Consider the following 286,764-nt stretch of genomic DNA (forward strand, 5'->3'; position numbering starts at 1 on the left):
CAAAATATGTGAAGTGTTTTGGGTGAAAAGTCATAGTATGGAGCAGCAATGGTAGGAGGGTGTAACTGTCCCAAAAGGAATGTGGTACTGTGAAAAGAGTGCATTTTTCAGCGACCAACACAAGAGAAACCAGTATTTCTGAGCATACACTAGCAGCTTTGCTTTCTTTTGCTACTTCATTTCAGCCAAGTACTTAAATATTTGCTTTAAGTTAAATGCCATGCCCCTGGGTGGATTGCCAGCAGCAGGGATCGCACTGGTACTGCTAGTTCTTAAAGCATGAGCCTCTATTGCAGGCCTGCACAGCATGCAGCCCCTGGGCCCGCGGGGGGTGAGTAGGCAAGAGGCGGGGTGGGGCAAGCCAACGGCTGGCAGGATGGTGAAGAGGCCAGTGGAGGGGGGCCAGGTGAGCGGGCGGCGGGGGAGGGGGGCTGAGGAGGCGAGCCGGGCAAGGGGGTTGGGGGGAAATGACGAGCCGGGCGGGCGGGCAGTGGTGGCACTATCGGACTTACCACGGTGCCCCTGGCGCCGGGGTCCCAGCCCGGCCCGCTCTTCTCTGTCCCCCTGCTCTCTCTCTCCTGTGGGGGCAGAAGCTTGATGCTGCCGGCTGCTGGGGCTCCTGCTGCAGCCGGGTTCTGCTGGCAGCCAAACTCCTCCCCCACCTCTTCCCCCAGCGTGCTTCCTTCCCTCCCCTCCCTGCCACCGATCAGCTGTTTGCCAGCAGGAGGGAGGGGGAAGAGCGGAGCCTCAGCACGCTCGCTGCTCTGGGGAGGAGGAGGGGAAGAGGAGGGAGCATGGCCTTGGGGAAGGGGCTGGAATCGGGGCATACCCCCTCCAGCCCCTGCCGGGAGCACCCCCATGACCCCAGCCCACACCCCCCGCCCACCCTGACCCCTGCACCCCCTCACACTGGGTGGCCGTTTGGCATTTGTACTGCGGGGGCTCCAGCTATGTGCCGCAATAATGTTGGAGCAGTTACTCGAAGAATTTATCGGGAGACAAGTAACCAAACATCACTGCATTATACATCAGCCGGTTTTCTGTAACAAAGTCTTAAAATCTGAGCGTGTAATGTCAGTGGTACTTTCCATTGTAAACTACATCCGTTCTAGAGGACTGAAACATAGGACATTTCGAGCCTTTCTTGAAGGGGTAGATGCCGAGTGCAGCGACTTAATCTACCATACGGAAGTGAGGTGGCTGAGTCGAGGGAGAGGGCTCCAGCGTTTCGTTGCTTTGAAAGAGGAGGTAGCAAAATTCCTGGAAAAAGGGCCAATAAAATTCCCAGAGCTTGAAAATGAGTCCTGGAGTCAAGATCTCTTTTTCTTTTGTGATATTACAGCACACCGGAATGATCTCAACATTCAACTTCAGGGGAAAAAAATCAACCTATATTTCAAATGTGTGCAGCAGTGAAAGCTTTCAAAATGAAATAGAAACTTTTCAGAAGTCAGCTGTCAAAAGGCGAAATGTGCCACTTTCCCACCTGTGCACAGCGTATCCCTCAGCACAAACACGCCGCGTTAGGAGCAAGATACGCAAAGCACACTAATCTTTTGATAGAAGAATTTGACAGAAGACTTACTTTGTCTAAAGAAGAAGACGTCCAGTTGAAGCTGATTCAAGCTCCCTTTTCAGAGGAAGTGCCACTAGATTTGCAGCTGGAGGTTATTGAACTTCAGTGTTTGGCAGTTTACCGAAATAAGCACAGAGAAAGCAGCCTGCGGGACGTCTACAGAAGTCTGGACAATGAAAAATACAAGAATCTTATCGAAGTTGCACTGAAAACGTTCAGCATTTTTGGAAGCACTTACATATGTGAACAAACATTTTCCATCATGAACACGAATAAAAACAAGCAACGTTCTTCTCTGACTGACAACCATTTGGAAGACATTATGAAAATATCCACTTCAAATATGTCCCCTGAATACAACAAGCTTGTTGCCAAAAAGAGATGTAATATCTCTCATTAAATTTGCAAGGTAATTATGAAAGGTACAAATGTTTTCTTTCAACGGAACAGGTGCTTTTCATTTTTCCATGATTCATTAAAAAAAATTTTAAAAATTGTTTGCTTTAATTGAAAAATTCTTAATAAAGTATCACCCCCACCCAATCTTCCTTTTCAGCCCACAGCTGTTTCGGTGGGGCGGCGCTGGGGAAGGAGGGTTTGTTTCCGCGGGGTGGGCGGCGCGGGGGAGGGGGGTGTTTCCGGGGGGCCGGGGGGTTTCGGCCCTCAGCTGTTTTCTTTGGAGTAATATGGCCCTCTCCGCTTTACGAGTTGTGTTGGCCTGCTCTATTGCATGAGCTAAAAGACTCAGCTCTCTCTTATCCAAGGTTGTAGCTGGCTCATCAACCTCTATATGTGGCCTACCCACCACTAGAGGGGGACAGAGCACCACCCTGAGTGGGTATGGGTAACATAAGCGCATACATAAGCATAGCAAGAAAGCCTATTACAAAATTCATCACATGTATGCAGAGTGCAGATTCTACCAGCTCATCACTCATTGACATCTAAACAATTTTCATCACAGCACTGAAAGACACTTCTCAATGGGAGCTGTTTCCCTACTATAGCCCCAATCTTGCAACGAGATTATGTCCCAGCACCTCTACGTGAGTGGAAAGGTATGACTGAAATCATCTCATGGCAGGGTCAGGGCCTAAATTTTGGATTTTTACTCCTATCTCACTTCCGCTGCAAAGCTGTTCAAAAAGAATATGCAAGAATTACTTAATAATTGTGTGTGTGTGTGTGTGTCTGTATAACATATATCTTTTTGCAGATACAGACTAGCACGGCTGCTACTCTGAAACCTATATATAATATATATACTTTCCCCACTCTCTTGTTTCAAAATGGCTGAAGAATTTTTGTTCTAGCTTTCCAAAAAACAACCCGCAAAAATTTGTGTGCCCATGACACAGAAAAATTTCAGTCTGACGGGGAAACATTTCAATAAGTCCTCAGAGACTAAAGACAGGAGTTTAGAATGGCAACTGCCATGCAATCTTAACTATAGTGGTCACTACATTACAGCAGTGCTCTGGAAATGAGATGTGTATGTGTATATGTAAATAGTTAACAGATAAAATGCCAGTAGGTGCCACTTAAGAATATGTAGCATAGTTCCTGAGTTATGTAGGACGAATAAATCTTGTTATGCACTACGAATGGGTCTTTCTAGCAACTTATTTTAGTTTCTAACAGCTACTGCATCCACTCTAATAGACATTGAGAGGCATTTTTAAAAATATAAAATGAGGAAAGTTGTGGTTTGCCTGTGAGTGTGACTGGTTGCTGCATTAAGGCCCCAACTCAGCAAAGTATTTAAGCACATGCTTAATTTTAAAGACATGGGACCTAAGCATGCCACAAGTCCCACTGTCATCAGTGGGACTTTAGCATATGCTTAACTGCTTTGCCGAATAAGGATGGACTTGAGCACATGTTTAAGTGCTTTGCTGAATTGGGGAGTAAAAAAGGAAACAACAAAGATCAAACCTCTTCATGACAGCAAAAAATGGCTGTTAATTTTAAACAGCAGGATGGCAGAACATCAAGGACACTTAATCTAATAATCTGTGTGTGGCTGGGATTTAAGAGTCCAGGTTCATTTCCCAGCTGTGCCACAGAATTCCTGTGGAACCTTGGGCAAATCATTTAATCTACCTTATGCCCCAGTTCCCAATCTGTAAAATGGGGATAAAACATCCCCAGCTCACAGGGATGCTGCGAGGATAAAATCCATTAATGACTGTGAGGTGCTTGGATACTCTAGAGATGAGGGTATATAAACAGAAGCAGAGAAAGAAGATCCTTTCTGTTGGTCAGCAATTGTGAATTTGGGGACATGAACTAGTGCGAAGCTACATAAAATACAAGCTGCTTTGTTGTTCCTCTCCCCCTCCCACGCCCCCGCCGCATGGCGCAGTCTCTGATTTGCTCTGTGCTGGAAGGAGCGGTATTGTACACAGATGTCTCCTTTGTAGTTAAACTAGTGGGAAGGAGAAGACAGTAAAAGCTCAGCAAATAAAAGCTTTGTCAAAACAGCTATAAATGTGAACAAAAATATTTTTTAAATGTCTTAATGTTCAAACAGGCACTCCTCCAAGCCTGGAGCTTAATCCTAGCTCATTTTGTTTCTGCTCTGGAGATGCCTTTTCTAATAGATTCCTAGATTTTAGAGCCAGAAGGGATCATTCTGATTGGGTAGTCTGACTTAATGCAGAACACAGGCCATAAGCCTTCCATGAAATTAATTCCTGCTTCATGTCCAGTAGCAATGGTTGAACTAGAGCAGATCTTTCAAAAAATCCAATCCTGACTTTCAAATATCCAGTGATGAAGAATCCAGCACCACCCTTGATAAATTGTTCCAATGGAAATTACCCTCACTTTAAAATTTGCACCTCATTTCCAGTCTGAATTTGTCTAGCTTCAACTTCCAGACATTGGTTCTTTGTTTGGATCCTCAGAGTCTGGACTGACTGATGGCTGGAAAATTTCCAATGCAGAAGTTTTTCAATGGAGAAAAAAAGAAGAGCCAAACTTTTGGCAAGAAATTTTCCAATTTTTCCACTAATTCAGCTCGTCCCCTCGCTATGACCTATAGATTTGAATGCCTAAAGGCAGACCTGTGCTTCCTGAACTTGGCTTCTCAGGGTAAAAAACAATCATTAAAAACTCTTCAAATAGAAAAGAGAACCTGCAATCCTAAAAAGCTTTCAATAAATCCAACCTGTTATTGGATACATCCGCCCCAGTCTCTGGCCGCCAGCTGGTAGGCACAATGACGTACACACAACAGCCACTTAAAACTAAATCGGAGCTGCTGAGCACCTCCCGCTCCAATGGGTGTTGAGTGTAGCCAGGGGTGCTAAGTGCATCTGAGAATCAGGCCGCTACAACAGTAACTCTCCCCTTCCAAAAATAAAACCTCTCCCCTAGCAGTTTTCACCCCATAAAGGGAGAAGTGTCTGACACTACATGGAGTCCACTGGGGCCATCACTCAATTTTATGTGGAAGGGGCTCAGATGGAAGCAGGATAAACCCCTACGATAAGATATGACTCCAGAAGAGTTGGGAGGTCACTGCTGCCCATTCAGACAGCAAGAGTCTGGGCCAGCCTGAGCTGTGATTAGCAGCAGGGGGAGGACAGACTTGACATTCATGGCAGCCTTTCAGATTGCAATGACATCTTCCCAGGCTTGGGCCATAATCTTTCCGTTTGTATAAACATTGGTGATAACTCCCCCTCGCCTGCATGGTCAGGCTGGGGCTGAGCTGTACGCCCGCACATGGGAGGGGGAGGACAACACCAGCCGCTTGCAGGCCTGTCTGCCCAGGCAACGAGGCTGTGTCTTGAAACAGCTTTCGAGAGCCTGATTCTGAAAATGGATTCAGGTAACCCAGCTATGTCAAATGGTGTCACCGGAAATCACCAGGTCCTTAGAACCCTTTCCAGGACATGGGCGTGTTTTCTGTGCAGATGGGGCATCAGACCCATGCGAACCAGCCTTGGCCATGGCCTCTGAGGCAGCTGCTTTCCGTACCCCTGGGTGCGAAGCCGGGGAAGGGAGGAAGAGGCCATTATAAACTGTAGGCCTTAGACTATAGAGGTGGACTTCTCCTGAGTCTATCTCAGCAACATCCTACAGGACTTTGAATAACCCAGCAAGGCTGCATCATTTATCCCAGTGCTTTGCCCTTCACCCCTGAGGATCCCCATGGGCTGTAGGGACAGGAACGAATTAAGCCACCATTTCAGAGAGAGGGACACTCGCCAGTGACTTGGCCAGAGTATCAGCCTGACAGGAACAGAACGAAGCTCTCCTGATTCTCTGTGCTGGACTGTGTCTCCCCTTTCTCAGAGCCTCACCAGGCTGAGCACAAGGCTCGCTTATGAACTCAGCACGTGCTACATCCATGCATGGAAAACCACCAGGGATTCAACCAGTGTAGCCAGCATGTAAGGCAAAATAAGACTGTGGCCCAGCCAGTGCATCAGACCCCTGCAGAATGCATGATCTGATGGTCCCATTGCTCAGAAAAGGACGGTGGCACGTAGGGCTGTAACCCTGGGAAGGCAATGCCTCGCTCTGGTGGTGGTCTTCTAATATGCCTAACGCCAGTGGATCAAGGCAGATGGGTTGCATCATTGTAAAGCCTGATAATTTTATGCTTTTTTTTTTTTTGCCTCTTCCACAAAAGAGAGATTAGAATGAAAATTCTTCAGGGCAGGAACTGCCTCTTCTTTTGTATTTGCTGTAGCTACCTGCTTTCCAATCTAAAGAGTGATAATAAAGAGGCCAAGAGAATTATTTTGTTGGCTACCCCGGCTGGCTCTGTAGCCTGCCAAGGTCATAGAGCCATGGCAGAATGAGCTGGATTCCCTGGTGGCTCAGGCACCATTAACACTTTCCCTCACTGTCACTTGCACAACTTGGCTGCCACCATACAGCCCAGAGGAGGCTGCGTTTCAGTGATGTGCCTCTATGTAGCTTACAAAGCACTTTGGATTTTTTTTTTTCCACAGTGGAAGCTGCTGCATGTGTTCAAACTATTTCTCATGGGAAGACTCAATAAAGTTTTCTGAATGGTGAAAGCCATCAGTAACGCTAACGGGTTTTTTTCTTCCACTGGAGCAGAGTTAAAAAAACAAAGGGACTTAACAAATTAAATCAGGAAACAATAAGTACAGGACGTGGCTAGAATGACATTATGTAAAGAGTAATACATCTGGAATAAGTTACTGCACAGGACAAGCAAAGCAGAATCTAAACATGTGCAAGACGTAACCATGTTTGTGTCAGGAGAAGGGTGTGGTTAAAACAAGTCAGGAAGGTGGGACTATGATAAAGCAAATAGCGAGCAAGCATGTTAGCCTAGATAGTCTTTTACAGCTCCTGCTGTTTGTGTTATTAACAATTTCCTATTGAGTTGCAGCAATTTCTTTAACTCTCTGTCCTAGATCTACTGGATGTTTCAGTTATGGGAAGACCAGGCTGTAACTGTGAGCCATTCGGGGGGCCGGGGGTGTTAAGTGAACTCCTTTGCCCTTGCTCAGATGATCAAGCAGATTTGCCTGCAGTTTATTTTGTACACACGCACGTGACCCTAAACACAGCCTGCAATCCCCTTTGGTGAATGTGGCGTCAATTTGGATTCTTCCCTGAGCTTGCTCCCAAGGGGCCCCGAACTGCAGACCATATGCCAGCCAAGAGCCCACTGAAGAAATGGGAATTTTGCCAGCATGAGAATGGCAGGGCAGAGCAGAGCTTCTAGGAGAGCAGGTAACTAAGACACAGGTGGAAAGACATAGTGTAATCAAGAATCAGGCCCTAACGACCCTTTATGCTGCTCCCAGCACCTGTACCTGCTCGCAGACCTGTTGGAGGTATGGCTGGCATGCATTGCATTACAGCTGGCCCCTGGGAAGTATAGCATAATTTAGAGCAGCCCTGAGGTTGCTCTAAAGTGCACCAGTGGCCAGGCAGGCTTCTTCATGGCAGAATGCAGGGGGTGCATGAGTGGTTCACTAAGGGCCAAATTCAGCCTTAGGTTATGCGCTGAGATCAATGAGTGCATGTAACCAAGGGACAGAGTTGGTCCCCATTTCATTTCAGCACTGTTCACTTCCTCAGGCTTTGGAGGCAGGATCTCTGTATATGAATATTTACGACCCGCTTTCCAGCTAAAGCAGGATAAAATCTGCTTTCATAATGCGTTCCCTTTGAAAGATGACAATAAAAAGAAAAAAAATTCCCACCACCCACTCAGTCTCATGCAAATTAGAGCAGAACAAGAGATACAAAATAAAAAAAAAAATCCACCTCCGACTTTGGGAACGAGATGAGGGGGAAGTGAGTGAGCATATCCCTCCGAGACATGCTCTAAATCTTGTTACACAAAGTCACTGCTGGCCTTTTGTAATTAGCAGGTACAGTCAAAGCTGCATTTGCAGGGATACCGACAGCCAATATAACAAGCAAGAAGTGATTGAAAGCCCACAGGCCTCTGCCCCATGACTGCCAGTAAATAAGGCACTCCCTCTGCAAGCCTTGTTAGCAATGCAGAGTGACCAGATCTTTTCCTGTTACAATATTTGGTATATCTACAGCATTCCCCATCTGAGGATCTCAAAGCCCTGTATCAACTTTTACTAATTAAGCACAGCAATAGCCTTGTGAGGGAAGTCAGGGATTGGTCTAGCAGCTCGGGTATTGAAGCAGGACCCAGTACTGGAGCACGTGTAGGATCTTGGCAAATCACTTCATCTGTATGTGGTCTCCATTTCCCCTCTTACCCTCTGTCTGTTTAGATTGTAAACTCTTCAGGGTAGGGACTGTCTCCCACTCTATGTTTGTACAGCACCTTGCACACTGGGCCCCTGATCTTGGCTGGCACCAGCAGGGGCTATGGTAATACGAAGGATAATAATAGAAAGATTGTTTTAACCACTGTGGAAATGCAGCTGCAGCGTAATCAAGAAACGAAGAAGTCAAGGAAACAGTGTCCAGTGGAAGCGCAGGGAAAATATTAGGTGGGCAGGATGTAATTTGGCCAGGACATTAGTGTCTGTTCCCCCTGCACCTTGTGCAGTCATTTTGGCCAGTGTACGGTGAACACACACCGCTATCAGATCAGAATGGTTGCACTTTACACTCCTTCTACACCGGTGTGAATAGCGACACACGGCAGTGAAGAATCAGGTCCCGGGACTCTCATCCTCTCGCAGAAGATGCTGTCGGATCTTTTACCGACACAAAGAGGTCAAACCCTGTGCCTTACTTCCTCATCCAGGAAACAGGTTCCACAGTATTGCCCAGATTAAAACCTGCTTGTGCTAACCCTCGGAAGGTCTGAGCTGAATCCCCCACTCCATCCTCCCCAGTCTTCTGTGGTTTGATGAAATAACCAGCCTTGGTACCTGGCATAGAGAGTCAAAGCCTCTCAGGAGACGTGTCCCTGCATTTGATGATTTAATTGGGGATTGGACCTGCTTTGAGCAGGGGGTTGGACTAGATGACCTCCTGAGGTCCCTTCCAACCCTGATATTCTATGATTCTATGATTTCACTGTGAACAAAGACTCACGGGATCCAGAGTGGAGTTTGGAACCAACCAGGATCCCCTGTTTCCAATCAATAGAAAAGCAGCAGTGGAGAAAAGACAATGAGGTTGTGATGTAAGTGTCTAGTCACTGGAATAGGAGGAACCAATATTGTGCGCCAGGTCCTGCCCCTTTAGATTGGTGGAGCCCCACTGAAGTCAGAAGACCTGTAGGGGTGTAAGAATCTGAGATGAAATCCTGGTCCCACTGAAGTCAGTGGCAAAACTCCCATTGACATCAGTGGGGCCAGGCTTTCACCCCCATGTCTAGTTTAAGTAACCCATAGACCACTTTTCCCAGGCTCCAGCAATCTTCACTGAAGGGAGGGAAGGGATATTTAGAAAGGGAAGAAACTTGTGCCAACTGGAAACTTACTGCAGCTCTTACAAGGTAACCTGGAAAAAAAAAGAAAGGAAAAAAAGGCTATTTCAAAGTGAAAGCCCCGAGAGACACGGACATTGAACACATCCTTAATTATACAGACCTGGACCTTGTTCTAAATGCATTAGGGAGCTTTGTGTTGGCTATACAAGCATTACAAGGAAAAGCTCTATGTTCCACAGAGAAACCATTTGCAGGATTTCCAACCCCCAAACTGCAGCAATTGTGAATTTTTACCAGGGAGGGTAATTAACCATTGGCACAATTTATCAACGGTCATGGTAGATTCTCCATCACTGGAAATTTTTAAATCAAGATTTGATATTTTTCTGAAAAATCTGCTCTAGGAATTATTTTGGGGAAGTTCTCTGGCCTGTGTTATGCAGAAGGTCAAACCATTTGTTCACAATGGTCTCTTCTGGCCTTGGGATCTATGAGTGAAACCCCCTGTCTCCCCCCGCCCCCCAACCCATGAGATTGGCTTAAAAACAAAGAGATTTAAAAAATAATAAATTTGGGATGGGGGTGGTGGTATTTGCCTTCTGGGTTTTGAGCCTTTAGGGTTCATGTTTCCAAGCTTTACTCTGCAGCCAGGAGAACTGGAATCTCACCCAAAAAAAGAAAAAAAAAGCAAAAAAAGCTGGAGTCTGATGTAATCACATGACTCCAGGAACTGGGGCTTTAAAGAAAAACAGCAAATATTAAACTAATGATGAAATGGCAGAGTTGGAAGCACTGTGGGAGATTCACCCCTCCAAAAAAATACTGCTAAAGTTATTCAACAGTACAATGCAATCCATTCTCTAGGGAGGCAGTGTGGCCTAGTGGGTAGTGCCCTGAGTTGGTATTCAGGTAGACCTAGGTAGGTTCTATTCCTGGCTTGCCTGCTGGGTGACTTTGGCAAAGTCTTTTTCTCTGTGACTCCGTCTCCCCATCACTGAAATGGGGATACTGCTATTGATCTCCTTTGTAACTCGCTTTGAGATGTACTGATGATAAGAACTGGGGGTTATTATACTGCAGCAAAGTCTGGTGCCCAGGTTTAATAGCAAATTACACTGATTGGAAGGAAGTCCCACGTTTACAGTTCTGCCAACACATCCGTCACGTATGGAAGGATGGTCCAGTGACTAGGGTGCTAACCCCTGACTTAAGTGATCTGGGTTTGAGTCCCAGCTTTTCCACATACTTCTGGGGTGAGTTTGGGCAAGTCACTTAATTCTCCTCTGTGCCTCAGGTCCCCATCTGTGAAATGGGGATAACTGCCCAGGCCTGCCTCACAGCAATGGTGTGAGGCTACATACAGTAAAATCTGAGGTGCTCATCTACCATGGTGTAAGTACCAGAGACAGCGAGCCATGCACAGGAACTCAACACTAGAAGGCCCCAAGTCAAAGCATCACCCATTCCAATACCTCCTCACTGATCTCCCAGCCCATGGAGCAAACAACCTCAGCAAAAAAAACCCTGGAAACTGCTCGAGATACGAGAGCAGCTGGGATAGAACAAGTGGAAGCCAAGAAGCTGGGCTGTGGCAGAGCCCTGCAGCGAAGTCTCTTGCGGCAGCAGCCCAACATCCCTGCAGGAATATTCAAAGCCAGGTCAGACTCATGCCAAATGGAGTCTCTGTGACCATAACCTGGTGGTGAGACATAAAGTCCACTCTAAGCCACGAGGGGAATGGACGTGCAATCAGTGGGCCCAAGGAGAGAATCATAGAATCATAGAATATCAGGGTTGGAAGGGACCTCAGGAGGTCATCTAGTCCAACCCCCTGCTCAAAGCAGGACCAATCCCCAATTAAATCATCCCAGCCAGGGCTTTGTCAAGCCTGACCTTAAAAACTTCTAAGGAAGGAGATTCCACCACCTCCCTAGGTAACACATTCCAGTATTTCACCACCCTCCTAGTGAAAAAGTTTTTCCTAATATCCAACCTAAACCTTCCCCACTGCAACTTGAGACCATTACTCCTTGTCCTGTCATCTGCCAGCACTGAGACCAGTCTAGATCCATCCTCTTTGGCACCACCTCTCAGGTAGTTGAAAGCAGCTATCAAATCCCCCCTCATTCTTCTCTTCTGCAGACTAAACAATCCCAGTTCCCTCAGCCACTCCTCATAAATCATGTGTTCCAGACCCCTAATCATTTTTGTTGCCCTTCGCTGGACTCTCTCCAATTTTTCCACATCCTTCTTGTAGTGTGGGGCCCAAAACTGGACACAGTACTCCAGATGAGGCCTCACCAATGTCAAATAGAGGGGAACGATCACATCCCTTGATCTGCTCGCTATGCCCCTACTTATACATCCCAAAATGCCATTGGCCTTCTTGGCAACAAGGGCACACTGCTGACTCATATCCAGCTTCTCGTCCACTGTCACCCCTAGGTCCTTTTCCACAGAACTGCTGCCTAGCCATTTGGTCCCTAGTCTGTAGCGGTGCATTGGGTTCTTCCGTCCTAAGTGCAGGACTCTGCACTTGTCCTTGTTGAACCTCATCAGATTTCTTTTGGCCCACTCCTCCAATTTGTCTAGGTCCCTCTGTATCCTATCCCTCCCCTCCAGCGTATCTACCACTCCTCCCAGTTTAGTATCATCCGCAAATTTGCTGAGAGTGCAATCCACACCATCCTCCAGATCATTTATGAAGATATTGAACAAAACCAGCCCCAGGACCGACCCTTGGGGCACTCCACTTGACACCAGCTGCCAACTAGACATGGAGCCATTGATCACTACCCGTTGAGCCTGACAATCTAGCCAACTTTCTCAGAGATGGAGACCAAGAGACATACACGGGTGAGAAAGAGGTTTTCTCAATCTTAAGCCTTCTTGTCACCAGGCAATGAGGGGACTCTGGGCCTGGCCAAGGGAGAGAGATGGCATGGGGATCTGGAGCAGTACTGCCAAATGGGCTCAGGGGATCAAGCCCCAAAGACTGCGTGTCCCGTCTTCTGAGGGGCCTGCCATTTTCTTATATTTTGGCAACAGAAGTATAGCTTGTCTTGCCATTAGAGTCTCACAGGATTGAACTGTCTGTCTCCTGCCTGTGTGTGTGTATCAGATACATGTATGTGAGGTGTGTCAAATGCATGTGTGTGTCTGAGCTGTGTTCAGAGGGGCACCTGTGTCAGATGCGTGTGTGTGTCTGAGCTGTGTTCAGAGGGGTATTTGTGTTGGATGCGTGTGTGTCTGAGCTGTGTTCACAGGGGCACCTGTGTCAGATGCGTGTGTGTGTTGGGCTGTGTTCACAGGGGCACCTGTGTCAGATGCGTGTGTGTCTGAGCTGTGTTCAGAGGGGTACCTGTGTCGGATGCGTGTGTGTTGGGCTGTGTTCAGAGGCGCACCTGTGTCAGATGCGTGTGTGTCTGAGCTGTGTTCACAGGGGCACCTGTGTCGGATGCGTGTGTGTGTCTGAGCTGTGTTCACAGGGGCACCTGTGTCGGATGCGTGTGTGTCTGAGCTGTGTTCACAGGGGCACCTGTGTCGGATGCGTGTGTGTGTTGGGCTGTGTTCAGAGGGGTACCTGTGTCGGATGCGTGTGTGTGTTGGGCTGTGTTCAGAGGGGTACCTGTGTCGGATGCGTGTGTGTGTTGGGCTGTGTTCAGAGGGGTACCTGTGTCGGATGCGTGTGTGTGTTGGGCTGTGTTCAGAGGGGTACCTGTGTCGGATGCGTGTGTGTGTTGGGCTGTGTTCAGAGGGGCACCTGTGTCGGATGCGTGTGTGTGTTGGGCTGTGTTCAGAGGGGCACCTGTGTCGGATGCGTGTGTGTGTTGGGCTGTGTTCAGAGGGGTACCTGTGTCGGATGTGTGTGTGTGTTGGGCTGTGTTCAGAGGGGTACCTGTGTCGGATGTGTGTGTGTGTTGGGCTGTGTTCAGAGGGGCACCTGTGTCGGATGCGTGTGTGTCTGAGCTGTGTTCAGAGGGGCACCTGTGTCGGATGCGTGTGTGTCTGAGCTGTGTTCAGAGGGGCACCTGTGTCGGATGCATGTGTGTCTGAGCTGTGTTCAGAGGGGCACCTGTGTCGGATGCGTGTGTGTCTGAGCTGTGTTCAGAGGGGCACCTGTGTCGGATGCGTGTGTGTCTGAGCTGTGTTCACAGGGGCACCTGTGTCGGATGCGTGTGTGTGTTGGGCTGTGTTCAGAGGGGTACCTGTGTCGGATGCGTGTGTGTGTTGGGCTGTGTTCAGAGGGGTACCTGTGTCGGATGCGTGTGTGTGTTGGGCTGTGTTCAGAGGGGCACCTGTGTCGGATGCGTGTGTGTCTGAGCTGTGTTCAGAGGGGCACCTGTGTCGGATGCGTGTGTGTCTGAGCTGTGTTCAGAGGGGCACCTGTGTCGGATGCGTGTGTGTCTGAGCTGTGTTCAGAGGGGCACCTGTGTCGGATGCGTGTGTGTCTGAGCTGTGTTCAGAGGGGCACCTGTGTCGGATGCGTGTGTGTCTGAGCTGTGTTCACAGGGGTCTGTGACCTGACACATCTGTCAGAGGGGTGCGTACTTGGTGCGACCGGGCATTTGTGTCATACACCCGATGTGTGCAGGGAGGGTAGGTCAGAGGGGGGTTGTGTGTCAGAGGCATCAGTGCCAGGCAGAGGAGAAAGAGAAGTGTGTGTGTGGGGGGGGGGGGGGTACTGAGTGTGACAGAGCCAGCAGAATAAGTGCCCTGTCTCTTTAAAGGCCCAGACACAGCCCCATCTGATGCGGCGGCTCCAATCAGCAGCCCCTGGGCTCTGGCAGCAGCAGGAGCCTGGGCTCTGCATTCCTCCCTCTTCCTAAAGGGCTAACATGGCGATGGCAGGATGAGGGGGAGGTGAAGACGCAGGGGGATGTGAGAGCAGCAGCTGCCCGGACACACACGCGGGGCGGACAGCGCAGCAGGGGGGGACTGCAGCTGAGGAAAGGAGAAGGGAGAGGGGGGGAAAAAATATAAAAAAAAAAAACCAAAAAAACACCCAACCCAACATTTTCATGGAGAGCAAAAATCCCATGCAAGCTGGGGAGGATCAGGACTCCTTTGAGCTGAGACCCTTGCATCAAAATGGTAGAGCTGCAAACCTTTCCTTTCTCTGATTCTTCCTCTTGTTGATTTCTCCCGGGCTTTGCAGACTTTGCAGAGGCCTCTGAAACTTGCCTAAATAATTGCAACCACGTTGGGGGAGGGGGTGGGGGAGGGCTGAAAAAGAGGTGCATGGTTTATTTTATGTGCATGCTGCAGCCGCAGATTGTGTGAGGGGAAATACAGATCTATGCCCACTGTCAAGAGGCAGGGTTGGAGGGGAGTGCGCTCTTATTTCGTTGTGTGTGTGTTGGGGGGGGGGTTGGAAAAACGATGCCAAGAGAGGGGCATCTCTGGATTTTGAAAGTGGATTTGCAAAGTGGGAATGTAGCTGGAGCGACGATAGCTGTCTTGTTGCATGCAAAGAGTTAAATTCCTTCATAGCAGGCTGATGCCTTTGCAAAGGGTTAGGTCACAATCCAAGCATTTTAATTATAAGTTGATTTTTTTTTAATGCCCCGCTGCCCTCCCCCCTCCCCCCCCCAAACGCAGCACTGAGAATTTTGCTTGTAGGTGGGTGCAATAAAGATAATGACACCACCACCCCATCCCCCCGAGGATCTTGAATTAGAAAGGGCAGCTGTTTGGGAATGAGACTTGGGCTGGGTTATTGTTTTTTCGTTGGATTTATTTGCCCTCCCCTGTTTGTAACAAGGAGCAAGTTTGTACTGGGTCCCCCCCCCCTCCCCTTGCAGGAGAGGGGAGGTGGTGGAACTTTGCATTGCAGATGTGAGCAAATGGAGGGTGTTGGGGCCTGGGGGGAAGGGGTCAGGTTTCTGCTCAAGGGCAGGAATCGAAACAGTTACTGTCTCTGGCTATGGGGGGGGGGGGTTACTTTGCAAACGGGGGATCTTACCTGCAGGTGTCAGAGCTTGTTCTCTGGAATGTGGAAAATACTCAAGTTGGATTTATTTTGTCCCTTTGTGCTTAACACTCCAATAGAGAATTCATTCATCAGCAGCTTCCCCTGTGCCCCCCACCCCTTCCAGATGACGCCCTCATTTAGACAACTTTCTTCCCTGCTTCATCCCCTTCATATGCGGCTAGCATTTTTCCATCTGAGTCCTAAGTGCTGGGGAAAGTTCTCTTCTCTTTTCTCCCAGTGCATCTGTGGAGGTGTTTGAGATTTAAAGCCCTGACCGCCACAGGCTTGCTGCCCTGATCTGGATAGCAAGAGGGGCATGAATACTCTGCCATGGGTGGAATGTATGGAGTTGAATGTGGGTTTACATATATCCCGGTGTCATGCAGTGCATTTCACTGTCCATTAGTGTCTGATTTTTAAGTTGATGTGAGATTCGAATCTAATGTGTTGTTCCATAATGGCTGACTTAAGGGTTTCATTCTGACTTCACGCTGGTGCAAATCAGGAGTAAGCACAAGGAAGTTGGTGGGAGCGCAATTGGAAATTGGAATCAAGTTGCAGATGTATATGAGTATGTATAGGCCAGGGGTAGGCAACCTATGGCACACGAGCTGATTTCCAGTGGCACTCACGCTGCCCGGGTCCAGGCCACCGGTCCGGGGGGGCTCTGCATTTTAATTTCATTTTAAATGAAGCTTCTTAAACTTTTTAAAACCCTTATTTACTTTACATATAACAATAGTTTAGTTATATATTATAGACTTCTAGAAAGAGACCTTCTGAAAACGTTAAACTGTATGACTGGCACAGGAAACCTTAAATTAGAGTGAATAAATGAAGACTTGGCACACCGCTTCTGAAAGGTTGCCGACCCCTGGTCTAGGCATTTATCACACAAGTGGTGCTGTATGGATCTGTGTCAATAGCTGTATCGACTTGGCTGGGCCGTTTTGATTGGAGCTGCCAGGAATGCAGATTTGGGCCCAGTCCAAGCAGCAACAAACTTCCTTTGGGGTTGGTGGGAGTTCAGGGTTTGCGAGGGGTGTAGGTCCTGGCCCCGTAGTGGTGACATGCTTGAGGTGCAGACTTTTACAGCTGGGTAGTTTATCCTTGCAGAAAGCAGGCCTTCAACTAAGTACTGAAACATGTAAACAGAAATCCAGTTCCCCTCATCTAACGACAGCTCAGCAGCGTATTCTCCGGGAAATCTGCTACGAATGAAGCCAATAATCCATGGATCTCACCAAACAAATACTCTCTAGCTCCTTTTTTCCTCTCTTTCAGTAAAAGTCTACTATTATGTTATTGCCAGAGCGATGGCACCGTGCCCATAATAACACAGATGGCAATTTGAGTAGCTTTTAGGAAATAGCAATAAAGTGCTAGGTTTGAAAATAATAACAACTTGGGCATATGAGTGTGCCCTGCTCTGGTGTGTGTGAGATCATTATTGGGATGTGCCGAGTTCTTCCCTTAACAAGCCTGCTGTTGAACCGGCTCAGCAGTGCACTGACCCACACTACGGCCCTGATCCTGCAGTGGGGCCCACACAGAGAGGCTGTGTGGTCACTGGTGGGCTCCGTTGAAGTGGGTGGGTAGAAGGGTTGGTCCGTTATTAGTATTATAGTAGCACCTAGCAGTCAACCGAGAATGGGGCCCTATTGTGCTCAGCGCTGTACGGAGTAAGAGACAGTCCCTGAAGACACTGTCCTCTGTGTAGACAAGGCAAGAGTGTCAGAGCCTAATCGTAGTGCCTGATTCCTTGCTTACTAAAAATGACCACTGATGGTGCAGTGCAGGAGTGGCCTGGTGAGATTCAGTAGCTTCTTTAGGAGCAGCATTTAGAGGAATGCTGCCGGGTCCTTTCGTGCCCAAGGATAGAGTCCATGAGGTTTTACACAACAAATATGAATAATGTTTTATGACTTTTTTTAATAAACTGAAATGAGAGAAGCTGTTTTGGACCCTGATGCTGCAGTCTTGGCTTGAATGGGAGTCTTTGTGGGTCTTGGGCCCCGCCACACGGATCAGATTGCAGGCTTGGTTTGGATTGAAGCATTCCCCCTGCAGAGTCTGCCATCCAAACCCCACGGATCCAGCTAAATCCCTGAGAACTGGGAAGTGAAACTGACCAGTTGCGTTTCACTGTCCGGCGGGAGTCAGAGTCAAAAAATAAGCAAATGGTGAAAAGTAAACCAGATTTAAAACACAAAATCTGCTTTATTCGCAAGATCATTAAGTAACGTAGGAAAGCCGTTTTATGGGAAGGATTTTTTTTCTAAAATCTTAATGTCCTTTTAATGTAATGTTTCTGGACCTGAAATAAAACTTTCTGCAATGCAAATACAATGCTAGCACTCCTACTGTTGCAATTTATCCAGTCAGTTGGATCTGGTTTTGAGCTGTAAGTAAATGCAATGGCACAAGCTTGTGTTGGTGTGTTCCCAAAAGGTAACCTAGCAGACTTGTACAATCTTTTGCTTCCTTCTTAGAAACGCAGGTTATCTTTGTTCTCTTTGCAAGGACTTTATCACATATTTGAATGTTGTAAGGCAAATGCTAGAATAATAAAAGTCAAAGAGCCCAGTATTTCCATTCCCCTGTGTATAGGAAAGCCAGGTGATGTAGTTTACGAAAATAACATGGTGCTCTCTGTGAAATTTCTAGTGCATGAGAGATGGGGGAGATTGTTGCTTGTGAGTAGATTAAATATTGGTTATTTTTAAGATATGGAATTAATGTACAGGAGATCTGCTTAAGAAAAATAAGAATAAACCTTTTTGCATATGAACTGAATGTGTCAAAACATCAGCCGTTCTTTGAACATCTTGCATGAAACGCTTTCTGACTGCGTGTACGTGATCCACCGTATCTCACTAGACAATAAAACTGATCAGTCTTTGGGGCTGTTGCATTTCAGTTTGTCAGCTCAGAAGGGCATATGGGAAGGGTGCATCGCCTGGTCTCTCGCCTCTTTATGTATAAACTTTTTTCTTGTTTTTTTTTTTTTTAAATGCAGCCCAGAGGAAATGGGGAAACTCCCACGTCTCTCCGTTACTTGTATCGCAAATTACCTGAGCCTGTGCGGTAGCCTCCTACCCTCTAGTAGTCCCTCTGAGGGCATGAGTGAAACTGAAGGATGAGCACGACAGCATAATGTTGTGGCTTTTAGGGTTTTTTCCTTCATCTGTCTTTGCCTGTGATAAAGCTCCTATTGACTTCCTTTGACGCTTGGAGATGAAATACTGTATGTGTGGGGAGAAGGGGTGCTGGGGAAACCAGGTATTGTCTGTAGGGTTCCCCCCCAACCTTGTGACCTATAGATTCTTCTCACCCCTTCTCCTGCCTGAACAACTTCAGTCTTGATCAGGCGTCTTCTGATGCCCACTTATATCCAGCAGTTAAGGGTCCATGAAGATGGGAACCCTGGGAAGGGTGATGTGTGTGAGTTGTGGGTGGAGCAAGGAAGATGTGAAAAGCCAAAAGCTCTGGGGGCTTGCATTTGCACTATTGAAATCGGAGAGAGTATTGCCCCTGGGCTCCATGGGAACAGGATTGGTCCTGGGAGAATCTGGCCCTAGCTCAGCAAGCTCTGAGCGCATGGAAACCCCCTTTGGAAAGAAAAGGTTTCCTTGGCATAGCTGGGCACCACTCGCTGTACGTACGTGTAAAATTCTCTTGTAGCAAAAATGACCAGCATCTGGTCTGAGCAGGGGGCAGGGTGAGTCGGGGACTCCCGAGATCAAATCCTGCCTTTAACTCCTTCAAGTCAGTAAGGTCTCGATCCAGCAAAACTCTTGAGCACGTGCTGAGTTCTAAGCATGTGAGTGATGCCACTGAAGTCAGTGCACTGCTCACAGACTTATAGCTAAGCCAGAGGTCCCCAAACTGTGGGGTGTGCTCCCCTTGGGGGGCGCTGAGGAACGTTCAGGGGGGACATGGCTGGGGCATGGGCCAGCCCCCACAGGGATAGGAAGGGAGCTCCACTCAGTTCTACTCCTGGCCCTGGCTGCCAGCCCGGGGCCCCAACTGCTGGCCTCCGCTCTGCTCCCGCCTCCGGCTGTGGCCCCAGCCTCGGCCCCCTTGCCCCTGTCCGTGACCCCCCCCCCTCCCCCTGGAGTTGCGGCCGTGCTCCCTGCTCGGGGGGAGGGGGCGTGCGAACCAGGGTAAGGTAAGGGGTGTGAGGTAAAAAGTTCGGGGACCACTGAGCTAAGCACATGCTTAAGTTCTTTGCTGGAGCGGAGCCCTAGCTGCTCCGTGCCTCCATTCCCCCAGTTGTACAATGGGAGAGATGGTTTGTATTTGACTCGCAAAGGGGCTTGGAAGGTTAGTTCACGTCTCACAATGGAAGTACCTAGCGCTGGAAAGCATCACCGTTTATTATGCATTTGCTCTGTACAATGTGCAGCAGAAAACCCAGATGCTGAGGGATATGTAAAATGGTGAACAGCAGCTGGCTCACAGACACAGTGGCTGGAATAGAGAAATGACACCGAACCTTGAGGCAGGGGTGGGGCAAACTGGAGAGGGACGGGTCGGGGGAATGATGCTCCGGGGCAAATGTTCTTAACCAGCTGTGCAGAGTGGTTAATTGCAATCAGTAAGAGGCTTTTTTAAATTGTCTTTTCCAGTACCATGCGGCAGTCTGTCCTTTTCTGTGGAGCGAGGATTGTTAACCGATCTGATTAATGTCTCTCTTTCAGAGTTGCTGAATTTGCTGGACAGTGGCAATAAAAAATGTTACTCAATTTTTATGTGCCGTCATAAAATTGTTAAACAGTTGACTGGCAGGGGCTGGAGGGAGGACTGGATCATCTTCCAAATACTTCTGCATAGTGAAGGGAAATCTGATTTACATACCTTGGTAGAAAAGGGAGGCTGGATTTTGGATCCGAGCAGCTAGAGGTGGAAAATACCTATTAGGTTAACTCCATTCCACTCCAAGGGCACCTGCAGTCCCCATGTAAAGACGTATCCAATGTTAAATTAATACTCTGGTTGATCTTAGCAAACTGGTGAGTCAGTCCTCTGAGAAGCATCAGCCAAGGTGAAATTAAAATGATGATAAATGGTGTTAGTAGCTGAGACAGATTCCTGTTCTGGGATAGAAAGTTCTGAAGGAGACAAAAGGCTATATGGAAACTGCAGGCAAGATACCTTTACCTGACACATTCTGTGCTGTAGCTGCGTGTCTGGGAAATTCTGCGCTCCATCTTTTACCGCTGTAGCGATTTTGTGGCTCTTGAATAGTATATTTTAGACACCAGATAACAGATCTCGGCATTAACTGGCATCTAGCCCTAATCAGAGCCCTAATTAGGTTTGTCCAAACCTTTGATGAATGGAGACAAAATAAGAACATAAGAACGGCCATACTGGGTCAGACCAAAGGTCCATCTAGCCCAGGATCCTGTCTTCCGACAGTGGCCAGTGTCAGGTGCCCCAGAGGGAATGAACAGAACAGGTCATCATCAAGCTCATTCCCAGCTTCTGGCAAACAGAGGCTCGGGACACCATCCCTGCCCATCCTGGCTAATAGCCATCGATGGACCTATCCTCCATGAACTTATCTACTTCGATTTTTTTTTTAAATCTGTGGTTTAAACATATTTGTTTTAAAAGGACTGAATAATACAGACCATTCTTAGTTGTGATGATGATAAACAGCAATTTAAAACCAACCAACAATTGCGTCTCTGTACCCTGGGAGTGAAGGGAAGGGAGAGCTGTGTGTGTTAAAGAAACGTCTTTGTCTTGTTAAGGTTCTTGGATACAGAGTGACAAGCCCAGTATAACTCCTTAGCTAGAGGAGTAGTTAAGCCTCATTGCTAGTGGGGGTTAGGAATGAATTCCCTCTCCCTTGCCCCCGCAGCCCTGTGAATAGCAGCATGGTCTAGTGGATAGGGCATCTGGCTATGAGTCAGAAGATCCATAGTTTAGTCCCAGCAATGCCATTGTTCTGCTGTGACATTGGGCAAGTTAAGACCTTCTCTTTGCCTATCCTGTCTGTTTAACTTGTAAGTCCTTTGTGGGTAAGGACTGTCTTGTTACATCTCTGTACCCTTCCTGGCACTGTGGAGTCCTGGTCTTGCTCAGGGCTTATATAGACAATATCATAATACAAATTGACCTGGATCATTACACAGCAGGATGGGATTTCCTTCTTACCGTGCCTCACTGACACCTCTTTCATAAACCAGTCGGAGAACACTTCAATCTCTCTGGTCACGCAATCACAGACATGAAGGTTGCTATCTTAAAACAAAAAAACTTCAAATCCAGACTCCAGCGAGAAACTGCTGAATTGGAATTCATTTGCAAATTGGATACTATTAATTTAGGCTTAAATAGAGACTTGGAGTGGCTAAGTCATTATGCAAGGTAGCCTGTTTCCTCTTGTTTTTTCCTACCCCCCCCCCCCAGATGTTCTGGTTTAACTTGGATTTAAACTTGAAGAGTGGTCAGTTTGGATGAGCTATTACCAGCAGGAGAGTGAGTTTGTGTGTGTGTATGGGGGTGGGGGGATGTGAGAAAACCTGGATTTGTGCAGGAAATAGCCCAACTTGATTGTCATGCACATTGTGTAAAGAGTTGTCACTTTGGATGGGCTATCACCAGCAGGAGAGTGAATTTGTGTGGGGGGGTGGAGGGTGAGAAAACCTGGATTTGTGCTGGAAATGGCCCACCTGATGATCACTTTAGATAAGCTATTACCAGCAGGACAGTGGGGTGGGAGGAGGTATTGGTTCATATTCTCTGTGTATATATAAAGTCTGCTGCAGTTTCCACGATATGCATCTGATGAAGTGAGCTGTAGCTCACGAAAGCTTATGCTCTAATAAATTGGTTAGTCTCTAAGGTGCCACAAGTCCTCCTTTTCTTTTTGCGAATACAGACTAACACGGTTGTTACTCTGAAATCTTCCTGCTTCGTGTCTCATTCCTGTACCGAACAGGCTCAACCCTGCTTCGATTGAGATCCCGTTCCTAGACGGCCGGGCTACTGTGCTGTCAGAATTGGCGCCTTTGTCCGGTCCACTGGTGGTCAGCAGATCTGTAAGAAGACAGTGAGCACTGAGTCTTACCATGGCCTCTAGTTTTCTCCTTTACCTCCCATCCCTGGCATAAATTCCAACTTAAGCCACTGTAACGCCTTAGGCTGGTAACTAGAGGGGTTGGCATTTCTTTTTTCCGATTTCAGACCCTGACTAGCCAGTGGCTGATATGAAGAATGGAGCCCTTAATTGAGTACCCCGGGACAGCACTGTCCTCCTTCCCAGCAGGGAGAATTGTAAAATGAAGGCAGAGAGGGGATAGGATTTTGCTCTCTAAATATCACCGAGCAGGGCAGGGGAGCACCAGGGAGGGAGAAGAGATATGTAAGCTAAAGGACAGTGCTGGCACAAGAACAAATGGGGATAAACTGATTATGGGTACGCTGAGTCTGGCAGTCATAAGAAGGTTTCTAACCATCAGAGGAGTGAGGTTCCGTGAACGGCTTCCCTGTAGGAGCAGTGGGGATAAGAAACCTCGCTGGTTTTAAGATGGAGCTGGATCAGTTGTATGAACAGGATGATATGACAGAACTGCCTGTCAACTTGTGGAACTCATTGCCAGGGGATGTTGTGAGGCCAAAACTATAATGGGGTTGAAGAAAGAATTAGATAAGTACATGGGGGGATAGGTTCATCAGTGGTTATTAGTCGAGACGGTTGCAACCCCGTGGTTTGGGTGTCCCTAGCCTCTGACTGCCAGAAGCTTGGAGTGGACAGCAGGGGATGGATCCCTCTATGATTGCCTGTTCTGTTCATTCCATCTGAAGCACCTGGCATTGGCCACTGTCAGATGACCGGATTCTGGGATAGGTGGACCATTGGTCTGACCCAGTATGGATGTTCTTGTAGCAGGGGACCCGATTCAGTGAGCCAGGAGGTCCCTTCCCGCCCTAGGGAGCTTTCAGCAAACCTAGTCTAGGCATGTCCTCAGAATTCATTGGCTAACGTATGCAGCAAACACCGCTGTGCAGCATTCGTCCAGCTTGATACCCTTAGTGGGCCCGCCAAGCTATGTTTACACTGCCAGTGACCATCTCACTGGAGCACAGGTAGGTTTTGATTTAGCTAGCACATGGAACAATTGTAGTGTAGACGTGGCAGCATGGGCTAGCAACCAGAGTATGTTCCCAGATTGCTCGCCCATGCTGGATTCTAAATCCGCCTCTAGGCTACATTTGTTACCTGGCTCGTTAGATTAAAGCCAGCACAGGTGTGTCTACCTGTACTCCAATCACCCCTTCCCTTGCAGTGTGGCCAGAGCCTACATGTTTGAATATATGTTTAGAAATACCAGTGATGTTCACACATTTTCAACAAATCTCCTTTCCTGCTTGTTGACGGTGGCTGGCCAGAAAAAAGGAATCATTAAAATTTTTTCCTCCAAAAACGTATATCTTTTCCCATTTTCTTTTAGCTGATTTTTTTGTTTTCATGGGTCTTTTCTAGCCAGCCCTGGAAAGAAGTTCCTCTTGATAAAAATGAAATAGAAAGTTTGATGCTAGTGTCTAATAATGAAGGCAAAGAACTTGGTTGAGTTTACAGAAGTGCCTAAGTGAGTTAGATGCACAAGTCACATTGACTTTCAATAGGGCTTGTGTGCCCAAATCACTTAGGTGCTCTTGGTAAACCTCACTCTTATGCGTTCGCTTAAGTGCATTGCTGAATCAGGGCTTCATGGCGAGACTCCCCCCTGGGCTGCTGGAGAGGACATTTTGTTTTAATCCCCTTTCTCTCTCACATCCCAGCCTTGGGGGAAAAGAGCCATTTCCCTGCTGACAGGTAGTGAGCTTATGAACTCTTCTCTCCTGTTTAGGGGGTGTGTGTGTGTGTGCACAGGGCTCTGGTTTCCCTCAGGAGAGGCCAGTGCTTCACACACACTCACAGGGTACGTCTACACTGCAATGCGGTGCCAGGTCTTTGAGCCTGGGGCAGCTGACTCGGACTGGGGCTGCAGGGGACATCTAAGCTGGAGCCTGGGCACCCAATCTCCCTGCTCCTTGGTTTTCAGAGCCCAGGCTCCAGCCCAAGCCCGAATGTCTACACTGCTGTTATTAACCCCGCCCATTGACCTGGGCTCTGAGACTCAGCACTGTGTAGACATGTGTGCGCACACACACAGCCCTCATCCTCCCCAGCAGGGGGCAGTGCTGCTCACCTTGTTCCTGGCCCACTGACAGCAGGGAGGGTTTGATTTACCAAGGACAAGTCTACATTTAAGAAGTGTTTAGTTAGGGGTGCATGAGGCTTTTTACTGACACAGCTGTGCTGTCAAAACCCTCCAGTATAGACACAGTTATATCAGGATAGCTTAGGCCAGTCCATAAGCTATATTGGTGTAACCGTGCCCACACTAGAGGGTTTTGCTGGCACAGCAATACTGGTGAAAGCCGCATAGATCAAGCCCTCCTTGTGTAGTCAGGATCTGCAGGGTTGCTCCCTCAAGCTACAGCCCCCGCGGGTGGCCCCATGACAGCCATGCTGCAGTACATCTCATGGTCCAGCCTGCTTTGCCCGGCTGGCTGGGCTGAGACCTGCACCGGGGTCTCTTCATCAAGTTGTCAGTGGTGAGGGAAGGCTGGTGTCCTGGTTCAATTTCTGGCTCGATTGACTGCGTGGTCAGAGTCTGCTCCTGTTCCCACTGAGACCAGTGGCCCAACTCCCCCTGACTGTGAGGGGACTGGGATTAAATCCGATGTGCTCCCTGCACGCATTGCCTTTGCTGTACACACGTAGCCCCGCACTTGTACACGCAAGTCTGAGCAGAGCAGCTTGTCTGCAGGGTAATGATGCTCACTTGGCCTGTCTGGGCTGGGGGCTTCTGGGGCCGCTGGTCACGGGGATTTTCCCTGTCACCCTGAACTGCAGCCCCAGCTCCACTGACGTGAGGGAGCCATTCGTTTCAATGGGCCGCTGGTACAGCACAGGAGAGATTTGCTCTGCGGAGCCTGCCGAGGAGAGGGTAAAGGGACTGGGACGGACGACCAAGGGGGGGATATGATAGAGGTCTATACAATGACGGCTGGTGTGGAGAAAGTGAAAAAGGAAGTGTTATTTACTCCTTCACAGAACACAAGAACCAGGGTCATCCCTTGACATTCATAGGCAGCAGGCTGAAAACAAACAAAAGGCTTCTGTATTTCTTCACACCACGTGCTGTCAACCTATGGCACCCGGTGCCAGGGGATCTTGTGAAGACCAAAAGTGTAACTGGGTTCAAAAAAGAACTAGGTAAATTCATGGCGGAGAAGGGTCCATCAGTGGCTATTAGCCAACATGGTCAGGGATGCAACCCCCGTGCTCTGGGTGTCCCTAAACATTTGACTGCCAGAAGCAGGGACTGGATGACAGGGCATGGATCCAGGGGCACCGGAACAGGGGGCTAAGGGAACACAGCTGGGGGGGGGAGAGGGTGGAGAGGAGCGGGTGAGGCCTCGGGAAGGGGTGGCACGGGGGTGGGGCCTTGAGGGGAATGGGCCATTCAATGGCGGAGACTCTGCGGGGTAGGGACGGTAGTTCGGGCACTGGTGGGACCTCCCACTTTTAGGGAGCTTCTGTCACTCCTGGATGGATCACTTGATAACTGCCCTGTTCTGTTCATTCCCTCTGGGGCACCTGGCACTGGCCGCTGTCGGAAGACAGGATCCTGGGCTAGACGGACCGTCGGCCTGACCCAGGATGGCCGTTCTTACGTTTTGATCCTTTTGATGCTTCCCTGTCCACTGTCTTGTTCTGCTGTCGCAGAGGCTACTTTGGTGCCTAATGGACCCTGCAGGGAGACTGTCACGGTTTGGGAAGCTCTAGGATGGCCAGGAGAAGGTTTGTCCCCTGTGGCGTAAGGAGGGAAAATGCTTGAATAGAAATAGCGAAGCCAAGAAATGCAGCTCGGAGAAAGGGGGAGGGAGGATCGCCAGCCGCTGAGCAGCCCAGCATGGTTTTGATTACAGCCCAGCCAGCGAGTGCTGCTCCCCTGTTCTCCACAAGCGCTAAGTGTAAGTTGGATGCAGCTTTTAAGTCACTGCAATAAATGGACCCCTCTCCAACTCTGGGCAGAGGGCCCAGGATCTTCCTTTGTCTGCCAGCAGCTCTGTAGATTAGACCATGCTTATCTCGGTGTGCGCTGTTAGTGCCCTTTTTAATGTGACTTCTTTGGTTTGGCCTTGGTGAGGGAGGATGTCGCACGCTGCCCCTCGCCTCGCTCTCAGATGCGTCTGGGCTCGGTAACGCTGCGCTGACCTGCTGGAAGAGCTGGGTGCTCAATACAGCTGTTGCAATCTTCCTGTAGCGAAATGAACGTGTTGGAATTCGTCCGGGCGCCAGGTTAAAGGCAGAGTCACGTGGACCTCATTGACTGAGGACTTTGTTGATTGCACGACGTGACAGATGCGACTTAGGCGGCTTCCAGGAATCCATTCAATTCCTCAGTGATGGGCGCGGTAGGAGAGCCATAAATCTGTAAAAGCCACGGCGTCCTCCTCCTTTTAAATCCTTCCTTAAAATCTTCCTCGGCTCTGGTGCCTACGATTGCATCTGTTTGGCTACTGGTCAGGCAAGTGGTGAGCTGGGACTTACTTTGCTTGTTTCATTAGCTCACCCGCTTGCCTGTCTCTGCCCCCTTTGCCCTCTTGTCCCCCCTGTCATGTGCTGTCTGACCGAGGGTGACCAGATGTCCTGATTTTTATAGGGACAGTCCCGATATTCGGGGCTTTTTCTCATGTAGGCGCCTATTTAAGCCCCTGCCCCCGTCCCAATTTTTCACATATGCTATCTGGTCACCCTAGTCTGACCCCTCCATGGTGAAAGTTCTGGGGTGGGGACTGGCATCTTTATTACATGTCTGTACAGCGCCAAGCACAAGCTAAGTTATCCTTGATGGGGATTCCTAGGTGCTACCCTACTACAAATAATAAGACCCTGAACAGAAAGGAGGTTTGCAAGAATGGGCCTTGGGTTTCGCTGCACAAGGGTTTGCAGCCTCTAGCCCCACATCCTCTTCCCCTGACTGTGAATTCACAGATCTCGCAGTAAAATTCTGTCTGGCTCTCAGAGTTCCCATCTGATTCTTGAGCTGAAACCATGTGGATCTGCGGACACAAGTGTTGTTTTGCTGCTCCAGAGTCAGGAGCCTTTTGCTTGAAGCCGGCCTGCGGTTCGTGTGGCTAATGAAAGCAGGCAGGCTCTGTGTGATCTTCGCTTTCTTGGAGAGAGGAGAGCGCAGCTTTAGGTAATGTCCCTAACGGGACAACACGTCTCCAGGGTTCTCAGTTGGGCACCGTCCAGCGTTTGCTCACTAACAGCTGATCAGCACGGGGGTCATTGATAGGGTGATGGGCTGGGGATGGCGGTGAGCATTGGGCATGGACATCACCTCAGCGTGCTGCTGTCTGGGCCCTCGTTACAAGGTACCCAGCTGGAGCCTGGGAAGGATTCTCCTCTGCTGGGGTGCACAGGCTCTGTAAAAACCCCACAGGGGATTCCCCAGAGCAGGCCCTTTGGCCAGCTCCTCCAGGGCTGCATGTGCTGTGACTGCTGCCAGCAGACCCAGAAACTCTGCCTCTGTAATGTGATGGGGGTGAGGAGTGGGGTGGTGGTTAAACTGGTTGTGACTTTCAGAGACTTTCCTGACTTTGCCCAGGCTGCGAGAGAGCTGTGGGAGGCCTGGCCCCGCGTCCCTTCCTGGCCCATCGCTTTCCAGCATGGCCCCGAGCCAGGAGGGAGGGGCTGGCCTCCTGCCGCCTCTCCCCCGCTGGCCTTGGCCCGCCTTCTGTCAGGGATGGCTGGTGAGCCGGCCTCTCGCTCAGACACCTGGCCCACGGCCCAGGTGGGGGAAGTGCGTGTTGGGTTTTGTCCATGTTTCCCCCCTTGAACTCCCTCTGCTGCTAAACCTGGTTTTTCTTGGTCCGTTAGGGACTGGCCTTTTTGCCATGGAAGGCAAAACGTCCGCTGCCCTTTGTGGGGGCAGGATCTGGGCCTCTAATGCAACAGAGCGGAGTGGGTTACTTGGGGAAAGGGAGCACTGATTACCAGAAAGCCTGTGGTTCTCAACCCCCTCCCAGCCAGCAGTAGGGGAGAGCAGGATGATCATGATTCCGCTCCCCAGACTGAGCACCCCTGAATAAGTGGGTTAAACAGGAGGGATCGCTGCACCTTTAGGGCTCTGTCTGTACTGGCCTCCTCCCTTAAAATGTCCCGCGTATGGTAGCAGTGGGGCAGCTCCTGTGTAGACGGAGAGTCGCTCGTGTGTTCACCCTGTGTCACTTAGCTTCCTTCAGCACCCAGCTGCGCTCCAGCGGCCAGATCCAAAGCCCACGGAAGCCAGCCGGATTCCTCCAATAGCTGGAAGCAAATGCAGCTTCTTAATAGCAGCCATATTCAGCACTCCCATAACCGACTGAGTTCAGGGCCCTTCCTTGCCCCCTCCATTTGGCTCCTTACGTTCTGGGGACAAAAGCGTTGGCTGTTGAGGTCTGACCTCTGTGTGCCACCCCCCTGAAATCTGGGTGGCGGCTTCAGGGGCCCTTTGCTGTCCAAGGGTTGTATACAGGAGCCGACGCTAATGGGAGTGCTGCTGCAGATTCAAGTGGCATCTGGGTTGGACCCGTGGTGGCGACTGCTCCCAAAACGGGGAATCTCTGCCCACAGCCGAGCTTACTGCACTGGACACAGGAGCATTCGCTGGCTTCCCCCCAAGGATACGGAGACCAGCGGCAGTTGGCATCCACGCCTGCTGATGGGTTCTGAACCCCACCGCAAGGGGATGGAAAGCTGCTCTGGTGCACACGGGACGTGAGGCAGCAATTTGGTACTGACTTTTGAGCCTGTTTCAGTGCCCTCAAGTAGAACTGTGAACCCCTCTTGTCTGCAGAGGAAGGGTAGCTCACTGGCTAGGGTGCTCACCTAGCACTGGTGAGATTGGGTACAAGTCCCTGCTCTGCCACAGGCTTCCTGTGTGAACTTGGGCAAGTCACTTAGCCTCTCTGTGCCTTAGTTCCCCATCTACACAATGGGGACAGTAACACTGCCCTGCCTTATAGGGGTGCGGTGAGGATAAATGCATTAAAGAGTGTGAGGGGCTCAATCCCATGCAATACGTACCAGCAATTTGTGTGTGTGTGTGGAATGGCTAAGCTGCCTGTTCTCAGGCATGGAGAATTCCCTTGGGATGCCAAAGGGGATTTGGGTTGCCTGTTCCAGAACTGAACAAATTCTTATTTCTTGTACACTCTCTGTGACAAGCGAGGAGTCCCAGCTAGAGCCAGCTACAGGCCCGATCCAGAGCCCAGTCAGGTCCGTGGGAGCCTTTCCACAGGGCTCGGTGGGTCTGGCTCAGGCCCTCAGTCAGAGTTCCTGGAGGATGGGCAGAAATGTGTAGCCCTGGACATGAGGAGCAGTTTCTTGTGTGGGGAGCATCTCCCTTGCTGACGAGACGGGGTGTTTCTCGGCTGCTGTGGCTTAAGGTTAATGTCACTTTGGCGACCTTTACAAAATACATTGCAGGCACCTGTAGCTTAGGGCTGATGTTGGACTCCCTGGCGCCTGGATTTCCCTTTCTTGGGGCTTTGGAAACTCTTCCTGCTGGCTCAGTCCTGGGCAGATCCTGCCAGTCAGGTACTTGTCACTGCTCCTTGTAGGGCTTATTTTGGGATCTGCGCTGCAGGAGCTGCAGTTTTGGCCGGAGGTAGAACTCCGCCCCGACCGCTTCTCAGGGCCCTGCTCTTTGCATTGATCGTACTCCTAGCCCTCCCTAGAGCGGCGTAATCACAGCCCCCTGGAGGAAAGTCCCCGGGGGGGGCCTCTGGACACTGACCCATCCTCCCTCTCCTGTATGTGGCTCCCTGCCACGACAGGGCTTTAGCTGGGCACCACACTGGCTCTGCCCTGCTAGGGTGGGGTGGGTGCGTAGCCAGCATGTGCATGGTTCCGTGAATTCATTGCTTACAAACTCCCGTGTCTGGGGGGGTAAACGGGGGTCACAGCCCCGATTCCAGCAGGGGGCCCAGAGGGGCGGCAGGAGAGGGGTGCAGAGCACTGCAGTACCTGGGGTGCAGCCCCCTCTTCCAGCTTGCGCAGGCCTGGAGCAGAGGGAGGGTCCTATGTCCCTCCACGTTCCTATAGCGAAATTACAAAACTTGCCAGAGCTCGTGCTCTGTGTGCCGACCCCCAGCCGGTGCAGCTCTTTCCTCCACTGCTCGCCAGGGGCCGGCCCCCCCAAAGTGACTCTGGCCTCTCACCTTTCTGCTCTGGCTGAGTGGAGGCCACCTCTGAGCTCAGTCTCTCCCCCCCACCGGTCTCAGTCTCTCCTTACTGCTGGCCTCTCCAAGAGGGGGACCTGCAGGATCAGTTTATGGGCAGGGTTGGGGAGCCATGCAGCTTCCGCGGGCAGAGGGAGGGAAACACCATCTCCGTGTAAAGCCTAAAAAGCCTGGGGGGAAAACGTGGCTCTTAGTCCTGTCTTGCTCCCTTCCCAGGGCTTTCAGCTCCCAGTAACATTGTCAAGTGCTGCCCACCCACAGCCACCTCATTAGCAAGGGGAGTGTTACTGGATCAAACTGGAAAAGTCTCCCACCCCAGATGTCTCCCCCTGGGGTATGAACTGCGATTGGCCCCACCCTGCATTTGCAGCCTGAGAAATAACTTAGGGGCTTGTGAGATGAGAGGGTTTATCCCCATGAGTCCCAAGCCTTCAGAAATCCCGTGGTGTTGGCCGCTGGAGGGACGTTTTGTCCAGCTTTACGTGGATCCTGGCCTTGCAACAGGATCTCCCAAACGATTCTGTGGAGGGAGCTAATGTTATTCCAGCAGCACCTAAAGGCCTCCGTTGTGCCGGATGCTGCACACATGCAGAGCAAGTGACAGGCCCTTGTTTTTTATTACTGTAGCACCTAGGAGTCTAGACATGGGCTGGGACCCCATTGTGCTCGGCGCTGTACAAATGCAGGACTAAAAGATGGTCCTTGCCCCAAGGAGCTGACAACTCAAGATAGATGAAGGTTAGGAGACAGGAAGTATTAGCCCCATTTACAGATGGGTAAACTGAGGCTCAGGTTGCTGGACTGGTGACCTGTCCCCGTCTCCAGAGAGTTTGAGGGAGTCTCATTCAGTCTGCAGAACCCAGACTGGTCTATCCTCTTGTTACTGCAGCCCCTCAGTATTGTACTGCCCTGCCTGGGTGTGTTCTGAATAACATACACAGACGGATAACTGTGGCTTGGTTGATAGCGGCCTCTGTTCTAGAACTTTCCTATGGGAGGAGGAAGGGAGAGGGAAACAAGTTTGTGGCGTCGTTTAGATGCTCTCCTGCATCCGGGAACTTTGAGGCCAGGGATCCCATGAGCAGAGATGGGCTTGTATGTGCCAGTCCATTCCTACTTGTGACCCACTGGTCCACAGTCCCTTTGAAAACAGAATTTAAACAAACCCACTCCGTGGGTTGAGGTGTTTCCCCCCCGCATCCCTGCACCCACATCAGCCATCGCCGCCTCCACCCCACACTTCCCCCAGCTACTTGTGTGCCTGACACACCATTATAATAACACCCGTCCTGTTCACCTGGCAGTATCCAGAACCTGGGTTCAGCAGCACATTGGCCATCCGCACTTGGGAGCCTGCACGGCCCTCATAATTCTCCACAGGGCAGAAATGTGTGTGGTAATTAGTGTAGTGGGTGTGGTAGGACAGACTTCTCATGAGGCTGCATGCATGAATGAGTTATGCAGGTCACCCCAAACGAGTGTGAATAACACCTTTCGTACCACACCACGCTGCCATGGGGAGAGGTGGCAAACTGACAGAGCTGGAGACGGAAATCTCTCCACAAAACGAGTCCGGATGGACAACTGCGGTGTCTCCCGGATGCCATTGTGTTTCAGCACTGATCTGGAGGGACCACGTCTGTGGCTAAGCTGGATCAGACTCGGTGGCTCATTGAGTCTTTGGTCTCTGCTCCTTAGATGCAGCCTCCTGTACAGTAACCCAAACTGGGCATATTCGTTCAGCCCAGAACGGAGGGTTGGAAGGCTGGGAATTTCTGGATATAGGAAGGAAGGTTCATGTTTGGGTGGAGAGTGGCTGTTACGATGGTGGTGGATAAATATTGGGACAGGAGTCTTTATTGTCAGATTTCAGTGCTGAAAGCACCTGCTTTCCCAACTATACATATAAAATGATGGGGTCTAAAGTAGCTGTTATCACTCAGGAAAGAGATCTTGGAGTCATTGTGGATAGTTCTCCAAAAACAGCCACTCAATGTGCAGCAGCCGTCAAGGAAGCGAACAGAATGTTGGGACTCATTAGGAAAGGGCTAGATAATAAGACAGAAAATATCATATCACCTCTATGTAAATCCATGGTATGCCCACATCTTGAATACTGCGTGCAGATGTGGTCGCCCCATCTTAAAAAAGATATACTGGAAAAGGTTCAGAAAAAGGCAACAAAAATTATTAGGGGTATGGAACAGCAGCCATATGAGGAGAGATTAATAAGACTGGGACTTTTCAGCTTGGAAAAGAGATCACGGGGGATATGATAGAGGTCTATAAAATCATGACTGGTGTGGAGAAAGTAAATAAGGAAGTGTTATTTACTCCTTCTCATAACACAAGAAGTAGGGATCACCTGATGAAATTAATAGGCAGCAGGTTTAAGACAAACAAAAGGAAGTATTTTTTCACACAACGCACAGTCAACCTGTGGAATGTCTTTCCAGAGGATGTTGTGAAGGCCAAGACTATAACAGGGTTCAAAAGAGAACTAGATAAGTTCATGGAGGACAGGTCCATCAATGGCTATTGGCCAGGATGGGTAGGGTTGATGTCCCGAGCCTCTGTTTGCCAGAATCTGGGAATGGGTGACAGGGGATGGGTCACTTGATGATGACCTGTTCTGTTCATTCCCTCTGCGGCACCCGGCATTGGCCACTGTTGGAAGACAGGATACTGGGCTAGATGGACTTTGGTCTGACCCAGTATGGCCGTTCTTATGTTTTCCATATGTACCTGGGGTGCTAAAAAGGAGTTTAATATAAAGAAGCAAATCTGCCAGCACCTATTTACAATATGAAACCACCCAGAATGACAAGCATTGAATCGACTGCTGTAAGCTCTTTGGGACAGGGAACATCCTTTTGTTCTGTGACTGTTCGGCACCTAGTGTAATGGTCCCCTGGCCAGGACTGGGGATCCCAGGCACTATGGAAATACAAATAACTATGTAGAGCTGCCGTCCTGCATTCTGCAGACTTGGGTGCAGGACTGGGCCCCACTGCTGACCGGTCTTTGCTCTGGCTCCCAAGAGGAATGGCTGGGGCAGTTAGATTTGGGGAGGGGAACTTAATCGGGTCTCTGAGCTCTGGCTTGGCTTGAGCAGAGAAGTCGGAGCTCAAAGCTGTCCCTGCCAGCCTGGATTGTTTCTCTGGCTCCTACCACAACAAAGCGTTACTGTGGCTCGGGTGCCCTGGGCTGTCCATGCAGAACAAAAGGAGAAAGATACGCAGAAGAGCTGGCAAGGAAACGGGGCTTAAAAAAAAAAAAATGTAACCGACCCTAGTTAACCCTGTGCAGATCACGCTGCTGCGAGATCTCAGTGTTCCTGCCGGCGCTCCCAGCTGGAGTGAAGGGGTAAAGTTCCTGCCAGCCCCCCGAACAGGCCTCCTTGCTTTGTTGAGATGCCAAGCTAGATTGCAGCAGGGCTGTCAGCCTCTGCTGGGCTGGCAGATCTTGTGTGTCCTGGGGCTGCATGGCTCGGAGTGCTTGGCAGGAGCTCTGTGACTCACTGCGCAGGAGGGGAGGAGGGGGAGCGTGTGTCCTAGAAAGGCCTCACTTCTCAGGGCCTGCCCCGTGACCCTGTCAAAAGAGGGGAGGGGGCTTCTCCTGGAGGGTCCGACCTGAAGAGCCGGTGGAGCCGAGCCTGCCGGAGCACAGCGTTCTCTTCCCGTTCCCCTCGTGTCGCCGGTGCCCTTGTGCACATGCTGGCGGGGTGGCACTTTACACCCCCACCTTGCACGGGGGTAAGCGACTGTGCCGGGCGAACAGCAGTGGAGGACTGGCCCCGCCGCGCCACTGTCCTGTCCTCCTTCGCACAGCTGTGGGAGCTGGTTGATGCTGCCCGAAAACGGCTTCCTTGGGGGGTTCGAATTCCAACCCTGTTCCCCTCCGTCTCTTTCCTGCTCCAGAGCTGCTCCAAGCCCTGCCAGGTTGCTTCAGAGAGAGCTCGGCCACCCAACTCCCCCTTCTGCACCCTTCCCACTCTCCCTGCCACACACCTGCTCACCCTCGATGGCAGGGGAGGTCGGCGGCTGTGCTTTGACTAGCGCCCCCCCAAGCTGTGTGGGGAGGAGAACAGGGACCTGTCCAGGTTTTGCAGGAGACAGAACTCGACGGGCTGAGGCCAAGGGCAGAAAGATGGGATCTGGCACAGGGAAGGAAGCAGGGGGACCTGCTGTAAGTGACCAGTGACGAGCGACCCTCTTCTAGGAGCTAGATGGACTTGTTGAGGTTTTGGGGGTGGTAGCGTTAATCAGCTAAAATCCTTTTGAAGTTGGAGAACAGACTTGTCATGGCCAGACCCCAGCAGCCTATCTCCTCCTCTTCCCCTCTCCATGACTGGCGGGTGAGAGCCACAGAGTCCCCAGGCAAGGTGATCTCTGCAGTCCGGTTGTCCGGTTGTGGCTGCCCTGCGGCTGATCTCTCGGTGAAGAGAGCTCAGTGGAGGCAAGGTCCCTCCCAGCCAGCGGGGTGGGGAAGATCAGGGCTTCCAGCCTTCCGCAGTCCCACCTCTGGAAGCTGGGCAAGCCCCAAAGGCGCTTCAGTCTTTCTTGACCCCTGTGTGGGGTTCCCAGTGACACCTTCAGCCTTGGAACTTCCTAGCCACAGGGATCTGAACCCCTTCCTCAAGCATACCTTGAGCAGTGGCTCGCCACCTTGCCAGATTACGGTACCTCTTTCAGAAGTCTGGATTTGTCTTGCATACTCCCAAGTTGCACCTCACTTAAAAACTGCTTGCTTATGAAATCAGACACAGCAATACAAGAGTGTCACAGCCATGCTATTACTGAACAGTTGCTGACTTTCTCATTTTTCTCATGTAGTTATAAAATAAATCAATTGGAATATCAATATTGCACTTACATTTCAGCGTACAGCAGAGGTGAAAGTGAGGGTACGCCCTGGTACGGTGTACCGGTAAGAGCCGGTGCGCCGTACCGGGACCGGCTTTCCGAGAAGGCAATTTAAAGCCCTGGGGTAGCGGCGATGGGGCTCCGGTGGGGATTTAAAGGGCCCCGGAGCTCCAGCCACTGCTACCACCCTTTAAATCTCCCCCAGAGCCCTGCCCCCGCAACTGCCCCGGCCCTTTAAATCCCCGCCGCCGCTACCCCAGGGCCCTTTAAATCTACCCCCCCAGGGCCCTTTAAATCTCCACTTGAGCCCTGCTGCCCGAGCCCTGGGGTAGTGGTGGCGGGGCTCCGGAGTGGATTTAAAGGGCTAGGGCCCCGGGGCCCTTTATATCCCTGATGGAGCCCGGCCGCCGCTACCCCAGGGCTCAGGTGGGGATTTAAAGGGCTCGGGGCTCCAGCAGCTGCTACCACAGCAGAGCCCCAGGCCCTTTAAAGCTCTGCCAGAGCCCAGAGTCCCGGGGTAGCGGTGCCAGCCGGGAGCCCCCAGGGCTCCTCAGTGATTTAAAGGGCCCGGGGCTCCGCTGCAGTAGCGGCAGCTGGAGCCCTGGGCCCTTTAAATCACCCCTGAGCCCTGGGGTTCCCAGCCGCCTCTGCAGCTGGTAGCTCGGGGGTGATTTAAAGGGCTCCATGCTCCTGGCCGCCACTAACGTAGTTGGAGCCCTGGCCCTTTAAATCAAGATTTAAAGGGCCTGGGGATTTAAGGCCCTGCCTCTTCTGGTTGAGGCCACGCCTCCTGCTCAGGACTCCGGGTACTGGTAAGTCCTCTAACTTACTTTCAGCCCTGGTGTATAGTATATAGAGCAGCATAAACAAGCCATTGTCTGTCTGAAATTTTAGTTTGCACTGACTTTGCTAGTGCTTTTTTATGTAGCCTGTTGTAATACTAGGTGAATATCTAGATGAGTTGATGTATCCCCTGGAAGACCTCTGCATACCCCCTGGGTGAGAACCACTGATCTAGAGTACTCAAATGGCACTGATCAAATCACTTTACCTGTTCCCATAGAACTGATATGGGGAGAGAGAGGTGTTCTCCGAGTAGTTTGCGCAAATAGGGGTGCTGATACCTGGCACTGATTAATGCAGGCTCAGATTTTCAAGCGTGCACGCCTATGCACCCAGTCAGCGTGCAAATGAGATCTGTGCATCGGGCATTGCAAAAGTACAGGCGGGCCGCGAATTGTGCCTCGTCCCAAAGTGCTCTGCCATGCCAAGCAGCCTGGCTTGTGTCAAGTGTGCTTACTTGCTCGCATTGACTGCTGTGGCTCTGTGCTGGAAGGCTGAGACCACCTGGGTGAGCAGAGGTTGCAGGATTGTTCCCGTAACTTTCACAGCAATGACACAATGCAGCCAGTTTTGATGCAGGGCATGGCAGCAGCTTAGAAACCCATAGCAATGCTGCACAGTTTGAGAGGACTGAGAAGCACCTGAAACTGCAGTGAGGGATTTTGGGAAGCAAAGTGTAATTCCCCGAGTTGGGCGCAGGATCCCAAAGCAGCTAACCTCCTTTGTCCAACCAGTCCCACCCACAAAGGGATCTTCCAAGCGTCACCTCCAGTTGCAGCACCATGTTCCCGACCTGGAATGTCCTTGAAGAAACACTCCACGCTCAGTTCTCACACACCGCCTGGCGCCGTGATCCCCGAGCGTGCGGGCGCATCACTAGACCTGGAGAGCGATCCTGTGCTTTGCTGACTCCTCCTTTGTGCTCTCCTGTGGGTAAGGTCTGGGATAGCCACTGCTGGCCCCTTCCAGGGGACGGATGGACAGACAGACAGCTGCTGTCATGCAGGGTCTGTGCTACACTGAGGAGGGAGTTCTCCCCTTTCTTCCTCCAAGCTGTAAGTGGAGGGAAGTGGCCAGACCACTCAAGCCTAGCCCAGCTTGGGTGGGGGAGGAGGAAGGGACCAGCTTGCCGGAGGATCGTGCTGCTGTCACAGGAGACGGTCAGGCAGTCGTACCGCTCTGCTCTACAGAGGGCGAGGGCTGGTGCGGTTCAACTTCTCCGGCCATAGCGGGGCTCCAGCTCCTAGCCCATTCCCTGCCCTAGGGCCGGCTCTGGGCTGGAGGAGATCCTGGAAGGCACAGCCCCCGCTCACTCCAGTCTCACTTTACGACCTAAAGTAGCTTGACAGTTCTGCCCCAGCAGAGCTGTGTTTGCCAAACCAGGGGGTAGCCAAGAGCCACACCCGCCCCTTTCCATGCCATGTCCCCTGCTAAGAGGCCAGCAGGCTCCTCGCCTGGCTGGGGAATGTTAGACCCTGCTCCCTCTGGAGCCCCGGGGGTTCCTTGAGTGGACTGGCCCCAGGGAATGGGGCTGCTGAGAGGCCAAGATGAGGTGTTTCCCCCGCCCTGAGAGCCTAGGGTGAAGTCTGACCCCACTGGCCCCAGCTCTCTCCCTCCCTTCGCAGCTTCCTCTGTCACTGGAGTGAGCAGAACTGGAAGTGCTAGCGTAGGGCCAGCCATAGTGTCATCCAGGCACGTCACCTGCCCTCCTTGTACCTCAGTTTCCCCATCCGCAATACCTTGCTCCTCCACCGCAGGGGAGTGGTGATTCATTGACGCTTGCTGAGTGCTTGGAGATCTCCAGCTGGCAGGCTCTCTTATGAGGGCCCAGAGTGTCACAGGAGAGGCACCCGCGCCCCGTCAGACCGTCCTGCCCTGGCCAAGTCATCCTGTCCGCTCGGCCAGATGAACTTTGTGCTGCACAAGAGGGAGAATGCCTCGGATTGGCTGCCAGGCTTGGCTGAGGCGGGCTGGCTGAACAGGCCACTTGGACCTCTCTCCCACTCCAGAGCCAGCCCTGCTCTCCAAAGGCTGTTTATTTTCACACCTGGGACCTGGCTGGAAAAGTTCCTGCTGCACGATAGCTGGCCCAGGTCGAGTAAACAGCAAACCTGCTGGACTCGGCTTTTGCCTGGGGGTCGGGGGGAGGAGGAGGTTTCTCTTGGCGTGAGAGCAGGTGTCTGTTTCCAATCCGCTTACTGGAAAGACGTGTCTTCAGCTGAGCCCAGGGCTCTATAAATATTGAATTCTGGGAAGTAGTGTCCAGCCTCGCCCTGGCCAGCCGGGGTAAACCCAGCTTTCTGTAAAGCAAGGACGAGAGGTTGAGAATTGTTTCTTGTCGTTGTGCTATTCACGGTCAGCAGGCCCTCAATAGCCTTCCCTTCTCCTGCCTCTTATCCCCTTTAGCCTTTCATGGCCAAAGGCAGGCTGGCTGAAACCTCCCTTCTGAGCCACTTGGCTTGGCCGCCGGGGGGTCACTGCAGAGCCTCCCAAAGGGTTCCTTCTCCCTGCTCGCCTGGGAGTGGAGCGAGAGGCCCCCGGGGAGTGAAATAGCTCCAGGGTCTTCCACGCTCTCCAGAGGGCCAGCAGCTCTGCTTGGATCTTCCATGGAATCCAGCCCCAAAAGCTCGTACTGCCCGTAACTCACGCTGGCTTCGTTGCACCCCGTGTGAAGCAGCTGATGGCCTCCTCCCCAGACGCAGAACCTTGTAGGCACAGAAGTGGGGTGGGGAAGCACATGAAGGGGTGCTCATTCCCAGCACAATCTCTCACTCTGAGCCATTGCTCCTCCCCCGCTATCCCAGATCCACCTATGCTGTTCCCCATAACTTCCCACAGCTGACCTGCCCTTGGACCCCCAGGTCTAAGCCTGGACTGTGCCTGTCTGTGGGCAGCAGTGTCTGCGGGCAAGACCTGTGAGTGTGGAATGTCCTGCACTAGGTGCTGAGTGCCCCCCACTCCCCTTGATTTCCTTGGGACTCTGCAGGTGCTCGGGACTCTGCAGGTGCTCAGCACTCCGCAGGATTGGGTCCAAGGTGGGTGCAAGTTAGGGGCGAAGGAGCAGTGTGTTACGTGGCTCAACGGGCTAATTGGTTTCCTGCTCTGAGATGCGAGCAGACCCCATTAATGGGGCTGAGGGGAATGGGGCATAAGGCAGCTCGGAAGGTTATGGCTGAGCTGCCTTCTGTATATCCCCTTTTTAAATCCAGTTTTTCTGGAAGGCCTCCATTGGTTTGTCTCCCCCTTCCCGTGTCCTCCCGTTCCCATCGATTCTGTCCCTTCCCTTCTATCACAGCCTCTGCAGGGGAACCCCGGCTCCCTGTATGCACGTGCCAGCCCACACGAGATATAGGGTCCCAAACGGGCTGAGTGCCCTTAGCTCCCACTGGCTGCGTGGGCTGAGTGCCGCTGAACATCAAGCCCGTAGCTTGAAGCCCTGATACTTGTTAAAAGACGCCCCCAGCAAAACCCATAGCCAGCCATAGCTAGTCCGTAACGTGCTCCACTGCATGTCCGCTGCCTCTTTTCCGACCGCCAAAAGTGGCTGACCTTGGCGTGACTGCAGAAGCGCTGAGCTGTCCCGTTTTAACGAGCAGCCCGTTGGTATTCAATCAAACTCCAATGCTAGCTGCGTTAATGCCTTTCCCAATCGCCATCTATATGATTTACTTGTGGACCCATCAATCCACTCCTAAAACTTCCTGATTTTGATTTTCATGTGCAGCCCAGCTAGGATCCGATTCCAGCACACAGGCATGCGCGTACTCCATAGCAGCTCTCTATGGCATAAGAAATTCCCTTCAGCTTCCTATGAGGTGGTTGAAGAACATTTCACATTGAATGTTTTGCTGGTTCTGCATACTCTGTGGGGATGTGAGGGGTGGAAGCTGGGTTCCTTGCCTTGAATCCATGGCATAGTCAACCGGGGGGGTTGGTAGTCGCTGCTCCGAGGAGTTTTGATCACCTCTCATGTCTAGAGAACAGCTTCGTCTAGTCATTTAAGACTTAGGCCTCCAGCGCTTTGACTTATTTGATCGGTGAATCTGAATAGAAATTAGGAGTGGAAAAGGCCTATCATGGGGAGGATTGTTACCTGCAGTCTGTACTGAGGGCTAGCAGAATTGTGGCGTATTCCCCAGGCTCTGCACCCCAGCAGGTGATGGGGACAGGGCAGGAGTTTCCCCTGTGGTGGATTGTCCAGTGTTTTGTCCAGTTTGGTTTTCAAGTGCTCTATGCTCTGGAAAATGACTGTGTCAGAGGCCCCTGGGCTCCATGCCTAGTGTCTCTCCGGGACTCCAGAGTCCGGGGTGTTCAGCTCCCATGTTTAATCAAACCAACCAGTCGTCCCCCTCCCCCTGCCAGCTCTGCTGGGCTGAGCTGAGTGTAGCCCCGTCCATCAACCATGGGTACCGGAGGGCAGGCTCTTCCGCAGGCTTCACTAACATGGGGCTGGAGCTGCCAGAGCCTTGTCTACACTAGAGCTTTCACCACTACTGCTGCTGGTTGATTGGATGCAGGCCCGACAGGGAAATAACTCTCCACTCCCTTGCTGCCTAAACCCTTCCGTGATGAATGTGTGCAGCCCTCTGCATTGCACCAGCCTTCTTTGAGGTGGTGTCTCACTGAAAGCCCTGGCTGCGTGTCTCTAATGTACCCTTCACCCGGCTGTCAGGATTGAAAAAGGATAGTCTTGTGGTTAAGACACTGGACTGAGTTCACGGTGTTGCTCTGTGCCTCAGTTTCCCCAGCTGTGAAATGGGGTGTTGTGTCTCACATGTCTCATATCCTTGTCTCCGGGGGTGTTGTGAGGATAAGTCCATACACACTTGGCAGGTATTTGGATCTTACGGTGATGAAGGGGCCTGGGCAGGACGTAGGTAGAACAATATAAAATTAGGGCTTGCTTCTGTCCACAAAGAATCCAGATTTGCACGTAGTGTGTTGAGCTATCAGAAATTACACTGGGCTGGTCTCTAGCCCTTGTCTCTGAGGGAGGGGGCTTGTGGGAATCTGTCGCATGTCACAAGCTATAGTGGCCTCTTCTGATCCTTCGCAGTCAGAGGCCCCTCTCCCTGCATCCCAGCGGTCTCACCGGTGGCTCAATCACCCTCGGCATCCCCGCTGATGGTCTCGCAGATGATGCATATGACCCGTGAGGCATGTTGTCGCTGTGTCCTTAGACACTAGACATCCAGAGACTCCAGCTGAAATCAGGGTCCCATTGTGCAAGGCTAAATAGACTAGATGGAGGGTAAGGAGAAAGGGGAGCTGAGGTACGGAGGATAAGTGATGTGCCCATGGTTTGCCGCGGAGTGTGTAGCAGAGCTAGAAATCAAACCCAGCACTCCCGAGTCCCGTTGCTGTGACATAACCCCAAGACAACCCTTCGCCTCGGAACGCGGCTTGTGCCCCATGCACTGTTCCTACCCCCTGGGACAGCACGAGCTGGTTCAAGTCTGAAGACACTGTTGCTGCATTTGTGAGACTGAGACTAGAGCAACTTGGGCAGCCTTTAAAACGGCTGCAAATTTTGGCCTCTTGGCTGTGTGGACTTCCCTAATGTGAGCTCCAGCTCTTCCCTGAAAAGCAAAGGGCAGAATAAGCCAGCAGCAGCCGCGGCAGCTAGACTGGGGAGGGATGGAGAGTTACTAACTGTGAGCCACCTGCACGCGGGGGTGGGTGGGAACAGTTCACATCCTAGCAATAGAGACCACAGTAATTAACAGACTTTCCACTGCTCTTCACGCTGGGTGCCTGTTCAGTCATGACAATAGCGTTCCCCTCGGAGCAGAGCTGGAGGGAGGCCGGGGTGGAAGTGACCTTGAATGCCACCAGGGGCTCGGCTGGAGCCGACTTTCAGCAGCCATCACCCCATCGCTGCTGTTACTCAGGGCTCTGAGGGGTGGAAGAAAGGCCTCAGAATCACTGAGAGGCTTTGCAGAATTTTACCCCCAGCGCTCTGTGGCCAGCACCTCCCACCTCAGCATCCGGAAGCGCTTTCCCACTGTTCATCAATGCTCCTCGCCCTGCTTATGGAGGAGAAGGGCCGGAATCGTTATCCCTGTTTGACGGATGGGGGAAACTGAGGCCCAGCGAGGGGGAGTGACTTGCTGGCGATCACACAGCAGTTCTGTGGTAGTGTGGAACCCAGCAGTCAGAGGCGATCCTGGGTGGGTGGTACATGGGGTCACATGCCCCCCCCAGATTTTTGCCAGGGTTTGCTGGCCCCGCTTAGTCACATGGTGCAGTGAGCCGGTCTCAGCAGGCACCATCATCTTTGCCAGGAGTCCTGCTGTGGTCTCCCTTTAGAATTGTTGTTTCCCTGTGTACTCAGTACCTGGTGCAGCTCTTGCTGCTCAGCCATTGGTTTTAACCCCTCTGTCCATCACTGTCCATCAACCTATGAGGCTGTGATGTTCCCCTCTGGTGTTATCTGGACCGGTGATCTGCTTGGTCACTCCAATCCTTGACTCTGGAAGTCAGCCTTACCCTGCTCTGCTGTGAGAACCCCCTCTCCTGGGCTGGTCACGCACAGCCTCTGGCATGTAAACTGCTCCTTGGATCATTTTGTGCAACTGAATGACACTAGCCAATATCTCCCATCCCAGACCCAACCCTGGGAACCTCCGTCTTGCAGTGTCCAGTTAGGCCCCCTGGACGCTGCAAGCTTATATGAGTTTATCAATTTAACAAAGAATTTGATATGCACCAGGCTTCTTATCCCAGGGGAGTCTCTGACACACTTCAAACCAAACGCCCTGCTTCAGGTACAATAAACAAACAGATTTATTAACTATAAAGACAGATTTTAAGTGATTATAAGTCAAAACATAGCAAGTCAGATTTGGTCAAATGAAATAAAAGCAAAACGCATTCTAAGCTGATCTTAACACTTTCAGTGCCCTTACAAACTTATATGCTTCTCACCACAGGCTGGCTGGTTGCTCTTCAGCCAGGCTCTCCCCTTTGATCAGCACTTCAGTCGCTTGGTGTGGTGTCTGTAGATGTAGGTGGAAGAGAGAGAAAGAGCATGGCAAATGTCTCCCTTTTATCATGTCCTTTCTTCCCTCTTGGCTTTGTCCCCGCCCTCCCACCCCCGGCTGCAAAGTCATAGAATCATAGAATATCAGGGTTGGAAGGGACCTCAGGAGGTCATCTAGTCCAACCCCCTGCTCAAAGCAGGACCGATCCCCAACTAAATCATCCCAGCCAGGGCTTTGTCAAGCCTGACCTTAAAAACCTCAAAGGAAGGCAATTCCACCACCTCCCTCGGTAACCCATTCCAGTGCTTCACCACCCTCCTAGTGAAAAAGTTTTTCCTAATATCCAACCTAAACCTCCCCTACTGCAACTTGAGACCATTACTCCTTGTTCTGTCATCTGCTACCACTGAGAACAGTCTAGATCCATCCTCTTTGGAACCCCCTTTCAGGTAGTTGAAAGCAGCTATCAAATCCCCCCTCATTCTTCTCTTCCGCAGACTAAACAATCCCAGTTCCCTCAGCCTCTCCTCATAAGTCATGTGTTCCAGTCCCCTAATCATTTTCGTTACCCTCCGCTGGATGCTTTCCAATTTTTCCACATCCTTCTTGTAGTGTGGGTCCCAAAACTGGACACAGTATTCCAGATGAGGCCTCACCAATGTGGAATAGAGGGGAAAGATCACATCCCTTGATCTGCTGGAAATGCCCATACTTATACAGCCCCAAATGCCGTTGGCCTTCTTGGCAACAAGGGCACACTGTTGACTCATATCCAGCTTCTCGTCCACTGTCACCCCAGGTCCTTTTCTGCAGAACTGCTGCCTAACCATTCGGTCCCTAGTCTGTAGCGGTGCATAGGATTCTTCTGTCCTAAGTTCAGGACTCTGCACTTGTCCTTGTTGAACCTCATCAGATTTTTTTTGGCCTAGTCCTCTAATTTGTCTAGGTCCCTCTGTATCCTATCCCTACCCTCCAGTGTATCTACCTCTCCTCCCAGTTTAGTGTCATCTGCAAACTTGCTGAGGGTGCAATCCACACCATCCTCCAGATCATTAATGAAGATATTGAACAAAACTGGCCCCAGGACCGACCCTTGGGGCACTCCACTTGATACCGGCTGCCAACTAGACATGGAGCCATTGATCATTACCTGTTGAGCCCAACGATCTAGACAGCTTTCTATCCATCTTATAGTCCATTCATCCAGCCCATATTTCTTTAACTTGCTGGCAAGAATACTGTGGGAGACTGTGTCAAAAGCTTTGCTAAAGTCAAGGAACAATACGTCCACCACTTTCCCCTCATTCACAGAGCCAGTTATCTTGTCATAGAAAGCAATTAGATTAGTCAGGCATGACTTGCCCTTGATGAATCCATGCTGACTGTTCCTGATCACTTTCCTCTCCTCTAAGTGCTTCAGAATTGATTCCTTGAGGACCCGCTCCATGATTTTTCCAGGGCCTGAGGTGAGGCTGACTGGTCTGTAGTTCCCCGGATCCTCCTCCTTCCCTTTTTTAAAGATGGGCACTACATTAGCCTTTTTCCAGTCGTCTGGGACCTCCCCCGCCAAAGAGTCAGGTGAGCATTACCTCATCGCAGTCTCAAACTGATCAAAGGAAGGGGGGTGACTCACTCGAGAGTCCAACAGATCCTTTTGTTGCTGCCTAGGCCAGCATCCTTTGTTCCTGTGAGACCGGGCTGGGTTTGTCCCATACATGCGCAGATGAGGTGTGAACTGCCTCTCTGTTCTTGGAGAGTTTTTGCCTGGACTTATTTTAAGCCATGAAGACACATTTTCAGCCTCATAACTATATACATGAAATTATAACCTATAACATTACTGTAACAACAATGCTCAGTGCATCATGAGCCTTCCAAAGACTCCCGACATGACAAACTTTGCATTGGATACCACACAGTCATTTTACAAAGATGAACATGGGGGTGCTGGGTGTTCCCCTGAGGTTCAGAGCGTAACAGAGGCCCAGTGCCTCTCTCAATGCCTGGCTTGGATTGAGTTCATTCAGTTTCTTCCAGCCATTTGGATGACTGGGTTTAATGTTCACTAACTTTGCCCCTTAGTCGTTAGGGGGATTTGGGCTGGGGTGGCAGAACAGCCAGTGGCTGCTGGGAGTTGAGAAAGTGGCAGCATGGGTAGGCATTGGCTTGGAAGGTGGGAGAGCTGGGTTCTAACTGCAGCTCTGCCACTGGGCTGCTGGGTGGTCTTGAACAAGTTGCTTCATGGCTCTGTGCCTCAGTTTTCCCATCTGACGATGATGCTGACCTCCTTTTGTAAAGTTCTTTGAGATCTACTGATGAAAAGTGCTACCTAAGAGCTAATATGATCATCTGTGCTCAGGGTGGGGGGCTGCCTCTTGCTGTATATTTGTACAGCATCTAGCACAATGGGGCCTTGATCTCGGTTGGAGCCTCTGGGCACAGAGTCCAGAGGCAGGTGGTGTGCCTGGCTGAGCAGTGTTGACTCGGCTGGGGTGGTGGGCTGGCCCTGTGCTCGTCCTGAAGGAATCGAGGCTCTCGGCAATGACCCCCTCAGGGTGAGGAGCCTGGTTCTAAGCCACCAGTTGAAATTCCCAACCCCACGGAGCTTGTTGTGTGAGCAGAGCTGATTTTGTTCTGGCCTCCTCAGGCGACCCTGGCCTTGGCCTTCCCTGGGCGGCCCTGAGACTTGAACTGGGGGCGTGGAGAAGCACTCGATGCAGGGAGCAAAGAGGCAGCCCCTCAGCTGGGGCTTCCTTCCCTTGGATGCCATCCTGCTGCGGCCCCCTTTTCTAATCCCCATGCTCCCCGTTAGCCTGGGGATGCTTTTGTATTAAACATGGGGCAGGCACAGGCAGAGTCTCCGGGAGGTGGGATCTAGCTCACACCATGTCCTGGTGATTTACCCTGCACAGCTAATTGAGCGCAGGGAAAACCACCCGCTGCTCTGTTGTGCTACACGGCTTCCTTCAGGTTTCAGGCCTCCCACTGTGGCTGCCCAGGCCCTGGATTTCGCTGTAGACACAGAGCCCTGCCCTGCCCTCAGGATCCCATCAGACAATATTGGAAGGGCTCAGGCGTAAATCCCCCTTGTATTTTTTGTTCCCCATCCAACTTTTCTTCCTTTCCCTTTAAGCACTCGGCCGCGCTGAGTGTTGTTGGTAAACATTTACCTGAGCGAGATCTGAAGCGAAGCAGCAACAGGTATGACAATAGGGCGCACAGTTGAGCGGGGATGCCCTTGAACAAGATTGCTCTGGAGTGCTGCAGAGGAATCCTAGCTGAAGAGAGACCGATTGCTGACGGAAGCCGATCTCTCACTCCTTAATGAGACAGCTGGCTGTTTTGTAGGGGCATAGGCACCCAGTGTGGGATTTCCACCCCAGGATCTGCTCCCATGTGAAGCAAACTCACCCCCATTGTGCCCCTCCACATTCTGCTTTCCAGTTTCCCTTGCGCCGGTTCGCTTGTGAATTCATTGTGACTGTCCGGTGCAAACGTATGCCTTGCTCCGAGCAAGGCAAAGAAAGCCTTCATCTGTAGGAAAGCTTGGGATGCTGGGAAATCCCAGCAAAGGTATTCAGTCAACTGGGCTCCTGACTTGCAATCCCAGCCCTGTTGCTGGTCTCCCTCTGCCTCAAAACATACAGTTCCTTACGAAGAAGGAAAATCCATAAGGGGGCGTTTTCCTTTGATTTCATTATCACAGGGAGAGAACAGGGTGAGCCAAGGCTGGGAGCCGGGAACTCCGCAACCCTGAGTGTCAAGTGCTGACCTTGGCCAAGTGACTTTTCTTGGCCCTGTCTCTGTTTCTCCCCCACCCTCCGTGCAGACAATGCTGATGAGGCCCGACTTCGGTTCTGAATCACTGTAGTGCTGGGAAGGTGCTTGGAGGAGGGAAAGATGCTGAAGAGGTACAAAGAGATGCTGCTTGAAACAAACCCTGTGACTGTGGAGTGAGCCTTGGGGGCCTTTGACCCTCAGGCCAGGAGTTTTTTTACTACCATGGCAGCTAGTTACATGTGTCCTGTTTAGAAAGGCACTGATTTTGTTTTTGCGGTAGGTTCTAGCCGTAAGGTGTGGGTGGGAGGTGATCCAGGAGTGGGCAGGGGATTTTAACTTCTAAGTAGGATACTTTAGACTGTCTCCTCTTAATACATGCACAAAGCTTTCTGCAACCTTGGTTGCATGAGTCACGCTTCCTAAGCTTGAAATCCTATGGAGTAAGCAGTAAAGAGCAGCAGGCCTGCAGGGGCCTGAGGTGAATCTGGGCCTTGCGGGACCCTGTGCGAAGGAATTCCAGCGTGGATTTTTGCTGGCTTTCCATTCCCTCTCCGTACCGGCCGTGCCGCACCATCCCCTCTCTTTGTCGTAAGCAGTCAGATTGTTCCTTCCTGTGCTGAGCAGCTAAGCACAATTCAGGGTCCCCTGTAGCCTCCTCACTTCTCATCTGCTCCTTCTCCCACCGCGGCTTGTTCAAGTGCTGAACGCTGAGAAACCCGCCACCTGTGACCGGAACTCCCTGTCCTTTGTACAGCTGCGCTCTTTGTGCAAGGAGGAGGGTAGTTTTGTGGCGACAGCTCTGGCCTGGGACTCAGGAACTCTGGGTTCAAGTCCCAGGTCTGCTACAGATTTTCTGTGTGTTCTGGGGCAAGTCACTTAATTTCTCTGTGCCTCAGTTTTCCATGTGTCAAATGGGGATAGTACTACTTCCTTTGTCTTGTTGAGACTACAGCATGGACCAAATTAATCCCTGACAGCCGATTGCAAGCAGTGGGGTTATTATACCAGGAATGAATTTGGCCTCAAATCTTTAAAGTCTCTCTCTAACCAAACATCAGCTCCTCCCATAGCCAGAGCTATTAGGTGAGTGAATGACCAGGTTAACTAGCTGCCTCCTTCCGCTCATGGACTGTCCTATGGTCAGATCCTAATGATCTCAAAACTAGTTGCTGCCTCAGTCTGAACAAATGCTTGACACAACTCTTCCTCCCAGGATGGATCTTAGACAGTGTCCTGGTTCACTGGACTCAAAATTTCAGCTCTGCTGGTTAGCACTCCTTGGTGACATAAGTCATGTGCTGTTGTTTCGATCTTGAGAGCTGCCAAACTGCAGAATGCTACTAGGTCAGTGTCCACGACCCATTAAATCCTTGCTCTCCTCCCTAAGGATGGGGTGGGAATTTGGTCCTATTTGTGATCATGACTCTTAATATATGAGGCTGACATCTGCCCCACTGAGGGTTGGGACCGAGACCACCAAGCTAGTTTCGTTTAGGTGCGGGTGTATCATGGTGGTGGGTGCCTTGGAGACCGTCAGCATGGGCACCAGGTGCTGCTGTGTTGTCCTACATTAAACCTGGTAGTTCACTTGGAAATATTGACTGCAACGGTGCTTGTGTTCCTGTCTCTTAGGTAATTGAATGGCCCCCGTTGCTTGAGTGCCTCGGTGTTTAATGTAACACCCCTGTGATGCAGGGCAGTGCTGTTACCCCCATTTTACAGATGGGGAACTGAGACACACAGAGATTAAGTGACTCACCCAAGGGCATACAGGAAGTTGGTAGCAGAGGAAGGAACAGAGCCCAGATCTCCAGCTAGAACCCTACCCCTTGGAACGTTCTTGCTGTGTCAGCTGCCTCTTAGCCTTTCATGTTGTGGAGCTGTAGATCCAAAGGTCAGTAAGAGATGGGAAGGGACCTTTCAGCTCTGGGGTATCTGGTTTTCTCCATCACATTGAAACAGCCAAAAAGCTTCAGTGTCGCTCTCACTGCTGGCAGCAGGACAACAAAATCTGCCCTTGTCATGGGCAGCCTCTGTCTAAACGAGCCAGTGGCCTCACCTCTGACTTTCCCCTCCGCTTCCTTTGGTTTGTAGCTTCTGTATTTTGAGATCCCCTTGTCCTGGGAAGGCTTAAAAAAAAATCATCCCACGCACTGTGCTGCAGCAGCACTTACTAAGCTCTTAAAAGTTACTGAAGACCTAATGCTTTGCTTGTCGAATCCTGGCCTTGTTTGCCGGGTGTTCCAGAGCCAGTGCTGAAAGCAGCCTGCTGTGGGCGCTCTTCACCGGGAGCTCTGAGAGAACAAGGGTGAGCATGCCTCTGAGAGAAGGCAGGGCGATGCAGCTCTTGTGGTTGCTAGGAGATGGCGGGCCTAAGTGAAATGTGCCTCTGTGTTCCCACCTGTTTGCACCTGTCTATAATGTGTAAGGGGAAAACAATCTAAACTGCATGATCATCGGGGATTTCAATTTGAGAGACACATGCTGGAGGTCTCCTCATGTCAGTGCTAAAACATCCTTGGAATGTCTAAATATTATAGATGACAATTTTCTACTGCAAAAAATTTTTACAGCCAATATGAGGACAGAGGTGATGCGCGGGAGGGGCATGCGGGCTGGATGGCCTAGTGGCTAGAGCCAGAGTCAGAAATGAGAGTCATGGGGCAATCCGGGGTCAGGGTCTTTTCATGTACTTGTGTATATATACCTGCTACTGTATTTTCCACTCCATGCATCTGATGAAGTGGGTTTTAGCCCACGAAAGCTTATGCCCAAATAAATTTAAGGACTCCTCGTTGTTTTTGCTGATACAGGCTAACATGGCTACCACTCTGAAACCTGTTGGGAGACAGGATACTGGGCTAGATGGACCATTGGTCTGACCTGGTATGGCCGTTCTAATGTTGTAATAAGCATTAGGAAAACATTTTCCTTGTGGCAGGTTATTCCATGACCACCTTATTCAGGATTTCTTGCACCATCCTCTGAGGCATTAGGTACTGGCCACAGTTGGAAATGGGCTGCTGGTCTGATCTGGTGGAGCACTTCTTAAGTCCCAGTGATATATATTTCAGATTAGGAGTCACTTAACTTTTACGTGCCTCAGTTTCTCCAGGGTCACATGTAAGTCAGTGGCAGGTGAAGTGTTTTCAGCTTTCTTGATATTTTGTAGGGTTCTTTTTTTTTTTTTAATTTGTTTTGTTTTGGAGCCTGGGGCCATGTGAACATGTAAGAATCTCAGCTTTCATTTAAAAAAAGAAAAGTTAGTCTTTTGCCTTCATAGTTGTGACAAAATGCCTCATAACATGACCTAAAGGCTCAGAAAGGAGAGGACAAATAAAAAGAACCCCACGCTTATTGTTTTTTTAAAAGGTTCGTGGTTTGTTTTTGTTTTTTTTAAATCCAATCTAATTTTTCAGGGCCTGACTCACGATTTTTGAATGCTGGGGGGTTGACAGTACTGTAGATGGTGCATGGATTTCCTTGCCTGAGGCCAGCTATGTAGTGGAGTGGCTTTTTATGCACATGCATCATACCAGGGAGAAATAAACTGCAACAGGAAATTGTATTTCTATTAATAAAAGTCCTGCTTATAGCACTAACAACTTGAGCCAGTTGAAAAATGTTGCTGGAACAGTTTTCTACTGAAAAATGCAGCTTTTGTTGAAATCAAAGTGTTCTGGCAGGAACATGGTTATTTCTATGACATTTTAGAAGAGGGGGGGAATCAAAATGTTTTGTTTAAATGTTTATGCTGTACATATTCATAATATATATAATTATAACATATTCAAGTAATAGTTTCATGTAATATAAAAGTCTAAATGAAGTATTTTGATGTTCCTGAATCGAAGTTTTTAGGATTTCTGTTCTGCGGGAAATTCTGAATTTCGGCTTTTCATTCCAATTCTGAATGGATTATTCTTCCCCTCCCCAGTAGGCAGAACTTCCTGGGGAACAGGAATTCTGGTTCCCGACCACCTCTGCTAGCAATTGTATTAAGAACAGAAAGTGAAAGTTCCGCAGCAGCCTACCCCTGTCTGTGGCATGGTGTTAAAGCCATAGCTGCACTAATTTTGCCAGGAGAGGCAAATTAATGTTACTCTTGGGTCCTAACTATTGTATCCCTTTATTTTACCGTTTAATCCAATCATTTCATTTACCAAGTGGGGTATAATCTGGGCACCCTCTTTACAGGCAGTGTTGAAGCTTGTACCCCATTTAGTAACTTCTGATGTGACTCATGAACTCCATGTCAAGGGGTATTCATGATCTCAGCTGCCATGGTGATGAGTGCAATAGTCTCGGCTATAAATAAATAAATATGCAAGCAATGGAGATGTTTCATGGAGTTGCTCCATCTTTCATGGAGGTAGTATACCTGCTCTTATGTCTTGCTTTGTTCCTGCTGTTGAGATTCAATGATACTTGGGTTTGAGGAGGTTTTCTCGGGGTCACAGTATTTACCACTGGTCACAGACTCCTGGAAGGAGCAACCACAGGTGCGCAGGCCTGCTGGGTAAGCACGGTGGACCCACAGGGCGTGATAACCCTTCATGTATTAGAGTGCAGTTTTTCAAAAGGGCCCACAATTGGCCTATCTCACACACCTCCCATTGGATTCCCTGGGATTTTTACCACCATGGGAGAGGTTTGAAGCCGGGGCTGAGTGGTTTTGAAAATCCTGAAGTGTGAGCAGCACTTAATGTTTGCAAACTACTTTGTTGATACTTGCAGTGCCCCTGTGAAATGGGTAGGTGTCAGTATGTCCATTTGACAGATGGAAAAACTGAGGCACAGAGAGTGACATTTCCAGGTGACATTTTCCAAGGGTGGAGAGGAAGCTGGTGTTAGAGCTGGGACTATAACTCAAGAGATCCTGGTTCCCAGTCCTGTGTTCAGACTGCTAAACTAGGCCTGTTTCCTGTGAAAGAATAAAATCCTTTAGGAGAACGTATCAGTTTGTGTTTAAATTTCAACTCTTCTCAATGCTCTAAAATCTGCATGGTTGCTTGGATTGCCTTGAAATTTGGTGCGAATCATACAGCTGCAGGGTTCTGTTAGCAATCCAACTTTGGGGCCATTTAACTAAGGGGTTCCTGAGATACAACCCCCTGAAAAAAAACAGCTTTTCTTTAAATGTATATAATGTGCCAGTCGGGTCACACCTGGGCTTTGCTTTCTCTGCACCGCTAGCAGGGGTAGCTTAGGTCTGTCAGTGCTGGAGGGGCAGCCCCTGCCCGGGGCAGGCTCCGATCACAAGTACTCAGTTGTGGTTTCAGAGCTCGCCTGTCCCCTTGGCAAAGCATTGTCTAGTGCATCCCCTGCGGCCACTGCAAGAGCGTTCCCTGCAGTGCATTGCCTCCTGCTCCCAATGTCCTAGCATGGTGGAAGCACTGGGGTGTCTTCTGCTTCCCCAGGAGAGACTCTTCCAGGATCAAATACGTGTCTCTGCTAGCAAACATTTCCCGATATTCAGCTTTTGCTTTTTCCCTTGTCATCCTGTCGCTCCTGGGTTTTTCTCCCTGTAAGATTAATAGGAGCCAGCTTCCTCGGGCCTCCAAGAGAAGGAAGGAAATCTGGGACTGTCTGTACATAAAAAAATGAAGGGCAAGAGAAATGTGAGTCAGAGCCTGCTCAGCAGTCTGTCCATAAGTTCACAAGGAGGGTATGACCTTAGCTAACCCCTGGTTGGCGCCCCTCTGCCACCCGAATGCTCTGAGGTTACCCCGAACGTGCAGCAATATTTGGCTTGGCGTACTCTTTCCCTCCACCCTTCTGTGTGTTTCCCGTCTCTCTCACCCTGCCACGCTTACATAACGCACATGCATGCATGGAGCTATGGATTGTTTCTCTGCCGTTGGGTAGCATGAGTGTGGAAGGATGGTTATTGCTGGCTCTGATCTGGGTCCCCTCAGTTTCCCCATCTGCAATTAACCCCCCCCTCCGCCTCCCACCGCAGGGTGCAGGGGGTATGTGATCCAGGCTCTGCAACGCTGCAGCTTGGGACTCAGAAAGCAAAATGCAAGCAGCTGGACTCACTCAGCTGCCTGCTGATCCAAGGGCTTCAAGCTCCCTTCTCATCAGTTGGCTTTGTCCACGCTTCCTCTGGGTCCTAGAGACTGTCGTTTTTCCAGGTTTGACCTGCTGGGTGTTCTCTGGGTGTTAGCGTCCATGTGGTAAGGAGAGGAAGAGTCGGAGATGGTCTGGGACAGACAGTCAAAGAAGGTTGCACAGATTTGAGTGGGAGGATGGCTTGGAAATGCTCTCACAGGTAAAACTAGAGCTGCAAAGCAGAGGTAAATGGATCTTGAGAAAGAACGCTTGAGGGTCACTGGGTCGGTGCCCTTCCCCTCCGCCCTTCCCTTTGGATCCAGGCTTCTATAGTTTGTTTATTATTGGCTGCCCCTGGGCACGGCGCTGACAGTCCCTTTCAGGGGACTTCCATGGTGCTGTCACTTTGGAGACGGAAGCTGGAAGTACTCGTCACCTTTGACAATCCAGCCTCCAGTTTTGCTGAATTGGGGTTAAATTCCCACTGATTCCAGTAGTGCAGGGTTGCTAGTGAGTTGGAGGGGAGAGCAGGATTTAAACGAACAGTGCTGGCTGCCCATTTCAGCCTGGTTGGCGTGGAAGTGCTGGGTCTGTCGGTGCAGATCAGGGAATCTGGAATCTATGCCAAGCTGCCGGGGTTTTCAGAGAGTTTGTTTGGTTCATGCTAGTGTGATGGACTGGGAACAGCTCTGTAATAAAGCGTGGGTTTGACATGTTCTGTCTGTCATTGCGGTGTTTACTACATGCATAGAGCGAGTGAATTCAATAGCAGGTTCAGCAGAAAATGCAGGCAGGTAGCCCAGATAACATCATCTTTGCAAACACCCGTGTCATTCGTCTTGATGCCCTGGTGCAACCATGTGGGGAGCTCGCCAAACTGGTTTTGGGTCCCCAGGCCAAGCGTGGGAGCTCTGGCTGGATTTGAAGAGGCCACAAGGATTTGTGGGGCGGAAGCAGGTTGTTGGGGAACAGACTGATGCCCTGTGGTCAGGGCCTGGGGTAGGATATCCTTGCTCTTATGTCTTGCTTTGTTCCTGTTGTTGAGATTCAATGATACTTGGGTTTGAGGCTCGGGGTTACAGTATTTACCACTGGTCACAGACTCCTGTAAGGAGCAACCACAGGTGCGCAGGCCTGCTGGGTAAGCACGGTGGACCCACAGGGCGTGATAACGTGCAACATGGCCTCAGAGTGGGAGATGCACTCTGCAACTTTTTCACTAAGAGGGTGCAACTTTTTCACTAAGAGGGTGGTGAAACACTGGAATGCGTTACCTAGGGAGGTGGTAGAATCTCCTTCCTTAGAGGTTTTTAAGGTCAGGCTTGACAAAGCCCTGGCTGGGATGATTTAACTGGGAATTGGTCCTGCTTTGAGCAGGGGGTTGGACTAGATGACCTTCTGGGGTCCCTTCCAACCCTGATATTCTATGATTCTATGATTCTATGCAGGACTCCACTGAGGGGCACAGAAGCATGAAGCCTCTGACTGTGTGTGGGGTGGACTCAGAGAGACCAGGGAAGGGGTCAGAGGTGCAGCTAGCCCGGTAACCATGATGTCAACAGTAGGCCTGGCACCACACAAGCACAGTATGGAGAGAGAGTCCCTGGCCTCAAGAGCTTGCCACTTGAGGCAGGTGTGATGTTATCTGATTAAAATATGACCATGCAAATCAGCCTGTAACGATCCACTCCCACTCTCAGCCGGGGGCCCCTTGTGACTTGCCATTTCTAGAGCTCACAAGAAAATAAGACCCAAGATTCTCTCAAGTACCTAGTGATTTTTGGGTGCCTCATTTGAGATGCCTTTAAAGGGGACTGGCTATCCAAGGGGGGTACTAAGCACTTTCTGGAAATCAGGCCCTTTTAAGGTGTCTCATGTTGGGCACCCGAAATGATTAGTCCCTTGAGAAAACCTTATATACACTGGCATGGTGAATCTGCTTGTCTTGCTGTGTATTTCCTAGTCGCTACCATGCACGGACACCGAACAGCTCCCCTCTTTGTTCTGTATTCAAGAAAAACTCCCACTTGTTCAGTGTGTGCTCTTGAATGTGGCTTTGCCTTTGATTCTTTAGCAAATGTATTTTTCCACTCTGTAGGTTTCCATTAGTAAATGTACTTTGGCCCCATGTCAGGCTGATATTCAGTAACTGGGCCTTTGCACACTTTTTGTGCACCTGTTTTCATGCACGCTGCTGTACGTGCATTTGCAAATTGGGAATTTGGGGAGGCCAGGCAGGCATCAGTCCAGGCTTCTGCAAACCCATTTCCTTTGCAGGCTCGGGAGTGTTGGTGTGCAATCCACAGAAACAAAGCATTTTTCTCTCTCTCTAATGACTGGTCTGTGTTAGTCCTTTTGCTCAAACAGGGAAGGCTGATGCTGTTAGCTCTGAAGGATCTGGGTTCAAATCCTGTTGTCAACTAAGCATGGTCAATTACACATGCAACTTCAAGGGAAAGCAAAATCAAATAGAAATGTTTTCATTTATTTAATTTCTTAGTCCAATAATATTTTAAACCGTCTCCCTCCAGCACTGGCTACAAACAAAACGACTACCACAGGACATGGCTACAAACAAAATGAAACTGCTGAGTCTTGTTTCACTCTCCAGTGCACAAAGAAAACTGCCTCTGATAAGTAAATTGTCCAGTGCAGTTCCACTCTGAAAAGCGACCTGGGGAAAAGGTATCAGGGGAATCCACATTGACTGGACCAGATCGTCACCTCGTGTCTGTTGGCACAGTGCAGTGGGAATCACTGGCGCTACGCTGGTTTTTTGCACCAGCTGAAAATCTGGTTCATTACGTCTCTGTGACTCCACATCAGACGTGTTTAGTTTACAAGTGAAGCCATGCTTTGTGATAGGGTTTAAATCGCCAGGCCTGGAAGATGTGAACGCCGAGCTGTGCTCTCTCTAGCATGTAGGTAGCAAAGATTCTGCAAGCCAGATGCTCTGTTACTCCCGTGCAGACCACACAACCACACAAAATATGGGCTGGGCGCCTCACCATGACAAGTGCTGTCACGGCCCTACCCGAAAGAGCGTGCTAACGAAATTAAACATTGCCGGTGAGGATCAAAGACAGGCACGTGAGTGCCCAAGTGAGACGGAAGTGGCACTCCCTAGCGGTTAGGACGTTAGATCAGGGCTTGGAAGACCTATACCTATATCATACCAATATTAGATAATACCAAGGATACAGTGGCAGTCAGACCACATGGTTACTGGGTCAGGCATGTGCCCATGGTGACAATTCAGTTCTTTGTTCCCTGTCCTCCCCTTCTCATAGGGTTAGCCACAGATGTGAGTTTTCAGCAGGGATCTGAATGACACAAAGGAGGTGGCTTGACCTAAAGGCTTCGTTGAAAGCCTTCCAGTCATAAGGGGGTGGTGTGGAAGTGGGTATGGTGATCCCTACATGAGGCCAAGATGTAGGGTAATGAGGCTGGCTTGCTTGGGGAAGGGAGGAAAGACTCCATGGAAGACCAGGTGGGAGCTGGAGGGAGGGGCCACGTGACATAGGGCAAGGACAGGAAGAGTGAAGCTGAGTGCCATACAACAGGGAGCCAATGCAGTGACTCCTCATTGACGGGACGTATGCCACGGTCTATGTGACGCACAAGGAAGCAGCAGCATTATGGATTGTCTGGAGAGGCAGTCAGCCAGGTATCAATGACCCGAAAGAGGGAGCTGTGGCTGTGGATGAGCGATTTGGCCGTCAGGACAGGGAGGAAGAGGCAGAGTTTAGCAGTGTGGAAATCAGTGACCTGATTTGTGAGTGGGCCAGGAGAGGAAGGAGTTGACGATAACACTGAGGTGCTGAGCCTGGGTGGCAGGTAGGACACCGGCATGTTCAACTGGGAGGGAGGCTGGAGGAAGTGGAGAAGGCATGGGAGGAAAGCTGATGAGCTTGGCTTGAGCCACGTTGAACTTGAGATGATGATGAGCTAGGTGAGGAGAGGTAGGGACAGAGGGATCTGGAGGCGAGAGGTATATTTGAGGGTCAGCACAAAAGTGCAAGCAGGTGAGGTCACCCACGGGTAGGGAACAGATGGGGGCTGAGAACCAAGACCTCTGGGATTACTGCAGCACGGGGGAAGAGGAGGAGGAGGAGCCGCTGAAAGGATGAAAGGCTTAACACACGGGAGCCTCCCATCCACCCCCATCGTGCCCTCTAAAGTCCCCTGGAGCAGATCTTCAGCTGCGCTTCATGACCATAGCCCTACTGACTTCAGTGGCGCTGTGGCCAATTTGCACTAGCTGAGGCTCTGGCCCTCTGGCTTTAGAAATGTTCCCTTGCAACAGTCTGCTCTTGAATCTCTCCTGACTTGCAAAGTAGCCTCCTCTTCCCATGGATCCAGCTTGATGCAAACTGCCGCCTCTCCCCTCCCAAGCCAGCGCAGTCTGGCTCCCTGTGCTCCAGGAGAGAGAGTTCTAGCCTTGTCCTCTTTCACCCCTCTTGATGTTAGTGCTCCATGCCTGTTACTTCAGCTGCGCGAATTAGTGAAATCTGGTGTTTCCAGTGAGGGAGTCCAGATGCCTAGATTGGGTGGTTGGTTACAGTTTTCATATCATTGCCTGCCACAGTAAAGCTACCTGGGCAGTGGTCAGTAGTAAGACTGCTTAGGGCTTGTATTGTTCATCTCCGAGTGCTGCATGGAGATGAATGCCCCCCAGCGATAGGTAAGGAAGCAGCATGACAGATATTTTACAGATGAGAGACCTGAGGAAGGCAGGTTGAGGGCCTTACAGAGGCTCCAACGGTGATGTGTATCGGAGCTGGGGCTGGGAGTTCCTGGATCCCCGTTTCCTGTGCTTGGATCACATTGGATCCTCTGAGGGGAGGGAAGAAGAGTTGGGGAACCCCTCAAAACCAAGGTGTAGTAATGCAGGGCTGCCACGAGCATGTCTGTTGGCCAAAGTTGTCACAGCCCATCAGCCCGCTTGTGGCCCAGCCACCACGGGAGGCTGACGGCGCTACACCGAGCGGGTTATGCTCACTGATCAGAGGGTGGCGTGGGTGATAGCTAGGGCTGCTGATTTGGCAGAAATCACAGCGCCCGCATGGAAAATTCAGTCAGAGTCACGGGGTCTGTGACTGCTCTGCAGGTTTGATAAAAAATACCCTGACAGAGGAGGAGGGACTGACTGCTTCAGCAGTGCCCTCTTCCCCAGCAACCTTAATCCCAGCCCCATGCTGAGGGGAGAGGTGGCCCCAGAGTGGAGAGGGCTGGATTGTGAGCCTGTCCCGCACTCACTCAAGGCATGGGCAGCAGCAGCTCCTGTGTTCCCCCCGGCTTGGGTCCAGCTCCCCACTCTGGGTGTTGCGACCCTAGGCCCTTCATGGTAGGGGGCAGCTGGGCCAAACTTGAGATGGGCTGCGACCCTGAGTGCCAAGTCACAGTGCCTGGAGTGGGGAGCCGGCAGGACCCCTTCAGGACAGGAGCTGCAGAAGCCACTGCTGTGGGGTGAGTCATGCAAAAAGGTCACAACCAAATGGGAAAATCTCACTATATGTGACTCTCTTCCCCACCGTGACATACTTGCAGACCTAATGATATCTCTGGTGTCCCTCAGCACCAGACACGCAGGTCTCTATTCCACTGGGTTTACAGAGCTGCTTGTCCTACCCATCATGGTGATATCATCACAGATGTTGGGCTGAAGTTTTATTCATATACCAGGCTGCACCTAACTCCTGTTGATTTCAGTGGGAGCTAGGCACCTAAATACCTTTGAAGATTTGGGCCTTCTCTATCTGAGACATCTTAATAACTTTCCCAACCCTGCAGAAGGAGTTAAAGGCAGGGTTAGAACTTGGGATGCTCCCAGTACCTAAGAGCTGTTTCCAGCTACATTAGTGAAATCTGGTGTTTCCAGTGAGGGAGTCCAGATGCCTAGATTGGGTGATTGGTTACAGATTCTGTCCACGCCCGTGCAAATGTATCATGTTTCCAGGATTTTCATGATCCTTTCAAGGTTAGATCGAACTGGCATCAGGAAAGGCCTGCTCAGCAAGTTTGACATAATCCAGGGGCAGGGGATGAATATACAGATCAAGAGTTAAGAACAAAAATTATATGGTATTTTTTTCTTTTATAAGGCACAGTGTGAAAAAAATATATCTTTCTCTAACCACAAATGTTCATTGGACATCCCATCAGTGCAGACAGAGTCACCTAGGCTGCTTCGGGAACAAATTTCTCCTGGAAGGAGAAAGTAATTTACTGTCAGAGGTGATTCCTTGGTTGAATCCCTCAGTCCTGACTGTTCCTTGGTACATATTCATAGGGCACCAGTTGCCATGCTGTCTGTTTGCTAATGAGGAGCCCATTGTTTTCTACTGAGTGCAGCGAGTGATGGTTTGATCTGATTGTGCGTATAATAATTTTTTCCCCTTTTATTTTTATATTGTTCTGTCAAAACCTGATTGCAGATTCTTTTCTGTTGTATCCAGCGCTCCCTGAGGCAAACTGGCCATAGACCCTGCTGTGTGGTTCTTGTTTGGAAAAACAGAATACAAATTCTTCTTAATCTAAAGAGAAAAAGAGGAATAGATTTGTGGTCTGGGGTTGCCGTTGGCCGCTATTGGCCATTTGATCTGTTAGAATCCATGTGATCGCTTACCGGATAAATAATTATAGTTCCTTTATCTACACAGAAATATGTTATAAAGAAATGTTCTGTAGTGACATGGAAGTGGTCAAACTCAGTGTGAGCTTATGTTTTAACTAGAGCTAGTCAGAAAATCATTTGGGGTGTTTTTCAGTGAAAATATGAAAGCTGAAAAATTTTCAATTTGGAATTGCTTCTGCAGTACCTAGTGATTTCCTTCCCCTCTCTAGGCTGAGCTGCCTGGTCTGACTGCATTTCCCAGGATGTAACTCAGTGCACCCTTTTAGAGAGAAGAGGTGGTGCATCATGGGAGTCCCCAGTTGTGGTGTATCATGGGAGATCTAGTCCAGCTAGGGAGCCTGGCAAATCGAGGAAAATGGGGCCATGAAACAAACAAACTACAATACCCATGAGTGACTAGCAACATATCCAAATAAAAATATTTTGGATGTTGGCTGCATTATTTAGGTTTTCAGGCTTCGATTTATTTCAAATGTATTTTTCTGGTGGAAAGCAGACACTTTGCACAAAAAATACTTAGTTTGGTCGAAAACCTAATTTTCCATCAAAAAATGGTTTGGTCAAAAATTTTCAACCAGCTCTAGTTTTCACTTAAAAATGGCAGAGAGCATCCTTGGAGGTGAGTGAAACAGTAAAGCAAGGTATTGCTGAGCCCAGATCTCAAACGCGCTCGAGCGTCTTTCTGGGCAGCACAGAATGCTGGGAAAGCTGCTCCAGTTTTCATCCTGTGCCAGAACACCTCTTGCGGATGGTCCCTTGTCACTGGACTTACCGGGGATTTGTGAGGCGTCCATGCAAACAAAGTCAGGGTCTGAGCCTGACTTTCTGAGCACCCCGCAGCTACCCCGGGACGCTGATGAGAGCTCTGAGGGCTCTAACCTTCCCGGGATCAGGACCACTTCTGCATTTCAGGTCCCGGAACTGTGCCCCGTGACTATAATAAACACAAATGTCCCTTGGCTGAAGGATGTCCAGAGGGGCACACATTCTGTGATGCAATGAGACTGGCCAGGAGGAGTGAGGGCCTGTGGCTGTGAGCTTATCTCCTCCATTTTCAGGTGCTGGCAAGCTACAGTTATGCCGCTGCTCTTTCTTGTGGCTCGTTTCATAACACATGCTGGCGGCGGCTCTTTCTTTCTGCAGATGGCTTTAATAATTCCCTCCCGCCTCTCCGGGTTGAATGTATTCAACCCTTCCCTCCTACCCAATATTTAACGTATAACATCGGTCCCCAGCAGAACAGAGTTATTAGGGCTCCTGGGAATAGCGCTGCAGATCTGGGCAAGTCATAAAGTTTTGATGGTGAAGTCAAGTCAGGCCAAGGGGGGAAAACTGGCCCAGCTCCCTCCAAATAAATTGCCAGCAAAGCTCTTAGCTCCAATGCAGGAGGCATAATGAGCTCAGAGGTCGCTAACTGCCAGTGAGAGATGCCAAAAAACTGCTTGCCCCGGCTCTTCCTTGCTTTGCCTTTTATTCATAGAATATCAGGGTTGGAAGGGACCTCAGGAGGTATCTAGTCCAACCCCTGCTCAAAGCAGGACCCATCCCCAACTAAATCATCCACATTTTTTTCTTTTTGCCCCAGATCCCTAAATGGCCCCCTCAAGGATTGAACTCCTTGAGCAGGCTAGTGCTCAAACCACTGAGCTATCCCTCCTCCCCCGCCCCCCATAGACTCAAGCCAACACCAAGCACTGGGCTCAGACCCTGATTTAGTTTGGTCTGTCCTGCACCTACTGGCAAAACCTGCCTGTTTCAATTCGTTTGAAGCTAGTTGGGCTTGAGTTGGTGGCACTGGATTGGGAGTGCCCCAGGACGAGGGAGGGTGAGTCGACAATAAAAATAGCAGCACTGGTATTTTGGGATGAATTAAGCGGAGCTGCACCGGTTGTATCTCCTAACAATAAATAAGTTAAAAGTAGCTTCTCCCCTCCCATTGTTTCCATGACCTGTATGGGTCCTGGAGATTGGAATCCAGTGTCTCTCCAGGTCATGGTGTGGGGAGGATTTGTGGATTGATCTTAACACTGCCCCAGTCCATGATGTACTTGCTCTGTGGGTAGAGAGCTCTTTGGTCTCTGGGGCTATCAATCCAGGCACTGATTTTTTGTTGGTATTGCCAGAGGCTGGCGAAGTCCATTGCATAGAACACAGGTATATTCTCTCACCTGTGAAAGTGACGGGAGGGTGCTCCAGCCAGCTTCCACCGCTTCACCAGGGTTGTTGCTTCTCTCGAGTCAGTTGTTTGGTTTATGGACCGGATGGAGGTTCCCTTCTGCCAGGGTCACCGTGTTCCTGCCAAACTGAAAGACGAATCAAAAGCAGGAGACGGAGGCATAACAAGATCAATGGCCAGAAAATGAAGTCAGTAAATGCCAAACTAGAAACAGGACCCATGATTTTTTAACGGTGAGTGTCATTACCCGTTGGAACAGGTTATCGGATTGTCCCTCATGTGGGTGTATTCCAAATGGAGTGCAATGTCACAGAGACCATGAAAGCATCTGATATTAATAACGAGCAAATCTGTTGCTGAAAAGCAAAGCTTAGGTCAGTGGCAGGACGCAGCTAAGACGTGCGTTGTCATCGCTGATTCTGGGATTGATTAGAGCTGCCTGGTGGGATAAAATACGAGCGGGGGTTGCGGATTTCACGTGTGCAGAATGAATTTGTTACGAGGAACAAGGCAGCACCGAGATGGCTGCAACTGTGGAGGTCGACTTATATCGGCATCACTTGCTTGTTAGTTTCATCCTCACTCAACAGGAGGTTGGCTTATATGTGGGGTGAGTTTTACACAGGTCCATTCAGTAAGGTAGGGTCCCCCTCCACAACTCACATAGCATTCCAAGTGTTTCCCTGGCAAGCAGTCTGCATTCTAGATTCTAGTGAATTCCTGTTTTAGTAATGACACAGCGCCTTGCACACGCACAGTGCTATCCAAATAACGATCCTTTTTTAAAAAAAAATACAGTTTATCATCATAGATAGATCCACAGATCTCACCGTGGGTCTGCAGCCTGGTTGCAGCTTTGCGGGCAAAAACCAGAGCTGTCAGGCACTGTCAGTGAGACCTGTCGCTCTCCTAAAGAGCCTGCCCGTCTGCTTCTGCCTTCATAAGCTGCAGTGGGGTGGATGATGGATGCCACCCTGGCCCTTTCCCTGCTCCCCCACAGGGCCCTCGGGTCTTTCTTTAAATCCACCGCAATATTTTCAAAACAATTTCTTAGTGCGGTTGGGCTCGGATTGTTTTTAGTTTCTGGGAGATTTAATCAGACTCAGGTATTTTGCTTCCGTCGGTAAGAGCCTGCTGCTTCACGCTTCTGGCACTTCTTCCACGCCCGAAGCCGCTAAAGGAAAACGGGCAAGAAAAGCTTTGTTCTTCTCCACTAACTGAGAGTACTGGTCTGCCGCATGGACATCCCCTAGGTCTTCTTTGTACGGGTCAGAGTGGAGCCAAGCAGACGTGGAATGGGTCGGCCTGTCCTGTCCCCGCTTGCTGGCCTTCACGCTCGAGCTGCTCAAGAGATGATTTTTATTCCCACCAAAAATGTTGATGAAAAAGTTCGAGTCGTGGAGTTTAAGGCCAGAAGGGACCCCCAGTTCTTCTAGCCTGACCTCCTGTAGATCACAGGCCACCACTGCCACCCAGCACCCGCACACTGAACCCAACAACCAGAATGAGACCCAAGTGTTATAGCCCACAGAAGGCTATTATGTGCCACAGGAAGGACTGAAGTGCCTGAGGCCCCCGCAGTGGCAGGGGAATCCTTAAATGAGATGTACCCAGATAATCCTGGCAGGCGACACGCACCCACACGCTGCAAAAGTGTTTCATTGAAAACCCGACAATTTTTCTGCCCCAAAATCGGAATTTTTCAGGTTTGTGTTTTTTTTTTCAGTCAACACTCCCTCCCCCCGCCCAAATTCGCACTGAAATGTCTGTTTTGACCAAAAAGCCATTTCTTTTGTAACCCCCTTCCTGCTCCAAACATTTCAAATGAAACCTCTGCTTCAAATGTTCTTCTGTCAAATACGGGAGACAGTGCTGTCTAGTGGATAGACACTGGCCTAGAGGGAGAGGGGTGTTTCTATTCCCAACTCTTAAACTGCACTGCAGTGTGATCTTGGGCTGTTTCCCCCCGACCCGTTACCTGTCCTAACTATTTATGTCGTGCTCTGTTTGGGGCAGAGACTGTGTCTTATTACGTGCTTCGCAGAGCACCAAGCAGGAGTACTTCTAGGCATTACTGTAATGCAAATGAGTAGTAAAGGGCCTCAGAGCAGGCCCACCCAGAACAACTGTCCTTTTATTGGCATATGAGAGGGTCTCGCACTCTGCAGTAGGCAGCGCTGGTTGTCAGTAGCAGATTTGAAGGTGATAAGGAAAAGGCATAATGAGATTCTTTGGCTGGAAGCTGAAGCTTCAGACTAGAAATAAGGTGCAGATTTTTAACAGAAAAAAATCTCTTCACAAAATGGGGAAGAGATGGCCAGCCCTCTGTGGAGATAGAGGTGGTTAGGGACTATTTAGAAAAGCTGGACGTGCACAAGTCCATGGGGCCGGACGAGTTGCACCGAGAGTGCTGAAGGAATTGGCGGCTGTGATTGCAGAGCCATTGGCCATTATCTTTGAAAACTCGTGGCGAACCGGGGAAGTCCCGGATGACTGGAAAAAGGCTAATGTAGTGCCAATCTTTAACAAAGGGAAGAAGGAGGATCCTGGGAACTACAGGCCAGTCAGCCTCACCTCAGTCCCTGGAAAAATCATGGAGCAGGTCCTCAAAGAATCAATCCTGAAGCACTTGCATGAGAGGAAAGTGATCAGGAACAGCCAGCATGTATTCACCAAGGGAAGGTCATGCCTGACTAATCTAATCGCCTTTTATGATGAGATTACTGGTTCTGTGGATGAAGGGAAAGCAGTGGACATGTTATTCCTTGACTTTAGCAAAGCTTTTGACACGGTCTCCCACAGTATTCTTATCAGCAAGCTAAGGAAGTATGGGCTGGATGAATACACTGTAAGGTGGGTAGAAAGCTGGCTCCATGTCTAGTTGGCAGCCGGTATCAAGTGGAGTACCCCAAGGGTCGGTTCTGGGGCCGGTTTTGTTCAATATCTTCATAAATGATCTGGAGGATGGTGTGGATTGCACTCTCAGCAAATTTGCGGATGATACTAAACTGGGAGGAGTGGTAGATACGCTGGAGGGGAGGGATAGGATACAGAAGGACCTAGACAAATTGGAGGATTGGGCCAAAAGAAATCTGATGAGGTTCAATAAGGATAAGTGCAGGGTCCTGCACTTAGGACGGAAGAACCCAATGCACAGCTACAGACTAGGGACCGAATGGCTAGGCAGCAGTTCTGTGGAAAAGGACCTAGGGGTGACAGTGGACGAGAAGCTGGATATGAGTCAGCAGTGTGCCCTTGTTGCCAAGAAGGCCAATGGCATTTTGGGATGTATAAGTAGGGGCATAGCGTGCAGATCGAGGGACGTGATCGTTCCCCTCTATTCGACATTGGTGAGGCCTCATCTGGAGTACTGTGTCCAGTTTTGGGCCCCACACTTCAAGAAGGATGTGGATAAATTGGAGAGAGTCCAGCGAAGGGCAACAAAAATGATTAGGGGTCTGGAACACATGAGTTATGAGGAGAGGCTGAGGGAGCTGGGATTGTTTAGCCTGCAGAAGAGAAGAATGAGGGGGGATTTGATAGCTGCTTTCAACTACCTGAAAGGGGGTTCCAAAGAGGATGGCTCTAGACTGTTCTCAATGGTAGCAGATGACAGAACGAGGAGTAATGGTCTCAAGTTGCAGTGGGGGAGGTTTAGATTGGATATTAGGAAAAACTTTTTCACTAAGAGGGTGGTGAAACACTGGAATGCGTTACCTAGGGAGGTGGTAGAATCTCCTTCCTTAGAGGTTTTTAAGGTCAGGCTTGACAAAGCCCTGGCTGGGATGATTTAACTGGGAATTGGTCCTGCTTCGAGCAGGGGGTTGGACGAGATGACCTTCTGGGGTCCCTTCCAACCCTGATATTCTATGATTCTATGAACAGCGAGGGAAATGAACCATTACATAAGAATAGGAGCATAAGAATGGCCAATATGGGTCAGACCCATCGTTCATCTAGCCCAGGATCCTGTCTTGCGACAGTGGCCAATGCCAGGTGCCCCAGAGGGAATGAACAGAACAGGTAATCATCAAGTGATCCATCCCCTGTCATCTGGCAGTCAGAGGTTTAGGGACATCCAGAGCATGGGGTTGCGAACCTGAACATCTTGACTAATGGCCATTGATAGATCTATCCTCCGTGAACTTATCTAGTTCTTTTTTGAACCCAGTTACACTTTTGGCCTTTACAACATCCCCCGGCAACGAGTTCCACAGGTTGACAGTGTGTGGTGTGAAGAAATACTTCTTTCTGTTTGTTTTAAACCTGTTGCCTGTTAATTTCATTCAGTGACCCCTGGTTTGTGTGTTATGTGAAGGGGTAAATAACACTTCCTTAATCACTTTCTCTCCACCAGTCATGATTTTTCCTCTGTTTTTTTTCTGCGCCTCCCCTTTCTTTCTTTTCCTTCCCCGTATATCCTCCCAAGTCCATCGTTAGCCCAGTGATCACCATTGAGTTGCTCACAATCCCCCAGCAGAAAGTGTTCAATTGCTCATAGCTGAGCCTGCAGCCTTCTTCATGCTGCAGCAAGGTCAGGGACCAGGGCGCTACAGTTAGTGCCCTGTCTCGGCCTCTGACAGCCTCTTTTATTTGGCTGCTTAGCCAGGGTGGCATGTTTGGCTCCCTTACTGGTTTTGTTGATTTGGTTTGAGCCTCTATTTTGGTGTATTTAAAGTTTCCATGCAGCTCGCAGGCATTTCACTCTTGTAACTGTTCCTTTTAATTTCCGTTTATCTGGCTTCCTCATTTTAATGGAGTTCCCCTTTTTGAAGTTAAATTCGACTGTGCTGGGTTTCTTTGGTATTTTCCCTCCTACAAGGATGCTAAATGTAATTACATCGTGTTCACCTTTACCGAGCAGTTCAGTATCTTGGACCAGATCCCGTGCGCCACTTAGGACTAAATCAAGAATTGCCTCTCCCCTTGTGAGTTCAAGGACTCGGAGCTGCAAGAAGCAGTCACTCATGGTGTCTAGAAACTTTATCTCTGCATGCCATCCTGAGGTGACACGTACCCAGTCAGTATAGGGATAGCTGAAATCCCCCATTATTATGGAGTTTTCTGTTTTTGTAGCATCTTTAATCACCCTGAGCATTTCACAGTCACCATCGCCATCCTGGTCAGGTGGTCAGAAGTATATTCCTGCTGCTACACTCTTATTATTCAAGCATGGAATTTCTATCCATAAAGATTCTATGGTACAGTTTGGTTCATTTGGGATTTTTGCTATATTTTACTCTATGCTTTCTTTCATATATAGTGCCATTCCCCCACCAGATCGATCTACCCTGCCATTCCTGTATATTTATTTTGTATCCTGATATTTCTGTGTCCCATTGATTCTCATTATTCCACCAAGTTTCTGTGATGCCTGTTATATCTATATGCTCATGTAAGATCAGAAACTCAAGTTCACTCATCTGAGTATTTAGATGTCTAGCATTTGTATACAAGCACTTATAAAATGTGTCAGTATTTAGTTCTCTGCCTTCATGTGATGTAATTGAATGGGACTGTTTTTCATTTGACTGTTTCTCTTCAGTTCCCACCTTTACATTACCAATGTCTATCCTCTCCTCTTTACTAGAATACAGAGTATCCTTTTAATAAATCCTCCCCAAAGGGATGTCTCTGTCCAAACCATGTGATCCTCTGCACCTGTCAGCATTCCCTAGGGTTGCCAATTTTGATTGGGTGTATTCCCAAAGGTTTCATCATATGACACCTTCTTTAATTAAAGATTAATCTTTAATTCCTGAAGACTCCAGGGCAATCCTGGAGGATTGGCAACTGGGCTTTTTAATTTTACATGTCAGGAATCTGTTGTTTTAGTTTAGGTGGTGCCCATTGTTCCAGAGAGACTCCTCCTTTCCTAAAATGTTCTCCAGTTCCTAACAAACCTAAATCCCTCCTCCCAACACCATCATCTCTTCCACACGCTGAGACTCTGCAGTTCTGCCTAATAGGCCCTGCGTGTTTCACTGGAAGCATTTCAGAGAATGCTACTATAGAAGTCCTGGACTTTGCTCTCTTACCTAGCAGCCTAAATTTGGCCTCCAGGACCTCTCTGTCCTACTTCAGGGTTGCCAACTTTCTACTCACACCAAACTGAATACCCTTGTCCTGCCCCTCCTCCTAGGCCCCGCCCCTTCTCCAGGGCCCCGCCCTCTGCTCACTCCATGCCCCCTCCCCCCCGTCGCTCACTTTCCTGATCCTCATTCACTCGCTCATTTTCACCGGGCTGGTTCGGGGGCTGGGGTGCAGGAGGGGGTGAGGGCTCCGGCTGTGGGTGCGGACCCTGGGGTGGGACTGGAAATGACGAGTTCAAGGTGTGGGAGGGGGCTCCGGGCTGAGGCAGTAGGTTGGGATGCAGGGAGGGGTGAGAGCTCTGTTCGGGGATGCAGGCTCTGGGGTGGGGCAAGGGATGAGAGGTTTGGGGTGCAGGAGGGGGCTCCAGGCTGGGGGGGTGGAGCCAAGGGTTTTGTAGTATGGGAGGGGGCTCTGGCCTGAGGCAGTGAGTTGGGATGCGGGAGGGGGTATGGGCTCTGGGCTGGGGGTGCGGGTTCCAGGGTGGGCCCAGAAATGAGGGTTTTAGGGTGCAGAAGGATGCTCCAGGCTGGGACTGAGGGTCTTGGGGGGCAGGAGGAGGATCAGGACTGGGGCAGGGGGTTGGGGTGCGGCGGGATGAGGGCTCTGGCTGGGGGTGCGGGCTCTGGTGTGAGGCCAGGGATGAGGGGTTTGGGGTGCAGGAGGGTGTTCCGGGCTGGGACCGAGGAGTTCGGAGGGCTGGAGGGGGATCAGGGCTGTGCCACTGACAGGACTTTTAACTCCAGGGTCAGCTATGCTGACCGGAGCCGCCAGGGTCCCTTTTCAACCAGGTGTTCTGGTCGAAAACCGGACGTCTGGCAACCCTACATGTAGCATGACCACTGGATCCTCTGCAGCACTGCACATAAGTCTGTCTAGATGTCTCAAGAGGGCTGCAACCTTGGCACCCAGCAGGCAATTCACCATGCGGTTCTCCCCACCATCACAAACCCAACGACCCCATAACTATTACCTGTCTCTTCCTAATAATGGGGGTCCCTTCCCCAGGAGGGGTATCCTCAGTGCGAGGGGATACCATGACATCATCTGGAAGGAGAGTCCCAGCTGTGGGATCCTTTCCTCCACTCCAGCTTGATGTTCTTCCTCAAGACTTTTATCCTCCCAAACAAGCACAGAGGCTGTCAGTCTGGGGGTCGGACCACTCAACAGCATCCCAGAAAGTCTCCTCAGTGTACCTCTCTGTCTCCCGTAGCTCCTCCAGTTTAGCCACTCTGGTCTCCAGAGCCTGTGCTTGGTCTCTGGGGGCCATGAGTTACCTGCACCAAATGCACACACCTGCTGCCTGCCCACAAGACAGGTAATCACACATGCTGCATTTGGTGCAATAAACTGGACTGCCCCCACTCTGCTGCGGGACTTCTGCCTGCATTATTTTTACGCTGGCAGGGGTCTTTTTTGTTTGTTTGTTCTTTGTTTTTGGGGGCGATTATTGGCCTAAATTGAGAATTTGTTTGTTAGGTGTATCTGCCTCCCTCGCAGAACTCCCCTGTTTGCTGCTCCTGTTCGCTAGCCATTGGAATAACTTATCTAGGAACACCAGGGAGTCTCCATGGCTTGCAGTCTTTAAGTCAAGACTGCTCTCTCTCTAAAAGAGTTGATGTAGCTCAAACAGGGCTGGATGCAGAAATTGGGTGAGGTTCTATGGCCTGGGTGACGCAGGAGGTCAGACTAGATGATTGTCGTGGTCCTGTCTGGCCTTAGGCTGCATGAACGTATTCCTAGAGTTGCTGCTTAAATACCCTGTGCTGTGCTAGCTGTGGACAGTCGCAGGTGGCGGACGCCTAAGATGGAGGGGTTTCTCTCTCGCTGGGGGTGATTAGATCCCTGTCTTGCAGTGCCCCAGAGCTGCAAGACACATTGTAGGATCTAGGGACCTTGACCTTCAAAAGAAAAGCAAAGTACAGCTCGAGAGGGAGCAACCAATTACACTGTTCTCCAGCCTCGGGCTGCTACTAAACAGCTCCAGCCTGGCTTTAAATTTTTCCAGGTGATGCCTTGCCTTAGGCAACAAGAAATACAACAGCTTAAATCCTCCTAACCAGGGCTGATAATTAGTTAAATAATGGGAGTTGGAGTGTTGTGTCCTGTAATTGCGTAATTGCCTTTAACAGGTGTGTGGGTTTGGCAGGCAGAATGCAGCACCTTTTGAGAGACCGCTGCGGGAACTTTTGCTGCGCCCTGTTCTCTGTCCAAGAACATAGAGGAAGCTAGGCCAGCTGCTCTTCAAGTGAGCAGTAAAACCCCCACTGACTTCAATAAATCCATCCTGGGGCTGACCTAGGAGCCCTGAGTGAAAATGTTCCCAGGCAGGTGGCTAAAGAAACCAGACTTGACTCATGAGGCTGAGCAACATCGGCCGTATTTTCCATTATTTTCCATTAGCTTGAGAAGTCGCTATTGATTTGTTCCGATGGTTTGCTGACCCTGCTGGGCAGAGGAGCGGGGGACGAGGGGATGAGTTATCCCAGTTGCTTAACAGCACAGCTTTCATTCCCTGCTTACAGCTTTTTTTCTTTTGAGTCTTCATTTAATGGATGTGAAAAAGACCAACCTTTTGGTTTTGAACTCTTCACCGTGCCGGGGCCCTCTCATTCTGCAAGGTATGTACTTATGGCTAGGGGGTCAAGAAGAGAATGCCATCTTCCATAACAGTGAGAGAAACCGTGTTGGATAGAGTAGCTATGTAACTTAGCACTGAAGTGAAGGGGCGGGGGAGGGAAATGGGAAACATAGCCTAGTAAAAATTAGAAGCTAGTATACATTGTGATGTACTAGCGTTGGGTGTATGAGCAAGTGACGTTATCCTGTGGGCTCGTTGTAGACAAGGGATGTGTAACTTCTGTCTGAGGTAGCACAGTGCAGTGGTTAGGGGGCTAGACTGGGACTTGGGAGATCTGCGTTCAACTTCCTGCTTTATCACAGATTTGCTGAGTGACCTTGGGCAAGTCGCTTTGTCTTTCTATGTCTCAATTCCCCACCTCTAAATAGAGAAGGCGATTAACCATTGGCACAATTTACTAAGGGTCACGGTGGATTCTCCATCACGGGCAATTTTTAAGTCAAGATAGGATGTTTTTCTGAAAGATCTGCTCTAGGAATTTTTTTGTGGGGGGGTGGGGGCGTTCTCTGGCCTCTGGAATGCAGGAGGTAAGACCGGGTGATCACAGTGGACCCTTCTGGCCTTGGAATTGACGAAAGTGAGGATGTCATGGTTACAGGGCAAGCTGCACTTCTGGCCCCCCTGAGGGCAGCCCCTCAGGTTCTGGGCCTCTTGCCCTTTTCCTGTCCCCGGGTGGAGTTCCCCGTTCTTCCCCTCACAGACCATGATCTGGTGACACCACCTCTTCCTTTGCAGGTCCAGCTGGGTGCAGGCACCTGATTTTCTTCCTATGGAGAGCCAGTGACCTTCTTAAAACCTTGTGATTTTTATTTAACAGTAGGAACAAGCACTAGACAAAAAAAGATTTTACATTAACAAACAGCATATACACGTCTATCTTACCTAAAGGTCTACCATCCCAGAAGGACTGCCTGGCCTAGAATCTCCAGACACGCCCAGTGGGTTCCTGGGTCTGATTCTAGTTGCCGTCTGGTTTCCCCTGCACTCCCCAAGACTCTGTCTGTCCTGTTAAATCTTGCCAGCCTTCTTCGTCCTACAGGATGGGGGAGGGATAGCTCAGTGGTTTAAGCATTGGCCTGCTAAAAAACCCAGGGTTGAGAGTTCAATCCTTGAGGGGGCCATTTAGGGATCTGGGGCAAAAATTGGGGATTGGTCCTGCTTTGAGCAGGGGGTTGGACTAGATGACCTTCTGAGGTCCCTTCCAACCCTGATATTCTATGATTTAGAGAGAGAGGCTTATTCAAGTCTTGGTGAGCTTTGGCCCGTGCTGGTCCATCCAGTCAGGTAGGCTCAGTGTGGGATTGAGCTAGCATCACTGGACTAATAGTCCTTGCATTGTCCCTTTAACAGTCTTCAGTGTCAGCTGGTAGTTGTCTAGGTCATCTTCTCCATCTTCCCTCTACTCTTGGCTGAGTAAGAATTACTTAAACCCAAACACGGAAAACACCATCCTGATAGCCAGACCCAACAGGCAGCAGTAATAAATTCTCACAGGTCAGTTCCATATTCACTAGAGGGGATAATATGTTCCCTACCTTACAGGGGTGTTGTGAGCAGAAATACAGTAAATAGTGTGAGGTTCTCAGATACCCCAATGATGAGAGCTGCATAAATGCCTTAAGGGCTTTTCTATGTGGGAAAGTTTTAGCAGTTATCCAGGTATCGTTATACTGGTAATAAAACATCATCTTCAGTGTATAAAAAAAAAAAAAGTACTCTTACACCAGAATAAGTGAATGCCCACACAGGGGGTTACACCAGGATGGCTATTTCTGGTTAAATTCACACCTTAGGTTATATAGAAAAAACTTTCCCATGCAGACTGGCCATGGATGGATGGATAGATGAAGTGGGCTGTAGCTCATGAAAGCTCATGCTCAAATAAATTGGTTAGTCTCTAAGGTGCCACAAGTCCCCCTTTTCCTATTGTCACCTGTGGGCGCTCTGAAGTAATAAAGGCCCTGTAATTTTTATCCCCCAGAACTGTAGGACCAGCATTCTAGCCCCAGCTCCCCACGTGTGTGTGTTTTAGACCATCATTGTTTCTTGTCTGCAGCCTTTGGGTTTATCTCACTGTAACGTGTGTCTGTGCGTGGGTGTGTGTACGGTGCAGTACTTCGCCGCAGGATGCGGGCTGACTTGCCGTATGGAACGCTGAGCGCCGCTGAGGTTCTGATCGTGCTAAGCTCAGAGATGCTAAGTAGTAGCAGGGGAGGGAAGCAGCTGAAATCACTACAAGCCTACATGCTTGTCTGGTTCCTTTTGTGGTTTGAGGAAAGAAGCCAAAGTGACCCTCAGGACTTTTTACTATAAATTCCAGCTCTTGGGTTGAGCAGGAACACTGTGCCTGCTGCAGCCCGCGGTGATGGATGCCGAGGGCACGCTGGCTCTCTTGTGACTTTCCCCAGACTTAGTGTGAGAGGTGTGTGGTGTGTGTGCCCGGTGATGCCTTTCCCCCAGATCCCGCTTTGTCACAGCCCATGTGAAGCAGGAAGGAACATAGCACTTGCATGCTGCCACTCTTGTCGAGTAAATTCTCATCTACGCCAATGCCCCTTGGCATCGCTCTGGCAGTGTATAGGAGCCTTCAGGTGGATGTAAGCTTACTCTCCTTGTAAGGCCCCGTTTACACTGCCAGTGTGGGGCCAAGGGGACGTTCGTGTAGAGGAGAATCGCGCCCTTGGTCTTCAGAGCTGCTTCTGAAACAGATAAGGCTTGTGTGAAATGTGGTCTCCCCTCTCCATACGCCCACATAACACCCGTTAATTCCCAGCTGGAGGGGCTGTGCTCTCGCAGCTGGAAAATCACGCTGCCCCCCTGCTCAAGCGATTTAATTGGGGATTGGTCCTGCTTTGAGCAGGGGGTTGGACTAGATGACCACCGCCTGAGGTCCCTTCCAATCCTGATATTCTATGATTCTATGATTACCGAGTCGGGGGGAAAAAATTCCCGTCTGTCCATCATCAGAACCATTTATAACCTTGCTTATAAATGTACCCTTCAAGAGCTGTGTGGAAGGCCCTGCAGTGGGAGTTCTTTCAGCTGGCCACAGACCAGGAATGGCGGAATGCAGAACAAACTGCACCCACGCTGCCCTGCCAGCCAACATGCTCTCGAAAAGCCAGGGGCTTTTCACGAGCCGGGAGGGGAGTTCAGTCCTCTGGGCCCATTCAGCTCTTGGAGGCTTTGCTAAGACTGCTGACAAGGGTCGGTGCTCTGGATGACTCTTTCTGTGCAGGAAGGGTCTTGCTTACCTGGGCACTCCATATACCTGGGAACGTGGCCACATCCTGTGCTGCTCTCCAATTTTAATTCCTTTTAGCCTCCCAATGCAATTGATGCGTCACTGAGCTAGTGGCTGAAAAACTCCTAGCTCTTAGAAGAGCTCAGCAGGTGCCGTGGCGGATGATCTACTACTTGAAGTCTTGGTCGGTGCTGCCTTGTGGATAGACCATTGACCTGAGAATCAAGAGACCTGGGTTTCAATTCTTGGCTCTGCGGCTGGCTTGCTAGTGACTTTGGGCAAGTCACTTTACCTCCATCCGTCTCAGTTTCCCCATCTGTAAAAGGGGGATATTGATACTGACCTCCTTTGTGAAGGGCTTTGAGATCCACTGATGACAAGCACTGTGTCAGCGCTGAGGATTGTTACTATTTGATTTAAATCCGGATAGGAGGTCTCTCTAAAAGTAAAGCTTTAGCAGCTACTGGGCTTGATTCAGGAATTACTGGGCGAACTATGGTGGCCTGTGTTACGCAGGAGGTGAACCTAGATGATCACAAAGATCCCTTCTGGCCTTTCCACCATGAACGTGAGCCATTGGCTTGCTCTGGATCTCCTTGTGGTTTGGTTTTGTTCTCCCCTGGCATTACGGCCAACTTGCCTCAATTTTGATCTGATGGCACTTTCCCTGTGTCCGTTCATTCAGTCTCTGCTGTTCTACATAGGTTCTTATACTGCGCTCATCACTGCAGTATCTGAATGTCTTCCAGTCATGCATTAAGCGACTAACATCTGCCGCGTGTTGTTTGTTCTCTCAGCCTCTCCCCGGGGGAGAAGCGTATGCAGTTTGTGTAATTTTTTTTTTTTTTACTATCGATACCTGTTGCTCTGTGTTTTATATTACAGAAGGCCAGGTCTAAGAAATGCGCCTCGCACTGGGAGCAGAAGGTGGTGAGGTTTGTAACGGCCCTTAGTTCCTGGGGGAGTTCATTTCACAGTCTCGAACTAGCCCCTCAGAAAGCTGTCTCCTGCAGACGAGCTTTACCCTGATCATAGAGAGTTCCATTATGCCAGAGGAGCAGCGTTGTCGACCACGGTCTTCATTGTGGAGCTTTAGACAGACTTCTAGCTATCCTGGGCCCAGGCCATTGAGCGCCTTGAAGATAAGGACAGAGACTTTGAGCTTGAGTTGCTCTTCTCCCGGTGTAGAGAGCAGAGGACAGGCTGGATGGTTCATGGTAGTCTGTGTTGCAGCGTTCTGTACTAGTTGGAGTTTCCAAAGCACTGAAGTTTTCATGCCCAGGTATATCCCATTGCTCTCGACCAGCTGAGAGGTGATGGAAGGGTGAATAACTGAGGCTAGGTCACCGTCTGCTAGGATAGGACCGAGTCTCAGCACCAACCAGAAGTGATTGAAAGCATTACTCATGGATGCTGCTCTGTGAGAGCTCAGCATCAGCAAGGATTTCAGGAGTACTCCTAAACCACAGTCTGAATTGACCAATTGTGGGGATGTACTTTTAACCAAAGGAGACTGCACCGTGCTGGCAGCAGACTCTTCAGAATGCTTTCCTCTGCCCACCAGCATGACCATTGTCTTGCTCGGGTTCAGCTTCAGACAGTTGTTCTTCATCCATGAACTGACCTTGTCCGAGCACTGGGCCGTCTTGGTGGCAGTGGTGTGGTCATAGGTGGTGAAGGATGAGGTAGAGCTGTGTGCTTCTCCAAAAGCAAGAACACTGCATGAGGCACCTAGCCAGCTGTGCAATGCTGTGCTCTGCGGTGGTGAAATATTTTCTTCCTGACCCTGGTGGTCAGCCCTGAAGCATGAAATCTGATCACCTTGATCTTCTCCTGCATGCTTGTAAAAGTTGTGGGTCATAAGAATGACTTAGCCCTTCTTAAAACAAGCTAGCTGTAGTATTTGACGTGCTCTCCTGCAACAGTGAGTTCCACAGGGTGAGTAGGTGGCGCACATGTGTGTATGTTTGCTTTCCTTTATTTGTCCTAAGGCTAACGAGTAAAATTTGAAAATGTCTATGGGACTTAGGTTTCTGCATCACTTTGGAAAGTGGGACTTAGAGGCTCCTTTGGAAATTTTACCCAAAATGTTCAGATTTGGGTATTTAAAGTTCGGTTCCTAAATTCTTATTTAGACACCTGATTTTCAGAGACTCGGCTCCTCATGTGTGTGACTTAGTCCTCATCATCTCAGAAAATCAAGTGTCTGCAATAAGAATTTAGGTGCCTAACTTCAGACCACCCAGGTTAGAAATTTTTGTTAGGCTTAAAGTCACCAGTTCTTAATTGAATTGAGTATTTAGGCTGTTTCACACACACGCACCTGGGTACCAGGAAGATCAATGCCTTAGTGATACCTTGTACCTGGGGCAGGGAAAGGGTTAATCTTTCGAGCATCTGAAATCTTCATCCAGAGTTCTAGGTTACTTACACATTCTGACTAAATCTCTCCCCCACTGCCCCTCTGCCAGGACCACAAGAGCCTGGAAGGTAATTGCCGCTCACAGATACGGCTGGAATTACTTTCGCTGGGAGCCCATTGCTGCTTGCGTTTCTCAGAGCAGTTGTTAGGAGGCATCTTTAATCCACGGGTTGCAAATAAAAAGCACAACAGTTCTAATAACGGAGATTAGTTAGTGCTGCATGTTGGGGTGGGGGAGGCCAGCAATCCAGCATGCATGCCTCTCTAGTAGCTAGGCCTAGATTCTCCTGGGCACGCTCTTATCTCATGACTTTATTATGGTGGATTTTTGATCAGCTGAAACAGAGAACCAAGGGGCTAAAGCTATAAAGTGCTCTGAAGACAGCAGGCCTGACTTATGCTAAGGATGCTTTAAGCCACTCTAGTAGCATAGAGGGAGCCTTAAAGTGGTTGGAACAAGCTCTCCTGTGCAGCGAGGCTGCCTGGCTGGTATGTAGTAGCTCTCCGACAGCCTAGCTCACAGCCCCAGCATCGGAGGACTGGGCTGGTGGAAAATTTTCCATCAGAACTGTTTAGATGGAAAATTGGGTTTTCAGCTGAATTCAGTTTTTCACAGAAACTGTCTGCTTTCTACACACACACTTTTGGGGGGGTCAAAAACTCACAGACCCAAAAATTGAAATATTTTGACTGAAAGCCACAAATGGCATCATGGGGATCATAGAATCATAGAATATCAGGGTTGGAAGGGACCTCAGGAGGTCATCTAGTCCAACCCCCTGCTCAAAGCAGGACCGATCCCCAACTAAATCATCCCAGCCAGGGCTTTGTCAAGTGGGGCCTTAAAAACCTCTAAGGAAGGAGATTCCACCACCTCCCTAGGTAACGCATTCCAGTGCTTCACCGTTAGACCAGGCAGGCCGGCCTAGAGAGGAGAAATAAGAGCATGCGGTACTTGAACTACAACTCCCATGAGGCACCAGGGCAGTGTATCCAAAGTGGAATATTTCTGTTTTTCGTTAAAATATTTTGAGTTGTTGCTTTTTTGCCAAGGAGTCAAATTTTTCTGTTGAAAATGTGGGGTTTTGGAGAAAATTATTCTTTTTTTCATCAAAATTTTCTGTAGAAAAAAGCCCATTTTCTGACCAGCTCTTAACTAGGAAGCAGTTTGGAGGCGTGATCAAAGAGCACTGCCCGAGGACTATTCTGTTTTTTGTACAGCCCCGAGGCTGCTCTGCCATACGGTGGGAGCTCGGCAGGTCCCTGAGCAGCCCCACAACACAGGCAGCAGAGCAGGTTGGGAAATGGTCTTTTGTTTCTGCAAAAATTATGATGAAAATAACTCTTGTTTCGTTTTTTCGTTGAAATTTTTCTGCAAAAGAACTTTTTCCCCAAATTTTCATCAAAAAACTGGAAAATCCTAATTTTTTGGCCAAAATCTGGATTTTTTTTGTTTTGTTTTCAGATGTTTTACAGAAATATTTTGATTTTGGGGCTGAAAACTTTCAGGTTTTGTTTTGACATTTGAGAACCTGAAGAATGTTGTTGGCAATCGATACATCCCATGGAGGTTTCTGTGTTGACAACAAAGCCATTTTTCATAGGAGGGGAAAAAAAAGTTTTGAATGAAAAACGTTGACCAGCCATAATGGGGAGTGCAAAGGTAACTTAAAGTCCTCTTTACCCCCTATCTGCATTCTCTGTCCCTCCCTCAAGTGCCGCAAGAGAGCAATTGGGAATTGGGCCCATTCCTTCTGGGCATTTGGGGCATATCAGGGATGAAGATACTAGTATCTAATGTGCTATAGTGGAGATGGACCTCAATCCGAACCCAAATCCCCCGCCACCAGTCGGGGGCATTCTGATCTGTGTCTGAACCAGGCAGCTCTGGCCACGTCTCTGCAGTCATAGTCCAAGTGACTTTGCCCCTTTGCTTAGTGGCTCAGGTGCGCCTTCGTCTCCATTTCAAATGATCATTTAAGCCTGTTCAGGGCTGCGTTGGAATGGTAATGACTGAAAGTTGATGGAGTGAGGGTGGGGAGGGCGTTTCGCCATTCATGGTGGCCTAGGTTTGGTGTTCTCAATCCAGTTCCCAGGGAACAGGCATCCGTTGAGCCGCAAATTGCGTTTGTCACAAATCGTTGACAGTTTCTGCCGACGGACGAAGGGTTGAACTGGCCTGAACTCCCCTTTCACACTGTGGATGAGACTGTGTAGCCAAATTCTTGAAGAACTCATATTAACATCAACCTGGGGCTTTGTCTCCCTCTAGTGGCTGGATCTTGTAAGGAGGTTTGAGTCAGCTATTGCATTTATGGACCTGGGCTTTCAGCTCAGGTAGCAGAGCTTCGGGCTTTTGAATCCGGAGATCCCAAGTTCAGACTGCACAGATAACCAGAGCAGGGTGGGTGGGTAAGGAGATGGGGACAACCTATTCTCTCAGGTCAAAGTCCCACGGCAGCGGATCATAATAAAGCCTGACACTTGCAATGTGCTTGTCATCCAGGGATCTCAAAGCACTTTATGGAAGTGGGCAGTTATTATTGTTCCCTCTTCACAATTGTGAGGGGACAGACGGGGGAGGTGGTGGAGCCCAGGGCAATGTTACCGAGAAGTTATCAGTCACGGAGTAGAGCCAGGTGTATTTGTTATCAGTGTGGTGGTCTGATTACTAGGTTAAGCTGCCTCCCTTGGCATCTAGCTTCTGTTGTGGGAAGGGAAAGGAGGGACCATTTAAAGGAAAAGGTTTTTTCAGTCTTGAATTCTTGCATCTCCTTTCTTCTCTCTCTCTGCAGCTGATAGTTGAAAAGACAACTGACTACCCTTCCGCTGAATACTCTCTGGTGGAGGATGTAGCCCTCCACTTCACGTGTTTGATGGACAGGCTGAACGAGCAGCGCCTGTTTCAGCCGGACCTGTGCGACGTGGACGTCGTCCTAGTTCAGCAGAAGAGCATCTTCCCCGCCCACAAGGGGGTCCTTGCCGCCTACAGCCAGTTCTTCCACTCTCTCTTCACCCAGAACAAGCAGCTGCAGCGGGTAGAGCTGTCCCTGGAGGCCTTGACTTCCCAAGGCCTCCAGCAGATCCTCAACTTCATCTACACCTCCAAGCTGCTGGTGAACGCCTGCAACGTGCAGGACGTCCTGAACGCCGCCACCGTGCTGCAGATGAGCAACATCGCCGCCTCCTGCCAGGAGCTCATCAACACCAGGTCCCTCAGCCTGGCCATGGCCAGCGACATGGCCCTGCCCCCCGACGCCTGCGGCAACGCCGTCCCCCCGCAGTACTACTGCGAGATTAAGCAAGAGGTGGACTCTCCGCACCCCAAGATCTATGCCCGGGAAGGTACCGATCCCTACTCGGTGCGAGTAGAGGACAGGGTGGGTGGAGGCGCCAACCAGCACCTCCCGACTGTGGCTGCCAAGCAGTATTACAAGGAGGAGAAGGATGGTGGCCTGGCCACCATGTGTAAAATAGAGGGTGGGGAGTCGGAGGAGGATCTGGACAGCCAGGGCTCTTACAACCGGGAGCAGATCATTGTGGAGGTGAACCTCAACAACCAAACCCTCAATGTCTCCAAGGGGACGGAAGGGAAGCCCACCGCCAATGAAGCTGCCGCCGTGATCACCCGACCAGACAGGGATGGACATGACACCGAGGAGGAAGGGGAGGAGGAGAATGAGGAAGTGGGGGAGGAGGAGGAGGATGCTGAGGTGGGGGAGGAGGAAGAGGAGGAGCACAGCGAAGAGGAAGACCTGGAGGAGACCACCGAGGAGGAGGAGGAAGAGGACGACGATGAAGAGGCGTCTGAAGTGAAAAGGGAAAAATCTGGGCAGCCTCGCAGGGGGAGCAGGTTGTCCAAGGCCACCAAGTCCACCATGTCCACCAGGTCCCAGGATCTAGCCAAGGTGGTGGAGGAAGAGGAGGGCCAGCGTGGGAGGAAGAGGAAAAAGGAGCAGGATGGGCTGGGCCCGAAAGTCAAGCTGGAGGAGAAACAGCAATACCCCTGCAAGAAGTGCCCCCGCGTCTTCAACAACCGCTGGTACTTGGAGAAGCACATGAACGTCACCCACAGCCGCATGCAGATCTGCGACAAGTGCGGCAAACGCTTCCTGCTGGAGAGCGAGCTCCTGCTGCACCACCAGACGGACTGCGAGAAGAACATCCAGGTGAGCCGCCGTCATGCCCCGCCTGGCCCCAGAGTGCTGCAGAGGGGCCCGGGCACTCTGTGCCACCGCCTGGTGACATGCCAGAAGTATGCGGGGACTGGGCATGGTACCCTCCCAACAGAGCCTCAAGTGATGCTCCAAGTACTCTGAGGTTGCGGCTGGTGCTCCTTATGGCAGTGGGGTTTGTGTGTGTTGTCCTGGGGCTCTAGTGGTACCAGATCTCACTTTAGCTCCCAGTTACCCAGCACAGCCCGATTCCTAGTGGGTGCGGAGGAGAGGCAATAAGTGATCTACACTGCATGGCTCTGACCACCTTATAACAGGAACAAAAACACTGAGGTAAAGTAGAGGCATGGCCCAGGATACTGCTGTGTCCTGTGGGGTTACTATAGCCTTCTGAGCTATTGCTGGAGAGCTTTGTATTTTAAACAAGGGCCGGCAGAGGTGGGGCTCTGTCCAGTTTTCCTGACTGAAAGACTTGGAGGGCTGGGGGGTGGGGATGTCCCTAAATAACAGGGTCTTTGAGTGGCAGGAATAAAAATATAAACATGGGGGTGAGGGTAGCGGGTAGGGAATTGAAAGGATCCTGGAAGCTACATGCCCTGAAATGCTGTTAGAGGGGCTCATAATGAGGATTAAAGGATTGGCCTAGTGTCAGAGAGCACTGGTGTGGCATCTTATAGAGGGCAGGCTGTGGGCACAGAGAGAATATGGCATAGAAATCTAGGAGACTTAAGGCTGTGATGAATGGCTGGCGCCAGTGTGTTTGAAGCCCGTGTTAACAGTGGCATTGCAGATCCATAGCTCTGACACCAGAAAAGTTCCCACCAGAAAACATCCCACCACTCCGACATCAGACCCACGGGAGTTCTCTTACTTTAGGGCAGTGGTTCTCAACCAGGAGCGCACACACCCTGGGGGTACCCAGTGATCTTCCAGGGGGTACATCAACTCATCTAGACATTTGCCTAGTTTTACAACAGGCTACATAAAAAGCACTACCGAAGTCAATGCAAACTAAAATTTCCTACAGACAATGACCTATTTATACTGCTCTATATAGTATACACTGACATGTAAGTAATTTTTATATTCCAATTGACTTATTTTATAATGATATGGTAAAAATTAGAGAGTAAGCAATTTTCAGTAATAGTGTGCTGTCACGCTTTTGTATTTTTACGTCTGATTTTGTAAGCAAATAGTTTTTAAGTGAGGTGAAATTTGGGGTACACATGACAAAGCAGGCTCCTGAAAAGGGGACAGTACTTTGGAAAGGTTGAGCATCCGATGAAGTGAGCTGTAGCTCACGAGAGCTTATGCTCAAATAAATTGGTTAGTCTCTAAGATGCCACAAGTACTCCTTTTCTTTTTGCGAATACAGACTAACACGGCTGCTACTCTGAAAACTGCTTTAGGGTGTTGACAAATGTCAGTTGTAGAACTGCAGTGCCAACTGCTGGAAAGAAACTAAATTGCAGCACTGCAGCGAGTGGACAGTGGTGTGCATCCTCATGTTATTGTGTAAACGTGAAATATGAGCAACAGGGAATCAAGGAAAACGCTGGGTTTCTGTTACCCCAAACCACTCAAGCATTTCTCTCCTGTTCTGCAGTCACTGCCCCCTGACCCCCAGAGTGTTACACTGAGACACAAGAAAATTCCTTATCTACCGGTGTGAGTGTCTGGGCAGCAATGGGCTTGTCTGGTACAATTGGAACCTCGAGCAGTAATGACCAAGGATTTTATCAGGGTTGTTTAGTATGTAGACGTGAGGAAAAAGTAAAGCTGATTTCTTTGTGTATACATACGTGTGTACACACACACACAGCATAACCCCACAAACAGAGCACAGCCCCCTCCCAGCACACACACAGCACAACCCTTGTATCCAAATGCCCTGATCCAAGGAACTGCTAGCAGGTCTATTTCCGATATTCCCTCCCAATTTACCCAAATACATGCAGTGTCACTCAATCAGTTCGGATAATCCATGATGCTACTGTATATAGGTACTTATCTAACGTTTCTTGTCATTTTTATACGTGTACTTTTATGTACTTAGGCCTTGTCTATAGTAGAAACGTTGCACCAGTTTATTCAAATTGATTTTAAACATCGGTCAATCAATCCAGTTACATTGACACAAACTCCTAACATAGACACACGTCAGCCAATTTAACCCTGTCTTAAATTGATTTAGCTTAATTTGGAAATTTGCTGTGTGACATAAAACAGCTTTAATTCTTGCTGTACATCGGTTTAGCTTTTGTGTCGACGCATTTCTGAATTCAGCTAACCTAGTTTAATCCTTTTAGAAATCACTTTAAGTATGTCTGCTTTAGAGGTTTGTACCAATTTAACTAGATTTAATGGATTCTTAAAATAGATTCAGTTAAACCAATGCAACTTTTCTAATGTAGACCAACTCTTCTTTAAGACAGGTTTCAGAATAGAAGCCGTGTTAGTCTGTATTTGCAAAAAGAAAAGGAGGATTTGTGGCACCTCAGAGACTAACACATTTATTTGAGCATAAGCTTTCGTGAGCTACAGCTCAAGTTTATGCTCAAATAAATTTGTTAGTCTCTAAGGTGCCACAAGTACTCCTTTTTTTTTCTTCTTTAAGAGTAATTTATTGGCTGGCTGCTACATTGGAACGTTACAGGTGACATGAACCAATCAGAATCCAGGAAAAGTTTAATAATACTGAATGCTGCAGCTTCATTGGTTAAGCATTTTTAAAAAATTCTCCAGTGAATCTTCTAATCCATGTTGAACTGACATCATCTTACAAATGTCATTTTTTTTAATATAGATAAGAAAACCCTAGACGGTCCCATGTTATCCTTCCAGTGCTTGAGTGATTTCTTTTTAAATTAATCCAGGTCTGATTTTGTGTGGGTTATCCCTAAAACTATAGCTATGGGCCATGAGGTTGGTGAAGCCGCCTAAAATTCAAACTCTTGCCCTTCCACTACCCACGTGTGAGGGATACTGAGGGATAAGGACTTGGCGTAAAAGATGCAGGAAGTATAGGAGTGCAGAAGGCTTCAAATAAGATAGGTTCACTCCAAGCATAAATAACATTGCTTATAACCAACTTCTTGTGTCAATATTTCTGGGGGAAATAGGGAGGCTCAGTATAGGCCCACCATGGTTGCGAACCTCCCACAATGGAGAAGCCACATCAGAAGGAGAAAAAATAAATGGTCCATAGTTATGGGTAAGGCTGCGATTTAGTCACAGGTATTTTTAGTAAAATCATGGACAGGTCATAGGCAATAAACAAAAATTCACGCCCCTGACCTGTCCATGACTTAGACTATAAATATCCTTGACTAAATTGTGGCGGGGGGGCAGGCGCGCTGGGGAGTCGCTGCTGGGGGGAGAGGCGGGGCCAGCCATGACACCGGTGGCCAGGGGCTGCCGGGGTAGCGCTGCTCTGGCCACCCTGGAGATCTCTGCTCAGGTGGTCCCCAGAGCCTGCTGCTTGGGTTCAGCCGCACTGGCCGCAACAGAAGTCACAGAGGTCGCAGAAAGTCACAGAATCCGTGACTTCCCGCAACCTCCATGACAGACACGGAGCCCTAGTTATGGGCCACGTTCTGGTATCCTTACTCAGGTTGAAGAGTAGTTTATCCCAAGCGTTCCTATTGAAGTCAGCAGGCCAGATTGTCACCTGTTGTAAGTCAACATCGCTCCACTGAAGTCAATAGCTACATCAGCTCCACCAGCTAAGGTTCACACCCATTTGCATCCACTCGTGGAGTAAGGCACTGCTCAATGTGAGTTTGAATATCCGAACCTGGTCCTAAGGTCCTGAAACTGAACTTAAAGCAGAATTTAAACTTCAGTGTACTGTATGAATTACACACACAATAACCTAAAAGATTAATATTAAATTATTAATTAAAATATTAATATTAAAATATTACAGTTGCAATCTCCATCATTTGAAAATGTCAGAATTAAGGTTGCCTGTGCAACCTTAATTCAGCCCCTTGCATGTATGCATTATGGTACAATCTTTTTAGATGATCAGATACCATTTTTTTTCCACAGGACCTTTGCCTCATTCCGTGCACAGGATAGTTATTCAATATTTGGTTTTCTCCTCATTGTTCAGAGTGCACCCCTGTGTTATTTTACTGCACACTATTCAAACCCTGCTATGAAGATGAAATCATTAATGCCCTTATGGGCTTTTCTGTGGCCCGCATCACTGTCTATCCAAGTGCTTCACAGACAGTCACCAGTCTATCTTTCCATCACCCCTGGGAGGTGAAGGGATGGTATTATTCCCATTTTACAGATGGGGCATTGAGGCAGAGCGAGATTAAGGTTAAAAGTTTTCAGTGATTTTGGGCAACCAGTCTGAGGCAGCTAGGACCTGATTTTTCAGAGTACTTTGCATTAAATAGCAATTTATGTGTTTAGGGCACAGCTCCCACTGACTTCACTGGCAACTGTGGGCGCTCAACACTTCTGCCAATCTGAAGATGAACCCAGAAAATGAGGACACGCAATTAGTGGCTGCCTGTGAAAAGTTTGATTGAAGTGATTTGTTCAGCATCACATAGGAACTGTGCAGGGATAGAATCCAATTTCCAGGGCAGCATTCAGCTGCCTTAATATTGTAACCCTGGGTATGTCTACACTGCAGTTAAACTCCCGTAGCTGGCCTGTGTCAGCTGACTCAGGCTCCTAGGGCTTGGGTGGCGGGGCTGTAAAATTGCAGTGTTGATATTTGGGCTCAGGCTGGAGCCTGAGCCCTGGGACCCTACGAGAGGGAAGAGTCCCAGAGCCCAGACTCCAGCCTGAACCGGAATGTCTACACAGCAATTTTTAGCCCCACAGCCTGAGCCCTGAGCATGAGTCACCTGACACGGGCCAGCAGCGGCCATGCTGCTCGTCTTTTGTTCCCGTGTAGACATACTCAATAAGGCAGAAGTCCCATGGAAAAATGGTAGATGATCATGTAATTAAAGATTGTATCATAATGCATACGCAGAAGGGAACAGAATTAAAATTGTACAGACAACCTTAATTCTGGCATTTCCTAACTTTTGAGTGCTGGACTTCAACCAAAATTGCCACTTTTCTGAGAATTTTCAGGCAAATATTTTGATTAGTTTGAATTTAAACTAATCTATTTTATAAATCTACGTACAAACTATTGTGCATGTGAAGGATTTTGCCTGGTACTGTTTTCTTGTACAGTTGAGCCATTATTTTAAAATCTTAGTGAAAATCTATAGAAGTTTTTGTGCATTTTTGTGGTAAAATAAGTATTTTGAGCGAATTTATGTTCTTTCTGTGTCTGACAGTGATGCAAAGCTTGTACAGCAGTGAGACGTTCAGTTCTTTGATCTGTGGATTGAGGGGAATAGCATTGTGGAATATGAAGAGTGTAGTGACGTTGTGCCAGGTTGGGGAAAGTACAAGTATCTAACAGGAAGGAGGTTAGAGAGTAGGGCTGATTGAAAACATGCGGATGACATTTTTTTTCAACAAGAAAATGGCTTTCTGAATAATACGAATCTGCTGGACAGTGCTCGGAGCATAACTGGGATTGTGTAGTTAATGAGGTTGTTCTCTGTGGGACATCCGGAAGCTGCAGAAGTTGTGTAGTGAATGAGGTAGGGGACTGCAGGAAGAGAAAGGAGGGTCTTGTGGCTAAGGCAAATGCTGCCCTGAAGAATTGGAATCAGTCCCTGCCTCTGCTACTGAGTTACTACTTGATGCTGGGCAAGTCACTTAAACCAAACTTCCCAGGTGGCCATTGTGTTGTCTTTAGTTCTTTCTTTCTGGGTTGTCCACCTTCAGACACTTGGGGCGTGACTAGCCGAAGTGCTGAGCACGCCCAGTCTGAAGTCAGTGGGAACTTTGCTTTGGACGTATACAGTGCTGCTAGCTAATGTAGGGGAAGGAAAGTTCGTTCTCGGGAAGGGCTGAGCTACGCCTTGTGGCTAGAGCGCGGAACGCTGAAGACGAGCTGTGAAAGCACTCGGGTAGCGTGCAGGCCTGTTGAAGATCCTGGGAGAAATATGGGGAACTGAAGCAGCAGACACATCTGATACCAGCCCTGAATGGATCCCACAACACTTTACACACATGGCTAACGGATGTCGAGCGAGTTGGGCAGGAAAGGGAGAACAGTTTTCCCTCCACACTGAGAATGCAGATACACTGGGATTGACAGAATAAAATGGCCAAAATTGGAGTGAAGCCCGGATGCTAGATTTACCACATCGGTGATTACACAAAGTGCCCTGGGGGTCTTCAGTGACCACATATGTTTGATTTTACAAGCCCCATCCAAATTACAGCATGTGCCCCCTCTGCTGGGGCTTTGATTACCTTGGTGAGTCAGTACTTTGTCACGTCTTTCAGCAGTCTCCAGACCTTGGGGTTTGGGGATTTCCCATCCAAAACCTTGGGGGTTTCCCATCCAAATGCTGGCCACGTCCAACCCTGTTTAGCTTCTGTTCTCACCAGCCCTGGCGGCCAGAGCTGGCGTGGCAGTGGAAGCGGACTGAGCTGGTACCGTGAGAAGCAGAGAGTGGGTTAATCCCTGCAGTTTTGGCCCTGCGTTGAGCTGTGCTTGTTAAACGGGTCTTGAAACCAAATTTGCAATCAGTCTCCTTGTGGAATGTGACGGATACAAGCTTAGGGGACGAGATAGGGGTGGGGATTAGCAAAAGGAGAGGGACTTGGGAGGCCAATAAAAGAGAACTGCTGCCTGTGAAATGTGAAGGGGCGCTGTGTCCTTGTGTCTCAGTAAATCATTGCTGCTGGGTAAACACAGCGAAGGGATTATACCAAGCGCACTATCCTGTTTCTAACTCCTTCATGGTAAAGGTGTGTACAGGACACTGGGATGCTTGATCATCCGAAGTCAGCGATTCCTTAGCAGTCCTGTGACTTGCCTATTCCAAGGGGTAGCTCTGAAAGTTTATCGCCTGGAAGTGGAGCAGAGAGAACTAGAGCCAGGTTATGGCTCTGTGAGCCACTGACTGTTGAGTAGGGCTAGTGGGGAAATGCACGTCGTTCCTGAGCAGGGTGGAGCAGGGTGATGTGTGTGTGCTCAGCACCCTGAGCAGCTGATGCGGTGGGGCAGCTCGTATCTTCGCTCTTCCCTGTTGAGCAGCAGTAGATCTCCAAGAGACAGAGGAGCCGCAGGGAGTGGTGTGGTAATCCAAGAGGGGCAATCTTCTCTGGGCAGTTGGTGCTGAGCCAGCGCCCAAGCATGGCAGTAGGGGCATTGTGCTGAGAGAGGCCCTCGTCTGAATGTGACATAAAACTGAAGCTGTAGCCGACAGGCCATTAATGATCCCAAGGCAGCTTTTTGGTCAGATGCCCCTGAGCTAACTATATTCAGCCTCCGTAAATCCCTCCTCCAGTGACAAGTGGGATCGGTATTCTGGTGTTATACTGTGTTAAACGTCTCATCCCCCGACCCAGAGAAGGCTGCAATTCAGCGTGGGGGCGAAGTGCTCCCTGCGTGTCCTGTAGCAACGAGTGGGGCTTGTCATGAAAAAGTTTGGTGAAGCTGTGTCAATTCCTGCCCTGCTCGCTCTTGCCCTCAGCGACGGTGCTGCTCATTCACACTGTCATTCCCCTTCGCGGCGATGGCTCCTCGTGAAAGCATCAGGGGTGCGGTGAAGGTGAAGCCTTGCTCACAGGTCAGTTCTAGCCGAGTCCCGTAGTGAATGAACTCTGGAGCTGCAATGCCTGCTCCTGCAGGAGGGCTGTAATAAGAGGCAGATTTAGGACTTTGTGGGGTTCTTCGTGATCCAATGCTAGCTGGAAAGGCAGCGAAGGAAACCTGGGCGTGTGCTGGGCTCTGATTGCGAGGCTATAGGTGGTTATGCCATGTGAGCGTTATTAGTTACATTACGGTCGTGCCTTGGAACCCCAGTCAAGGATCAGGGCCCGCATTGTGTTAGGTGCTGTATGGGCAGGTAACACAGACAGTCCCTGCCCCAGAGAATCCATGGTCTTGGCGATTCTGCGCCCAGCTGATGCTGATGTCTGGCTGGACTCCTTTGGGATGGCTGCTGCTTTCATGCTAGGTCTGAGCCAGCATGGGAGCTGGTAGGGCCTCCGGGGAATACAAGGAGCTTGCATGCAGCAGGAGACTAGCACTCATTGCATGCTGGGATACCACCATCCCCAGCTGGGAGGCAGCCCCAGAGAATCTAGTTCCCAAGGACAAGCTGGTCCTGGTGCAAGTCCCACACTGTAGTGCAGCTAGCAGCTGGAAGGGTGTCTCCAGGCTCTCTCCGTCCTCTGCCTTCCCCCTCCCTAGAGTATGTACAGCCAGGGAAGAAACTGGCACTAGCCTGAAGCTGAAGAGAAAGAAAGGCTGAGTCAGGCCAGTCTAAGAGGTTCTGGCTGAGGTTTGCTCCGTCTTTCGGTTCATTTGAATCCAAAGCGAAGCTCAGGAGGATCCTAATCAATCCTGCAAACACCACTGGGTTTTGCGTCGATTCCCCCCAGCATTGCTGATGGTTTGAAGACACATAGCCTATGGCTTACGTTCAGAACAACACCTCAGGCTTGCTGTGGTCTAGGATATCCATCCCCCTACCCACATGCTGCTGCTTAGTCTGTTCACCGTAACTCTGTTTCCCTCTCTGCTTGCTAAAGTAAAGATGGTAGCGTCCTCTGCCCAAGGGAGGAAAGGGAGGATCCACACAACAGCAGATGCCCAGCCCCACCACCACGCATGTCCCACTCCCTGGGATCCCTGGGATCCAGCCTGCATGCATCAGGATCTGGATCTACAGCACAGGCCCTCAGCTGCACCCTGTAAACGAGGGCCAGTCAAGAATTTTCCATCAAAACTTTTCTGACCGTAGATTGGATGTTCCGCTCAAGCCGAACGAATACTTCTGGGTTTTTCAACCAAAGGTCACCATTTTCTGAGAGAAAATTTCAAGAAACTCATTTGTTTTCATTTTTGTCAAAAATGTTCCGGGGTTATCCCATTTCCCGAACTGCTCTGCTACAACCACATCGCCCCCAGTGCAGTAGCCATCTCCATTGGCTGGTGCAGAACAGCTTGGCTGAGGTGTTGCTCTTCCATGCATTCGCTTTCTCCGGTTGACCTCGTATCACACAAGTGGGCAAGAGGAGTGCGATTGTTAGGAGTGCACAGGGGAGGTGCATAGAGTGAAAAAATTCTGTCCGCACCCCCTATTGTACCACCCACTGTAAGGTGACAGTTTGTCCCATGATGCTACGTTTAATTTTGTCAGCTGGGGCTGTATATTTTCCCTGTATATTTCCCCCTTCTGGCATATTTCAGCCCCTGTCTTATTCCTCTCTTCCCTTGCAGTGTGTGACATGCGGGAAAGCGTTTAAGAAACTCTGGTCTCTCCACGAACACAATAAAATTGTCCATGGCTATGCAGAGAAGAAGTTCTCCTGTGAAATCTGTGAGAAGAAATTCTACACCATGGCACATGTGCGGAAACACATGGTTGGTGAGTGGATGGGTGTTTGTGCTTAGGCCGCAGGGGCATCATGCTTAATGGAGATGCAGTTTAACCCTACCCCCATACTGCGCTGAAGAGGTTTCCCACGTATCTCTTAAAAAAATGAAATTAGAGCTGGGCAAATGACAGATTTTTCAGTTCAGTGGCAGTTCTGAAAAGTCGGGAAAAAATAGATTCCGGTTGAATTAAATGTTTCATTGGACAAAATCAAGCCATTTCAATTCTGACCATTCTTAATGTACTTGAAATTTTTAAATAAAATTTGTTTCAAGACAAAACATTGAAACCGTTTGGTTAAAAAATGTCTAAACAAAACGTTTTCATTTTTCTGAATTGCTTTCAAATGAACAGTTCAGCAAAACTGACACCTGAATTCGTGAAACGTTTGGGTCTTGTCAAACCTGCATTTTTGCTTGAAAAAAAAGAATGGCCAAAAAATTTCACCCTGCCCTGCACTAAATGAAATGTAAGTGTTCTCCAGAACTAGTTTATGGAGGAGATGAGAGACGGGCATTTTAGAGACAGTGCTGTTTTCCTTATGCTAATAAAGTTCCTCATTTAGTGTTAAAAGAAAGCAACTCTTACGGTGAATCTTTAGTACTGGCAGGTTGTCATACTTTCAGGGTAACTGCACCTGTACTTTCCCTGTGAGATCCACTTCAGAAGTGCCCAGTCTGGTCTCTGGCCTCCAGTCATCACCTGTCTCTGGGCAGGGACCCTTGTCTCACTCCCTTCTGACTGGCGGTTTATGGCTGCACAGCCCCCTGGCACACCCTATGATATCTCCAGCGGATCTGACAAACTCCTTGTCCCCCGGTGTTTAGTTTCTCTCCAAAGATAATGACAGGGTTGTTGTTTTTTTACCGGTGACCACACAGCTCTTCCAAAGCAAAGTACATTTATTCTTAGGGCAAAAGCATCACCAAGAAAACATATACCAACCAATAAAAAGATTTAAACACTCACCAGACATACCAGGAATCACCCGCGTTCCACATGGAGGGAGCGCTAGTTTTTCCAGTCCTTCCACCAGGTTTGGGGCTGCCCTAAGACCAAAGGTCCTGTCTGTCTGCTGAATCAAAAGGAAGCCTCTTTAAACTCAACCTTTTATACCCGAAGTCTTGCTTTGTCTCCAGCCTCCTGAAAATGGGTAAAATCAGTCGCTCCCCCAGTGCCCCAGGAGCTCAAGCTTCAAAGGCTGGGAATCTACATAGCCAGTTTTGAAATTTTGCATAAATCACTCTCTGGTGAGTCCGTATTCTGCAGGAAACCAACTCAACAGGCCAAGAACACTCAAATACACGTTGCCTGTATCAGTGCAGAGGGCTAGGAATAGTCTATAGTTCATACTGTTTGGTCCGTCTCAAAAGAATGCCTTTTTGAGGTTTGCCTGATTTAATCATAAAATACAATATGTCCGCCCCAAAGATGATGCATGTAGTTGTAATATCTGTCACAGGTCTCAAGTGGCTTGTGACAGAATTCAAGTGGGGGTCTGCTCAGAAAGGTGACTATATAAATGTGACCCTTTCTTTCCAATGGCTCTCAATCAGAGTCAGAGGAAACTGAGGCAGGATGAGCTTTTGGTGCTTGTTAGCCCTGCAGAGCCAACACAGCTATGGGAGGGTGAGCTAGGGTCTCTTCCTCCTCGTGCATGATCAACAGGATTGTTAATTAAGTTACATGGTCAAAGGCTGCTCTTCAGTCATTGAGGGCAGTGGTGCTTGAAAGGAAGTAGGGCAGGCAAAATTTGGCCCGTTTGTTATATGCATGAGAAAGAAAGAATCCAGCTGGACTCTGAGATCCCAGGAAGAGTTTTCAGGGCTGTTGGTTAGGAAAAAACCTCTTTACTGAGCAAGTTTGATCTGGATTTATTGAAAGACAGTAGTTATTACTCTTTATTAAAAAGAAACAAAATAGGAGACAGCATAATTTTTTGTTTCATAAATATTGAAAGAGAGGGTGATGAATACAAATGTTCAGAGAATACAGTGGCGGCTAGGCAGCGTGGCCAGTGAGTTATGGGAGGTGTGCGTATTGTTTCATAAAAGTTATCACTGTTTTTTTTAAAAATTACTTCATGCCATTTGCCCCATCTTTCTGAGCTGGCTCAGCTGTTAATCTTACACAGACGTTAAGTAGCTCCATTTCACGTTCATTCACATGGCAGCCCTCGGAGGCTCGAAGTCCAGATCGCCTTGCTTTGGCGTGCCAGCAATAGGCTCCACCTGGCGGGAGCACCAGCGCGTTCTCACTCTTACGGTCATGACGTAACACCTCCCCCATCAGGCCTTATTGCCTTTTTGTCTTCATTTGTAGCTCACACCAAGGATATGCCGTTCACATGTGAGACGTGTGGGAAGTCATTCAAACGCAGCATGTCCCTGAAAGTCCATTCTCTTCAGCACTCTGGAGAGAAGCCTTTTAAATGTGAGGTAAGAGAAGAAATTCTGCAGACACCCCCCTCCGCAAAAAAAAATCCCTCCCCTCACACCCTCAACATGGTGAGTCACCTGCTTTCTGCTGGAGACTTCCAGTCTGAAATTAGCACACACTCATGCCTGGCCCCCACCAGAAGCCCTTCGGCATCTGAACCCTTTCGTACTAATCTCTTCCATTTCTTGTAACCCAGAGGATCTTTCTGTCATCCAAGCCTCGCCATATGCTTAACAAAGGCTAATTTAGCCTTCCATAAGGCCCCTGGGAAGGATATAATACCTAACGAACCGGCTAGTCATCACCAGGGATCCTAGTTTTCCGTGATAAAAAAAACAAAATTCTCTAATTAAAAAAAACTAGGGCTGTCAAGCAATGAAAAAAAATTAATCGCACTGTTAAACAATAATAGAATTCCATTTATTTAAATATTTTGGGATGTTTTCTACGTTTTCAAATATATTGATTTCAATTACAACACAGAATACCAAGTGTACAGTGCTCACTTTATATTTATTTTTGATTACAAATATTTGCACTGTAAAAAGCAAAAGAAATAGTATATTTCAATTCACCTAGTAGAAGTACTGTAGTGCAGTCTCTTTATAATGAAAGTTGAACTTACAAATGGAGAATTATGTACAAGAAATAACATCATTCAAAAATAAAACAATGTAAAACTTTAGAACCTACAAGTCCACTCAGTCCTACTTCAGTCAATCGCTCAGACAAACAAGAATGGTTACAATTTGCAGGAGATAATGCTGCCCACGTCTTGTTTACAATGTCACCTGAAAGTGAGAAGGAGGCGTTCGCATTGCACTGTTGTAGCTGGTGTTGCAAGATATTTACATGCCAGATGCAATAAAGATTCATGTGTCCCTTCATGCTTCAACCACCATTCGAGAGGACAGGCGTCCAAGCTGATGATGGGTTCTACTTGATAACGATCCAAAGCAGTGCGGACCGACACATGTTCATTTTCATCATCTGAGTCAGATGCCACCAGCAGAAGGTTGATTTTCTTTTTTGGTAGTTCGGTTTCTGAGGTTTCTGCATCGGAATGTTGCTCTTTTAAGACTTCTGAAAGCATTCGCCACACTTTCTCCCTCTCAGATTTTGGAAGGCACTTCAGATTCTTAAACCTTGGGTCGAGTGCTATATCTATCCTTTGAAATCTCACATTGGTACCTTCTTTGTGTTTTGTCAAATCTGCTGTGAAAGTGTTCTTAAAACGAATATGTGCTGGGTCATTATCCGAGACTGCTGTAACATGAATATATGGCAGAATGCGGGTAAAACAGAACAGGAGACATACAATTCTCCCACAAGGAGTCCAGTCACAAATTTAATTAATGCATTATTTTTTTAACAAGCATCATCAGCATGGAAGCATGTCCTCTGGAATGGTGGCTGAAGCATGAAGGGGCATACGAATGTTTACCATATCTGGCACATAAATACCTTGCAATGCCAGCTACAAAAGTGCCATGCGAATGCCTGTTTTCACTTTCAGATGACATTGTAAATAAGCAATCAGCAGTATCTCCCGTAAATGTAAACAAACTTGTTAGTCTTAGCGATTGGCTAAACAAGATGTAGGACTGAATGGACTTTTAGGCTCTAAAGTTTTACATTGTTTTGTTTTTGAGTGCAGTTATGTAACCAAAAAAAATCTACATTTGTAAGTTACACTTTCACGATAAAGAGATTGCACTTCAGTACTTGAATGAGGTGAATTGAAAAATACTATTTATTTTGTTTATCATTTTTACAGTGGAAATATTTATAATAAAAAATAATAATATAAAGTGAGCACTGTACACTTTGTATTCTGTGTTGTAATAGAAATCAGTATATTTTAAAATGTAGAAAAACATCCAAAAATATTTTAAAAATTTCAGTTGGTATTCTATTGTTTAACAGTGCAATTAATCGCAGTTAATTTTTTTGAGTTAATTGCATGAGTTAACTGCGATTAATCGACAGCCCTAAAAAAACCCCATACGTATCCGGATTTTTCTGTGATTAAAATGAAATCTGATGGCCTGAGCCCCTCCAGATTCTCTGTAAAAATTCAAATTCCGTGTTTTTCCGGAGCAAACGGATTTTGAGGATCCCTGCTCATCACTAGTGTGAGTGTTCATCACTGCCCCCTTTTGGGTGTAAATTGAATAGCCAACAGTCTCCTTCTAGCCCAGGTAAGCTATGGTCTATGTGGATGGCCACTCTTGCCATCAGTAGCCATAGTGGGCAGCAGACTAGTTACATTAGTACTGTGCTTATTTTACAGGCAGGGAAACTGAGGTCTTAGAGGTTCTGACTTGCCCAGACTCTCATGAGTAAATAGCCAGGCTGAGGAAGGAACCCAGGAGTCCTAGCTCTCAGTACTGCATCTTACTCACAATCCCATTACTTCTGTCTGCTACCAGCTTTCACTCATTGTCCTGTGGAGTAAGTTAAGGGCTTAAGCCAACCTGTAACTATTGGGGGTCAGGAAGAAACTTTCCCAGGAGGGCAGGTTATCCCATAAAGTACCTACCTGATGTACCCTCTGAAGCAGCTAGTGCTGATCACTGTTGGAGACAGGATACTGGACTAGATGGACCGTGAGACTGATCCAGCTTGGCAATTCCTGTGTTTCGTGGAGGAAAGCAGCGGGATGTTTTGGGGATTGGTATTGAGATACAGAGGTTTACACCTCCCAGGTCACCAGTCCACAACCACTGGCTGTTTTATGAGGGATCTTTGCCCAGTTCTTATTGGACAGGCATCCATGCCACAAAATCAGCACCACAACTGGCACTAGTCGCTACCCTCAGTGGCTATAGTGTATTTAGGTTTTCAGAAAGCCTTTGTCAAGGTCCCTCACCAAAGACTCGTCAGCAAAGTAAGCTGTCATGGGATAAGAGGGAAGGTCTTCTCATGGATCGGTAACTGGTTAAAAGAAAGGAAACAAAGGGTAGGAATAAATGGTCAGTTTTCAGAATGGAGAGAGTGGTGTCCCCCGGGATCTGTACTGGGCCCAGTCCTATTCAGTATATTCATAAATGATCTGGAAAAAGGGGTAAACGGTGAGGTGGCAAAATTTGCAGATGATACAAAACTACTCAAGACAGTTAAGTCCCAGGCAGACTGCAAAGAGCTACAAAAGGATCTCTCAAAACTGGGTGACTGGGCAACAAAATGGCAGATGAAATTCAGTGTTGATAAATGCAAAGTAATGCACATTGGAAAATTATACATATAAAACTATGGGGTCTAAATTAGCTCTTACCACTCAAGAAAGAGATGTTGGCGTCATTGTGGACAGTTCTCTGAAAACATCCCCTCAGTGTGTAGCATCAGTCAAAAAAGCGAACAGAATGTTGGGAATCATTAAGAAAGGGATGGATAATAAGACAGAAAATATCATGTTGCCTCTATATAAATCCATGGTATGCCCACATCTTGAATACTGTGTGCAGATGTGGTCACCCCAACTCAAAAAAGATATATTGGAAAAGATTCAGAAAAGGGCAACAAAAACGATTAGGAGTATGGAACGGCTGCCATATGAGGAGAGATTAATAAGGCTGGGACTTTTCAGCTTGGAAAAGAGAGAGACTAAGGGAGGATATGAAAGAGGTCTATAAAATCATGACTGGTGGAGAAAGTAAATAAGTTATTTACTCCTTCTCATAACACAAGAACTAGGGGTCACCAAATGAAATTAATAGGCAGCAGGTTTAAAACAAACAAAAGGAAGTATTTTTTCACACGACACACAGTCAACCTGTGGAACTCCTGGCCAGAGGATGTTGTGAAGGCCAAGACTATAACAGGGTAAAAGAAGGAGGACTTGTGGCACCTTAGAGACTAACAAATTTATTTGAGCTTAAGCTTTCGTGAGCTACAGAACTCGATAAATTCATGGAGAATAGGTTCATCAATAGCTATTAGCCAGGATGGGCGGGGATGGTGTCCCTAGCCTCTGTTTGCCGGAAGCTGGGAATGGGTGACAGGGGATGGATCGCTTGATGATTAACTGTTCTGTTCATTCCCCCTGGGGCACCCAGCATTGGCCACTGTCGGAAGACAGGATACTGGGCTAGATGGACCTTTGGTCTGACGCAGTGTGGCCGTTCTTATGAGCAGAGGGAGCCAAGGATTGAATGGGCACCAGACTGAATGACTGTCTCGCCCACTGAGTGGGTCCTCCTGGCTCTGTGTTGAAGCACCTTGAGAAGGCAGCACTGGGGATAGTTTGCACCACCTCTGCCTCTGCAGTTGCTACTGGGTGGATGCAAAGAGAGCCCTGCGCTGGAGGCCTCTTCGCTCTGGCGCTCTACCGTGCTTCTCCATAATGGTTTTTTTTTTAAATGGTAATAAACATAACACTGTTTGAATTAAGAACTTGTGGTGCTTAGTGCAGGGCTTCCTCTTTGCTCTAGATCGCAGTGCCTGTGCTAATAGTTGCTTATGTTTCCCTGTTACTGCTCTGATCTCAACTTTGGTACTCAAGTGCAGTCCCATCGAGTGGGACAATCTACAGAGGTTAGCGCAACTGCCCTCTTTTTGTTTTAGGAGTTTTGGTGTAACCCACATTGATACCAGGATCTTTGTCCCCTCTCTAGCAGCTGGATGACATATAGGCAGTTATGGACTCCTTCCTTCAAGTTAATGGACCAGGTCCGATAGCTCAGGCAGTCATAGAATCATAGAAGGTTAGGGTTGGAAGGGACCTCAGGAGGTCATCTAGTCCAACCCCTGCTTGAAGCAGGACCAATCCCCAATTTTTGCCCCTAAATGGCCCCCTCAAGGATTGAACTCACAACCCTGGGTTTAGCAGGCCAATGCTCAAACCACTGAGCTATCCCTCCCAGAGCTCTTAGGTTCAATCCCTGCCAATGACCCACCCAGTTGTTACTTAAATGGTCCTGACATCAGTAAAACACTGCTTCTCCATGTGGTTATGGCTGCTCAAACTAATAAGCAGACAAAATCTCTGCCCTGAGGAGCTTACAAACCACTCTACAGCCAGCGCAGACTAAGCCATTTGGGTACCAGTGTGAGTTGAAAGCAGAAGAATAATCTTGCAGCGGTAGCTTTGGAAATGGGATTTATATACCTTTCCATCCACCGCCACCTCTTAAAACTACCTCCCCCTCTTCCCCACCCCCCAGGATATTTTCCCCTAGGATCAGTTGATCTGCTGATTTAGGATGGTGCACGTCAGCAGGCTCTCTGGGTATGTCCACCCTGGAGTCGGAAGGTGGAATGTCCACCTTGAGCAGCCATCGCCATGCTAGCCCTGACGGAGCTAGCGTGTGAAGTGTATCCGTGGAAGCACAAACGGCAGAAGGGGCAAACCACCTGAGTACGTACCTAGGCTCTCAGACGGGATCGTACGTGGGTCAGCGAGCCCCTTCCGCTTTTAGCTCAGCCCAAGAGGGATTCTTTCTGGGAAGCTGGAGCCCTTTCAGGATTTAGTGCACTATGCATGGCTGAATTATTATTTGACCTATTAATCTTCAAGTCTTTAGGAGAGGCCTTAATAAAAACCGAGCAAGGGCTTAATAGAAGTTGAGTAAAGGCATCAGGGTTTGGCCCCTGCTCATAAGCCTAGTTATTTGGAATGGGTCATGATAAAATTTAGTTCATATCTAGGAGTCCCTCTTCTGCCACTGACTCCTCGTGAACCTTGGGCAAGTCACTTAATCCCTCAGCGCCTCAGTTTCCCCTCTGTAAAACAGAGATCACCGCCCATGACTGGGCTTGAATGCGTGAGAGACCGCTGCAGCTGAAAACCTCTCCGCCCCTGTTCTGGGCTGTTGCTGTTCAGCCGCCTGCCTTCGCCTCTCACTTCCTCCTCCCCCTTCCAGAACTGCAGCGAGCGGTTCCAGTACAAGTACCAGCTGCGCTCGCACATGAGCATCCACATCGGGCACAAGCAGTTCATGTGCCAGTGGTGCGGGAAGGACTTCAACATGAAACAGTACTTCGACGAGCACATGAAAACGCACACAGGTGAGAACTCCCTCCCCCGCCCCCCAGGTATCGGGGGCGCCCTGCTTCAGCTTCTGCCTCCCCCAAGAACCTCTTGGGGTGTGGAGCAAGGAATATCTTTGCTGCTCCCTGTTGGGGGGCTTATTCCTTCACCCCACTCACTTCCCTGGTCCTGCTCGCATGAGCAGAGAACAACAACACCCGAAGTCCGAAGGTGCAAACAATCCGATGTTTATTGGGGTGAACTTCCAGCAAGCATGATTCCAGTTTCCTTCCTTAGTGTCCCCCTTCCCAGCTCTGACACCACAGAGCCTTACGCCTGTGTCCCTGTTCCCATTCCTGCCCTTAGCCAAACATGATTCCAACTTCCTTACTCCCATTCCCTGTTCCCATTTCCCCCTTTAGCCAAACATGATTCCAATTTCCTTACCCCCATTCCCTGTTCCCATTTCCCCCTTTAGCAAAACATGATTCCAATTTCCTTACCCCCATTCCCTGTTCCCATTTCCCCCTTCAGCCAAACATGATTCCAATTTCCTTACTCCCATTCCCTGTTCCCATTTCCCCCTTTAGCCAAACATGATTCCAATTTCCTTACCCCCATTCCCTGTTCCCATTTGCCCCTTTAGCCAAACATGATTCCAATTTCCTTACCCCCATTCCCTGTTCCCATTTCCCCCTTTAGCCAAACATGATTCCAATTTCCTTACCCACATTCCCTGTTCCCATTTCCCCCCCCCACACACACCCCACCCCCACTTCCTGATTGACTGCAGACTATATAGTAAAACTTGAGTTCTGCTTAGCTATACCTTAACCAATCACTTTCCTGAAATTTAACTAACCAATCCTAACATATTGTAACATGATTATGTAACCAATTGTATCCCACCACCTTAATTAGTTTACACCCAGCAAAATTAATTATACAGCAGACAGGAACAATCACAGAACCAGACAGAGATTATACAAACAAACAATAGCAAAGTGGGAACTATAATGACAAAACAATACAGAAGTGAGGATTTCACATCCCAGCTATTGATAAGTGAGTTCTTGCCAGACAGGATGCTATCAAACTAAGTTTCCTTTTACATTTTCTAGGCACTGCCCTTTCTCTGGCGGTGATAGGCACTATCAGGACAGGATTGTATCCTATCAGCCCATCGCTTCCCAGCTTATGGCTGCCTCTGCTGCTTAGCCAAAGGCCTTAGCCTAAGAACAGGGCCTCAGACTGTCACAGTAAGAGAAGGCCCTTACACTGGCAGACAGTGATTTTGATTCTTTCTTTTATACCTCTATAACTAGCCAAGTGATAAGAATACACCTAAATTCTTAAAGTACAGGCCTTTGCAGACAGGCCTGAATATCTATATCCTAACACTCCCCTTCCCCCCCGCCCCAATTCCAGTGTGTCGGGTCAGGTTCTGTTCTGCAATGGGCTGTTCACTGGCACCTGGATAATAATGAGATGGGAACATTAGCGATGCCTAGGAGCTATAGCCGATGAGATCCCGGGATAGCCCTGCTGCTCCCGTCGAAGGGCTGGGTGATCATAAACAGGCCCAGCGCAAATCTGGCTCTAGGTGGGAAATGGAGCTCGGGATTACTCATCCACCCTACGGAGAGGAGGAACTAACCTCCTAGCCGGGGAGGGAGCTCCTCAGTCTGGGCTCTGCTGGTGAGCTGGGAATGGCATTGATAGGCTTGGGAGGAACTCCAGCTCTCCCGAGCTAAGTGGGGGAGGCTATGGGTGGCAAGGGCCAAGCCCTCCATTGAGGGGGAGATGGGCACCCCCACGCAGAGGTGGGAGTGGTCCCTGAACCAGCCATCCCCTCATCCCCCAGGTGAGAAGCCCTACATCTGCGAGATCTGCGGCAAGAGCTTCACCAGCCGCCCCAACATGAAGCGCCACCGCCGGACCCACACGGGAGAAAAGCCCTACCCCTGCGACGTGTGCGGCCAGCGTTTCCGCTTCTCCAACATGCTCAAGGCCCACAAGGAGAAGTGCTTCCGGGTCAGCAACCCCCTGGCTTCGGACACAGCCAACCCCGCCAACAACGGCGGCAGCCTCTCCGCTCCCCAGGGTGCCCCCTTGCCTCACTTGGCGCAGCACCCCCACGCCCTCCCTTTGCCGCTGCTCCACCCCCTGCCCCCTCCTCCGCACCTGCCGCCTCCACCTCCCCTGTTCCCAGCTGGGCGGGTCAATTCGAACAACTAGGACAGCGTGTGCACGGACTGCTCTGCCACGCAGGGGTGCCCAGCGGGCTGCTTGTTCGCATGATGCCGGGAGAAGGAGGGAGGCGGTTAATTCTCTCTCTTTCGTTTTTTTACCCCCCCATGGTTTTATGATGAGCCCGTCAGCCTTCCGTCAAAAGGACAGGTGCTCTGGGCCACAGCAAGCTCCCAGGCAGCTTGGCGTGCCAGCGTTCAATCAGGGTGTAGACAAACGGCTCTTCCTTCCCTCCTCATTCCATGGCTTTAGCGTTTCCCAAGCCCTGCTCAGACTCCTCCTCCCACCTCACGAGGCATTGTTTACCTCTGCCGCCTAGTGCACTATTGTATCAGGGTAGCCCTTGCCACAATGCCTTCCCGCTTTTGTGTGTACCTGCATGTTTCGTGCAATTACGTTAGACTAACGAAGTGCACAACTCACGCTCAGCTCCATCAAGCCATTTCCACTAGTTCCCCACAGCAGCAGTAAGGTTTTTTTGGGTGTTTTTGTCTCGTGAGGCAGCACTTTTAGCTTTGCCTCTGGCTATTAGTCAGGAACTTGTCCGCGATGCATCCTATGCGAAATGTTTAATCAGGGTTCCGCCCCTCTTTAGTATGCTGCTGAAAAAACCTGAAAAGACTACAGGTCCCAGCATGCAGTGCTGTTCAGAATGGCTTTCTGCTGGGAGAAGGAAGGAACAGAGCATGCTGGGAGCTGTAGTCTTTGCTTGCTACGCATCTGTGGTAAAGATAAGGGTTGCCACATTGCACGCTTTGGGACGTCTGTAGTGCTGTCAGAGGTGTCACTGCGTCACCCGTCGACGTACCTGAGATAGCTTTGAGCTAGCTAGCTTGATGAACGCTCGCAGTGAAACTGCAGGGGCACGGGCTCTGCAAGCCCATCCAGGGTCCTGATGAGGTGCTCAAACAGCTAGTCTGTACTGCCGTAGCCTCACCTCTGTTGTTATTGGATCTAGCTAGATCAAAGCTTGCCTGGGGCATGCCTACATGTGCTGCCGTCACGCCCCTCTGATTGCAGTGTAGACCAACCCTTTGGTAACCCTGCTCTAACCACCGAAATGGAACTTTCAGCCCAAATCATCATCCTCTGGGAAAATGGCACAAGGCATGGGCACACAGAGATGCACGAAGGCATGGAAACTAGACTCCCTTTGAGATTGGCCAGCGGGATATTTCACACAGTGAGTCAGCCACAGGAATAGTCACAAGGAAAGGCAGAGATGCTACGTTATTCTGTGCATTGTGGGCGGAGGGGGGTTTCTAAGTGACACAGGCTATGAAAACAAAGGATGGTAATGTTTCATGGCAGCTATGCAGATTAGAGGCAGTGGCTGTTATAGGTAATCTAGCGTATTTGTGCTTGAGCCCGTCCCTTGTCCTGAGAGGCTGGTGCTGCAGGAGAGATCTTTCGATGAGTTCACCACTTCATTACAGGAATCCAAGCCAGGTTAGGGAGGACGAGACGTTACCACTAGCTGGCATCTCCAGTGGTCCACATGACGTGAGTTAGGGGGCTGTGTATTCGTGGGCAGTGGCCCACGTCTCAAAACCCACCATCACAGCCTGCTCTCGTTAGCAGCCCTTGTTATGTCTTCCCTCCCAACCGGGATTCCACACCCCGCCCCCCCGCTTCCTCTGCAATTTCTTAGACTAAAGCCCCAACCCAGACAGCTGGGTTTAATAAAAGGATTCACTAGCTGGATATGATTTTTTCCCCAAAGGGGTTAAGACCCATGATAATCCCAGCTCCAGTGCTAGAAATGAGCTCCATATTTCTAGAGATGGGCTGAAGCTGTCTGTGGCCATGGCCATGGAGCTGCAGCGTTCCCGTGGTGAGCGCTCCATTGGTCTTTAGACTAAAAGAGAGGTTGGAAAGTCGCTGCACTCCAGCCTGAACGGAGCAGCAGGATCTAGTCCTAGGCTGAACTTCCCTGGAGGTTACTCTTCATAATAGTGCCTTACAGTTACTGAAAGTAAGCTCCCGGTGTGTGCTCGGGAGTCTGGTTAGCCTGAAGTCTGCACATCAGATCTGATAACCTGCCTGTAGTACCAAGGAAGGGCAGTGGCTCAGCTCCTTCAATCTCCTTTTCCTCCTTTCATGTCTTATCTGATAGGCCCTCGGCCCCAATACTTAACTCTCCTTTAGGAATCTAGTTTTGCCTTCAGTCACAGCACAGTGAGCCTTTGTACACAGGGAGTGTATTTGAGGGCTTTAGCATGGAGTTGGCAACTAGAGTTCAGTGGCCCTCTAGTCAGAGGCTGCCTTATAGGTGAAGGGGCCTGGCAAGAAGGACAAGCACCTTATAAAATGTTGCAAGCCCATGTGAGCTTCAGGCCCGGCAAATTTAACTCCCTCGCCTGGCTCCAGGATACCGCTCGACTGATGTGGGATTGTGCCACGTTACTTTGAGTGCCATTTCAGGCTAGGGAAGCCTTTTTGCATTGGCCTCTAGGGGGAGATAGCTCAGGCCACTGAAGTTCGGCCGAACAGTACCAATCCCAGCCTCTGCTGGCTCTGTCTGAAGCTGCATCATTCATGTGGGCTTTTCTGTCTCTTACACTGACAATTCTCATCTTGCATTTCACTTATTAAGGAGCGTTTTGCGCTTGTGGAGTACAGCTTATAACCCTGATGGCAGGTGCCATCATCCTGGAGTGGCAGATCATTTAGGCCCTGTCTAGAATGGCTTTCTTGTTACCTGCCATGGCCTAAAAGTGGGGCTCGCAGTTGTCTGACTTACCCCAGGATAAGCCCTGTTTTGCAGCAGTGTGGTGTCCTGTACTTTAGAAGGTTGCAACGGTGTAACCACGTTGATGTAATTACCCTCGTCTAGTGGCTTTCCCTAGTCCAGACAAGCCCTCAGGGCTAGATCCTGCAAGATTCTAAGCATCTGCTAGGAGGCAACTCCTTCAACTCCCATTGGTGTGTGTTGGAGGGTGTTTTGCACCACTCTAAGAGCTGCTCAGCACCTTGCCGAGTGGCAGAGGGCAGTGCTGACTGTGGTCATTTTATTGCCCCTTAGGTGTCTACTTAATGGTGCCAGTGTGTGGTGGAGCAGGATCTAGGAGAAAAGTACATTGGCCAGATTCATCGTTGGCAATGTGAGCCCTGCCACTGGGATATGAAGAAGGGAGGCAGGAGGGAGAAGACATGTAGTCAGCTGAAGAAGCCCTTTCTTGTTAGCAGTTTGTTGTGTTGGCTTTATAGCTTCAGTTGAGACACCTACATGCGTGGAGATTCTGAGCCGTGTCTGGCTAAGGCAGAAGCTGCAGTGATGTGTCCTTGTAGCCCCAACTCATCACAGCATTTAACACATGCTGAAGGCCATCTTTATTTAACAGCCATGTGTTTAAGCCTCATTGAAGTCAATGGGATTTAACCATGTGCTTAAAGTTAAGCATGAGATTAAGTGCATTGCTGACTAGGGCAAGACTGCTGACTTGTGACTTTAAATGACGGACCCACTTTTAAATGACTGATCCACTTCCCTCCTGCTTGGCATCCCAAGCGCACCTCCTGTGCTGTCCCCCATGCCTGGCACTTCCTCGTTCGAGCACCAGCTGGCACTGAAAGGCACATCGCTTTTCACATCCATTGACCATTTCTCTTGCCTGTGTCAGCCGCAGCCTCTATATCGCAATCAGTTAACGTCGTGTATTGTAGATTCTGTGCTCACAGACAGTGTGGTTCTGCTTCATGTAGAGTGAGGCGGCCGCTGAATGGGCTGCCGGTATGGCTGTGAGCACCTTGCAGCTTCTCGGATCAGTGGCAGATATCCCATTGGACAGGGTGTCCAACTCAGCTACTTCCACAGGTCCAGCGTCCTGGGTTTTGTTAGGACTGTCCAGCATCTTTCAGATATCACATGTGTCTGCAAGGAGACCTGATGGCTCAAGAGCTTGGCAATGAGCTAAGACACTCAGGCATTTAGGTCACTGGTGTGAACCCAACTCACTTTGGTCATGACTGGAAAGTCTTATCCTCTGAAGATGGCTGGCTGAAGGCCTATGCCATAGGGGGTTTGATGGTCTCATCCCAGTGGCTCGGCGTTCGTGTCATTAAAAGCCACCTCCATCATTGTCCCTCTTGCCTAGCCCTTGTGGGCAGTCTCAACAGAGGTCATGGAAAGAAAGGGTTGTGCGCACTGATTTCCCCTGCCACTCCTGTTCTTCCACGTCAGGGTTGCGGCAGGTGAGCAGGGCGCCGTGAGGAAAGGTAGCACTGCCCGTAATGGGGCTGTTCCGTGGCCAGAAAATGTAAGTCTCCATGGCCGAGAAACCGGTCCCTTTCCCCAGCACTGAATCGACTCGCACAAGTGCACGCTATCCAAAAGGGAAAGTCACTAATTGCCTAGAATCTGATCAGAATCGCTCACTTCTCCCCCAGCCTGCTGCAGTTTCTCAGTGTGCCTGTCTCAGGGGCCTGTTCTTCCCCACAAGCGGGGGTAAATCCAGTGGGATGCCGTCTGTGTACGCAACACATGCATTGCGTGCACAATCGGCTGTGTATTGTCCAACTGGCAACCCGTGGGATGCACCCCCGCGGGACCCCATTCTGTAAAACAAAATGGCATCCTCCGTCCAGTGTGCTCTCGCCCATGCGAGGTCACGGCGCGTGGAGGGCGCTATTTTGGATTGCCTAAGATGTGCAAGTGAGTTGTTGCATGTCTTACTAAAGCTGCCACAGCATGCCGCTAGGGGACCTGGACGTGGCCCCACCGAAGGCAGCGTCAAACGGGTGTAAGCGGGAGGAGAATTCTGCCACTTGGTGATACAGCTGCTGCAGCTGCCCGGCTTAGACCCTGGTGCATAAAGAACCCATCCGCGCCTGTTTGCCCATTTGGATTCATTTTAAAACGTTGCCCAGAGAGCAGCCTGGAGACAGCAGAGCAGGACATGCACATGGACCCCTGGGGAGTCAGATCCCTGGTGCCCCAAGGCCAGGACTGAGAGACGCCTCCAGGAATCCTGCGCCGTTGCCAACCCTTTTGTCTACACCCTTATTGAGTCTGAATGTGTCGATTTGGGTATTTTTGTGACCCTACCGAGAGCTGAAGCGAATGGTTCCAGAAGCGTATTGGCCCCTGTTCGTCCCTGGTAGAACTCCTGCAAAGCCTCTTGAGTTTGACCAGGGGAGAAATTTGGCCTGTTCTTGTCAAGCATTTTATTCTTTGAATTCTTGCACCTTAACCCCTCGCATCCCTCCTACAATGCACCACGAGTATGAGAGGGGCTTTATTTCCACTAGCAGTTAATGAACGTTCAGCAAACAACTCTATACACACACACACACACACACACACACACACACACACACACACAACCCTGCCCACTCGCCCTGCCTCATTTTCTTGTGTTGAACTTGCAGGGAGGGGGCAATTTCCCAGGAGCCTGGTAGGCCAGACCAGTTTGCCTCATAGTGTTCATAAAGCAGGGCTGGCCCCCTGGCCGACAGCCATAACGAGAACGCAGCCAGAGGGGTAAGGGACTGAGATGGCTGTGACACAGTGCAATAGCAAATTGGCATCAGCTGCTGGACAACCTTGATTTTTAACTCTTTGCAGACAGACAGACACCTTTGGTCCGCATGGATGGAAGCCGCTTTCCAGCACAGCCCTGCCTAGAGACACGTCATCCATGAAGGGAAGGGGTGGGTAGAACCTAATAAAAGAACAACCTCGGTAGCATGGAACTTAAAGGAAACAAATGGACAGGAAAAAAAACCCACACGCACTTCACTTGCCTCAAACTAGTTTCTAATGCCTGACGTTTGGCTGTGTATTATTTTATGGCATTCAGTATCTGTTGCCCAAACATGCCAAGTAAAGAGTGTATCGGTGGCTCTACTAGTTGTGAACAAAATAAATGAAGCACTTTATTCTGTGTAGATACGGGGAAGGGGGTCGGGGGAGTTTGGATGCTTTCCAAAAGCATCTTAAGTAATGTTCTAGGAAATGTATTATTACGACGTTTTTTTTTTTTTAATGACCAGGTGTAATCAATATATGTTTATCTTTAACTCCAAGTTCGGCAGCACTCTCTTTGGGATGGTCTGATGTACGGGGAGGGTGGGAAAGCAAAGGTTATCCTCTCTCATGTGGGAGGAGATCACGAGGGCCATTGTGCCAGCAGCTACAGCAGGTGCATACCAATATGGCTCAGCTGAGAGCCACGTGGGCAAGTGGTTGGGAACCTGCAAGGGTTGCACCAAATTGCCTGAGATCGCAACTGTCTGTCACGCTGGAGGGAAACCTGTGACGAAGACCCCAGGGTGCATTTCCATCCAGGTGGTCTTTTGTTCAGCTCGAGGTGCACCATCGTGCTCTGGTAGCTGCCAGCTGCAGCTGCTCAGGAGGAATGTGCACCGCATTGCGTATCTCCATGGGCTGAATTTGTGGTCACCCTTTGAGACCTGACTCTGACCTCCCACCAGGGCAAATGGGGAGTAAACCCATGGACGTCAAGGGCGTTGCACTGGTGTGCGAGATCAGAATCAGGCCCTTGGGTCTGCACCCTACCAGCACAGTAATATTCTGACTGTTACCAAAGAGGTCGCAAGAGGAAGGCCTGAACCAATAAACAATCTGCCTTTTATAAAAGAAAGCATTAGCTGTCATTCAAGCCCATCACTTTCTGTCTCTTGCCCCCTTTTCAGGAAATCCTGTGGCGAAGAGGGGCTCTGGAGGATTGGCCCGTTTGGTACTTTGTGGCCCAATCCTGCTGCACCCACATCACAACTTCTGGGTCGGGCCCTGAAAGAATAGTGTGTACTGCTAGCTGGTGGCTTGAGAGAGAAGGAGACAGATGCGGACATATTTCTCTGGGGCATTATTGAAAGTGGCTGTTGAAGTGGACAGTGGGTGGGACCGGCGCATTGTTGTGCTGCTGAGTGGCTTAATGTTTTGTCTCCATGTGCAGCTGTGACTGGAATCGTGTCGGAGCTGAAAAGTGAGACCAGGCAGGTTATTTCGTCTGCCCGTCTGGCCAGCAGCGGGTCAGAATGTCCCTGTTTGAATAACAGCATTGGCCTTACCCAGCCTGTTGGTGCCAGGAACCTAGCACCTCTGGGGAGAATGATCATCTTGTGAATATTTGTTGAGTCATGTCCTCAGCTGGCGATGTGAAGCAGCACAATTCCACTGACGTCAGTGGAGATACATTGGCTTCCACCAGCTGAGGATCTGGCCCTCTTATCTGTAAGACCATTTCTTTTCTTTTTTGGGGGCGGGACTGATTCCTTAGCTGAAAAGCCCTAGTCTCCTTTCTGGCCCCTGGCCCTGACTCCTGGAGCTGTACATTGAATTTGAAGAGCAAGGGAATCTGCTCGGCACTCATCAGCAGTTTCCATTGCAGGACAGAATTACAGGGTGAGACGCTGAGGACACTGAAGCTGCCTTACTCAGTGATTCTCCAGCCATGATCCAGGGACCACTGGTGAGCTAAAGAACCATGGGATAAAATATTTTAGGAACCAAGCGGTGTGGAATCGACTGGCTCGGGGCATCACTCAAAAACCTGGTTCTTATTAACAGGTCTTGGGTATCCCAGTGCCAGAAAGGTGTTGGTGGGAATTAACCCTCTTCTAAGGCAAAATGTATTGCACAGAGATCTACTTGATATCATGTACCAGGCTTGGTCTAAGATAATAGCATAGGGAAGGGGAAGGAGATTGGCTTGACTGGCCCACAAATAGCTCTTATTAATGGAGTCTGATCCTCAGTTATCTTTTGCTTTTTTTCTCCACCAATTATAGCTGTGTGAAGTACTCCCCGGTTTATGTTGGAGTGCCCAACAGCTTGTGCCAGTGTGTACTTCAACATGTGTTTGGATCCACAAAGGTATGGGGGCCCCAGGTGGGATGAAAAGCTTTTTTTCTGAATGCAAACATACGCACCTGGGCTGGGAACGGCAGGAGGAAGCCAAGAACTGACGCTGCACCGGAATGCTGCTGAGACAGAGTCCAAGAACATCAGTCATTGAAAAGAGTATATCTGTGTACGGAAGGTGGAGATATTCACTAGACGCAACCTTGCTTTCTGGGATTAGCAGTGTGTGTGAGAGAAGGAGTGCCTGCACTATGTCTTGTCAAGCTGTCTTTGAGTGTCGTTTTGTGTGTTTTTGGTGGTTTCTATGTAGATCCCCTGTACCACCAGAGGAAGCCTCATGAATCACCGCAGCCGAAAGCATGAGATACGTATTGCAGACAGTGCCTGGGAGCTGGTTGGAATCCAGCTTCGTCAGCTGCATCGGCAGAGCAGGAAACGTGGGATCCTGTGTACCACATACGCCTCTAACCCCTCTCTGGAATGGATCTGCACATGGGCCCATGTGGCAGGGTTTCTCAGAGGAGGTATATGAAGATCTCGCCTTGGGGTCAAGACAATCTGAGATGAAGTGGCTTGGGAGAATATGAGGAATTTTTGATAACGCTTAGAAATTGCACCTTTTGCACAGCTGGTAGAGTAATCACCTCAGAATGCCAGTGATTCTAGAAGTTGCTGGTGCTTCAATGGTTTGTCCCTGTGAATTTATGTTCTTAAGCTATCTCCATGAAAAAGCCCTATAGAATTGAATGGAGAATTCTATCTGTGCTGTAGGACTGATTAAACATAGCCTTCAGGAAGGACCTCACTGTCCATTAAAATCTATAGGATTTCAAAAGTGGTTTCTATAGCCCCTACCAATTTCTGCCCTAATACATTCCATAGGACTTTTCCACAAGTGGCCCCTTAGCAGGACATTCTTGAAAGTTCCATAACGCAGAACGCTCCTGACCCCCTCCGGTGTTGAACAGAGGCTGCCTCTTCTAGCTGGTGGGACATATTTAGGATGAGAAAGTCCACTTCGCAGCCATTGCCATGTTCCATTTTGTGACGTTTGAGGAACGGGAAAGTTGTTCAGTTACATCTGAGCTTTCTTGATCAGAGCCATTGAGAATCTCTCCTGGGCTGCATTCCAGATTTCTAAGTATCGCCTCGGTGGGGTGGAGCAGGTGCCTTGTTCTTGCTCTGGGCTGTAGGAAAGTCACTGGGAGTCATGGCCCCAAGAGATTAGCATGTGAGCTGCTCGCTGGGCCTCAGTTCTACCCCAGGGATGTGGATTGTGGAGGCTCTTATGAACTAAGGACCTCGTCCAGTGCCTGTTGAAGTCAATGGGAGTCATTCCGTTAATGTCCGTGAGTGATGGACAATTCTTGAAAGGCCCCATCCTTCAGACACTGCTAAAGTACAGTAGTATCATCCCAATGGGCCTTGTTCTGCCACTTTTGCCATGCTCCACACCTCGTCTTGTTGATTTCATCAGGAAGACTTGGAGAGTAAGGTATCAGCATGAGCACAGGTAGGAAAACTGGGCCACTGACTTTGATGTAGCGTTCACACTAGTAAGCACTATGCTCAGTAGTTTTCAGGAGGCCTGTGTCCAATTCCCAGCTGGGCATAGTAGGTTCCAGTGTGTGACCTTCACATTGGACACCTCCTGGCTGTGCAGTCTGTTCTGGAAGCAGTCACTTGTCATCGGCACAGTGGCAGTTCTGAACTGGTAACGAGGAGAAGGAGCTGCCTTTTCCTCCTTGGGGAGTGATCCAGTACGTGCGAGAAGGGTTATGACAACACACAAGTGGGATAAGTGCAGAAAATCCTGGGTCTGCTTCTGATCTCTTGCCGGCATGTAGATCTGGAGTCACTACACAGAAATCAATGGAGTTACTCACTGGAGCTGAGAATCAGACCCACTAACTCTGGGACAGTGATAGGGGAACAACATTAGGATGGTCTCTAATCCATTTGTCATATTGGTTGGCTTGTGGGTGCTTCATGTGACTCTCCTGTAGCTCACAAAAGCAGATGCTCAAATAAATTTGTTAGTCTCTAAGGTGCCACTTTCTTTCTCCTCCACATGTTACTTATGTCAACCCTTTCCTATCAGTAGAGTTGCTATTGAGAGGTACCTGTTAATTGCGATGCCAACGGGTGGCCTCTGATCATCTGTTCGCATATACACAACATCACAGGGATGGTTTGCATGTCTGTGTAGCCTCCAGCATAAGGAACTATATATATATTTATACCTTATCGCCAACTGACTGCTTTTGAGAGCCCAGCAATAAAAATGAGTGGTTGTGTCCAAATACCCCACAGCTACAGGTGCTCTTCTGCTTTGCCAGGAAATGACTGATTGATGGATTGATTGATTTTATGCTATGGAAGCTATTGTATATGTGACGTTTCTTCTCCAGTTAGTTTTGGAAGTCTTCTGTGTCCTCTCGGGAAAAGTCCTGTAGAATTTAATAGAAATTAACCTTTCTGTGGATTTTATTGTTAACCATCCTGTAACATTTAAAAAGACCCAGTCAGCTTGGGTTGGTTTGTTTGTTCATTTGTTTTTAAAATGTTTGTTTTTCTGATTTGATTTTCCTTTATGTAGACTGTCATGGAATGTTTTAAAGATATAGAATCATAGAATCATAGAATCATAGAATATCAGGGTTGGAAGGGACCCCAGAAGGTCATCTAGTCCAACCCCCTGCTCAAAGCAGGACCAATTCCCAGTTAAATCATCCCAGCCAGGGCTTTGTCAAGCCTGACCTTAAAAACCTCTAAGGAAGGAGATTCTACCACCTCCCTAGGTAACGCATTCCAGTGTTTCACCACCCTCTTAGTGAAAAAGTTTTTCCTAATATCCAATCTAAACCTCCCCCACTGCAACTTGAGACCATTACTCCTCGTTCTGTCATCTGCTACCATTGAGAACAGTCTAGAGCCATCCTCTTTGGAACCCCCTTTCAGGTAGTTGAAAGCAGCTATCAAATCCCCCCTCATTCTTCTCTTCTGCAGGCTAAACAATCCCAGCTCCCTCAGCCTCTCCTCATAACTCATGTGTTCCAGTCCCCTAATCATTTTTGTTGCCCTTCGCTGGACTCTCTCCAATTTATCCACATCCTTCTTGAAGTGTGGGGCCCAAAACTGGACACAGTACTCCAGATGAGGCCTCACCAATGTCGAATAGAGGGGAACGATCACGTCCCTCGATCTGCTCGCTATGCCCCTACTTATACATCCCAAAATGCCATTGGCCTTCTTGGCAACAAGGGCACACTGCTGACTCATATCCAGCTTCTCGTCCACTGTCACCCCTAGGTCCTTTTCTGCAGAACTGCTGCCTAGCCATTCGGTCCCTAGTCTGTAGCTGTGCATATCCATGGAAGAAAATCAGGGAGCAGATGCTGATACACTTACATATGCTGAGTAGTATCTTATTCCATAGGTGGAGCCACTGATTTCAAGGAGATTATATCTGGAGTAAAAAGAAAAGGAGGACTTGTGGCACCTTAGAGGTGAACAAATTTATTTGAGCATAAGCTTTCATGAGCTACAGCTCACTTCATCACATGCATTCAGTGCTGTAGCTCATGAAAGCTTATGCTCAAATAAATTTGTTAGTCTCTAAGGTGCCACAAGTCCTCCTTTTTGTGGATACAGAGTAACACGGCTGCTAGTCTGAAACCTATCTGGAGTAAGATACTCAGTGTTGCCAACTCTTGTGGTTTTTATTATGAACCTCGTGATATTTGGTGGGGGTTTTTTTTGTTTGTTTTTTTTTAAAGTCCTTGGTCCCGCTGTCATGATTGTGAGAATCTTCCTCTTCTAATGTATTTGTAGAACGTTTTCTTGTTACTCTTTCAGTCATCACAGGAAAGGAGGGCTTTAGGAAGATAATGAGTTAGTTTTGCAGATGTTTACAGGGAGCTCCTCCCAAGCATGAAGGCAGCATAAAAGAAAGTGGGAAGGTGCTTGTTTGAATATAACACATAGCAATGGAGGATGACATGGGCCGATCAGAGGTGGGAATTGACCTTTTGATACTGAATGAGAGAAGGTAGGTTAGGTGTTACCTATAAAAGTAGTTGGTGACCACATTTTCAAAAAGAACTTGATTTTCTGAGTTGAAGTTTTCTCCTGTAACATAAATGATACCCTTGCTGTAGGCTGGATTTAAAAGAAGCCTATAGAAAGGATCTCATTCTTTATTGAATTCTGTTGGCTTTTGTTCTGTAGAACCCCATTATTCCTCTGATTCATTTAAGCGCTTAAGCAGGTGCCAAAGTCTCCTTGAAGTCAATAGAATGGGAAAGGCTTAAGAGAGGTAAGTGCAGTTCTGAGTACAGATGAACTTTAAGATGGAGTTTAAAGGCTCTACTGATTTGGGGCCAGTGATGGGGTGGGACTCACCACCATGGCGCCCCATGCTGGATGTCCCGGGGATCAGCTCTGTTAGCCAGTGCGCCCTCTTCTGGTAACGACTCGCCACCGTCACTTCTGCTCCAGGCACCCACGTCACTCCCAGGATCGTGGTGTCGTCTTCATGACACTATTAAATTCTGTAGGATGTTCCGTAAATGGATCAAGCTCCAGGTCTTCTGTCCCATTTTTTAGGTGCATTGGTTGTGTGCTTATGTTTGCATGTCTGCCTGAATAATTTGTTGCTTGAAAATCTGGATTAGACAGCTGCAACTATCAGTATCTTGCAAAATCTAAGGAGTACATTTGTCCCCTTTCCGTATGCACCAGTAACCAGCATTGTGTTATCAGTGGGGATGATTATTATTATTATTTTATTTAATTTGTTGTAACACTTAAAGATCACACCAGCTTGGACTCCATTGTGTTAAGTGCTGTACAAACACATCTTAAATGACAGTCATGGGTGCACATGAGAAGGGGGGGAATCACAGTTGGGTTTGAATTTTGCATAAGCTCATCAGTCCAGTTTTAACTTTTCAAAACAGGGATGGTTTGCAGCAGAGTTTGCACTACAAAATTGCAGTTTGTACAATTTAACTCACTGTACAGAATTTCAGGGGAAGGGTGAACTGGGTTAGGGTCAACTGTTCAGTTTTTAGACTGCTTCTATAGTGGAGGGTGTGAACTGCCATTCCCACCTCCAAAGGGTTTAACAAAGGTTTCAGAATCCTTTACATTCGATAAAATGAACATGTAGGATGTGTGTTATGTGCATGTTGATACACACACATACACCAGAGCTCTGGAAAATACACACTTACTAATTGCAAAATCTCACATGACAGTTTTCTCCAGTTCAACCAGTTTCATAGCCCTTCAAGTTCTATTTTAGTTGCAGGATTTGTTTTCACTTAGGCAAAAGGACGGAAAATGTTGCATGAAAAACTCAAAAGAAGTGTGTGCTTTTTTAAAAAAAAATTGTTTTATACAAAGGCTGCTCTTGCTCACCAATGGTTGTATATTTGCTTGGGCACCATCCCTAGTCTCACTGGAAAACGGGTTTACAAATTCTTTTTCTTGAAGCTTTGCATTCTGTAGTAAGATTTTCCAGAAAAATGGGATGATTTTTGAGTTTGTAACAAAAAGGGAACCCTCCCTCCCAAACGCTGAAGATTTTCATTTGCTAATAGATATTTTGCACACCTCGAATGGGACACCCTGCGGTTGTTCTCTGCTCCTGCAAATCATGTGCTCAGCTGGATGTAAAACACATGAGTGAAGATCTGAAAGTCTAGTGCATCTTTCCTTCTCCTCCCCTCTGCCCCCATCGTTTTATCTTGTACATCCACCATTCCAACACCAGTTGGATGAATTTAGGCTTTAAAGACTCATTGGAGACAGTTTTCATTTTGTTATGTTTTAAAGAGCGTTGTATCAAATGATCATCTAGGAGACTGGAGTGAACATGCTGCAATTGGAGATGGCAGAGGACTGAATTCACCACCAGTGCTGTCAATTTTTGGCAGTTGATTTTGTCCCATTCCCCCAAATTTGTAGCTACAACACCTGGAATTTTTCACCTGATTTCAGGGTGTTGAGGTGGGATTCCTGTGTAAAATATGCTCTAATTCAAACAGGAATTATTTCAGAGAAGTTCTCTGGCCTGTATTATACAGGAAATCAGACTAGATTATCACAATGTTCCCTTCCTGGCTTGGAATCTGTGAATCTATACCTTATTAACTGTGTCCTACTGAACAATCTCCAAACAGGAGCACACGCTTCTGTGTGCATGTGTCACTGATGCTCTCCCAGACTTTTCTTGTTTCCCCAGTTTCTTTAACAGAGTCCTAGCCACCAAGGATAGGTGTGGAAGGTGGGAGAGATAGTCCAAAGATCTGAGTTTTTCAGGAATCAACCACACTGCTGTCGGGGAGGAGAAAGAGGAAGGAGATGGCTTCCCTGGTCCCTCACCTAGAGCTGCCTCCAGGACCCTGGGTTCACTCCACCCTTTTGTGCCAAACTGTCCATCCTCAGTGTCAAGTACTTGAAAACCATTTGTGTGTAGATTGCTTTGGGGATGGGGCGGGTGCACTTTAAGAAAGGGCAGGTTGTTTCACATGAGCAGATTTTACCTTCTCTTTGTAAATCAACTCTGCACCTTGGCCCAAATCTTCATCTACTGGGACGCCACATAGCCTGAGCGGTTTCGTCTCCCGATTTACACCAGCGTAAGTGCTGCTTTATAAAAGAATGGCTACAAAACCAGATCGGCGTAGTCACATGGGACCTGATCTCCCACCACGGAGAGCTTTGCCATTGGCTTCAAAGGCTGCAGAAGAAGCACTTAAGCACATGCTTAATTTTGAGCAAGTGGCCAAGGGCCTGATCCATGCCATGAAGTCGATGGAAAGTCTCCCAGTGATTCCAATGGGCTTTGAATCAGGCCCTTAGGCCCAGATCCTCAAGTTAGGCGCCTAAATTTGCTTCCATGGATTTCAGTGTAGTTTTGCTGAATAGGGATAGAACTATGCATGTGCTTAAAGTTAAGCAAGCAGTCACACCCTGTACTGCTCCAGGATCTCACAGTGCCCCTCCCTAGTTTAACAAAGAAGCCAGTTGGAGGTATGTATCCGTGATTAATAATTTTCCCTCATAACCACAGCGTTGTGTACATAGCATTATAATGTTAGACTCCTGTAGCTGTGCTTAGACAAAGAGCAGTGGGGGAAGGCATCTCTGGGGGGGGGGGAAGCAGTGGGGGAAGGCATCTCTGGGGGGGGAAGCAGTGGGGGAAGGCATCTCTGTCCACTGGTGCTAATAATTACTAGTGGTCTGTGTTCGGTCTGTTTCCTCTGATAGTACTGCTGAGTGCATAGCATCTATCATTCACAAGACGGAAACAATACATTCTTTCAGCATTAAATAATGAAACTAATGACCGTATATTCATTAAATGGGGTGCTCGCTTTCCTTTCTTTTCTCCTCGATTCAGCTTCATTTTGACTCCGGGTAAGGACTAAAAGTCACAAAGTTACAAAAATAATTATTTTGTTTTTGTTTTTAAACTATCCTCTGGGTAGGTAGCGTAAATATGGCCACAAATAAGACTCATTTTCTTTCTTTGGTTTTGAATACCGGGACAACAAGAAACTGCTGAGAACGTTGGCAAAATTTGTTCAGTTTTTCCCGCAAAATCTGTGTGATTTTGTTGTGGTTGTGGAAGTTTTAGGTACAATCCATACAATTTAGTCCTGGATTTTCTCACTTGGAGCCCAGTCCTGGAATATGGTGATCTTTCTCCACCTTCATCGACCTTGATGTGAGTTTCCAGTGCTCAGCAGTTTGTGGGATCGGGCCCTTACATTTTAGCCCTGCTTCACCTAATTCTCATATTTTAACACTGGATCCTATTAGAAGATGATACATGGGAGCGGGAGTCCTGATTCCAGCCTCTCACTCGTTCTCCACTAAAGTAAATCTCTTGTTGCCACTTCTGGTTTATGCTGGTAGAAGAAGTAAGATAAGAATGGGCCCAAGGAGAGTGGCTCAAGATATTGGATTGGAGCCACCGAGCAATCATGGTTCCTCTGTTGGGGGATCAAGCATCTGGTGCCATCCTGCCTCTGTCAGCATGAGAGAGGAAATTAGCTGAAGTAGCCAAGAATCTTCATCTCCTTCTCTCTGCCCACCGTTGATGCATCTGCATGCGAACCACCATGCAGCTCAGCAGAGGGCACCCCGTAGCATTGGCCAGCTGGGGGAAATGGGGAGGGAAAGCTACACGTGGTCAATTGATGGGGCTGGGCAGGGAGACTGATTGAAGGGGCAGGGGCAGAGCTGAACAGAAATAATTGGTGGCTTCCAAAGGCTTTGTTTTTCAGGGAGAAAAGAGAGGGAGATGAGAGGAGCAGAGCAGGAGCTATGGTGAGTGGCTGTTAGGCCCACAACTGACCCAGTGGCATGCGCTGGGTTGTTGGGAGCGAGGCACTGTTCTACTGCTCTGTTCTGGGCGACGTTCTTTTCCCCATGGCCGGCTAGGCCAGGGGGCGACGCGGCTGAGGTGGTAAATCCCTACCGCTGCTTCTCGGCCACGTTTTATAGACCCACCCCCACCCCCACCCCTCCAAAGCGCCAGGAGTCCAACGCTCTGGCACAGGCTGTGCTGTATGTGTCGTTCAGTGGACAGGACACGGGACGAGGACTTGGGAGACCTGGCCTCTGTTTGTGAGACAAACCAGAGCTACTCGCTCAGGTGCTGCGACGAGTCAGCCCTCAGGCAGGCAGCAGCTACCTATCCCCGAGCAGAGCCTGGGTCAGATGACCCCTGGCCCAGGTATTTCCACAGCCCTGGCAGAGCTGCAGATCAGTCTGAGCAACAGCATTACTTGCCCAGGAACCGTCCTGCTGCTGCCTCGCTCCAGAGACTCGCAGCCTGCTCCTGCCCCAGCCTTGCCTGAGCCCTGCTCTGGCCCCGCACTAACCTCATTCCAGCCTCGCCACTGACCTGCTCCTGCCTGGCCTCCACCTCCTGATCCTCCTGACACCCTCGGACTCTCCCTGGCTTTTGACATTTGACGCGTATCTGGACCCTGGCTTCGGTCCCAATTTGGCCTGTCCCTGGATCTCGATTCCAGGTCCACCCTTGGTTCAGGCCCAACCCTACACCTCACTGTGACCCATGCTCCAACCACTAGGCCTGATTGTCAGAGGCAGTGCCTGACACTGTCCCCAGCTCAGCCACTGACTGCCTGTGGGTCTGGGAGCAAGATACTTCACCTACCTGTTCCCCCTCCCTCCCTGTGTCTTGTCTATTTAGATTGCAAACTTTTTGGGGGTAGGGACTGCCTCCGGCTATGTACAGCAGCCAACACAGTGGGGTCCCAAGCTCCACGGGGGCTTCCAGTTGCTACTATGATGCCACCGATAAATATAATAATAGGAATTAGGTTGGTATAAAAGCTTAGATAGATGATGTGTTCTCCTTAACGTGTGCATGAAAGAAGGGTGACCTCAGATAATCAAGGTCAAGGTTGCTGGCACAATAACCAATGCACTGAACTGACTTAACCAATGCACTGAACTGACCTAGTGGATGGAGCAGGGCCCTGCCCGGTGGGTGTGGCAGCAGTGTGGAGGAATGGTGAAGGTAGATCCAGGAGTCAGGTCCCGGCCTGAGGATGAAGCCAGAGTCTGGGCCGAGGAGCCAAGCCGAAAGATCAGAACCAGAGTCAGGATTGGGAACCCCAAGCTGAAGTCAGGTGAGGAGCCATGCCAAAGGTCAGAGCCTGAGTCAGAATGAGAGCAGGAAAGGAAGGACTAGACTGAAGTGGGCCAGGGGCAAGGCAGGAACAGGGCTGGAGCAGGAAGTGGAAGCAAAAGCAGGGCACGGCATGGTACACGTTGAGCACCCACCGTGCTGCTGAAGCTGCCAGACTCAAGTAGCGGGCTACTGGCTCCTGTGCCGAGTTAGGAAGCAGGACCATTTGAAGAAGGCTCAGTGGGACCAGATGAGCTTGCTGGGTTGCCTAGCACCGAGGCTCAGAGCCAGCTGAGCTCATGACAATTAGTTTCCAACCTGTTCAATGCAGCTGCAATTTGATTCTAATGTTTAGTTGCTATGAAATGGTCACAGAATCATAGAATATCAGGGTTGGAAGGGACCTCAGGAGTGCAACCCCCTGTGCAATCCTCAAAGCAGGATCAATTCCCAACGAAATCATCCCAGCCAGGGCTTTGTCAAGCCTGACCTTAAAAATACCTAAGGAGGGAGATTCCACCACCTCCCTGGGTAACCCATTCCAGTGCTTCACCACCCTCCTACTGAAAAGTTTTTCCTAATATCTAACCTAAACCTCCCACACTGCAACCTGAGACCATTGCTTCTTGTTCTGTTATCTGGTACCACTGAGAGCAGTCTAGATGCATCCTCTTTGGAACCCCCCTTTAGGTAGTTGAATGCAGCTATCAAATCCCCCCTCTTCTCTTCTGCAGACTAAATAATCCCAGTTCCCTCAGCCTCTCCTCGTAAGTCATGTGCTCCAGCCCCCTAATAATTTTTGTTGCCCTCTGCTGGACTCTTTCCCATTTTTCCACATCCTTCTTGTAGTGTGGGGCCCAAAACTGGACACAGTACTCCAGATGAGGCCTCACCAATGCCGAATAGAGGGGAATGATCACGTCCCTGGATCTGGCAATGCTCCTACTTATATCTCTCATCTCTGTCTGTCACACGCACACACACACACTCATAAACACACTGTGTGTCTTTCACATTTTTTATTGTAAAATACAACACTGGTCAAGTAACATAAGAGTCCTTAGACTTTCACTTCAACAAAGATTTGTGTCTACTAGAAGTATAATTGTGTTTCTACCAAAAATTGTTATCGGCGCCTAAAAAATGCACATTTCATTGGTAGGATGCTTCCACTGATTCAAAAGCTGCTGAGATCTTGATTTTTACTGATCTATTTTGCAAACTGTGATTTAAGAGAAAATAAGGAAAGGACATTACAAATTTCCGTGACATCGTAAATATAAAACAACCCCATGAAAAATGAAATTTGATGCAACAAAGCCTTTCAAAGTTCTGTGTGTGATCATTGCAGTCTGTGACTTGTTGGTTCTATTATTGTGAAGAACAGGGTGATGCAGACTCCAGGTAGTTAATCAAACTGAACAGAAATAAAACTACCGGGACTATAGGGACAAGTCAACTGCTTCTGCAGCTGCTACCACAAATATAGAGGATTTCTCCCACGTTGTAGCCCTCACCTCCTTGGAGCAGGCATCAAAGTACTGCTCTTAAGCAAATAGATATATCAACTTGTTATAGATCTTTACCTTTACTTTTTACGCATTGATGCAAAGGAAAGATAGAAAGAATAGTAAAAAGCCAATATGGCTCCATCAGGAGGTCTTTAATGACCGGAACATCAAAAAGGAATCCTACAACAAGTGGAAACATGGATGAATTGCTAAGGAGGAGTACAAAAGAATAGCACAAGCAGGTAAGGACAAAATCAGAAAAGCTATGATACAAAATGAGTTACACCTAGCAAGGGACATAAAAGACAATAAGAAGAGGTTCTTTAATTACATTAGAAGGAAGAGAAAGATGAAGGTCCTCTACTTAGTGGGAAGGAGAGCTAATAACTGACGACATCAAGAAGGCATTTTTCCCCTTCTGCCTCTGTAACAGTTGTTCAAAGGAAGCAGAAACTGAGCATCTGAATGCAAAGATTAAATGAGGCCCAGGAAATAAAACTCAAAAGGCAGGTGTGGAGGTCAGTCTGAGGGTGTGTGTCTGTCCTGAGACATCTATCACCATGGTCTGGTCTGGTCTGATTGCATCTGTTCTTCAGTGCTCACTCCTTTTAGCCCTACCTTTCTCGTGCGCTGTTTGCTGTTCCAGCATGCAAAATCCCCCTACCCATTCCAACACTTACTCTTTTCTTTCTATGGTGAGTTCCGCTCAAAAGATCGGCCAAGACTTCTCACTTGGCTTAATGCTACATGCTTCAGACCAGCTCCAAATGCCTACAGCACAGACCTCCTGCTTCCCTTGCTGCTGACAACTGACCCCTGTGTGGTAAGGCTGGCTACCGGGTGTGGGGAGGAGCTGAGTTTGAGATTCCCTTGCATGGGTGACCCTTGTGCCATTCTGGCTTGCTCCATTCTTTTGGGATCGGCCTCCAGCCTTCCCCATTCAGAAGCGTGGTTGAGATGATGAAGGGCCTTGTTGGATGGAGGGAGAAAATGGGGAAGGGGAGGATGTGAATTCCTGAAAAACAGAGGATTCTACCCTGAAGGGAAAATGTGGTTACTGTTCCTTTCCTGACCAGGAAGAGGGAAACAAATCTGTTCCGAGAGATAGAATGAGTCCAGTGCTCAGGCCACCACAGCTCCTTGCGTTCTCCAGATCTGGGTTCTAAGTAGTGCTTTAGCCTTTAAGCTCCTGTAAGGGTCCATTCTAATTCTTTCCCTTCCCCTTTCCCTGCTGGGTGAAGTAAAATGGCAACAAATCACAGATATAATGTTTCTCTGGCTTAACCAATAAAATCCCTCCCCACCCCATTCACATCAATAAATGTGAACTTAGAAAAACCCAGGAACAACATAAATCATCACGTCATTTACATCTTTGTTAACCGTAAAACATTCATGCGCACGGGAAGGAAGGTGGCACCTGAGGCATACTGGATCTCTCTGAGGACACCTTCCCACTTCTTCCCTTCTTCGTCATACCTGAAGGGAGGGAGACAAAATATTATGGTCAGCAAAGAACTCTATTCTCAACTGTGTTCCCCATCCCAGCTTTGGCTACAACAAATAGTCAGATTCAGTGTTGCTCTAGTGATGTGTTTACTTGTAGTATGTTATTCAGCCACTAGATGTCTCTGTGTGTAGAGTTCCAGACAGAGTGCGGTGTTTGGTAAACAAGATTGGCAGGAAGGACTTGTTTGGTCAGTATCTGTCATTTGAATATCGACTTAGGCCTTATCTAAAGTCCATCGAAGTCTTGAGACTTTGAATTTGGCTCTTAGAGCTGATGAAAAATGCCAGACTGACAGTTCTGGAGGCTTGAGTCCCCTCCACAGAACTGCTACAGTACAGGCATCAACTAGCAAATTTCCTTATGGTACCCTGCCAGTATACCTGCCCCCCTGCCCCTGATGGGGCACATTTAGTGGGGAGGGATAGGTCACTTCCTACGGACTGAATGGCAGTGGTCTCTCTGCTGAGACTGCTGACAAGGGTGCCAGTTAGAGCGGTCTTGGGGAAGTAGGTATTTTTCCACTGGGGACTGGACTGAGGCCCCCAAGACTCAAACAACCCCCATCGCTTGGTAAATACGCACCTAGCTTTGCTATGATCCCATGCCAGAGAAGTGACAGAGCCAGATCCTCAGCTGGTATAAAATGCCATAGCTCACATGAAGTCAGTGGAGCTCAGGGAATTGACACAGCTGAGGCTCTCATCCCATAGATCCCTCTCCTCCCAAGTTTGTTAGGTCTTGACAATCAACCTGCTTTGGAAGCGGTCTCGCATTTCATCTTGGTTCAAAGCAGATTTGGTCACTATTGCACTTAGAACACTGAGTTGCCTTTTGGCACCAAGATTAAGCACATACCAGTGGGACTCAACCCCAGAGTTAGCAATAGCGGGAAACTTTGTGCAAAATTTCTCTAGTGCAGACAAGGCCTTGGTTAAAGGGTGATTTAATTTCCAGTTTCATAGACTTTGAGGTCAGAAGAGACCTTTATGATCAACTAGTCTGACCCCCTGTATAACACAGGCCATATACTTTCACCCAGTTACCTCAGTTTTGAGCCCAATAACCTGTGTGTGGCTAAAGCGTATCTTCCAGAAACGCACCCAGGCTTTATATGAAGACATCAAGAGATTGAGAACCACCACTTCCCTTGCTAGTTTGTTCCAGTGGTTAATCACCCTCACTGTTCAAAAACAAAAATGGTGTCTTATTTCCAGTTTGAATTTGTCTGGCTTTAACTTCCAGCCATTGGCCCTTATTCTGTCTTTCTCTGCTCAATTAAAGAGCCCTTCAGGACCTGGTATTTTCTCCCCATGAAGGTGATACCCTGTGCTTGTCATTTCCCAGTTTTCTTTTCTATAAGCTAAACCAGCTGAGCTCCTTAAATCTCTCACCGTGAGGCATCCTCGGCAGCCTCTGAATCATTTTTGTGGCCCTCATTTCTGTACCCTCTTTCATTTTTTAAATCTTTTTAAAATCGCTGGGGAGAAGTGAGTATTGCTTAAAGGCAAGAGAATAATGGATTTTAAACCGTCACTAGTTAAAACCCCAGAAGAACTCAGCCCCCAGCCATGCCCTTTGCTCGCAATGGCTACGTCCCTTACCTCCAGATGTCATTGAGCTCGGTTGGCACCAGTTCTCCTGACTCCGTCTCCACTGTGGCAAATCCACCAAGTAAATACAGACTGCCAGCCAGACTCACCAGGCTGACAGAGCTGCGCTCCTGGGGGAATTCAGTGAAGGGCTCCCACCTGCCGGGCAGAAAGGTTAGACTCGTTAGCAAGGTGTTCTGGCCACCCTCTATCAGTGCAGCTACGTCAGCATGGATGTGAGCCTGGAATCTGGTGAGTTCGGAGCGCTAATCCCAGTAGTGTGACTCGCCGGCTTGTGTGGCCCTCAGACAAGCTCCTAGGTCCAGTTTTTTCAAAAGCAGCCTCCAGTTTTGGGTGCCCTATTTCAGACATCCACAGCCTGATTTTCAGGAGTGCTGAGCCCCCACAACTCCCCTTGGTAGATGGAGAAGACCCTGGACACACCAGAAACAATCTGTCCTATTCTGATCTGTATAGGTTCTTATATGCCCCAGTAAGGAGTGCAGTATGAGTGCCTGCTTGTCATGCTTTACACAGTGTGACTGGTGGGCTTCTGCTGAGTGTGTGTAGGCGGGGAGAGGGGAGAGTTTGCACCTCCTTGCATACTACAGAGCACCAAACTCACCAGGGGCTTTTGGGGTAGGGCAATGGAGTAGATCTAAGACTACACAAAACCATGGAGGGGCAGCGTGGTCAGTGTGAGGGCTACTACAGCCCTGGGGAGGATTCCTCCCCTTCCGAGTTCCTCGAGCTATATGGCCTGTGCACGGAGCGCTCTCAGGGGTTGATCTCACGCCCATTGAAGTCAGTGGGGATCAAGCTGTTAGTGAGCAGGAAGGAGTCAGAAATCTCCCCTCCCAGCTGAGTTTCGTTCAGACCCTCGCCAGGCTGAGAAGTGAGAGTTGCCCCTGGAAATTGCAATATATCCTGATATCCAGACAGGAAGGAGACCCCATCCCAATGCTTGGGGATGCAACGGCTCAGGCCTTCCGCCTCCATCCTGGTTGAGTGACCCCACTCTCCAGGCTCTCTGGGCATTCAAGCTATTGATATCGCCCCAAGCCTCTGGAGCTAGACAAATGCCCCTGGCCCAGCACTGGCAATTGGCAGTAACTAACACCAGATGAAGAGGTGCATCAGTTGCACAAGGAACTGAATGGATGGAGCCAAGACAGCTTCAAATCATTGGCTGATCGGGGGCAGGTTGTTTCCTACATTCCTGCAACTGCTCCCTAGAGCATTTTCATCCCAAGGATGAGCCGTGGTACGTACTTGTTAGCTGCAATGTCATATGCTTCCACCGAGTCAGTCAAGCCAGAGTCGGTCACGCCAGTTGCCACATAGATCTTGCCATTGTGTACGGTTGCTCCAAACAGAGAACGGGCAGTTTTCATGGGAGCCAGCTCCTTCCACTCAAACTTCTTCGGGTTATAGACGCACATCTTGTTCAGGCACTTCCTGCGAAAGGGCAAGAGGGAAAAGCAACCTCACTGAATTATTACATGGAATGGTTCCATTGGGCCGAGGGATGGGAATTCTGGAGTATCGATCTAAGTCGGCAACTTTCAGACTCTGCTGCTACACTTGAAATTGGGGTCGGTGCGTTTTACTGTTGAGCCCAGTTCAATAGATGCCTTTCCTTTGTACAACATGCACCTTTCTTGTGTACACGCTATTGACCCCGAGCACCCTGGTGTTGTGTATGTAACATTTCACTCCATATTCTTCATGAAAATATGCTCATGGTCTGGATATGACATAACTGAGATGTACTTTATGCAAGATGGGTCTTGTAAGATATCATTGGCAAGGTTATGATTTACTGAATGCAATTATCCAGTTTACATGCCTGTATCATTTCTGTATCTGAAGTTAGGAATATTGACTATGTATCTGTATTTCAGCTATGCTGCTGTGGGTAATGCCCACCACTAACACTTCAGGTACAACAATGGAAAAGCCAGACAGGGCTGATGGCCCATCAGAGAGGACAATGAATTGTGAAAAGGCTTGGCCTTCCAGCGGACCTTCCACACAGCCACTGACTCATGGACGCTGTGATTCTACAGAGTCAGGTGGTCTTGTCACCTGATACTAAACATTACCTTGGACTTCTTGTAACTTTCCACTGGAAGGGAAGGGGGGTCATCTTTGGGAAACAAAAGATTCCCGCCTTATGTAAATCCTATTTAAACGGGGGGAGGAAGGCAAATGGGACTCCTCCTCTCCAGACCTGTCTGCCCAGGAAGAAAGACTGAAAAAGACACCTGAAGGGAAGACAAGGAGGAGTCCAGACTGAGCCAGGGGTGACTGAGCCAGTCTGAAAAGGAATGTAACTGGAACTCTGAAACACAGAAACTTTGCAATCTGCCTAAAATAACATTTAGGGTAAGAAATTACATTTTGTAACCTGTTTCTTAAGTATATTGAGCTTAGCTTGAGTACTTTGGTTTATTTGCTCAGTAATCTGCTTTGTTCTGTCTGTTATCTCTTCTATTCACTTAAAATTCACCTTTTGTAGTTAATAAACTTATTTCTTGTTCATAACTCAGTTTATGTAATTTCTAACTGGGGGTGGGGGGGAGAAGTTGTGCATATCTCCCTCCACATTGAGGGAAGGGGCAAATTTCATAAAACCTTTGGGTTTGTACCCCTTAAAGGGAGTGGGCACCAGAGTGCTGGGGCGAGCACCCTGAATCATCCCACAATGGATCTCTGTCTCTCTGTACAGCTGGGCATGGCCCTGCCTGTGTGCTTGGCTGGAAGAGGCCAGGTAAAGGGGACCCAGGCTGGCAGAATAGGGTGGCTTAGTGGCATCCCAGCACATCAGGTGACACCCCAAAGGGTCCAAACCCATCAGAGTGTACACTCATTACTAGCTATGTGTCTGTCTAGCTATATGCAAATCAGGGATCTGTATGCATGCACCCAGCAGCAGGCCTTATTTGTTAAGTACTGATGATGAAATTTGATACTGTACCAGAAATTAATAAAAAGAGTTCCTGCCCCAAAGAGCTTACAATCTAGGAGGTATATGGCTGTGTATATACCCTCTTTCCAGACTGTAATCTCTTTGGTGCAGGGCCTATCTTTGCTGTGGTAGGCCAGGCTTATTTTGTCAATATTTATTTTTGCTGTTTTACAATGGCTGGAATTTTCATTTAAGGCAGGTTATGCTGAGGCCTTGCTCCCTGCAGATAATAAATGGCAACTGGGAGTGAGGGACTGTTTTGTGAAGTTGTTTTCTACCGCTGCAGCTGCGACAGCTGGATCTTGCTATGCCACACCAGCCTTCTCCCAGGCTGGGCTCATTGGTTTGATGACAGGCAGCTTCCCTGCTAAGGGATTCTCATGTCTCTTCTGTCCTCTCCTGCTATTTGTTATGCTTGTTAACATGGGGAAGGAGGAGGATATCCTTTCTCCATTGTGGCCTTATATTGTCCTTTTTCGTTGTGCAGATCACCCATTGATCTCAATGGAGTTAGACAGGTGGTCCAAGGGCCCTGAGAGAAACTTTAGCAACACAGTCAAGGCTGGACTCAGACCAGAAGCCTGGAAGTGAAGGGTTCCATGTCTTAGGCCCCCCCACAGTCCCATTTGATTCGTCTGTTCCCCTCCACTCCTTAATCTGCTGGTTACCCTAGAATGCTACTTATGTACCCAACAGAGCTCCTTCCACAACTTCCTTCTTGTAGTCATGACCTAGGGTATGAAAGCAGCCAAACCCACGTGCCATCAGAGGTGTTTTGTCCCTCCCACTCCTTTTATATCCCTTGCTCTTTCACTTACTTGTCACTTCTTTTGCCTCCGATGACATAGATTAGATCCTTGTCTGATACCACAGCATGGCCATAGACTGCGTAGGGGAGCGGATCTGACTCGCCCCATTTAAATGACCTGTATAAGGATTATGAAAAGCAAGGGTATTATATTGTTTAGATGGGGGTAGCATCCAGAAGACACGAGGGGCTTTCCAACCCCGTAGGTGGATGGATGCAGTTCCTGCCCAAAGTGCATGGAGTCTAAAAACTCATTAACAAAAGTCATAGTCAACCACTAAGAAAAAGAAACGCCATACGGGATACTTGCTATAATACGCATTCTTTTCTGTAGCATCCTCTCGGCAGCTTAGCTTGTTATATTTGGCTTCATATTTATACAGCACCTTCTATCCCAGGATCTCAAACACTTTGCAAACATTCATTGATTGATACCTCTGTAAGGTAGCTAGTCCTGCATTATCCTTGTTTTACAGAGGGGGAGGCGCTGATGTACAGAGAGGTTAAGGGTCACATTTTCAGAAGTTACCGCTAATTTGGGGGTAGCTCAGTTTTCAGGTGCCCTACATGTGACACTCAGTTGGGGTTTTGGGTGTTCGGCACCTCTTAAAATCAGGCTCTCGTTTTCTAACGTTGGGCACCCACATATGGAGGCACCTAAAATTCAAGGCCGCATCTGAAAATCTGGACCTAAGTATCTCGTCTGCGTTCCCAAAGCAGGTCACAGTCAGAGCCCTCACTAGAATGGAGATCTCTTGACTCCATCTTGTTCTGTAGCCACTCGACCATTCTGTACGAACACTGCACACACGACTCCACCATGCTGTACAAACAATCCCTCACACACAAGGACAAATTTCTCTTTCTACAGACTGAAGACCAGAGAAAGGCACTTCCATAGAAACCAAAAAGTTCTGGATTGAATTGGCCTTAGATCTACCAAGTCTAACCCCCTAATTCAAGCAGGAATAATCCATTCATCAAAAGATAAGACTGTTTGCTGAAATTTCAGCTGTCAATAAAGTGGGGCCGTGTATGATTATTGTGCTGGTCACTTTGAAACCCAGTTGCATAGAAGACAGTCTGAAAGCTCTCCCTGGTTATAATCTTTTTCAGCTGCATGCACTTCAGGCCACTTAGCAAAGAGAGCCCCCGCCCCCAAGAGAGTTTTAGGGCACAGATAAACACCATGGTTGATAGGAATGGGAACTGGTTTGAAATCTCTGCCTATGAAACAGACATGCCTAAATAAAACAGCTCAGACATGTCTAAATATAAATTGAGTAAAAGACTCCAGCTCACTAGCTATTCTAGCTTATTGCAGGCCGACAGGGAGATTGTTTGGCATTTCTGTTTGCCTTTCAGTGAGATTTAATACTTCAGGCAGTTCATAGTGCAGTATACAAAGCATATGCTAAGATTAGTCTTAACCACTGTGGGGAAGCCGGGCAGCTCCTGTAATTCCAGATTAGTGGGAAAAGACAGTTTGATGCTTTTTTCCAATGAGAAGAACTTACAGTGCATGGGACATGTGGCTTTCTGCAGAGTAGATTAAAGCTAGGTGTTGGGAATAGATATGTTATGATTCACAGATTCATAGATGATAAAGCCCAAAGGGACCATTGTAATCATCTGGTCTGATCTCTTGTATAATACAGGCCATAGAACTTCCCCCAAATAATTCTGGTTTGACCTAGACCATATCTTTTATGTGCTATCCTTGTCTTGGATGGAAGTGGGTGAACCTCCATCTTTCCAGATGACTCATTGCTTCTTGCTTTTTAACAGCTGAGTCCATAATGGGTTGCACTGGATGACTGGATAATGGAAAATATAAGAGCCGGAGGGGTGGGTGTACGCTTAATTTTTCAAACTGTGCATCATGGCTCTCAACCTAACTGGAATGCAAATACCTCGAAACAGAGAAAGGGAAATACTTTCCACAATGTATTATTAACCCTGGGAATTCCCTGCTGCATGATATTAATGAGGCAACTAGCTTTACAGGGAAATGACTGGTATGACACCACCTTCTCTGCTCCCATAGATGAAGGAGAATTTGGTAGGGTGCGCTCTCCCTTTCTGGTCTCATTGCCAGAGGGGAGGGAAATCAGGCTGGTCCTTTTGGTGCCAGATCAGTCCTAAGCAGTCACTTGGATCGCTTATTCTTGTCCACAGCTACGCTCGCTGGGACTGAGATGGCAAGGGCAATTGATGTTCATGCTTCTGAGCATATGATGTTCAACAGCTGGGTGGCAAAGGATAGCACCCTATGGGGTGTATTGGGGTCAGGGGCTGCAATCCTCCAGGAAAAGGGTCATTTCAAGTTTGGTTGTAAATAGAGGCCAACAGATTCTCCATGAGCCTGATCCTCTGAGTATCCTCCACAAAACCTTGAAGGATCTGGACCCTTGAGAGGTCTGGGTTTGAGAGATTTTGAATCCCTTTATCGGCATCATTCTAAAAAGCGGTTGTGACCAGAGTCCAGTTTTGTTGCCCGTGACCATCTACCAGGGGCATGTTTGCTGATGGCTGCACTTAGGGCTGTTACACACCCATGAGACTGCCCCGGTGCCCAAAACATTAAGGGCCATATCCTGCCTTCTGAGATCTCCGGGCAGTTCCTGTGTGAATATAGCCAAAGGCACAGTCTAGCCCTTGATAAAATTAGTGTTGATTGGCTGCCCCTTAACGGCCTCAATCCCCTTTCCCTTGGAGGTTTCAATTGCAATAAACCCAACAGATGGTACCGGAGATGGATCAGAGCTGCAAGGGAGGGATTTGGATTTGGGACAATTCCACTTGCTGGGGTGACTGGATCTAGCATTCAGAGACTGTCTCTAGATGTGACATCAATTTTTAGGTCCCTGTACAGATGGATTCATTCTCACACCCCAGCCTAGCTGCTTCGCTTCTCAGGCACTTACAATCGGTCGTAGCACATGACGGAGTCCAAGGTCTGTTCTCCTTCTTTCAGTTCTTTCCCTCCTACCACGAAAATGGAGTTTTCTGCGTCTCCCAGGCCAAAGAGGCAGCGGGGGGAAGGCAGAGGGGGCATGCCCAGCCAGTCAGAGTCCAGGTGATCATACTGCAAGGAAACGAATAGCCATGAGGGTACAGTATGCACTGATTTAGTTGGTGTTGGTCTTGCTTTGAGCGGGGGGTTGGACTAGATGACCTCCTGAGGTCTCTTCCAACCCTGATATTCTATGATTCTATGCACCAGTCCCTCTCTGACGTATAAATGGATTTGCTTACTCTGTCAATTTGTTAAATTAAAATAAAATATCAGGGGCCAAGCATGCAGTGACAAAGCACTGAGCCCATTCCAACAGGTACCAAAGGGCACGCCCAGTTCTGCAGCCTCCTGCTAAGCAGCCCCAGGGTGGAGATTCTCTGCGGGTCCTTTCCTTGCTTGTTTCCATGTGCTCCAGTTGTATCCACCTGCTGGCTCTTGTCTTATACTTAGCTTGCAAGGTCTTTGGGCAGGGACTGTCTTTTTGTTCCGGGCTCATACAGTGCCTTGCACAGTGGGGTCCTGCTCCATGATGGGGGCTCCTACACGTATGGTGATAAACAGGACCCAAGTGCCCTGTAGAAATGGCCTCTTCTCTTTTCATGGAAGGCTACTCGACGATGACTTTGCACGTTTCTATACAGCTCAGTCTCCTTGGGCTGAGCTGGTCTCAAATTTTTCGGTTACTGAGCAATCATTGTGCCAGGAGGAGCTCTGATACCATAACCACCTCAGCTTTAGCTCTGTCTCCCAGCCTTCAAAAGAGATTTAATCAGAATAGTTTTTGGCAATGGGAGTTAACTGTGCATTTTCCATAATGCAGCCCACTCCCCCAAGTAACGTAAGAATAAAATGATGGTTCTGTGCTTTTCCCACCCCAGCACTGCTCACCAGGGCTGCAAAATCAAACAGGGCTTAGCCTGCTGCCAGCTCACAAGACAAGTTGCTGTTAGAGAGGGACAAACCAGCTTTGAAATAAAAACCTCCCTGATAGATGTCAAGGCCAGCAGAGACCATTATGATCATCTAGTCCAACCTCCTCATAACACAGGCCAAAGATCCTCACCCAGTCGTCACCACATTAGCCCTATTTGGAAATTCCAAACTTTTTGCAACACATCTATCTATCTATCTATCTATCTATCTATCTATCTATCTATCTATCTATCTATCTATCTATCTATCTCCATACACTCTCTCTCACTCTCTCTATCTCTCTAATTTGTCTGTCTCAGAGTTTTCTATAGTACCATCACATGAGTATCTAAATATTTTCATGGCCTACATATTACTATGTAACAAGCCATTGACTTAATGCGTAACAGCGAGCCATATTCAATCAGTCTCTACAATGTCTGACAGAGCAATAAAATGCTTGTGGCATGCATTTGTATAAGGGACACACAAGCCAAATACAACTAACACACATGACGGTGAGTTGCATTGGCTTTGTGCTATGCAGAACCTAAAAATCAATGATCCTTCTAGTGGACCATAGAAGCAAAAGAGTAACAAAGCCGGTACCTGTAAGAAGTAGGAGCTCATGGGGTCCTCTTTGTTGTCCTCATTGTAGTACAGTCCACCTGCTATGAAGATCTGGTTCTCTTTGGTTACCAGACTGACATGATTCTTTGGGATCTGAGCCGAGATGGAGGCAAAATAGCACTCGTTGGCGCTGGGATCATAGGCCACCGCCCCAGCACTGCTCACCATGAAAATGAGGTCCTGGAGGAACATCCCAAAGCGCATTGTGTCATTTAAGATCCCTGGGAGGACATCCTCCTCATTATCATCCCCCTCGGCCACTTCTCCATTGACAGCATTGTCCCCAGCTGTTGTCTCACTGCTTTTCTTCACCTTCTTCTTTTTCACCACCATGAATTTGCCTTCGCTGGCGTCCTTCACCACCTGGAGTTTCTTGAGCAGCTCCGGGATGGACTTCACAATGGGGTGCTTCTCCACATGGTCCCTGATGTAGTCCTGGGGCAGGAGGCGGAAACGGATGCTCTCAAAGACCACCGGCAAGGCCTGGATCCGGCTCTCGCGGTCCTTGGCTTCCACCCACTTCATCACCGTCTCAAAGACCTCCTCCTCCTTCTCAATGTTAAGGGAGTCAGTGGATATGACAGCAATGAGCTCATCAGGGGAGAGTTTGTAGAACTCCTCATCCCGGGAGACCAGGGCAAAGCGGTCGCAGATGAAATCCCGGGCGGACACTGCCAGGCGGGCACAATCCAGCATCAAGCCTAGCCTGAAGATCGCCAAGCAGTTGCTGAGGCAGAGACGCTTCTGCAGGAAGGAGACACAGACTGTGAAGATGGAGGGGATCTGGAACATGTTGGCCACGGAGAAAATGTCCTGCACGTTCTGCTCGGTGAGCTCCAGCTCGGAGGTGTAGATGTAATGGAGGATCTTGCGCATGACTTCGGGGTCCACGTCCTCCAGGTCGATCTCCCTCTTCTTACTCTCTTCCATGTCTGAAAGGAACATTGCCCGGAAATAGGGGCTGCAGGCTGCCAGCACCAGCCGGTGGCAGGGGAATTCTTTCCCCTTGACTTTCAAGACACAATCCAGGAACTTGTTGTGGTCCAGCATGTCTTTGAGCCCATCCTGGAGGAGCGTCTGCTGGTAGAGACGCAGCTCTTCTGCTTGATCTATTGGCAGTGTCATGCTTGAAAGTAATAGCTTGTTTGCTCTTCTCCTTTTTTTCCCCCCCTATCTCCCAGCCGAGAGACTTCCCCGAAGCAGTGCAGCTCTCCCTTGCTTCCTGACAGCTGGAGCCCTAAGAATGTGAAGCACTTGCTGCTAATACAACTGGCTGTCTGCTGCGGCCTCAGCGAGGGGCTTTATATATAACCGCAGCCTCACAAAGCTTAAGGCCCCCATATTGGAGCATGTGTAAGCCGATCACCCTCTCATAGGACACATTGGACAACCGGGAAGGGAGGGGGCTGGAGGAACAGCTGTACGTGCAGCCTGGACCCATTGGGAATGGTCTGTCCGCTCATGAATCAGTGCTGGGCTTTTCCGGAAGGCCAGCGTGTGACTGGCAGCCTTCCTCATAGCGCAGGTGAAAAAGCTTTTCCTTCAGATGAATCAGAAAGGAAAAAAAACCAGCCCCCAAGCCGGTGAACTGTAGGGTTTGTTACCCCTCTTCCCCCTCCCTCTCTTCAACCTCGAGTGCAGGACTCACCTGGCTAAAAATACACTATGACGCTAAATCTGGAGATATGCAATGAGGTGTCGTATCGTACTGTCAGTGTGATGCAGCTAAGGCTGTCCCGGTCATTTGGATAGTTGATTTTCTGGGGGGCAGAGGGGAAGGGAAGGGAGACATTCCAGTGACCTGCTCCAGGGTAACTGTTGGTGGGGGGAGGAGTGTTTTATATGCTTAGCTGTGTGTCATAGCCCTCTACTGGAAGCAGCTAAAGGAGGTTCTCCCACAGAACATGTGGTAGGGTCCTGTGGTTTTGGAGGATGCGGCTCTGGGGTCTGTTCTGTCTGTGGTATTTTTATGGAACCCCGTCACTGTTGTGTCAGAACAGGCCCCACGGTTTTAATGTATTTTTCCTCCCATCCTCTCTGGGAGGCAGGGCAGTGCTACTATCCCCATTGTACGGAGGGGGAACTGAGGCACAGAGAGCTTAAGTGACTTGTCCAAGGTCACACAGAGTCTGGTGGAGCCGGGACGCAAGACTGGCGCCCTACTCACCGGGCTGTCCTCCCTCTCTGTTGCCCACTATTCCCTGCTATCTAGAGCCAGCTGGAAAAAATTCACAAATTTTCAATGGGAAAAAAGGGCCGCACGTTTCATAATAACTTCTGAGGAAGATGATCCAGCCTGGGGGCCAGCTCTGCTGCTGTCTCTGTGGCGTTCCCAACGGCCAGGGTATGTAGCATCACGACCCCTGCGGCGCTCCGAGGTGGCTGCCAAGATATAGTGACCATAATAAAGCAAATTTGTGACAGCTCAAAAAGCTCATGGGAGCGTTTTACAATGGATGAACCAGGCAGGGGAACCGTTATAAATACCAAAAAGAAAAGGAGGACTTGTGGCACCTTAGAGACTAACCAATTTATTTGAGCATGAGCTTTCGTGAGCTACAGCTCACTTCATCGGATGCAACTCTGAAACCTGTTATAAATACCGTTATGTTATCACTATATAGTGATAGTTTTTACTTTCAGACATCAATTTGCACTGCAATGTTTCCGTTACAAAGGTCAATCCCTGCCCCCTAACCTGCACCTCTTTCCCTCCCCCCTCCCAACTATTATGATCGGTGCGCCTACCTTGTACAGTTAACCCAGTCTTTTATCCAGATTTTAGCCCTAACCCATCTCCCATCCGCACAGAAAATCCTTTGACCCGGGTCTGGAGGTGCTTGGCACCTGAGCTAGCTTACCCAGCAGGGGGTGGGGCTGGAACCTGAGCTCCGCTTCACCTCAGCCTGCCTCCGCACTGCAAAATGGGCAGTCCCAGCCTAAGTCCCTCGGATACTGATGGTGCTTTAGTCCCTTCCCACAATTCCCCCAAAGGACAGACAAGTTTGCTGGCAATGAACACAAGAATCCTGGCTCCAGAGGGGTAGCCGGGTTAGTCTGGATCTGTGAAAGCGGCAAAGAGTCCCGTGGCACCTTCTAGACTCACAGACGTATTGGAGCATGAGCTTTCGTGGGTTTTCGTGGCATCCGGCAAAGTGGGGGTTCACCCACGAAAGCTCATGCTCCAGTATGTCTGTGAGTCTAGAAGGTGCCACGGGACCCTTTGCCGCTTTTACAAGAATCCTAGAGCATCTCTGCACAACCACCCTTGGGACAGGCCCCCAGACACCAGTGAGAGCAGAAGCAGTGAGGACTCAGTAATTTGGGCAGGGCTTGGCCATGGGGCTGCTCACGCCTGGGCTAAGCTAACCTCTGTGCTCAGACCTGGGTGCTAATAACCTGGGTTAACTGTGCAGTGTAGACCTAGCCTGAAAGACACAAAGGCCCTGTCTGAACTGGGGACATTTGTATCAATATACGTAGATGTGAACCCCAAGTGCAGATGTGCTGCGTTAGTGTAATCTAGAGTTTGCAACGGTGTGGTCTACCCCTATTGGAAGTGGGGCTCAACCACAAGAGCCCTGCGCGGATACAAATTTATATCTGCGGATGCGGATATCGGCGGATATCAATTGGTATCCGCAAAACCGCAGGGCTCTCCTGGGAACCATAGCGGTGAAAGGAGCAGAACATGGGGCTGCCGCTCCCAGGAGCCAGTGCCCCATGCTGGCAGCTCTTCCGGCATGGCAGCCCTGGCCCCAGCCCTGCCCCCCATCTGTGTCTCCCGTCTGGGGGAGTGTGTGCTGCTTGAACACGAGAGCGCAACCAGGGACAGCTGCTGGTGAGCCTGGTGCCTGCCCCAGTGGGTGGGGTACTGGGGGCGGTACAGCCCTGCCGGAGGAGCTGCTGGCGTGGGGGATGAAGACGGGCCCTGGCTCCTGGGAGCGGTGCCCCCACGTTCTTCTCCTTTCCCCGCTGCGGTTCCCGGGAGAGCCCAGCGGGTCCACAGACACCGATTTATATCCGCGGACGTATCCGTGGATATAAATTTACATCCACGCAGGGACGGTGCGTGGGTCAGGCCTTGGGGGCAGCCCAGTGCACGGGGGCGGGGGGGGCGGGGTCATGATTTCGGACCTGTGGTCCCCCAAATTTTAGGGTCCTTCTGCCACTCCTACTTTCTAGCCTTACTTTATATTTATGAATCAGTACAAATACCCCCAGTATAGACAGGCCCAGAGAGGAGAGAAGATCTCCTTTTCTCTCGGGGTAAGGGGAGGGATAGCTCAGTGGTTTGAGCATTGGCCTGCTAAACCCAGGGTTGTGAGTTCAATCCCTGAGGGGGCCATTTAGGGATCAGGGCAAAAATTGGAGTTTGGTCCTGCTTTGAGCAGGGGGTTGGACTAGATGACCTCCTGGTCCCTTCCAACCCTGATATTCTATGATCTTGGTTTTCACTTGTGTTAGGTCTTCTCCATTGGGACAGAACATCCTTCTGGCATTGTCACATCAGGGGAACAGAAAAAAGCCTGATTGAAACTCATGGGGATACATGCTGGCTTCTCAAAGCAGTTCTTGTAATGTAATAACAATGTGTGAACAAGACAAAGACAGGTAGAAGGAAAATTGCTGTGTACCTGAAGATTGTGACAAGGTAAATTAGTTTTGACAGACTGACGTGAGGAGAGTAACTACAGTATAACAATTCATAGCTCTTGTAAAATTGGTACATAAGTTTCTTTTATTTTCTTCCCTTAATCTATAGCCTCAGAGGTGGTCTGCACACAGAAATTGCACCAATTTAATTAAATCAATGTAATTAAATCAGCAGAAAGATATCAGCCACTCTTACTGGTGTAGTTAAAGCAGTACAACCCACTCCCTGGTGTGGGCATCGTTATATTCGTATAAAATTGCCTTATGGTTATTCTCCGACCTGAAGGGGGGCAGCTGTCTATACTGGAATAACTACAGCCCTGCTACTGATATAACTATTTCAGTGAAAAATCACAGCCCTCACCGAAATAGCAATACCAATAAAAAAACTGGGGTAGACCAGGCCTAAAATGATTTAAGAGTGTCCACACAAGAAGAGTGCACCGATTTAACTAATTTTACGTAGAGACAGGTTTTCTTAACTCGGTGCAATTTCCGCATAGACTGGGCTTTAGATTTGAACTTACCACTGTTGTATTGGAATCTGGATGGCTCCAGACCGAGGAGGGCCTCTTCTCCTAGATTTAATCTGGGTGCAGTTTAGAGGTGGCAGAGCTCTCCTGAGTTTTCTATCATTGATGGTGGAAGCCGCCTAAGATCAATTGATCTCACCAAAGTGTTGTCATTTGGGGATGGAGGTCTGCGAGAACAGCTCTTGAGACTTCAGTGCCATCAAAGCCAAAACCCTGGTTTGGCCTGGAGTCCAAACACCCGACCCATTATTCAGAAAGGAAGCAGCTGGGTGGTTGAGTGTGTGTGAAAATCTGGAACTAGGTGACCCACCCAAGGTTACACAGGAAGTCTGAGGCACAGCCAGGAATTAAGCCTAGATCTCCAGCTTATTATCTGTGGAGCAATTTGTCCATCCAGAAGATGGAGGGAAACATCCAGTTGATAATGAGCTGAAATGAATGGAAGACAACAGAGACTCCTCAAGATACGGGAACCTTGCAAAGTGTCACCGAGTTTGTGATAACAACAGTCTCAGATATGACCCTATCTGTCTCGTCAACTGACAATCAGTTTTTATTACAGACCAAATACAGCTGCATCCCATTCTGCTCATGCACCAAAGCTAATGGAAACGGCACACTGTCCCAAGGGCTGCCCCTGAACTGGCAGAAGCTCAAGGAGTCTGTAAGCCAGGGACCTGGATGTTTCTCATCTGCTGCTGGGGGACTGGCTCCATTTGGCTCAGGTGGGTTTAAGCTATGCAAGCAAGTTCCTACAACTGTACGGTGGGAAAGAGGGCATCACTGTAGAGCTCTTCATCTTCTTTGTTTCTATTGTATGTTTTTGCATCTTGGAGTTCGAGAGAGACACAACCCATCATGATGCAATGCTTGCTTTTTAGCTGGCTGTGCGTGGGCTGCATGGCCATTTTACACACAACATCGCTGATGCCATGGTGATTCCTGCATGCCCAGCAGCCCACTGCCTCTGCTCAGCTACTTTGATTGTCTTTTTCAGGCAGCGTCTTCTCTGGCTTTTAAACTGCAGCATTTTAGGAGCTGGTTTTGTAAGCTGCGTGTCCGTTGGAGTGTTGCTTTTTGGGGCTGGGGGCTGTGGCTGCTCAAAGCCAGGTTCCAAATTCTCCCTGCCACTGAATATCTGGGTTTTGGATTATTTTCCCCCTTATGCATTAGTTTCAACTTTGCCAAGATGAATCTCATTTTTTACCCATGTCTTTAATCTCTCTAGATCCTGTTCTTTTCTTTGTCCCTCTTGAATGGTATCATCTCAGTTTTATTAGTGTGTTGTTTATTTATGCTTCCAGGTCATAACGTGAAGCAAATCATTGAGACTGGACCTAACCCAGTTCCAGAGAGCAGCACATAAGAATGACCACACTGCGTCAGACCAAAGATCCATCTAGTCCAGTATCCCGTCTCCTGACAATGGCCAATGCCAGGTGCTAGAGGGAATGAACAGAACAGGTCATCATCAAGTGATCCATCCCCTGTCGCCTATTTCCAGCTTCTGGTAAACAGAGGTTAGGGACACCATCCCTGCCCATCCTGGCTAACAGCCACTGATTGACCTATCCTCCATGAATTTATCTAGTTCTTTTTTGAACCCTGCTACAGTCTAGGCCTTCAAAACATTCTCTGGCAAGGAGTTCCACTGGTTGACTGTGCATTATGTGAAGAAATACTTCCTTTTGTTTGTTTTAAACCTGCTGCCTATTAATTTCGTTTGGTGCCCCCTAGTTCTTGTGTTATGAGAAGGAGTAACTAGGTAAATATGGAGTAAAATGATTCTGAAATATACATAGGTCATGGTTTCTTTCACTCTAGTGTCCCACATGGGGTCACAGTGACATACCGGATCAAAAGCCGAATTGAATTCTCCATTGATTTCAGTGGGTTTGCATAGGGTGTAAGAACCTAATCCAAAACCCACTGAAGTCAAGGGGGGTCTTTCCATTGAGGTTTTGGATTGGCCCCTACATCAGTGCAGAATGTTGGTGCTAATGGTATAATCTGGCTGCTGTGAAAAGTTTTTGTCCTCTGATGATTGTGCAATGGTGGAATTTGTTGGGATTGTGCAATGGTGGAATCATTTTGGATTTTAGCCACATGTAATTAAAGCAGCGACTGTTTGTAACGACGTCTCCTGGTGGAGACTGCCTTTCTCGGTCCTTTGAGAGAACCTGATCACGGGAGGAGTGAAACACGATAATGCTTAGCATTGACACCTGGAAGCGAGCCTCAAAACACCTCTGTGAGGGAAATGGGCAAGTGCTAGAATTCCCTATCCCCACAGAATTGCATAGGTGAGGAAACTGGGACCACATGTGACTTTGATTCATAGACTCTAAGGCCAGAAGGGACCATTGTGATCATCTAGTCTGACCCCCTGTAGAACACAGGCCAGACGATTTTCCTCAAACGATTCCTGTTTGAACTAGAGCAGATCCTTTAGCAAAGCATCCAATCTTGATTTAAAAATGGCCAGGGAATGAAACATTGTTCAGCCCCAGGCTGGGCACTGAGCCGGGATTAGAACTCAGGCCTTCCTCATTCTTTCCCCTACACCAAGCTGGCTTCTAACATCAGCTGTAGCTTAGCAAGACAGTAGTGGGGTTAACCTCATGTGGGTTGGGGGGTGGGGGGAGAACCAGATCTTTCATTAAGTGTCTCTCCAGCAGATTGCTCCCTCAGCCGGCTTCTAAGATTAGCTCCGGCTGAAAGTTCCAGCAGGTGCAGCTGCACGTTAAATTTAGACTCTTAGGGAATGGATTCTTTTTTCTCCAAGTGCACCAAAGGCAGAACTGCCCTGCACGGTCACACACAGCTTTGCCACTTGAGTCATTCATTCTGACTCCCGTGGCTGGCTGAGCTCTGACTGCTCTTGCCCGAATAAACTGTGCCCTGACTCGAACCTCCTGGGGACAGTCCAAGGGATCAGCACAAAGCAACTCGATACATCTTCAGCCTCCTTCTGGAGGAGACCTGCATTTCATTAAGAGGAGAAGTGACTCTTCTGACTGTGTTTCTGTCACTGATGGGTAAATTTTGCATCTCTGGGGCTGTTGGCTTTGCCAAGAAACATGGGCCAAGGAGGCCCAGCAGCAGAACGTATGTTCGGTAGCTGGCATCTGAGTGGGTTATATGAGATTATACAAGGGAGAGACTCCACCAAAAGACAGTGCCCGTCCTCATTCCCCACGACTTTGGACCAGATCCTCAACTGGAGCACATCAGCCTGGCTCCTCGATTGTCTTACAAGACATCCTGACACTATGGGCAGGCGTCGCTCCAGTTTTATGACAGTGTAACTCCTTTGAGTTCAGTGGCATTACAGCAGCATGAAACTGGAGTAACAGAGAGTGTGTGTCTGAGTCAGATCTATGTGTCACTCCGTGGGGCCTGATTGTCCTCTCGGGCCTGCTGGTGTCAATTGGAAGTCACTCCAGTAACGTTAGTGAAGTTATATCTTGCGTAAATGAGTGTGAGTGGAGAATGAGGGCCTGTGGGCTCCTGTATGGTGGTTTTACCCTGATGCATCAGTGGAGTTACACCAGCGGAAGTGAGGTCAGAATCAGTCCCCTCCATGTGTGTCCAATCACATCACCTTGTCCCTGTACACAGGGAACTTCATAAAGTCCCTTCCCCCCGAGGATCACAAAGCTCCTCCAGAAATATTAATGAAGTCAGCCTGAGACTGAGAGGGATAGGAATAGCCCATGGGGAATCTGAACTGCCCCAGGGTTAAGTGACTTACCCAAGGTCACAGAGTGGTACTGAGTCTAGTCTCACTTACACAGATATGAATCAGGAGTAAGATCATGAAGTCATTGGCATCTACATCAATGTGTGTGAGACCAGTGTCAAGCCAAGCGATTCTATCAGGGAGCCAGGAGTAAGACCCAGATCTCCTGACTTCCAGTGCTTTAACTACAGGATACATAGATTCCAAGGCCAGAAGGGACCATTGTGGTCATCTAGTCTCACCTCCTGTATAACCCAGACCATAGAACTTCCCTGAAAAAATTTCTGTTGGAACTAGAACATAATTTTTAGAAAAACATCCACTCTTGACTTACAGATTGCCAATGATGGAGAATCCACCACGACCGTGGCAAATTGTTCCAATGGTTAATTACGTTCCCTGTTAAAAATGTATGCCTTATTTCCAGTTAGAATTTGTCTAGCATCACTTCTTAATCTTCTCTTTGTAAGGCTAAACAGATTGAGCTCCTTGAGTCTGTCACTGTAAGGCAGGTTTTCCAATCATTTAATCATTCTTGTGGTTCCTCTCTAAACCCTCTCCAATTTATCAACATCCTTCTTGAATTGTGGCCACCAGAATTGGACACAGTATTCCACAGTGGTCACACCAGTGCCAGATACAGAGGTAAAAATAACCTCTCTACACCCACTCAAGTTTCCCCTCTTTATGCATTAACCCAGTGGTTCCCAAACTTTTCCCCTTCACGACCCCATTTTCAGATATATTGCTTCCCGTGACCCCAGACAGCCTAGAGGACTCGTTTTTAAAATGGCGTTCTCCACACAGTGTGAGCTCACACACGTCCTGTACACAAGGTCATGCTCCATGGAGGATGCCATTTTGTAGAGCAAAATGACATCCTCCATGCGGCGTGACCTGGCGAATGCCATATTGCACGCTCATGCTGTGCAGAGGATGCTATTTTACAATCCCGCACACTCAGGATTGCTGCACCCCCATCCGCTGATGGCGTGACACCCCTCCTCCCCCCACTTGGGGTCGCAACCCATAGTTTGGGTACGGCTGCATTAGCCCTTTCGGCTGTCGCATTGCACTCGGGGCTCTGTTCAGCTGATTATCCACCACAACTCCCCAGATCTTTTCAGAGTCACTGCTTCCCAGGATAGTGTCCCTCATCCTGTAAGCAAGGCCACCATTCTTTGTTCCTGGTTGAATAAATTTACAGTTGGCCCTATTACAAAGGCCTATTGTTTCCCTATGTCCAGTTTACCAAGCGATCCAGATTACTCTGCATCAGTGACCTGGCCTCTTCGTTGTTTGCCCCTCCCCCAAGCTCGGTGTCATCTGCAAACTTTATCGGTGATGATTTTATGTTTTCCTCCAGGATCATCGTCCCCTCTGACGTAGCTGTGTGTATAAAACACATCCACATGCACTGATTCAATATATTTCAAAGGAGCAGTTTCCCAAAGCCACACAACATTTCTCAGCTGATCAGCATGTGTGTTTGCCCATCAACTTCATTCAGATTAAGCCCCTTGATTCACATCACCGGCTCACACTGTGAATCTGTTGGAATCACTCAAGCATTATATGGAGGGTCTCAGCGGCTGAGTGGTGGGAGTTTCTTACTTCTCAATCACTTGTCTGAATTTGATCCTAAGCCTTTTCAGTGGCCAGGACAAAGTAAACTAGTGTGTCTCTGTTTGGTTCCTTCTTGACAGGTATCTGTGACACAGAAACCAACATCAAAAATGTCATGGAGGTTGCATTACTCTCCTAGCCCCATGGGTGGTGCCCTTCAAGTCAGGCTCGAGGCATATTGGTGGAGCGTTGGGTGAGACGTTTGCACTATGGTTGCTTGTAAGTGCCCATTCTGGAGGTCAGGACAAGGCCTCGCTCTCCCAGGGTGTCATTCAGGCACCTTTCACCAGCACTAAATAGACGTAAAAATGTAATTGATGTTAGAAGAATTTAAAAAGAAAGGCTAAGGGCCTGTTTTGCAGCAGAGTTGAGCAGTCACTGATGCTGACTTCTTTGCATCTGTCTTCAGCACAGAAGATGTTTGGAAACCCCTGCTCTTTTCAGCGCTGCTGCTGGCCCTCTTCATTTATGTATTCATTCATAGAGTCTTAGAATTTAAGGGCAGAAGGCACCACTAGTCTGACCTCCTGTATAGCAGATGCATGTCTCCATGCATCTGAAGAAGTGGGTTTTTTACCCACGAAAGTTTATGCCCAAATAAATCTGTTAGTCTTTAAGGTGCCACTGGATTCCTCGTTGTTTCTGTGGATCCAGACTAACATGGCTACCCCTCTGATACTGTATAGCACAAATCCTTCAGTTTCACCTTGTTGCCCCTGTATTGAGCCCAATAACTTGATTTTGACTAATGCACATCTTCCAGAGCAGCATCTTGATCTGACGACATCAAGAGATGGAGAATCCACCACTTCCTTTGGGAATTTGTTCTAATGGTTAATCACCCTCACAGTTAAAAATGTATGCCTAATTTCCAACTTGAATTTGCTCTTGTTATGCCTTTCTCTGCTAGATTAAAGAGCCCTTTAGTATTTGCTATTTTTGTTAGGATATAGATATTCAGGCCTGTCTGTAAAGGCCTAGACTCTAAGAATTTAGGTGTATTCTTATCACTTGGCTAGTTATAGAGGTATAAAAGAAAGAATCAAAATCACTGTCTGCCGGTGTAAGGGCCTTCTCTTACTGTGACAGTCTGAGGTCCTGTTCTTAGGCTAAGGCCTTTGGCTAAGCAGCAGAGGCAGCCATAAGCTGGGAAGCGACCGGTCACCTCCTCACATTCCAAACTAGTCACATTGAAAGAAGGTGCTATGGGGCTGTTAGGATACAATCCTGTCCTGATAATGCCTATCGCCTCCAGAGAAAGGGAAGCGCCTAGAAAATGTAAAAGGAAACTTAGTTTGATAGCATCCTGTCTGGCAAGAACTCACTTATCAATAGCTGGGATGTGAAATCCTCACTTCTGTATTGTTTTGTCATTATAGTTCCCACTTTGCCATTGTTTGTCTGTATAATCTCTGCTGTATAATAAATTTTGCTGGGTGTAAACTAATTAAGGTGGTGGGATATAATTGGTTACATAATCATGTTAAGATTGGTTAGTTAAATTTTAGGAAAATGATTGGTTCAGGTATAGCTAAGCAGAACTCAAGTTTTACTATATAGTCTGCAGTCAATCAGGAAGTGGGTGGGGGGGGGGGGAAATGGGAACAGGGAATGGGGGTGGGGAAATTGGAATCATGTTTAGCTAAAGGGGGAAATGGGAACAGGGACACAGGTAAGGCTCTGTGGTGTCATAGCTTGGGAAGGGGGACACTAAGGAAGGAAACTGGAATCATGCTTGCTGGAAGTTCACCCCAATAAACATCAAATTGTTTGCACCTTTGGACTTCGGGTATTGTTGCTCTCTGTTCATGCAAGAAGGACCAGGGAAGTAAGTGGGTGAAGGAATAAGCCCCCTAACAATTTTCTTCCCTTGAAGATACTTATATACCGTAATCAAGTCTGTTTTATTTCTGGCAAGCTGAAGGCTGAGCTCTCTAACTCTGTCACTATCAAGCATTTTCTCCAGTCCTAATCATTTTGGTGCTTTAAGATTTTGGGGTTTTTTATATAGATGTTATGTTGGCCTCTGTTGTTATACAGAGATTCGATTGAAACATATGCATAGCACCCAGAATGCATTAGTGAAGGGCTGGGTAATTTTCAGATCCATACTAGGAAGCTATAGTTAGATAGGATAAGAAAACAGTAACCAAACTGCATGCTTCAGGGTATAAGATGACCCTCTCTTCTTGGGAACAGGAAGGAATCCTTCCCTTCCTATGGGAAGAACAATTACCCGGTGCATGACAGGGGAAATGCTTTCTTCTGAAACACCTGGTGTTGTGTCTTGCAGCAGGACCGAATGCTTTAGCTCCACTAGAAGTTATGGGCTCGAGATGCTGGGATCAGTGGGTGAAACCTTACTGCCTGTGTTATGCAGGAGGTCAGACCAGATGACCATAAAGGTCTTAGCATCTATTAAATGAATCTAAAATAACTTAGCCTGCCATCTGATCGGAGCATATTAAAAGCCTATTAAAGTCTTATGGAAAATCTTTATTTAAGCTAGGTTTTTATTACAGGTGGTTTGTACATGGGTAAGATACAGTCGCTTGATTGCAAATAATGCTGGAGAGCCCCATTTGCAGGGGTCTTGGTCTGGATGGCTGGGAGGAAGTGATGCTGCCACTGAGGTGTCTGGGCCAATCCTCTTCTCATCTCTATGCTGCCTTTTCTTTGTCTCGTTTCTCCTCTTCTATTGCCAGGAGGCGCTCCCTCTCCTTGATCAGCTGCACTCCACAGTAGGTGACGAACCAGATGGACAAGGTGCTCAGGGGGAAACCTGCGAGCCAGAGGGACAGACAGTCAGCTTGACTTGGGCGCTAATGAAAAGGGTGAGGTTCTTCTCCAAAGCTAGTCTGAATGCAACTCAGCATCCTTGCTCGGTGCGGGGCAGGTCCTGAGAGGTGATAAACATGGGGAATCATGTCTGTGCATGATCCACAGCCCATGGCAATCCATGGCACTCTTTCCATCGACTTCCCTGGGCTTTGGATCTGACCCTATCTGCACTCATCCATTGGGGCGGAGTTCTCCAGGGGTGGGCCCAGATCTGCCAAAGTAGCACGGTCTTCTATAAACCATGAGGCCCTCCCAGCTTTGAATCCTGTGGAAATACTTTCTCAGCTCCCCAAGCTCAGACAGACTCCTTCGTCCCACTTAGGGCTTGTCTGCACGACTGCGTAAGTTGATGTAAGTTACGTCGCTCAGGGGTGTGAAAAAGCCACCCTCCCTGAGCACCGTAAGGTACATCAACTTAAAGCTCTGTTCACACCATGCTATGTTGGTGGGACACGCTCCCTGCCAACATCGCTTCTGCCTCTCGTTGAGGTGGAGAGTAATTATGCCGACGGGAGAGCTTCTAGTACAGGGCCATAATTCCACTGGGCATGGGTCTGGCAGCGTTAGAAGCCACAACTGTTTCCATAGCAGAGAAAGAGAGATCTAGGCCCTGTGCCTGTTAAAACAGGACCTCTCAATGAGTAATACGACTAGCTCCGACAATGAACTCAGCCATCAGAAACTTCTGATGTTCTGAACCCCCCAGGTCACACGTTATCCCCCTCCTGAGCCCCGGTCAGTCCCGTGGGGGAGCCTGGAAGGGGACGGGACACCACTCAGTCAGCTGCTTATAGCCCAGGCTGTTTCAACATGCTGCTGCCACCTCTCGGTGAGAAATACGCCGTCAGGGTAAGTTATTAGGGGTGGGAGAATGAATGGGATTTAATAACAGAAGGGATCCAATACAGGTGCCTAAGAAGCTGTTAGAAATACAAGGCTGGTGAGGAATCATAGAAGATCAGGGTTGGAAGGGACCTCAGGAGGTACCTAGTCCAACCCCCTGCTCAAAGCAGGACCAATCCCTAACTAAATCAAGAGAGCGTGTGTCTGCCAAATTCATGGGAATAGTAGCTGTAATGGAAGAAGGAGGAAGTGGGGAAATAAATCCCTGTTATTATTATTTATGTTGCAATAGCATTGACAGGTCTAAACCATGGTCAGAGCCGCAGTGTGCTAGGCCCTGTAGAAACATGGCAAGAAATGATGGTCCTTACCCCAAGAAGCATATACGCTAACGCTCCTCCTGTTAAATCAGGGTGCCAGACTGGGGGGGTCGTTGGTTTGAGTTTGGTATAATGACTCCTGTACGCAAAGGAAAAGGGCTTCTTCATCTGAGGGAGACCAGAAGGGCTTTACCTGTCAGGAGGATTCTCTTGGCAACCAGCAGTGTGAAGTCCAGGCTGTTGAGGGCAAGGACGTTGTAGAGGACAATGGCCCAGAAGTTTGCAGCCCCGAAGATCCCTCTAATCCGCCGAGACATCGGCTCTGACATGTTGGCCTGCCCGGTGAAACAGAGGGATAGGAGTGTAAGGGGAGAGCGCTGCCTGCTAAGGGGAGTGGGATTTTTCTTAGCTGTGCTCTCTGAGAGCCCGTCTTTCTATCTCAGGTTCCACGACTGTGGTATCCGAACACCAGGCCATCTTTAGCCTCAGAGCATCCCCGTGAGGTACAATCGTGCTATTACCCCCATTATACAGATGGGGAACTGAGGTGTGCAGAGACTAAGGCCTCACTCCCACTGAGTTCAGTGGGCCCAAGATCATACAGGGAATCTGTGGTAGAGCAGGGAATCGAACCCAGGTGCAAACAACCTGAACCAGCCTTCCTTTCTAGTCTTGTCGCTCCTCTCTCTGGCCCATTCGTTGTCTCCCTCCATTTGGCACTCAGGCTCCCAATTCTGCCAGGTGTTGAGCCGTGAAGTCTGTGGGAGCTGGGGGCACTCAGCACCTTCCAGGAGGGACTCCCGGGACTAGGGCTGCTAACCCTCCAGGATCGGCCTGGAGTCTCCAGGAATTAAAGATTAACCTTGAATTAAAGATGATGTCATGTGAGTCAATCTCCAGGAATATGCCCAACCAAAATTGGCAGCCCTACTTGGGACTGGGCCAGCTGCCCACAAAGATCTGCTCTGTGTAAAGTGCCCATAGCAGAGTGAGGATCCCCCTCGCTAATGGACGGTAGCGTGGGGCAACCAGGCTAATGCGTGAGCTGAGCCAGCCCGAGGCCACCACCTTCCATTCTGCGAGCACCAGCCTGCAATGGCGTTTGGTGCTCCGGACGGGATGGAGCCAGGATGGAGCTGGGGCAGCCGAGTCTGGCCAAGAGAGCAGAGACCCTAAGTAAATTTCATTGTGCTTCATGCTGGCTCGTGCCCATGGCTGACGTGGTCACTCTCATTTTCCTTACGCCCTTCCCCCTGCCTCACGGCTGCCTTTGCCCCTCTCTCCTTCCTCTCCTGTGGCTGCCTGGGCCGTGGAGCTCTCTCCACCTCTCATAGCCACCTTGCCAAGCAAACCCTCCCCATTTCAGTGACCCCCACACCTGTCCTAGCCTGGATTATACCCCTGGGTCGTGTCCTGAGTTAGACTGTAGGCTTATCAGGACAGGGAGGCTGATGGGAGGGGAAGAATTCAGCATCTCCCGTCATCAGGCAGGCAGACAGTCCAGGTTCTCTCCATACTATAGCTACGTTGTTCTGCGATTCCTTCGGTGGGACAGGGCTGCTTTGCCACCATCTCTCCTGGTCTCCAGAGAGGGAGCCTGGCCTGCAGAGGGGGGCATGGCTGGGATGTTGCTACATGTGGCTGATCTCCAGTTGCTGGAATGGTTTCCTGGGGCCATGGGCAGTCATGTGTAGAATGCAACAGCGTTTAGGCTCCGTTCGCAGCCACGGATCCCAGGACTGGGGGAGCACAAGGATGTGTTAAAACTTTTCCTCCGGTCCTGCACTGAGTCCCACTCAGGTAGACAAGGGAACGACCCAATGTTTGCAAAGTGCGTACTAGATGATGGGAGGGATTTTTTGCCTCTCCTGTGCACCTTAGTAATAGGAGGCTGCTTTGAGGCACGCTGCTATGGGCACGATCCTTTGCCATGATTGTTATTAGCACTGGCTGGAAGCTGTTAAGATTTAGAAAAACCTAAAGCCCCATGACAATAGCAGAATGTGATAGTCACTTGCACATAATCATCAGTGCCGCTGCTGTGACTGGAGACGGGAAGTGGTTTTTACAGCAATCTTCAAAGAGAACTAGAAATCCCAGGACCCTTGGAGCTGAGAAGTATGGTGCTTTGGGCATTAAGATTTCTCTGGCTTTGTGGGTTATAATCTGGGTACAAGTTCAATTTGAAGAAGCAAGGGGATGGTTAGCTCTGAAGTGTTTCTTTGAAGCGCGTTGGTGTCAGGGCCAATGGTTTAGGTTTGGTAAAAACAACAGAAATGTTTCCGTGATGTGATTTCTTGCATCTTTCCCAGCAGCACCCTCCTACTGGCCACTAGCTCCCAGATTTAGATGGGGGTCACTGGTCTTTAGAACGGAGCAAAAAATGGCATTTCAGACCTGCAGGAAATTCCAATATTTCGATGTTTGTTTTCATCCCAGATCGGGATAAAAAGTTGAAATGTCAAAAAAAAAAAAAGTGCAGAATGAAAAAGGGTTCTGGAAAAATTCCATGCGGACACATTCAATGTTTTGTTTCTGCTGGGCATTAACTTTACTTCCACCTGAGTCGCTGTGGGTGCTTCAGGGGTTGTAGTTCTGGGTCCCTCGACGCCCTCTCCATTTTCCCCTAGGGGAAGCTCCAGTTCTGTGGCTGGAATAACTCTCCCCTGAAGCACCGCAGCAGCTCAGGTGGGCTTTGGATCAGGCTCTGGGGGGAGGGAATTTGGATTTTGTCTGTGCATGTGGCTGCTCATGAAGGTGAAGGACTTGGAGCACGAAGGCTGCTCCTTGTTGGTAATCCCAGCAGAAAGGCCATGGACTCTATGGCCATGGACTGAGCTGCCCTCCCTGCCCTAGCGGTGATCCCTTCAGCTCTACCAGCCTTTCAAAACCAAAATGAGGGTGATCTGAAGTACCCAAAGGGCTTTCGGTGGGAGGGATGGGGCTGTCACCCCTTCCCAGCCAAAGATGGGGAATGTTCCTGTGTTGCGGTATATAGACCCTACGAGAGAACGGACACTAAGGCTACGTCTACGTAGCTCATGGCAGCAAGACACCTAGCCCGGGACGACAGCCTCAGGCTGGCTCTACTGCGCGAAAATCAGCTGTGTAGACATTGTGGCTTGGGCTCTGAAGCCTAAGGAGGGGGTGGGTGTCAGACTCTGAGCTCTAGACTGAGAGACAGCATTTACACAGCTGTTTTTAGCACGGTAGCGCGAGCCTGAGTCTGTTGACCCCCACGATGGGATGCTCATGTAGACATACCATAAAGGGTTAAAAAAGGGAGTGGTCACCTCCCCAGCTGCACCTATGGATCAGCTACAGACAGGGGGGATCAAAGGCTGCAGCCCAGCCAGAACAGGGGGCTGGAGATCCAGAAAGCCCCAGGGTAGGGGCTCCATGGGGTCAGACAGGAGGAAGCTGCCCAGGAAAACCAGTTCTCTGCCAGAAGGGATTTGAAAAGATTATCAGGCAGGAGCAACCGTCAAGGCCATGAGGTAGGAAGCAGCCCAGGGAAGCAGTAGAAGATTTATGTAAACAAGTCCCGGACTGCATCACCCAGGGTCCTTGGGCTGGGACCTAGAGGAGAGGGCAGCCCTGGGTCCTCCTCCTAGCCCCACACAGAGTAGAGACTGCTGAGAACCCTGACCAGGGATGGCAACAATAACAGGAATTCTCAACTTTGCCTTTGTGTTCCTGCTTTAACTTACTTCATTCCTGCCCTGTTGAAGAAAGAAGGGAAGACACCAGTAAAGGGGGCAGCCCCCAAAAGAGGGGATAAGAAGAGAGGCCCCAGGCCGAAAGCCCAAACTCCTGGGACTACTGAGAGAAGGTCCATTAAAGAGACGGGAAGGACTTTGGGTGGGGCCAGACTCCTTTCAGTCCTGAAATGGGAGAGACGCAAGTAACCCAGCCGGAGAACTGGGGTTACAGACGCAGTCTGCTGGATATAGGTTCCATCCCTGAACAAACTAAGGGAAACCGAGGCAGGGACGACAGCAGTACCGTGGCAGACTGCCAGGGAGTGCGGCAGTGTTGCAGATCCTCAGTTACAGCTCCCCATTTGATCGGAAATCTAAAATGTTGTATGAAGCCAGCGTTTTGGGCCCCGGGTGTAAACTGGTACAGCTCCCCTGAAGTCACACGTGTTCTTATCCATCTGTCACCCCAAACCAGATGATCCAACCCACTTGACGGCAGGTTGCCATTGAGTTTCTTACCTCCAGGCTGCCAAAGGGCTCCATCTGGAAACACTTCTGCACCCAGAGCTCGAAGTTGAGTCCAAAGCAGTTGCAGACAGACCAGATGTAAACGATCTCGCAGGGGCCCAGCCACAGGGTGGTGACAGCGAAGGTGCAGATGGTGGCCCGAAGCTCCTTCACAACAGCATCGTGGTTCTCTCCAAGGTGATCGTACACATACCTAGGGGGCAATAGGATCAGTATTGTTTAGTGGAGATCTGCATTGTATTCCTGGTTCAGCTACTGGTCTGTTGGATGACCTTGGGCCATAGGCGCCGACACTGGGGGTGCTCCGGGGTTGGAGCCCCCAAGGGGGAAAAATAGTGGCTGCTCAGCACCCACCAGCCACAGCTGTCTGGCGGCCCAGGGAGGGGCTTGGGGAAGGGTGGAGAGCAGCAAGCAGCTGGTGGGCAGGGACCTTGGGGAGGAGGCAGAGTGGGGGCAGGCAGTGGCGGAATGAGGGTGGGGCCTTGGGGGCCGAGGCGGAGTGGGAGTGGGGGCTTGGGGCAGAGCAAGGGGGGGTGGATCACTGGTGGGGAAAACTTAAACTTGGTGCTTTTGCCTTGGGCAAGTCTTGTCACCCCTCTGTGCCTCAGTTTCCCCATCTGTAAAATGGGGGTGGTGGTCCTGGCCCTCCTTTGTGCTTTGGGAGCCAGGGATGGAAAGTGCTGTGTAAGAGCTCATTGTTGTTGTTTTCACTCCAGCCCCTGGGCTAGAGCAGCAGCTCTGCAGCTTGAACAGAGAATTCCTCCCTGCGTTACTCTATGGAGAGCGTTGGCTTCCAACCAAGTTACTCCAGGACTGTCTTCTGCAGGCATTTTGTCTCCTGGGGATTGTACGGGAGGAGGAAGAATTTGTAGGGGTGCCCTGGCAATGAAAGAGTTACATCTGCTGGGGAGTAAATGGTGGGGAGCTGGGGGTGGCTGCCGTCTGGCACTGCGAGGGTTACACCCTGCTGTGGGGCAACTGGGAGGAGAGCCAGTAGGGAATCACTAAGTCTTTTCATGGGGGTTTGCCCTGGGGATGGGATTCTGCAGCAGGAGGGGCCGGGGCAGTGTTACTTGGGGGGCTGACAGGACGGTGTATGGGAAACCTCTAGCAATGAGTATGTATCGTATCACCGTAGTACAAGCCACTACAAAGCCCCTCTCGCTCTTCTCTCGCAAGGATATGGGTTTTACGATATACAGTTATTGTGACACCTCTTCCTAGGGGAGGCCACGTGCTTGGTTTTTGACCAGAAAGGTGGGTTGAAAAGGGAACCTGATAGTGTCCAGTCAGATCTACTGACTGGACACACAAAGTCCAGTTAATGTGGGAGGGGGTGGTGGGGAGGTGCCGGGTCATTACCCACGCCAGCCCCTACTCAGCCGGGGCCGCCTCCTACCTGCATTGGGCGGCTGCAGTTCCCAGCCCCGGCTCTGCAGATGAATCCCTTCCAACCCCAGCAGGGGAGAGAGGGGAATAGCAACGAGCGACGGGGGACAGGGGAATAGGAGGAGATGTTTGCGGGGTCTTGGGGGGGACGAGGCGGGGCTGGGACGGGGCCTCAGGGGGACAATTCAGGGTGGGGAAGGTTCCGGCACTCCTGCTGGAGTGTCCAGTTTTTAAATATTACAAAGTTTGCAACCCTACCACCTCGCCATGTATGAACCATTTACCAGGCTCCCTGGTGCACAAACATTTAATCACAGACCACTGACACTCCTCGCACAGTCACTAGCGTGTTATTGTTACTGAAAACAGCTGAAAGGCTGAGGAAGACATGGATGCAGCATAAGCCTTGGGATATGGTCAGAATGAGGTAACCAGAGATTTGGGGGGGGGGGGGGGGCTGGATTTGGTGGAGTGAGAGAGAATCAGATTGGAGGCGAGCCGGGATAGAATTGTTCAGCAAAAAGGTTTGCGACAAGTTCTGGGTGGTGGTTCGTGTTGGTTCTTATTGTCTCCAAACCAATTGGCTCAGCTCTTTTTTAAAAACTTTTTTAAAAACCAGTCTTTAAAAAGACTGCCTGGATCACAGCTTAGGGAGCTGATCAGCAAAGAGATGAGAACTGAGATGCTTTAGGATTCTCTGTGACCAGAGTGAATAATGCTTAACATCCTTCTGCCGTTGAGAGCCAGTTACATTGCTATTCAGGGAGTCAGTCAGACCATGGAAGAGAAGGCCCCAAACCCCAGTGGAGATGACAGACCTCCAAAGAAGACTTACTTGCATAGCCAGTCGTTAATCCCTCTGTCGAAGTGCCTAAAATACAGATAGGTGAAATGAGAGAAAAACGTTAACATGGGAAGCGTTAACAATTGCATTATATTACATCTTCATTCAAAGACATCTGCTCTCACTTGCACCCATTTTACACTGGTGTAATGCCATTGAACTTACTCCCGATTAACCAGTTTGTCTGCCAGGCGCAGAATACCAGTGTTAACTTTAACAGTCTCCGATGCAAATGTTTCACCAAAGCATCTGATTTTGCAGTTACTTCTCTGCAAACGCCACTGAAGTGAACGGGCCACACTGGGACCTGGGCGTAAGCAGATGCCTCTTCCAGAGCCATCTCTGGGCCACTGACTTCAGTGATATAAATAGTGATGTAAGCTACATTTTGAAGTGGGCCAGAAAAGGGGGGTAATTCTCCTTTCACACCACTGTAACACTATGAATAGTTGGGAACAATCCGACGTTATCCTGACGGATCCACCATTGAAGCCGGAGGTGGGAAAGGTTTCGTAGTTCACTGGCTGAATGTACCTCTCGGGGAAGGACGGTTTTCTGCTTTTCCTATTGTCTAGTTTTAAAAATGTCATAGGTAATGGGACTTCCACCTCTTCCCTTTGGAAGCTGTTCCACACGATAATACATCTCCTTGTCGGGAAGTTCTCTCTGATATTCAGCCTACATGTCCCTTCTCTTCTGTCCATCCCATTACTCCTGCTTACATCCCCCTGGACAGCACTCAATAATTTCTCTCCATCCTATGTGTTTACTGGTATCAGTAGGCAGGGGTAATGGGCCAGATCCTCAGCTTGTGTAAATCAGTCTAACTCCACAGACTTGAGCAGAGAAATGACTGTTGACACCAGCTGAGGATCTGGGCCTACGGCCACATCTATCTAACTAAAAGAAAAGGAGTATTTGTGGCACCTTAGAGACTAACCAATTTATTTGAGCATGAGCTTTCGTGAGCTACAGCTCACTTCATCAGATGCATACTGTAGCTCACGAAAGCTCATGCTCAAATAAATTGGTTAGTCGCTAAGGTGCCACAAGTACTCCTTTTCTTTTTGCGAATACAGACTAATACGGCTGTTACTCTGAAATCTATCTAACAGGTAACATGTAGCATATGATCATTCTCCCTTCCTTTGCAACCTTAGCCAATAAGATCTTGGGATTATTTGACCAACTGGTTGCAAGGAGAGAGAAATGACAAAGCCATGTTCCTTCTCAGTATATTTCCTTTGGACTGACTGGATGAGTCTCCTGCTGCCTGGGTCCATTAACATTTTAGATGCACTCACGTTTCTGCAAAGACGTAGAGCATGGTGATGCATTTCGGGGGCTGCGGCGGGTCCAGGTGATCCAACCTAGCAATGGTGTTGATAATTCCAAACATCACAGCAGCTTTCACCCAGTCATACACCAAGTTAGAGTAGGCCAGGCCGGCTGTATGGTACATAGCAAAAAAAGGAGTAAAGAGAACTGCCCAGTGAGAGGCAGGCAAACAGTAGCATGATCTAATATTAACATGAGAGCTCTGCAGAAGACAGAAGTTCTGTTTAGCGAAGGATTTTGTGATTTCGAAATCTGGCTTCGTGCTTAATAAGAACAGACCCCCAGAGTTTTTGAAATTCTCTGGAAAGGAAAATTCAGAACAAAAACCATTTTGCGTCATTTGAAACGTGTTTCAAGACTGCCCTTTTTATTTTCTACTATGATACCCTACAAAATAAAAAAAATTGAAATGAAAAGTGGTTTCAAACCAAAAAGTTGAAATGTTTCGTTTGGAACATATCAAAATGGGACGTTTTCATAGTGTCAGAACTCCTCCCCCTCCCCCCCAGTTTTCTTCCAAACCAAAATTCCGGTGAAACTGACCCAATTTCACAAAGTGTTTTTATTTAGATGCACCTGCAAATTCTGACAGAATATGCATTTAACCCGCTCTAGTTAAGACAAGGTGGCTCTCTTTTCCTCTGGGGTCCAGACCTCATATAGAAGTAACTTGGATTGTGAGCTCTTTTGAGCAGGGATTGTCTTTTTGTTGTGAATTTGTATGGCACCTAGCACCACGGGGTCCTGGTCCGTGACTGCGGTTCCTAGTCACTGCAATAATACGTTAATAATAATAATTAATAATTAATAATAGGCTTAGGACTCTGCTATTTCCTCTGAGCTAGCAGACCTGGTCTTTTCAACTCAAGCAGTAGAGGCTTGTGCTTTTATATCTAAAACTCCTGGATTTGGTTCCTGCATATGATCCATCGAGGAGAATGGTTATAATAGCACCTGCCAGCCATCTCAGCACCGGTATCAGCGGTTAACACAGGCATCACACTTTAAAACAAACCAAAGTTTGTTTTTATTCCATTCTCAAACCTTCCCATAAGTTCAGAGGCTGAGCTTTGACCACATTCTGGTCTCAGAAAGCACCATGGCAAGTGCACCTTCCACCAGAAATGTACCTCCAGGCTCAGCCAGGGGCAAGTTTTCTCTTTATCTGGTTGTTGCCCGTGGCGCTTGAGTCAAGGCTCTGCCTCCTGTGACACCTCAGCCTGTGTCCACACACCCACATAACAGGCCCGATTCTGCTCCCGGTCACATCAGTGCGGATCTGGAGCCACTCCACTGAAGTCCTCTGCGTTTTACCCTCTGGTGGCCTCGTGCTCAAGCTGGCGGGGCTGAGACCAGAATCTCAGACTCTGGCCCCGCGAATACAGAGTCACGATAAACAGTGGGGAAGCCGTTGTTGAACACGACAGTGGGATACTTTGACAGTGTCTCTTGTTGTCTTAGAACTTTGGCCCAGGCGCACCCTGGCCAAAACGTTCATACGTGGCCACTAATTCTGGGTTACCGGGTGCACCGTTCGAGACACCTTGGGGCTGATTTTCAGAGGTCCTGAGCTCCCACGATTCTCACTGAGATCAATGGGAGCTGCTGGGTGCTCAGCACTTCTGCATACCAGGGCCTTTTTACTTTAGCTGCCTAAATAATGATTTAGCTGCCCAACTTCAAGCATCCACGGTTAACCATTTTGGCCTTGATTTATCTTCCCTTATTACATGACATTACTTAGGCACATGAATAAAAATATTAGTTAACATTTCAGACTCGAGATGTTCCTAAACCTGCTAAAATCAGAGACGGCCAATAAGCAACTAAGGGCCAGGAATGAAAGGTGGTTCTCTGGGTCACCCACCTAAAGCCCAGTCCGAGAGCCGAGTCACGAACTTCACGTCCGCAGGAAGGGTCAAGATGTAGAAGAAGTGGAAAAACACATCCACAGCGACGATCGCTCCCAGGTGGAGAAAAGCATGGACGCGAATGTTCCACATCTCATTGTCTTTGCGTCTCAGCTCGCTGGTGCTTACCTGTTGGGAAGACGAGCATGGGAAGGGTTGAATTGAAAGGGACGCATTTGCTATGCTACCCAGAGAATGTGCTGAGAGTAAAACAGCCACCTTTGGCCATCTCTAGTAGAATTTCCCCAGCCTGCCTGAAGCCTTGTCTACACTGGGGTTTTGCCCCAGTTTGAGCCATCGGTGGCCGCTGTTGGTGCATCTGCACCAATGCAAATGCCGAGTGTCCACAGGGTAACCTGCTAAAAGTTGATACTAATGCAGTTTAACCCCACTGTCAAGCAGTCCATTGATGCAAAATGGCAGTTTTGCCTGTCTGCATTGGCAATGGGTGCGGCTGAGCTCTGACGACTATGGCGAGGGCAAATCCAAGCACAGAGGGAATGACTCCTTTTGGACAGAGCGGGTCATTTGTAGGCTACGGCCTTGCTGGTGTGTGAGAAACAGCAACAGAGCTGCTGATACGCTCTTCTGGGCAGGGACTGCGTCGTTCAGTTCTGACGGGGGCAGTGCACTCCCATGGCACAAACACAACGAAATGGAAACAATACATCATTCACTGTAAGGACGGTCTTGAGTTTTTTATTTCGTCAGTGATCTGGAAAAAGGGGATGAACTGGTGATCTCGAGGGAAATGCCACAACACGGAGAACTATTTGAGGGGGACTAAGTGCTTAAAGGGATTGGTTAAAGCTTAACCTCAGACCTAGATTGTGGAAGACTCTCTGCATGGGTAGGAATGAGGCAAGGGACACACACAGCCCTGCATGCCCGTTGCAAGGGCCAGTCACAGTAATGATTCTTACACTCAAAAGAGCATGGTGACAAGGCAGGAAATATACTGAGAAGGAACATGGCTTTGTCATTTCTCTCTCCTTGCAACCAGTTGGTCAAATAATCCCAAGATCTTATTGGCTAAGGTTGCAAAGGAAGGGAGAATGATCATATGCTACATGTTACCTGTTAGATAGATTTCAGAGTAACAGCCGTGTTAGTCTGTATTCGCAAAAAGAAAAGGAGGACTTGTGGCACCTTAGAGACTAACCAATTTATTTGAGCATGAGCTCAAGGCAAGGCAGCAGGGAGAAAGCAGCCTCCGAGCTCCCCTCCATGTGCTCCCTACACAGGCTAGCTGGTTGGGCATGACAGTGCAGGGGGTACACAGTGATCTGTGTGCAAGAAAACAGCAAGGAGTCTGGTGGCACCTTAAAGACTAACACATTTATTTGAGCATAAGCTTTCGTGGGTAAAGACTCCACTTCTTCAGATGCATGGAGTGAAAATTACAGATGCAGGCATAAATATACTGGCACATGAAGAGAAGGGAGTTACCTTACAAGTGGAGAACCAGTGTTGACAGGGTCAATTCAATCAGGGTGGATATGGTCTACTCCCAATAATTGTTGAGGAGGTGTCAATTCCAGGAGAGGGAAAGTTGCTTTTGTAGTGAGCCAGCAACTTCCAGTCCCTGTTCAAGCCCAAATTAATGGTGTTAAGTTTGCAAATGAATTGTAGCTCTGCAGTTCCTCTTTGAAGTCTGTTTTTGAAGTTTTTTGGTTGCAGGATGGCTACTTTTAAATCTGTTATAGAATGTCCAGGGAGAGTGAAGTGTTCTCCCTCTGGCTTTTGTATGTTACCGTTCCTGATGTCCGATTTGTGTCCATTTATTCTTTTACGTAGGGACTGTCCGGTTTGGCCAATGTACATGGCAGAGGGGCATTGCTGGCACATGATGGCGTATATCACATTAGTAGATGTGCAGGTGAATGAGCCCCTGATGGTGTGGCTGATATGGTTGGGTCCTATGATGGTGTCGCTAGAGTAGACATGGGGACAGAGTAGGCAATGGGGTTTATTACAGGGATAGGTTCCTGGGTTAGTGGTTCTGTTGTGTGGTGTGTGGTTGCTGGTGAGTATTTGCTTCAGGTTGGGGGGCTGTCTGTAAGCGAGGACTGGCCTGTCTCCCAAGGTCTGGGAGAGTGAGGGATTGTTTTCCAGAATAGGTTGTAGATCGTTGATGATGTGCTGGAGAGATTTGAGCTGGCAGCCGTACGTGATGGCCAGTGGTGTTGTGTTATTTTCCTTGTTGGGCCTGTCCTGTAGTAGGTAACTTCTGGGTACCCGTCTCGCTCTGTCAATCTGTTTCCTCACTTCCCCAGGTGGGTACTATAGTTTTAAGAATGCTTGATAAAGCTGCAGAGCTACAATTCATTTGCAAATTTAACACCATTAATTTGGGCTTGCATAGGGACTGGGAGTGGCTGGCTCCCTACAAAAGCAACTTTCCCTCCTCCTCATCAGTTATTGGGAGTGGACCACATCCACCCTGACTGAATTGGCCGTGTCACCACTGGTTCTCCACTTGTAAGTTAACTCCCTTCTCTTCACGTGCCAGTATATTTATGCCTGTGTCTGTAATTTTCACTCCATGCATCTGAAGAAGTGGGGTTTTTTACCCACGAAAGCTTATGCCCAAATAAATCTGTTAGTCTTTAAGATGCCACCGGACTCCTCGTTGTTTTTGTGGATACAGACTAACACAGCTACCCCTCTGATACTTCTGTACCCCAAGCTGCTCTGGCAAGCACAGTCCTGGCTGGTCCTCCTGCTGGGACAGGGTGACTTCACTCTGACCCTCTGCTTCAGTGGGCTTTTTAGAATGGCCATTGCACCATGTGCATGTTCCCTGACAGCAGTTTCACTGTCGTGCAGCGAGTGTTGTAATAAAGGAAGGGAAGGGCTGGAAGCCCCGTCAGCACACTGGACAAGGCCCTCCGGAATCCAGAGCAGGGGAGAATCCTGCATCAGTTGGGGCTGCTCTTTCCCCTCTCTGATTTCGGGGGCTCACTGGTGTGCTCTGCAGTAACAGTCGGTGCTATTCCTCCCAGTCCCTGCAGCCTCCCTTGAATATTGGAATATAATAATGATCATGACAAGTGTTTAGGATTATGCCTTGGCCCTCAGCAGCTCCGTAAAATTGCTGCTGAATAAGAAATCTGCTTATATTCACTACGATTTCTTCATTCCCCATGGGGCAGGAGTTCTCGGAAAGCACTTTGGCGGCAGCTGTAATAGCCCAATCGACAGAAACAGATGATTTCCAAGGATTAAAGCATTGGCCAGCATCGCTTGAGTATGTTACTCTCACTCTGCCTTTGATATCGGCCTGCAAGCAGTCAGGCTGTCAGGAAATGAAGAGGCTTCCAAGCATAGGACCTGAGAAGGCACTGGAGTTTAATCCGGCGGGGATCAGCTGTTACTGGCTGGTTATCCCAGGCAGCTGTCATTTCTCCCCTCTAACAACGGGTTCTGGGACATTGAGGTCTAAGAGGAAACATCTGTGACGCAATACAAGGGGCTTCAGCGAATCACAAGGGCCTCCGCTTATCTCTGTTTCCAAAGCCATCCCTACGCAGTGTCGCGGGCTGGGCGTTGGGCTGGATGGAACTCCTGACTCAGCGTTCCCATGGATACCGCACGCAACATCCTTCCAGGTGATTCATCCCACTGCGGGATGAAGGTCAGCTGCCTTCTATTTGCGCTCAGGGACAGTGCAGAGCCTAGCTGAGAGGAAGGCTGGTGCAGCGGTTAGGACTCCAGTGTAGGAGGTAGCAGACTGGGGTTGAGTCCCTGAGCCACCACAAACTTCCAGTCTGACCTTGGACAATTCACTTAGCCGCTCTGTGCCTCAGTTTCCCCCTCCGTACAATGGGAATAGTAGCCCTGCCCTGCCTCTCAGGGGTGCTGTGACAGCGCATTAAAGAGTGTGAGGCCAGCAGAGGTCATGTTAACTGTGGCCATATAAGCCCTTTCAATAGATTATCAGCGTGGAGATGGTACCAGTGCCAGTGACTGACAAAGACCCTGTTTTCACTTGCTTTGGGCTGAAATTTGCCACACAGGGCGTCGGCCTCAGGCTGAGTGACTTCCGGAAAGTGTCGGCTCACATGGCTCAGCAGTTTCTCAAAATGAGGCTGGGGGGGATTGGAAATACGTCGTTTTACCCGGGGTTAAAAAATTTCTGGCGATCTTTCATTTGAGAAGCTCTAGCGCCCCCCAGCTTTGGAGCAGGCTCTAGAAATTTGACAGGAGCATGGCCTTTGCCTCAGGAAGGTGCTCCGGGCTGGGGCCGTGGGGTTTAGAGTACGGGAGGAGGATCAGGACTGGGGCGGGGGGGGTTGGGGTGCGGGAGGGGGTGAGGGCTCCGACTGGGGGTGTGGGCTCTGGGGTGGGGCCGGGGATGAGGGGTTTGGGGTACAGGAGGGGGCTCTGGGCTGGGGCCGAGGGGTTTGGAGTGCAGGAGGGGGCTCCAGACTGGAGTTTGGGTGTGGGAGGAGGCTCAGGACTGGGGCAGGGGGTTGGGGTGTGGGATAGGGTGCAGGATGCAGGCTCTGGGAGGGAGTTTTGGTGTGGGAGGTATCTCAGGGCTGGGGTAGGGGGCTGTGGCGGTGGGAGAGGGTTTGGGGTGCAGGCTCCGGGCAGCACTGGCCTCAGGGGGCTCCTGGGAAGTGGCCGGCATGTCTGTCTGGCTCCTAGGCAGAGGTGCGACCAGGCGGCTCTGTTCCCAGCCAAAGGAAGCTGTGGAGCTGGCGCTTGGGGCGGGGGGCCGTGCACAGAGCACAGAGCCCCCGTGGCCACCCCTATGCTTAGCAGCCAGAGGGAGGTGCCAGCTGCTTCCCAGGAGCCACATGGAGCTGGGCAGGCACTCTGCCTGCCCCACTGTGGGCGGTCAACCAGACTTTTAACAGCTTAAAGGCCTGGGATAGGAGATGGGCAACGACTTAACCCCAGGCTGCCTCTGAGAACCTGACAGGGAGACAAAGGAAGACTGCAAGCCCTGGAGATTAAGGGCTGATGGACTGAGCTAATTTGAGATGGATAGAGGGAGACCGGTTAGCAGAAAGCTGGGACCTCTAGAGACTGCCACAACAACAGTTGACACTGAGGCAGGGGTAGAATCCAATTCTCCAGGGTGGTATTCAACTGGATAGAATTTCCTGGGCAGGGTCTGGTGGGCAAGTGATCATGTAATTAAAGATTGACTCATTACAGATACATACAAAGGTATTTGGTATTTTCTAGCTTTTCAGTACTTGACTTTGCAACCTTAACCTTAGTTTAGGTGTTTTGTATGCAATTTTCTAAGCTGTTGAACAAGCAAACTGACCTGTCCCTGTATGCCTCTTCTCCTATCTTCCTCCCATCCAGGCTCCTATCCATCCCCAGTGCCTCCTGCCCTCTCCCCCTCTGCTCCTAACTGTCCCTCCTCCTCCACTTTTACTCCTAGCTGCTCCCTCCCCCTCTGTACCTGTTCTACTTCCCCTCTCCCACCGAGCTCCTGCCCACTTCCCTCTCTGCACCTATTCAACCCCCCATCCCCTGGTTCCGTCCCTCTCTCCATTGGTGTCCACCCACTGCTTCCCATCCAAGCAGCTGCTCCCCTCTTCTGCTCCTATCCAATCCCCCCAACCCTGGCTCCTGCCCCTTTTCCCTTCTATCCATCTCCCCACCGTGGTTCCTGCTACGGTTGCCAGGCATCCGGTTTTCAGCCGGCACGCCCGGTCAAAAAGGCACGGTACAGACACGTAGTAAAGCACAATCCTACCACTGCTGCAGGTGTAGTAGTGATAACACCCATGGGAAATTAAAATTCCCTGGTCTACACCTATCCTTACCCTGCCAGCTCTTTGGGGGAAGGGACCGAGTCTTTCTTTGATTTTTCTGATGCACCCATCCCATCTTTGGGTATTATGCAATCGTTATTATATTATTATTTGTTAGTACCAACGATATTTCAGCATCCTGCATCCCATAGATGGCGCCATTGTGCAGCCAACCGTTTCTGAAAGGGGAAATGGCGGCTGGGGTGGGAGGAGACGTCTTGCGTTTTCGGCAGCATCAAAACGTGTCGTCTGGGAGATTCTGGAGGGCTTGGTATTGCCTGGAGGGGAAGTGTTGAGCAGTAGGCCATAAGGGAGAGGAAAGTTCAGCTCTGACAAGCTGCGATGAGGTCAGGCCTTGGCAGCTTTTAGTGCATCAGGGCCTACAGCAGAGTTTGCCAGGGCTGTGGAAAAGCAGGCTTTGTGTCTGTGGGCAAGCTAGGCCCTGAATATTGCCCCATGCAGTCTCATTCATCTGAATGGAGCTGGGGAGGTGTGGCATCTAAATGGACAACTCAATGCAACAATGCACATCAAAGCCCGGCCCAAGTTTGGATAATGGGGGGGAAAGGGGGTGGTTGGGCAGATGGGAGGATTTTAGAGATGCAAGTTGCTGATGTATTAATGGGTCAAGTCCTGAGGTCCATACTCAGTTTTTATTCAGGGAAAAATCCATTGCAGTTAATGCACTTTATAAACATTAGTCAATTCAGCCTTAGAGCATCCCTGAAAGTTCCTAGATTTAAAGGCTTGAAGGGACCGTTAGACTATCTAGGCTGAGAGCTTGTCTACGCTTACAATGCTTTAGCAGCACAGCTGCACCACTGTAATGCTTCAGTGTAGACAGGACAGAGTTTGCCCACAGGAGGAATTCTCCCATCGGAGCAGGCAATCCACCTCCCTGAGAGGCGGTAGCTAGGTTGACGGAAGAATTCGTCCATTGGCCTAGCTTTGTCTACACAGGGACTTAGGTTGGCTTAACTACACCCCTCAGGGGGTGGATTTTTCACACCCCAAGCGATGTAGTTATGCCGACCTAATTTTCCAGTGTAGACCAGGCCTGAGTTAATTGGTATGACCAGTACACCCAATTTACAGGTGGATAAACTGAGAACCAGAGAGGCTAAGTGACTCCTCAGAAGTCATAGAGCCAGTTAGCGGCAGAGTCAGGAGCAGGGCTGGTTCTAAGGGTGGACAAGCAGGGCAGTTGGCCTGGGTGCCAGCTTCTGGGGGGAGGGCGGGCGGTGAACAGCTATACCACTTGTCTTTTTTTGCTCCCCTCTAACTGGCCAGCTGCATTTTGTTTTTGTTTTTCTCTGCTACTGCAAGGGGTGGGAGAGTAGGGGTGCCAAAAAAGTTTTCACCTTGGCCGGCCAAACAGCTGGGGCCGCTCCTGGCCAGAAGTGAGCCCCGGAGTCCTGACACTGTGTTCCTGGCTCCAAACATGAGCTCGCATTGCCTCCCCAAAATAGCCCTCAATGACCTGCTATCATTAACGCTATAATAAAGTGTGTAACTTGCCACGGCAAGTTCAAAATGTAATAAGGACCTTCAGGGCCAGATTTTCAGCCAGCCTCCTAAGGATAAGGGCAGAAGAATCTGTCACATGTCCATTTAGCACGGAGGTCTTGCAGGTGCAGCTGGAGAGTCTGTGGAAGATATTCAGAGGGGGTAGCCGTGTTAGTTTGTTTCAGCAAAAACAACGAGGAGTCTTGTGGCACCTATGCTCTAATAAATTTGTTAGTCTTTAAGGCGCCACAAGACTCCTCATTGTTTTTGTGGAAGATATGCTGACCTAGCTTGTTAGGCATGTATATAGGTTATTTATTTTTATATATATATATATATATATATATATATATATATATAGGTATATAGGTTATATAGGATCTAACTAGCTATGCCTTCTGCAGTCATGTGCTACTGCAGCTGTGTTTATCTCCTGCTGTATGTTTGCTGTATGCTTGTGAATTTCCCTTTATTTTCTCTAATAATCCCTCCTTTTTTTTGTTTTTAAAGGCAATACCATTGGCGAGGGGCCTTGGGGAGAAGCAACATGAACTCAGAGGAGGCTGCTCTGAAAAGAGGTAGATCTGAGCACTTGATCCAGGGTGAAGGACCACTTCCTCCTTAAATAAAAGGAAGCTGCTGGGCTCCGTGCAGGAAGCACTGGGTGAAATTCTATGCCTTTTGCTATGCAGGAGGTTGGACTAGATGATCTTGATGGTTCCTTTGGGTTTTTTGAGTCTGTGAACCAGTCTGCAGGGGATGAAACAAAACGGCACTGACATAGGCCAGCATGGGTGTGGGGTAAATCTAAAAATGTAGGGGTCATGAGATTTGGTGGCACTGAATAATTAAAAGGCTTAATTACAGCGTCACATGGAATGTCGGGCCAATTTCTGCTCTCCGTGACACCACTGCACAGATGGAGTAATTCCACTGGTATCAGTCAGCCAATTCTGGATTTACCCCAGTGAAAACGAGCGCAGGATGTGGTCATAGAATCATAGAATATAAGGTTTGGAAAGGGCCTCAGGAGGTCATCTAGTCCAACCCCCTGCTCAAAGCAGGACTAATCCCCAACTAAATTATCCCAGCCATGGCTTTGTCAAGCCTGACCTTAAAAACTTCTAAGGAAGGAGATTCCACCACCTCCCTAGGTAACGCATTCCGGTGTTTCACCACCCTCCTAGTGAAAAAGTTTTTCCTAATATCCAACCTAAACCTCCCACACTGCAACTTGAGACCATTACTCCTTGTTCTGTCATCTGCTACCACTGAGAACAGTCTAGATCCATCCTCTTTGGAACCCCCTTTCAGGTAGTTGAAAGCAGCTATCAAATCCCCCCTCATTCTTCTCTTCCGCAGACTAAACAATCCCAGTTCCCTCAGCCTCTCCTCATAAGTCATGTGTTCCAGCCCCCTAATCATTTTTGTTGCTCTCCGCTGGACGTTTTCCAGTTTTTCCACATCCTTCTTGTAGTGTGGGGCCCAAAACTGGACATAGTACTCCAGATGAGGCCTCACCAATGTCGAATAGAGGGGGACAATCACGTCCCTTGATCTGCTGGCAATGCCCCTACTTATACATCCCAAAATGCCATTGGCCTTCTTGGCAACAAGGGCACACTGTTGACTCATATCCAGCTTCTCGTCCACTGTAACCCCTAGGTCATTTTCTGCAGAACTGCTGCCTAGCCATTCGGTCCCTAGTCTGTAGCGGTGCATGGGATTCTTCTGTCCTAAGTGCAGGACTCTGCACTTGTCCTTGTTGAACCTCATCAGGTTTCTTTTGGCCCAGTCCTTTAATTTGTCTAGGGCCCTCTGTATCCTATCCCTACCCTCCAGCGTATCTACCTCTCCTCCCAGTTTAGTGTCATCTGCAAACTTGCTGAGAGTGCAATCCACACCATCCTCCAGATCATTTATGAAGATATTGAACAAAACCGGCCCCAGGACCGACCCTTGGGGCACTCCACTTGATACCGGCTGCCAACTAGACATGGAGCCATTTATCACTACCCGTTGAGCCTGACAATCTAGCCAGCTTTCTACCCACCTTATAGTGCATTCATCCAGCCCATACTTCTTTAACTTGCTGGCAAGAATACTGTGGGAGACTGTGTCAAAAGCTTTGCTAAAGTCAAGGAATAACATGTCCACTGCTTTCCCCTCATCTACAGAGCCAGTTATCTCGTCATAGAAGGAAATTAGATTAGTCAGGCATGACTTGCCCTTGGTGAATCCATGCTGACTGTTTCTGATCATTTCCTCTCCTCTAAGTGCTTCAGAATTGATTCCTTGAGGACTTGCTCCATGATTTTTCCAGGAACTGAGGTGAGGCTGACTGGCCTATAGTTCCCAGGATCCTCCTCCTTCCCTTTTTTAAAGATGGGCACTACATTAGCCTTTTTCTAGTCACCCGGGACTTCCCCAGATCGCCATGAGTTTTCAAAGATAATGGCCAATGGCTCTGCAATCACATCTGCCAACTCCTTTAGCACTCTCAGATGCAGCGCATCCGGCCCCATGGACTTGTGCTCGGTCAGCTTTTCTAAATAGTCCCGAACCACTTCTTTCTCCACAGAGGGCTGGTCACCTCCTCCCCATGCTGTGCTGCCCAGTGCAGGAGTCTGGGAGCTGACCTTGTTCGTGAAGACAGAGGCAAAAAAAGCATTGAGTACATTAGCTTTTTCCACATCCTCTGTCACTAGGTTGCCTCCCTCATTCAGTAAGGGGCCCACACTTTCCCTGACTTTCTTCTTGTTGCTAACATACCTGAAGAAACCCTTCTTGTTACTCTTAACATCTCTTGCTAGCTGTAACTCCAGGTGTGATTTGGTCTTCCTGATTTCACTCCTGCATGCCTGAGCAATATTTTTATACTCTTCCCTGGTCATTTGTCCAATCTTCCACTTCTTGTAAGCTTCTTTTTTGTTTTTAAGATCAGCAAGGATTTCACTGTTAAGCCAAGCTGGTCACCTGCCATATTTACTATTCTTTCTACACATCGGGATGGTTTGTCCCTGTAACCTCAATAAGGATTCTTTAAAATACAGCCAGCTCTCCTGGACTCCTTTCCCCCTCATGTTATTCTCCCAGGGGATCCTACCCATCTGTTCCCTGAGGGAGTCAAAGTCTGCTTTTCTGAAGTCCAGGGTCCGTATTCTGCTGCTCTCCTTTCTTCCCTGTGTCCCCTGTGTCGACGTCACATCATATCACATTTTCAATCTTGCACAGGAGAACTTATGTGGCAGCAGCTGTGCAGGTTGCAAATGGTGTTTGACTGGGAGTTCCCCAGGGATAGTAATTCGTGGATGTGTGAGGTTGGCCTTGGATCTGGCAGTCGGTGTCATATCTGCTTTGCGTGGAAGTGAGAAAGAACGGACCGTAGATGTCAGGTGGGTTGAGCATACGCTTTGGGAGGAACACTAGAATTAACTTGGAGAAGTTATTTACTGCACTGTGTGTCACTTATTGGAGACAGATAAGGCTCAGCCCTGTAAGATGCAAACTGAGCATCATCAGTTCCTATTGACTTCATTAGCAGATGAGGGTGCAACGAAACCTCTCATCGACAGGGTTTGAACCCAGAACCTTATGCATCAAAACGCAGATCTCTACCTTTGGAGACAAAATGTAGCTCTGTTAGCTGGCAGCAACATCAGGCTGTTCTCCTCAATGGTGGGTCACCCCCTAGAGTGAGCTACAACACCTAATTATGTTACCAGGGCACTCAGCACTTCACAGGAAGTGGTGCAGACTGAGAAAACAGCTAGGTGGCTGAGATTTGGCCACTTACGTGATGAAGCATAAGGCTGTCTGTAAACAACGTGGCCTGAACACACGAGTCCAGTGACAATGTCGTCACTATGCAGTGCCATGTTGAATCGGCAAGATCGGCATTCTGGTTTAGTCTTCAAAACTAAAGAGACACTGTCAAGATGCAAAAGACATTTTTGCCTGCATCTCTAATACAGTACAGGGTGATAAAAGGGAAGAGTTTGTTTAGCCATTTATTCTGTTTTATGGTATGAACGTCACTCCACTTAGGCAATGAGGATACACTAGTTGGTTTCACTTTCTAGGTTTCAGAGTAACAGTCGTGTTAGTCTGTATTCGCAAAAAGAAAAGGAGTACTTGTGGCACCTTAGAGACTAACCAATTTATTTGAGCATAAGCTTTCGTGAGCTACAGCTCACTTCAGCGGATGCATACCGTGGAAACTGCAGAAGACATTATATACACAGAGACCATGAAACAATACCTCCTCCCACCCCACTCTCCTGCTGGTAATGGCCCAACTTGATTATTATACACATTGTAAGGAGAGTGATCACTTTAGATAAGCTATTACCAGCAGGAGAGTGGGATGGGAGGAGGTATTGTTTCATGGTCTCTGTGTATATAATGTCTTCTGCAGTTTCCACAATATGCATCCGATGAAGTGAGCTGTAGCTCACGAAAGCTTATGCTCAAATAAATTGGTTAGTCTCTAAGGTGCCACAAGTACTCCTTTTCTTTTTACTTTCTAGCTCTTCTGCCTCAGCACCAATGCGGCCACGTTTGAGTTTCCATCCCTGCAGGGAAGCATTTACCAGCCCCATGTTTTCACTGAAATTTTTTTGAATTAATTAAAAGATTTCTATTTCCGTTAGGTTTTATCAAATGTTTTTGGGTTCAGACCCTGAATTTTAGACCTCCAGTCGACAGTCTTCCTTTAAAAGAAAATTAAAGGGGGACTGATTAATAGTACATGATCTGCCAGCATTCTTGGCTGTGTTGGGGGAGTGGATTTTTTCCCCAGCCTTTTTGGGGGGAGAAATAGGGGGGAAAAAAAGAACTGGCTGTGATGTGGGGGGTGACAGTGAGCACAGTGCTGCTATGTGGCTTTGCATTTAAATATCTCACACTGCACAGATGTCAGCTGGGTTCCTGCACTGGGAGTGCATCTCTTTCAGGTTTCAAGGCCCCCCTCAAAAAAGGAAAAAGCACATGCTTGTTCCAAGGCTTAACGTTTCCATCTTATTTGGTGTCCTACCGAGTTGTGGGTTCTGTTTCTCCTTTTTGAACAGACAGTTGGGTATCAGCCAATGACTAGGATGACTGGATGATTGCACACATTTGGAAGTTCTCCTTGCAAACATACGTTCTTTGTTGCACCAACATGTAATATATGTATGTGCGTTAGTGTGTATATAGATACACACATATGTACGTATATACAGACACAGGAGTAGGATAGGAGGAGCAGGAGAAGCTTGTATATTTAGTTGCCAAGCCACTTCCCATTATAAAAATTCTTTTGTCCGTTTGAAATTGATTTATATTTAAATGGCTTGATTTTTCTGCGCCTTAGAATATCTATATCTCCCATTAACTTCAGTGAGGTTACGGGCACTCAGCACCTCTGAAAATCAGGCCTATATAAAATGTAGCTCTGTGTACAAGCTCAAAAGCTTGTCTCTCTCACCAACAGAAGTTGGTCCAATAAAAATTCCCTCACCTTCCTTGCCTCTCTAGACTGAAATTCTGTCTTGTATGAAGGCTTATGGTGTCTGTCGGTTGCAGCAGCTAGAGGGCGACGTGATCATGTGTCTTAGACTGCCTACGCAGGTCTGACGTTCCATCCAGTAGAGGGCAGTGTTGCATGCACACATTGTGGGAGGATGGACAGACACAAAGATGTGACACACAGAGGGATAGAAACATATAATGTGTCTAGTCCACATTGGGGCCCACGTGGCAGCTGCAGAATGTGTGACCATGTGCACATGGGGATAACTGCATGTACAAATGGGAATTTGTAGGGGCAGCTAACTATCTGCACACCTCTGAGTACTTTGCAGGTGCAACTTCTGTCTGTCATCTAGGTTGTCATCTGGCCCCCATAGTACCTCAGCTCCTCACAAACAATGAATTTATTCTTGCAACACCCCTAGGAAGTAAAGAAGAATTATCACCCCCATTTTGAAGATGGGAAACTGAGAGACAGAGAAATTAAGTCCAAAGTTGCACAGTGAGTCTGTGGCGAAGCCAGGAATTGAACCAAGATCCTCGTCCAATGATTTCACCACATGAACACACTTCTTCATATATTTTTGGTAGAAACAGCTCAGCTGAAAACTTGACCCAGTGGTGCTGAGTTTTAGAAACAGCTTCTTATTTTGCATCTGGAATTTTATTCCATTATCTAATAGCAGGTGCAACTGACGTCAACCTCATGTCTAGCCACTGCTTAATTTGTGCCAGGGCTGAGCCCTGGCACCTCTAGGCTTGGCAATTCATAAGCTTGGCACCTCTGGGCTTGCTGCATCAGAATGTAAAAAAATTGCTTGAGCCCTGGCACCTTTTTCGTCCTGCTTTGAGCAGGGGGTTGGACTATATGACCTCCTGAGGTCTCTTCCAACCCTGATCTTCCATGGTTCTGTGATAACTTAAGCACTGTGTCAAGCTACCTGACTTGTGCCCTACAGGTTTGAAGTGGGAGGCTGGGCTGAGGGTCCCTTTTAAAATCTGCCCTGTAAGGTGTAAGGAGGAAAACCCACAAAGCTAGTACCTGAGAGTGGAATCGATCAAAGGTCATGATGGGTCCGAAGAAAAAAAACGGGAGGTAGAAATTGTATTTCAGCAGGTCAATGATGGAGTAAATCCCTTCCTTCCTCTCGGAGTTCTCCAGCGCAAAGCTCATGCAGCGCATGATGGTAAAGCCGCTTCCTCCATAAAACAGAACATCTTGAAGATCAAAAGTTCTTGTTACAAATCCATTCTAAACCAAAAAGAATAGTTACTATGTCATTCGGCTGAAAAGGTTGTCTTCTGTGCAACTGGCCGCAGTGGGCATCTCCTACTACCTAGTCTTGCTTCAGATATGTTTTTCTATGAATGGTGCCTTATTTTCTGAGAGCCTAGCTGCATAGATTTTTAAGACCAGAAAAGCACAATTATGATTATCTAGTCTAACCTCCTGCGTAACATGAGCCCTTGAACCTCACACACTAATTTCTGCCTCAAGCCCATAATTTCCATTGGAGCTATAGCGTATCTTTTGAAGAGACACCCAGTCTTGATGGAAAGACTTGAAGGGATGGAGAACCCATCACCTCCCTAGGTAAGTCGTTCCAGTGGTCAGTTACCTTCACTATTGAAAAAACTGCCCCTTATTTCTAGCTTGAATGGTCTGGCTCTTACAACCAGAAGGATCGCAAAATCTTTACGCTGAAATTCACCATTATGCAGGAGTCTAGCACAGGCCAATGGTGAACATAAGAACTCAATATAGCACTGAAGCGGTGTGTAGCTTTTGTGCTGACCTTTGGGACAGGTGTGAATGTCACTCTTATAGAATATCACACATAAGGATGACTTCACACAGCGCTGACCTACAGCCACCTCTGGGGTGGAATGTGACCAGTCTATACAGATGGCCTGAATGGAAAATTGCAGCTGCAAAATTGCAAAGGGGCATTTAGATTGATAAAGTAATTACCAGCGGTGGGACTGGAAACTCAGACTATCACCTTTACGACTGCAAAATGTGCTACGGGAAATGGCTTGGCGTGCAGAAGCGCTGAGAACCCAGAGCTCCTATTTTCTCTAACGGGAATTGCAGGTGCTCAGCACCTCTGAAAATCAAGCCCTGATGGACCATGGGTAGGCAGGACTTTGGTTTTAAGCCTTATAATACCCCTGTAAGGCAGAGAAGTATTACTGGTCCTGAGTCAGCAAGCTCATTAAGGAATACGCCTACCAGTAATTTAGTAATAATATCCAGCTCCTCCATAGAGCATTTCAGCCATAGATCCTGAAGCACTTTACTAATGCGTTCAATACCATTTTAAAAGATGGAGAAACTGAGGCTCAGGGAGGGGAAATGATGCACTCAGAGTCACCCAGCTAACTCGATGCAGAGCCTGAGTCCCCGTCCGGAACCCTATGCACCAAGCCTGCGCTGGGGCTGTCATTACTTCAGTGGGACTGCTCAGGTGCTTAAGTACATTGCTAAATTGAAACAATTACAATCTCTGGGGATGCTGAGGCACAGACAGGCTAAGTGACCTGCCTGAGGCCCCTAGTACATCAGTGGCAGGGCCAGGAATAGAATCCAGGCGTCCTGATTCCTGCTGTAACCACTAGAGGCTAGCATGCTCCATACCTGTGGCTCTTCCTCAAATGTTTTAGTCTGACCCAAGCTATCAAATCACAGGCCCAAATACGCTGGTGTTTGGCCAGGGCATGACCCCGGCACTGGGAACAAAACAGAGCTGCGCGCTGGAAAGAAACCGGCTATACGCGTACCTGCCATGTGCTGAAAGGCTCCAGCCTGAAAGAGGCCAGGCTGCAAAGCCCGGCCACAAAGCATAGCCACCTCTTCTTAGCCAGCGCGACAGTGTAGAGCACCACACAGTGAGAGAGGACAATCATCAGGTAGGCGCGTCCCATGGCGCCCAGCACGGCCAACATCCCGTAGAGCATGTACACCACAGATCTGTGCTGTGAGAAAAGAGAACGTGCTTCAGGCCTCTCCTCGGGGAGTCTAACACCCAGCACCCACGGTCAACAGAACCCTGCCGCCCACTGCACCGCGGGGGTGCCAGACGGGTACCAGGGGGGAGCAGGAACAGTTTTATCTTCACTAGAGCAGATCAGTGTATGTGTTGTTGTTTTTTTCCCTACATTCAGCCAAGACGGGGGAGTTTTCTGCCCCTCTCCTTGTTCGCGTTAGTCCTCTTAGAATCACGTCACCCTGGGAGCTCGTGTTCAGCTGATTATCCAGCAGGACCCCCATGTTCTTTTCAGTTTTGCACCATCTGGGGCTTTTTCCTGGCATGTGACATCATTCCTAGATAGGGGCTATCTTCGCCGCACTGACAACAGTGACACTCACGCTGACTTCAGTGGGGCCAGGATTTCAACCCATAAGTTTCTCTTTCAGGTACTTATCTGCCTCCTCTCACCCCGGCCCCTCACAATCTTTAATGTCTTTAATCCCCACAGGTTTCAGGGTAGCAGCCGTGTTAGTCTGTATCCGCAAAAAGAAAAGGAGGACTTGTGGTACTTTAGAGACTAACCAATTTATTTGAGCAGAAGCTTTCGTGAGCTACAGCTCACTTCATCGGATGCTGTAGCTCACGAGGATGCTGTAGCTCACAAAAGCTTCTGCTCAAATAAATTGGTTAGTCTCTAGGGTGCCACAAGTCCTCCTTTTCTTTTATCCCCACAGTACCCCAGTGAGGTGGGGAAGTGCTGTTATCCCCACTTCCCAGGTGGGGAACGGAGCCACAGAGACACGAAAGCCCAGATTGTAAAGGTATTTAGACACCTAACCTGTGTTGCAATCAATGGGAGCTAGGCACCAAAACACCTTTAAAAATTTGGCCCTAACTGACTTGCCCAAGGTCTCCTGAGTCGCAGGCTAGTACGCTAACCCCTGGACTGTCCCTGCTCTCTGAGCTGCAATAACTGAGCCAGGAGATCTCAGATTTGTGGATTTTTTGTGGCACTTTTTTGAAAAGGAAAACAATTTTAATGAAACATTTCCTCACTCCACCCCACAAGCAGCTGTAGTAAGTAATGAGCAATGATCCTGCTTTTATGCATCTGCCCTGATTAAATGAATGACGGAAAAAGAGGTAGAAAACCATCCCCAAAAAGTATGATTGGAAAAAAGCAACTTTGTCTGCAAGGACGAGAACCAAAAAGTCCTTCAGCATCTCTCTCAGTCACAGCCACTCATGGCCTGATCACCCACAGCAATTGTTAGTTAGTTTTATTATGGTAGTGCCTAAGTGACAGACAGTCCCTGCCCTGAAAGGCTTTTAATGGGACACACTTGGAAGGCCATTCATTGGGTGAGCCCCCTCTCCCATCAAATTCTCAGTATACACAGATGATTTTTATGATATTGTTCAAAGGTCCAAGTATTTAGCTTCCACCAGACTCTCGTGACTGTGGATTCCCTTTGGCCCAGCTGTATTCTTTTGTCTTAGGCCTGGTCTAAACTAGAAAATTAGGTTGGTGTAACTACATCACTGATGGGGTGTGAAAAATCCACACCCCTGAGCGGCGTCATTTAAGCCGACCTAATTCCCTGTGCAGACAGTGCTAGGTTGACAGAAGAATTCTTCCGTCGACTTAGCTACTTTCTCTCCGGAGAACCCCTCCCGTCAGCGTAGGTAGTGTCTACACGGAAGCGCTAATGCATCGCAGCTGTCGCGTTTCGAGGGTAGACAAGCCCTGAGCCCCACAAGGGCGGGTCAGATCATGAGGCATTTGCAGCCCCCCTAGGTCCAAGGAATATGCCCTGTGAACAGTGTTGATTGGAATCTTAAATGACGCCATCACCAGCTGAGCAAGGAAAGGGATCTGCGTTTGCCCCGCGGGGATACCATGCGCGCCCCTGGTGCTTTTAAATCCGTGTCTGGGCAGTGGCCCTTGCTCACCTGAGGAGCCACCATGGAGCAGATCTTGGCAAACAGGATGTGCCCCGAAAGGGCAAAGATGATGATGTTCCTGAATGAGGTGAACCACATCGCCCATTCAAAGTCAGCTGCGTCCTGCCGGAACAGAGCCACGTCAGCACGGACAAGCCACGGAAGGGCTACTGCAATCGCTCCAAGGCCCCCTAATCTCTGACTTCCTGCTTAGTAACCCTCCTCCCCGCAAGACTTCAGCTCCCACAAATGTCCTTCTCTGTCAGAGAGCACGAATACAGCCTGCTCCTTCTCGGTGCTGGAGGCCCTCTGCTTCCATTGACTTCAACAGGAGTCGAGGGCGCTTGGCACCTCAGGGGATCACGCCCACAGTTCAAGTTATTTTCGTGACCTTTCTACCGTCTGTGGATTTCAAAGCAGGTTAGCTTAGCTCTATCAACCCTGTACGGGCTCTGCTGGGATCACTTGTGTGTATAGGTGCACGTAAACGCCGTGCATGCTTGCAGTGTTGCGTAACTAATACATTCCTCAGTGAGTGAACATTTAATGGACGACACGGTCGTTTCGACATACAGCAGAAAGGTTCACGCGGACTGTGCAAAGAGACCTGAGCGGCGGAAAAGTCAGGGCTCTTTTTTGTAGCTGGCAGCCTTGGTGGTGGTACTTTAAGCAACCAACGCCTTAGCGTGCCCGCTGTTGGGTTGCTTACCATTTTCCTGCCGAAGTAATGCCAGCCCGGCTTTATGCCCTGCCGAAAGGCTTTTCTGTTCATATTATCTGCAAAAGAACAGGTGTTACCCGGGGAGAAACCACTCCAGGGCGTTGCTGAATCAGGGCCTGAATCTTCCCCGTGATTGGTCAGCACAGGGGACGAGCATCGGGGTAAGCAGGGGAGGGGTTTTCCCTGGCTTACTTGCCTCCTTCTGGTAGATGGGAGGAGAAAGAGCAACAGAGAGGAGATAAGGCCCTTGAGGTTTTCAGAAGTGACCGGGGGTGGGGATTTACCGCATGGCTTCTGTGGAAATGAACGGGAGTGGTGTAGCTACAGCTCTTCTTCCCCTCTGAAAAATCCCACTCAACCCAAGGAGCCATCTCCTCCATCACTCCAGCTCTTCCGAGTCACCCCCTGTGCACTTAGGGCGGGGTACTTCTGGGGGCTCCCAGACAGGTTCTCTGTTACCCCTACAGCCAGCCCATAAGGGTCCAATCCTGGGAGGTGCTGAGCACCTCTGACTCCCTTGGGATTTGGGCGTGGAGCCACTCTTCAGAAACCTGCAGGCCTGATCCAAAGCCCACTGAAGTCAATAGGAAGAGCTTCATTGATTTCAATGGGCTTAGGGGGCAGGTTCTCCGTCGGTTGATTGGATTGCTCTTTGGTCCATTGGTGCAGTATTAGTCTCAGTCACAGCTATGCCCAGTTAACTGTGTGGATTTAGGGTTTAGCTGAAGCCCGCCAATGTGCTTCAGACTCAAGCCAGACGGATCGTCCCTAAGAGGTTTGTTTGCACTGCTAAAGGTACCAGAGGAAAGGAGCAAAGACCAAAGAGCCTTCAACCAGGGATTTCTCCAACATCCTGCCCCTGCCCTGTTTGAGGAACCATCATGAGATGATACACTGTAGATAGGAAGAATTGGGAGCTTTCATAGGGGGAGGGGGATCTAGCTGTCAGCGGTGCCGTTGTCTGGTGTTACATAAAAAGATGGGTTGCATTACTGATTATCAGAGCCCTTGAAGATAATGTATCGGCCTGTCTAGGACATTGACATAGGGGCTTTGCCACTGCTTTGCACCTGACGTTGCCATTCACACCTGTGCCCAGTGAGTGTGGAACAGTTCCACTCGGATTGGGCAGCATTTCACACCTACTTTGCTCAGATGTACGTGACTCCCAAGGTCATTCTCAGCAGAGAATCAAGTCCAAGAGCTTTATACTTATGATCATAAGAAAGCATATTCCAAATGCGTGGAAATTGGCTTCTTCTGAATTCTGGGTTGTAAGAATACCGGGTTGGAATACACCTACCACTTACATACCCACACCTGGCGAGCTTTGATTAGGGAAATTACCTCTAGATGCGTCAAAGATCCCATTCCCACTGTACACCACAGCACATGTCAAGATCAGAGCGTAGAACCCCAGCTCGTAACTCGGTAACACTGCTTTAATACCCATGTTGGTGGGTTACCACCCCAACAGCCAAGGGTCTCCAGATCTGGCAGAGAAAAAAAGGAAAGGAAAAGTTTGGTGTCTAGAGCTACTCACACCCACACGGTGTGTGGGATCTCATTACATGTGAATGACTTGAAACTGGAGGATTGGATCCATTTTGTCGTCTTTTGTCTGCAGTGTTCTACCAGGTGACGGGCTCCTTTACCTACCACCCCTGGGCTGGCTTATCCTTCTACTATCCTTTCTGAACAAGAAGGGGAATTTCCTCAGCCCTGTGATTCCAGCCTGCCTTTATTTTTCGAACATAGGAGCTGCTAGACTCAACACAAGAATGGTCCATCTAATTTCACTCTGTCTCCAGCAGACCACGTGACCAGAGAAATCAGAGGGGCTATTTGGTCATGTGTTCGCTCTTTCTGACAGAGCAGCGTTGCTCTTTACAGCGCTCGGGCCAGTCTGGTTTTAAATATCCCAGGGGATGGGAGTCACCTCATTGTCCAATATGATATCACGTCTCTATTGCTCCTCACCACTGCAAAATCCCCTTCCAGTCAATCACTGCCGATGCCGCCCCTTCGCCTTCTGCTGGGAGCTCGGACGGTCAGTGGCACATTGTATTCAGCGCCTTAGTGTTGCAGAGCACTTGGCTATTATCCCTTTTTCCCAAAATGGGGCTAATCGGCTTAGGCCAGCTTCCTCATCTGGGGATGGCCAGGCAGTGAGCCACTGCGCTTTTGGTGCAGTTTCTGATCTGCCTTTATTGGACCAAAGAGAGGTTCCAGCTTTTAAAAATTCAGTAAAATTAAAAAAAAAAAAAATAACCCGCCAAAGGCAAAAACTTCACAAGTCAGATATTAAATCAGGGGACGCCAGAGTTGTTTTTTATCGCTGCTCACGCATGCAGTCCCCTTCCTGATCCCCTTTAAAGTTCACTCTGCTAATGTTACTGAGTACACAGGATTAACTGCTCCCCTGCCAATCTGTATTTTCCGCATCTCCCTGCAAGATAGCCCAGAGTGGCTTCCATCTAAGCACATCTCCCTGGCTGAGCCGTGAGCCTTTTGGCTCACCTGCCTATGGCTCATCAGGGTCTGGCCCACATGCTCAGGGATCAACTGCTTATCATATTTGGGGTCGGGAAGGAATTTTTCCTGGGTCAATTTGACAGAGACTCGGGGGCTTTTCTCTTTCCCCTGCAGCAGGGGGCACGGGTCACTTGCTGGTTTGAACTAGAGTAAATGGTGGATTCTCTGTAACTTGAAGTCTCTGTATCATGCTTTGAGGATTTCAGTAACTCAGCCAGAGGCCAGGGGTTTGTTACAGGAGTGGGTGGGTGAGATTCTGAGGCCTGCGTTGTGCAGGAGGTCAGACTAGATGATCATGATGGTCCATTCTGGCCTTAAAGTCTGTGAGACTCGGCTGCTGTAATGGAGGTGGTTGAGTCACTGAATGAGTGACTCTGCTAACTGGGTAAGTCCCCTCCAGGGGAGAAATTCACCAGCTACTACTGCTAATGGGCACGTCTACACAGCCCATGGTTCCCAGCCCGGGCTAACAGGCTTGGGCTAGCCGGGGGGCGCGCTAAGAAGAGACAGCGCTTTGAAGTTGCAGTTCGGCCAGAACCAAGCTCAGAGTCCCATTGTCGTAGGCCCTGTGAGCAAGAGACAGTCCCTGGCCCACAGAGCTTACAATAGCGGGAGACCAGCCAGCCAAAGGAAGAGGAAGGAAGTACCCTGTGACAGATGGGCAACTGAGGCACAGAGAGAGGAAGTAACTTGCCCAAGATCACCGAACGCCGTCCTGCCTCTCGGACAGCTTTGACTGAACAAGCAATGCTGCCCGTAGCTACTCCCTCAGCGGTGTCTGGACAAATGATGCATGGAAGGCGATCAGGTTATCAGACAAGCAAATCCACTCAGAGCAGTTACCAGCTGGTCACTAAATCTCTCCAAGCCGTTGGAAACCACATTGCAATCATACCCCCTCCCCCACGAGATCCTGCCCTCGCAACCCTTCAAGCAAGGTGCTGGGTAGATCGGCCATGGGGAGGGGGGCTGTTTAGATACAAATGTTCCAGTCTCTGATCCCAGAATAGGGAGTGGGGAACACAACATACAGGAGTCCCACTTGAGGGCTGCAAGGTCTTGATGGCTCTGGAAGCTCTAAGTCCAGCCCTGAAAAAATCTGACCCTGTTGAACATGACAAGATACACATAAAAAATCTAATACCCTTCCCTAGACTAAATTGCTTAACAATGCAGAGGACACTACCAGGGACCTGCTGCAGATGACACATTGTCATTGGTAACCCTACGTTGCCTGTATATTGACAAGGATACCAAGGACATTACCTGTTACACACCGTTCATTGCCACTGATGCTGCCGGTGACACACACTACACACTACACTGCCAAGGATGCAATAGCTTCTCGTCCATGAGTGTGTATGCCAGCTACGTCCCGTATCTAGCATCCAACATGCGGTGTGGATATCAGCTATGCACTGTTATCCGCTACACCCAGGACACGCGGGAGTGTCTTGCCATGGGACTTACTAACACCGAACCAGTCAATGAATTTCGGGAGCGGGCAGGCTGTGTGAGTACATCGCATTGTACCCAGTAGTTCGCGCACTCCCTCGGAGCTGGGCGACTCAAGTTTGGAGCCCCAGTCTAGAGCAGAGACAGGAGCCTGACTCTCCTACATGCCAGAGGCGTGCCCTAGCCCTCAGGCAAGAGGACTGCCTTCTCTTTCTCACCCGCTCTAGGCATAGTGAATGAGAAGCCCCAGCAGGAGAGATGGAGAAAGGCTTTCCCCCCCGGAATCCCCGAGGGCCCAGTGGTTTGGGCAGTCAGCTGGGAGCTTTGGGTTCCAGTCCCGGCTCCGAATCAGGCAGAGCAGGATTGGAAAACAGGGCGACTGCTTCCCAACTGAGTGCCCTACCCACCAGGCTATGGGCTATCGCAGGGCTCTCTACCACGGGAGACAGGACCAATCTGGCTTAGGCTCAGGAGGGTTTACAGCTGAGAAGCCCAAGCGGAGCAAGGTGTCTCCCTCCAACCCAGAGCTAGAAGCCTTAGCTACCCTGGAGGAGCAGTGCTTAGGCTTCACCCATTCCCTGGGCATTTCCCGCTGGCTTGCTTCAGCAGCACCCTGCTCAGCTCGCTGGCATCTGTGCTGCCCAGTCTGTGCCCCCCAACAATGCCTGGGGAGCCCGGATGCCCAGCGTGGGGCTGTGAATTCCAGGGGGCGCCTGGAAGCTGGCTGCTGTGGCAGTGAGCGCTGGGACGCCTGCGTCCCCCCGTGGGGAGAGCCCCTGCCCTCTCCATGCCCCTCTGCCCACCGGTTAAATGGGGCCAATGGCATTTTCCTGCCTCCCCACGGGGCTGTGAGGAGGAATGAAAGCCTGTGAGATGCTCCGTGTGTGCAGCCGGAGGCACCCAGGGGCAACGATAGGGTGGCCTGGTGCCCGGTTTCCGACCGGCATGTCCGGTTCAAAAGGGGACCTGACAATGTCCGGTCAGATCTACTGACAGGACACCCGAAGTCCGGTTACTGTGAGCAGGGGAGGCGCCAGGTCATCACCTGCTCCAGCCCCTACTCAGCCGGGGCTGCCTCCTACCTTCACTGCGCGGCTCCAGCTCCCAGGCCTGACGCCACAGGCAAGTCCCTCCGGACCCGGGCAGGAGGGTTGGGGGTGGGAGAGGAAAAGCAGTGAACTATGGGGGGTAGGGGGCAGAGGAGTGGAAGGGGGCGGGGCCTCAGGAGAATAGGCAGGGCAGGGGCGGGGCCTCAGGGGGGAGAGGCGGGGCCAGGGAGGTTCCAGCACTCCTGCTGAGTGTCCGGTTTTTAAATATTACCAAGTTGGCAATCCTGGGCAATGAACGGGGGATAGCGGGGTGCAGAGGGTCATCTCCGTCATAGGCCGGACAGGAAAGAGGAGTCAAAGAACCTGCAGAGAAGTGATGCTGACGGGAGACGATGCAAAATTGGTGCAGTTTGGGCTGGGGTGCCAGGGAGCCAGCCTGACGCTGCTGGAAGACTGGGATCCGTCCCCAGCACCTCCTTCCCAGAGCAATGGGAGGCCGCCTACACTCACTCCTAGGCTCTGCTCCTGGGACAGGAGCCACTGGCTTTGGGGGCGCCTCGTGGCACTCAGTGGGTTTCTGCAGAGCGCCACTGAGCTGGGTGCGGGGGGGTGACCCATGCTGACAGTCTCCAAACAATTGCCATGAAGAGAGGCTGGGAATCAGGGGTCTGGCTGGGGGAAGGGGGCATTCAGCTGGAATACCAGGCTGGGCTTCCTGGCAGCGAGGTGGAACAGTCTCCCAAGGGATGGGCACGTTCATAACCAGACGAAAGTACTGGGGAATACAGCGGAGGGCACAGTCCTGGGCCTGCAGGAGGATTCAGCGCCCTAACACGGCAGCTGTTTTCCAGTGCTAGTTGCCCTGCAGCAAGGCCCTTGCAGTTTTGTCCCTTATGAACGAGCAGGACAGGATCCGGGCCCAATTCTGTCCCCCGGGGTCCCCTGCTGCCTTCAGGGTGCTGCCGGGGAGAATGCAATGAGGTTGCATGGGTATAAACCAGGGCGGACTTTGGCCCCGGCTGCAGTGATCACAATGAACTGAATAGTGCTGCTTGGTTATTGGGAACCATGCGGAACCCACTGCTAGCTGGAGATGGCGTTTTGGCAGCTGGACGGCCCCCCGCAATCACTGAGTGTTGCTGCAGGGGCCTGGATCATTACAATGGGGTCCTGCGCCTTTTCTCTTATGAGACTGGGTCAGCACTTACATTGCACTTGTCAGCCACACGTCTCAACATGCCCTGCAAAGAAGGTCAGCACCACTATCCCACTTTGCATATAGGGAAACTAGGGCACAGTGAGGGGAAGTGACTTGCCCAAGAGCACCCAGCAGCAGAGCCGGGAGTAGGACCTGGATCCCTTGAGTCCCAATCTGGCGCGCTAGCCACTAGGCCCCATTGTGTGTCTTCCAGCCTGCAGTGCAAGACCACTTCTTATGGTCTAAGTGCCTTGCTTGGCACTATCTAAGTTTTAACCCACTTGGAGGGTGTGCTTGGTGTTTTGTTCCTCCTTGTGGACATCTCTTTAATCAGGCCCCCCACTCAGCACGACTGTGCCACTTACAGGGTGTTTTTCAAGGGCATTCCAGGTATTGATCCCAGCAGGGCCGGGCGGGAGAAGGTTAATGGAGCAAAGTTACGTAAACGGGAATGCAATGCCCCCGAAGCTGGTCTGAGGCCGAGGTGGAAAAAAGCCTCCGTCTGCAGAACACAGAGCCCTTTCCAAATTTAGCTCAGCGATTGCCCTCTCTGCAGCTGCAGTCCTCTGTGACAGCACCGGGTGCCTGTCCCTGGCTGCAGTGGGGCTCAGCTCCCGCTTTGCAGGTATGTGAGTGCACAAAGCCATGCACAGGTAGCTAAGCGTGCCCACTTCCCTGTCTCCCTGCTCCGCTCTACACCTGGGAGGCGCGCGGACGTGCTAGCAGATGTGCACTTCGCACGCTATGGCCACGGCTTACGGTTGCGTTACCGGCACTTCTACACTGTGGCTGAATCTTGTTGCAAGCGGTCGCTCTTACACACAGCGCTTGCGCCATGTCCAGTGAAAGCAACCCGTCCTCACGTCCCATCCACTGCAGCTGCAGTTAACAGTCTCCTCCGGCCACAGACACAGAAAGACAGTCAGCTCCACCACGGTGCCAGGGACGGGTTGCAATCACAATGCAAGAAGGGGTGAGCTCGCCCCATGCAAATAAGTCGTTTAACAATGACCTGATTCACTTGCCTCCTTTTTTGACATGCATTTCCCTGCAACTGACCTTGACAAGCAGTTGGCACAATGCAGCACCGCCTCGGATCTCAGAAGAGAGGCAAAGCAGGGGGATGGACGATTCCTTTGGAAATCCAGATCCCAATACTGTCAGTTGGGTGGGAAGGAAGAAATAGCAAGTTGTCCTTCCACTACGGCATCTGTCTGTCCGTCCGGTGGCTCTTTGGTTTTTTTGGCTGCCAGTCCCCCCCTGGGGTGGATCTCTGGAGTGAGTTGAGCTGGGAGTTGAGTGCGGAAGGCTGGAGATAGTTTTATTTTAGATCAGCACTACAGAGGGGGGTTGGTTCAGAAGCTGCCTGTCAAACAGCAGCAGCAAAAGTTAATTCAGGGCAAGTGGGGGAGGATGGAGGAGGGAGAAGTGGAGGCAGGGCTGGCAGCCTAGGGCGACAGTCTGGGCATGTGCCAGCTGGATATCAGGTCCCTTCTCGCACTGGGAGCTGGTTAGAGTTTTACCTCCAGGCTTCTGGGTCAGTGGTATCCAATTGCTGCCCCTGGCGTGGTGTTTCTAGGGCAGAGAGTGTTACTGCAGCCTGACCTTCCGAGACGGGCTCACGCCCGGGCTAACCAGCCCACCACATTCACCCAGCAGCTCAGCAAAAGGCCCTTAGCTCACGTCGTACCACGGGCCACAGATTGAGGCCTCCACCCCGTCATGCAGTTTGTAAGAGTGGAAGCCTGCGCCCGGGTGGAGCCCAGTTACCTTCAGCGGGGCCCGGCGTGGGTGCAGGGAAATGTCTGTGCAGAGTAGCGTGCAGGGTCGGGGCCGTATCTGCTTACCAAGGGCTGCTGGGACTTCCCGCAGTTTGAAATTGGACTTTGTGCCAATGTGTGCGTAATGCAACCAGGTGAATCTAGCCTGGTTCCGGCCTCCATTGCAAACCTGGGGTAGTGTGGCCCCGACACTCACAGGCGTAGGAGCCCAGGGGGCCAAATTTCCAAGAGGCATCCGTGGAGGGGGAAGCTTCGCGCAGCTCTGGATTCTCGCATCTGAAACCCCCAGGCGCTGGGAGCCTGTGGGTCAGACGCTGCACCAGGCAGGGGGAAACTGTCCCAGAATGGCCCCTCCAGCACTGAAATGGCCAGGGCCAAATGCAACGTGGGAGTCAGACCAATAACTGCACGGATGCTGTGTCAACTTCCCCTGCGGCTGAATCTGGCCCAGAAAACGCCACCTGACCATGAAAGTGGCACTAAGGCCTCAGCACAACCTAGCCATCTTCTCTGCTGCCGCAGCTTCGATCTCTTCTGCCGAGCAGCCAGGCGGGATATGAGAAGTGACAGGACCCTGGCAAGCCAGGAGCCCTGTGGGAGTAGCTTTGCAAAGTGAGCACTAAGGGACTGAACAGCCCAGTGGCTAAGCCAGGAGGAAGCAGGAGAAGGGAAATGCTCCCAAGCTCCATATAAATTGAAAGCGACCAGACTAGGGTCAGGGAAGGGCTTAACAGGTATACATGGGGATGGGTAAACAGGTTTGGAGGTGATAAGCTCCTGTCCCCCTTCCCGCACCTTAGCCTCTCCCCCGTCCTTTGGTCGTTGTTGCCAGCACTTCTAGCTTTCCTTTGGCACTTCAGGTGCCAAAAATCTCCCTAGGAAGGTTGCTGTCCAGAGCACATTTCCAGGCCAACGACAAGCAAGAAGTAATGCTAAAGCTTATACAGTGCTTCAGCTATAGGCATCAAAGGTGGGTAGAGATTATAATCACCATTATACTGATGGGGAAACTGAGGCACGACACCGCAAAGCAACTCATCCAAGATGTTGCAGCGAGTCAGTAACTGAGCCCTGCCGGACCCTGGAATAAGCAGGAGGAGAATGTGGCTCACTGAGCATGTACTGTGCCCCCAAGAAATAACCGAAGAGGCAAATCTGGCTTTAAAAGTCAATCCCCAGACACCAGAGCAGTAATCTGGGTTCAGCTGTAAGCCCTCAGTTGTTTCTATGGAATAAGAGGCACAACATTAATTACACTAAGAGCCGGCTCCTTTCCCCACTGAAGTCAACGGGGAAACATCCGCTGACCTCAGTGATGCAGGATTGGGGCCCAGATGAGGTTTAGGGAAGCATGGGCGTTTGCTAATCAGGACCTCACGGTGCGCGAACCCCAGTACAGCAGGGAGCTCGGCCGGAAAGGCTCCAGGCATTGTTGAATAGATCAGTTCTCTCGTGCATCCTGTACAGTAACAGGGACATCACCCCCACACCCACATGTCCCCGAACAGGGAAACGTGACAGGGAAACGTGGCCAGCCCCCTGCCCCACCAGGGAACACAGCACTGGAGACAGCAAGTAGCGAGATGGCCACAGCCTTATACAGAGCTCCAGCAGCTCTCGCAGCCACAGCAGAAGGGAACAGCTGATTTTCTTGTGACATACGAGCATAAGACCGGCCGTCCCGGGTCAGCCCAAAGGTCCATCGAGTCCAGGGTCCTGTCCTCTGACAGTGGCCAGTGCCGGGTGCCCCAGCGGGAATGAACAGAGCAGGTCATCCTCAAGTGATCCATCCCCTGGCGCCCATTCCCAGCTTCTCATTCTTGTTGGAATCGGTGTTGTGTAGGTCCTGCACAAACACAGAGACAGGCCCTGCCCCAGGAAGCTGACGGGCTACGCAGACTCTACTTCTAAGTTGGCAAGTGGATACGACGATCAGCCAGGAGAGCCCACGATAACCACGCGATGATTCTGATCAGCACTCACAGGAGGGAGGCCACGGATGCAGCCCCCCAGAAGGACAATGTCCCCCGAGTCGTCCCTGCCCCTGTCTGCGTGACTCCGTCCCTGCTGGCGTGACCTCGCACGTGACCGCACAAAGGATGCTCTTTTGCTGAGCGTGCCAGAGGCGTGCGAGGGTGTGCCACACAGCGGATGCTGTTTTGCAGAGGGCGCAGAGTGTGCTGGGAGCAGGCGAGGTCATGCCACACGGAGGATGTCATTTTGCAGAGCGTGCTGCCCTGCCCCCCCACCATGGCTTGACATGTGGCAGGTGAGGTCAGCACCCGCTGCATGACAACCTCTGTACGGGATACCAGACACAATCCAGTCTGGTTTTATATCAGTACCGGACAGGAGCCAAACCAGACGCAACCAGGGCCGTGTGGCTTGAAACTGGCCGAACGGCCTGCCGAATTCAGCGCACGCCCGCTGCTAACCTGTCGCACCCGCCTGGTTTTAGCTTTGCTTACTGCCCTCACGGGTGTAGAGTATGGCACCGAGGCTCGCTCTTAACAGCACGTACGGCACGTGGAAAACAGGGAAAGAGGCTGCACCAGATCAGGACTCAGCGAATTAAAATTGCAAATAATAACAACTGGCTGGTGATGCTACAGATGCTGTTAGCCAAGCGAGGGGCTTCTGGCTTAAACCTCAAACCCAAGGCCCTGCCAGCTCTGCAGGGACGTGATTTGTTGCCACTGAACCTTGTGTGGGGGGAGCATGAACAGACATACATGGCCAGGAGCCAAAGGCCATTGCAGTCAATGGAAAGACACCCCCACCCCACACTGGCTTCAGTGGGTTTGGGATCAGATTTACAATCCCCACTGAGACTGGTGTCCTGTGAGCTACTGAGCGAGGGCGTCAGTGGGAGCAAAGGACGTATTCAGCACCTTGCAGAGCTGGGCCCGTTGTCCTGCCCCCCAAGTCGCTTAGATGCTAAGGGCCCAATCCGGTGAGCACTCTCAGTTACAGCTCCATGGGAACTGGGGGGTGGGAGGGACAGCACTTTGCAGGAGAGAGCCCTAAGGGGCTGCACCCCTCTCTCATGCTGCGTTGTCACTGCTGTATGCCCCTGCCCCCTTTCTGTGGCGCTCACGCTGGCTGTCACAGCCACAGCTGGGCAAGTGGCTTCACTGCGCTGTGCCTCGGTTTCCACCTCTGTAAAGACTGTGGAGAGACTCAGTGCTTCCCAGCCCTTCTTCCCACGGGCGGTGCCTATCAATGTGGGGAGAGTGCCAGAAGCTCCCTACGTCACTGGACTCCCCTAGCTCTGATCCACTGCCCGAGACCAACCTTTAGTTGATTGGACTTTGATTAGAAGAGATTTTAGCATTTGCCTTAGCAAAGCAACGTGGGAATGGCAGCTCCAGTGACCTTGGTCCAGGTCATCGCAGGATCCCTTCGCTTCCGTGGTTCTTTTAAAGAGAGGAAGGGCCATGTTCTCAGCTGGCATTAATCCTTGCCACCCCCTCACACTGGCTGATCCCTAGTGTCTATTTACAGCAGCTGTCCTTGACAGCCTGTGTCTCTGTCCCTTTTCCTTGCAGGCAGAGAACTCAAAGTCTAACTCAATTGCTCGGGAGCGCTTGTAACTAGAGGAGCGATTTTTCCCCTCTAAAGGGCTAACAAGGGGTTCGCCCCTCCTGCAGACCTTGGAAGGTCCATAGAGAGGGGAGAGGAAAGCTGCTTGATCTGTGCCTCCCCCCCCCGCCCCCAGCCTCCTCTTTGTAAAGCACTTTGATGCAAGTTCAGAGCTATATGTGCAAGGGATGTTAGTTACTACCAGAGTCAAGTGAATTTTCCCTTCCAGTTACCCCGTGTCTAAGATGAGTAGGAAGCGACTGGAGACTTCTTACATTTCTGTGGCATCTCCAGAATGATTACATCTGCCCTTGCCGTTCCATTCTCGGTGTGAGCCAGTCCGATCCGCCCCTCTGAGGCTATTTGGATGTTATATATCCTTTAGTTTCTTATCTTGCCAGTTGCACAGCCAGCAAGTTTGGGACTGATTTGGGAGGATCAAAAGCTTCTGTGTCTGTCTGGGCTCTCTGATCCCCAGCACTGCCGTGGGGGCAGGGATGTGGTTTCAGGCTGGAGTGGTATCGCGAAAGAAACTGGAACAAAAATGGTGCTGATTTCATGGCTTTCCCTTCCCTCCCAAACATCTCCTGCCGTCTGGCTGCAGTACATGGTGCATGGAGTGCACGCAAACAGCCAGCAATACCCTGCCTTCGGGAAACAGGGCCAGATTCTCCTCTTCGAGACAGTGGTATAAATTGGGAGTAATTCCACTGTCACGCCATAATTGCACGGGTAACTGAGATCAAAATCTGCCCCGTACTGGGTAAGGGATCTGGGACAGGACAACCAGCCCTGTGGAATTAGAGGGGGAGACCACTGTTGGAGTCAAGGATGTGCTAATCTCCCCAGAAAATTCAGCCTGAGGATTCCCTGCTTGCACACCTTGGGTGTATGACAAATGGTAGCAAGCCCACTGTGCACACACTTCACTAGGTTATGACTTGGGGAGCCTCAAGCTAAGCGGGGAGGCGAAGGAGAGGGAAAACAGCCCAGCCCTGCTGAAAATCGGGGCCAAGAGCACTTTCTGCCTCAGTTTCCCTGTTTGTGTATTAGGGCTAATAATGTTTCCCTAACTAACAAGCACTCTGCGGAGCTTAATTAATTCCCATTTGTCAGGCCTCAATGGGGAGGATTCTAGCAATGCAACGTACTGGTAGACACACGCCCCACCGTGCCGGGACTCGTTACTTTGATGCAATATTGAAAGAGACCCTGCACTCTCACAGCAGGTGTGTGTGTGTGTTGAATGCACACGCAGCACTAAAGTAAGTGTGCTTTATACAGAGAGGCCCAGAGCCTCAAAGGTATTCAGGTGCCCAATTCCCACTGAAATCATTCAGCTGGAGTCGTCCGGAGCAGAGCGCCAGGAAATATTTTCAAACCCGCAAGAGCCCCAGCGTCTCCCGTGGGGCTGAAAACCCGAGCCCTGGCGTACCCTGAGCCCCAGTGTGCTCTGTGGGACTGAAGCCCTGAATGCTGGTGGCCTCCCAGCCCCGCGGGGCTAAAGCCCCGAGACCTCCTGCCCCCCACAGCTGAAGCCTGGAGCCCCCAGTGGGAGATGGGGGGCTCTGGGAAATAATCTCTGAGAAGTTAAGCACTGAATGGGGAGTTAGACGCTTAAATGCCTTTGAGGAGCTGGGCCAGAGTTGCCATCAGGGAGCACAGGAAGAAATCACCCTGTATAATGGATGCTGTATTAAATTCCTGCCTGGAGGAAGTCAGAGCATCAGACCTTGGCATAATTTACTGTGTACTTAGAGGAAAAGTAATTAAGATAGCTACACCGATAAGCTAGGGAATACAGTTTGTCATGCTGTAGGTGTCTATGGAGAGCTCATTTTATCGACAGCATCTCGAGTTATGTCCAGCAATGGCAATATGTCAAGAAACCTTGGACAGCAGCAAACTAATACCAGGAGAGTCTCATGGCACTGAATGCCGAGGAAGGCAGGGGACTGGCAGATTTCCCCAGCAGAAGGGGTGACAGGCCCGGCATCTCCCTATGACACAGACCAACATTTGCCCTCCCTGTACTGTCAGAAGGGCGGCACGTGTCGCATACAGGGTTAATGGCCCGGGTGCTGCCAGGGGTCTAAGGTTAACACCATGGCAGGGGTGTCACTTAACGGTGCGAATGGAGCAAAAATTCTTTAAATCCGGGGTGGGTGCTTGTAGAGGAAAACCACAAATAGCTCCGTGAGCCAAGCTATAGACCAGCACAGGTCTCATCCACTGGGCTCCAGTGTGCAGTTGTATTAATTTAGCTGGAACGTCTGGGCTAGCGGTGCTAATATAACCCGTCACTGTCCACCATTAACCAGTCTTAAACAAGGTTTGGGGTTTGGGACACAGAGATCCCCAGCCTGCTTAGCACTACGGCAAACCCACCGTGACCCAGCCTTTTAACCCTTTCCGGACGATACAAGTAGGAAGGAAAAAGGATTTGCAATGTAAAAGAAGGCTTTTATTTTACCAGCATCTCGTGTTCCCGTTCCCTTTAGCTGGAGAGACAAAACCCCTTGTTTAACAGGCCCTACAGTGGTAATAAAACTGGCAATAGCTGGCTTTAGGGGGAACTGAGAAGAAGGTAGATAAGAGCGGTCACTGCGGCTGTTGTTAAAGTCCAAGCCCATTGCCTTTCAAACACACCGAGACACAAAAGGGGAAATGAACAGCGCAGAGAACCTGCAGCTTGTGACTCTGGTGCTCTCTCTCACTTGCAACCTCGCTGCTGGAAAAACAGCCTTAGCACATGGGCTGCTCAGGCACTCTGAGCCCTGACCAACTCGTACCAGCTGTTTAGGGCATGGCTTTTCCATGGTCACAGGCTTATAGGAGTGTTGCAGAATATACAGTCTTGGCAGGCTAAGCCAAGCTCGTATTAGATGGAAGGAAAAAGGCGAGAGAGAAGAAATGAGGTGGGGAAGGAGAAGGACACACTGCTGGAGGGAAGGGGGAGGAAGAGACAAAGTTTCACATCCCAGGTGGTGGCTGGGATTCACCTGGTGCTGGTAAAGGTGGTGCCACCTGGGTCCCGCTCTTTGGCCCACTCAAGACATCTCTCGGGATTAGGATGAAGATGGTCTGGGCGGGGTCCTGGGAGACCGGGCGGGCGATGGCAGCCATGATGGCGAAGTTGCTCCAGAAGCCAACTGTTCTCTCAAAGGCTCTGGCTTTAAGGCCCCGCAAAGGCGTGCTGGGTGGACTAGCTCACCCCCTGCATTATTCTGTCCACTAATTAGGCCTAGTTTCCAACACTCCAATGATGGTTCACTGGTTTCTGGTTCCCCACTTTTCTTGTTTACAAGGCATGAGTGTAGCACAGCCCTGGAGTTCTAGCAGGAGCCCGTTTTGGTTGCGCTAATTCAGGCTTTGTCTCCCGGGCTGTTTGTGCCCACCAGCATTTGCTATTATAGGTTATAGTGTCATCATCTGAACTTGCACTCGCTTTTCACACGTGCGCTCACCATTGGGGTCCCTGTGTAGGCCCACTTATCACACCCGAGCCCCGTCCCAGGGAGGAGACAACGGCTACGGTGACGTTCTCAGTGACAGTATAACGAGCTGGAGCCAGAAACAGCAAATCAGCTCCATCACCTTGGCCCTCCCTTCACCCGCTTCGTAACAGAAACATTGTGCCAATGAGCCCACAAGAAACCCTGGTTAATTGCTGGAACAGGTTCCAAGTTTACTGAACTGCATAGGTTTTAACTCTCGTAACAGTACTCTCCTGTACTGCACTCAGCCTTGCAAGATACCCCCTAGCCCTAGTATAAGGCTCTCCCATCGCTTTCCAAAGGCTCATTATCCCCCATTGTATAGCTGGGGAAACTGGGGCACGGCAAGGTAATAGGATTGGCTCAAAGCCCAGTTCCCCCTCTGTTCATCCCCTAATTGTTTCATGACCAAACTAAGCCACAAAGTTAAAAAAGAAAGGAAAACGTCCTAGTAGGTTCGTTCCTGGTGGGTTAGAAGCACCTCACACGGCCGCACAGCTAGCTGGCTTCCATCCTCTATACTGGCGAGGGTGACTTTCAACCGCGCTACATGCAGCGGACCAAGCGGGCGAGTGCCTATGCTCGCTACTGCCCCCCACTGGATGGAATCGAAGCTGTGGACTGGCATTCTGGATTCTGCACCGCTAACAGAGGCTTGGTCGACACTTAAAACTTGAACTCTGTTGGTCAGGGGCAGGCAGCGCAGCGGTCTTTCTCAGTGCTGCGTGGCCACATTATGTGGCCGTAGAGCTTTGTTACAGTGGATAATCTGAGAGGCCCTTTGCGAGCGACTTGGTAGATTTTCATTTAGCCCCGGGAACCGCGGCAGTAAAAATCATTTAGCTTTAATTTATGGATCAGGCCATTTCAACCCCCCAAACTTTATTTCTAATAGAACGTGATTTATTTGTAATGTGACTAACACTCCTTCCTCAGTGCGGGCGCCTGCTTTATTACCCCAGGGCTGGTGCTTTAAAACTGATGGGGATTTACGGCTTAGGCTGGCCCACTTTTTTATTCTTTTATTGCACATGTACGCTGAGTCCCCGCTCCTGGAGGCAGCCTGTTATGGGAAGTCGTGAAGTTGTGGGACCCCAGTGACAGCTAACTGACCCGGATGGGGCGGCGCGGAAGGGAGCCCTGGATGTTAATGGACTCAAAGGGATGGAAAACACACCAGGGAAGACTCTGTTACCATCAGGACTGCAGCTTTTGCAGCAAAAGCAGGGGCGTTGGCATTCTGCACTGAAAGGCAAATACCTTGGTGCCCTCTCCTTGGCTGCACAGTGTTTCACCTTGGGGGTTAGAGGACACCAGGGCACAGTCCCTAGGAAGGCATGGGCCAGATTCCCAGGGAGCAGCTTACATCTCACTTATTTCCCGGCTGTAGTCTCCACCACAGCCCCTGTACAAATAGAGCACCCTAGAGGCTGGCTGTAGTAACTAAGTGCATGTTCATACACTGCAATGTAAGCCTAGGGTTCGAATTCAGACACAAGCCTAACCCTTCCTGCCCTGCCGTCTACACAAATCCCGCACTCACCCAAGGCTCGGACCCAGGGTCCCAGGACCCCATAGTGATAGCATGGCTGAGCCTGAATCAAGCTGGGGCCCGGGGTTCAAGCCTCTATTGCTTTGCCATGTAGACACAGCCCAACTGGCTTTGTGCCCTGAAAATCCACCAAAAGTATCCCAAAGGCTGACCTTCTTTGTCCTTGGGACAGTCACGTGTTCCCCACATGCACCAAAAAGGGCTGGAGCAGCCCTATTTTGGGTGGGCACTAGGAAGTCTGAGATATGGTTGGCCAGACTGGGGCCCACGTACTGCAGTGCGGCTGCTGAAGCCCCAGATTGGGATTCATGGGGTCAACAATTCATAACCTGGGATGTGTTGTAGACAGTCAGGCCCTAGGTTAACACAGCCAGGGGCTGCTAACTTGAGTTCTGCTAACTGGGCTGACACTGTTGTGTGGCCAGACCCTAAGGGACTGTATGCTGAGCCGCATGGGTGCAGAGCAGAGCTGCACTCCACCACCTATGCTGTGGTGGGTACGTTGTGGATCGCCGGGATCTGGCTTTACCAGCATTGTGTCGGCTGAGAGCTCTCCCACGCCGGGATTAAGCTCACTGGAGCAGCGGGCCCAGCCTTGGGATCTTTTGCCCACTGGGGTGGTGCTGCAGGTCTGCAAGAGAGGGGCCGAACCTGGCCCATACGTCACACCCAGACCCCTGTAGCAGGGCTAGTGGCGTTATATGATCTTGGGCGGACAGGACAACGGCTCACAGTAAATATTGAACCAACCCTTTTAAATTCAGATTAGTGCCACTCCTGTGGATGGCCAAGTTCAGGCCCTTGGATTTCATCAACTGGGGAAGCTGATTCAGAGGGAATGGGTCCTGTCCTGCCCTCCCTGCTGTTACCTTCTTTCCCCAAAGTCCTGAGATGCTACAACTGAGGGGACAGAGCAGATGGCAGCTACAGCTCCAGGGCCAACGGTGGCTGGGCCAGGGGGCCTGGGCAGCAGGGGTTGGAACAGGCAGCATGGGGGCTTGATGGCTCCTGTCAGTGTCTGTCTGTCTTGTGTAAGCAGGGTCTGACTGAGCTCTCCCCCGCCGGCAAGCCACGGAGGGGCAAAGACTCAGGAGCCGCCTGTTTTCACATGAACACGGCTACTCTGCCTAGGTATCCAGCAGGCAGAGCAGCGTTGCCCAAAGTGATCCACTTTGTTGGGTTACAAATCAGTTTAGGACTGAATGCAGGGGTAGTGAAATGTTGCTATCTGTATTGTAGGAGTAAAGGGCAGCAGAACTGTGCATAGCCTGTCCTGATTGTGGGGCTCAACCGCAACTGAAATGAACTTGCTAAGCCAGGGGGCTTGGATGCAGACCAGGTGCCCCTGCCAGGAGGTGTGGGCTCTATCCCAAAGCCCCAGGCATGGTTTAACCTGCCCCTCCCCACTGTTCAAAGACAGAGCTAAGCAGGGCTCCATCAGGCGTCTTTGGCTAAGTGCTCACTACAGCTGAAATCACTTGTGGGACAGCATTTCTGCCCAGCTTGCTTCAGCAATGAAGTTCCCCCACTAGGAGCTGACACTGGCTGAGAGCATAGGCGCCGACGCCGTGGGTGCTCTGGGGCTGGAGCACCCATGGGGAAAAATTGGTGCATGCTCTGCACCCACCGGCACCCAAGCTCCCCACCCCGCCCCAGCTCACCTCACCTCCGCCTCCTCCTCTGAGCGTGCCGTCCCCGCTTCTCCTCCCAGCGTTTGCCGCCACGAAACAGCTGTTTTGCGACGTAACAAGCTGTGGGAGGGAGCAGGGAGGAGCGGGAATGCGGTGCCCTCAGGGGAGGAGGCAGGGAAGAGGTGGGGCTGGGGCCGGGATTTGGGGAAGGAGTCCAGTAGGGGCTGGGAGGGGGCAGAGTTGGGGCGGGGACTTTGGGGAAGGGGTTGGAATGGGGGCAGGGCAGGGCTGGAGGGCGTGAGCACCCACCGAGAGGTTGGCGCCTATGACTGAGAGCTGAAAATCACAAAGAACTGGGGGGAAACGACAAGAGACCAACCTGCAGAGGTCGCAGTAGAGAAGCGGGCCGCAGCAACAGGTGTGCAGTGCAGTGGCTGGCAGGGTGGCCAGTCAAGCAGCGAGTGGCCGGTGGAGTGGAACGGCGGCTAGCGGGGAGCCCACCGAAGTGGAATGGTGGCTGGCGGGGTGGCCAGCCAGAGCAAGTGCTCAGATGGCGGAGCAAGCCAGGGGCCTTTTTTCCCCCGCCACCTGCCAGGGTGGGAGGTGACCTCACACAGATGCACCTCTGAAGCCTGGGGCCTCCCTGACCAAGGGCAACCACTGTGAGCGGGGTGTGGTGAGGGAGCAGCGAGGGGCACAGAAAAGGGAAAAATGGCTATTCACTGTCTCGTAACTGTTGTTCTTCGAGATGTGCTGTTCACGGCCATTCCAATCCGCTGTGTGCGCACCGTGTGCACGGCAGCCGGAAGATTTTTTGGGCACGATGAAGGCGCGACTCCAGGGGGCGCCCAGACTGACCCTGTGGATACTGCTCGTGGTACAAGCTTCCGGCTGCCGTGCACGCACTTCGCGCACACCTGATTGGAATGGCCACGAACAAGCGCTCAGAGGACTTTGGATTGTAGAACTCAAGAACATGAGACAGACGACTCTGTCCCCATGCACTCGGGGGTGGGTGTCCGGCTCACTGGTTTATGATTAGAAATCCTACTTGTGGCATTTTCCCTAATTAATGTGGGGTGACTTCCCTCCTTTCATTAAAAGTTCCTTTTCTACACTCAGACTCTGTGCGGGCGAATGGGGAAGTATTGCCTCTCAGAGGTGCCCAGGGGTGGTGTGTAAATTTCCCAGCTTACTGGCTGGGGACTCGAGCCGGTTCTGTGTTGTATTGTTGGAAAGGAACCCCTAGATATTGAACCTGGCCCTGGTTGCTGCCAATGCCCCGTGGCAGAACGGTTATACTTGGATAAGCCCAGTAGTGCGTTTGTTTCTGGCACCCCTGTCCCTCTTGACTGATGATTCTTGTATGGCAGCTAAGCGGTGTGAGAGGTGGGAGGCAGGTTCAGGAGCAAATTCAGCACTGTGTTGGCTTGAAACAAACCACTGCCTTATGCAGACAGCTTACGCTGGCCCCACCTGAGCCCTGTTCTTATCAGGTGCCTGCCGGCTGTCCTGAATGAAGCGTGGCTGTGGGTGGGAGCAGCGTCCAGAATTAGCACTTCACGGACAGATGGACGAACCTACCCCCCGAGGGGTAATGAAGAGAACCAGTCAGGGAGTGAAGTAGGCAGGGTCCCTCCCAAGTGATCCCATTCATCTCGGCCACACAGCAAAGTATAAATGGGTGTTGTGGCCCCTGGGCTGGCATCCTGTTTATCGTGTATATCAAGGCTTGTTTGCAGAAACCACATTCCTTCCTTTGGAGGCCATGGTTTGAGCTGGAGTTTGATTTCAAAGGAAACAGGACTGGCCTGGTGGGCAAGCAAAGTAAGCAGTCATGGGGTAAGAGGGAAGGTGCTCTCATGGACTGGTAACTGGTTAAAAGATAGGAAACAAAGGGTAGGAATAAATGGTCAGTTTTCAGAATGGAGAGAGGTAAATAGTGGTGTCTGTACTGGGCCCAGTCCTATTCAACATATTCATAAATTATCTGGAAAAAGGGGTAAACAGTGAGGTGGCAAAATTTGCAGATGCTACAAAACTACTCAAGCTAGTTAAGTCCCAGGCAGACTGTGAAGAGCTACAAAGGGATCTCACAAAACTGGGTGGCTGGGCAACAAAATGGCACATGGAATTCAATGCTGATAAATGCAAAGTAATGCACATTGGAAAACGTAATTCCAACTATACGTATAAAATGATGGGGTCTAAATGAGCTGTTACTACTCAGGAAAGAGATCTTGGAGTCACTGCGGACAGTTCTCTGAAAACAGCCACTCAATGAGCAGTAGCAGTCAAAAAAGTGAACAGAATGTTGGGACTCATTAAGAAAGAGATAGATAATAAGACAGAAAATATCATGTTGCCTCAATATGAGTTCACGATACGCCCACATCTTGAATACTGCGTGCAGATGTGGTCGCCCCATCTCAAAAAAGATATACTGGAATTGGAAAAGCTTCAGAAAAGGACAAGAAGAATGATTAGGGGTATGGAACAGCTGCCATATGTGGAATGATTAATAAGACTGGGACTTTTCACTTTGGAAAAGAAATGACTGGGCGGGGGGGGGGATATGACAGAGGTGTATAAAATCATGACTGGTGTGGAGAAAGTAAATAAGGAAGTGTTATTTATTCCTTCTCATAACACAAGAACTAGGGGTCACCAAATGAAATTAATAGGCAGCAGGTTTAAAATAAACAAAAGGAGGTGTTTTTTCACACAGTGCAGTCAACTTGTGGAACTCCTGGCCAGAGGATGTTGTGAAGGCCAATGCTATAACAGGGTTCAGAAAGAACTAGATAAGTTCATGGAGGATAGATCCATCAATGGCTATTAGCCAGGAAGGGCAGGGATGGTGTCCCTAGCCTGTTTGACAGAAGCTGGAATAGGTAACAGGGGATAGATTGCTTGATGATTACCGGTTCATGCCCTCTAGGCCACTGTCAGAAGACTGGGCTGGATGGACTGGGCTGGATGGACCTGGATGGACCAGTATGGCCGTTCTTATGGCACTTGTCTGGCCTACATCCCCCTAGGATCTGAGCCCCTCACTCTTTAATGTGTTTACCCTTGCAACTCCCCTGGAGTAAGGCTGTCTATTGTCCCCATTACAGATAGCGTCTCTGTGCCTTAGGCCTATAAATGACTTGCCCAAGGTCACAGAGGAAGTCTGTGGCAGAGCAGGGAATTGAATCCAGAGCTACTGAATTCCAGGCTAGTGCTGTAACCGCTGGACCAGCTTTCCTCACAGGCATAGTAGCTGCAAAGCTGTCTCTCTCCCTCCCCTTTGCATCCTGCCTTGCCCTGCAGTGAATGCTGTTCTGTTTAAAGCGATTCATTCCTCAGGAAGAACAGTTCTCTCTGTTACCAAAAAAAAAAAAAAAAAAAAAGGCAAGTAGGAAAACTTTTAAACAAGAACTTTTCCCTCCACCGGTGCCTGCAATTCAGGTTCCAAGCCTCTGGCTCGAAATGGGAGCAGTGTGGGGATCTATTCAGTATTTAGTACCAGCAGGCCATCCTGTCCTGTGGGAGTAGCAAGCTTTACAAGCTACCATGGCAGAGGTGAGGATGACAAGAGAAACCCAATACTCCTCTTGGCCTGGACGGAGCTTAATTTAAAGCGTGGTGGCTCGGTTACAGGATTTTTTTCCATTTGCATCCTCGCTTCATTCCTCTTGCAAACATAGCAACTGCCCCCTGCTCGTGCAGTGGCAGCAACTGCTGCGTTGGCTGCAGCTTAGTCTGAAAATGCAATATGAACTCACTTGCATGGAGAGCCCCAACTTTTCATCCCCAAATTACCCAGCTAGGTGAGCTAAATCCTGCAGCCTTTATCCAGGCAAAACTTCAGCGGAGTGCCTACCCTGCTGCTGAACAAATGGAAGATCTCTTTTCTCCCACTGTGCCCACACCTAGGCCTTGCTCAAATCCCTCCTATAACCCACCTCTTCCAGGAGCCCCACATGTGGAAAAATATACCTAAAAAGAAAAGGAGTACTTGTGGCACCTTAGAGACTAACCAATTTATTTGAGCATAAGCTTTTGTGAGCTACAGCTCACTTCATTGGATGCATCCGATGTATACATCCGATGAAGTGAGCTGTAGCTCACGAAAGCTCATGCTCAAATAAATTGGTTAGTCTCTAAGGTGCCACAAGTCCTCCTTTTCTTTTTGCGAATACAGACTAACACAGCTGTTACTCTGAAAAATATACCTGTGAGCCTAATAACAAGAAGCAGCATGTTTAGCTGAAGGAATGGCTGCTTCCTGTTCCATCTGTGATCCCCTCAGACCTAGGCAGAGACTCATTTCACATTGGCCAGATAAGCATCAGGTGGGAACTGTATTTGGGAACTGTTTACCTGGGCTGGGCTGGGCTTTGCTTGAGCCAGCGACTTTAAGGTGAAAGGCAAATGTACCTCTTTACCTGAGCTTTCCAGTCCCTTGTAAAAATAGAGGACATTAATTTTAACATAAAGCTTGGGGTTAGGGCTGTGCACATTTAGCTAATTTCTACAGATTTTTACAATGGGAAATTTTTGATCCCAGGGCTGCCCCTTGGATCAGTAGCATTCAGGGTATGGAAGAAGTTTATATATTCATGAACCAACACTAGCAATAACCCTGTATGCTCTCCTATTAATAGTTATAATGCAACTCGATTCACATTGATGTTAATTGATCCTTTGAGCCACACCACTGTCATGATGCACATTGTTCTCAGACAGATGCCTTTAGGCAAATAAAAAGCAACTCCCAACCCACTCATAATGCTTTATGCTACTTTTGTTTCCAAGAGTTCTGATTGCACTGTTAAAAACTGTATCCATTCAACGGACAACTTCTGAAGTTCAGTAGAATTCCTACCTTCAAAAACAGACTCCAACGAGAGACTGCTGAATTGGAATTAATTTGCAAACTGGATACAATTAACTTAGGCTTGAATAAAGACTGGGAGTGGATGGGTCATTACACAAAGTAAAACTATTTCCCCATGTTTATTCCCCCCCCCCCATTGTTCCTCAGACGTTCTTGTCAACTGCTGGAAATGGCCCACCTTAAGTGATCACTCTGGTTACAGTGTGTATGGTAACACCCACTGTTTCATGTTCTCTGTGTATATAAATCTCCCCACTGTATTTTCCACTGACTGCATCGGATGAAGTGAGCTGTAGCTCACGAAAGCTTATGCTCAGATAAATTGGTTAGTCTCTAAGGTGCCACAAGTCCTCCTCCTCTACCTGCACAGAGTAGAGCAATCGATGCCCCCTTCAAGTTATGCTCTGGCCTTGTCTAGAGTAGGAAAAAAAGCGTGTTCTTAGCACATGTTGGCTAATGTGGTAAAATCTTGGTGAAGACAAGGTAGTTGTAGTTTTAATGCTCCTTAACAAGCTATATTCTACAGCCAATTTAAGAACCACCCACAATGCAGAGGAAGGCCAAAGCTCCGATACAGCAACAAGGTCAAGCAAGGCCTCAAGCAATTCAGCATTCCCATTGACAACTGGGAAAATCCTGCCCATAATTGCTTAGTCTGGAGAAGCCAGGTTAAGACTGCTGCAGTCACTGCGGAGAGCCATCAGACAGCCCAGGCTGAGGCCCCCAGGTGAGCCAGGAAGCAGAGTGTGCTCCAACCTCCATCTGGCGAGTGGACCAGTAGCCACTGTGGGAAGGTTTGCCGCTTGTGCATCGGGCTCTTTTCCCATACCATTGCTAAGCACCACTGACAGACCAACTTTGTCGCATCTCCTTTCATCTGTCAAGATGTTGGACAGCCATACAACAGGGTGATGAACCACTGGCACAAACTAGCAAGGGAAGGGGTAGATTCTTCACCTCCTGCAGTCTTCAAATCAGCTGGATGTCTTCCTGGGAGATATGTTTTAGCCAAACAAGGTATTCGGCTCAATACAGGAGCCTGTGTTATACAGGAGGTCCAACTAGGGAACATATGGTCCCTTTTGGCCCTAAACTCTGGGAATACACCCTTTTCCCTAGTGTGGACTTATTCTTTTAGTGAGCTGATTTACAGCAGTTGTTTGTTGAGGTAAGGGAGAACAAACCTGAGGGAACAAATAGCTCAGAGCTGCTGGGGAGGATCAGGGTCTAAACTGCCAGCTATATCATATAGTAAGGAAGCACTGGGAATACTGCGACATAAGCACTTACATAGAACCTCAATGGCTCATTTCTCTATTGCCTGCACCTGGTGTCATCGCTTACATCAGTGCAAAGTAAGCACCTCAGTGATTTGATAGTGCTTTACGCTCACTGTGCACCGGCATGAATGATGGCACAAGGTGCAGGGCAACAGGCCGTCAAGTCCTACAGCTTCAGAGCAATGTGCAAATGCGAGTCAATCCAGGCAACACTTGTGTGTGTGCTATAGATAGCATATAGCTATAGATGAGGGATCCAAAGCAGGAGTCATTTGCCAGAGGGCGTAAAGGGAATCTAATTCAGAGCAGGGCTTAGACATCAGGAGGTCCTGGCTTCCAGCCCTCTGCTAAGACCGCACTTCTCTCTAATGTGATGCAGCAAATTCACAAGGTTCCCCAACAGAGAAGAATTACTGATGAGTGAGTTACACCCACTATTTTACCTTGGATCTGACTTTTTCTTTAAGGCGTGTTGGGGTACTCTTTATTAAAAAAAACAAACTTTTTGAAAAAAATGCAAATATGCAAAACCCTTTCTCCCCATAACGTATCCACATGTTCACAAAAGGGACACAAATGCGCTAAATGAAAGGTGTCATATTTCAAAGAAGAGGTTTAAATAATAAAACATTAGGCTGTGTGTTCACTGAATAGGCTTACAAAAGCACATCGCTTTCAGATCAAACCATCTCTGGAATCCTGCAGCCCTCTGAGACATTCCACAACTCCGTACGTAACTTGGGCGAGCTTCACGGCAGTTCTGGTGTGAGCCCTGCTATCAAAGCACAAGGAAAGGGGACAAACTCTGAGGAACACAAACCAGAAAAGGAGCCAACTTGCCTCTTGCGTGCACTGCTTTTACATGCTGACTTCTGTGGAAGTTACTCCTGATTTACATCTCAGTGTAAGCGAGAGCAGAATCAGGCTCAGAGTCGCTAGAAGCAAGGTGCAGGTTTAAATTTAGCACCCAGCCTCATGGCAAGGTTTCTGCATCTGAAGAGCTCTTGCTGCAACTCAGCAAACTTTCTGGGTTTCTTTCCCCACTGCTGCAGATTGCCAAAATAGCAGAGTGTGAGCAGGAATGACTTCTCCTCCCCCCAATGCTACGTAATCATCGCCAGAGTGGAAATGTACATATCCATAGCAGTCTAATGGGGGTTTGGTACAATACGATTCAGCCTTCATTATCCAGACCTCAGCTGTTCAAAATACCATTAACCAAAAGGGCTATGTCCCCCGTGTTTATGGCAGAACCTAATAATGTCATCAGCTGTCCAGACCTTTCATGACATTTGGATATGGTAGATTATATGTGTTGTTGTTTTTAGGAGTCACAGCTGGCTCCATGATTTGCAACACCACAAGCTGTCACAAGGGGGAGAATGTAGGCCACAAACTGCCTCTTTCTTAGATTCCATTGGTAGAATGAGAAAAGGAGGACTTGTGGCACCTTAGAGACTAACCAATTTATTTGAGCATGAGCTTTCGTGAGCTACAGCTCACTTCATCGGATGCATGCCGTGGAAACTGCAGCAGACTTTATATACACAGAGAATATGAAAAAATACCTCCTCCCACCCCACTGTCCTGCTGGTAATAGCTTATCTAAAGTGATTATCAGGTGGGCCATTTCCAGCACAAATCCAGGTTTTCTCACCCTCCACCCCCCCACACAAATTCACTCTCCTGCTGGTGATAGCCCATCCAAAGTGACAACTCTTTACACAATGTGCATGATAATAAAGTTGGGCCATTTCCTGCACAAATCCAGGTTCTCTCACCCCCTCACCCCCCTCCCAAAAACCACACACACAAACTCACTCTCCTGCTGGTAATAGCTCATCCAAAGTGACCATTCTCCCTACAATGTGCATAATTAAGGTGGGCCATTTCCAGCACAAATCCAAACTTGGAGAGTGGTCAGTTTGGATGAGCTATTACCAGCAGGAGAGTGAGTTTGTGTGTGTATGGGGGTGGGGGGATGTGAGAAAACCTGGATTTGTGCTGGAAATGGCACACCTTAATTATAATGATAATCAGGTATAAACTGGCATAGCTCTGGTGGCTTCAAGGGAGCTACACTGACTTACACCACCAGAGGATCTGGTCCAAGATATTTAAAATCAACAATACGTGCTCTCAGAACACTGATAAGAACCTGTATTTTTTCTTCTTGGAATGTCCTTTCTAGGTCTTTGAGTTGGGGAAAAATTGGATTCTCCCCCAACAAAATTAGCCCTCCTATTAGGGTCAGCAACCTTTAGGGAACTCTGGAGAATTCTCTCAGGGGCGAGTTTTTGATGCCAGCCAAAAGATCTGGAGACCAGCGGCTAGACTCTGATCTCACTAAAACTGGAATAACTCCATTGCCTTCTCTTGTTACTCCAGCTCAGAACCTGATCCAAGGATGAAGAAGTGAGTCTGTAGCCTGCTTCTGAAATGCATGATGGTGAATCCTCTTTTTCACCTACTGTTCTGGATAGTGTCGGAGAACCTTCACGCCCGTGGAATGAAACACAATTAATCAGAACGAGAGGTGCAAGCTAATGGGCAAGGGAAAAGAAGATGCTTTTAAAAAAGGCTTTGAATGTTAAGAAACAGAGCAACTCTATCCAAAAGCCACTTACTACCCAGTTCCTATGCTATGCCTTTGCTGGCAATCTCTTCCGGCTGGCAGGCTGCCTGTTGATGCCTAATTGGCTTGCAGCTGATGTCACTTGTCTTGCTGACTAAAGTGCCGGGCTACAAGGATACTGGACAGAGACACTAGTATTTTCAGATCAAAACTCCTAGTCACTTTAGTTGGGGGACACTACCAGTGTGGTTGGTTTTTTTTCAGTGTCTTTGCTGCTGTTGATTCCAAGACAGACCAAGAGCTAAACTGCATGACAAATGTGTGAGAGCAGGCAATATGCTGTCTTCAGCTGAGGCCCAGAGCTAGCAGTCATTAGTCTGAAGCAAGTCTGGCTGATCTTGGGAGTAACCTGCAAGCCCCACTTACCAGCGGAAGCAATCCTGCCACAGCCGACTCAAACAGAGCACTCAGAGCCTAGGACAGGCAAAGAGCAAAATTCCATACCAAGTTCATTGCAGATGCTGGCAAGCAGAGCTAACCTACCTGTTCAGCGCATGGGTACCACAGTGAAGAGTGCTATTAAAAAAAATCCACCTTAGACAGATAAATATCAGTGTGCTACTTCTGGCCACTTAAATTAATTACAGACACTTAGCTTTAGCCCCCCTGGTTTCATAAAGCAGAACTTAAGGATGAACTTAATATGGTGAAAAATGTCCTATATTTACAGATAAAGAGAGCAGCATTCAGATACGGGGCCTGATTCAACGAACTCCCACTGCAACTCATGGGCGTTTTGCCCATATTAAGACTGCAGCATTGGAGCGCCATAGTGTGCAACAATTGCCTGGACAGTATTAAAAGGTTATGAGAACCCATTTCTTGTTGACTCTTACCACCAGGAATTTGCTGAAATACAAACTTTCAGTCCTTTGCAATATAAGGTTCAACTCTATTTCTCACCCTCTCCTGCAAGTGCTAAGGAAATAAAACAATCTGGGAGAATAGCTACATAATGACGCCCCGGCTGCATTTCAAATCACTGGAGCTACTGTTGGATTCTCCTCTGCTGCACTCCAAAAGTATTTTGAATGTCTTGCTTTAGTTCTTCTCTTGCTTCTGCTGCCTCAAAGCTTGTAGGAAGATCTCCTTCACCTGGCCCATTGTCTCTTGGTACAGTTTGAAGTCTTCCTCTTTCATGTTCACAGTGCTCTCCAGGGCAGTCTTCAAGGCTTCATTCTCATCCAGCTGGATCACAAGCCTATGTGAATGCAAAGGGGAAATTTTCATTCCCACTGCGGCGTGCTGGAGCAAATGGGAGCTGTGCATCAGCCGCAAGGACAGAAACACATGCTCACTGGGAATCTTACAACAGGAGTGGGAAATATCAGGCTTTTAAGCATTTGTTTCCCATCCCCTTGATACAAAGGGGGATAGTCTGAAGTCGGGATTCTTTACCCTGATATCGCTGAGAACTATTTTGCCACTGACAAACATCCAACTCCCATTAACATTCATCAGATCGATGGGTAATAAAAGGCTCTTTTCTTCTTAGTGGTTTATGTATACTTAGCATTCATGAAGCTGTGTTGGTATAATTATTAAGAGATTTTAAGATGGGAGTGGATGACCGGAGATGGATTACTCGATAATTTCCCTGCTCTGTTCATTTCCTCTGAAGCATCTGGCCCAGGCCACTGTCAGAAGAGAGGACGCAGGGCTAGATGGACAATTGGTCTGACCCAGCATGGCCATTCTTATGCTGCTGTCAGATTCCCGCCAACAAAGACAAAAGCACAGGGTATATCAGAGAAGCTCCCACTGGAGCTGATTTACACCAACTGAGGATGTGGCCCAGAGAATCATGACCCTAAAAGTGGGGTTGGTTTAATCTTAGCCCCATGTCAAAGAAGTTGAAAGTGACAAAGAATACGAAAAGAAAAGCCATACCTTGTAGTCAGTTCTTCTATCTGAGATTTTAGTGGCACCTCTGAGAGTTGTGCTGCAGTGAGATCTTTCCTATCACTTGCAGTCAAGGTATGTCGGGAGCTATCAGCAGACTGACCTGTAAATTTAATCACAGCATGGAGTTCCGTTACAGGACAAAGGCAATTCTTTGCAGTCAACAGCACACGGCTTTACAGTAGAACTCAGGAGATGGAGGATAAATAATAGGAGGGGGTTGGTCAGTCTGAGTACATGCATTCATTTAATGTAAATACATAGGGTAGATTTCTGTAATCTCCTTTCAGTGAAATTGTAAACATGATTAGTGGTGAGTTGAGCGAGGAAAGAATAAAATGATTCTATATAAAATAATGTGCAAGTGGCCAAACCCCTGGGAGGTGTGAAAGAATGTGACTATTTTTTAAGCTTATCTTGAAACTGTATTTCACTCCGTACTACAGTGCCTGGTGCTCTCTAAATATCCGAGAGAAATGAATATCTGTGGTTATTCATAAAGCACTTTGGGATCTTCACAATGAAAGCAATTATGGCGTCAGTTCAGGAAAGTACTTAAGCATGTGCTTAAAGTTACATGCTTTCCTGAACTGGCGCCTGTATGAACATGAACGTTCCCAACAATTAAAATAGACAGGGAAACTAATTGCCAAAGCAATTCTGAAAGGTGCTAGGTCTTGATCCTTCCTTTTGGAAATGCAGCAATTGGTGAGTGGGGAGGGAAGTAAACTACATGAGAAAAACTTCAGAGTGGAGAAGATGCCTTTGTCTTGCTATCTTATCTCAGAACTGATCAGCAAACACTACAGTCATTACCTATACCCCCACTGGATTTTACTCAGCAAACTGCTCTCCATTTTTTTTCTTTGAACAAGGAAAACAAAAACAAAAACAGGAGCAATTTTACAGACAAACAAATGTGTTGCTTTCGTATTATACCAACAATGCTCTGCTAGCACTAGTACCTACATTCTCTGCCTGCGAGAGAATAAAAGCATTAACATTTGCAATTAGATCAGCTCTTCCCAATTTAGCACTTTGAATAAGGAAAGGGAACATTAATGGGTACAGTAGTCTCTCCTTTATGCAGTTAGTTTTCCTGAATTATCTGGCAGAAACACCATTAGGAGAAACTAAGTTCTCTGCTAAAGGGGTATTTTTAAGATTTGTCAATTTGCTGCTTGTATAAACTCCAGAGTTTGTTTAAATCACTAGGAGGGCCTGAGAACAATTTGAAAAAACAAAACAAAAGAAAAACCCAACAGACTTTGGTGAATAGGGTTGCAATCCATTCAGGTTATGTTTAGGCCCAGAGCCTCAAAGGTATTTTTAGGGTCCCTGTTCCCATTGATTTCAATATCTTTATGTACCAATTCCTGTCATTTAATAGCTATGATATGAGTCTTTATTTAAACAAAATGCTGGTTTGGTCCCGAAGTATACAGTGATAATGAGCTAACTTTTAATATACACAGAAACTTTCATCCCAAAGTGCCTTACAAACTGATATGCACAGGCTGTGCTTCATCCAACTATGAAATGCCGACAGCTCTGGGGTGAAGCACAGAACTGTTAATGTAGCACAATAACTGGATAAAATGGCTTAGGACAGGAAGTGCAGAAAACCATCTCTATTTGTGACTCCAGGGGAAATTTAAGTGGGTAGCATATAGCAATACATCTAAGGGCACAAGCGGTCAGGACCTCTGTTTTACATCTCCTCCAAAAGATAGCCCCTTCAGCACCACAATGCACTCTAATAGTTTATGGGGACATGGACTCAGAGGGACATCCAGTGAATAACCAACACCACTCCCTGCATCGTATAGACATTCCTTAGAGCTTTCTCAGTTAAATATGGACCTGACCAAGTACACCACACCTAGATCAGATGAACTGCAGAGAAGTGTGCTGTGGCCGCAATAGAATCTCTCCCTTCCATCAAAACCAAGCAAACTACTCCAGGCCTAAAGAGCAAAAGTAAGTGTGTGTAGGGAGAGGAGAGAGATGGACAATGTATAGAGAACATAATGAACCAAAAAGAAAAGGAGTACTTGTGGCACCGTAGAGACTAACAAATTTATCTGAGCATAAGCTTTCGTGAGCTACAGCTCACTTCATCGGATGCATTCAGTGGAAAACGAATGCATCCGATGAAGTGAGCTGTAGCTCACGAAAGCTTATGCTCAAATAAATCTGTTAGTCTCTAAGATGCCACAAGTACTCCTTTTCTTTTTGTGAATACAGACTAACATGTCTGCTACTCTGAACCAGTTAGCAAGAAGGAGATGAGTTCCTTACCAAAGAGAAGTTCTGATCCCTGGTAACATCCTCTATATATTTAAAGTATATACAAAAAGGGAAACTATTGTTAAAGTTTCCATAAGAATATATACAGTTTTATTGTTTTTAGACATTTTATAGGATTATAGCCCATAAGTAATAAAAGGATCTAATCAAGGAAATAAAAATTTTACAATCCACAATGAACTTTTCTTCTTTAACTATGTTAGTGAGGCTTTCATATTTATAGCAGCAGATTATCATGTTTTAGTGGTAATAAATGACACAGAATCTAATTACTTAAAGACCAGCAATAGTTTTTCATAGACACTGACAGGCCTTACATTGGGATGTATCATTTAATTCTGTTCTCAATTTAACCTTCAGCTGAACCTTTCACGCGAAACAGCAGAGAGAATACAGCGTTAGAATTGGTGGCCCTTATCCTGCAAAGGCTTGCACAGTGTGGGTGAAATCCTGGCCCCACTGAAGTCAATGGGAAGCTCCCCAAGTGGGGCTGGAATTTCTTCGTTAGTAGTTCCACTGGCTTCAGCAGAACTGAGTGTGTGAAGTTAAGCACACATATAAGTCTGCACAAGCTCGGCGTTCTAGATGTTATTCACATTTCCTGGCTACCAAATGTGGAAGTGGACTAGATGACAGACACTCCCTAGCACTCCTGATACCATGCTGCTCCTCACCTGTTTTGTTCCTCGGGAGGGGTTTCTGGGTGTTTGCATTCTTCCCTACATCCATTTTCATTTTTTCAAGACGCTGCTCCAAAATGACTGATCGACGTCGCTCTTCTTGAAGCTTCTTCTCAGCTTCCAAAACTTTATCGCTGCTTTCGACCACCCTGATGTTCAAAACAAGTGTTTAGGTTTTTTTTATGCTCAGGCTATCAGGACTCCAGTCCTGTCCAGTCTTAGTTTCAAATTTTTCCCTTGGATGCACAGCTCACAATAAGATGAATGGATGCATGCGCTTGTCTCCCAAGGGCAGATATTCCAGATATTCATCCAAAAGGCATCCGCCATGTTTGCAAGATGGAGTTGGCTAATGAGCATGGGGTTCAATTATATTTTATAAAGAATTGTTTTGTTGATGGAAGTTGCCCAGGTCCCTCAACAATGGACACCACTGTAAGCTTCCCATACAAATAACCACTGATGTTACAAGTTGTTGAGGGCAGACCAATAATTATGTAAGTAACAAACTGCTTCTATTTTTAATGCATTGGACTAGCATAGAAGCAAAGTCGTAAAAATGGTCTAACAGCATTATCTGACATTTACTTGTTCTGGTCTCCTATGTAAATAGCAAACATTTCCACAAGCATCTCCTTGAAAGGAAGAGAAACTCATAGACTTCAAGGCCAGAAGGGACCATCACGATCATCTAGTCTGACTCCTGCATGCTGCAGGCCACAGCACCTTGCCCACCCGCTCCTGGATGTTGCCTTCTATTACCTCAGCCACTCGAAAATACTTTGGAAAAAAGTATGCATGGGCCTGAAGGCAATGAGACACCATGAGACTTTACACAGCAGTTAATGGGCAGCATGCAGTGCTGAGCTGTTGAAGGTCATTCAGTGGGAACACGTCTTTATTTCATAGTTATCCCATGCAGCATCTTAAGCGATTAATCAGAAAATCTCACACAGGACCACAGGAGCTGCCAAACTGCATCAGACCAATGGTGCATCCTACCTAGGGTTGCGGCTGATACCAAATGATTCATGGAAAGTTGTCAAAACTATAATGAACCTCACCTATTGTACAGTGCTATACAAAGGAAGAGCAATTTCCTTCTTGACCTCTGGGGGTGATCGCTGCTTACTTCTTGAAACAATAGATTTGGTTATTTTTATTACTCCCTTAGCTTGCGTAGCTAAAAGTGTTATAATAAGCATAAAATTATACAGTTCCTTTAGCAATCAATCCAGAGTAGGACAGACTCTGACCTCTTGTAGCAGTGAATCTCCACAGGCTGCTGACATACTGCATAAAATAGTATATCTTTTTAGTGCTTCTCAATTCACTGCCCTTTCATTTAATCGAGTGTGCCCTAGCTCTCATATTAGACAGAAGGGGTGACAGTGAGGGACTGATCCATTTTTGCAAGAGCTTCCACCAATATGAATAACTCAAATCAAGTCCCCCCAAGCTGTTCTCTTTTATGAAATCAGGGTTCAATCCTGCAAATATTTACTATTGAGTATAGTTTCATTGACTTCAGAAAGTACCATGTTCAGTGGTTAAGTGTTCGCACAATGGAGTCCTAAATCATGGCAATCTGTGCAGTCTCTCATCAAGTCCCACTTACCTAACCACTTCCATTGCTCTTTCTTGACCTTAACCTTATCTACATTACTTGAGTTTAGGCAACCTATCCCCCAAGTGTGTCGGGGGGAAGTGGGAGTTAATCATTTTTCTATACATTAATGGTAAAAATATTAATGGAACACTATAATATTATCCAGAGGTCTTGTAAGTGAATTTTGTGAGACTTTTGCAATAAGTCTTGGGAGAGCCCATGATAATGTGTGAGGATTGTGGAATTGCAGTGACCATTATATGGTACACATCACCATTAGCTGTGAATTTCATTGACTCTGGTGGTTTTGGTCATTATTTCATGTTAATTTGAGCCTAATCCTGCAAACACTTACACGTTTATCCTTACCTACTCAAGCAGTCCCTTTTAGTCATTGGGACTGCATGCGTGAGTACAGTTGCCTGTGTGTGTTTGAAGGCTCGGCCTGTAAAGAAACAGTGAGTGATACCTACTTTTTTAAAGTTTGAAACTGTATATATAGCTGTCTACAGTGGAGTTCACACACCAAAATATAGGCAAGTGGAATAACACACAATATTCAATGTAAAATAAGTAAAGAAAGCAAACAAACTTACTGCACTACAAAGCAGACAAAAATTTAGTGTGTAGACTAGAGAGAGTTTAGGATTTAGAGCATAGGACTGGGAGTCAAAACTTCTGGATTTTATTCCTGTGCAAAAAAAAAATGCATCTTGAATGTTTCTAAAGAGCAAAGGGTATGTTTACTTCACCCTCTTATAACTCAATTAGATTAATGGGTTTTACTAAAACTTCCAGAAAAAAAAAAAAAAAGAGAGTCGCCATTACATTGAAGCGACGCATGGGAAATATCAGCTGGAAAGGAGAATTACCGAGTAAGTTATGAGCATGTGAAAAACAAAGGGTTTGGAATGGAAGTTGGACTAGAATTGAAACTAGAGCATTTGCTGCTGCTAAGTACTGTAATATTACTGCATGCATAGTCCTGCAGACACACCAATACACCAAATTCTGGGCCTAACAAGCTTGATGATGTCTCTGTTTTTTTCTGCCCTTCATTCCAACAGGACGAAAAGGAAGTAATTCATTATATGGTGAGCAAAGCAAAAAGTACCCACTAAAAACAAAATATCACACCAACTATATCTGATGGCATGCTGGGTTACATACTACAGAGCGTTTCAAATGCCTGTAGGTCTAAGGATTTCTTAACCACTAGATATAATAATATCACAAAGGGAAATATCAAAATCAGCTGCTACCTTTTCTGCAGGACAGTGACTAGTTCTGTAAGCCTGTCTCTTTCCACCTCAGCAGCATGGCAAAGAGCCTTGTACTCTGTGATCTGTGTTTGCAACACTTTCAGATCTGAGCTCTCGGTGTCTGCAATCCTAAGAAACAGCAAAAACTTTAGGGATCAGTTTATTTCCCATGATAGAAAGCAACTGAAACAAAGACAGGCTTGAAAAATGTACCAAATGCCTACGAGCATGGGGACTAAGCCTAGTAGCCAGGGTACAAAACAGAGGTGCCACCAATCTCTGAGCCCACCGACTCCAACCACCACCCAGCCTGCACTATGGAGAAATAAAACAGTTGTGGGACTTCACTTAGAAGGGCCTCTCACCCTTCACTGGCTAAGCTTCTTTCTCCAACTTCAGATCTCTCCCTCAAAATCACAGGTCTTTTGTTAAACCTTCCAACGCTGATCTACTCACCAACACCTGCTCCCGTCCAAGTGCTACAACCCATTGTAGTGAGACTGTTCTTGTATTCTGCAAAGCACTGGGCATACCTACAATCATCTATTAAATAACAGCATTTCGGCTGGCAATGATTTTCCCCAACAGAAAGGCTTCAAACGTTTAGTGCAGGGGATTTACATTCTTTTGCCTGCAATCTGATGCAAGAAGCCAGGCAGATATCCCAGGTACCCCATCGAGCGCTTCCCTCCCATTGACATACACAGGAATGTCTAGGGCAGATGCCTGTACTGCGAGCACTGGGAGGTGGGATAGAAACCCAGCATTTATTTTCAGAAACTAAGAGAACACAAACAAGAGCTAGCCTGAGCCAAAACACTGTGATGTGATCAACTAGAGAGGAGCATTTCTGCTACAAAGATCAGGGCCCCTCACTAGGTGTAGGGTCATTAGCTGATGCAGACAGGGCTAAGAGTATGCTGGTCTCTGTCTGGTGGATGCCAATGAAATTCTCCTCATACCTATACAAAAGACTGTAAACGTACCTCCCAGATGCAACACTGTTACTTGGAGGCGAAGGCTTTGTAGCTGAAGATTCTACAAGTGTGTGTCCCATCTTAGACACAGTGCTATGAGGAAGAAAACAAACAACTCTACGTCAGCCGTGAAATAAAGTTTGAGAACCCCTGCTCTACATAATAAAGTCCTAGGTCTGGTACAGTCTGCGGTCCTACAATGTGTGTGTTCATCACTGCCCTCTACTGGACAGAATGTCAGACCAGCTTATGTTTCAGAGTAGCAGCTGTGTTTGTTTGTATTCACAAAAAGAAAAGGAGTACTTGTGGCATCTTAGAGACTAACCAATTTATCTGAGCATAAGCTTTTGTGAGCTACAGCTCACTTCATCGGATGCAAGCTTATGTGCATGTGATCATGTCTCCCCTGCTTGGGGCCGCCGCCAACAGGAGTAAAGTAAGCTACAGTGCTACAGAACAAGCACAAATCTCTCAAGGGTGACAGCTGGTTAATCCTTTTCAAGACTAGGTAAGGCTGGTAATGACAACAGTGCTCTGAGCACAGATGAAGTATTTCAGGTTTGGAATTCCCTAGGGTTGTCTGTATCCCCTCTTTATAGCATTTTTCATTTGATCTTTTCTGTAAGTAAAAGAAGATCCACTTTCAATTTTTTTTAAATAAATGGAAAGGATCGTGCATCAAAATATTAATAGTAAGGGAGCGAGCAGTGCCCATTAGCTAACAACAGCTCTTGCAGGGTTTGGCCTTGTTCAGTGCACACCTGGTATATAAGTATTTTCTTTACATAGCTATGTGTTAGGCTAAAGTTAATGCATTGCACCTGGGTGCTTTTATAAAGTGCTTATCAAAGTCAGGAAGCTTACTTAGCCTAATTTTACTGGTGGCCTTCCTCCTGTGAAGAAAGAGTTGAAGCAATTTGGATAATATACAGATAATATACAGGTTTGACACCTAAAAGCACGAAAACTTGTTTTGGGGAGTTACAAGTGAGAGAATCAAAATGATAGGGGCCATACCTCTGGAGACACTTCCACTCCACAATAAACCACGGCTCCCAAATCAGGGCCGTATCAACAGTGTGAGGGGAAGTGCTTTAGCTGCAGAAGGATCTTTATGTCTTTTCTAAGCTACAAGCCAGTACAAAGCAATATGCTCACAACACACACACAAAGATTGTGATCCTGCTTCCATTAAAGTCAATGCAGAAACCTACCATTGACATCAAAGGAAGCAGGATCAGACCCAAATCTATCCAAAGCAAAAATTGTTCACAGTTTTATTTAACCTCAGCGGTCTATTTGCTTCAACTACAACAGGTGCACGTGCAAGGATATTTTATGAAAACCCTGGTGGCCTGAGTCTCAGTTGCACAAAGGCCACTTTGTACCACACTAGCAGCACACAGGAGCCTTTAAGTGGTTGCTAACATAATTTACTCGCATTTGTATTGCACCTTGACACACTGCCAGAGTGCTGTAAAGCAGCCCAAGCGTAAATGAGACTCAGACCCTGTATTTGTTGCAGAATGACCATGGTAAACAAAAAGAAAGCTCCTTAGGTAGGGTTCGTTGGTGGGTACTCAAGAAAAACAGATTACTGAATGTCTTAAATCCTTCTAATTTCTGTGATGAAATCCTACCCAAAGCAGCTTTATTGATTTATACAATACACAACTGATTTATAGCTTATGTAAAACAGAGTTTCATATTAATTTTCAAGGCCACCTACAGAAGCCTGCCCATTAGCTGCCCTGTTTCTCTCAGTCACAAAACCAAAGGCACTTAAGCCAACCATGGGAATATTATCTGAGTCAGAGAGAGAATGAGCTGTACTATAAACATGCCAAATGCATAATATCGGTGGATAAGTGGATCTTTCTGTGTCCCAGGACAAATGTCTAAGTGATAACATGATTAAGAGATTCCCTTATAATGCAAATGAGCTGCCACAGTCATCTTGAAGCTGCAGTATTCTTTTGAATAATTCATATCTATTTTAAAGACTTAAATTAAGTTTTTTTTACCAAGCAGACCCAATCCTTCCAACATGATCGCCTGCTGATGCTGGTGGTTTGATTAGAGTAAAACTCTGGTCTTCTAAGTGCTCTGAAGATGGTGTATCTGCAACATCTGAACTGCCCTCCGCAGTGGTCTCTTTCTTCTGATGCTGCTGAAGCAAAATAGAAAGCTAATCATGCTTTGTGCAGGTTTGGCTCAGCTAATGCAGCAGACCAGAACTGGACCCAGAGCTGATACGTTGCTGATACGAGTTTTTGGTTTACAAGGTTTCATGGGAACCTTTGGTTCCTGTCCATCGGGGGAAGTTTCTACCCCAGGAGTTCCACTTTGAGGTTCAGGTTTGAACAACCCCCCCCCCCCCAAAAAATTTTAAGTGAATCAATTGAAACTCCAGTTTCATATCAAACCATAATCTGGGTCCACAAAATTAATATGTATTCTGCTCCAAGTTCTCTCTCTCCGGTACTTATACGGCTCCCATGACTGCAGTTTCTGAGCACCTCACACTCTTTAATGTAATTATCATCCTAACACCGATGTAAAATAAGCCAGTGTAAAATAAGCCTATTAAAATGTCTCCAGTTTACAGATGGGGAACAAAGAGGCTATGTAGCTTGCCCAAGGTCCCTCAGGAAGTATTTGGTGGAGCAGGGAATTGAACCCAGATGTCTGAAAACCTAGGTTAGTGCCCTAACCACTAGACCATCCAAGATTGCAAGGCATCCCAAAACAGATGAATGCAATAGCCCAGGAAGGCTATGAAACTTTCATTATATTAGTCTGCTGGCAAAATAATCCAGAGACTAGTAGTCACACGAGAGGACTAACTGCTCCTTATCTCACACCAACGCAGCTTTTTTACTTTCTTTACAACTGCAATTTAACAGCCAGTATGACTCCACGTTTTGAGTTTTCCAGACTTTGGCTAGTTTGTGCCACAGGTTTTATAGTATTTACATGTGGCTTTTCTTTTCTGTAACTCAGCTTTGACGATCACATTGCAAAGCTTGGATGTGACTTACATTTAAGCCACCTCCACCTCCCAAAAGCTTTGAAGAAATGCCACACAGGTGTGGAGGAAACTCAGAGGAAGTCTCCCTGATAGATCACCCCTGGCGCCGGTGGAAGCTATTGAAACAGCTGAGTGCTGGTATTCTGAACTAGCAAAAATCTCAGATTAAGTGGGGAAAGGAGCATTTTTAGAAATGGGAACAAAATTCCCTCATGGAGTTGCTGTTATAGTTAATATCTTTTGCTAGGTTTACCTGAAGTGTGAGCAGTCCCATCTCCTCCTCTAGCTCTTTAATCTTGGCTTCTCGTTCAGCCACCATCTGTTGGAGCTGCCCTATGAGACTGCTCTGTTTCTGAGCCTCGCTGTTCAAATGCTGGCCTAGACTCTGCTGGGACTCCTTGTTCTTCTCATCCTGCAGGCTCAGGTGCTTTAAGATCTCATGCATTTGCTTCTGCTCATTCTGGTGAAGCAGAAATGACACGTGGTATGTTCTTTTTTGTATATAGTGAACATTAAACATGCATAAAATGGTATTTCCCGTCTAAATCTATTCCCACGTAAGACACATATTTTGGTATCAGTAGTGCAATACATGGCCAGAATCCATATCTTGTAGTACTAACATACCATGCCAAACTCATCCCTGGTGTAAGTCCATTAAAGTGAATAATGTTACTTCAGGGATAAATTTGGTCCACCACATTCTCAGCTCCTACTGTAATAGTGCTTTGGGACCAGCTTGCCTGTCAAGTACTTTCAGCATCTGTCCACTGCGAGGATTTCACATTTTGCATAATGCAGAGCAACATGCTGCAGAGCGAGATAATTCAGTACTCAGAGGTCTCGATCTTGTAAAGCCCTGCACAGTGCATGGAAGAGTGTGCATGGCTGATGTGCAAGTGTGAATGGAGCCTGTACATGTAGGTACAAGTAAGGTTAAGTGTTTGGCAGAGTTCTACACAATGAGTGATAATAATGCATACTCCTTCATGATCATACTAAAAAGGGGTGGGGCCTGGGCAAAGAATGTACAGTCACTCCTCGCTTAACATTGTAGTTATGTTCCTGAAAAATGCTACTTTAAGTGAAATGTTGTTAAGCGAATCCAATTTCCCCATAGGAATTAATGTAAATGGGGGGGGTAGGTTCCAGGGAAATTTTTTTTGCCAGACAAAAGACTATATTACATATATATATATACATACACACATATACTTTTTAAACAAATGATTTAATACTGTACACAGCAATAATGATTATGAAGCTTGGTTGAGGTGGTGAAGTCAGAGGGTGGAAGAGGGTGGGATATTTCCCAGGGAATGCCTTTCTGCTAAATGATGAACTAGCACTCGGCTGAGCCCTCAAGAGTTAACACACTGTTAATGTAGCCTCACACTCTGCAAGGCAGCACGAATGGAGGGAGGGGAGACAGCATGGCAGAGAAAGACAAACACACATCATGTGTGAGAGAGATGCGCATTGCCCCTTTAAGTACACTGCCTTTTTAAGTAGATCAGCAAGTTGAGACAGCAGTTGCTGCCAAGAAGCTCCCTCCGTCCTGAGCCCTGTCGTGTCCCCCCGCTCTGTGGAGATGGGGTAAAGGATAGGTGGGGAGGGGGATACATGATTTTGGTAGTTGAATATTCATGGCCTGTGATGGAATATTAGATGGGGTGGGATCTGAGTTACCAGGAAAGAATTTTCTGTAGTATCTGGCTGGTGAATCTTGCCCATATGCTCAGGGTTTAGCTGATCGCCATATTTGGGGTAGGGAAGGAATTTTCCTCCAGGGCAGACTGGAAGAGGCCCTGGAGGTTTTTCGCCTTCCTCTGTAGCATGGGGCATGGGTCAATTGCTGGAGGATTCTCTGCTCCTGGAAGTCTTTAAACCACAATTTGAGGACTTCAATAGCTCAGACATAGGTGAGCGGTTTTTCGCAGGAGTGGTGGGTGAAATTCTGTGGCCTGCGTTGTGCAGGAGGTCAGACTAGATGATCATAATGGTCCCTTCTGACCTAAATATCTATGAATCTATTAGCACCCCTCTTCCCTTGCCCCTGCACAGCGAGCAGGAGGCTCCCGGAGCAGCTCCAAGACAGAGGGCAGGAGCAGCACACGGCAGTGGGGGGAGGGACAGCTGAACAGCCTGGCAACTGATAGCCTGCAGGGCAGCTGCCGCACAGGGAACGTAGGGGAGCTGATGGTGGGCTGCCTGCCCACCCAGGTTCCAAGCCCCCACCAGCCTGCTCCAATGGGCTGCTCTTCCTGCAAGCAGTGGACAAACCAGGTGGCTGCCAAACAACATTATAAGGGAGCATAATGCAACTTTAAAAGAGCATATTCTCTAATTGATCAGCAACATAACAATGAAACAACATTAACTGGGATGACGTTAAGTGAGGAGTTACTGTATTATTGTTATCCCTATTTTGCAGATTGAAAAACTGACACACAGAGCTGGGACTCTCTAGATTCCATTCCCACTGTGTGACCTGGAGAAAAACTTTCAGTGTCCTCTGATTCGGACTGCCAGCCTAGGCCTTTATTTCAGAGGTCCTGAGCACTTACAACTCCAACTGAAAGTCAGTGGGAATTGTAGTGGCTCAGCACCTCTGTGAATCAGGCTTTGTGTATCTCCAGTTGGGCAACAAATAATTGAAGCGCCCAAAATTAGTAAGCATTCCTGACAAATGTTGATGAAATGCCCAGGATCACACAGTGAGTCAACAGCAGAGCTGGGAATAGAATCTAAAGAGTCTTGATTCCCAGTCCCTTTTTCCACCCACTAGACAATCCTGTCTCCACCTTTTATTACAATTCTGCTGGACATTTCTTATGAAACATGCAGCCCATAGCCACCTCCAAATGTGTCACCCTTTCCTTTGTGCCAATTCTAAATCTTTACCAGTGTCTGAAGACAATTCAATATAAAATGCAGAAGTTTTGGATCATTCTTAAACCTAGGATTGTGCCATGGATTTTACAGGCCTCTAACTATCGTAAGTGTATATTTTGGTCACTGTGTTGTAGTATGTCTACACTATCGCTATTTATAGCTAGAGCACTAATTCCGGAATGGCAGGGTGGGATTGCAGTAGTCAGACTGTACCAGTAAGGCATCTATGAGCTCATCGTCGTGCTTTCCTTTCTCCAGCAGTGTTAAGATTTGTCCTTTCAGAGCTTTCACCTCATTGGACAGCACTTTGTTCCTGGCTTTTGATGCATCTAGTTTTTTTTTCACATCCTCATGATCTTTCTGGAGAGCGTTATGTTCCCCACTGAGTTTCTGCAATTATGTAAACAAATAATGTGAAATGACAAAGAGATCAATCATATCATAGTCTACATGCATCTTCTCAGTTAAGGGAGCACAGGGAAGCAGACACAGTCCTTTAGAATCCAGAGCTGTGCACTGGCTTGGCAGTCGAAAAGTGACTCACCTCTGTGTAAATAGACATATAGATATATTGTTATTGCATGTTTCACTCATCACTTGCTCACTGGCACTGTTTGGATTTAAGCAGATTCAGTTTTTGCAATGAAGCAAATTATAATTTTGTATCAAAACCTGAAGCATTGTGTTCCTGATCTGCCATTTGCCCCATAATTGAAGTGACTACACTGTTGATTAACATCCTCCTCTGAAGAATAAAGAGCATCAAAATATAAATACATATAATTATATATTACAAACACACTGGCGACACTGATCCAGATTCCAATCTCAGTAAGACCAGTGGAAATCTGGAGGAACCCCAGACTGGTAAACTGGGCGCAAGCAAACACTATGTGTTTTAACAGAGCTAAATGTAAATGTATACCTCTGGGAACAAAGGAAGTAGGCCATGCTTACAGGATGGGGGATCTATCCTGGGAAGCAGTGATTCTGAAAAACATAGGGGTCATGGTGGATAATCAGCTGAACATGAGCTCCCAGTGTCACACTAAAAGAAAAGGAGTACTTGTGGCACCTTAGAGACTAACCAATTTATTTGAGCATGAGCTTTCGTGAGCTACAGCTCACTTCATCGGATGCTGTAGCCAGACAGCCAGCCCCCCCCACCCCCCTCAGACCAGCATTGCTGGAAACACAGGAGGAAGCCGGAACAGGGCACTTAACATATATTCCAGCACAGCCTTTGAAGCTGTGAAAGCACAGGTGTGCTGCTACAATGTGCCTCTGGGAACAGATAGGACGATTAAGCTCACAGCAGGCAGAGGCCCTGTGACAGACATGGCTCTTAGTCCCTACTAAATAGCGTGATGCACACACACCAACATCCTAGGTGGGAAAATATTTACCCTGATAAAAGAAATGTCCAGTAGTCGAAACTTATTGTTTCTCTCCCTTGCAAGTGTAAACTACTCTTGCGAAAGCTGGTGTCACCCGGACAGACCAGCCTCAATTTGGCATAAGAAAGGAGAAAGAGAATAAAGGAGTACAGAGGTATAAGTAGGGGACCTACAGCACCATGATTTTTGAGTGCTTTTCACTATCTATCTGCTGGTCAGATAAGTGACAGCCTCCCAAGGCTTCTGCAGCTAAGAGGGTCCCTACGCCTTGTCCCTTATTCGTCTTTCCGCGGAATTGAGTGACCGATCCTGGCTTGGCACCGCTGGAATCGAGAGATGCAAGGAGGGTAAGAAGCACCCACACCTGATCTCCTATCTTTAGTGTACACATATTTTGAAATAGAGCTCTATACTTTGTTTTCTTTCTTTGGGATTGTGGCTTCAGTTTTGTAACTTGTTTGTGTGTGTAACATCTCTACATTTAAATAAGTAGGCACTAGCAATTTTGTAACCACATGATTAGAATCTAGCTTAATAAATTTTGGTAACCATTTATGCATAAGCCTGACTTGTTTTCTCTGGTTTACTGTAAAGCAGCCAACACAATTAAAGAATCTCAGCCGTTTTGGCTCTAAAGCCTGGCCATTAGGTGAGAGTACTAAGAGCCTAGCGTTGAGTTGTGCCGCCTCCACGGGGCAAACTCTTGGGGCACCTGTCAGTCAATCCTGGCTGCCCGCTGCAAAGGAGCTCTGAGCTCTAGCAGTTAAAGTCACGGGTGTGGAGAGGCTCTTAGTGCTGCCATTGGGGCACCTGTCAGTCAGTATTGACTGCCCGCTGCGAAGGAGCTCTGAGCTCTAGCAGTTAAAGTCACGGGTGGTTAGGACCTTGGGGCATCCGTCAGCCTAGCCCGGGCTGCCCGCCGCGAAGGGACAGTGCGTCCTAGCGGTTAAAGTCACGGATGGTATAAACGGGCATAGCTGGCACCTCACCAAACATCCTTGGCCGTCGGCTAACAGATGCATGCCGTGGAAACTGCAGCAGACCACAGCATGCATCCGATGAAGTGAGCTGTAGCTCACGAAAGCTCATGCTCAAATAAATTGGTTAGTCTCTAAGGTGCCACAAGTACTCCTTTTCTTTTTGCGAATACAGACTAACACGGCTGTTACTCTGAAACAGTGTCACACTGTGGCCAAAAGAGTGAATGCCATCTGGGGATGCATAAACAGGGGAATCTCAAGTAGGAGTAGAGAGGTTATTTTACCTCTATATTTGGCAGTGGTGCAACCGCTTCTGAAATACCATGGTCCAGTTCTAGTGGCCACAATTCAAGAAGATAATTGATAAATTGGAGAGGATTCAGATAAGAGCCACAAGAATGATTAAAGGATTAGAAAACGTGCCTTATAGTGACAGACTCAAAGAGCTCAATCTAGTTAGCTCAACAAAGAGAAGGCTAAGGATTGACTTAATTACAGTCTATAAGTACCTACACGGGGAACAAATATTTAATAAATGGAGTCTTCAATCTAGGAGAGAAAGGTGTAACATGATCCAAATGGCTGGAAGTTGAAGCTAGACAAATTCAGACTGGAAATAAGGTGTAAATTTTTAATGGTGAGAGCAGTTAACCATTGGAACAATTTATCAAGGGCCGTGATGGATTCTCCATCACTTACAATTTTTACAATTTTAGATAGGATGCTTTTCTTTAAGATCTGCTCTAGGAATTCTTTTGGGGAAGTTCTCTGGCCTGTGTTATACAGGAGGCCAAACTAGACGACCACAGTCGTCCCTTCTGGCTTTAGAACTATGAAGTTCCACTCTGAGCAACTATTGTGAATGGTGCCTGAGACAGGAAGACAACAATGGAGTTATTCCAGATTTACAATGGGGTAAGAGCAGAATCTGGCCCATGGGGTATGTAATTGTGGGCAGCAGAATGCCAATTTTATCCTCATTGTCAAGAGTGAGAGGCATATGTACACCTAGGTGCTCAGTTACGCCAGCTACAAGGCTGAACTGTGGTGGGGAGGGGAGAAGGAGGTTCTCAGCCTCAGTGCTGGTAGCAGGAGGCATTCTAACAACTGGTGGTGGGGAGAGTCTATAGAGAAGTGCACTTGCTGTACCTTTGTACTGTATGTAGCCCATGCCTCTCTGCACATCTTGCTGCCATGGCCCTATGCATCCCCCATACCCGCTGGGGCCACTAGAGCATTCAGCAGTGCTAGCCACTTCTCCAACTCCTGGGCACTGAGACCCTACTTATATTTAGCCCCGGGTGGGTGTGACAGTGCCCTATCCCTTCTCTAGTGCACCTACACAAAGGGAGGCAGAGTTCTTACATATTACGTATTATATGCAAATCTATCACAACTCCCCGTGCCTTACCTGCAAGGCTTCTTTCTTTTCTTTTTCCAAGCTGCGAATCCGTAACAGGTTTTTCTCTTGGGCTGACAGCTTCTGTGGATCTGTAAGGGCCAGCATTTCCTCATCAACATTATTCACTGATGCTCTGCTCTTGCTCTGACCCAACTGATTCTCCAGCTCTCGAACCTAGGGGAGAATGTGAAAGTACACTCAGGACCTAACTCCGGCTTTGGCTGTGTATGCATTGCTTCTATTGATGTCAAAGATGCCAAAGGTTGGATCTGGTCCAGAGCGGAGAGTCATGTCATATAGTTATTGACATTACAAATCACAGTTAACTGGCACAGCAGCAGGGCCCACTCTTTCAAATTCCCGTTCATAGATGTCTACACCAGGCAGGTGGGCACAACTAGACACAGGAAGGTATGTCTTCAGGAGGGAAGACCCATTTTGGCCACAGAAAAGCTGGAATTTACCGTTTTAGCCAATGAAAGTGAAAAGTCCCTGTTCAGCTGCATGCACCTAACTGCAGTGGAGTGACAGCTCACAAGAAAACAACCAGAGAGAAGCCTTATGTCCTGTGTCAGCAGCTTGTCTCCATTTCCCAAGTGGCAGTAAGGTGGATGAAGCCCCTCAGAAGTAATGGAGAGTTAAAGATGTCACTAGAAGGTTCATTGCTAAGCATCTTGGACCAGGATTCTCATTGTAAGTGCAGGATTCCCAGTACCAATGGAGCTGAAGTTTGAAATAGTTTAATTAAGAAAAAGAAAAGGAGTACTTGTGGCACCATAAAGACTAACCAATTTTGCAGTTGATAGATTTCCACTCCATACGGCTAAATGCAGTGCCTTGCATAATGACAGGTTTCAGAGTAACAGCCACAAGTCCTCCTTTTCTTTTTGCGAATACAGACTAACACGGCTGTTACTCTGAAACCAGTTTAATTAATGTAACACAAAATTTCCTAGGGTGGGTGTGTTTAAAAAAAACAACCAAAAACTCAAACCCCAGATTTCAATATATTGTAGAGCTGTTTATTTTAATGCCTGTTTATCTGAGCACTAAATGACTGGCCATTTATTTGCATTAAATAATTTCTGTATACTTGGCCACATGCTGCAAGCAAGTGATGCTCCTGCAACTGCTACAAATTAAGAATTAAATAAATTAGGGACTAGCAATCTTTCTTCTTCATTCTCTCCCTTACTCAGTCACAACAATATAGCCCATGGTTATGGACAGTGCTCCAGCACCTGACTTACACAGCACTAGATGCTGCAAGACTTTTTAAAAGGCAGAAATCAAACTTTTAAAAAAATGTATTTTCTAAACAAACCAACCTTCTCCAACCCCCCAAAATACATGTCAAGTTTTCACATCGCTTTGCTTTAAGGCGTGATTTTACGCCTTATATGATCATAACATCATACCATGCTTGTAACACTATCATGAAAACTTACCAGCCAAATACAAAATTTAGAATCACGAAATGTAAGGTAGGAAGAGACTTTGAGAGGTCATCCAGTCCAGCTGCCTGCACCGAGGCACGACCTAACCTGTTCTTAACATCTCCAATGATGTGGAGAACAATTGATTGCCTTCCTCTTTATAACAGCATTTAACGTGGCTGAAGACTGTTATCAGGTCTCCCTTCAGTCTTCTTTTCTCAAAACTAAACATCCCCAGTTTTTTTTAACCTTTCCTCATAGGTCAAGTTTTTTAAACCTTTGATCATTGTTGTTGCTCTCCTCTGGACTCTCTCCAATTTGTCCATTTCTTCCCTAAATGTGGCAACTAGAACTGGACACAGTACTACAGCTGAGGCATCACCAGTGCTGACTGGACCAGGACAATTACCTCACCTGTTACTCTAGAATGACATTAGCCTTCTTTTTGTGACTGCACTACTTGCCTAGCATTGATTGTGACTTATTGATAACAAGACAGCTAGTGATATTTACTTGCTCATCAGAAGAAAAAAAAATACTCACCACAGGTGAACGAACAGGGTGGGATTTTGCAGGACTGCACTATACAATATGTCCATGTTCAAAATGTCATAATTTCAACAAACATGGAGGCCCAGTATGTGTTTGCAAGTTTGCACTCAGCTCTAAACACCAAAAAGATAACTTTACATATAGATTAAGAAAAAGACCCAGAGTAGTAACTTACCTTGCCTTGCAGAACAAGTATTTGCTGGGCCCGTCCACGCCAACTGCCAGAGATGGTCAAGAGATTCTGAATGTTCACATCTTCACCAACTTCACTTGCTAAAAGCTGTGAATAAGCCATGAATATTAACAGAGAGACTGGGCTATATGTGTGTGTGTGTATATAAATGTGGCCCTTCTCCTAGCAAACACAAAATACTGAATTTATATACATACTTATTGTATCCCTTTGGTGCCTGTAACTCATATTCAGCCCATATGAAGCAAGCTCTGTCAGATCAATACTACAACAGAGAACTGTTTGTGACCAGATTTTGGCTAATATTAATGGCTTCACTGGGAACCAAAGTACCAACAAATTCTTGCTGAAATGGGTATTTAAATACAATTCAATATTTAAAGGTTGGATATTCTTCTTTCTTTAGAAAGGAACCACTCAATAAAATGTCTGAACTGTCCTTACAGTGAAAGGTGAATCAATACTATATATATGTGGAGGGGGCGTTCAAATTGTACTACATGGCCACCAGTATTAACAGATAAAAATCCCTTTAGTAACCATTATTAACAAGGAAGTATCATGTGGGAACAGTGCAGAATAATGCACTAAGGGGCCACAGTGAATCAGGAAGGAATAAATTGCTCTGAAGCCCCAGTTCAGCAACTATAAGCATGGATTTAAATCCCATTGACTTGAATAAGATTTAAGCCTATGCTTAAAGCTAAGTATGTGATTAAATGCTTTGCTAAACAGAGATGCGCTTAGGCACATGCTTAGCGTTAATCACAAGTTTAACTGTTTTGTTGAATCAGGGCATAAATGTCGTACAAGATTCAGAACTGTACCATCAATAGAAATATTGGAAAGTGATGGTGGCATTGTTAGATCAGGAATTACATGTAGCTCAGTGTTCTCCACTTTAGAATCCAACCAGTGTTATCACCGCTCTTGTGCCTTCCTTCCTGGTGCATCAAGGAGACTAATCAAAACCAAGAGAAAACAAAGCACCATTCTTGATTTAACAAACAAACGGTCTCCCTTACAGAAACCAGGCCCAGATCACGATGTACATTACAAGATGTGGACTAGTACCTTTTGCATCATCTTTAGTTCCTGTTTTGTGGTTTGGAGCTGATTGCGATACTCCATTGCTTTAAAGTTGGCTGCAGTTAATTTTTCTTGCAAAGCTTTCAACTCTGGACTTTCAGGCTTTGAGAGAAGGAAAATGTGTTTGATAAGGATGGAATCCACTATAGAAAACAGAACTGACTACCAGAAAGGACAATACATGACCAAGAGGAAAGCTCAGACGTGTCTCAGAATGGGTTGATACAGAATAGCAATGTACATGTACATTCTGAGAGATATAGTGACCTTTCAGCAAAGGAGGTCTCAGTCTACAAATAGCTCCTGATCAAACCCATCTGTCTTGAGGAGACAGAGGGACACCCTTCATCACAGACTGAGTGCAATATCTCCACTGGACTCCAAGTCCTAATCAGCCCGTTCGCCTTGCTTGTGTAGCAGTGGATTGTGCTTCCTCTAATAATAATGATACTCTGTGCATCTTGTGAATCCTCAAAAGTGCTTCTGCAAACAATAATGAATTAACCCTCAACATTGACGTGAAACAAGTAACTGTTATTATACCCCTTTTACAGATGGGGAAACTGAGTGTTCAGTGGTTTGCCCTGGATCCCACAGTCAGTCTGTGGCAGAGCCCGGAATACAGCCTAGATCTGCCTGACTCCAAGTCCTGTGTTTTAGCCTCTGGGTCATCCTGCCTCTCCAATGCCTCTTCTACCATCCTTCCACTAGGCTCCCAAGCTGTGGAATAACCCCTTAACTGAGTTGTGTTATTGAAAGAAAATAAAAACAAACCACAATGCAACTCTGACAGAACTTGGCAGGGACCTCTTAAAATTAACAATTATTGTTTCTTTTATCTATGGAAATAATTATCAATTCTCCTGTAAACCCCCCCTCCTCCCCAATTACGATGGTATGTGGTAGATCATGGTTTGCTTGGTGAGCTCTGAAGCTGACATGTACTATAACCCTTGTTTAATCGGAGGCCCTGTAAAGATGCAGCAGGGAGAAAGGAAATATCAGTTGACCAGGTCACAAAACTTTTTCTTTTCCAACACTATAACCACCCACTCAAACTCACTCACTGAGTTTGAACATACAGCAATTAGGACAGATTATAATACCAGTGGCAAGGATAGATGATTTCATCATGATGAAAGAGACTGTACAACAGAAAGGAACAAATTATTAGTTGTCATTTTGAATTTTTCTATAAAAAACATAGCTCATGAAAGCTTATGCTCAAATAAATTTGTTAGTCTCTAAGGTGCCACAAGTACTCCTTTTCTTAATTCATACCGAGTTTCCTTCCATCGTTTTCAACATCGATTGCTTGATTCCTGAGTCATTGCCACCAAGAGACTGGATTTTTCCGAGGGCTGTTTGCAGCTGAAACACATGCACACATTACAGAATGCATACAGTGACCAGAGCATAACTCCAAGGAAGATTACGCTGAAGAATAACAGTGACTTCAAAAGCATGTGTAGCTTTTAATTACTCCAGCAAAAATGTCTTCATCTTCCATTAAACTTTCCAGGTAGCCACATAAATACATATTTCAAAAACACATAATTAAATCTTCCCTGAGAGAAGCTGTGCTATTTTACTAAAAGAAAGAACCGCAACCAGCTGCTGACTTGCAATTGTGGGATCAGTCGTCAAATGTGGGCACCGAGGATGCTCACATTCAGGAGTTAGGTACATAAAGCAGGTATCTATGTACTTAAATGCAGATCAAGTCTAATAGAGATCAATGCATGGGATCAGAACATCCTATTATGATGCTGTCATAAACATACAGCTAAGGGTAGCATAAAATCCCTCCTTTACCTGTAAGGGGTTAAGAAGCTCAAATAAACTGGTTGGCACCTGACCAAAAAGACCAATGAAGGAAGAAGATCCTTTCAAATCTATGGGGGGAGGTTTTTTGTTTGTGTTTTCTTTGTTGTTCTCTCCGGGACAGAGAGAGACCAGGGCAGAAAAAACACCCCCTCCTAAAACCCTACTTAAAATGAGCATCTAGATTACAAAAATTGTAAGTAAAGCAAGGAAATGCATTAGATTATCTTTTGTTTTAGCTTGTGAATTTTCCCTAAGCTAAGAGGGAGGTTTATTCTTGTTTTTTTGTAACTTTAAAGTTTTGCCTAGAGCGGAATCCTCTGTGTTTTAAATGTTATTACCCTGTAAAATTACCTTTCATCCTGATTTTACAGAGGTGCTTCTTTTACTTTTTTCTTTATAATAAAGTTCTGTTTTTAAGAATCTGATTGGCTTTTAGTGTCCTAAAAACGCAAGAGTCTGGTCTGTGCTCACCTGGTTTACCTATTTGGTTGGTATATGATTCTCAAGCCTCCCCAGGAAACGGGGTGAAGGAGTTTGGGGGGATATTTTGGGGAAACAGGAACTCCAAGTGATCCTTTTCCTGAATCTTTGTCTAGCTCATTTGGTGGTGGCAGCAGTACCCATCCAAGGACAAGGAAGGATTTGTGCCTTGGGGAAGTTTTTAACCTAAGCTGGTAGAAATAAGCTTAGGGGGTCTTTCAGGCGGTTCCCCACATCTGTACCCCAGAGTTCAGAGTGGGGAGGGAACCCTGACAGATGCTCACGTCTAAAATCGGTTTGCTCAATAAAATGTAGACTTTTGAATTCCAATTCACCCATTTTATATGAAAATCATGCAAAATTGAATAAAAGAAATTATTTTACTTAACCCTATGACTCCATAGGTATTTTAAAGGGGAAAAATCCTACTGTGTAATACCCCATGACTGAGCTTCAGGAAAGTTAGGGCTCCTTTTGGATTAGCTGGGACAGTTCTACAGGTCTGTGGCCTCATTCTCCAAGGTGCGGAGAAATAATTCCTACCAAAAAAGAGCCACCCCAGAAGGCATAACTAGAAGATTGCTGTGATTACCCTTTGGACAAGCACCTGCATTTTCAGATTTCTAACTGGCATTTCATGAATCTCTGGCTCATTATACCTCATTCCCATCCTTCCAGAAAGGATGGAAACTGCTAAAAGAATGAACCCATCTGTCCTTCCAAGGGCAGGGATGAAAAGAACCCATGGCAAGAACTGATGCTGTAACAAGCCGACCAGTAGCAACAAGAATCAAAACCAGTTTCTCAAGCTGACATTGCCCTCAGAAAGCTACTGGCCTGATTTCGAAGCTCTACCATGACAACAGAAGAGACCGTACTTCTTTTTCAAGCTCTTTGACTTTGTTATTCAGCTGTTTCACTTTGGCTTTTTCACTCTCTGTCTCAGCAGTTAGCTCACGATTCTTTTTGGACAGTTCAACAATTTTAGTAGCTGCAACATCCCCTGCTAAACCAGACATCCCTGAAGAAAAAAAAGAGAAATACATAAAATGAAGGAAAAATCTTAGCTGCAGGATCCAGATTAACTAATGTTTTTCTTCTCTACCAAGAGCATACTGTATTTTTATGACCAAACCTCCTTCATTTAGATCTGTACTAAGCACAACTGCATGGTTAAAGAGAGAGTGCATAGCAAGGGAGAGAGAGAGGCATTCATGATCCAACTTATGCCACCCAGCCCTCAGTTAGTGCTCACCCAATATCTTATCATGGTGCTGGAGGCACTATGTTCCTGGAGGTACCGTCTTTGGCATGAGACATAAAGCAGAGGCCCTTTCCACTTGTGGTCATGAATGCCTTGTCCATGCTAAGCTATAACCCACATTTCGACAAACATCAGCAAGAATGCAGCTGCTCTAGGAGTAGCAATGGCGTAAGCACTAGTATAGACAAGGCTCAGCTAGTTTGCTCACGGTATTGTGAGAGCCTGTTTTGAGTAGGTTTTCGTGACATGGTGGTGAAAATACCAATGCCCGGTTTGCACTGGCAGCTTAGCACTGGAGCAGTTGCTGAACCAAAGGTACCAGTTTTGCTCGATCCCTTCACTGTTCTAAAGGGTTAGAGTCCTGACTATATGCCAAATGGGTAATTACACGGTTCCTATTAAAAAACACCTTGTACTTTCACATGGGTTCTTAATAGTTCCACAATGTTACTGTACACTGTCAAACAGATGCTACATTCTCCCGAGTTGTAGATAAAGTAATCTTTGCATACCATTCAGACTGTCATGTAATTTAAGTGATGAAAAGGTACTATGTACAAGTACAATAATAATTAAAAACATGTACAAGAATATCTCTATCTCTACAATAATACACAGGAAGTAAAAACCCTGAGCAGTAACTCTTCCGCAGGTATATGAAGATTTTGCTGGGCTACTGCCATTAGCTGCCAAACCCCCATAGTTCTGCTGATCTGTCCCCTCAGCGTTTCAAGCTTTGTGATGACCTGTTTGCCAATGTCTGTAAGGATCCTCGGTATCTCATACCACATGAATTCTGATGCAATGTATGGAACCCCAATTAATTCTAAATCTCTTACGAAAATGTTATGCCTCGTACAACTCAATTTACTTAAAATGGATTACACAGAGTGTGGGTCAGGGGAGAAAGTGACCCCATATGTGTTACTATTGAAAATCCTTGCAAAGAAACTAATTAATCTATTATTGAAAAATGTGTCTGCATCATTCTTGCTCTTTTGATCTGGTATAATACTTCCTCCCATCTCCGGGAACTATTACTCCTCCTCCTCCTCTTCATAATAATTAACAATTAGTGATAATTATTATAATAAAAACAAATAAATAGCATTTTCATACAAGAGGCTTAAAGTGCTTTATACCTCTGAGAGATGGGTGATGATCATTATCTCCATATTACAGATATGGAAAATTGAGATACCGAGGCCAGATTTTTAAAGGCATTTAGGTACCTAATTCCCATTTAAATCAATGGGTGTTAGGCACTTAAATACCTTAAAAATCTGGCCCAGAGTGACTTGCCCAAGGCTACCCTATGTGTCAGCTGCAGGAGCAGAAACAGAATTCAGGAGTCCTAGCTCCCAGTTTCTAGCTCTAACCATTAGACATACTGTCTTTTGGTTATTAAATATAAAATGCAAGGAATAAGAAAGCATGAACGTATAAGGTATGCGTCATTCAGTCGTGCTTATTGCAGTTATTCTCCTTTCCTATTTTGGTCATCGCAGCTACTCTGGGCAACAATGACGCCTGGTGGAAGAAGCTAGGACTGCATGTCTAAATTGTTAAACACCCAGTACCATTTAAGTTTTATGCAGTTTTAATCATAGCTGTCCACCTAGCCAGGGCCCCAAGTGTGTGTGATACAAGCATTTAAACAGGGCAGAGATGCAAAATGAGGAATGCAACACAAAATAACAGAGGAGGAATTTAAGAGTCTGTGGCATTTGTTTCTTCAACATGAATAAAGTTTCTAAAATTTGACTTCCAGGATTCATCATTTTTGATGTCAGTAATAAACAATTAACAGATCTGTGTGAACTGAGGTTCGTTTATGTCTCAGATGTGCCTCCTGTAAGATACAATAAATAAAGAATAATATTTTGCCTTTTTAGAGCACCTTTCATCTAAGAATCTCAAAGCTCTTTTACAGACATTAATTCTTAAGTTTCAGAGTAGCAGCAGCATTAGTCTGTATCCGCAAAAAGAAAAGAAGGACTTGTGGCACCTTAGAGACTAACAAATTTATTTGAGCATAAGCTTTCATGAGCTACAGCTCACTTCATCGGACACATTCAGTGGAAAATACAGTGGGGAGACTTATAATTCTTAGAATATCCTTCCCTCTGACATAGGAAATATCATTACCCCCATTTTACAGATGAGGATACAGAGGTTGAATGACTTGTTTAAGACCACATAGTGCATCAGTGGCAAATCCAGCACTAAAACCCAGAGGTCCAGGTGCCCATTCCTCTGGACAAGAGTATCAGAATAATGATTCAATGGCAGTGACATCAAAGACAAAGTTTAGGAGCACAACCTCTAATCCCCACCAGCAATTCCACTATGTCTCACTGTACCTGGAACAGGCACACATAAGTTCCCTGTGACAAGAAGCCTGCTGTAGCCAACATGAAGGCCTGTGGTAGCTGAAGAAAGATGCTTTTGGTAGCCAAAAGGAGAGGCCCACAGTAGTCAGTGAAAAAAGGCCCAAGGCAGCACACTGAAGAGGCCTGTGGAGGCGACAGTGAAAGGCCACTGGCAGCTAGTGGAAGAGGCCCAGTATGACCCTAAAAGGATTCAGCCAGGGGAAAAGAACAATACACATGCAGCACAAAGAGCATTTTTTCCTCACATGAATAAAAGCACAGAGTGCTGCAGAGATGCTGCTCATCAGCCGTGACTACACACACGCCACTTTTTGATCTGCTTTCTCCTCATTTTAAAGATGTTCCGGCCTGAAGTTACTGGGCTCGCTCTCCCTGGCTGCCATTTCAGTTGCAGGAATCAGCCAGAGAGTGGAAGAAAAGTGACGTGCAGCCTAAATTTGATACCACCATTCCCCAATAATTTCTGATATTCAGGAAGAAGAAAAGCCTCTAAGCACTCTCACATGATTGTTGAGAAACCCTAAAATATAATAGCAATCAGAAGAAAGAGGGTCCCTTGTAACACACCTCTGTGATATAGCTGGGAGTTAGGGACAGCTCCAAATCCTCTCAGGCAATTAGTCTCTTTTAAAAAGGCCTAACTAATTCACCAGACCCAGAGCCCTCAGTTTCCCTCACTCTCTCATACAGCATCAGTGCAGGGGAATTACTATAGCCCTAACACCGCAGGGCATGATTTTCAAAAGGCTGAGAACCTGCAACTCCAAATGAAATCAATGGAAGATGTGAATGCTGAAAATCCATAGTCACTCCTGCAGGCTGGGTAGTGCTACGTGGAAGGGATGAAGGTGCAGAGTATTGGGATCAGTACCATGTAGGAAGTGAAGAGATGACATATGAAATCATTGTTATGAACTAAACTATTACCACAGTCCTGTTACCAGCTATTGTTATGAGCATCAAGCAACAAGTTCCTACAAGATGGCCTGTCTTGCTGCAGTAGTGAGTCTATACATCTGTTCCGTTTACCTTTCAGGGCTAATCTCTCCTCCTCTATTTTCTTTCGAAGCTGCCGGATTTCAAAATCTCTCTCCTTCACCAGTTTGTACAGCCTGCCATTTTCATCTACAACCTCTCGAAGCTGATCCTGAAGCTGCTCGTTTTCATCCTCAAGCAACCTAGAAAACAAATCAGCAATTATGGCAGATACCAGCTTCAAATATATGCTCACAATAATAAAATTAATAATAAGTTTGATTACACATAAAACCATACCTAATGAGCTATGTTCACTAGGGGTAAGTAAATTAAGTTTTGAGAGTCAATAAATTCAGTTAACTTCAGTGCTTCTGGTCTTTGTCTGGGACAAGAAGTGGAAATACCACAAGAAAGTTAGCTCTGGTAGGACTCCTGACTAAGTTACTGAGTTAACTTTGTCCTATAACTGCACAGATGTTCACAGGCCACTCTACCTAGAGTGGTCCCTTACAATATTATACTAAACAATCTGCTCCACCTGTTGCATTTACTGTGATGCTGGGAGTTCCTTTCTCACACCTGAAGAAGAGCTCTGTATGGCTTGAAAGCTTGTCTCTCTCACCAACAGAAGTTGGTCCAATAAAGATATTACCCTAACCACCTTGTCTCTCTAATATCCTGGGACTGACATGGCTTCAACTACACTGCATACAATGGAACTTAAGATCTTAGGTACTTAGATGGCTCCCATCCCCACAGTACCTGAGCACCTCTCAATCTTTAATGTAGTTATCCTCACAGCACCCCTATGAGGAAGGGCAGCGCTATTATCCCTATTTAACCAAGAGCCACAGAGAATCTAAGTGACTTCCCAAAATCACACAAGATGCTGGCAGAAGAGTAGGAATTGAACAAGGATCTCCCAGAGCCCAGACTAGTGCACTAGCCACTGGACCATCCTTCCTTGCCTTTCTTAAAGGGTCCCCATAAATGTCAGTTTCTGAATGGAGACCAAATCATGCCTGTGCAAAAAAAGATGCGTTTTCTCTGCCCAAATCAATTTCTGGTTTTAGGTACATATTCCCTGTATAAATATAATAAGCAGAACCAATTTAAGGAAAGCTTCAAAACACTCATAATTAAGTGGTATATTCCTGGTGTAAACCCCCAGATTAAAGGGAATTCAAAGCCTTCTGCAATATTCAAAAAGAAGAAGAGCAAACAATGCCGCAATCCACTCAGAGAGGTGATTCCCAGGTTTCTATCCAATTCCATAGAGACTCATTCTCATACGTCATTCCCAGGTTTCTATCCAATTCCATAGAGACTAATACAGTAAAACAGTACCGTTTTTTGCTGGACATAAACTTGTGCACAAATACATTTTTAAACAGTTATGAAGTTAATCAGGAATAAAGTTTCAAAATCTAACCCTCCATTTCCAACTTTCCACATAGGTTTTCTTCAGAGCTGTTTTCCAAAATTTGACCAAAATTAGTTTTGCCAGAGGAGGATTAAACTCCTAACAGCATATAAACAAAAAGAAAAGGAGGACTTGTGGCACCTTAGAGACTAACAAATTTATTTGAACATAAGCTTTCGTGAGCTACAGCTCACTTCATCGGATGCATTCAGTGGAAAATACAGTGTGGAGTTTTATATACATCGAGAACATGAAACAATGGGTGTTACCATACACACTGTAAGGAGAGTGATCACTTAAGGTGAGATATTACCAGCAGGAGAGCGGGCGGGGGGAAGGGGGTGGAGAACCTTTTGTAGTGATAATCAAGGTGGGCCATTTCCAGCAGTTGATAAGAACATCTGAGGAATGGTGGGATGATGACATCTTCATCATCTGGACCCATGGAAAAGAAGCCCTTGAGGAATTCCACCATGATTTCAACAATTTCCATCCCACCATCAACCTCAGCCTGGACCAATCCACACAAGAGATCCACTTCCTGGACACTGCGGTGCTAATAAGCGATGATCACATAAACACCGCCCTGTACCGGAAACCTACTGACCGCTATTCCTACCTACATGCCTCCAGCTTTCATCCAGACCACACCACACGATCCATAGTCTACAGCCAAGCTCTACGATACAACCGCATTTGCTCCAACCCCTCAGACAGAGACAAATACCTACAAGATCTCTATCAAGCATCCTTACAACTACAATACCCACCTGCTGAAGGGAAGAAACAGATTGACAGAGCCAGAAGAGTATCCGGAAGTCACCTACTACAGGACAGGCCCAACAAAGAAAATAACAGAATGCCACTAGCCATCACCTTCAGCCCCCAACTAAAACCTCTCCAACGCATCATCAAGGATCTACAACCTATCCTGAAGGACGATCCATCACTCTCACAGATCTTGGGAGACAGGCCAGTCCTTGCTTACAGACAGCCCCCCAACCTGAAGCAAATACTCACCAGCAACCACACACCAGAACCACTAACTCAGGAACCTATCCTTGCAACAAAGCCCGTTGCCAACTGTGTCCACATATCTATTCAGGGGACACCATCATAGGGCCTAATCACATCAGCCACACTATCAGAGGCTCGTTCACCTGCACATCTACCAATGTGATATATGCCATCATATGCCAGCAATGCCCCTCTGCCATGTACATTGGTCAAACTGGACAGTCTCTACGTAAAAGAATAAATGGACACAAATCAGACGTCAAGAATTATAACATTCAAAATCCAGCTGGAGAACACTTCAATCTCTTTGGTCACTCGATTACAGACCTAAAAGTTGCAATTCTTCAACAAAAAAACTTCAGAAACAGACTCCAACGAGAGACTGCTGAATTGGAATTATTTTGCAAACTGGATACAATTAACTTAGGCTTGAATATAGACTGGGAGTGGATGGGTCATTACATAAAGTAAAACTATTTCCCCATGTTTATTCCATCCCCCACCGTTCCTCAGACGTTCTTGTCAACTGCTGGAAATGGCCCACCTTGATTAACACTACAAAAGGTCATTCCCTCTCCCTCCCCACTCTCCTGCTGGTAATAGCTCACCTTAAGTGATCACTCTCGTTACAGTGTGTATGGTAACATCCACTGTTTCATGTTCTCTATGTATATAAATCTCCCCACTGTATTTTCCATTGAATGCATCCGATGAAGTGAGCTGTAGCTCACGAAAGCTTATGCTCAAATAAATTTGTTAGTCTCTAAGGTGCCACAAGTCCTCCTGTTCTTTTTGCGAATACAGACTAACACGGCTGCTACTCTGAAACCTGCATATAAACAGACTTTCCTCTGAGAAACATCTCCATCGTATCATATCGCTTTATTAGTTAGATTTGAGAATAAACTAAAGCAAAAAGGAGGGAGTAGGTCACAGTGTAGTAGAGATGAGCTGTGGAGAGCTAATGAAAAGCATCAGTGAGGCCCTGGGCCTTGGCATGAGTTGGCACCTGGTCTATAAGCATTACAGACAGCACCTCCCTCCCTCACTGGGGTGTTATGAGGATAAATACATTGAAGATTATGAGGTACTCAAATACTACACTGATGAAGACTTGATAGCCCTTCAGATAGATTGCCAATCCGTGATGTCAGTAGTGATTTTACATATTAACGTCAGTGGGAGTTTGTAGGACGAGGTGCTAAGTATAGTTCTGTATCCTTTCTAACAATGTGAATTGTACCTTTACCTTTTGCTGATCTCTTCATTTGATAGTTGTCCATCTACTTTAAACAGATTTAAATCATCCTGGACTCCAAAAGTCTCCTTTGGGTTGTTGCTGCTGTCTTTCTGAATGTGCTGCTTTTCTTTCTTTTTCTCCATAAGATTTTGTAGCCTCCTCTGCTGTTGCTCCTGTAAAGCCTTAAACTGGATTTTTAAATTTTCATTCACTCCTTTGTCAGAGTCCATGGTTTGCTAAAAACAAAACAAGAAAAAAAATCAGAGCAGAAGATTACAGAATGAGAACCTTTTCAAAACTAGCCTCCCATCTAACTGGCTTCTTTGTATCCTTTCCCACTCTCTCCTCTGCTCTGTCATAGATGCCACAAACCAATCTTCCCCTCTGGTAGCGGTTTACAAACCAGACCGCAGGTAGCCTTCCCCCATACTTGAAGTTTAAAAAACAATGAATTAAATAATCATTTTAAAAGACAATCCAAATAAAAACCACAGTACTAACAAGATATATGCTATACTTTACTGATTAATAGGAACATAGGAATTGCCAGACTGGATCAGACTTGTGGTCTTTCTAGTCCAATCTCCGGTCTCTCACAGTTGCCAGTACCAGATGCTTCAAGAGGAAGGTGAAAGAAACCTCACATTAGGCAGATGTGGGATAATCTTGTTAGGTTTCCTCCTAATTCTCAAAAGGTAGAGATTTACTTAAAGCCTGCAGCGTGTGGGTTAGTATTGCTTCCAAAATCTTTTAGCATGAACTATTATAACTCTGGATATTCCTGTTATCCATAAAAATGTCCAATCCCTTTTTGAACCTTGCTAAATTTTGGCAATTTGTGATCACTGCCTTCTGCTGCATTCCACCGCCCTCCCTGTGTTTGACATGAATCTAGAATGTAAGTTCCCTGGGCAAGGAGAGTGTCTTCAAGTATTTACAATGCTTTTGGTACAACATACATAAAAGATAATAACTTTTAAAGTCATGGCCTCCAAAAAGTAATTTATACAAATATATTTATCTTAGAGCAGTAGTTCTCAAAGCTGGTCCGCTGCTTGTTCAGGGAAAGCCCCTGGCGCGCGGGACCGGTTTGTTTACCTGCCGCGTCCGCAGGTTCGGCCAATCGCGGCTCCCACTGGCCGTGGTTCGCCGCTCCAGGCCAATGGGAGCTGTGGGAAGCGGCATGGGCCAAGGGATGTGCTGGCCACAGCTTCCAGCAGCCCCCATTGGCCTGGAGGGGTGAACCGCGGCCAGTGGGAGCCGCGATCGGCCGAACCTGTGGACGCGGCAGGTAAACAAACCGGTCTGGCGCGCCAATGACTTTCCCTGAACAAGCGGCGGACCGGCTTTGAAAACCGCTGTCTTAGAGAATATTCCATTTTTCTTGAATGAAGCCTTTAGTACTGTTTTAATGAAGAATTAACCAGAAGTAACGATTAAGGGATTTGTTAATTAGAAAACCCTCCACTCCAAGGTCAGTGGTTTGTGTGAATTAAATGAGTTTGGTGGCCTAAGTCCAGTGCCCCCACCCATCCCCTTTTTCGGCAGTATCAGCAGGGCTATGAACTGAATCAGGCCATGGAAACTGAACTGCCTTCTCTCACCCCATTAAAGTAGAGCTCACCAGACCCAAACGTGATTGTGGCTCCATTGTGCTAGGTGCTGTACAAATTGTTCGGTCTATAATAATCTCACTCAAGTTCCTAACAAACGTCATTCCTTGCAACCTGTGACAATTTGGGGAATCTGTTTATGTACAACTTATGAATTCCGGTTAATGTTGTGAAGTTATTGTTATATCATGGAATACACCTCTGTGTGAATGTGGAACCCACCATTTGCTGATAGGGGCTGTAGCTCATTCCCACCAGAGCAGGGACAATGCAGAGTCATTAACCTTCATGCCTGTGCTCTTACCACACAATGGGTATACTAAGGAGGCTGCCTGAGCAGAGAAGCAGGAGCGGAAAATCCTCAGCAGAAGAACAAAGAAACAAGATGTAGGTAAGACATATAAACTTGAGACACAGAGACACACACACAGGAGAAAGGAAAAGACAGGAGGAATGCTTTCATAGTGGGGGTCCAGTTTAACTGCAAGACCAGCAAAGGATCAGAAAAAAATTAGCTGACTTATTCAGGCTCTATGTTTCTGGAGAGAAACCATGAGGTGGAGGGAAGGATTTCAGACTTCCCAGAGTGCTCTGCTTAAGCCCAAAGAGCTCTCCAGAGGGGTACGAAACTGAGGCAGGGAAACATACACCTGTGTTCATTATTTTGAAAAGATCTTTATGTTGCTTGTGCTAAGTAAAGAACGATGTTTAAGAATCCTGTGCAGAGTCTGGGTGTCTGTTGGTGTTCACTGTCACGGGCCGCTGAAGAGGTAAAATGTAAACCAGAAGGTTCACACCTTCAGTGGAATTCTGGGGAACACAGAAGTGCTGCTGGGAAGGCTTGGGGGAGACAGCACTAGTTTCAGAACTCAGGCAATTGGGCTGCAGGGTCCCCCCTGCCAAGAGGGGTGTCAGATGTGAGGTCTACAGCAGGAGTGCATGTCTAAAGACCCAAAGTCAGAAACAGTACCTAAATTCTGTCCAGCTCCAGCAAGCTAAAGGCACGTGGGATTCAGTGTTTGGATCCCTTCATGACAAACGGCTGAGTGTCCAGCAGGGGAAGCATGACCAGAACTGTGATACAACCCCCTGACAGTCAGCTATTGTGCATCCTTCTTGACAAATAGGTTGATGATTTCACAAGCATGAAGAACAAAGTACACTTTCCCTCCAGACAGTCTGATCAAAATAGGATTGAGGCACTAAATAGGGCAGTGTGGGGAAGGCTGTACTGCTGTTGTCTGCGGGTAGCAGATTTAAATCTCCAGGACGGTCTACCAATGCTAGACACGTTCCAAGAGTGTTCTTTAAAAGAAAAAATAATTCAGACACGTTCTTAAAAAAACAACAACCCCAAGGTAAGAAAACATCTACAGTGATGAAAAATTATTTCATATATTATACATACATATATTATATATGCGAGCATATAAACACACATCTGAATACATGAATGGCAACCATTCTTCTCGAAAGACGATGGTGTAAGTGTTTGTAGTTCAGTTACTGTGTGTCATGTTGCATCATTGCAAGCAGCTAAAGAGTCCAGTACATATATAATGTAAATCTCCACAGACATATGCAGGGGTTCAGGGGGCAAACGCACAGAGGTATAGCAATTATTTGTGGCCATATTGCATTACACAGGCATCCTACATTACAATTCAGCATCGGTGTCCTCGCTTAGCACCCCCCGCCCTCAACCCAGGTGTATAGGCTGAAGCCAGCTCCTGCCACTGTGAAGGCACTGGCTGGGGACACCCCCAGCGCACAAGACAGTGCCAACCCTTCCCCGCAGGGGCAGAGGGAGAAGTCCTCGCCCCATGGGCATAGAGAGGAGTACTCCCCCTCCCCCGCCACAGAGGCCTGGCCTGGAGCCACCCCTCCCGCCAGGGGCACAGAGAGAAGTCCTCACCCCCCCACACAGGCATAGGGGGGACTACCCCCCCAACCTCGGAGGCCTGGCGTCACCCCTCCCCCCAGGGACACAGAGAGAAGTCCTCACCCCCTCCATAGGCATAGGGGGGACTACCCCCCCACCCCAGAGGCCTGGCCTGGAGCCACCCCTCCCGCCAGGGGCACAGAGAGAAGTCCTCACCCCCCCACAGGCATAGGGGGGACTACCCCCCCAACCCCGGAGGCCTGGCGTCACCCCTCCCCCCAGGGACACAGAGAGAAGTCCTCACCCCCTCCATAGGCATAGGGGGGACTACCCCCCCACCCCAGAGGCCTGGCCTGGAGCCACCCCTCCCGCCAGGGGCACAGAGAGAAGTCCTCACCCCCACACAGGCATAGGGGGGACTACCCCCCCAACCTCGGAGGCCTGGCGTCACCCCTCCCCCCAGGGACACAGAGAGAAGTCCTCACCCCCTCCATAGGCATAGGGGGGACTACCCCCCCACCCCAGAGGCCTGGCCTGGAGCCACCCCTCCCCCCAGGGGCACAGAGAGAAGTCCTTGCCCCTCCATAGGCATAGGGGGGACTACCCCCCCCCACCCCGGAGGCCTGGCCTGGAGCCACCCCTCCCCCCAGGGGCACAGAGAGAAGTCCTTGCCCCCCCATAGGCATAGGGGGGAGTACCCCCCCACCCCGGAGGCCTGGCCTGGAGCCACTCCTCCCCCTAGGGCCAGAAAGAGAGTCGTCCCCATGGGCACACGGAGGAGAGACCCCCCCCGGGGCACGGCCTGGACCCAGCTCCACCCGAAGCCCAGGGGCCCCCCTGCCAGCCCCCGTTCGGGGTCGCTGGTCCCGCGGCGCCCCGCACCCACCTCCCGGGCTGCGACTCCCCTGGAGCTCCCGCGATCCGCGTCCCCTCAGCCCCCGCCCCGCCCGGGGGGCCGGGCAGCGTCACCAGCCCAACCCGAGAGCCCGCTCGCCGAGCCGCCCCCCCGCAGGAGGAGGACGCGGGGCGGTTGCCCCGGCAACCATCCCCGCGGAGACGGGGCGGCCGGAAAGCAGAGGAGGGCGGCTCGGAGTGTTACGACATCCGGGGCCTTTCCTGAAGCGACGCCGCTTGGGTGGGAGCCGGCGGGGGCGGGGCCGCCGTGCACGTGCCTTGTGCGCCGTGGGCGCGGGGCCGGCTGGCGGGGCCGCGTGGCCTGGCCGGCTGATCGCTCTCTGTGCACAGCGGTGCCGGCCAGTTCCATCTCCCGCTTCCTGCGTCCCTTGCTCGATCCCTTGGGCTTTCGTGTGAGACCCGATTGCAATGCAGTTCCCCTGAATCGCTCGGGGAAGAGAGCTCCCTGTGGTCTGGTACCAAGATTAATAGAGGCCAAGATCGAAGCAGGTGTCAGAGGGGTAGCAAGTGCGAGTCGGTATCAGCAAAAACAAGGAGAGAGGCCTTGTGGCACTTTAGAGACGAACACATTTTTTTGGGCATAAGCTTTTGTGGGCTAAAACCCACTTCATCGGAGGCATGGAGTGAACATACAGTAGGGAGGTATGAATACCTTACACGGCATAGGAAAAGATGGGAGTTGCCTTAGAGCTTCCACTGAAACAACAAGAAAAGGAGGACTAGCGGCACCTTGGAGACTAACCAATTTATTTGAGCATGAGCTTTCGCGAGGTACAGCTCCTCCTGAGCTACAGCTCCGACGAAGCGAGCTGTAGCTCACAAAAGCTTACGCTCAAATAAATTGGTTAGTCTCTAAGGTGCCGCTAGTCCTCCTTTTCTTTTTGGGAATACAGACTAACACGGCTGCTACTCTGAAACCTGTCATTGAAACAACAGTATCACCCACATTAATTTAGGCACTGACTGTAATTACGTACCAAAATGTTTCACTTCAAGTTCAGGTTTAGTTTTCAAAAAGTAATCTAAAGAATTATGTCATACGCCCATCACTTCATTAACCTGTGCTGCTTCATCAACTGAACTCTCTGTTTCTATTAAACCTGTACCTTTCCTTTCCATAAGGTGTTTTAATTTTAAATCAAGGGGTGAGATAGACGCATGAAAAGTTGGTGAACTCTGCATAGCTAGATCCTGATAGTCGGGACTAGAAAGAATAACTGGTTTTCGAATACAGGGACTGGAGAAAGTGCTACATACCCTGTAAGGACATGTTGGGGTGGAACAAAACAAAAGTTTGGATTTGTGACTGGATGCTCCAATCACCCATGATTAGATTTTTGGTAGTTAGTAACTACATGATACTGTCCCTGTTCACCACAGGCCACTTTCTCTGTTGGTGCCTTCCACTTGGTCAGTCAGAGTGAGCAAGTCGCTGATCTATTCTGTTGTTGGTACGCATACTCCATTCCACATAAAACTGCATCTATCTCAAACACATCACACCTGCTGCAAATGAACTGACATCCTTTTTCAGAGCAACAGACCATCCATAGGATTTTCCAAGTTTGAGTTTCTGGATGGAAAACCACCAGGGAGGGTACGTTGAGATGCTCTCAGTAGATGTCATCTTCAAGGTGACCTGTTGAATGGACATCCCCCCGATTCCAAATTGACATTCCTGTTCCAAACAATCCTGTTACAGATCCAAATTCCCAAGGAATCAAGACCATGTTTTTGCATATGGGTGTACAATGTGTTCTGATGCATCCGATGAAGTGAGCTGTAGCTCACGAAAGCTTATGCTCAAATAAATTTGTTAGTCTCTAAGGTGCCACAAGTACTCCTTATCTTAATGTGTTCTGAGTGTACCCCTAAGTTGGCAAGATCCTGTACTCATTGCTGATAAGGTGTTATCTTATCCACAAGGAGCACTGAAAAGAAAGATGCAACCTTGGTATGTTTACAATACTCAGATTCTCCCATGTGCCAACAATCAGGTTTAACACCACTGGGATGTGCATGAATTAAACTATGTTAACCAGAACTCTGGGGAAAGGGATGGTAGTGAGTCCACTAGTCGTCCTGAATTCAGGATGGGACATCCCTCAACCCGGGCTGGATATTGTTGGGACTTTGGTCAATTTTGGGTTCCTGAACCGTGATTTCAAACAATACACTAAAAGCATAACATCAAGGTCCAAGTTTAGTTGGAAGTGTGGTCTGAACACAGGCCTTATATCCCCCTACATCTTCGTTTTCCAAATTATGCCATACCAATTCTCCTATTATGGAGTTTTCAGTGGGCCTTATTTTGCCACATTCCATAAACAATTCCATGTACCAAATAAGGCATGACCATATGTTTCACCAGATCTTCCTTTTGAATCATTTTCTACATGTGACAGGTTTCAGAGGAACAGCCGTGTTAGTCTGTATTCGCAAAAAGAAAAGGAGTACTTGTGGCACCTTAGAGACTAACCAATTTATTTGAGCATGAGCTTTCGTGAGCTACAGCTCACTTCATCAGATGTTTACCGTGGAAACTGCAGCAGACTTTATATACACACAGAAATCATGAAACAATACCTCCTCCCACCCCACTGTCCTGCTGGTAATAGCTTATCTAAAGTGATCAACAGGTGGGCCATTTCCAGCACAAATCCAGGTTTTCTCACCCTCCACCCCCCCACACAAATTCACTCTCCTGCTGGTGCTAGCCCATCCAAAGTGACAACTCTTTACATAATCAAGTCGGGCTATTTCCTGCATAGATCAAGGTTTTCTCACATCCCCCCCACCCCCATACACACACAAACTCACTCTCCTGCTGGTAATAGCTCATCTAAACTGACCATTCTCCAGGTTTAAATCCAAGTTAAACCAGAACATCTGGGGGGGGGGGGTAGGAAAAAACAAGAGGAAACAGGCTACCTTGCATAATGACTTAGCCACTCCCAGTCTCTATTTAAGCCTAAATTAATAGTATCCAATTTGCAAATGAATTCCAATTCAGCAGTTTCTCGCTGGAGTCTGGATTTGAAGTTTTTTTGTTTTAAGATAGCGACCTTCATGTCTGTGATTGCGTGACCAGAGAGATTGAAGTGTTCTCCGACTGGTTTATGAATGTTATAATTCTTGACATCTGATTTGTGTCCATTTATTCTTTTACGTAGAGACTGTCCAGTTTGACCAATGTACATGGCAGAGGGGCATTGCTGGCACATGATGGCATAGATCACATTGGTGGATGTGCAGGTGAACGAGCCTCTGATAGTGTGGCTGATGTTATTAGGCCCTGTGATGGTGTCCCCTGAATAGATATGTGGGCACAATTGGCAACGGGCTTTGTTGCAAGGATAAGTTCCTGGGTTAGTGGTTCTGTTGTGTGGTATGTGGTTGTTGGTGAGTATTTGCTTCAGGTTGCGGGGCTGTCTGTAGGCAAGGACTGGCCTGTCTCCCAAGACTTGTGAGAGTGTTGGGTCATCCTTTAGGATAGGTTGTAGATCCTTAATAATGCGTTGGAGGGGTTTTAGTTGGGGGCTGAAGGTGACGGCTAGTGGCGTTCTGTTATTTTCTTTGTTAGGCCTGTCCTGTAGTAGGTAACTTCTGGGAACTCTTCTGGCTCTATCAATCTGTTTCTTTACTTCTGCAGGTGGGTATTGTAGTTGTAAGAAAGCTTGACAGAGATCTTGTAGGTGTTTGTCTCTGTCTGAGGGGTTGGAGCAAATGCGGTTGTATCGCAGAGCTTGGCTGTAGACGATGGATCGTGTGGTGTGGTCAGGGTGAAAGCTGGAGGCATGCAGGTAGGAATAGCGGTCAGTAGGTTTACGGTATAGGGTGGTGTTTATGTGGCCATTGTTTATTAGCACTGTAGTGTCCAGGAAGTGGATCTCTTGTGTGGACTGGACCAGGCTGAGGTTGGTGGTGGGATGGAAATTGTTGAAATCATGGTGGAATTCCTCAAGGGCTTCTTTTCCATGGGTCCAGATGATGAAGATGTCATCAATATAGCGCAAGTAGAGTAGGGGCTTTAGGGGACGAGAGCTGAGGAAGCGTTGTTCTAAATCAGCCATAAAAATGTTGGCATACTGTGGGGCCATGCGGGTACCCATAGCAGTGCCGCTGATCTGAAGGTATACATTGTCCCCAAATGTGAAATAGTTATGGGTAAGGACAAAGTCACAAAGTTCAGCCACCAGGTTAGCCGTGACATTATCGGGGATAGTGTTCTTGACGGCTTGTAGTCCATCTTTGTGTGGAATGTTGGTGTAGAGGGCTTCTACATCCATAGTAGCCAGGATGGTGTTATCAGGAAGATCACCGATGGATTGAAGTTTCCTCAGGAAGTCAGTGGTGTCTCGAAGGTAGCTGGGAGTGCTGGTAGCGTAGGGCCTGAGGAGGGAGTCTACATAGCCAGACAATCCTGCTGTCAGGGTGCCAATGCCTGAGATGATGGGGCGCCCAGGATTTCCAGGTTTATGGATCTTGGGTAGTAGATAGAATATCCCAGGTCGGGGTTCCAGGGGTGTGTCTGTGCGGATTTGATCTTGTGCTTTTTCAGGAAGTTTCTTGAGCAAATGCTGTAGTTGCTTTTGGTAACTCTCAGTGGGATCATAGGGTAATGGCTTGTAGAAACTCGTGTTGGAGAGCTGCCGAGCAGCCTCTTGTTCATATTCCGACCTATTCATGATGACAACAGCACCTCCTTTGTCAGCCTTTTTGATTATGATGTCAGAGTTGTTTCTGAGGCTGTGGATGGCATTGCGTTCCGCATGGCTGAGGTTATGGGGCAAGTGATGCTGCTTTTCCACAATTTCAGCCCGTGCACGTCGGCGGAAGCACTCTATGTAGAAGTCCATGCTACAAGGGGCCACAGCAATGGTTCCCTCACCCCACCTAGCAATATTGTTAACCTATCCAACTATACTCTCAGCCCAGCAGAAGCAGCTGTTCTATCTCGGGGCCTCTCCTTCTGCCCCTCCACCCCCACGAACATGATACAGTTCTGTGGTGACCTAGAATCCTATTTTCGACGTCTCCGTCTCAAGGAATATTTCCAAAATACCTCTGAACAACATACTAATCCACAGAGGTCTCCCTGCCAACACTACAGAAAGAGGGATTCTAGATGGACTCCTCCTGAAGGTCGAAACAGCAGACTGGACTTCTACATAGAGTGCTTCCGCCGACGTGCACGGGCTGAAATTGTGGAAAAGCAGCATCACTTGCCCCATAACCTCAGCCATGCGGAACGCAATGCCATCCACAGCCTCAGAAACAACTCTGACATCATAATCAAAAAGGCTGACAAAGGAGGTGCTGTTGTCATCATGAATAGGTCGGAATATGAACAAGAGGCTGCTCGGCAGCTCTCCAACACGAGTTTCTACAAGCCATTACCCTATGATCCCACTGAGAGTTACCAAAAGCAACTACAGCATTTGCTCAAGAAACTTCCTGAAAAAGCACAAGATCAAATCCGCACAGACACACCCCTGGAACCCCGACCTGGGATATTCTATCTACTACCCAAGATCCATAAACCTGGAAATCCTGGGCGCCCCATCATCTCAGGCATTGGCACCCTGACAGCAGGATTGTCTGGCTATGTAGACTCCCTCCTCAGGCCCTACGCTACCAGCACTCCCAGCTACCTTCGAGACACCACTGACTTCCTGAGGAAACTTCAATCCATCGGTGATCTTCCTGATAACACCATCCTGGCTACTATGGATGTAGAAGCCCTCTACACCAACATTCCACACAAAGATGGACTACAAGCCGTCAAGAACACTATCCCCGATAATGTCACGGCTAACCTGGTGGCTGAACTTTGTGACTTTGTCCTTACCCATAACTATTTCACATTTGGGGACAATGTATACCTTCAGATCAGCGGCACTGCTATGGGTACCCGCATGGCCCCACAGTATGCCAACATTTTTATGGCTGATTTAGAACAACGCTTCCTCAGCTCTCGTCCCCTAAAGCCCCTACTCTACTTGCGCTATATTGATGACATCTTCATCATCTGGACCCATGGAAAAGAAGCCCTTGAGGAATTCCACCATGATTTCAACAATTTCCATCCCACCACCAACCTCAGCCTGGTCCAGTCCACACAAGAGATCCACTTCCTGGACACTACAGTGCTAATAAACAATGGCCACATAAACACCACCCTATACCGTAAACCTACTGACCGCTATTCCTACCTGCATGCCTCCAGCTTTCACCCTGACCACACCACACGATCCATCGTCTACAGCCAAGCTCTGCGATACAACCGCATTTGCTCCAACCCCTCAGACAGAGACAAACACCTACAAGATCTCTGTCAAGCTTTCTTACAACTACAATACCCACCTGCAGAAGTAAAGAAACAGATTGATAGAGCCAGAAGAGTTCCCAGAAGTTACCTACTACAGGACAGGCCTAACAAAGAAAATAACAGAACGCCACTAGCCGTCACCTTCAGCCCCCAACTAAAACCCCTCCAACGCATTATTAAGGATCTACAACCTATCCTAAAGGATGACCCAACACTCTCACAAGTCTTGGGAGACAGGCCAGTCCTTGCCTACAGACAGCCCCGCAACCTGAAGCAAATACTCACCAACAACCACATACCACACAACAGAACCACTAACCCAGGAACTTATCCTTGCAACAAAGCCCGTTGCCAATTGTGCCCACATATCTATTCAGGGGACACCATCACAGGGCCTAATAACATCAGCCACACTATCAGAGGCTCGTTCACCTGCACATCCACCAATGTGATCTATGCCATCATGTGCCAGCAATGCCCCTCTGCCATGTACATTGGTCAAACTGGACAGTCTCTACGTAAAAGAATAAATGGACACAAATCAGATGTCAAGAATTATAACATTCATAAACCAGTCGGAGAACACTTCAATCTCTCTGGTCACGCAATCACAGACATGAAGGTCGCTATCTTAAAACAAAAAAACTTCAAATCCAGACTCCAGCGAGAAACTGCTGAATTGGAATTCATTTGCAAATTGGATACTATTAATTTAGGCTTAAATAGAGACTGGGAGTGGCTAAGTCATTATGCAAGGTAGCCTGTTTCCTCTTGTTTTTTCCTACCCCCCCCCCCCCCCCAGATGTTCTGGTTTAACTTGGATTTAAACCTGGAGAATGGTCAGTTTAGATGAGCTATTACCAGCAGGAGAGTGAGTTTGTGTGTGTATGGGGGTGGGGGGGATGTGAGAAAACCTTGATCTATGCAGGAAATAGCCCGACTTGATTATGTAAAGAGTTGTCACTTTGGATGGGCTAGCACCAGCAGGAGAGTGAATTTGTGTGGGGGGGTGGAGGGTGAGAAAACCTGGATTTGTGCTGGAAATGGCCCACCTGTTGATCACTTTAGATAAGCTATTACCAGCAGGACAGTGGGGTGGGAGGAGGTATTGTTTCATGATTTCTGTGTGTATATAAAGTCTGCTGCAGTTTCCACGGTAAACATCTGATGAAGTGAGCTGTAGCTCACGAAAGCTCATGCTCAAATAAATTGGTTAGTCTCTAAGGTGCCACAAGTACTCCTTTTCTTTCTACATGTGGTAATACTTTTTTCCAATTTACATACAGTAAACATGTAGGCCCTTTTAAGTGAACTAAGGGTGATACTTTCCCTTCCAATACCCTTAACATGTTGTATGGGATAATTTACATACTGAGGTGATAACTCCTGTTTTGAAATCAGGAAAACAAAGTCCCCCTCTTTTGAATGATAAACAAACCATCCCCTGGCAGCAGTCTCATCCTGCACAATTAACAATATATGTACCCTAAGCAGATCTTCATGCTATACCTGCCTGACATATGGACTAGAATTTGGTAGATAGTTCTATTAATCCACACAGTAAATCTGGCCCTATCCCACATTTTGTTATGCAATTCCTCAGGGCCACAGATACATCGCCATGCTAAAATAGTTTCATATTGTGAGGAAAGGGTCGTTTGCGTGTGTGTCAGGCTGCAGCATCAGAAAATGGCTAAAGAGGCCAGTATGTATATAAATATCCATAGATATGTGCACGGCCACACACACACAGATACATCTATTTGTGGACATATTGCATTACACTGGTATTCTACATTACAATTAAGCATCAGTGCCACTGACAACCCCTCACCAGGACCCAGGCTCAGTTCCTCCACACATCCTTCAGGCACAGCTCAATGCTATCCTCTACCAAGGGGTTCAGTTTGGTGCCACCCTCATCCCAGCACCCCCAACCATCAGTCTATAGACTTTGGTTGAGACCAGACCCTGCCACTGCAAGGGCCTTGGCTAGTCACCCTCTCCTGCCCCAAAGGTACAGGATAAGTCCAACTCCTGCCCCCAGGGCATCAGAGAGAAGTGCTCCACCTTCCACACACACACATCCCGTGATATGACCTGTAGCTAGCTCATCAAAGCCCCGGTGCCCCTGCCAGACCCAGTGCAGACCCCACAGCACGAAGGCGACCATACATCCTGTTTTGGCTGGGACAGGACTTTTTAAGCCCTGTACTGGCCATCCTGACTTTTCTAGCAAAAGTGGGCCTTTGTCCCCTTTGCTCTTGCCAGCTTGATCAATTAGCAAGAACAAATGGGACAATGCCCTGTTTTGTCAAAAGAGTGGGGTACAGGGAGGCAAGCGGTGATGCCAGCCCTGTACAGGGAGGCAGTCACGGCTCAGGCAAGCACCGATGCTAGCCCCAGCCTCACACAGGTAGGCAGGCAGGGCTTGAGTGAGAAGCAACACCAACATCAGCCCCGCCCAGGGTCTCTGGCAGCCAGCAGCACCAGCACCAGCCCCATGTAGGGAGGAGGGCTCAGACAAGCATCTTGGACAAGTGCCCCATAAGGTGTCCCATTTTCATTTTGAGGAAATACGGTCACCCTACACAGCACCCCCAGGATCCCAGCCCCCCACAGGGTGCAAGTAGTTGAGCTCCTGTGATCTATATCCCCTCAACCCTCCCCCCAGGGGCCAGGCTGAACCATGAGCCCACCCCATCAGCCTGCTCGCAGGCCATCTCCCATCCTGGAGTAGGAGACAGTTCCCACAGCGACCATTCCCATACAGGGGACAGGACAGCCAGAAAGCCTGAAGGTAGATTTGAGTTTCACAGCATCAGGGGGATTCCCTCATACTGCTTGTGTGTGAACCCAGCAATGCCCCTCAGCTCTCCCCATGTTACATGCACAGTAAAAATTAGACAGCTTGGAGTTGCTTACTGTATTTATTACAAATACTGTATTAGACACCATGCTATCTCCATGGAATGCCACCAAGTTCAAGAAAGTGGAAGTTTACAGATTCGTGTATCACTTGATCAATATATTTGGCGATGAGGCTAGATTTTAATGAAGTTACCATAAATCACTAATGGAAGAGCACTCCATATGATCTCACACCAAGGATAATAAAGGCAAAGGTCTAAGAAGTTTAGAGCTTCCATTGAAACAGCAATATCACACAAATTAAGTCAGGCATTCTAATTACATACTTAAAATGCATCACTTCAAGTACAGATTTAGTTTTCAAAATGTCATTTAAAAATGTTACATCATACACTTAATACTGCAAAAATAAATGAGCAGTTACCAAATTCAATAATCTGAGAAGCTGCAATCCATAATGTATTAAAAATTAAAAAGCTTCTGGGCCTTGATTATTAGTATTGTGTAATAAATATGTTTAAATAGTTTTATCCACTAGTGAATGCTCAGCTCGTACTTCAAATAAAACTAAAAATAGGTCAGAACAAAATGTTTTTAAATACAAATTTAAGAACTATTTTGAGTGAGTTTAGTGCTAGTGAAAGTGCTAGATTACAGCCTTGGAGACTGAAGTCCTTTTATCTACAGGACAGAGATAACAGGCATGAGTACAACCTTCTCCACACAGACTTGCCTAGGTGCTTCAGCCATGAGCTGGAGGGACCACCTCTCCAATATAAGAAGGTTGTTTGGGCTCCAGGCCTATTTACAATTACCAGTTGTGTGTGGGGAGACTGGGTGGGAAAGGGAAGAGAGGCATTATGCTGTACAATAGACAAGTTGCTAGTGGGTATGGTAGTCTCAGTCCAAGAGAGCCAGCAGACTGTCACCACCAACTTGTGCTAGATTCAGACTTGTAACCTAAAGGTTCAATACCAGGCACGAGACATGTACAGTATTGTAGAACCACATCCTTGAATTTTTTATTTTATTTTTATTCCCCACCCCTCTTTTTTCATTATTAAAAAGAAAATGACACCTCAATGTGAGGTCTATAACTAAGATACATAGACCACCACCAAGCACACAGATTTCAGTCATCTTTTTTCAACTCCTTGGGTTTTGCCAGGTATTCCCGATACATTGAGTAGAGCACACCTGAAATACAAACACAGGCAAAACAGTTAAATATACATCCTTTATTAAAGTAGAAGACTATTTCAAGAACTGTCTGCAGCCAGGAAGACTACTAGCATGAGAAGAAAATATGGGTGTCTGTATTCTTTATAATCTCACTTCCCATCTAGAATTTCAGTAATAGCCACAATTCATTTGTTAAAATGAAGGACATAAACACACATACATCTCTCTACATACTGATGGTATCAAAGCTAGTATGATTTATAGTCTAGCTATACCTTCAATTTAGATGCAAGCTGTAGACAACTGCTGATCTTTCCCATGGAGAAATGAGTTTAAGAAAGTTAAAATTAATAATTGTCAAATAACTTTGGAGAAAGCAGAAGAGTTCAGAAACACCTTAAAATATCCACAACATGCATGGGGCAACTGTATTCTTTGTTTTCCTCACTGACTTAGCACCTTTGGAAAAAAATCAAGCTAAGTGCCCCAAACGTGAACACACAATTTCATGCGTTGTGTAGAAAGTCAAGGGAGAAACTGGAGAGATGTGTTCAAACATGGTTACCTAGATACCAGGCACACTAATTTTATGATACTGAGCCAAGAAACCAGTTTGCTAGCTCAGCCTCACTAAAAGAACTTACTATGTTTGCAAGTTTCTAGTGCAGTTGGAAACAGTTAATGGTTTACAAGCTAGTCCAAGGTATTTATCCTTTAGTGTAAAGAACACTTTTAAAGTAAGTCTGCCATCATTAAGAGGTAACTAGGGCTCGACAACAGCTGTCTGTTTTATACATACCACAAGTCATTGCTCCAACAACAAAGCCCTGGGCTGCCACACGCATGTGAATCAGATGAATAGACATTTTTGTATTGCCTCTGTGCTTCAGTTTGTACAGTCCATAGCTTACAACTGCAACCAAGCCTGCCATCCCTATAAGGCAGGGTAAACAAGTGTTTAGTAATTACATGATTTTACATTCCTCACTCATAAGACTTGCTTTAAAAGTAAAAGTCAACAACTTAAAATTTAACAAAAGCTATTTATAACCCCTCCTCCCCACACACAAGTGTTTTAGCCCCATCATTAACACCTAACAGTAACTACAGTTTTCAGAGTAACAGCCGTGTTAGTCTGTATTCGCAAAAAGAAAAGGAGTACTTGTGGCACCTTAGAGGCTAACCAATTTATTTGAGCATAAGCTTTCGTGAGCTACGATGAAGTGAGCTGTAGCTCACGAAAGCTTATGCTCAAATAAATTGGTTAGTTTCTAAGGTGCTACAAGTACTCCTTTTCTAGTAACTACAGTGTTAGCTTATGTTCAGTAGAATTAGTTAATAGGCAATTCCTTTCCCACCCAAGTAACGTCTAGGCTGACCCAGAAGCCAGCCCAGACTGGACCCCCAACAGAGTTTTGGTATTCCATTACTGGAGAACTGAGTTAAAAAAACTAAGACATGGCATATCATTGCACAACATTCGTTCCAGATAGACAGCTGGGGATAGCAGCCTTGATGGACGTCAGAGCTGTTTTGATACTGGTCAGAAACTTCCGTAAGAGCAAATTAACTGCCTCTGCTTTTCAGAGGAATGCTCTTAGAGCTGTAGTTCAAAAACAAACAGGAGTTCTCAAATGCAACTCTGAACAAAGTTCAAACTGCATCCATGCACTAATAGCAGTACTAGATTTCTTGGTCTAGACACCCACAAATGAAGATTGTTATTGTTTGTATCTGTCAAGTTTGACCCTGGATTCACTTGAATACTGGCATTGGACAGGTCATGTTATTTCTCCTGTGCACTGGAGCATTAGCTCAACAGAGGACACATTTAATTGCCTCACCAATCTACTAGAATTCTTTGAGGGAGTCAACAAGCATGTGGACAAAGGAGATCCAGTGGATGTAGTGTGTGGGAGGGATAGCTCAGTGGTTTGAGTACTGGCCTGCTAAACCCAGGGTTGTGAGTTCAATCCTTGAGGGGGCCATTTAGGGATCTGAGGCAAAAATTGGGGATTGGTCCTGCTTTGAGCAGGGGGTTGGACTAGATGACCTCCTAAGGTCCCTTCCAATTCTGATATTCTATGATTCTATTTAGATGTTCAAAAAGCCTTTGACAAGATCCCTCACCAAAGACTTAAGTAAAATAAGCAGTCATGGGATAAGAGGGAAGGTTCTCTCATGTATTGGTAACTGGTTAAAAGATAGGAAACAAAGGGTAGGAATAAATGGTCAGTTTTCAGAATGGAGAGAGGTAAATAGTAGTGTCCCCCAGATATCTGTACTGGGCCCAGTCCTATTTAACATTCATAAATGAACTGGTCTGATGTGAAAGTCCATTTCTTCAACCAGAAGACTTCAGCACCTACAACTGTCAGTTTAGCAAGAGGCAAGTTCACACTTTTTTAAAGAGTCTAGTCACTTACTAATTTGGGAGAGTCTGAAGTGACCAGATGTAGTCCCTGTGACATATGACATCCTGGAAAAGCCTTATGGAATTAAGTATTTTAAGAATCCATTGCATTAAAAATCCAATTGGTTATGTAGCTTCCCTAGGAACGTAAGTAATGCAATCTCTGGGAAATATTAGGAACTTCAAAGGACTTTTGGGGACAATGTGTGAAGTAGATTTCCTAGGAAATACTTGGGACTAGGGGGATGGAAGTGACCCACCCCTTTTGAAGCTTCCTTTGAGCAAAAAAGCCCACTGCCTGGCTGATTACCTACACGGTCTCTTCAAAGGTCCAGACGGGATAAAGCAGTGATTTAGAGTCATGAGGGTGACAGTTCTGAGCTGAGGCTGATGTGAACTTGTGACCATAGAAGAGATCCCATTTTGGGGTTTGAAGGACTAACCACCTGCCAGAGTCCATGTTGGAGCTGGGGTGATCTCTGGTGAGCATGTGTGTAGGTCCTTTTGTTGTTTTTAATATGTTTTCTCTAATTCTTTTATCCTAAGAATAAATAAGCTTGCATAGAAAGAGCTGTATGGTACCTAAACAATGGGCAGTTAACACTGCTATTAGTCTCTGAAGAGAAAGCAAACAGGTCTGCTTAGGCAGTCTGTCTTGCTGGGAACAGTGAAGGCTGGGAACTGTTCAGCCTGGAAGTATCCAGGTCAGAAGGGAGACACTCATATCACCATCCAAGAGAGGTGACGGCCATGAGAGTCAGAAGCCTAGAATGGGTGCCCTTGCTGGGCCACAGAGAGGGAATACAGGTGCAGTTACCCTGAACTGTGACAGCCCTCTACTGCCAGGCCTCTGGGCTTGCTGCAAGGTATGTTTCCCCAAGTATAGGATCCACTACCCAAAATTTGAAATAAGGGGTGTGTAAGCAACTATCTTTTAAATGGAAGACAGAGGGAATTACAAGGAATACATAGACATTTTAAGTCTACAGTGTTTGATAAAGCTACCAGATAAGAGTATTAATTCAGGTAGAACACCATAATAGGTTCAAGAGGTAGGGCAAAATTATCACAGTACTATACCGAATGAGGAAGCAATATTTCACAGTAATTTCCTGTTGGTAGTGTGTGACTGCATTTACTATAATCACCGCCCATTACATGAACACTTATGCAACCATGTATTTTCCCAGATTTACTGGTCTTACTCCACGGCATCATTGCACTGTGAAATTGAAACTTACCAACAGGTACAAAGGGTGACTCTTTAGATTTTCTGATCAGTTTTGATGCCTGGCTGTTATCAGTCTCATAGCTAGGAAGAACGGATTTCTGACTAGATGTCATGTTGACTGCGGAGAAGAAGAAAATCTGCTTTAGAATTTAGGAGTTTTTTCACATTTGAGAGTTCTGTAGAAGTAAGACCTTGAATGTACCACAAGTATATAAAGGACAGTAACTTCCACTGTATATTCAGTTATAAACAAGATACAAGTTAAAAAACTTTGAACTAATAAGATGGTGTATGGCTTAATCCACACTAACTACTACAATGTTTATCTATACCACCAAGCTAAATTCAATTTTATGAATATAAAAACCTCAGAATGTAGGCATGGCTTTTACAATACAAGAATAAGCTTTGGTAGTAATTCCATATCAAACAGACATATCAAAAAGCCATTAGGCAAAAGCTTCCTGTCGTACTTTCCACACAAAGAATCGAGTTCCCAGCACCTTCATGAAAGGCACAGTCAATTCTGGTTTTTCACAAACTAAGCCAGTGAGAGCTTAGATCAGAAGCATTTCCTTGCAAAATTTCTGTCCTCCACCATATTGCTTCATTTCTGTGGGGCTACTCATCCATGCTGGCACTGGATTTTAAGTGGGAGGAGGGGAAGGGGAAGAGTCCCTGACATATTTTGAGAGGAAAATCAGTAAGCCACTACAGAAGGTCAGCCAGCACATTTGACAAGCAGGGAAAAATGCACCTCCAGTATACTCTACTTTAAGTTTAAACTATCTCAATTCAGATTTTTACTGAAGAGCCAGAAGCCTAATATTTAAAGAGAGAGTAGGTACTGGGTCTAGTATTGATATCAGACCTGCAGGAGTTTGTTTGATGGACACACCATAGTTTGCATATGGGACATGTCAACCTTTTAAAAATAAATGGATTATCATTCCCAAATCAATGAATACTTTTCTCATGCAATACTATTTCATCTACAATTAAAAAGTTCAAGTTGAAAGATGTTCTATCTATCAAGACTGAGGGGCGAGAAGGAACAGCTGCTAAGAGTAGACCACCACTGTTCAGACTGATGACTACCAAAAAAAAAAATGAAGAAAACCTGATATCAAGGCTTGCCAGTGACCCAATTTCAATATTTCCAGCAAGCATTGATAGGGAAGGATTTAAAAAAAAGAAAAAAGCATGTATGTCACCATAGATCACTTCCTTCTTCAGACTTTGGCACTAGCAGAGAATTAATTATATTCTTCCTGTAATTCAGGAATGCTGGAAAAAAAGCTGACTTTAGATGGTCAGTTCAGTAACTATTACAGACCTCCTAGTCAGGCTGATTAGGCTGTATTTTTATTGTTTGAGTTTTCCTAACAATGTGCTCAGCACTGCAAGGCATAAAGAGAGTGTGCCTCACAAAGCTTTCCATCTCAGACAGTGCAGTGTAAATGGACTCTCATGAGAATAAATGCCCCATGGTATTTAAGTCATTTGTAAAGCACTGATTTACTCAAAAAGCAAGCTACCTATATGCATATGCCAAATAATAATTTTGATGCCATTCACGTTTAAATATAGACGTATACACCTGAATTTGAAAAGACTGGCTTATTTATATTTTCACAACCAAGTTTACACCACTTTATCATACATATCGTGGGCAAGGAGAGAAAGGACAACACTTTACGAACAGATCCAGGTCTAATCTGATTGTCAGTATTGAGAAGCTATGACAATCTTCTTAGTGGAGAAGTAACAATTTCGAATGCCCTTAACTATAAAATACCCTTAGCTATAAAATGGGACCTACAGCACCGATAAAAAGATGCAGAACAGCACCTGACATCTCGGTAAATGCGGAAGGGGAAGTCAAAACTAAATGCTCTCATGTTCTCCCACAGGGAGGGCACAGTAGGATGTTTAGTCAAAGGCAAGGTAACGTATTTGTTTCGCCATGACCTTCAACTCCACCAGAGGTCCCAGGAAAGGCTTTCAGAGCGAAGACCCGTGGGGGGTGGAGGAGGAAGTGGAATCATGCTGAGGAGAGCACCCCGAGGCGGCCCTCGTTTGGCACGGGGCATTTTCAGGTCATGAAGGGCTCAAACCCCCTCCTCAGCACCTCACTCAGCGGGAACGCTTCGCGGGGTGCGGGAGGGGTGCGCCCCTACCCTCAGGCAAGCTCCCTGGAGCGGGTACCCCGCCCAAGCCCCAAGGCAAGGCGCCCTGCTGGGGGCGACCCCCACAGGCCCCCTTTGTTACGACACCAGGAGATTTACCCTTCGCCCCCGGACAGGCAGGGACACCCTCCCCCGGAGGCGACGATACCCCAGGCCTAGCGTAGCCCGGCCCCCTCCTCATTGCATCACCCCCCCCCGCCCGTTACCCGTATCCCAGCCCCCCCCGGCCAGCTCCCTCCGCTCCGCCCCCGCGTCCTTCCAGCTTCCCGAACCCGCCCGCCAGCCCCGCGGCCACCACAGGCCCCCTCCAGCTCCGGGTCAGTACGCGGAGCCCCCCCACACCGCGGTCCCCCCCCCCAGACCCCTCCCCCTCGGGCCCGCGACCCGCACTCACGACTCCCCGCTCAGCCCCTACACGACACCAACGCTGAGGGAGCTACGCAGCCGCTGCCACCCGCTCCGAGACCGGCCGGCTTCTGCTGCCTGCGCGCGCGCGCGCCACCCCCCTGCTCTTATTGGCGGACAGCGTTCAGCCCACCCGGCGCGGGCGGGGGGACCGCGGCTGGGGCGTTACCCGCCTACGGCCTCCACCCCCGAAACTACAGCTCCCAGCGTGCCTCGGGGAAACGGAGGCGCCCTCCCGCGTGACCCCATGCCGGTGCGTGGGAAATCCGTCCCCGCCTCCCCCGTTATCAGCCAATCACATGAGAGGCTGGTGACGCCAGGTCCTTATATGGTCAAAGGAGGGGCTCGCTCCTCTGCAATGCAGGGGGCGGTGCTGCTGAGCCATCGTGACTCCGCTGACCCTGGGCCCGGCTGCGCCTGCGCCCGCCCGCGTGCGCGCGCCCCGGCCCACCCCAGTCATTCGCAAAGCACGAGCCTGGCTTGAGAAAATCCACTGCGAAAACCAGCCATTGGGGCCTTTCCGTGGCAGGGCACGTAACCTTCCCAAGCCTTTCTCCACTGCTGAGTGGTCTATGGAAGCTGTCTGTTTAAAGCAGAAGTAGAGATGTCACCCTGACCCAATCACAGGCCTCCAGGAGCTGGGACTTTAAGCAAAACATCCGAAATCCTAAGGCTTGGCCGCATGGCTGATTGGAGAGCCAGACTGTTTACTGCTTGTGTTTTGGCTCATCCAACTCCTAACCAGATTGTTCCAGCTGTGGATGGGGGCAGCACTAATGCAGTTCAGTCCCCTTTGTCTCTTGGCAGCTCTTGAGCCCCTGTGGCCAATGATCCTATCAGCGATCCTGGCTCCTTAAAACCACTTAACAGCTAGTTCCCCTGCAAAACTTTTACAAGTCTTCCCAGTACCTGTAGGATAACACCAGTTGTAAGGCCTTATCTATATCGGGGAAAGGGAAACATTCTAACTTACAGATTTTTAACCCTGGGTGGGAAGGTGCGCTCCCTAGCCTTTCCTCCACCTAGGGACTGCAGGGACCTAGCAGTCGTTTCCTGGGAGCTGTGGTAAGCGCTCCTGGGGCCCCAAACCCCCTCATGCACACCTACCCAAGCCCAGAGCCCCTTCGTGCACCCCAAACCCCTCATTCCTGGCTCCACCCCAGAGCCTGCACCACTAGCCAGAGCTTTCACCCCCTGCACCCCAGTCCAGAGCCCTCTCCCACACCCTGACCAACTCATTTCTGGCCCCATCTGGAGCCTGCACCCCAACCTCCTCCCCCAGCCTGGTGAAAGTGTGGGGGGGGGTAGGGAAGAGCGAGTGAGGGTTGATGGAGAAAGCAGGGGCAGGGCCTCAGAGAAGGGGCAGAACCTTGGGGCAGTGGTTGGTTTTGTGCTATTAGAAAGTTAGCAACCCCCTAATTGCCCATTCAGATCTTTAAATAGGCTGTTGCTTTTCTCCCTGACTTTCCTGTATTGCTAAAGGGAAAGGAGGTTCCAGGACTCATTCAAGTACAGGCAAGTTGTTCTAGCTGATTTTAAAACTAGTTCGCCTAAGCTGATTTAAACCTGGTTAGAACAGAGGTGGCCAACCTGAGCCTGAGAAGGAGCCAGGATTTACCAATGTACATTGCCAAAGAGCCCCAGTAATACATCAGCAGCCCCCCCATCAGCTCTTGCCCTCGAACCCCCAGTGCCTCCTGCCCGCGGGCAACCCCGCCAGTCAGCGCCTGCCGCAATCAGCTGTTTAGCATGTGCAGGAGGCTCTGTGGGGGAGGGGAAGGAGCGAGGGCATGGCAGGCTCAGGGGTAGAGGACTTGGGGGAAGGAGTAGAGTGGGGGCAGAGCAGGGGGTTCAGCAGTGAGCACCCCCCTGCACACTGGAAAGTTAGCATCTGTAGCCCCAGTGTCAGCGCCTATGTGTAAGCGGGGGAACAGTCCCGCTATTGTGGGGAACTTTCCTGGCTTCTGCACCACCCCGGTGAAATGGGCTAGCGAAAGGATCGGAGTCCTCGCTCCCACTTCCTTTACCCAGCGGCCTCCCTGCCCTTGAGGACTCCCCTTCCACTCTCCTGTCTGGCAGAGTCCTCGTAACCCCAACAAGGCTGGGCCTAGGACTCCTGGGGGGCTTGACCCCCAACCCTGCTGTGGTCACCTAGGACAAGGGCTAGGATGTCCCCGCTCCGGGGTACTCTCTCTGCACTGGGCACTTCTCTGACCCACTGACCATTACATACAAGTTAAAGCAAATGCAAGTTATTTAATCAACAATTAATTTTAAAAAGAATAAGGAATAATGGGAAAGGTTAAAGGAAACACATCAACCTGCTTGGTGGCAGGGAACATCACAGTGTCTCTGGAACGTCAGGGCAGTTCACAGTCTGTTCCTTGTAAGTCCCAGGCCTCCTTCTCCGGCCCTGGCTGTGCTGCAGGGATGCTGTGGGTTGGACGCTTGCTCTGGTGGTGGCCACACGCTCTCAGGCTCTAAGTGGTAGGACCCTTCTTCCCAGTGTCGCCCCCGCCCTGTCGGGGTTACGATCCAAGCCTGGCCTGCAGAGCCTCTTGGCTAAGGCGTCTCCCTGTGCTGGGCCCGCTGCCCAGGGTCCCCCTCGCTCTCCCCAGCTGCTCACCGCACCCAGCTCCGGACTGCTCCAGCCCCAGCTGCACCACTCTTGTCTCTGCACGGCTGCTGCTCTGCCTCCAGCTCCCTGGGCTGCTTCTCTGGCCCCTCTGCCTCTGGTTGTCGCAGCTCTGCTCCCAGGACAGGTCTGCTCTGCAGGCTGCTTCTGTGACTCTGCTCCCAGCACTGACCTGCTTCCTGGGCTGCTTTCCTGGCCCCTCTGGCTCTGGTTGCCGCAGCTCTGCTCCTAGGACAGGGTCTGCTCTCTCTGAGCTGCTTTTCTGGTCCCTCTGGATCTGGCACAGCTCTGCTCCCCAGTTTAGCTTGGGACCCTGCTTTCTCCTCAGCTCGGCCCCACTCTGTCTGTCTGACCCAGGCAAATCCAGCTCACACGGAGGACGAGGACGGGACCTCCCTGGCCTCCTGACTCCCTGATTAGCCTGCCCGCCAGGTCATTCAGGCTGACCTGGAGCATTGACCTCTCCCCATTGTTCCTGGGGACTATCAGTCTCAGGGTCCTGGTTTCCCATAGACCCTTCCCCTTTTAGTACTGGGAGCTAGCCAACCAAAACACCCCCACTGAATGTTAGTAAGGGAGCAACAGTCCCCTTACATTTACATCATTTCAGTTTACACAAGTGTGTAAATAGACAGTACTGTACATAGAAACAACTTATCTAAATACATACAAAACCAGCTGAACTTAAAATATAAATCAATACCGATGACTTGAAATCTTATTAAAATATGTAGAATCTGTTTGGCCTACAGAAGGTTGCACTTAGGTTTATGTGGCCTTCCTGTGTAATAAGGTTGGGCACCACTGGTGTAGATGGTCCCTCTAAATGTCTGGACTGGAAATGGCCGAACATTCAGAGATGTTGCAACTTCTCTTTTTCCCCACAAGTCCTATACAGAATGATACGTCCTGTATCAAGGGATGCAACAGCAAGTTTCTTCCCACAGCCTCACTGATGAGAGTGTTGCTATAAATATCTTCTGGTCCCTTTGCAAACAAGAACATTCCACCCAAAACCCAGTTCATCTGCATGAGCTGGGGCTGCTGCCGATGTCCAATCACTGGAGGATTTTTCTTCCCTTTTTTCTGAGAAGCCAGTCTTGTGTGGCTTATCAGCTGGCAAGTACCCAAACCTGAAGTCTCCTGGCAAACAGCTATAGCAACTTCTCTGCCAAACTGATTAATATCACCGTACTACTCTTTCCTACAGCAAACAGTGTCACAACTGGAACACAATGCTGCCCGCATTAGATGACGACTTGCCCCACGTAAATGCAGCATGCAAGTCTGAAACCTCCTGCTCCTTTCGGTACAGTGTGTCCACCAGGCAACAGCTAAAAGCTTCATTGCTCGCTATGCCTCATCGAACAGCACTGAATGTACTGTCTGACAAAAAGAAAAGGAGTACTTGTGGCACCTTAGAGACTAACCAATTTATTTGAGCATGAGCTTTCGTGAGCTACAGCTCACTTCATCGGACGCATACTGTGGAAACTGCAGAAGACATTATATACACACAGAGACCATGAAACAATACCTCCTCCCACCCCACTGTCCTGCTGGTAATATCTTATCTAAAGTGATCATCAAGTTGGGCCATTTCCAGCACAAATCCAGGTTTTCTCACCCTCCGCCCCCCCCCCCCAAACTCACTCTCCTGCTGGTAATAGCCCATCCAAAGTGACAACTCTCTTCACAATGTGTATGATAATCAAGGTGGGCCATTTCCTGCACAAATCCAGGTTCTCTCACTCCCTCACCCCCCTCCAAAAACCACACACACAAACTCACTTTCCTGCTGGTAATAGCTTATCCAAAGTGACCACTCTCCCTACAATGTGCATGATAATCAAGGTGGGCCATTTCCAGCACAAATCCAGGTTTTCTCACCTCCCCCACCCCCATACACACACAAACTCACTCTCCTGCTGGTAATAGCTCATCCAAAGTGACCACTCTCCCTACAATGTGCATGGTAATCAAGGTGGGCCATTTCCAGCACAAATCCAGGCTCTCTCACACACACACCCCTTTCCCGGGGACACACACACACACACACACAAACTCACTCTCCTGCTGGCAGTAGCTCATCCAAACTAACCACTTTCCAAGTTTAAATCCAAGTTTAACCAGAATGTCTGGGGGGGGGGGGGTTTGTAGGAAAAAACAAGGGGAAATAGGCTACCTTGCATAATGACTTAGCCACTCCCAGTCTCTATTTAAGCCTAAATTAATAGTATCCAATTTGCAAATGAATTCCAATTCAGCAGTTTCTCGCTGGAGTCTGGATTTGAAGTTTTTTTGTTTTAAGATAGCAACCTTCATGTCTGTGATTGCGTGACCAGAGAGATTGAAGTGTTCTCCGACTGGTTTATGAATGTTATAATTCTTGACATCTGATTTGTGTCCATTTATTCTTTTACGTAGAGACTGTCCAGTTTGACCAATGTAAATGGCAGAGGGGCATTGTTGGCACATGATGGCATATATCACATTGGCGGATGTGCAGGTGAACGAGCCTCTGATAGTGTGGCTGATGTTATTAGGTCCTGTGATGGTGTCCCCTGAATAGATATGTGGGCACAGTTAGCAACGGGCTTTGTTGCAAGGATAAGTTCCTGGGTTAGTGGTTCTGTTGTGTGGTATGTGGTTGTTGGTGAGTATTTGCTTCAGGTTGCAGGGCTGTCTGTAGGCAAGGACTGGCCTGTCTCTCCAAGATTTGTGAGAGACAGGCCAGTCCTTGCCTACAAGGTGCGTAGAAAGCTGGCTAGATTGTCGGGCTCAACGGGTAGTGATCAATGGCTCCATATCTAGTTGGCAGCCGGTATCAAGTGGAGTACCCCAAGGGTCGGTCCTGGGGCCGGTTTTGTTCAATATCTTCATAAATGATCTGGAGGATGGTGTGGATTGCACTCTCAGCAAATTTGCGGATGATACTAAACTGGGAGGAGTGGTAGATACGCTGGAGGGGAGGGATAGGATACAGAAAGACCTAGACAAATTGGAGGATTGGGCCAAAAGAAATCTGATGAGGTTCAATAAGGATAAGTGCAGGGTCCTGCACTTAGGACGGAAGAACCCAATGCACAGCTACAGACTAGGGACCGAATGGCTAGGCAGCAGTTCTGCGGAAAAGGACCTAGGGGTGACAGTGGACGAGAAGCTGGATATGAGTCGGCAGTGTGCCCTTGTTGCCAAGAAGGCCAATGGCATTTTGGGATGTATAAGTAGGGGCATAGCAAGCAGATCGAGGGACGTGATCGTTCCCCTCTATTCGACATTGGTGTGGCCTCATCTGGAGTACTGTGTCCAGTTTTGGGCCCCACACTTCAAGAAGGATGTGGATAAATTGGAGAGAGTCCAGTGAAGGGCAACAAAAATGATTAGGGGACTGGAACACATGAGTTATGAGGAGAGGCTGAGGGAGCTGGGATTGTTTAGCCTGCAGAAGAGAAGAATGAGGGGGGATTTGATAGCTGCTTTCAACTACCTGAAAGGGGGTTCCAAAGAGGATGGCTCTAGACTGTTCTCAATGGTAGCAGATGACAGAACGAGGAGTAATGGTCTCAAGTTGCAGTGGGGAAGGTTTAGATTGGATATTAGGAAAAACTTTTTCACTAAGAGGGTGGTGAAACACTGGAATGCGTTACCTAGGGAGGTGGTAGAATCTCCTTCCTTAGAGGTTTTTAAGGTCAGGCTTGACAAAGCCCTGGCTGGGATTATTTAACTGGGAATTGGTCCTGCTTTGAGCAGGGGGTTGGACTAGATGACCTTCTGGGGTCCCTTCCAACCCTGATATTCTATGATTCTATGTGCCAGCAATGCCCCTCTGCCATTTACATTGGTCAAACTGGACAGTCTCTACGTAAAAGAATAAATGGACACAAATCAGATGTCAAGAATTATAACATTCATAAACCAGTCAGAGAACACTTCAATCTCTCTGGTCACGCAATCACAGACATGAAGGTCGCTATCTTAAAACAAAAAAACTTCAAATCCAGACTCCAGCGAGAAACTGCTGAATTGGAATTCATTTGCAAATTGGATACTATTAATTTAGGCTTAAATAGAGACTGGGAGTGGCTAAGTCATTATGCAAGGTAGCCTATTTCCCCTTGTTTTTTCCTACAAACCCCCCCCCCCCCCGACATTCTGGTTAAACTTGGATTTAAACTTGGAGAGTGGTTAGTTTGGATGAGCTATTGCCAGCAGGAGAGTGAGTTTGTGTGTGTGTGTGTGTGTCCCCGGGAAGGGGGGGGGGGGGAGAAAGCCTGGATTTGTGCTGGAAATGGCCCACCTTGATTACCATGCACATTGTAGGGAGAGTGGTCACTTTGGATGAGCTATTACCAGCAGGAGAGTGAGTTTGTCTGTGTATGGGGGTGGGGGAGGTGAGAAAACCTGGATTTGTGCTGGAAATGGCCCACCTTGATTATCATGCACATTGTAGGGAGATTTCAGAGTAACAGCCGTGTTAGTCTGTATTCACAAAAAAAAAAAGGAGTACTTGTGGCACCTTAGAGACTAACCAATTTATTAGAGCATAAGCTTTCGTGAGCTACAGCTCACTTCCTCAGATGCATATCGTGGGAGAGTGGTCACTTTGGATAAGCTATTACCAGCAGGAGAGTGAGTTTGTGTGTGTGATTTTTGGAGGGGGGTGCGGGAGTGAGAGAACCTGGATTTGTGCTGGAAATGGCCCACCTTGATTATCATACACATTGTGAAGAGAGCTGTCACTTTGGATGGGCTATTACCAGCAGGAGAGTGAGTTTGTGGGGGGGGGGGGCGGAGGGTGAGAAAACCTGGATTTGTGCTGGAAATGGCCCAACTTGATGATCACTTTAGATAAGCTATTACCAGCAGGACAGTGGGGTGGGAGGAGGTATTGTTTCATGGTCTCTGTGTGTATATAATGTCTGCCGCAGTTTCCACGGTATGCATCCGATGAAGTGAGCTGTAGCTCACGAAAGCTTATGCTCAAATAAATTGGTTAGTCTCTAAGGTGCCACAAGTACTCTTTTTCTTTTTGCGAATACAGAGTAACACGGCTGTTACTCTGAAACCTGTCTGACAAAAGGCACCGAGGACCCTGGTATATCAGGTGAGACCAAACTCATGCAAAACATGGAACAGTACATGAGATAAAAAACAAGGGTCCTGATTCTCAAACTAAGGCTCTGTTATGCCTGTCTGGCAATGTGAAGGAGCCTTGAAGAGGATGGTAACAGCCCCCTGAGACTACCCGCTGTGCGGGCAACCTCTCCAGCTAGCATAGAGCTAGGACAAGGGCTCCATTCTGTCTTTGCTTCCAGTCCCTGGCATACAGGCAATGGGACCAGAAGCGTATCAGGGGCATAGCCAGACAGAACTGCACTATGGCTGTTCTCTGCTTCTCAGGACCCTAAATTACAGCTTCACCCACCGCATAAGCGAGAGCAGACCCAGGATTGCTGTAATTTCCGTTCTCCCAACAGCCCTGAGCCCAGGGACAGGAGACCTGAGGCTGAGGTTTCGAAATACTTGTAACTATAATCATTTAGGCCCAGATTCTCCAAGGTGTTGGTACCTTGGAGGATCTGGGCCTGAGGCTGGAAAGTGGAAGAATTAATGGAATTTGATTAAAATATTGAAGCTTATGAAGGGGCAAGTGAAAATTGACCAACCTTTTTTCTCATACTGTATCCTAGTACACGAGGGGTCGCTCAGAATCAATGGGTGTTAACATTAAAACAAATAAAAGGAAATACCTCTTCACCCAAGGTGATGCGAGACTGGATTGTACTGCTAAAGAAGCAGAGAGGCACACATTGTGGCTGGATAATTTTGTAGTTCTGCAGGTTAAAATCAGGCTTATCTGATTTCTGGCTCCAGGTCATAAACGCCTCATCACAGGAGTCAGGAGGAACATTTTACCCCTGTGTACAACATTATACAGTTGGCCAGGTACATGACATATCAGGGTCTTAATGGTGTGGGAACTCCTTGATAGACCACCTGACCCGCCAGGATAAATATGCTGCACAGAAATGCTACAGCTGGAGAAAGCCAGATTTCAATCATCTCGTGCTGCAGGTCAGTATCATCCCAAATCTGATTGTGCTCAGATCAAAGTGCAAGACACACCTCAGGAAACTTCTCCCCTGCAACACTGCCTTTAAGCTGACTAAGAGAATAAACAAAGCCCTGAATATATCACGCACACACTTCTGCAGCACAGAGAAATGGAGACAGAAAACATAGTCCCTCTGGATCCTTATACATCATACATTTATTTGGCAGTTAGATAACAAGGGGATAGATATTAGGGAGATAAGTCTGGAAGGTGACCAAACTGCAGTCCCTGAGAGCTTTAGGTATTAGCCCTACCAAAGGCAGGGGACTAGATTTTATGGCCCAGTGAACTAACCCAGAGTAGCAAGTTTTATGTTCTTTATGGAAAAGAGGCTCTTGATATAACCTAGGTGTGGTTTGGTTATTGAGCTGTACACAGCTCAGTTAAACAATCAAGCATGCAGGTGAATTGCAAGTGAGTGTGTGAAAGATCCTATAGAAATACTGTGCACCGATGGGCCAGACTTGGCCCCCTTACCCAGGTCAGTTCCCTCACTGACGAAAACAGGCCTATTGATCTCAATAGAACTGCTTGTGTGATTAACAGCAGGATCAGGCTCTGATTGTTACCGCAAAATGAGGAGTAGTCATTAGGGGTTACATGAATTCAAACATCAATGTATTCTTTTTGGCTCCCAGATCCCAGAGCCAATCCCAGAGGAGCTGACTGGAAATATTTTCGCAGCTGGAAATAATTAAAAAGCAGGCCGATTTCCATCAGAAATATACAAAAGCCAGAGCAGGACAGGAAAAACTGTTATTATTTTTGGTTTGTTGACTTATTTGTTTCATTCAATTTTTTTTTTTTAATATACAAATGCAGGCCCTCTGGGCTTTTGCTAGCTTTGTATTTATTTTCTGCTCATTACCAGAGAAGCAAAATGGTTTTCATTTCCCATATGCGCGACTGTATGTAGAACGTGAGGCTGACAGCCTAGTATATACTTTTAGTGATTCAACTGCATTGAATGCTGGTGAAAGGTGCTAGAACATCAGCTCTGGAGTCTCTTGATCCTCATAAGAGGTACAGCAAAGTCCATAGTGATGCAAGCTTCCGCCGCATTGCCTTAACTCTACCCTCAGGGGGTCATATCTAAGGCGAAGGAGATAGTTTAGTCCTCAGATCCACCCAGTCCTTGGTCTCTGCTGAGGCTGCAATTAATGTCAGTTACGATGGAGTTTTATAATGTGGACACATATCTGCTAGGCAATGGATTAAGACCACAGTCTCGTTTCACACAAAGGCATTGAACAGCTGGCACCCTAGGATCACTTTTTCTTCACTTCACAGCTAATCTTATCAAGATGTAAAACCTGCAGTTTAACAGTGAAAGTCTCATATCACTTTCCCATTCCCCTGCGCCAGCCAATCATTGTTACTAAACACATTAAAGGTTATGATAGTACAGTACACGGTCATGTTAGTTTAGGCCCCAAATTAGATTTGGTTTTCTTTTAGCAAAAGAGTAAGTTGGTAAAACCCTGACAGAAACACAAGTTTGTTAAATTAGAGATAAAATTTAACCCAGACCAGATTTTTGTAAGAAGTGGAACATTCCGCTGCAGTGTTTACAACCCACGTGCGAGCGCATTTCTGTCTGTCTAGATGCCCAATCTCGTAATATCCAGTATTGCCATCCCCACACGTTCAAAAATTATGAATCATGCCCCCAAAGTCACAAGATGGGTATAAAAACTATGAGATTTAAAAAATATAATAAATGTTGGATTCCTTTTCTTCACTATCTGGTTTGAGCCTTCAGCTTACAGCTGAGTCACACTTTTCAAGGCTAAAACCCCGAGGGCTAAAAATTTGCTAAAGAAAAAAAAGAAAGAAAGCTGAGAGTCTCATGAACTAACATGACTCCAGCAGCTGGAGCTTTATACCAAATACCAAACAGCAGGAGAGTGAGCAACAATGAAGAGGGGAGCAGCACTTGAACCAGGAAGTGAAAATGACTGAAACTGACTCATGTATTTCTGTTGTCCAAGGTGAATGAAATGAATAAAGTAAACCGCATACATGGTGAGAAGTAAATTTTGGAAAAGTTTTCAGTTTTAATAATTGCTAATAACTCAAGTAAGGTTTTAGAGGTAATATTTTTAATCTGAAAGTGTTCCTTTAGCTTTGGTGAACTTTGCTGCTAGCTGGACTTACTTATTTTTGGCTGCCTCGCTGGCTTTATCTCAGATGAGTACAAAGATAATAAAATAATGCACGATAGAGATAAGACAGACTGAGATGAAAGGGCTGACATGGCTGTAGCCTATCCTTGTTCCCTGTGAAATGAATATTCTCCCATATACTTGGACTGAGTCTTCATGATTCTGCAAATCACATGTGTTGTAAATGCCATTGTTTAGCTATGGGGCGGCATTTATATAATTGCTGCAGACTGTTAAAGATTACCAGAAAGTAATCTGTTTAAAAGATTGGTTTTAATTTTAAAAAGGCAAGGGAAACTAAGTCACATAGACATTTAAACCTCAGATTTTCAAAGGTAAATAGGCTCCTAAGTTTCCCTGATTTCAATGGAAGTTAGGTACCTAAATATCTTTGAGGATCTGGACCTAAGTGCCTAAAAATGTAGCTTAAGAGGAACATTTGCCTCTGTTTCCTTGGGCAAAATTTCCCCACCCTGGTTTTGCACACTCTGTTATGTGCCAGGTTGGTTGCGATGCTTCACTTCCCAATTCACACAATTTCAGTGGTGCTAAATCCTACATATAGATTTGGAAGCATATGGGGTCCCTTCAAGATGAGAGGCCATATACAGAAGGAAATTCTATAGATCGTTAACTAAAGATGACTTTTCAAAAAAAGCCTGAAACCATTCAATGTCCTTTTCCTTTCAGCGACTCATCTTATTGGCCATTTCATGTTTGGAGACTTACATTCAAAACAGCCTTTTGGTTTGCCATCATCATGGTTGGAACAATAATAATTTAGAGTCCAAGGGCAAGTTAGAAATAGGAACTGAGTTTAAATAAGTGCAGAACTGAATTGCGTGAGCTGGTCTCCACTCCTAAAACTCCCGTGTGGATTGTCCAGCGATCAGACAGGACTGAAACACTAGACAGAAGTATTACATCATCAGAACAAACTCTCATTGGTTGGTCATAACCTGAGGACATAACGCCCCCCCCCCCCCGAACCTTTTTCTAATGAACACGTAATGAATATCAAACACACCATGGGTTGTGGCCTTGGGTTTTGTGAATGTCTACCACTCAATCCTCTCAATGCGTGTTTCCTTTTCAAATAAGAAAACGTATGCTGTCCATCCATCCCATTGTTCATGTATCTGTCAGGGTGCAGAAGGCACTTTGGTGTCCATGTCTAAAGAAACAAGTCTGACATCTAGAAACAGGCATAAATGTCACATCAGAAACTTCAGCGACCTGTTTAATCAGGCTTCATGTATTTTTCAGCTTTTATTTTTTTAATTACTCTATGCCACTGTTCAAGTAGAAGCTGCCTTTCTTATCGCTTAAATGATCAAACATTTTTGGTTTTTATAAACATCGTAAAGACATGTTGTTTCCAGGTGATGTACAATTATGATTCCTGCAATCTGCCAATTCACCATTTATCAGATTCTCAACTGCCTTTTCAAAGCCCCGCAATCATCTGCAACATGTATTTAACAAGAAAACAAAATCAGCAACCTGTTAGCTCTCTAAACTTGCTTCTTATTGCCAATAATCTAGTTACTCAAATTAATAGTCAAAGCCATTAAGTTACCACAAAGTGCAAAAGAAAAAGTCTACACAATTATCAGCATGCAAAGTAAGTTAAAATCTCATAATGAATTATAGTGAAGGCTACTTTTAGCCAGATTATCAAACTGGTACTTAATTAGCTGCAGCTCCAAGCTATGTGTGTGCCATGGGAAAAATTCAGTTACATAAAAAGTTTATTTAATTTTAATGGACTGGACAGAATGAAACTGCCAACACATGTACCATCAGATGTACATGTCTGCAACTGCTAACTAACTGGGGTCTGCTTATATAGGTATTGTGACAAAGTCAGGCCAGATGGCTGCCAGAGGCTCCCGGAAGGCCGATATATTAGCCATAGAATGTTAAAGGCCCTTTTTCCTACAAGCTGAGAAGGGGTTACCTCAGGCCAACGAGGGACACCTGAATCCAATTAAGGATTGCCTGAGGCCTTTAAAAACTCCTCCTCTGGGAACATAAGAAAGAAAGAAAAGACACAGTTGCTGTCAGGCTAGTGGCAGCAGGGGAAATAAGCGGCTCCAGGGTGAGAGACTGTGCCCTTTCCATAGGAGAGACAGCCAAACCTGAGTGCCTGCTAGGGGAAGGACTGATGCCCCAGGGCAACAGCAGTATGTCACTGTGTCCCAGCGAGGGGGGCAGCGAAAGGTACCCTCCTGGGTTTTTGTTTATGAGACTGTTTCCTTTTTGTTTGGTGGAGGATCACCCCTCAGGCCTACCCTGAAAATATGACCAAGGGAGCACAGAAGGGGGAAAGCAAACCCTTCCTGAGTGGGGCTGATTACCCCAGGCCCTCCAGAGGAGGAAGCGCTAAGGCTGGCGAGAGAAGAGAGGTGCCTTGCGACAATATTTAGTGGTTCAAAAGTTTGAGATCAACAGATCAGCCAGCCAGTGGGCATTAAACATGAAGATGAATGCAATTCACATTTCAGTTTTAAGAGATTTGACTGCAGAGCATCTTCATACAGACAGGTTTCAGAGTAACAGCCGTGTTAGTCTGTATTCGCAAAAAGAAAAGGAGTACTTGTGGCACCTTAGAGACTAACCAATTTATTTGAGCATAAGCTTTCGTGAGCTACAGCTCACTTCATCGGATGCATACTGTGGAAACTGCAGAAGACATTATATACACAGAGACCATGAAACAATACCTCCTCCCACCCCACTCTCCTGCTGGTAGTAGCTTATCTAAAGTGATCACTCTCCTTACAATGAGTATGATAATCAAGTTGGGCCATTTCCAGCACAAATCCAGGGGGGGGCGGGGAGCGGAGGGTGAGAAAACCTGGATTTGTGCGGAAATGGCCCAACTTGATTATCATACACATTGTAAGGAGAGTGATCACTTTAGATAAGCTATTACCAGCAGGAGAGTGGGGTGGGAGGAGGTATTGTTTCATGGTCTCTGTGTATATAATGTCTTCTGCAGTTTCCACAGTATGCATCCGATGAAGTGAGCTGTAGCTCACGAAAGCTTATGCTCAAATAAATTGGTAAGTCTCTAAGGTGCCACAAGTCCTCCTTTTCTTTTTTCATACAGACAGTATATTCTAAACTGAGACATGAAGCTTAACTAAACAGAAACACCACCACACTGAGCTTGGGCCCGTGAGTCTGACATAAGCAGTTTTTTCAGTTTTGGGGGGCAATACATGGCACTCTAATAGTAGCAACAGGAGTGATTGGTGAGTGACCTCTGATGTGACAGGGGTGTACCTTTTTGCAGTCTCGGACCATGTCATGTCATTCAGACCAGGAAAAAAAGACCACGGCTGAAATCCTGACCCTACTGAAGTCAATAGGAGTTTTGTCAGTGAATTCCCCGAGGCCCATTTGCCGTCACCTTCAGCCCCCAACTAAAACCTCTCCAACACATCATCAAGGATCTACAACCTATCCTGAAGGACGACCCATCACTCTCACAGATCTTGGGAGACAGGCCAGTGCTTGCTTACAGACAGCTCCCCAACCTGAAGCAAATACTCACCAGCAACCACACAACAGAACCACTAACCCAGGAACCTATCCTTGCAACAAAGCCCGTTGCCAACTGTGTCCACATATCTATTCAGGGGACACCATCACAGGGCCTAATCACATCAGCCACACTATCAGAGGCTCGTTCACCTGCACATCTACCAATGTGATATATGCCATCATGTGCCAGCAATGCCCCTCTGCCATGTACATTGGTCAAACCGGACAGTCTCTACATAAAAGAATAAATGGAGACAAATCAGACGTCAAGAATTATAAAATTCAAAAACCAGTCGGAGAACACTTCAATCTCTCTGGTCACTCGATTACAGACCAAAAAGTGGCAATATTACAACAAAAAAACTTCAAAAACAGACTCCAGCGAGAGACTGCTGAATTGGAATTAATTTGCAAACTGGATACAATTAACTTAGGCTTGAATAAAGACTGGGAGTGGATGGGTCATTACACAAAGTAAAACTATTTCCCCATGTTTATTTTTCCCCCCTACTGTTCCTCACACGTTCTTGTCAACAGCTGGAAATGGCCCACCTTGATTATCACTACAAAAGGTTTTTTTTTCTCTCCTGCTGGTAATAGCTCATCTTACCTGATCACTCTTGTTACAGTGTGCATGGTAACACCCATTGTTTCATGTTCTCTGTGTATATAAAATCCCCCTACTGTATTTTCCACTGAATGCATCTGATGAAGTGAGCTGAAGCTCACAAAAGCTTATGCTCAAATAAATTTGATAGTCTCTAAGGTGCCACAAGTCCTCCTGTTCTTTTTCCGGACACAGACTAACATGGCTGCTACTCTGAAACCTGTCCGGTTTCCTCAGTGTCCGGGAAGCATTCGGAGTAGAGCTCCTTCACTCGTTCTCTCCGGTTCTTGCAGTATGTCAGCATTTTTGATTCTAGGGTTTACTTTATGAAATCTTCTCCCACCTCCCTTAATTCATTTTAATTAGGTTTTTAAACTCCTATTTACTAAGAGTAGGGTGACCAGATAGCAAGTGTGAAAAATTGGAACACTTTCTTGGGGTGTGGGGTGTGTGTGGATGGTGTGGTGTAGTTGTCTATATAAAACAAAGCCCCTACTAGCGAGACGATCATGATACTATCAGGATGGCTGGGTCACTCTCTTGGAGGGAGCCCTGTCATTTTTTAAAATTTCATACAAATTTTTTCTAGTTTGTCTACCCTTGTTTCCTGCTCTCCCAGTGTGCACTGGGATCCATGCTATTTCAGTGTTTACTCCCGTCTGTCCCAATTAGCTCCTTCTGCTTTCAGCTTTCTGCCTTTATAGTGCTATCACAGCCCTTCCCCAGCAGGGCTTCATGCTTAATTAGCCCTGCATGCCCTCTCAAAACCTAATTGGCCTCTCAGGCTATTGTTAACCCTACCGTTGCTGGTATGCGGTGCACACCCCATCACAAGGTCCTTAAAGGAAAAGCCTTTGGGCAGAGGTGAACAGGAACGCAACAACTGCTGACTGAAAGAAGGGAAGCACCATGATGACTGTCATCCCCACCATCTCCTAGGACCATGGGATCCACCTTCACACTCTGGGCTTCATTGTCCTGATCCTGAGAGGTGTCCTGAGTAGATTGTACCAGAGAGGGGGACCCAGGTGACAGCATCACTGGAATCCCAACCACCACCTGGGATCTGGGACTTTGTCAAAATCCACCCCATCCCCCCGCATTCTGTGTCCTTTTCCTGCCCCACCTTATCATTTCTTCTCTGTCCCTCTCCCTTTGTCTCCTGGTTTATAATAAAAGTCTGGCTTTGCCAGCCAATATGTTGTGCAAGACTGCTGTAAGCCTATGACCCATGAGGCCGTTAAAAGCAGAGCTCTAAGCAGCCCAGCACTGGTACAAGTTTGCTAGGTCTCAGAAGATATGTCTACACAGCATTTTGGAGCAAGCCTCCCAGCCTGACTCGGCAGACTCCAGCGTGCGGGGCTTGTGCTAGCTCTCTCAAAATAGTTGTGGAGACAACACTTTGAAGTTGCTGCTCAGACTGGAACTCCGCTTTGAAGCCGGGGGAGAGGGGACCCCAAGCTCCAGCCGAACTGCAGCTTCAAAGCGCTGTCTACCCAGCTCTTTTCAGAACACTCGCGCAAACCCCACCAGCCCAAGCCTGTCAGCCTGGGCTGGGAGGCTCGCTACTGAGGGCTGTGTAGATCTACCCAGAGCGGTTGATAAGCCTGGGTACGGAGCCTGTGGTTTTTCAGTAATAACATTGCAAGTAAAAGCCAATGCCAGAAGCAAAAGCTGCGTTTCCTCTCTGTGTGGTTCTTTTCTTTCCCCTCTTGTGTATTTGTTCTGTTTTGTCTTTTAGGAAACGGAATCAAATTTTAACAGCAGCAGCTCCAGCCCATTTCAGCTAATGTTTTGCTCTTTCCCCCTAAAAGGAAAGTTATTGCCATCTTTAATACCATCTTTCTAAAAACTTTCAAACCAGGGTTTTTCCCTTCTAAAGACTATGCAGCTAAAGGGAAAGGAAACAAAGGATGTTGTTACTTACTGACTTAATACTTTGCATTTCAAATGCTTTAACTGTTTTTCTTTCTTTTTCTGAATCTTTAGTAATAGGTTAAAAACCTGAATGGTATGTTTGCCATGGTCCTAGAAACCCAGAACCTGGTTTAAAGTTGAAAAGTCACAGGGTAATGTTAACACCTTTAATTGCTTGGGCCCACTTATTCCATCTAAATGAACACAACAAACACCCCCTACTGCTACCACAATCTCCAGCTTCTCCTGACAGCTTCTTCAGTGCAGTTATATGTTGTCAATATCAAAATCTTGGGTGCACAGAAAACCAAACGCGTGAGTGTGACGGATTGTCACCCCGGGGTGCAGTCTGGGAGCCGTTGGAACCGCTGCACCCCTCTACTCACCCAGTTGGGTTGGCTCTGCTCACCCTGCTCTGTTGGAGATTCACCCTTTCCAGGCCCTGTTATCACCCAACAGGACTGCAGATGGCGCCACACACACAAACAAAGTTATCTGAGTGCTTACCTAAGCCACTCAGAGACATACAGGAAACAATAGCCAATTTTCCAGCTCGCCAGGCTCGTATCCCCCCCTCTGGAGTATAAACCCAGACTTATACTATTTTACACTGCCCAGGGATCTGTACAAAAAATAAGCTTATTAATGTGTTCGCCCTCCCCTCAATGTGGGAAGGATATGCAACAAGCGTGTATTAACCAAGTTGAGATTTTTCCCCAGACACTTCACTTAAAGGTACACTGGTTTAGATGAAGCAAAAAACAAGTTTATTAACTACAAAAGATAGATTTTAAGGGATTATAAGTGATAGCAAACAGATCAAAGCAGATTACTTAGTAAATAAACAAAACCACAAACTAAGCCTAAAATACTAGAAAGATTGGATATGAATTAGCAAATTCTCACCCTGGCTGATGACACAAGCAGTTCATAAGTTTCCATACACACGCTAGAAATCCTTTTAGCCTGGGACCAGCACTTCCCCCAGTTCAGTCTTTGTTCCTCAGGTGTTTCCCGTAGTTCTCTTTTGTGGGAAGTGAAGCCCCTAGATGATGTCACACCCCACCTTATACAGCTTTAACATATGGCTGGAACCCTTTGCTTCAAACACAGTTGCCAGTCCAGCACTGTGGAAGAATACAGGTACCCCAAATGGAGTCCAGAGTCATGTGGTCTGGTCACATAGACTTGCTGAGTCATAGCAACCATTGTCCATAGGCTGTCTGGAGCCTTCTCAGGAAGGCTCCCCAGGTGGGCAATAAGCTTCTCCCAAGGCCTGTTGTTTCCCCTAATGGCTTGTTACCCTGAATAGGCCCTTTACAACCAGCTGTCTAGTCTGGAAGGCTTTTGCCTAGTGGGTGTCATCCAGGTGTAAGCACATTTGAAATACAGATACATAGTCAATATTCATAACTTCAGATACAACAATGATACCTGCACTCAAGTAGGATAATTATATTCAGCAAATCATAACTTTCCCAGTGACATCTGACAAGACATTTAATGCTCTCCTAAGTATGGCTGAGTTTGTTAATTAAGCTATTTTACCCACAGTGCCATCTAGTGTCTGAACAGAATAACACAACTTAGCATTCCATTACACTGTATTTGACAAGCTTGTGCTTGCAAAACTTTGTTTTTAGGGGTACAATGCCAACTATTAGACAATGTGTGCTGGGTCTTCCTCCTCAGAGCCTATCAGCAAACATTTGTTTTCTTGGTTGAGAGTCAAACTCACCTTTTTTTCCTATCATTAAGTGTCTTCATGTAACAACAATTTTACAAATGAGAGGGTCCATTTTAAACAGAAAAGCACCTACCCACTCATTCACTTTACTCATGGACTTGTCCATTTTAACCCTTTAGCATTTCTTTGGCTATGCATTCATAACTAGTCATACGGCTCAGTGATACTTTACATAGTTATCTTCTTAAACACAGCCAATTTATGGCTGAATTACCATTCATCTGGGATCTCTAAAAGTATGAAATAGATGTTTACTTTTAGCATGGGTGGGGGGCAGAGCATGGGCTTGTGCCTCAGAACTGTTGTTAGACAAAGTGAGGGTAAAAGTGGGCCTGTAGGTGCTACTGTAATGCAAGTACTAACGATTCCTGCTAATAAAGCTCTGCACTCATATGAACACAGTGGATGAGAGGAAGGATGGTGCAGTGGTTAGGTTGTTACTCTGGAGATTCAGGCCAGCTCCCTGCTTTGCCATGGACTTCCTATGTAACCTGAGGGCAGTGATACTCAGACCTCAGGGGTTCAGGAGCCAAATTAGCGATCAGCATTACCCAAAAGAGCCACAGAAGTGTGAATTCATTGTTTCATGTCCTATAGTATTATATATTCACATTTAAACATTATTCTCACACCAAAATGACCAACCAAGTGTTATTATTTTCTCAACTACAATTGGTTAATAACATAGTAATAGCATCCTGATTGGTTAATAATTTAGACTGGTTAATAATTAAATCACACAGTGTTTTAATATCATGATCTGCAAAGAGCTGCTGAAGACACATTAAAGAGCTACCTGTCACTCAGGAACCTCAGTCTGAGTATCACTAGGGTATGTCTTCAATATCCAGCTAATCTGGGTTTTAGCCCAACATCCTCCCCCACCCCCACCCCACCCTGAGAAAAAACTCTGACCCAGGTGGGGAGATGCTTTAAGCCCAGACTAGCTGGCTCGGCTGGAGGTTTGGGTTGGAGCCCGAGCTTTGCTATAATTCAGGCTGGAACCTGCCCTCTTTGCAGCAAGGACACAGGCCAAATCGCTTGAGTGCTAATAGGCCTCCAATCCCCTTCCCACAATTTCTTCTGAAGGACAAACTAGCTCTCCTTGACACAGCTGGCGGGGACAGAATCCCGGAGCACTCCAGAACAAAGAATCATGGGCTAAGACCCCAGACATACACAGGCAAGTGAAGAACCAGGACACAGGACAGGCAGGTAGGGCTTGCAGTGGGGATGCTCAGGCTTGGGCTAGGCTAACCTGGATGCTCAGACCCAGATGCCAGATTAACTGTGCAGTGAACATAGACCCTTAGTTTCTGGAGGCCTCAGTTCCCCATCTGAAAAAAAAGGAGATACGTTCTTCCCTATACGCCAGGGGTGTTGTGAGGACAAACACATTAGAGATTGTGGGGTGCTTCAGTACTACAGTAATGGGGCTCAGGTGAGTACCTAAGATAGGGAGATCTCAGACTCAGTGTTGTGCTCTGCTAGTACGCGCAAGATTTCCATTGATGTCAACGAGAACTCTGTGCGTGCTGGAAGATGAGAACACAGGAGCCCAGATGTGCCCTGCAGATCTGAAAGCACAGTATTGCCAACCCCAAACCATCAATAATCGTGAGTCAGCCACCCAAAAATCATAAGATTGGTTTAACAATCATGAGGCTTAAAAAATTCATTGAGGTTCTTTTGATTTGCTTTTGGGTTTTTGAGCCTTTAGGTCACACTTGGGTCATGGTTCAAGCTTTTCTCCACCACTGTGATGGCTGGAAATGTCCTTTTTAAAAAAATGAAAGCTGAGATTCTCATGTAATCACCAGACTCTTAAAGTCTGGGGCTGGGGCTTTAAGAAACACACCAAATAACAGACTCCTGGTGAAACCAGGAGAATTGGCAACACTGATAGCAGGATGCCTAGCCATAGTAAGAGCAAAAAAATTTTTAAGTATATCAGAAGCAGGAAGCCTGCTAAACAACCAGTGGGGCCACTAGACAATCAAGATGCTAAAGGGGCACTCAAGGAAGACAATGCCATTGCAGAGAAACTAAACAAATTCTTTGCATAGATCTTCACGGCTGAGAATGTGAGGGAGATTCTGACATCTGAGCCATTCTTTTAGGTGACAATCTGAGGAACTGTCCCAGATTGAGGTCTCATTAGAGGAGGTTTGGGAACAAATTGATAAATTAAACAAAAAGAAAAGGAGGACTTCTGGCACCTTAGAGGCTAACAAATTTATTTGAGCATAAGCTTTTGTGAGCTACAGCTCACTTCATCGGATGCTCATGAAAGCTTACGCTCAAATAAATTTGTTAGTCTCTAATGTGCCACAAGTACTCCTTTTCTTTTTGCGAATACAGACTAACACGGCTGCTACCCTGAAACCATAAATTAAATAGTAATAAATCACCAGGACCAGACGGTATTTACCCAAGTGTTCTGAAGGAACTCAGATGTGAATCTACAGAACTACTAACTGTGGTATGCTTTCAGAGTAGCAGCCTGTGGTATGTAACCTACCATTTAAATCAGCTTCTGTACCAGATGACTGGCAAATCTGACACCAGAGGCCATCCCAACAATTACAGGCTGGTAAGCCTAACTTCAGTACTGGGCAAATTGGTTGAAATGATAGTAAAGAACAGAATTATTTGACACATAGATGAACACGAGTTGGGGAAGAGTCGACGTGGTTTTTGCAAAGGGAAAATCGTGCCTCACCAATTTATTGGAATTCTTTGAGGCAGTCAGCAAGCATGTGGACAAGGGGGAATCCAGTGGATAGAGTGTACATAGATTTTCAGAAAGTCTTTGACAAGGTCCGTCACCAAAGGCTCTTACAGTAAGCTGTCATAGGATAAGAGGGAAGGTCCTCTCATGGATCAGTAACTGGTTAAAAGATAGGAAACAAAGGGTAGGAATAAATGGTCAGTTTTCAGAACGGAGAGAGGTAAATAGTAGTGTACCCCAGGGGGTCTGTACTTGAATCAGTGCTGTTCAACATATTCATAAATGATCTGGAAAAAGGAATAACGAGTGAGGTGGCAAAATTTGCAGATGATACAAAGCTACTCAAGATAGTTAAATCCAAAGCAGACTGAAAAGAGTTACAAAGGGATCTCACAAAACTGGGTGACTGGGCAACAAAATGGCAGATGAAATTCAATGTTGATAAATGCACAGTAATGCACATTGGAAAACATAATCCCAACTACACATACAAAATGATGGGGTCTAAATTAGCTGTTACCTTCTCCCTTCTCCGGTTTCGTAATTAGCTTAAGCTGAGCGGTGTCCTCCAACACATTGAAATATTGGACCATGCTCTGAGTTCATCCACCATGCTGGGCATGTGGATACTCCAGAAATACTATTATTCAGCAGTAACAAATGTATTTGTGAGAGTCCCGTCCAAAGCCTATTGAAGTCAATGGAAAGACGGCCACTGACTTCAATGGGTTTTGGATCTGGCCCAAGTCCAGCCACTACCAAAGTACGAGAAATTAACAAACCCTGGAGTGAATCTAATTCAATCCAAGAGAGGGCAGTGCTGCCTAATCCTCACCAGACAAGAAATGCTTTAGATCAGCGGCTCCCAGCCTTCATTGGTTCATACACCACCTTCTTATAAAACTGATGTTTGAAGTATCACATGCAAATTTCTCCTTTTTGCACACATTTATATTAGGCCTTAATAGATTTAACGTAAGTATTTATGGATCCAGAGTAAAATAAGTTTTGAATTTGGCTAGTGAGATCTGCCAGGGTGGGGGTGGGAATTAGAGAAGAGAGTTTGGTGGGGGAGTCTCTGGGTGGGAGGGCTAGAGGACAAGAGGTTTAGAACTAGTTGGAATTTTTTCATCGCAATGTTTTACGTCAGAAAATGCCAGTTTGTCAAAATCGAAATTTTACGGGAACCTACTGGTTTTGACTAAACTTTTGATGATCAAAAGCAAAAGCATATAGCCTGGGATGGGGAGAGAGGGGGGGTCAGGGTTTTCACCTGGGGTGTAGGAGACCCAAGTTGAACTCACTGGTTTCCCTGATTCATGGCCAGTGGGCTACTAGCCGTTATGAGGTGAGTGGGTCTCTCTCTATTTTTTGGTGAAACAAAATTTATGAGACCTCAATTTCATCCTGATGCAGAACAGGAAAGATTTTTGAAATCATGCAAAGTTTCCGGAGGTGGGAAGACAGTTTCCCATCCAGCTCCATTGAGTTCACCTGAGTGTAGGAATTCTGGCTGGAGGAGGCGGGCAGGGCTCTGGTGGGGTGTGTATGTGGGTACCTCTGGACTTGGAGCTGGAAGATGTAATTCGATCACAGCTAGCGTGCTAAAAAGAGCAGTGCAGTTGAGGATCACAGGCAGTGAGACAGGTTAGCTCAGGGGTGGCCAACCTGAGCCTGAGAAGGAGCCAGAATTTAGCAATGCACATTGCCACAGAGCCCCAGTAATATGTCAGCAGCCCCCCATCAGCTCCCCCACCCTGCTCCCAGCGCCTCCCACCCACCGGCAGCCTCGCCAATGAGCACCTTCCCCTCCTTCCCCGCACCTCCCGATCAGCTGTTTTGTGGCGTGCAGGAGGCTCGGAGGGAGGAGTGGGGGCATGGCAGGCTCAGGGGAGGGGGCAGGAAGGGGTGCAGTGGGGGCAGGGCCTGTGGCAGAGCCAGGGGTTGAGCAGTGAGCACCCCCCGGCACATTGGAAAGTTGGCGCCTGTCGCTCCAGCCCCGGAGTTGGTGCCTAGACAAGGAGCCGCATGTTAACTTCTGAAGAGCCGCGTGTGGCTCCGGAGCCACGGGTTGGCCACCCCAGGTTTGTGGTTTCAAGTACAGTCCCACCCAGAACCCTCGGTACTTGCTTGGGGGGGGTTGGCCCATCCCGCCACCTGCCCCGTCATGGCTACACTGCAATTTTTAGCATGCCAACTTTATCAAGCCTAGTGCATGTATGTCTACCCACCCGGGAAATGATGCCTCCCGTGTAGCTGTGCCTTGTGAGGGAGAGTGAGAAAAAAGGGCAGGGAGGTCCCTGGTGTGCAGGGCTGGGGGTGTGTGAGTGAGGGGAGAAAAAGGGATGTTTCTTGCAGTGGTGTGTGTGTGTGTGTGTGTGAGATGCAGGGAGGTGTGTAGTGGTGCTGGGTATGTGTTCAGAACAGGTAGGGAGGGCTCAGAGAGGAGGGCCATTGGGGCGGGGGGGTCCTGGCTGGAAGTGGAAGCCTTAAACTGGGCATCAGGCAGCATCAGCGCCAATTCACCCTTGTTCCAAGACTCCAGGTTCCCAGTTGCCCTCCAGTTCCTTCTGAGCCAGGGAGCTCTGCCAGCCCCACGGCAGCTCCTGGCCTCCCTGGAGAGTCTTTCCCATAGCTGTCCTCCAGCCCTGGTCCCTGCACGCACAACGCCTTGCCCTGGCTTGTTGAAGGGTTCCACTGCCCACCTGGGATTCCAGTGGATGCTAAACTGTATTATTCAGTTCAACCTCTAGGTGGCGCTGTGTGTAAATGATCTTATCTAAGCTAACCTCAGCCATACCTGGCAGTGCATTAACAAACACATCTGGGGTGCGTCTTGCTCAGAAGTAAGCTCTGTAGGCTGTCTATATTGGATACAGGGGCATGACGCCCATCCCCCAGTATCTGGGTTCCAGCCCCATTGCACAGACCATCGCTTGATGCTTGGACTCACACACCACATCCCCTTGGTTCCAGGGACCCATAGCCTCCTTCTTGGGGCTGGGCTGGGTATCAGGCAGGCTTCCCCAGCCCAACAGCTCCCTTCTGATTCTGGTTCCTAGGCCAGGAAACTTCTCTCTTGACTCATAGCTCCCCTGAGATTCTACCCTCCAGGGTGTCAACTCTCTTCCTCTTAATCTTCCTGTAAGGCACTTTGCTGCTGGATTTTACCATGTTAAGGAGGTAGTTACCCAGTTAACATCTGGCCCCTATTTCTCAGCTAGTCTGCTATGCTCTTGAATACCTGTTCCTTAAAGGGGCCATGTAATAGAATAGGGATTGGCTGACCCCAGGTTCCCCTATTCCTAAAAGGGGACAGACCACCCTGTTACAGAATCTTGTTCTGGCAGGTTTCTTTTTATTTAATATACATGTTTCTAAGTATTTATGTTAAAGAAGGTCAGGTCAAAGAAATGCATCTTACATTTAAAGCGGAAGGTGCTGAGGTTTGTGATGGCCCTTAGTTCCTGGGGGGAGTTCATTCCACAGGCAGGGTCTGTCCCCTGAGAAAGCTCTGTCCCCCAGAAACTGAGCTTTACCCTGCTTGTACTGAGTTCTATAGTGCCAGAGGAGTAGAGTTCTTGACCCTGGTCTTCATCCTGGAACTTAGAGCTTTTTTAGGTATCTTGGGCCCAGGCCATGGAGAGCCTTGAAGATACAGACTGAGCCCTCAAACTTGATTTGCTACTCAATGGGAAGCCGGTGTGGAGAGCCAGGACAGGCCTGATGTGCTCGCAGTAGCCTGTGTTGGTGAGGAGACACGCTGCAGCATCTTGTACTAGTTGGAGTTTCCTAAGCATTGAAAGCTTCAGGCCCAGGAATGCCGCATTGGTGTAGGCCAGCTGAGAGGGGAGACAGGCATGAATAACTGAGGGCAGGTCATTATCCACCAGTAGGGTGGGCAGATGAAAAACTGGGACGGGGGTGGGAGGTAATAGATGCCTATATAAGACAAAGCCCTGAATATTAGGACTGTCCCTATAAAATCGGGATATCTGGTCACCTTATCCACCAGGATGGGCTGGAGTCTCCTGGCCAACTGGAGATGACCGAGTATTACTCACAGATGCTGCTCTGCAAGAGCTCCACATCAGCGAGAAATCCAAGAGTAGTCTTAGACTATGGACTTAACTGAGCAATTGTGGGCATGTATCTTTAAACAAAGGAGACTGCACTGTGGCTGAAACTCTTCCAAACACGTTCCTCTGCCCACCACCAACAGCTCTGCTCTGCTCAGGTTTGACTTCAGCCAGCTGTTCTTCATCCACAAATGGATCTTGTCCAAGCACTGGGCTGTCTTGGTGGTGTGGTCGCATGTGGTGAAGGATAAGTAGAACTGTGTCTCATCTGCATATTGCTGGCACATGAGTCCGTGTCACTCTGCCTGCTCGCCTAGCGGCTGCCTGTACATGTAGAAAACAATATACTTAATGAGTGGGGTCCTGCAGGGATTGGTTCTGGGTCCGGTTCTGTTCAGTATCTTCATCACTGTTAGATAATAGCATAGAGAATACACTTATAAAGTTTGTGGACGATACCAAGCTGGGAGGGGTTGCAAGTGCTTTGGAGGATAGGATTAAAGTTCAAAATGATCTGGACAAACTGGAGAAATGGTCTGAAGTAAATAGGATGAAATTCAATAAGGACAAATGCAAAGTACTCCACTTAGGAAGGAACAATCAGTTGTACACATACAAAATGGGGAATGGCTGCCTAGGAAGGAGTACTGCAGAAAGGGATCTGGGGGGTCATAATGGATCACAAGCTAAATATGAGTCAACAGTGTTGCAAAAAAAGCAAACATCATTCTGGGATGTATTAGCAGGAGTACTGTAAGCAAGACACGAGAAGTAATTCTTCCGCTCCACTCCGTGCTGATTAGGCCTCAACTGGAGTATTGTGTCCAGTTCTGGGTGCCACATTTCAGGAAAGATGTGGACAAATTGGAGAAAGTCCAGAGAAGAGCAATAAAAATTATTAAAGGTCTAGAAAACATGATCTATGAGGGAAGATTGAAAAAACTGGGTTTGTTTAGTCTGGAGAAGAGAAGACTGAGGGGGGACATGATAACAGTTTTCCAGTACATAAAACGTTGTTATAAGGAAGAGGGAGAAAAATTGTTCTTCTTAACCTCTGAGGAGAGGACAAGAAGCAATGGGCTTAAATTGCAGCAAGGGCATTTTAGGTTGGACATTAGGAAAAACTTCCTAACTGTCGGGATAGTTAAGCACTCGAATAAATTGCCTAGGGAGGTTGTGGAATCTCCATCGTTGGGGATTTTAAAGAACAGATTGTACAAACACCTGTCGGGGTGGCATAGATAATACTTAGTCCTGCCTTGAGTGCAGGGGACTGGACTAGATGACCTCTTGAGGTCCCTTCCAATTCTATGATGCTATGAAAAGGATCAGAGAGAGAATTGATTCTTGTGAACTCCACAGGTGTGGGCTCTAGTTTCCCATCATTACTCCTTGGGTCTGTCCCTCCAGAAAGGACTCAAACCATTTTAGTGCCCCCTCTGGACTGCTGCCACTTCTTTTAGGCAAGACAGCAGAATCTCCTGGTCCACAATTCCGAACGCTGCAGAGAGGTCCAGGAGGATGAGAATGGATGTCTGCCCTCTGTCCATTGACAGCAGGAGATCCTCCATCACTAAAATGGTTCCAGTGCCATGTCCTGGCCTGCATGCAGGGCATGCTGGGTCTAGATTTTTAGATTCAATCAGATGAGCTTGCTTAGGCCTTTGGCTAGCTACTCTGTGAATATTCTGGGGAATGGGCGGTCGTTGGCTAGGACTGAAGTATCCAGGACGGGTTTCTTCAGTGTTGGTCGGATTATTGTGTACTTGAAGGTGGAAGGGACGATTCCTTCTCTGAATGAGCCACTAGCTATTTCAGTCAGGAGTGGCACCAGTTGCTCATGACTCTTTCTCCAGTCAGGAAGGGCCTGGGTCAGATTCACAAATCTTGGATCATGACTCCTTTAGGGTGACCAGAACTTCTGGATGAGCGAATGCACTGAACTCTGGGAATGCAGGTGGGCTGTTGGTTGGAAGATGCAGTTGGAGCAGATTCAGGATGTTTGAGAAGCCTTCCCAAATGTGCATGATCTTTTCAGTGAAGTAGGATGGCAGTTCTTTGGAGCACTTGGTGCTCGGCTCTGATGCAGGATGTAGATTGTCAGGATTCTTAGTTTTCCACCTTTGGTGCTTCAGTTTCCACCCCCTCTCTTCAGTGAGCGTAGGGTGTCAGAAAACCAAGCAGATCTGTGTGGGCAATGGGGAGGAGGGAGCTGTTTGGGGCCTAGTCCTAGTGAGTCATAAGAATGGCCATACTGGGTCAGACCACTGGTCCATCCAGCCCAGTATCCTGTCTTCCGACAGTGGCCAGTGCCAGATGCCCCAGAGGGAGTGAACCTAACAGGTAATGATCAAGTGATCCATCCCCTGTCACCCATTCCCAGCTTCTGGTGAACAGAGGCTAGGGACACTTCAGAGCATGATTTTGCATTCCTGCCCATCTTGGCTAATAGCCATTGATGGTCCTATCCTCCATGAACTTATCTAGTTATTTTTTGTCTTGGCCTTCACAACATCCTCTGGCAAAGAATTCCACAGGTTGATTGTGTGTTGTGTGAAGAAATACTTCCTTTTGTTTGTTTTAAACCTGCTGCCTATTGATTTCATTTGGTGACTCTAGTTCTTGTGTGATGAGGAGTAAATAACACTTCCTTATTTACTTTCTCCACACCAGTCATGATTTTATAGACCTCTATCATATCCCACCCCCCTTAGTCGTTTCTTTTCCAAGCTGAAAAGTCCCAGTCTTATTAATCTCTCCTCATATGGAAGCTGTTCCATACCCCTAATAATTTTTGTTGCCCTTTTCTGTACCTTTTTCAATCCCTATATATCTTTTTAGAGATGGGGCAACCAGATCTGCATGTAGTATTCAAGATGTGGGCGTACCTGTGGTGGGCTGAGAATCCTGGAGGGACGAGGTGGACAAGCACAGGGCTCCTGGTGTTAGCCATGTAAAGATTTTGTCCCCACGTGGTGTATTTCTAGACAAATAACAGTTTAGGCCACTAGAAATAATCCCCTACACTGGCTGGGAGCTCCCCATAATGAGGGATCCCCCCAGCTGGGGAGATATGATGGCTCTGTGCACCCTTCATGCCATGACAGTGACGCAAAGGGGCCAAGATAGGGGAGAGAATCTGAGCCAAAGAGTCTACTCAAGGCATAAAGAACTACTCAGCATGAATAAGAGTGGCAGAATCTGACCCTTAGGGCAAGTCTACGCTACAAAAATAAGTCGACCTAAGTTACGTCGACGTACAGCCACTGCAGTCATTGAATCAGTTTTACACGGCCACACTATACTCCTTGTGGCGGCGGTATGCATCCACACCAGGAGCGCTTGCACCGATTTAACTGCCAGTGTGGGGCACTGTGGGACAGTTTCTGAAAGGTATCAACAGTCAATGTAAGCAACTCAGTGTCTCTACGGACGCTGCATTGACCTAACTACATCGACTTATGTGCTACGCCTCTCGTGGAGGTGGAGTTCTTAGATTGGTGGAGTGGGCGAGTTACAACGGTGGAAGCTACATGTTAGTGTAGATGCTTACAGAGTTAGGTCAACATAAGCTGCCAAACATTGACCTAACTCTGTAGTGTAGACCAGGCTTAAATCAATAAGTAGAGATTACAAACCCCATGGATATCTTTCTGTGTGAAAGGTGCTTTCACCCTAGCAGTTTTTTCACCTGTAATTCTCTCTGCATGGTGGTAGATTTCCATGACTAAAGGCACAATAGTTAAAGACTGGTAAAGATGCTCAGCCAAATTCAACCCTGATGTAAGCTGTTGCAGCCAATTTACACCAGGGCTGAATTTGGTCCCTTGTAGCTGGCTAGTTTGCGATTCTGGGGTTTGGTGCAGCTGGTGTTGGAAGAAGTTGATTAACATGACTAATTGAACGAGGTCAAAAATCCTTCCTCAACAGAAAACCAAACCAGACTTCTGCCTTCCCACAATGTAAAAAACAAATCTCTCTTGAAAGCAGGGACCAGGAAGGAAACATGTCCTTCTGAAACTGGCACGCACTGGGTGTGTTTTGACATAAAATCATAATATCTAGCAATTGCAGAAGTTACAACTACAGCACGAAAGCCAGACTCACAAATAGGGTGACCAGCTAGCAAGTGTGAAAAATTGGGACCAGGGTGCGGGATAATAGGGTTCTCTATAGGCCAAAGCCTCTAATATCAGGATGGTCCCAATAATATTGCAACATCTGGTCACCCTACTCATGAACCATTAAGCAGCTCAGCCTGCCAGCTGCCCCTCACTTTTGCTATAGTACAGGGGTGGCCAACCTGAGCCTGAGAAGGAGCCAGAATTTACCAATGTACACTGCCACAGAGCCCCAGTAATACATCAGCAGCCCCCCCATCAGCTCCCCCCACCCTGCTCCCTGTGCCTCCTGCCGCACCTCCTGATCAGCTGTTTCGTGGTGTGCAGGAGGCTCGGGGAGTGGGGGAGGAGGGAGGGCACAGCAGGCTAAGGGGAGAGGGTGGGAAGGGGTGGAGTGGGGGCAGGGCCTGTGGCAGAGCCAGGGGTTGAGCAGGGAGCGCCCCCTGGCACATGGGAAAGTTGGCACCTGTCGCTCCAGCCCCGGAGTCGGTGCCTAGACAAGGAGCCGCATGTTAACTTCTGAAGAGCCGCCTGTGGCTCCGGAGCCACCGATTGGCCAGCCCTGGGATAGCACCAATGGACGGCAAATTAGTCACTCCAGGGTTCACTTCTAGTACAGCGTCCTGAAAAACTCCAGCATTTTAACCCAATTTTAACCCAATTGTGGGGGTACGCCCAACCCACTGTAAATAATGACTGAGAGATCAGCTTCATGCTAGGCTGCGACTCCGCTACGAGCTCTCCAGCTGCACCATTATGGCACTGTGCTGCTGAAGTGCAAACAATGCCTACAGCCACCGAAGGGCTTTTCCCCCATTGCTGTAGGTAATCCACCGCGCTGAGCAGTGGTAGCTGGGCTGATGGGAGAATGTTTCCATTGACCTAGCCGCGTGTGCATTGGAGGACTTAGGTGCCTAAATACCTTTGAGGATCTGGGCCTTGAGTTCTGACTGAAAGCCTATTGAAGTCGATGGGAGTCTTCCAATTGACTTCAATGGATCAGGCCTCCAGTTCTTTGGGATTCTGAGGATCTATATTGTAAGACAGTGGGGTCTACGGGCTGTGCCTGGGGTGGCAGTCTGCATGGGAAGCCTGCTGGAAAGGAGCAAATGTTGGGAAGGATTTGGAGAAGTGGAAAGGGATGGTGCATCCGATCGGGGAGGATGTCCCAGGCATAGGGAACAGCTATGGGTACTGCACATGAGCAGAAAGTAGGCCGGGGCAGGGCAGAGATCTGAGGTGCAGGCAGGGGCAGAGCTGTTGCCAAGGTTCCTTCCCCACTCTGAACTCTAGGGAACAGATGCGGGGACCCACATGAAAGACCCCCTAAGCTTATTCTTACCAGCTTAGGTTAAAACTTCCCCAAGGCACAGATTTCTTTCTCGCCTTGGGACCCAGCTTAGGTTAAAACCTGGTATGCTGTCACCACCAAGCAATTTAACAAAGAATCCGGGAAGAGCCCACTTGGAGACGTCTTCTCCCCCCAAATATCCCCCCAAGCTCTACACCCCCTGTCCTGGAGGGGCTTGAGAATAAACAAGATGAGCACAAACCAACCTTGGATATTTAAGACCCAAAAAACCCTATCAGATTCTTAAAAAACAGAACTTTATTAGAAGAACAAATAAAGATAAGAGAACAAGTCTGTAAGATCAGAATGGAAGATCATCTCACAGGCAGTCAGATTCAAAACACAGAGAATCCCTTTAGGCAAAACCTTAAGTTACAAAAAGACACAAAAACAGGAATTCACACTTCCTCCAGCACAGCGAATTTACAAGCCAAAACAAAGAAAACCTAACGCATTTTCTAGCTAGTTTACTTACTAACTTTACAGGAGTTGGAGGGCTTGCATCCTTGATCTGTTCCCGGCAAAGGTATCACACAGACAGACCAAAAAACCTGTTTCCTCCCCTCCAGATTTGAAAGTATCTTGTCCCCTCATTGGTCATTTTGGGTCAGGTGCCAGCGAGGTTACCTTCGCTTCTTAACCCTTTACAGGTGAAAGGGTTCTGCGTTTGGCCAGGAGGGATTTTATAGCACTGTACACAGAAAGGTGGTTACCCTTTCCTTTATATTTATCACAGCTGTGAAGATAAGGAGTCTGAGTGTGATACAGCCTAGTACAGTGTGCAGAAGACGTTCTTCTGTACTGCAAGGACTTCCCTGTATAATTGGGACTCCAGGGATGTACATTGAGGGGTTGCAATGGTCTGTAAACACCCTGAGAGGGGTGAGCTGGGCCCTGATGGAGGCGGATGTTTGCACCTAGGATTGACTGTCAAATGAGCAAGTCCTGCTGTGGCCTGCCATCAGTAATTTCAGTTCCCCTGGTGTGGGAGTGCACATGCTAAACGGACAACTGAGTCATCACCTTGCCTGACTTCTTATAAATGGTGTGAGTCACAGGCCCAGCAGTAAGATGCTCTCCTTCCAAAATCAGTGGAGAAGGTGCTTAGGGCCCTGTCCTGGGGCAGTTGAGCACCTCAATTCTCACTGAAGTCATTATGGTTCAAGGATGCTCAGCTCTTTGCTCTGGTTAATAAGCTATGGACACTCCTCCCCAGATGATCAGTTTGGTTAGCTGAGAGGCCAGCATGGTAAAATACACTCCACCAAGGCTGTTCTGTCCTCTGAGCTCTAACCCAGACATTTCAAATATTGCATTCCTTCTGGAAAAGGTAAATTACACTTCCA

At 48.0% G+C, this 286,764-nt stretch overlaps 5 protein-coding genes across 12 annotated transcripts; 1 reads left to right on the forward strand and 4 right to left on the reverse strand.

The window, feature by feature from the left end:
• The first annotated feature begins 14,400 nt into the window (after positions 1-14,400).
• Positions 14,401-111,370, forward strand: ZBTB47 (zinc finger and BTB domain containing 47). 6 transcript variants are annotated; one of them, XM_078851866.1, is made up of 7 exons: positions 14,401-14,540; positions 79,254-80,627; positions 89,971-90,118; positions 92,450-92,565; positions 98,431-98,575; positions 100,402-100,571; positions 106,354-106,667. In XM_078851866.1, the coding sequence occupies exons 1-7, from the start codon at positions 14,538-14,540 to the stop codon at positions 106,411-106,413; spliced, it is 2,016 nt and encodes a 671-aa protein (XP_078707992.1). In that variant the 5' UTR covers positions 14,401-14,537; the 3' UTR covers positions 106,414-106,667. The 6 variants fall into 6 exon arrangements, with proteins under 6 accessions (XP_078707992.1, XP_078707993.1, XP_078707994.1 ...); XM_078851867.1 differs by lacking the exons at positions 100,402-100,571; positions 106,354-106,667 and adding an exon at positions 107,708-111,370; XM_078851868.1 differs by lacking the exon at positions 100,402-100,571.
• Positions 111,371-121,169: 9,799 nt separating this feature from the next.
• Positions 121,170-132,366, reverse strand: KLHL40 (kelch like family member 40). Its single transcript, XM_073334800.2, has 6 exons — positions 131,221-132,366; positions 129,608-129,768; positions 126,691-126,798; positions 124,174-124,359; positions 122,914-123,060; positions 121,170-121,281 (listed from the first exon to the last, which is right to left on the reverse strand). The coding sequence occupies exons 1-6, from the start codon at positions 132,364-132,366 to the stop codon at positions 121,170-121,172; spliced, it is 1,860 nt and encodes a 619-aa protein (XP_073190901.2).
• An 11,943-nt stretch (positions 132,367-144,309) lies between these two features.
• On the reverse strand, positions 144,310-175,399 carry HHATL (hedgehog acyltransferase like). The gene is made up of 11 exons (XM_073329595.1): positions 175,294-175,399; positions 173,935-174,002; positions 173,235-173,348; positions 171,091-171,285; positions 169,352-169,561; positions 155,470-155,641; positions 153,569-153,713; positions 152,256-152,291; positions 150,023-150,224; positions 145,996-146,137; positions 144,310-144,580 (listed from the first exon to the last, which is right to left on the reverse strand). The coding sequence occupies exons 1-11, from the start codon at positions 175,397-175,399 to the stop codon at positions 144,459-144,461; spliced, it is 1,512 nt and encodes a 503-aa protein (XP_073185696.1). The 3' UTR covers positions 144,310-144,458.
• A 23,574-nt stretch (positions 175,400-198,973) lies between these two features.
• CCDC13 (coiled-coil domain containing 13) lies at positions 198,974-237,928 on the reverse strand. 3 transcript variants are annotated; one of them, XM_073334803.2, is made up of 16 exons: positions 237,745-237,927; positions 233,373-233,599; positions 229,735-229,883; positions 225,927-226,069; positions 224,023-224,112; positions 222,727-222,843; positions 221,635-221,739; positions 219,481-219,645; positions 215,906-216,082; positions 213,051-213,257; positions 211,791-211,933; positions 209,776-209,859; positions 208,790-208,918; positions 205,913-206,067; positions 202,917-203,031; positions 198,974-202,227 (listed from the first exon to the last, which is right to left on the reverse strand). In XM_073334803.2, exons 2-16 carry the CDS (start codon positions 233,591-233,593, stop codon positions 202,068-202,070), a joined length of 2,160 nt encoding a protein of 719 aa, XP_073190904.1. In that variant the 5' UTR covers positions 233,594-233,599; positions 237,745-237,927; the 3' UTR covers positions 198,974-202,067. The 3 variants fall into 3 exon arrangements, with proteins under 3 accessions (XP_073190904.1, XP_073190902.1, XP_073190905.1); XM_073334801.2 differs by having other exon boundaries at positions 211,791-211,936; XM_073334804.2 differs by lacking the exons at positions 208,790-208,918; positions 209,776-209,859 and having other exon boundaries at positions 211,791-211,936; positions 237,745-237,928.
• A 9,087-nt stretch (positions 237,929-247,015) lies between these two features.
• HIGD1A (HIG1 hypoxia inducible domain family member 1A) lies at positions 247,016-252,023 on the reverse strand. Its single transcript, XM_078851870.1, has 3 exons — positions 251,812-252,023; positions 248,957-249,091; positions 247,016-248,172 (listed from the first exon to the last, which is right to left on the reverse strand). Exons 1-3 carry the CDS (start codon positions 251,912-251,914, stop codon positions 248,108-248,110), a joined length of 303 nt encoding a protein of 100 aa, XP_078707996.1. The 5' UTR covers positions 251,915-252,023; the 3' UTR covers positions 247,016-248,107.
• Positions 252,024-286,764: the final 34,741 nt, after the last annotated feature.

Source organism: Lepidochelys kempii, chromosome 2, assembly GCF_965140285.1.
Source record: "Lepidochelys kempii isolate rLepKem1 chromosome 2, rLepKem1.hap1, whole genome shotgun sequence".
NCBI classification, from domain to species: Eukaryota; Metazoa; Chordata; order Testudines; family Cheloniidae; genus Lepidochelys; species Lepidochelys kempii.

Excerpts from the sequence above, each read along its gene's own strand:
- ZBTB47 (XM_073334795.2), top strand. Across the intron at positions 80,628-89,970 it reads ACTGCGAGAAGAACATCCAG|TGTGTGACATGCGGGAAAGC; the intron begins GTGAGCCGCCGT and ends CTTCCCTTGCAG. Across the intron at positions 92,566-98,430 it reads AGAAGCCTTTTAAATGTGAG|AACTGCAGCGAGCGGTTCCA; the intron begins GTAAGAGAAGAA and ends TCCCCCTTCCAG.
- KLHL40 (XM_073334800.2), bottom strand. The coding sequence starts at position 132,366 with ATGACACTGCCAATAGATCAAGCAGAAGAGCTGCGTCTCTACCAGCAG. Across the intron at positions 129,769-131,220 it reads TGAGCTCCTACTTCTTACAG|TATGATCACCTGGACTCTGA; the intron begins GTACCGGCTTTG and ends GTTTCCTTGCAG. Across the intron at positions 123,061-124,173 it reads TATGACATTGCAGCTAACAA|GTGGGAGCCCTTCACTGAAT; the intron begins GTACGTACCACG and ends TCTGCCCGGCAG.
- HHATL (XM_073329595.1), bottom strand. The coding sequence starts at position 175,399 with ATGGGTATTAAAGCAGTGTTACCGAGTTACGAGCTGGGGTTCTACGCT. Across the intron at positions 174,003-175,293 it reads GATCTTTGACGCATCTAGAG|ATAATATGAACAGAAAAGCC; the intron begins GTAATTTCCCTA and ends GTTCTTTTGCAG. Across the intron at positions 144,581-145,995 it reads CAAGAGAATCCTCCTGACAG|GTTTCCCCCTGAGCACCTTG; the intron begins GTAAAGCCCTTC and ends TCTGGCTCGCAG.
- CCDC13 (XM_073334801.2), bottom strand. The coding sequence starts at position 233,593 with ATGGACTCTGACAAAGGAGTGAATGAAAATTTAAAAATCCAGTTTAAG. Across the intron at positions 222,844-224,022 it reads AAACGATGGAAGGAAACTCG|CCTGAAAGTCCAGAGTTGAA; the intron begins GTATGAATTAAG and ends CTTCTCTCAAAG. Across the intron at positions 221,740-222,726 it reads AACTAAAGATGATGCAAAAG|CTTTTAGCAAGTGAAGTTGG; the intron begins GTACTAGTCCAC and ends GCTTATTCACAG.
- HIGD1A (XM_078851870.1), bottom strand. The coding sequence starts at position 251,914 with ATGACATCTAGTCAGAAATCCGTTCTTCCTAGCTATGAGACTGATAAC. Across the intron at positions 249,092-251,811 it reads GTCACCCTTTGTACCTGTTG|GGATGGCAGGCTTGGTTGCA; the intron begins GTAAGTTTCAAT and ends CCTGCCTTATAG. Across the intron at positions 248,173-248,956 it reads TGTTGGAGCAATGACTTGTG|GTGTGCTCTACTCAATGTAT; the intron begins GTATGTATAAAA and ends TTTGTATTTCAG.